At 44.0% G+C, this 286,576-nt stretch overlaps 3 protein-coding genes and 1 pseudogene across 3 annotated transcripts; 1 reads left to right on the plus strand and 3 right to left on the minus strand.

Annotated features, from left to right (window-relative positions):
- Positions 1-13,720: 13,720 nt before the first annotated feature.
- Positions 13,721-15,025, minus strand: LOC130829966 (transcription factor-like 5 protein). Its single transcript, XM_057696691.1, has one exon. The coding sequence runs from the start codon at positions 15,008-15,010 to the stop codon at positions 13,721-13,723; it is 1,290 nt and encodes a 429-aa protein (XP_057552674.1). The 5' UTR covers positions 15,011-15,025.
- A 75,816-nt stretch (positions 15,026-90,841) lies between these two features.
- On the minus strand, positions 90,842-204,593 carry KAT6A (lysine acetyltransferase 6A). The gene is made up of 17 exons (XM_057696940.1): positions 204,458-204,593; positions 201,044-201,960; positions 148,895-149,003; positions 144,546-144,661; positions 143,880-143,961; positions 141,467-141,602; positions 139,808-140,124; positions 137,352-137,470; positions 119,068-119,183; positions 108,586-108,727; positions 106,802-106,963; positions 105,678-105,771; positions 103,443-103,674; positions 102,503-102,728; positions 100,710-101,327; positions 97,513-97,825; positions 90,842-95,412 (listed from the first exon to the last, which is right to left on the minus strand). The coding sequence occupies exons 2-17, from the start codon at positions 201,641-201,643 to the stop codon at positions 92,768-92,770; spliced, it is 6,027 nt and encodes a 2,008-aa protein (XP_057552923.1). The 5' UTR covers positions 201,644-201,960; positions 204,458-204,593; the 3' UTR covers positions 90,842-92,767.
- On the plus strand, positions 121,800-128,950 carry LOC130830448 (60S ribosomal protein L31-like; annotated as a pseudogene).
- A 21,546-nt stretch (positions 204,594-226,139) lies between the features above and the next one.
- On the minus strand, positions 226,140-227,256 carry LOC130830228 (uridine-cytidine kinase 2-like). The gene has a single exon (XM_057697294.1). It carries the CDS (start codon positions 227,193-227,195, stop codon positions 226,284-226,286), a length of 912 nt encoding a protein of 303 aa, XP_057553277.1. The 5' UTR covers positions 227,196-227,256; the 3' UTR covers positions 226,140-226,283.
- Between the last annotated feature and the right edge of the window lie 59,320 nt (positions 227,257-286,576).

Consider the following 286,576-nt stretch of genomic DNA (forward strand, 5'->3'; position numbering starts at 1 on the left):
TTTTCTTTGGGTATATGCCCAGGAGTGGGATTACTGGATCATATGGTAGTTCTATTTGTAGTTTTTTAAGGAACCTCCAAATTGTTTTCCATAGTTGGGGACCACTGTTTACACAGCAGGGGCCTTGAGGGAAACACCTTCCCAGATCTGTGAGCTGGTTTTCAGAAGCTTCCTCCACAAGGCTTCACGGGAAAACCTCAATTATGGCATTTCCTAGAAAAAAACGTCTGAGGTTTCTTCCTGTGGCTTCATGATCTTAGATGGGGTTTTTGAGGGTTGCAGGCGACTTGATGAGGTGGGGCCATCACTACCCCCATTTCGCAGGTGAAGAATTTGAGGTTCAGAGAGGTTAAGTGCTCAAGGCTCCAAAAGCAGTGAATGGAGCTGGATTTGAACACAGGCGATCTGATTCCAGTGTTCCAATCCTCACTCTAAGCTCTGCTTTCTCCTTGTCAAACCCACTCTCCAAGATCTGGCATTTAGAGTTCCCTAGGATAGAGTAAATCATCTTCCAAAATTCATATTCTCTCTCTCTGTTTTTTTTTTTTATCGACTGCATTGGGTCTTTGTTGCTGTGCATGGGCTTTTCTCTAGTTGTGTTGAGCGGGGGCTACTCTTTATTGTGGTGCAAGGGCTTCTCATTATGGTGACGTCTCTTGTTTCAGAGCACAGGCTCCAGGAAGGCAGGCCTCAGTAGTTGTGGCACACAGGCTCAGTAGTTGTGGCACACGGGCTCAGTAGTTGTGGCACATGGGCTTAGTTGCTCCGAGGCATGTGGGATCTTCCTGGACCAGGGCTCAAACCCGTGTCCCCTGCATTGGCAGGAGGATTCTTAACCACGGTGCCACGAGGGAAGTCCCAGGTTCTCTTTTTGATTCTCCATTTGAAGTGCACTAGGGGACCTCATTGTTTAAAGGACTCCCATCCCCCAAAATGGAGTTTTACAAAGAAAAACCCCGTGTGGGAGATAATTTCATTTTTATAAGTGAGGTTTCCATACCTTTGCCTATGTATTTCCCACAGAATATAAATGAAAGTACCTAGCGTGTTTTGCCTGGTGCACAGCGAGTACTCCACATCTGTTGAATCTAAATTTGTGCCTGCCTCAATGCAACTGGAAACATCCACTTGGCCGTCGCCTGGCCCGTCGCCTGACTTCTAGGCTTGAAGGACATCATGGGCACCTGTGCAGATACAAGTGCGTCCAGCTGGAACATTTTATGCCCCGTTGCTAGGCCTCTCCTTTTCTTCGAAATACACACATTTCTTAAAAGTACACAGACTACCAGATAAGCACTTGCTTTCTGGGGTCACCTGTTCCTGATGAGAATTATTAAAACAGGAAACTATTTTTAAGCTAAATCATCAATCAAAAGTATTCTGCATTCTGGCATGGCTGCTCTCCACAGATAATAAAATCCCATCAACTGCTCCAAAGAAAAAATGACCTACATAACAATGACAGCGTGAATAACAAATAATCCTCCGTGGAAGTGTTCAAAAGCCGGAACTGTGGTCAAGGCAAGATTCCCAGGGAATATCAGGACCAGCCGTCTTGATTCTAAACTTGGGGCAGATGAAGGAACGGCTGGTCTGGGACTCAAGCTTTCAGGGACAGGAAAGAAGTCCCAAATGACAGCCAGGCACTGGGGGTTGTAGTCAGAACTGAGCGAGACAAAGCAAACACAGCCAGTGCCCAAGGGAAAATAGGGAAAACCAGCTCTGTGTGGGTTCTGCTTCAGAAGCTGTCAGAAGAATCATTTTGTAGATGAATCATAGAAGAATACTTTTAGAGGTGACTCCGTCATGCCAACCAGCCAGGCCAAGGGCTGTGTCTGTGGTCCTCTCGTAACCCTTGAAGAGCAATTCGGCACATCGATGTGGCTGTGTTTACAGCCACTGGGCTTTCTCCACCAAATGGACTCATCCTTTTGGTCACATCGCTTTTCAGTGGTTGGAGAAGCTCCGTGGCGATTCCCACTGTGTCCCCTAAAGGGCCTCCCATGAGGACGAAGTTGCAGCAGAAGCTGATGAATGGCGGTGGGAGGCACAGCGGTAAGGTGACCCGGGAGGGGCCACGCCCAGGTTCCAGCCCAGCTCCTGACGCTGATTTCCTTGAAAAATCTGCACTAGTGAAATGTAAAACGCCAAACAGTGATATGGTACCATCGACTGAAAAGTGTGGGAGGCTGTGGGTACCACCAGTTTCCCCACAACCATCAGGCCCAGAGAGCTTCTGATAACGTCACACACACACTCAGCACGTGCTAGCAAGGCCACTGGTGGGTGTGTGTCCAAGGTAAGTGAGAACCTACGTTCACATGAAAAACCCGTACATGAATGTTTATGGCGGCTTTAACTGGACTCAACCTAGATGTCCTCGGCGGGCAAGTGAATGAACACCGGCACGTCTATACCGCGGATTACCACTCAGGAACGAACCATGGATACAGCCAACGACACAGATGGCTCTCAGATGCACCGGGCACGATCCCAGTCATAGGACATTCGGGAAAAAGCAAAACCGGGGGCTGAGAATGGAACCGTGGGGATGGGGCAGGAGGATGTGACTAGCAAGGGGCAGCGTGAAACTGTCCCTGGGCAGTGATGGAACTGTCCTGATCGTGACTGAGATGGCACGAGACTCCGTGCATTTGTCACCACTCATAGGACTCAACAAAAAAGGCGAATTTTACTGTTATCGAATTTTTTTTGATATTACATTTTTTTAAAATTATTTTTTGGGGGGTACACCAAGTTCAATCATCTGTTTTTATACACATATCCCCGTATTCCCTCCCTCCCTCGACTCCCCCCCCCACACCCTCCCCGTCCCAGTCCTCTAAGGCATCTTCCATCCTCGAGTTGAACTCCGTTTGTTATACAACAACTTCCCACTGGCTATCTATTTTACAGTTGGTAGTATAAGTTAAAAAGTTATTTTAAAACTCAAGCCCAGATCCTCCAAGACTGAAGAGAGGAGGAAGACGCCCCACTGGGAGGAGAGAGGCAGGGAAAGAGAAGTGGTCCCCAAGTGAACTCGGTTCCCTGGGACCCACCTCCCACACCCACCTGTGGGCCTCCACGGGCACTGCTCTCCCTGGAGGACCACGCCCTCCCCCCCCCCCTCCCCGATGCTCTCAGCCTGCAGACAAAAGGCTCGGGGCCAGCAAAAGGGGAGGAAAGCCAGAGATTAACGTCCAGTGTATGGACTCCCTGCCTAGCTTTGCTCAGCATCAATGGGACAGAGGCCACTTCTCCCACCACCAGGCTGGCCAAAGACCGGAAACCCCGAGAAAACAAAGCCAAGAGGAGCAACCTTGGCACCTGGGCCCAGCTTCCCAGTCCCCCTCTCCTGAATGAGGACCTGCTTCTGGATGGGTCGACAGCCGGAGTGCCCACCCCCTTCAAGGGAGACGTCTCCACCAGGGTTGCCAGAGAAAATACAGGAAGCCCCATACATTTGAATTTCAGGTAAATAACAAGTAACGTTTTGGTGTAAGTATGTCCCTGCAATATTTGCACGATCTGGCAACCCTGTCCTCTCCACCCCCCATACGCAGCCCCGCCCACCCCACATCAGAAGGTAGTTTTTTACATCTCCATCAATCGAGACCCACGCACCCACATCGCCTGCCTCCTGGAGCATCCCCTGGGGATGACACACCTGGGTCTGTTAGGAAAACCTCTCTGCAAACCTGGCCCCAAAGCAGACTGGGGCGCTAGGGAAGGGGGAGAAAAGGCCGGGCAGAGGGCATACCCTCTCCAACCTCTCCCCCCTACCAGAAAGGCCAAGTGAGGCTCTGCTCACACAGGCTGGGGCGAAGACAGCCCCGCCTATCCTGAGCCCCCCTCCAGGGTGCATCAGACCCTCTCAAAAGATATCGGGGGTCCCCCCCGATGAACTCTGCCACCAGCCCACCTCCTGGGTCCTCCCCAGTCCCCCTGGGGGACTCACACTTTCCGAGGCCCCGTGATTATAACAGGTGTCTGGGGGAGGTGCTACCCACAGGCCCCCACCATCTAGGAAAGGGGGTGCCGCTTCCTTTCCGGGGCTTTTTATTTTGCCATTAACAGAGGGGAAATCTGTCCAGAATTTATATTAAAAGCTCCAGCAGATGCGAAGGAGCTGCCCTCCATCTGCAGGGTTGATGGAACGAGGTTAAACTGAAGCGCCAGGGATTTGGGTTCGATTAGATCTCGAGAAGAGTGGTGAAAAGAAAGATGGTCGAAGGTGGTAATGGTCCCCACTTATGACTGGGTCATCTCCTGTTCCTGAGTTCCCCAAACGTGGGTGGGAGTTGCCCGGTGGAGGGTCAGATGGTGTCTCTACCTCATCCCGTCCTACCATTCACCTGTTCCTATGGCAATTACACATCTTCCGGGTGCCTCTGTGTTCCTGACCCTGTGTCAGTGCTGTGGTTACAGAGCCAAGTCCGGAGTGCTGGCACTCAAGAAGGTCACATTCTGGGGACAACCAGCACACAACGGGCCACACGGATAACACAGCTGGGAGCACAGCAGGGCTGCAGCAGGAGGATTGGATGGGTTTCCTGGAGGCCACGTCTGGGCTAAGTTTGAAAGGACAGGCAGAGGTGAGCTGCTGGGGGGAGGCTGGGGGGAGCCAGTGCTCCAGGTAGGGGACCCAGCTCCATGGGGACAAGAAAAGCAGAGAGTGTACAGGGAGCAGTGTGGCCAGAGCAGAAAATTGGAGCATGGCAGGAGATGGGAGTGGAGGGTCTGGTGGGCCTGGCATGACAGGGGGGTCTCACTCAACGCTGAGATCACGAGGGTTTGTAACAGGTCAGAGGACCAAGTCCAAATGCATCTCAGGAAGGGCAGCTGGCGACAGAGGAGCGGGGCTGGTCCAGGGTTAGGATGCCGAGGTCTCGAGCAGCAGACGGGTTTGAAAAGCATTAAGGCGGGAACATGGCAGACCTGGGGATGAACTGGATGTGGGAGGCGAGGAAGATGGGGGGAGGTGAACTCCCACATTCTAGAATCCATGGCTCTTCAGGCTCTGAACATCAGTTAACTAGCCAGGATGATATAAATGAAGCAGCTCTGATGTCAGGGGGCAGTAGTGGGGCTTCATTCTTGCAAAGTCCAGGTGAGCCCCCAAGACCTGCCCTGCCGATCAAACCCATCCCCAGCCCAACAAAAAAGTCTGCTCTGCAGTCTCCGGCCTGGCCCAGCCCCGTCGCCACCATTGCAGCGTTGGTGCACAGGTGCAGCTAAACCTGGATCTGCAGAGAGGTGACCAGGGTCCAGAACGGACTTTTAGTGGTCACCACGGGGATGTAGCCCAATCTTGGTGGAAGCAACGTGGCAGATGGAGCCCCAGGTAAGGATTCTGGAGCACCTGCCCCCATTCTGGAGGTAGGCATCCTTGTCTGCCCAGGGATGAGTATGTAAACGTCACACTCCTGTTGGGTCCAAAGAGCCTGCTGAGGGTAAAAATGAATAAATGTGGCTCAGTGCTGCCGCCTACTGCTTTCCTCCTGCCATTGCACACACTTGGCATCACTGAACACCTGGTCCCCAGATGCACCACCCTGGGCAGGGATCTGACCGGGACGGTCACTGATTAGCCCAGGGCTGGGCTAATTCCCAGCAACTGAACTTCTGAGCTGAAGGCAGTGAGAAGGCAGGCGTAGCTAGAAGATGGGAAGTGTCCCAGAGACCAGTGAGCCTTTTCACATCCATTCGCAGGAGTGATGGGTGATCACTCCTGGGAAGACATTCAGGATGGGGCTGGACAAACACCTGGTCGTGGTGGGTGAGGGGGGCTTCAGGAGGCAGGAGAAGGAACACGGACTAGATCAGGGTCTGAAAACTGTGGCCCCCAGGCCAAAGCCAGCCACTGGCTGTTTTTGTACAGCTCACAAGCTAAGAACGTTTTTTACATTTTTAAATGGTTGAAAAAAAATCAATCAAGAATACGAGTTGTGACAGAAATCGCATGGTCTGCAAAATCTAAGGTATTTGCTGTCTGGCCTTTCCCAGAAGTTTCCCAACTCCTGGCCTAGGGGGCAGCTGAGGTCTCTCAAATCTGAGATGTTGACCAGGGGTCAGGGTGCCCTGGAATATTGTCACCCAGAGGCCCTGCCTCCTCCAGCAGACAGCCCCCCATCCCGGGACCCTCGCATGCAGCAGTCAGCCCCCAGCAGGGGAAGAAGGGAGGACCCGCTGTCTCCTGCGGGCAGGGAGGGCAGGAGTTGGAAGGGCAGCGGCCCGGGTCCACGTGCTGCCCCCCAGGGCCCTCTGCTCCCAGCACAGCTGCTCCTTTGGGAGGCTGATGCTCCCCCTTGGACTCTGTCAGGGATGACACAGCTCTCTGAGGCCTCAGAGACATACTTCAGCAGTTCTGGTAGGCCCAGATTTGCCAGAAAGTTCCCCCGCGCCCAGCACAACTCACAGGACTTGTCAAAATGACCTCCTTTCATGCTGCAAATCCCTTCTCAACGAGGAAAACCTGCTGATGATTCAGTTCCTTTGTTAACAGCCTCAATTTTGTGTTAAAAAAAAAAAAGAAGGGAAAAAAAACCTCAGTTCTTGCTCTTTTGGAGGGGAGAGGGAGTCATCTGTAACATAAATAAATGAGGCAAGGTTTTCACCCTCCAGTGATTCTTGCACTGTCTCCTGTCTGCAACGGCAGGGACCGTGTGATGAAAGCACAAATGCCCGATGACCGGTCCTGGCGCTGTGAGCATAGCCCTCGTGCTGGACCCCGTGCCAGGCCCTTTACTGACAACACTGTCCCCGAAGTGCTGGCCGGGCTCTTGCCTTCCCCCCAGGGGTGGTCTTAGAGGGGCTGAGTATCATGGGGTCCCAGGCCAAGTTCCATTTCTCAGTGCCCTGGCTTCTAATGGCGACAGCTCAGCCTGGGCTGCGGACCGTGAGGGCAGGGGCCTATGGAAAAGAGGCAAGGGGTAGTGGGGGCAGCTCACGGGCCCGGGGGTCTGGACATGGACGCTCTGGCTCTGCAGTCTGCAGCTGGGGACACCTCCTCAGAGACTACTTGCATGGATTAAACAAGGTTACACCTGCAAAACAGCCTCCTGCAGAAGACCCAGGGTAAGTGTTAATTTCCCGTACGTTTCCTTGACCTGAAGCTGGAGATCACACCATCAACCCCTTTCCCACAGTGCTGTTCTGAGGCTGGGAGGAGATGAAGGTGCAGTAGAGCTGTAACCTATAAATCTCGACAGTCGTGTATTCACTCAGAGGCCATGCCCACAGATGTATTCATGACACCAATCACCCCCATTTATCGAGCGCTTACTATATGCCACACCCATCATCTCATTTAACCCTCACAACAATGCTATAAGGAGGTGCTACTGTTATCCCCATTTTACAGATGGGGAAAGTTGAGGTGCAGAAAGATTGGATAAATTACCTGAGATCACACAGCTGGTGGTGAGTGTTACCAGCCAGGGTTCTTGGCCTTCCGTAGTCAATAGAAATTGATGAGGCCAGACAGGGAATCCAGACAAGGCTTTATTGGGGCCCCCGCTACAGCAAGGGAGGGGAGCGAAAACAAGTAACAGGTTCCCGGGACTTCCCTGGTGCGCCAGTGGTAAAGAATCTGCCTTGCAATGAGGGGAACGCAGGTTCCATCCCTGGTCGGGGAAGCTAAGATCCCACATGCCAAGGGCCAACTAAGCCCACACACCTCAACTAGAGAAGAGAAAACCTGCACGCCACAACTGGAGAGAAGCCCACGCACTGCGCCGGAAGGTCCAGCATGCCACAGTGAGCATCCCACGTTCTGCAGCAGAGACCCAACGCAGCCAAAACTAAAATAAATAAAATAAAATAAATATGAAAATAATAATAGAGGGATTTTTTTTTTTAAGTAACAGGTTCCCTTGCTCACTCCCCAAGGGGTGGGTGAGCTGGTTCCCTGTCTGGGGTGAGGGTAGAGGTGTGTCCAGGGGGCGGGCTGGAGGGGTGGCTTGGGTGGTTTGCTCACCCCTTAGGTGGTGTTGAGTGCAGGGGGTGTGCGCAGTACCTGCTTTTGCTCCCCGACACCCTGCTTTTGTTCCCAGGCTCCTCAGAAGCAACAGTTGGGCTCTTGGTCTTTTTTATCTTTTTGTCCATAAGTTGCCCCAATTGCTGCATACATGCAGTTATTTTCAGTCCCTTATAGTTTCTCTGTATTTTGTTGCTGGAGGAGACAGTTGTCCAGGTGCAAGCCCTGCAGCAAAGGCTCCCAGGTCCCAGGTCCCCGCCTGTCTCAAGATCAGCCAGGATTTGAACCCTTGTCCATCTGACCTCGCGGAGCCCACGGGTTACCCACGGGGCTGTAGGATGGGAATCACCTGGGAGGGTCAGGGCAATGAGCCCAGGTGCCTGTGAAACATACTCTTAATGATTGGTAGCTAAGGGTAGCGACGAGTTTACGGTGCACCACACACTCCTATACTGTGTCTTAAAGAGATCTTACACGTATTAAAAACAACCATGCCACCTGCAGCAGGTGCTGCGGAAGAGAACTCACCTGTCTCCTCCGTGTGTCAGTGATTCCCAGTTACAACTGGGGCTTTTATATCAGAACAATAGTGGTGGCTCAATTCCAGGCACGGCCAGGCTCTCTGCACAAACTAAGATGGGTGCTCTGTCCCCCTCCTGTCGATCGAGGTGAGGATGCTGAGTCCCGTGGCCGGGGCTCGGGTGCAGGGACACAGCCGGATGCAGACCCAGGCGGTGGGGCTCCAGAGCCGCCAAACCCCCCTCCCTGAGCCTCCCCCAGCCCTGGACGCGGCTCCCATCTCCGACGCGAACAGATGGGTGGATGAGAATGCGTTTGATTGAAATTTTGCCCAGGAATTTGGTGTAGTTTGCTCCAAATCCTCACCCACGCCGGGAACTCCCCAACATAAGGTTTGGACAGCGTCAGCTGGGGCCTCGCCTTCACCAATGACTGAAAACAACCCGTCAGCCAAATGACACACTAGAAAACCAGTGGCCCCCAGTGCTCCCCAAATGTCAACATCATCAAAAACAAGGACAGCCTCAGACACCGTCCCAGCCAAGAGGAGCCTTAGGACACCCGATGACAAAATGTAGTGTGGCATCAGGGATGGTAACCTGGAACAGGAACAGGACGTGAGGAAAGGACTAAGGAAATCTGAACAAAGTGGACTTTGAGTGAATAACCCTGTATCAACTTTGGGGCATTAATTGTCACATGTACCACACTGATGTAAGATGCTTATAGTAGAGAAAACTGTGTGCAGTGAGTGTGGGATCTCTCTGCACTACATGCACAATTTTCTGGAAAGCTAAAATTGTTCTAAAAATAAAGTGTATTGTAAAAAATACATACTTGTTGATGATACTACTTAGATTTAAGAGCTACGTCCACTTCACATTTCAGTTTGTCTTAGTCAACGTGGGCTGCTATAACAAAATACCATAGACTGGGTGGCTTAAAAACAGTAATTTCTCACAGTTCTAGAGGCTAGAAGTTCAAGATCAAGGTGCTGGCAAACGGCTACTTTCTTGCTATGTCCTCACATAGGTGAAGCTCTGGTCTCTCTTCCTCCTATAGTAAGGGCACTAATCCCATCATCAGGGCTGCACCCTCATGACCTCATCTAACACTATAACCACCTCCCAAAGGACCCACCTCCTAATACCATCACACTGGGGGTTAGAGCTTCAATGTATTAATTTGGGAAGAATGCAAACATTCAGTCCATAACACAACTGACTTCAATAACGGTATAGGAAAGCCAAAAAGGAAAAACCGGTCCATTCAAAATGAAAGCAATCCTTCCTACTGCTTCACACTTGTCAGGATGGCTGTTATCAAAACAGACAACAAGTGTTGGCGACGATGAGGAGAAATTGGAACACTTGTGCACTGTTGGAGGACATGTAAAATGCTGCAGCTGCTTTCAAAAACAGCATGGAGGTTCCTAAAAAAATTAAAGATAGGACTACCTTAAAATCCAGCAAATCCCACTTCTGGGTGTATAGCCAAAAGAACTGAAATCGGGATTTCAAAGAAATATTAGCATTGCCATGTTCATTGCAGCATTATTCAAAATAGTATGGAAACCACTTGATGTCCATCGACAGATGAGTGGATAAAGAAAATGTAGTGAATACACATACAGTGAGTATTACTCAGCCCTTAGAAAGGAAGGAAACCGTGCCATTTGTGACCACGTGGATGGACCTGAAAGACATTATGCTGAATGAAATGTCAGTTACAGAAGGACAAACACTGCCTGACTCCACTTGCATGAGGGTCCCAGAGTGGTGAAACTTACAGATGCAGACAGCCCAATGGTGGTTATCAGGGACTGCCAGATGAGAAATGCAGCCAGGTTGTTTAGTGGGTACAATGTTACAATTACACATGATGAGTAAGTTTCAGAGACCTGCTGAACAACTTTGTGCCTGTAGTTAACAATAGGATATTGTGCATTTAAACATTTGTTAAGAGGGTAGATCTCATGTTAAGTATTCTTACCACACACACACACACAAAACAATAAGAACAAAACAAAGGGGCAAAGGAAATTTTGGAAGTGATGGACATGTTTATTACCATGATTGTGGTGATGGTATCATGGGTGTATGCATTTGCCCAAATTCATCAGATTACATACATCTAACGTTCAGCTTTTTAATATATCAACTATACCTCAATAAAGCTGGATGGAAGGAAGGAAAGAAAGAAGGGAGGGAGGAAGGAAAGAAAGAAGGGAGGGAGGAAGGAAAGAAAGAAAGAGAAAAGGAAGGAAGGAAGGAAGGAAGGAAGGAAGGAAGGAAGGAATAAAAAGAGGAAAAGAGAAAAAGAAAAGAAAGAAGAGGAAGAAAGAGAATGAAAAGGAAAGAAAGGAAAAGAGAAAAGAAATAAAAAGAGACAGGAGAGGACAGGAAAGGAGAAAGAGAAAGAAAGAAAAAGAAAGAAAGAAAGAAGAAAAAGAAAGAAAGAAAGAAAGGAAAGAAAGAAAGAAAGAAAGAAAGAAAGAAAGAGAAAGAAAGAGAAAGAAAGAAGAAAGAAAGAAAGAAAGAAAGAAAGAAAGAAAGAAAGAAAGAAAGAAAGAGAAAGAAAGAAAGAAAGAAAAGAAAGAAAGAAAAAGAAAGAAAGAGAGAAAAAGAGAGGAAGGAAAGGAGGAGGAGGGAGGGAGGAAAAGTGATGCTTCCCGCCAATCATCAGGGCTCCTTCCTTCTGGTGGGCACTCTCTGTGGGATGAGAGCAGCAACCATCCCTCAGCCACCAGCTTCATCTACTGGGAGCATCACTTCCAAAAGAAACAGCCGGCTGATCCTAGAGCTGGGGTGACAGCCATGCTTAGAGCTGGGTGGAAGCTAGAGGGCACTGTGCCCGTCACTGGTCCGGCTGCCCTGGAGCCAGAGGAGGACACTGGGTGGCAAGGGGGCCAGGGCTCAAGGGGCCCTGGGCAGAAAGAGGGGATGCACAGCATGGCCTCTTGGACACGCTGTGGCTTTCAGGTAAAGGTGTGGAGGCGGGCCTTGGCTTAGCTATGTCCCAGCTTAGGAACCCTGGGCAAACCACGTGTCTCCTTTAAGACTCAGTCTCCTCATCTGTAAAGTGGAGACACTAAGAGCAGCTGCCTGGAGTGACTGCGGTGAAGATTAACCGAGAGAGTGTGTTAATACTGAGATACCAGGCAGCAGCCCGAAGACCCAAACAGAGAAGCAGTTAAAGCTGCTTTGCTGGGCACCGGGGCCGGGGTTGGAAGGGATAGGGGAGGGACCACTGCTTTCAACGAACCACACGCATCCATTATCTGGATACAGTTACTTGGAAAGCATGTTTAAAAGTGAGATTGTGCACGTACAGCTCAGCCCTCTGTCACAGCGCACACAGCCAGGACTCGGCAACGGTGCAGACCAGGCAGCTGGGGTCCGAACGGTTGTTCTGTCACACACGGCAACCCCTGGGGCTTCCTGGGGAGGCTGCAGGGATGACAGTGATGGGAGTCTGGGGAATCTGTTACCTTGCTTACCTAATCCCAGAACACACAGCAAACTGATCTCTCCTGAAGTTTCAAGGCGGTGATTTGGGAATGCATTTACAGCAGCTTATAAATGCATGGAGCTTGTTAACCTAAGATATGGTGCAGTCTGGAAATCAGAGAGAGGGAGGTCGGGAGGGCTTCCAGAAATCTCCCATCATGAAGCCATACGTTTGTCACTGAGGGAGCCAGCAGGCGTGGCAGGGCCCCTGGCCTTCTGAAGCTGACGTCTCAGAAGCCAGCTGTGCTCCGCCCCATCCAGCCCTCCACCTGCCAGGCCCTGGTACCCTCTCAGGGACGTCCACAGGTCAACCTGTGGGTGTGACCTGGTCTAACAAGGATGGCCAGACACAGGCGCCACATTGGAGCTGTGGGCGTCCGGGCAGGCCAGGGTCACGAAGGTGGATGTGTCAGGTCACCTGGCCTCTGCACCTGCCAGCCCGGGACGCGCCAGCACAGGTGACAGCCTCCCCGACCTCCATCACCCCTGCACACCCCCCACCTCACGCCTACACACACAGACATACACCCCACCGCACGCACAGACACACACCAGACACAACATACCCCTCTACACAACTCACCACACACACACACACACACACAGACACACACATGCTGTGAAGGGGCAGGCACAGGATAGAGTCAGGCTCTACTGGTCCCGGGTACGTCATTTAATCTCCCCACAACTCTGGGTACAGACCTACCTCCGAAGAGACTTGATAAAGAACAAACAGAAAAAAAAGTCTGTGAAAGAGCTGTGTAACTCGTATGTCAGATTATAAGGGTAAGCCATTGCTGTTATTAAGTGGTCGGTTCTGCTTGAGATCGTATCAAGTGAGGCAGTAAGAGCCGGGGTGGGGGTGGGGGGGCACAGGCAGGGCTGGGGAGGGCAGGTCAGAAGCAGCAGCCTGGAAGGCGCCCTCAGGACGAGCTTTCTGGACCCACCTGCCCCTCCACAGCCCAGGGACCAGCCCTGCACCAGCCCTGGCATCGCAGGGAAAGAAAAAGGCATCCTTATTCAGCTAACCCACCAGTTCTTTTTTTTTTTTTTTTCAGTTCCAAACACAACAGTTTATTACACAGAAAGTAATGACTCTCAATATGAAAATGAGGGCATTGAAGCAATCCACTGTGACAGTATTTCAGCTGTGGACAAAAGCACCTTTAAAGGCGATCTCTGGAAAATCTCTCGCAAAAAGGTTTAAAACAGGACTGCATCCTGCAATACAGTTCTATGCAGCTAGAAGTCATCACTAGGGGAAGCAATAAATGAAAGAAAATTTCCAAACTACTTATAGTTAAGAACAATTTAATTTGTTCTAGTCGCTAAGGGGGCATGTTTAAAATGTAAATAAAATAAGTAAAAAACAATGTACCTTTTAAGACTAAAGAGATTACAAAGGATGTTAATTCTTTTTAAGTTATCACGTTAAGAAAACATGATGGAATCAGACAGATAATTGAAAAAGTACTTACAATCGTCAAGATGTCTTCATCCCCAAATGGTCTAAGAGGACATTAATGGGTAAGTATTTTGTTTCAGATAAATAGTTTTACAAAATGTGCTTTCAAAGTCCCCCCCGGAGTCCCATCAGCTAAGTCATGTCCCTTCAGAATTAGACTATCAGAGCAGAGTCCCACGGTCCTAGGAAATGTCCATGGGTCACGAAGGAGTGGCCGTTTACGTCCCAGGAATCCGTGTTCACGTTCAGTCACTTGATCTCTGTAGCCGGGCTACTCTGTAGACTCTCCTGTGCGGGACACGTCACCAAGGAGTCTGGTCTGGTCAGCTTTAGCCTTCTGCCAGTTTTACCACAAAATACACTCTCGAATTCCTTTTTAAGAGCATCTCCATGTCTCTCCTGAATATACTTCAGGAAGGCCGTGGTCCACTGCAGGGTCGTGGCCTTATCGGTCTCGGCATCGCAGAACGGGACTAAAAGATTCAACTCGTCACAACAGATGCGGATTCTGTGCCTTCTATCTCTCTCCATGTGGTTGTGCCTCTCCCTGCGCTGGGACCTGCCTCCCTGGGGCCCACTCTGCGTCTGCTCCCCGAGGGTAGCCTGGGACGGCTCCGCCGACGGCCAAGCACCCTGTGCCGCTGTGGAGGCTTCGCCCACGTTCTGAATCTCTCCAAGGGCTCTTCGCTCTATGTGCGTGTCCAACTGACGTATCCTACTCCCATTCCTCTTACTTATTGCTTGTTTACATAGCGCTTCTTCTCCGACTTTAATCCAAACCTGCTCCGGCAAAGCTTTGTTTCTACCACCCAAAGTCTGTTTAGTGGATTCAATTTCTTGCCGATAACAGAAAGAAAATGCTCTCGGCAACCCAACATCCTGATGCTTGGCAGCTTCGAGTATAGAACATGAGTTACTAGAACTCCGTGTTTGGGAAAGATTAGAACTTCCACTAGTAGAGCAAGCACTGGTAGTGAACAGAGGGTATGTAAACTGTAAAGCGGTCGTTGCAGCAGCAGTCTTGTTTTTCACCAATGTTGTACATTTGTTTTGCTGCTGATGAAGAGGCACATTCATTAACTCGGATGGATGGCGAATAAGAGTTACCAAATTGCTGAGCGCCACGCTGGGCTCCCGGGGCTCCGCGCCATGCGGGCCAGGCGGGGGCTCGGCGGGGATGCTGTTGAAGCGGTCCTCCAGGCCGACGCGCACGGCCGGCTTGGCCCGCGCCTCGGCCGCGCCCTCCGCGTTCTCCTTGCCGGCGCCCGGCGTCCTCTGGGCGGCGGGGGCCGCGCCCGCCTCGCTCAGCAGCGTGCTGCGCAGCTCCTGCTCGTCGACGGCGCCCAGGCAAGGGCTGGCGCCCGCGAAGCCGCCGACGGCCAGCGCGGGGGGCACAGCACCAGGTACACGGGCGGCGCGCCCCCCCGCCGCCGCCAGGAAGGCCGAGCTGAGGCGCCTCTCGAACTCGCCGTCGGCAGCCGCCGCCTCCATGTGCGAGTAGAGGATGTGCTGCAGCTGCGCGTACTCCACCTCCGTCATCTCCACCAGGCTCAGGTCGGCCGTCGTGAAGCTCAGCCCCGCCTCGCCCAGCGCAGCGTCCGCGCCCTCGGGGCCCGCCGGCCCGCCCGCCTGCAGCGGCTCCCGCGGCCCGGGGCCCGACACGCCGGCGCCAACGGCTGGGGGCGCGCGGCAGGCCGGCGGGGCGGGGCGGGGCGGGGCCGGGCGGGTGGGGGCGCGGAAACCGCCGGCCGCAGCGCGCCTGCGCCGCCCGCCCGCAACGGCCCACCAGTTCATTTTTATTCTGAAAGAGACACTCCATCTCCCAAAACAGCGGGGCAGCCAATCTCATCATGCAGAGATGGGAATTTCTCAGCCAATGGACCGGCAATGTCTTCATTCAGTTCTCATCCTGCAGTGGCCTCCTGGCTGGGGTTTTGCTGCAGGGGCTGCTCCCAGAAGACCTAAGGGACCCCCCAGTGGGAAGGGGGAGTGGGGGTTGAGACTTGGGGGGGCGGGGGTTGATGGTGGAACGGTGAGTCACTCCCTTCCGGCCGCAGTTCCCCGCACTCTGTGGGGGGCGGGGGGAAGAGGGATGATTAACTCTAGGAAACAGGATCATTTGCCTGGACGAACATCAACGGTGCCTTCCTACGAAATAATCCGCCCAGAGTCAAGGCAAAAGGAAATGAGCCTTTCTGTTCCTCATCCCCATCTGTTTTTCTCCCTCCCCTCCCACAACTTTCTTAAACATACCAACACGATTTTAAGCTTCCACATGCAAAAAGTACATGTCACTGCATATGTTACCGAGATTTGCAGAATGTTTATACAGCGGGGTCACCAAGTCCCGCTTTCTTCCATCTTTTCCCCCCACCTCATCCCCAAACTCTTTTCCACTATCTTGTCAGCAAAAGAGGATGCTTCAGATGTCAGTGTTCACTGTCCACAGCACCTGAGAATTCTTGAGCTACAGGGCAAGTAGTGATGAACCAGACCGGCAGCATCCCTCCAGAGGGCAGGGATGCTCTCTGTGCCGTACTGTCTCCTGGGTCTAACATTTCACAATCAGGCCCCGCCTTGGTGACTGTAGAGACGAGAAAACAGGCCCAGAGCGTGGCTGTGTTGTAGCCAGGTTCGCACAGCCTACTGTTGACACTTTCACATTGAGCCACGTTGGCAAGCTGGCCCACTGGGCCGATTCCCCTTCCTGCCCCAAAGGTCCCTTTCCAGCAGGATTCACCCACAGATCAGGAGTGTCTGATGAGCCAGGCCTGGAGCTAGGACAGAGCTCCACCGAGGCCCACATGGGACGCAGCACATGCAGGCGCATGTCACCTGTCCCCATCTGAGCCGGCTCCGGAGACCAGCAGCTCTGAAGGCTCGCAGGGCCTGGCATTCATCCCAGGAACTGAGGCCAAGGGCAAATCGCTTCTTAATTACTGCTTACAGTGCAAGTTTCTGCTTTGGCCTGGGCAATGGCCAACCCTCCACAACACATCGAGTCTCTTATCAGCCTGAGTGAATTGATCCTGGGAATTGAGCCTGGCCTGACGCGGGGATTCTACTGTAACTGGAGAAGCGGCAGCAACCCCCTCCAGACACAGGCTCCTCTCCGCAGCTGGCAGACGCCTGAAGCCCTCTTCCCGAGCCCCTCTCTCCCACCCCACCCTCCAGCCCTTCAGACTGTCCGAGGCCAGGCCCTCCTTCTCAGGAGCCTCACCACTCAGCCTGGCCCTGTACCACATGGGCCCCTTCACAGCCACCGAGCAGTTGCACAATCGTCCTCTATTGAGTTTTCACACACAACCCTCCAGGAATTCAGGAGATATATTAGGGTGATTTTCACATCATCATTGCCAACAAACAACCCCTAAATCTCAGTGGCTCAACACAAATATGTTCACTTCTTGCTCACATCACTGTCTAAGGTGAGCTGGGTGGCTTTCCAAGTGGTGTCCTCTGAGACACCTCAATCTCTAACATTCACCTGGGGAGGTAAACATGGAGGATGGCGACGGTGAGAATAGGTATACAGCACTTCTGCACACATTTCATTGGCCAGAACTAGTCATGTGACTGTTAACTGCAAGGGAGGCTGGGAAATGTAGTCTTTATGTGGGACCAGGAAGAGGAAATGGACAGGTGAGCGTCCAATCACTCTGCTACAGAAGGGATGATGACACTGACTTTTCTCAGTGGAGTTCTCTGTGCAATGCATTGTACTGGCAGGTAAGTAAACATCACCTCATTCCATCCCCACAACAGCTCACTGAAGATTACTCACCAAAGGTGACTTGGAGAATCCAGGGCTCTGACTCCAAATCCCCTGCTCCGACACATGAATATATTCTCCCTAGACAAAACTGAAACAACGTAGAGAAGACCTGACTCCTTTTTGACCATCCCAGATCCCTCCCAAATTCTCCATTGTTATCAACTCAGTGTGGATCTTCGTGGATCTTTGTGTACATGCATTTATATGCATGAAAGCATTCACAGTGTTATCCAATTCATTTATCATTTTCTCTAAAAAATAGGCCTGCACTACATACATTATTTTGTAACAAAATCTAACACACACCTCCTGATAAGTATCCAGTGTTTTATCACCAGATCGCCCAACCTCCCAGATTCCCACCAAGGAGTAATTCTTTGGCCATAATGTACTGTCTCCATAAGGTCTTGGCTAAAATGCAAATACCTCCCAAGAGAAGTGCAGAGTGTGAAGCACAAACAGTCATTGACACCTTAGCTCGACGTCACTTGTCTTTGTAAAGCCAGACCCAGGGCCCATGTCTTCTCCTGCCAACAGCCAGCCCTTTGCCCATCGCCTGGTCTGAGAACACTCACATCTGTATCTGAGACTCTATCCTATGTCAACCATCTTTCATCAAACCACCCAGGATATTGGGGGCTGGGAAAAATGGGTCCCTGAGGGTGAAGGAAAAACTCACCCTTTCGGAAGGTGGGATTAGATGAAATCAACTTGAAAACAGCTCGAGTCTGGACAGCTGAATATACTGTGCCTTAAAGTTACCTGGTAATCCTCACAACAACCCCTGCTATGCGCAGGGTTTGGTTACCCCCATTTTACAGCTGGAACCCTCAAGTCCAGGTGGGGAGGTGGACCGCCAAGGCTGGCTGCAGAGTCATCCCCCCACCTGCATGCAATCCTTCCTCCCCAGGCCTGGGGCCAGCAGCCTGCATGCAGCTTTATTTAATGGGCTTCTACTCTCCAATGCCAGACAGGGCCCCAGGGATTTGAACGAAACCTAAAAATGATTTAAAGTCACTAAACTGCATGAACTTTGAACCAAGCTTCAACATCATTTCATTGACCTCTGAACCTGGAGGGAGCTATTATCTCTTCTGTCCATCCTTGAAGACCTAACAGAAACCTGGAAACCCATCTTCTGATGAGGCTGTCCCGATGGCTCTGCCTGAAGGGCTCTGTTCTCTTCTGAACTCAGGGGCACCTAACTTCTGCACAATTAACAGGCCAATTAATCTATTTCACCCATGTCAGCTCTTTTTCACTGTTGGGCTGCTATTTAAATAATTTGTTGTTATAATTTATCCGGAGCTTCTGCTGTGTCTCCTCAAACAGAGGATAATCTCCTTGAAGGCAAAGGCAGACTCTTGACCTTGACCGTGAGCTGTGAGGCCCCAGAACACAGCCTGATGCCTTGCACATGGAAGGTCCTCAACACACACCAGGGGTTTTACATCATTTCAGTATTTTAACATTTTCATATTTAATACTTTATATTATTTCCACCTAATAGGATAATGCCTTTTCTAAATGATCTATTTAGCTCCTTTCATTAGCTCATGTCAATCACAATTTTCTCTCTTTTATCCTCCTAACTCTTTTTTACCAACCACATTTAAATTTGAGAAAATGTATTCACCACCACTACCATCATCACCACCTTCACCACCACCATCATCATCACCACCAGCACCACCATCTTCACCACCACCATCACTACCATCACCATCATCATCACCACCACCACCACCATCATCATCACCACCAGCACCACCATCTTCACCACCACCATCACCATCACCACCATCATCACCACCACCACCATCACCACCATCTTCATCATCACCACCATCATCACCACCACCATCACCACCACCACCGTCATCACCACCATCTTCATCATCACCATCATCACCACCACCACCACCATCATCACCACCACCATCACCACCAGCACCACCATCTTCACCACCACCATCACCATCACCACCATCATCACCACCACCACTATCATCACCATCATCATCACCACCAGCACCACCATCTTCACCACCACCATCACCATCACCACCATCATCACCACCACCACCATCACCACCATCTTCATCATCACCACCATCATCACCACCACCATCACCACCACCACCGTCATCACCACCATCTTCATCATCACCATCATCACCACCACCACCACCATCATCACCACCACCATCACCACCAGCACCACCATCTTCACCACCACCATCACCATCACCACCATCATCACCACCACCACTATCATCACCATCATCATCACCACCAGCACCACCATCTTCACCACCACCATCACCATCACCACCATCATCACCACCACCACCATCACCACCATCTTCATCATCACCACCATCATCACCACCACCATCACCACCACCACCGTCATCACCACCATCTTCATCATCACCATCATCACCACCACCACCACCATCATCACCACCACCATCACCACCAGCACCACCATCTTCACCACCACCATCACCATCACCACCATCATCACCACCACCATCATCACCACCATCATCATCATCTTCTTCATCATCATCCGCACCTACTGAGGGTCTGCTATTGGTCAGGCACTTGCTGTAAGCAGCCAGCATCACGGCAATGATCCTGATGTTTCCTTATCCCACTGTCACTATCCCTCCACCATCACTCAGACATCTTTCACCGAGTCCTCCCAGCAGTCCTATGTTTGCTCACATGTATGAGGTCCTCTCCATCCTGCATTCAGGGCCCTAAGCACAGTATATGAAGCACAGCATTTAATCCTCTGTACTGCCCTCTAAGATACGTGCATTTTCTCCCATTTTGCAGATGAAGAAACTGAGGCTTAGAGGGGCTCAAATCCCTGGGGCCCTGTCTGGCACTGCAGACACTTCAGGTCTCACTTCAGGTCTCACAGCAACTTCTTTAGGACACAGTACAGTGCCCTGTAATGAGTGGGAGTTAAGAGAAAACTCTTCTTCTGTGTATATTTGACATTCTTCATAAAGAAATTTAAAATAAAAAGTTACCTCTCCAAGCAAGAAAAAAAAAAAAGGAACATTATTAAAACAGGTATCAGGCATAGCTCCTTCACTCATGTATCCCAAGTACCCAGTATATAGTAGGTGCTCAATAAATAGTATTTTCTTTTTAATTTTTTTTGATGTGGACCATTTTTTTAAAAAATAAATTTATTTATTTATTTTTTTATTGGTTGCATTGGGTCTTCATCGCTGTACTTGGGCTTTCTCTAGTTGTGGGGAGCAGGGGCAACTCTTTGTTACAGTGCCCGGGCTCCTCATTGTGGTGGCTTCTCTTGTTGCAGAGCACGGGCTGTAGGCGAGTGGGCTTCAGTAGTTGTGGCCCTCAGGCTCAGTAGTTATGGCGCACGGGCTTAGTTGCTCCACGGCACGTAGGATCTTTGCGGACCAGGGCTCGAATCCACGTCCCCTGCATTAGCAGACGGATTCCAAACCACTGTGCCACCAGGGAAGCCCTAATGCATAGTTATGGAATGGAAAACAAATGAGTGAAAAACTTGTGCTAGGAATGTAAGTGGCTGAGCCGGAGCCAAACCCCAGCGGGCTTCACCCCAGAGCCCACTGGCGCATCCCCACGCCCAGGGGATGAATCACCGCCACAGGGAAGTCCTTCAAAGAGAGTCCAGCAGTTTCTGGCGAGGAAGGCCCCTCAACAGCAACCTTAACTGTGTCCCCTCACTCAAAACGCGCTCCGGCACCGGTGCTGGCCGGCGCGCCCGCCTCCTGACACTGAGATGCCTTCCTATTCGATTTCAGTGCTTAGGGATCACCGTGGGGCCGCAGAGTTCACAGAAGGACAGCAACTGCATCTCCATCAATACGAGCAGCATGGCGTGGTCATTAGCTTACTCAGCTGCTCCTCCCTCGGTCTCCCTCTGCCTATCCCTTCTTTCTCTTTCTCTCTCAAAGGTTTCCTCAGGCCTGAGAACAGCACAGAACTTGGGAGCCACGGCTGTTACAGGGTCAGCTGAAAGGCCAGGGCCCAGCATGCCACCAACTAGACCTAAACCTCCTAGAATTAGACGCAGGGGACCCAGAGGGGCAGAGGGCTTCCCATGAGGCTAAACCGACACCCAGGGCCCAGTGCAGGGCCTGGCATGGAGGGGCTCTCAGTCATGCTCATCCCCTCCCTCCCTCCTGCCTGCGGCCCTCTTTCCTCCGCATCTCTGCCTCTGGGATAGCTTCTTCGCATCCAAGTATTGTCCGCTTCTGCCAAATGCAGATATGTTTGCTGGCTCAGCTTAGACAGCTCAGAGCAGTAACCAGGACCCGGGGCTCCCGGCACAAGATCCTGGGTCTTCAGGACCCTACCACTCAGATATCATCACCCCATCCCACAGCTTCGGGATGAAGGCTGGTGGACCTCAGATCACTGTAGGTGGTTAAGCCCTGGCCACCAAGCTGGGAGGGAAAATTCGAGTGGAAGGAAGGAGAGCAGGGTTAGGGATGCTGAGCCTTGAAGAGGAGGCCAGCGGGCACAAGGATGCCTTGGGAAGGCATCTAGGATGGGAGGGAGGAGGCAGGTGAACAGACAGTCGGGGCCATTCGAGGTCATTAGCCAGCAACAGAGAGCGGGTCGGTAAGAGCGAGGGGCCCACCTGAAGATTCTGCCGTGGGTGCCTGGGGCAGGGAACACGCGGGCAGCAGCTTGGGACAAAAACTAGATGGCGACTGTGACATTCCGGTGTCCCTGCACTTGTGAGAGACTCTGCTGACTGATCACGGCCCTCCCCACACAGATCACAGGGAGAAACACCACCTTTAGGAGGCGGTAAGAACAGCCAAAGTAGGAACACGGATGGGAGGTGTGGGGGAAACACAGGATATCCCAGCTGGGTCAAGGGGCTCTGTACCAAAACACTCCGGGCCCTCCCTAAATGTGGCTACCCTGCTTATGGAGCTTCTGTCGTTTGCCTGGCACAGTCCTGGTTCCTCCTCCAGCATTTTCTAAGGGAAACAGCCTCGTCATAGAGCTGAGGAATTGCAGGCACTGAGGTCGGGTGAGTTTTCTAGGACACAGCTAGTGGGTGATGGAGCCAGGAGCCAAAGGCAGGTCAATCTGGCCCCTCCTCATACCCTCACCCCTAGAACATGCATTCATCCCGTTCCTGAAGGCCTTCAGTGAAGCAGGCTGCTCTAAGGTAACCCTGCATCTGGCCTGACTCTCTGGAAGGGTCTCCCAGCCTGAACCCCGAGGACCGTGATGGGAACAAATGATCCTTCCTTCCCGTCTCTTTATCCGCAGGCGGTCCCTGCTCTGAGCAGACAAAATATACAAAAATCCAGACCTAGAAAAAAATTTTTTAATTGCAAAACAAGAGGGAGAGGAAGTATTCATTTAACCAAAACGCTTCTTTGTCTTTATGGGATTCCCCTAGTGCGTTCAAAAATAAGACTCAATTTACAAAATTCATTCAACACTCAACTTTTCAGGAAAAGGACTATCATCAATTTGCAAGAGAACAAAACTGTTCTCCTTCCTGGCTTTCCTCCTGATACCGACATGCCAAAGAGAGTCAGGGTTTGCTGAAAAATGATTTACTCTACAAAAATGTTCTGGCAACTTTGCTTACAATGTCTCTTCAGTGCAGTGTTCAAATAAACTTTTGGCATTTCTGCGTCGCGAGAAACAGTGAACTTAAAGATGCTCTAATGAGATCGATGAAATATATTTTAGATTTTTCCTTCTTCTGGAGCCTGAACACTTCATGTTTTTCTTCCTCTGGGTAATTTTTCAACTTGAAATTTTATTATTGATTCTGCTCTCGGTGCTATCGATGCACCGCTCCTTTTAAAAATCACATTTATTTTAATTTTTATATCTTAAAGACGGTGAAAGGATGAGACTAGCATAAGCTGCTTCTTGTCTTCTAGGAGTTCAATCCTCTCACACCCCCATCACCTTGTAACAGACACAGAGGATGGGCGCTCCCGAAACACAAGGTCACCGCCCCCCGCCCTGCCCCGGCCTTGGGTTAACGTTGTATGGGTTGATGAAGGGGTACCACACTCATCCTAGGCACAGGATATTACATGCCCATTTCCCCATGAAGGACAGGAATGCTTTCTCCTGATCAGCCTAACAGAGCATTTCTCCAGTAATTAATCTTGGGTTAAATATTTGGCTATGTATTCCGTCTGTCAATCTTGCCAATTAGTTAATCAGCAAAACCACATCTCTCTGCAGCGGGCCACTGCTCCCCACTGGATGGTACCAGGTCCTGTGTACGCTCAGGAGAAAGAGAATGTCCTTCGTAGAAAAGCTCACATGAAATGGAGGGAGGGGAAGCAGGAAGAGGGGGCTTGGTGTATGTGACCACCTGATCTCTTTTTTTCCCTGGAGTATAGTTGATTTACAATATTGTGTCAGTTTCAGTTGTACAACACAGTGATTCAGTTATATATACATATATATTCATCAATATTGCCCTATAATTTTCTTTTTTGGTAGTGCCTTTGTCTGACTTTGGTATTAGGGTGATGGTGGCTTCATCTTTGGGAGTATTCCTTCCTCTTTAATCTTTCGGAAGAGTTGGAGAAAGGTTGGTATAAGTTCTTCTGTGTATGTTTGGTAGAATTCACCTGTGAAGCCATATATATGTATGTATGTGTATATATATATACACATACACACATATACACATATATATTCTTTTTCAGATTCTTTGGGATTAACATATACACACTATTATATATAAAAATAGATAACCAACAAGGACCTACTGTATAGCACAGGGAACTCTGCTCAGTATTTTGTAGTAACCTATAAGGGAAAAGAATTTGAAAAAGAACCTGATCTAACTTTGAATCAAGATTAAAACTTGAATCTTCTGGCCTCCACATACCTCAGCTTGGCCCCGATCCCACTGAGTCAGCCAGGAGGCCAATAACGCCTCCAACAGAACCATCCACATCACCTGACTGTCTGGAAACCCAGAAAGGATACTTGCAAGAACAAACATCCTATCTGACAAGTAGCTTCTGCTTTTCAAACGTACCTTTACATACATCAGCCCACTGGGGCCTCATAGTTACGCTGAGGAGAGGGGCGGGTGCCTTAAGGACCTCAGAGCCACTTGTTCCCAGGCCGACAGCATCAGCACCACCTGCAAGCATTTTAAAAACACAGAACTCTGGGTCCAGACCTACAACTCTGCCTTTTAACAGGATTCCTGGGGACCTACCTGCACATCAACATTGAGAAGCACTGCTCTAGTATGTAGACCTCAGAGACGATCTTTCATTCATCTTTGTATTCCCAACTGTGGTGTTGGTTAATAGCTGATGCTCAAGAAATGTTAGTTGAACAGATGATAAATGACAGATTGATAGACAGATGATAGATAGATAGATGATAGATAGATGGATAGATAGGTGATAGATAGATAGATAGATAGATGATAGATAGATAGATGATAGATAGATAGATAGATGATAGATAGATAGATAGATGATAGATAGATGATAGATGATAGATAGATAGACAGATGATAGATAGATAGATGATAGATAGATAGATATAGATAGATGATAGATGATAGATGATAGATAGATGATGATAGATAGATAGACAGACAGACAGATAGATGATAGATAGAGATAGATAGATAGATAGATAGATAGATAGATAGATAGATAGACAGATGATAGATAGATGATAGATATAGATAGATGATAGATGATAGATGATAGATGATGATAGATAGACAGATAGATGATAGATAGAGATAGATAGATAGATAGATAGATAGATGATAGATAGATAGATAGATAGATAGATAGATAGATAGATAGATAGATAGATATAGACAGACAGACAGGTAGGCAGATGCATGGACAATTGTATAAATAAGATGCATTGTGATGGGACACAGAATACGTTAAGTGATCTAAGCCACAGAGGGGTGGACCAACTAGAATCCACGCCACCTCTAGACTCATCCTCTTTCCATTTTTAATTTCAAGGTGAAGAAAGTGGGCTGCAAGGCCTGACAGGAGCCCATCCTTTAGAACATGGTTGGGAAGAGGAAGATATACAACGAACCGCACTGCACAGAAGCATCCATCCTCCTTCGGCCAACATTTCAGATCACCAGGTCATGTTTAGAGAGTATTTTTCACAGCCCAATTCAATGAAAGAAGCCACTTGATATGCGGAGAAACCCACAGAGTCACTGTGATGTGACCGTTTTTCAGCCACATTGGAAATCAAATCATTCTGAGTAAAAGAAGTCAGGAGGAAGGGCTCGCCTACCCAAGATAACCAACTCTATTTTTATAAAAGCGGACACCACGATGACACCGGATTATCTGGATCTGGACTTGCTGTGAGTGCGTCCTGCAGCCTGGACACATCCTTCCCCTCCGTTCTCCTGGCATCAGCAAGGTCGCTGAAATGCATTAACCCAAGAGGGCAGAGCCTCCCTCGGAACCTGCCCCCGCCACGTGGAAAACCCAACAGCTCCAGGCTCCCTACCGTCCACCTTCTGTCACATCCAATTCATCACCCAGCGTAGGATGGGCCTGGAGGCTGCAGTCTGCACGGATTTAAAGCCAGGACATCCCGAATCCTGAGCTTCACAGGGGCTTTGAGAGACCTTCCAACGCTGACTCCCTCCTGAATACAGGTGAAATTCTGCCAACGACCCATCAGAAGTCCATGGATGAAATGTCCTTTGGGAATCTGTTTTATTTTTTATTTTTTTGATTTAATATTTTATTGAGGGTATAATTTACATAAAATATTCACTCTGATGATTTTTTTAATCTTTATTGGAATATAATTGCTTTATACTCTTGAGGAGCACCAAAGTGAATCAGCTGTATTTATACATACATCCCCATATCCCCTCCCTCCCGTGCCTCCCTCCCACCCTCCCTGTCCTGGCCCTCTAAGGCATCACCTGTCATCGAGTTGGGGAATCTGTTTTCTATCCCTCTAAATTGGAAACCCTTAACCCTTTTTTGAGTCATGAAACCTCTGAGAAACTGATGGAAGGCCCCTCTCCCTCTTCCAGGGAAAACATACATATAAACACCTTTTGCTTTTAATTTTAAGGGAACTTCTTGAGAGCTATTTTCAGAATCTCTAGGGTCCAGAAATTCTAGGTTAATAATCCCTTTTAGAAATGCAACCGGAAGCCTTTTGCTCTGGTTTCCTAACACGCCTGGACCTCATCATATGTTGACACCAACGAGAGTTGATGTAACTCTTTGGCCTAAAGGTTACTTAGAAATTAGAAGAGGCTTTGCGCAGAGTGCAGAGATACAGGTTCTAATCCGAGAAACCTGGGTTCGAGTCCCAGGTCTTCACCTGAGAGCTCTGTGTACTAGCAAAGCCACTCCATCTCTCTGAGTCTCATTTTCTCATCTGAGAAGCAGGAATAATAAGACGCCTTCGTAGCTTTCAGACAATGCATGAAAAGTGACCACGCTTTGGTGCTTCATGTGTATTATTTCACAGTCCCTCCCTCTCTTGTCCTTTCCGTTAATGAGAATTGACAGACTCCCCAAGAGAGCGTCTTCCCCTGAAATACCCCGAATCCCTTCTTTGAGTCATCTCTTTGTGCTAAGACACTGACTGATGGGCTTTGTTAAGAATCCACCTGGGATGCGGGGGTAACACCCACACCTGTTGAGAAACACCTAACACGTCTTTCCACGGGAGTCACGAGGGGAGGTAGCGTGGGACGGTCCTCAGGTGGCAGGTGAAATGCGCGTAGCACCCTCCCCCCACAACCACAGTTACCACGAAGGTCGTGGCTACCGAGCACCAGCTGAGCCACTCAGACAGTGAGTGCAGATACTGAGGGGCACCTGAGGGCCTGGTGACCAGAGCCTGGGCTCAGAGGGCAGGCAGACCTCAGTCTGAATGCTGGCCCCCGACTCGCCACCTATAAAATACAGGGCAGGGTCATCTCAGTCTGCTGGTCTAAAAAAACCAACCACAGAGAAGGGCAACAAGAAAACCTACTTCACAGGGCTGTGCGTGGATTAAATGACTTGCCTACATACATGCTGAGCCTGGGAGGCCACGTAAGGCACTGAATACATCAAGGCCATGTGCGCGCCTGTGTGGGGTGAAGGTGATGGAGGAGGCTTCCGGGGAGGGCGGATAACGTGCGCTGGAGAGCGGAGAGGATTCGGAGCAGGAGGGGAGGGGGAGCGAGAACAGAAATAGGAGCAGGGGGTCTCCCGTGAACCTCGTCACTGTTGTCAGAGACGGTGCCCGGGGAAGGATGCTCAACCGGGGACCAATGCCATGGGATGCTGGGGGTTACCCGTCCAAAAAGGGCAGGCCTGGGTGGTCCCGTGGGGGTCTCTGAGGCCCCGAGGTGCTCCACGGGAGCCTAGGGCCAGGCCACGAGCATGGGCGCAACGGGACAGCAGGCGGTTCCCGAGGGCTGGGAGGAGGGAGGACAGTGTGGCCCAATAGCACCTACGGGAATGTTCCCAGGGCTTGGCCCTCTGACAAGAGCTGAGTTTCTTAAATCCAGATTGCTTTAGCGGCTATTTTTTTTGACAGTTACAGACTACGTGCTCCATAAATACTTATTGATTGACTGATTTCTCCCTCGGCTCCTGTTGCCAGGAATGAAACTCCCTGCGCGGCATCTCAAGCACAGGGCTCAGAGCTGCTGTCTCCCAACCTCTAAGGAACCGGACCGCGACAGGTCCCAGCAGGGGTCAGCGGGGCCACAGCGACGAAGCGCAGCTCAACGGGTGGGTCTGGCCCCAGAGAACTGGCAGAATTGGCGTGTCCACAGCCCAGCTTCCCCAGGAAATTGCCAACGCTCCGACTGACCTCTGCCACCAACGGCTCCCTCGCAGTAAAGAAGGGAAGATGAGGAGGCAGACGCGGTCAGAGAGAAGGGTCTGGAGCAAGGACACGGCCCTCCTGACACCTACATCAGCAACCAAGACAGATACAGACAGAACCTGCTCAAACATTTATGACACGAAAGGGGGCGGGGCCAAGCCGGGGGGGGGGGGGGGGGGCCAGCGCTCTCCCTCGACTCTTTAAGATTCTGCTAAGTCTCCAAACCCGGAGGAGCCAGGTCATTAAAATCCTGTCTCTTCAGGCCAAGAATAGCTCAAGATTTATGCCCCGCGTCGGAGAGGCCTGCACGGCCCGGATGCTGCCTCTGGGTAAGAGGAGCAATCTTGCCGTGGCTTCGCCCAGCTCCAAGGCTGGGACTCACAGGTCAGGCCCCCCAACCTATAAAGACATAGAAAGCCTGCCCAGCCAAGGAGATGGGCCAGTCAACAAATGGTCAAGGCCAAACCTAACGCCCTTAGGGAACATGTGACCAAGACAAGACAGTGACCCTTGTGATGGCACTCAGGAGACACCCAGATGGTAAGGGGTGTTAGCTGTGTGACGTGGGGAGGTCACTTAACCTCTCTGAACCTCAGGGTCCTCATCTGCAAGATGGGAGGACCAAAATTCCCCTCCTCCCAGGACTGACGTGAGGATGGATACAGGCAACACTCACAGGACATTGCCTGGAACCAAGTAAGCATTCAACAGGAATTGTTGTTTTTAATGTAGGCATCTCTCCCAAATTCAGGGAAAATAAATAAGTGAAGGAGTGTCTGGGTAGCTAAGAACATTCTCCAGGAGGTGGCCCTCCTGGGGTGCCGTGGGGGCTGAATGAGAAAAAGAATGGGGTGAGGCGGGTCCTTGGAGCACCACCCCGTGTGCCCAGAGCAACATCCAAGGTCAAATAAGCATTTCCACCACCAGGCTGCCGTGCTGCCAACAGAAACGATGGAGAGGAGACGGGTCACATGTTCTCAACAGTTGCTTCCAGAACACGCCTCTGTCGTTTGAACAACCTCAGAGATGCTCCAGCCTAGAAACGCTGGGATGAGGGGAGAACATCCTAGCCAGGTCCCTGGAAACACAGCTTCATGGGACAATCAACAGAAGCCAAGGTGTCTGCGTGCGGCCGAGGAGGAGGGCTGTCTGGGTGAGACGTCCTCTAAAGAGACAGACCGACAGACGCCAGCCTCGGGGGGAATCACTCTCAAGGAGCACAGCACCGACGTGCGGGGCAGAGAGCAAAGCTCTGCTTCCGACAAGGTGGGAGTGGACGGGCACGTCTTCCAGGATGCAGACGTTGACAGTCTTCACAGAAGCCCCAGAGCGCAGCCCTTCCCAGAGCGTGTTGTGGAAACCATCCTGGAACGTGCATCATTTTTAAAGGGCCCCGTGGCCAGAAGCGTTTGGGAACCCTGCAGGACGGAACCCCCATCGTCTGTTGCAGGAGAAAAGCACCGAGAGGCCCTGCGGTTCGTCTGAGCCTGGACGTGTGTTTGGTTTTGCGGTAAAACCCACGGAACACCCTTTGGGGGCGCCACGGTGGAGCTCTGCTATGGGAGAAAAGAGCCGGGCTGGGGATCCCCACTCTGCCGCTAAGTCAGCGGTCCCTGCGCATCCCCAGGACCCCACACGCGTGATCCACCAGCCCCCAGTGAGCCCACCAGGGACAGCGGGGCCTAACGACCCTGAGACGCTGCGGCAGAAACGAACGCAGGAGGCACCCCGGGGTAGGGGTTGCGGTGCTCAGCGGCTCTCTGGATTCCTGCCTCCCTGGCCGAGTCAGAGGAGAGACTCGCATTTTACTTTATTCGCCTGCCTTCTTAGAAAAACCATCATAACGTCACTGGCTAAGGGTCATTTCAAAAATGTGTGTACAACCTGATGATGGTCCTGCCAGGCACTTTGGGTTTGCAAATCTTTATTTTCTGACCAAAATGACATCATACGATACGTACTGCTTGGTAATGTGCTTTTTTTTAATGAATGCATATTAATACTTGTATTTTATTATGCATATTCATACATAAGAAACAAATATACATTGTCTGCTTTGCCCACAGAACGTTAGCTTTGGGTGAGAAGGCCCTGGCTGCATGAGTTGAATTGTCTTCCGAATAGCACCCTTGTCAGTGAGGTGTAATAACCCCATTTTGTGGATGAAGCGACTGAGGCCCAGAATGGTGCCTTAGGAAGGGCAGATGAGCCATTAGAGGTGGACAGGGGTCCAGAGCTGAGGCCTCCCACCTCCTGGAGCAGCGAACAGTCTTCCTTTTCAGGCTGTTCTTAAGAGTCTTGGGACTGCAAAAGCGCCTGAGGTCAGTTCATATTTGTTCTTATTATATAACATTAGGTGCAAAGAATGAGTCAGCTTAGTGTTAAGTGCTTTCTTGAACCATTTCCTCCAAAAGTCAACTGGAATATTCTTTCTCCCGTTGGATTATATATGAAAACGCCGACGCGAAGATTTCTTTACTTGAACCCCCAGGATGACTGTCAGTGGCCACAGGGGCTGTGGACAGCCTGTCCTGCAGAGGAAGGCACTGGCGTGTGTGCCTGGCTGTGAAGGAGCCGCCTAAGCCCCCAGGCCCTCCCCACCCGGGGCTTCTCCTTACGAGGGAAACGGCCTCGCACCAGAGCACGGGATTTATTGTCTGGTAACCATGCTGGGCCGCGTCGTAAACAACAGCAAACCGCAACCGCTAGTTCATCATCAATAAAACCAATGGAAGAATTTAAGGAAAATTCGGCCCTTCAGGGAGATTAGCATGGAGAGCGGGAAGCAGAAGCGGGAAATGACTGCTCAGGCCCCCCCATCACCATCGCCACAGGGGTCACTGAACCCGTGGATGGTGGAGCGTGTGCCGAGTGGTCCAGGACCACAGCCGACCCGGTCTCTCCTCTCCCTCCCTCTTCCAGGCACCCCCGATCCAAGCTGTGAGCAGGTGTTAGTGGAAGCTAAACGCCTGGGTTTGTATAAAGTGTTTCCTACTAAACCTTCCGCAGCCCAAGCAGCTCAGCTACCCCACCCCCAGGAAAGGGGGACCAGTGTGACCATAAGCTGACAAGAGGGCAATCGGGGTAACTTTCTCTGAGGAAGCCCCGCGCCCCCAGGCACCCAGGACACCAGCCCCATTCCTGCCATCCGGTGGTCGCCGGGTTGTGAGCTCTAGGCGCCGGCCCAGCTGCAGACACCATCTGGCTCTGGGTCTCAGATCCTCCGGCCTCAAAGACTCCATGAACTTTGGCTCCATGGGTGCAAACAGCCTGCTGCACCCGGTTCGGATTCATGATCACAGATGCCCCAGTTCGCATCCGCTGGGGCAAGCTTTACGTTTCAGTCTTGGCAAAAAAAACAAAAAGAAACAAACAAACAAAAATACACAAGATCACCGACTACTGCACTGGTGAGGGCTAGCCGATTTCACTCCCATAGATTCAAGCGTTAAACATTTGGCCACACACCCCGTGGGATTTTGTCTCTTACAGGAACAATATCGCACATGATGAAGGAGCCACGTAGTGAGTTGCTATAAACCCCACGCTTTCAGGGGCTGTGCTAACCCCGCAGGTGCCCCAGGACCCAGCGTCCAGTACATCTGAGGAGGAGCTTTGCCGTCTAAAGATGATGGTCTCCTTGGAGCAGCAGGACTGCTCTGGGCTAAGCTGGGCCTTCTCACTTCTGTATTCCTAGCAAGGGGCCCAGTCCATACACGATACTCAGACCATCTGCTCTGAGCACATAACCAAAGGAACGTTTGTCCCCTGCTGTGGCCAACATGGTGTCTGACTCCGAGCCGGACTCAGTGGACACTTCCTGGGTGAGAAAATGAACAACGTCCTCACTTACTCATCCAGCTGGGCCTGTGCTTCTTCTCCCAGGTCTGTGTCTCTGGTCCAGGCCTCCCTCCTTTAGGCCAAATCCATGCCCCCCCAGTGGCTACCCAAGCAGATGACCTGGGTATACCACAGGCTGGACCCCCACCTCCTCAGCCCCCCTCCTCCCCACCTAGGGCCTTGGAGACAGTTCCTCTCCATTCACCTCCACTGCTTCTCTCAGGCTTCCATCACCTCCCAGCTGGACCACTGTATCACCTCCTAATTGCTCCCAGGCTCCTCCTCCGCACCATCGCTACCCTGTCCCTGCACCGTCCCCCAGAGCCATGGTCCACAGCCATCCCAGAAAGCCCTCCTAAAATGCCAGTGTGACAGGCCACTCCACTGGCCTCCAACACCCCTGGCGTGCAAGCTGCTTCACGCCCAGCCACCACCAGCCTCTCTGCCCTCACTCCCCTCCCCACCCCCAACCATCTTCCATTGAACTTGGAGGGACTCTGCTGACACCCCTTCAGCGGAAGGGCTGCCCCCACTCTTTTCTGGTTTCCTTTTCAAGTACACAGGACCACCCAGTGGTAACCTGTATTCTCTTTTGTTCTATGCCTTCACTTTTCCCTAAATCGAATTTTTCTTTTTTTTCCAATTGCATAAAGTATATGTAACACAAAATTTACGATTTTAGCCATTCTGAAGGGTACAGTTCGGGGAATTAAGAACATTCACACTGTTGTGCAGCCGTCACCTCCACCCATCCCCAGAACCATTTTCATCTCAAAAAACTGAAACTCTGCACCCATTAAACAGCTCCCCACCCCCCACCCCCAGCCCCTGGTAACCACCTTCCTACTTCCTTTCTCCATGAATCTGACTCCTCTAGGACCTCATCTGAATGGAATCATACAGTAGTTGTCCTTTTGTGACTGGCTTATTTCACTCAGCATAATGTCCTCAAGGCTGGTCTATGCTGTAAGCATGTGTCGGAATCGCCTTCCTTTTTAAGGCTAAAAATAATATTGCATTGTGTGTGTTACTACATTCTGCTTCTCCATTCACCCGTCGATGGACACTTGAGTTGCTTCCATGTTTTGACTCTTGTGAATAGCACCGCTGTGAACGTGGGTGGACAAATATCTATTTGAATCCCTGCTTTCAAGCCTTCTGGGATATATATACCTAGATGTGGAATAGCTGGATCACACGGTCATTCTTTTTAAATTTTTCAGGAACCACCAGACTGTTTTCCATCCAAATGTCACTTTTTCCATCCATCTCACCTATTGATTCTGAATGTGGGGCGGACAGACTCCAACACCCAGAGAAGCAGCCAAGGTGCGAGATGCTAAAAGTTCCTGAGGAACCTCAGCGGGAGACCTCTCGGGCCAAGAGTCCTTGAGGGAAGAGTGAGGGTCAGGCTAGCACACCCAGAGAAGCAGCCAAGGTGCGAGATGCTAAAAGTTCCTGAGGAACCTCAGCGGGAGACCTCTCGGGCCAAGAGTCCTTGAGGGAAGAGTGAGGGTCAGGCTAGCCCCACAGCTCTGATCACCCTCCTCTCCCCTCATCTTACAATGCGCTTGTTCCGGGGTCGAAGAGGGCGGGAGCTGGGAGGAAGCAGTGAAGGTCTGCAGAGGGAGGGGCCGCCTTCTCAGAAACAAGCCACTGGAGAGCTAAGCGGAGATGCTCGTGCCCTGTTTCCCATGGTGTCCAGCTGATATCATAACACCAATAAAAATCTCTGAAAACGCTGTAAGCCAAGCCTAAGGAACAACACTACTGAAAGGAGGATTCTGGGCCTGGAAGCCCCCCTCCCCAGCCCAGGTGCTCTCCATTCTGACTACAGCCAACGACAGGCCCTCCACCAGGAGCAGCTTCTCCCCCTCCCCCCGCCCTCCAGCCTCCCACCAGTCTCTTATTTCCGCTCCACCTTCTCAGGGGAACCTTCCCGGCCGGCCCCCAATGCTGGCTCTGCCCGCCTCTGTGCTCCAAGCCTCTCGGCACATCTCCATCCCCAGGCTGCTGGTTTTCTTTTCATCATCCCCATGAAACCGTGTTCCTTTGCTGAAAAGACACCTCTGCATCCCCCAAACTTAGCACAGTTGAAGCTCTGCATATATTTTTGGACAGGTGAAGGATATTTCTCAGGCAGATTCTGAGGCCAAGAGCATTGGGATGAACTGAGATAGGGCCTCTCTTGACCTCAGCACTATTGACATGGGGGCTGGAGAATTCCTTGCTGTGGTGGGGGATGGGGGGAGGGAGGGGGGTGTCCCTGTGCATTGTGGGATGTTTAGCCGCATCCCTGGCCTTGATCCAGTGGATGCCAGCACCCTTCTGCTCACTTGCAACAACGAAACGTTCCTAGACTTTGCCAAATGTCCCCTGGGGATGGGGGGAGGTGGGGGGTGGAACCATTCCCAGTCAGAATCACTGCACCAAGAGGAAGTAGGTTTCAGGCAGGGTCCCCAAGGGAACCTTCTGAAAGTGCACGGCCTGGATGCAGCTTGCAGACAATGTATGAAATCTCATCAGAAATATTCACCACATTTATTATCATCTGGTGAATGATTTATAACTTTATATATCTTGTGAATAATTAAGAACTGTGCCTGGGAACCTCTGCCAACAGATGGTCTGATAGGCATCTTAAATCATTCACCATAAGATACTGACCCCGGTCTGATGCATTATTTACAAACCTCACTGCAGCTTGGGCTGAGGAACTGGTGCATCAAAGCGCTTCCTTCCAAATCTTCTTAAAAGAGCTTAGAAAATTTGGGGGAGAGAGGAGAGCAAAGTTCCTGGAACAAAAGTTTTTAAAGGCCCAAACTTTCAGATGGAGGAAATTTCATCCAAGGCCTATTTAACACAAGAGGCTGAAGCTTGGGGACGGAGTAAGAGTAGGAACGCCCAGAATTTTAGCACCAGGTGAGGTATGTCCTAATCAGAAAGCGGCAGGTAAAATATTTGCTGAAAACATTTCATATTCTTGAGCTCCTTACACACCGGGTTCCTTTGGGGACCTTCCTGTGCCGAGAGGTGAACGTCACAGGCCCAGAGCAGAGAGATTTCAGAAAATGACAAGCTCCTCATTTCAAAGTCTATGCAACTGGACAAGCTTGGTCCCTCATGGCTCCCATCTCTCAGGACTAGCAGGATTCCCCCCCCACCCCCACCCCTGCATGCCATTTTTAAGGTCCCAGGAAGAGAGGTAAAAGCTGTGATTCTGGAATGTTCCCAAGCAGAGGATCCATCAGGGATCTTGCTGAAAATGCAGATTTGGGGATGGCATGCTTGGAGATCTTCGTTCAGTCCTTCTGAGGCAGGACCCAGATGCTGCACTTTTATGACGGGCTCTGCGTCCCGCCCCAGGTGAGACCAGGACCCCACTGAGAAATGCCACCCTAAGGAGGACAGCAGCCTGCGGACTTGCAGAGGCTGCACCCACAGGGGCCTGGGGACACTTTCCAACACCCGGATGCTCTGTAGCTGCGGTCAGCTGACACAGGATTTTAATTCGGTGACGCCGTACACAGGAAAAGTGGGTGTTAGTCAACTGGTAACTAGGAGTTACGTGTATTTTCAGTTTTGCCTCAAATTCAAATGTTCAGTCATTTAGCAGTAATGTTGGTTTCTCACAGTTTAGCATCCCAAGACGTACCTAAGAGGAAAGATCCAAAACACAGATTCTTGAGATCTACCCCCAGAGCATCCAATTCAGTAGACTGAGGAGGGCAGGCCTCTGGGGTTTTAACAGGCGCGGTGGGCAGCTGGGATTCAGGCGGTGGCAGGACCACACCGCAGGGAATCCAAGTACAGCCGCCAGGGGCCTCCTGATAACCCCAAGCTCCACAGGTCACGGGTCAGCAAGGCCGCCAGGGGCCCACGAAACAGGCGGCCGTGGGTAAGAGCGTCACTAAGAGGCCTGATTCTTTTTTTTTTTTAATAGAGTTCCCTGCGCTATATAGCAGGTTCTCATTAGTTATCCATTTTATACATATTAGTGTATATATGTCAATCCCAATCTCCCAGTTCCTCCCACCACCACCTCTTCCCCTTTGGTATCCATACATCTGTTCTCTCTGTCTGTGTCTCTATTTCTGCTTTGTAAACAAGACCGTCTATACTGCTTTTTTCAGATTCCCATATATGCGTTAATATACGATATTTGTTTTTCTCTTTCTGACTTCCCTCTGTATGACAGTCTCTAGGTCCATCCACGTCTCTACAAATGACCCAGGAGCCCCAATTCTTGGGACGATGAGCAGACACAGGTTCTAGAGAAAGTCAGTGAAATCATTTCTGAGTCTGTGCAGAGGCGAGCGGGGAGAGACTGGGGGACGGGGCGGGCCGGGCACACAGCCGCCGAGCCCTGGGGCGTCCGCAGCGGCAGCCCAAGCTCACGCCCACTGAGCTCCTGGCCCTGCTGGGGACGCTTTGCCTGGGACACCTGGGGTCTGCACCCCAGCGGTGCACAGGGCAAGGGGCGCCGCTGGGGAGAGTGGGTCGCTGCCCCACCTGGTAACAAGCTCCATCCAGAATCCAGGACAAGCTGCCCCCATCACGTGCCCCGTCTGTCTCCTCCCATCCTTCTTTCTCACTGTCCTCCAGACTCACGTTCGGCAGTCACTGCCACTCAAGAAGTGCCCTCTCCGCAGCCTCCGTGTCCAGAGCAAGTGCCCTCCCCCACCTCCTCCCAGACCACTCCCCAGGCCAGCCCCTCCCACCAGGCAGGGCTGGGACCCACGCCCCTGGAGCTTCAGTGGAGACCTCAACTTGTCTACTCAGACCAATGTAGGCCGTAACATAGCTCTTGTATTAGTCTCCAGTTTCTTTTTCTTCATTTTTATTTTTATTGAAGCATAGCTGCTTTACAATGTCGTATTCGTTTCTGCTGTATAGTAAAGTGACTCAGTTATACATAGACACATCTCCACTCTTTTTCAGGTTCTTTTCCCACATAGGTCATTACAGAGTATTAAGTAGAGTTCCCTGGGCTACACAGTAGGTCCTTATTAGTTACCTACTTTTATATGTAGTAGCGTGTTTATGGCAATCCCAATTCTGACTCATTTCTGAGTCTGCATCTTCTCTCCCCAGCTGGACTGGAAGCCACTGGAAGATGGGGCTCTAGATATGCCCGCCTCACTTCCCCGCAACCCTGGGCGGGGCCGGGGGCCACAGTGGGTGCTTCAACAAATCCGTGTTAACTAGACTCGCCACCCTCCCCCTCTTTCCCACCGATCATTAGATCCAAGCATCACTTCTGAGGCAGCGCGCAGTGGGAAATGGAAAGAGGGGGGACTTCACTGTGGACCAACTGGGTCCTAATTCCAGGTCCACCACTACCCATGCAATGCAGTCTTTGGCCAGTTACGTAACTTCTCCAAGCCTTGATTTTCTCTCCCTTCACATGGGGGTGGAAACTCAACCACAAAAAACAAACCACCGGATTCAAAAATGGGCAAAGGACTTGAGTGGACACCTCTCCAGAGAAGATGTATGACTACGACCAATCAGCCCGTGAAAAGATGCTCAACATCACTAATCATGAGAGAAATGCAAGTCAGAGCCACAGTGAGGCGTCCCCTCACACCTCACTAGGATAACTGCAATCAAAGAAGCAGGAGACAACACGTGTTGGTGAGGATGTGGTGAAATCGGAACTCCCAGACAGATGGTTGTATACCGTGTTCACAGCAGCGCTGCTCACAATAGCCGAGACATGGAAGCAACCCAAACGTCCATCGACAGATGGATGACTAAGCAGTGGGATACTATTCAGCCTCAAATCGGAGGAGAAATTCTGCAATATGTTACAACATGGATTAACCTTGGGGACATAATGCCTAATGAAATAATCCAGTCACAAAAGACAAACCCCGTATGAGTCCACTTACACGAGGTCCTTTGAGGGGTCAAATTCATGGCGACAGACAGTAGGGGAGAATGGGGAGCTATTGCCTAACAGGGGCAGAGTTTCAGATTTGTAAGATGCAAAGAGCTCTGTGGATGCAGGTGGTGGTGGTGGTGCAACAATGGGAAGGTACTTAATGCCACTTAAAAATGGTTAAGATGGTAAATTTCATGTTATATGCATCTTACAATAAAAGAAAGGAAAAAATGGGGATGGTCACATCCAGCATAGATGTTCTCTTAAAAGCCAAATGAGGTGTGAAAGCACCTGGCACGCCCTAAATGTTTCCTCCCCTCCCCCACCCCACCCCACCCCACCCTGGGTCATGGAAATACGTGCACTTGACCCGACAGTTCCAGCAGTGGGGCTTGGAGTGCAGCCTCAAGCCCACCCGCCTGGGGTCCAGGCAGCTGGCGTTCTGCCTCGGGGGCTCCCCCTCTCAGAGCTTACTCCTCATCAGTAAATGGGGGGGCCCACCAGCTCTGAGAGCCCAGGGGTTCCAGGGCCCAGAGCCCCTCTCCAGGGACAGTCAAGGGTTCCTGCGTGACACTGTCCACAGCTTGTGACGCCAGGCACACAAGTTCAGCACACGCTCACCCATGTGTTAAGGGTTGAATTACGTCCCCCGCTCCCCACTGCACCCCCCAGAACAATGATACATTGAAGTCCTAACCCCCAGTACCGCGGAATGTGACCTTATTTGGAAATCATGTCTTGACAGAGGTTATCACGTTAAAACGAGGTCAATATGACTGGTGTCCTATTAAAGCTGGAAATGTAGAGACAGACAGGCACACAGGGAGAACGCCTCATGAACACACAGGCAGAGACGGGGGTGATGTGTCCACAAGCCAACGAACACGGAAGACCTGCAGCAAACCACCAGCAGCCGGGACCAAGGCCTGGGATATTCCCCCATCACAGCCTCGGAAGGAACCAACCCTGCTGACACCTTGATCTTGGACTTCCAGCCTCCAGAACCAGGAAAGAGTGAATTTCTGTGGTTGGAGCCGCCCAGTTTGTAGGACTTTGTTACAGCTGCTGCGCTTGTAAATAAAGACACCATGCATGTAAAAGCCCTGATAGACAGCGTGTGCTGGGAGTGGAGGGAGCTGCGCAGAGCCGCCGTGGTAGCCGTCTTGGAGCAGACGGCAGGGGCTGTGCTTGTCATGAAGGCATGCATCTTCGGGAGCCCCTCCCCAGGACCCCAGCTTGGGAGGAGAGGCCCCCAGGGTGGGGGAGGGGTGGGCCCGGGAGAGGCACCCACACTCAGGGGACAGGGCCTCAGCAGCCCCTGGTGATTTATTATTTATGAGCTGCTGTCATCACTCTGTTCTAACGCACTTCAGAGTTTTTAATATTTCAGAAACAGATGAGCCAGGCATCGCCCAAGCTGAGTTGCACTCTTAGTCACGCACATCACTTCCTCCGAAGAGATGCGGCAGGATGACGTCAAGTTTAACGTCTCACAGGTTGTGCAGGGGGAAGAGGCTGGGACACAGCTATCGCCCCTCCGTCCGTCCCCCACCGCCCTGCCTGCCACCGTCCAGCTCCGCCTGCCGGGCACGGAGCCAGGCCCTCTGTGCACATCGTCCCAGGGACCCCCTCCAGCGCTGCTAGCTCCCCATTTCAGAGAAAAGGAAACTCAGGTCCGAAGACGTTCAATAACATGCCCGTAGCCCCGCCCGGTGGTGATCTGAAGCCAGGATTCTGATCTAGCTCTAGAGCCCACCCACCAGCCTCTCCTGGTAACTGAGCCGTCCTCCTGGAGGGTCATTCCGGCCAAAGGCGACAGTGAGAGCAAAGATCCAGGGTCAGACTCTGAGAGCCGTGGGGACACGTCCAGCTGTGAGCATCCAGTCAGCACAGCTGGGGCGAGTGCCACGCTGGGTTGGGGGGCTCGTGATCCTTAACCTGGATTATAAAAGGAATTTAAGATTTTTTTTTAAGGTGAAATACCTGCAGAAAGGCTTCACAAAGCCCTGGAAAGAAGGGAGGTTTGCCCAGGTCTTTCCCTGGAATGACCTGTGAGAGGTTTGCTGGGGTCTCCCTTCCCACGCGGCTGCCCGCCGCCCTGACCTCAAGTCTCAGAGCCCATCCTCCCCGCCGCCCGCCCCGACGGCGGGCATGGCTGAGCGCCCACGTCCCTGATGACGGAGGCAGAGGTTTTGTGACAGAACTACCAGCAACGTGGACACACAACAGGGACAGATGGGGCCTAGAGTTTTGGACATCCCGAGGGTGAGGGAGGGCAGCTGCGCTCTCGGGAGAGGGAGGCAGGGGACGCGCCCCCCGGGACGTCAAGGGGACGCCCTCATTGGACCGCAGGCACTGGGACCACTGCCGCTTACCCAGGGCCCGCAGAAACTTGGAAACACCCCTATTTCAGACCCTGTTTTTTCTCATATCCCTCAGAATTTGTTTCTACTAAATTAAATTTAATTTGAAAGGTTGCCCTGGGCACAGGAGAAGGACAGAGAGGGTAAGAACTGTGCAGCAAAGGGGCAGTTTCCTGAGGTCAGCCCGCTCATCTCCACGGCCCCCCTGGTGCCCTGCCCGCAGGCGCTTGGACAGGCCCCGGGGTGATGGACAAACACCCAGCTCTCGGAGCGCCCTGGAGGGGGCACGAGCACCCCCTGAGGTCCCCCTGCCTCTCTCTGCATCTCCCTAGGCCAGGTGTCCTAATGAGGAGGTGACAAAAAAGGCCTTTGTCGCACCCGACTGGTCTATAACCAAGAAGGCCCCGGCGGTGGCCCTTGACGGCTGCCCCACTCTCGGGTCCGTCCTCAAAGATAAACTTCACTCCTGAGGGCTTCGCTTCTGGCTCTGGCCTCATCTCTGCTTTCCCTTCCATGTCACAGCTTCCTGCGTTTCTCCAGGATGATGGGCCCTCCAGGGGCTATTCCCCCAGGCACTGGCCCTTTCACCATGGATGTCCAACTCTGAGAGGAAAAGCAGCATCCCAGCTGCAAGGCTCTCGGGACAGGCGGGTGGGAGACGGAGGTGGTCCAGGGAGGAGGCATCTCTCATGCCTGAGGCGGACCCCTGGGACAATCTACGCCAGCCTGGGGTGGCAGGTGGGTGGGCACAGAACTAGGCTGGAAGGGACGGGGCTGGTCAGGTTCCCCTCTTCCTGCCTCCTCCCTCCCCCTTCCTCAATACCAAGCGCTCCTGCCCGTTCCTCCAGGCCCTGGCGGCCGGAAGCTGGGTCTCTGCGGCCCCTTGGCACACGGCGCCGGGCTCCTCGCACGCAGAGGCTGCCAGCAGCAGCCGTGACTTACACATCTGGGCAGAGAGCAGGGGTGGGGGGGAGGACGCACAGCACGGGTCGGCGTGGAGGAAGACAGGTGTCCTCAGCCCCAGGCACCCAGAAGTCCTCAAGGAGGTGGCCCCTGGCCTCCCCACACCACGCATTAGATGCTCGGCCTCCGTGCTGCCCCTGGACGACGAACGAAGTGAGAGGAGAGACGCTCCAGGTGGCCCAGGCGGACGGAACCTAGACTTGACCCCAGATCGCCCAACCCCTAAATCCCGGCTCTTTCCGACAGGCCACCCAGCGTTCGGGCCAAGTCAGCAGCACAGTCAGACACGGGCACGCATCGTAGGTGGACTCTTGCAATGTCCCGCTCACTCTGTCTGCTGTGTCAGGTGTCCGGTGACTGCTGCCCGAACGACTGTCAGCCCAGGGGCCTCTCTTCCTAAGCACGTGGGGAGCGCGGCCACTTGCGGGAAAGCAGAGGCTCTCCAGTGCCAGATTCCCGCACATCCCCCAGTCACCGTGATGCCCTCCCTCCCACAGGGATCGCAGCTTCTCCCTCTGTTCTTTTTGCTGTGTTTTCAGGTGATTCCGGGGCTGGTGGGCAGCCACGCAGGAGAAGGCGGTGGAGGGCCCCAAGACACCTCCTCCACTTTCATCACCAGGTTGCCTCCTGGGCTCCCCCTCGGGCCCAGCACGTGCCTGGTGGGGCCTGGGATGGCACCTTTCCTCTAGGACAGGAGTCCCTTCACCACTGACCTTCACTCAGCTTGCTGTCCTTTTCCGCAGGCTGTGGGCAGTCCACCCCCACCGGCTGTCCTGTCCTCACCCCTGTGCTCCCACCACACCCATTCCCTGACCCCACCCGGGAAAAGGGCTGACCTTGAGCGTGCACCTGATTGGAGGGAGGGGTGCATCTAACATTCCCTTTAACCTCCAAGCCACAGAGAGGGGTTGAGGAGGGACTGATGACCTGTTTTACAGGTAAGAAAACGGAGGCTCAGAATAGCTACATAAGCACGTGCTGTAGCTCAGACGGAGTGGAGGTCTGTCCAACCCCAGAACCTGTGTGCTTTCCTTTTACACCAAAAACGAAAAGGTTTGACTTCCAACCTGAACGCTGAAGAATGCGAAAAGAAATCTCCAAAATCTCTTTACCTGATCCTCACTGCATTGATTGATTTTATTAAGAAACCAAGATGTGTTGGTTTCTGTACCCCTTCTAACTCTCCTTGGGCAGTTTTGCAGACATTATCACATATGTACGGGATGATTACTCGGGGTTCAGGCAGATTTCGTGGAATTTTTTCTTTTCAATAAAGGTTACTTTATTATTATAAAACTAACATGAAACGTAAGACTAAATGTGATTTAGTGGAAAGACTCATTTTAAAATTTGCAAGTCAGGGACTTCCCTGGTGGCACAGTGGTTAAGAATCTGCCTGCCAATGCAGGGGACACGGGTTCAATCCCTGGTCCACGGGAAATCCCACATGCCTCGGAGCAACTAAGCCCATGCACCACAACTACTGAGTCTGCGCTCTAGAGCCCAAGAGCCACAACTACTGAGCCCACGTGCCACAACTACTGAAGCCCATGCTCCTAGAGCCCATGCTCCACAACAAGAGAAGCCATCACGAGGAGAAGCCCATGAACTGCAACGAAGAGTAGCCCCTGCTTGCCACAACTAGCGAAAGCCCGCGCACAGCAACGAAGACCCAAAGCAGCCAATAAATAAATAAATAAAATTTGCAAATCGAAATGACTTCTGTGTCCAGTATTTTAGAAAAGCAAAGCTATTTTATGGAACTTCCACACTGTCATAGAAGGACCCCAGGAAAGGAATCTCCAGGCACAGCACAGATCAGCAAAGCGAGACCCCAGCTGCAGAACTACACACACTCCTGACCTGAACTGCAGGCTGGGTCGGGGGGCAGGGTTGTTGGGGATGCAGGAGACCTTGCTCCTGGCAGCACATCTGGGCTGTGAGCCCGCCGCATCCCTCCTCACTAAGCTTAGGCAGGTTTCTGAATTGCTTTGAGATCTCCGTCTCCCCATCCATAAGATGGGGCTGATGGTACCTAATTTACAGGAGGGGAGGGAGGATTCATCACTTCGTTCAATAAATAGTCATTAAGCACCTACTGTGTGCCGCACACTCTTCTAGACTCTGGAAATGGAGTAGTGACTGAGACAGACAAGGTCCCTGGTCTCGGAGAATGTATTTCTTAATGCAGGGAGGAGATGGATAAAAATAAAACCAGAGATAGGATAATTCCACATAATGAAGAAAATTAAACAGAATGATGTGATGCAGGATGGATGGTGGGTGAGGGGCTGAGCGGGGACTTCAGAGCAGTCTTCTCTGAGGAAGTGACATTTGCACTGAGACAGACGGAAAGGAGCCAGGGAGCTCCAGGAGGACAGTGTCACAGACCAGGTCAAGTGCCAAGGCCATGGGCAGGGCAGGCAGGTGCACCAGGGAGTGGATCACAGGCCACGTGTGAAGGAGCGGCTGGGGCTTGGCTGTCACACCTGGTACCCAGCCGGGTGTCAATGACCTGTGGCTATCGTCACTCCTGGCTGAACACAGTCCACTAGAAGCACAGACATCGATACTCTGGAAGGTGGCAGGTTCAACAGCAGTACCAGACACCCACTCCCCTCAAGCCCATTCTGAGACCGATGAAGTCATCCCAAGCGCCATCTGCAACAGTGACAAAAACTAATAGAGAGCTTCGTCTGCACCAGACCCAGAGAGCACGGGCGGCTCTGAACATTCAAGCCTGCTGGGAAGACAGCACCCGAAGATCCACCGTGCACCCAGCCCGGTGCTGCAGCCACAGGCAGCGGAGAGCACTTCTGTGCATCTTCAACCTCGCCTCTGACGGGAGAACCGTTCCCTGCACACACGTGGACACACACCTGCCCTGCGGTTTAGGGCGAAGAAGGTAGAAGGGAGAGGAGCTGGGGGCTGACCAGCTGGCCTTCTCAACAGAAGCCACGCAGGAATCTCACCTTGAGCCAGGGTCGGGGGACTTGTTTATAAAAAGATGGTCCTCTGAACATCCCACAGCCGCCACAGCCAAGATCAGATCACACCCAAGGTTAACCGGGTAGAAATATACAAGTGCCGAGACCCACAAAGACAACCTCATGGCCGGGGCCGGCTGCGGACATTGTATGGCCCAGTGCAAAATGAAAATGCAGCGTTAAAAGATGAAGACTAATTCAGAATCACCGCAGCATAGCACGACAGCAAGTGCAGGACCTTTCCAGGGGCAGGACCCTCTGCAACTTCAGGGGTTCCCAGCCTTGCCCACAGCTCAAAAAAAGAGGCACAGGGACTTCCTAGGTGGTGCAGTGGTTAAGAATCTGCCTGCCAATGTAGGGGACGTGGATTCGATCCCTGCTCCAGGAAGATCCCACATGCCGCGGAGCAACTAAGCCCATGTGCCACAACTACTGAGCCCATGTGCTGCAACTACTGAAGCCCACGCACCTAGAGCCCATGCTCCGCAACAAGAGAAGCCCGCACACCACAATGAAGAGTAGCCCCCGCTCGCTGCAACTAGAGAAAGCCGGCGTGCAGCAACGAAGACCCAATGCAACCAATAAATAAATTAATTAATTAAGAAAAAAAAGAAAAGAAAAATTGTATCTATACATACTAACACTAAAGCTTCACATTGAAAGAAAAATACAATTTATAAAAAAAAAAAAAAGAGTCACAAAGTTTTCAAACTCCAGCGCTAGTGAGACAGAAGCCACCTAGGACTCACACCCACGTGACCTGGTAGCTCCACCTCCCCCCACCACCACTACCCCCCGCCCCGTCCCCTGGGGATGGTGTTCTCTGGGCCGCTGGCCTCCCGAGCTTCTTGTGAGCCATCAGATCAGATAATGAAGGTGGAAGAGCACGACACAAACAGAAGGGATTACTATTTTTCACCCAGACCGGAGGAGCGCTTGGATTTCTGAGGAACGTTGACATCCCCCAGCAATTAAGTCAAATTAACATAATTCCAACAAAACATCTAATTTTAGCTATGTGTAACAATTCCCCCTCAGCAGAACAGACACGCTGCCTCTCAGCCGAGCAGCGCGGTGCCAAGACGCAGGAAGGAAACCAAGGCGTTGTGACACAAGCCTCCCCCCCCAGGCAGGCACCAGATTGCTTCTGTTTTCACAGCAGAAAGACATGCTCCCGGACGGCTGCTCTCACACCCTCCAGCCCCGCCATCCCACCGGCCCGGCTCCTCCGAGCTTCCCCAGCGACGCGGCACCGAGAGTGGCAGCACCCCGGCCGGAGGTGAGGCCCTAAGGCTCTTCCGTGGACCAGTCCTCCAGCCTCAGTTTTCCTGTCTGTGAAATAGGAGCAATACTGCCCCGCCCGCCTCCATCCCTCCCAGGACCCTTTAAGAAGTTCATGATTATTATTCTCTCTCTGTATGTGTGTTGAATGTAAATCACCAGATTCATTCATTCGGCCAGCAGGTCCTGGGGACACAGAGATGACCACGGCACAGCCTCTGTGCAAGGTCTAACAAGGAAACAGCATTTAACGTGCAGCTTGGCAAGCCGGACCCAAGGACCAGATCCAGCCTGTTGGCAGTTCTTGTACAGCCCACAAGCTAAGAATGGCTTTCACATTTTTAAATGGTAGGAGGAAAAAAAAGAATAACATTTCGTAACACGTGAAAATGAGCTGAAATCCAAATTTCAGTGTCCATAAATAAAGTTTTATTGGAACGCAGCCACGCTCATTCATTTGCGTCCTGTCTGTGGCTGCTTTTGTGCCAGGGATGGCCGAGTTGAATACTTCCAACAGAGACGAAAAAATATTTACTATCTGGCCTTTTAAAAGTTCGCCCACCTCTGGTGGAAACAAACAAAACAATGACTGCTGTGATAGTGAGATTAGCAGGGCTGATGGAACACAAAAGAGGAAGCCGTTATTTCTGCTTAACAGTCAGGGAAGGCTTCCCGGAAGAGGTGATAGTTTTTCTGGACTTGAAAGATGCATAGGGGCTTCCCCGATGGCGCAATGGTTAAGAATCCACCTGCCAATGTAGGGGACACGGGTTCGAGCCCTGGTCTGGGAAGATGCTACATGCCGTGGAGCAACTAAGCCTGTGCACCACAACTACTGAAGCCCGCATGCACCTAGAGCCCGTGCTCCATGACAAGAGACGCCACCACAATAAGAAGCCCGAGCACAGCAGCGAGGAGTAGCCCCTGCTGTCTGCAGCTAGAGGAAGCCCACATGCAGCAATGAAGACCCAATGTAGCCAATAAATAAATAAATTAATTCATTAATTAAAAAACTATAAAGTGCTATAAAACTCTTTAAAAATAAAAGATGCACAGGAGTTCACTGGGAGGCCAAGGGGAGGAGGGTTTTGGACTCTGAGTGCAGCATCGCATGTAGGAAGAAGGCGGGGGGCCAGCAGCATGTAGGCAATGACCCTGCACGTACTTAAGAAACAAAGACGGGAAAGCAGGGGAGAAGCTAGAGCTGGAAAGATGGGCTCAGGCCAAGTATAAAGAACACAGGGTGCTTGCAAAGGAGCTTTTCTTATTCCCTGTTTTCCCAAGAAAGGGCACAGTGAAATAGTAAGTAACTAAGACAGATAGGCAGATAGACCGGCACGCTTGGCAACTCAAGGGGGAACCAGACCTTGCCTCTAAAAAGTATTCGGAAGGCCCAAGTTCGGGCCCTGCTCAGCCGTGCTCCTGGGGACGGTGACCCCTCCCCCACCCCGGCCCCTGTTCCCGGGGGGTAGAATGAGGAGGTTGTACTTGATGAAAGTGAGGCCGCAGAAGCGCGGAACAAGCTCAGTATCCAAGGCCCCAAACACACCCCGCGCTGCATGTGGCACCAAAGAACATTAACCAGGGCAGTGGGACGAGGGCCCTTTGGAACAATCTATCCAGGGCACGCTTCCTTCCACCAGGCCCAGAGAGGGCTGGCGCTTCTGCGCCCACACCCAGCTCCCTGGCAGCCTCCTCCCTGCCAGGGGTGCCCGGCAGGTCCCAAATAATGTAGCCTTTCCACCCACAGTGCCAAGCGGAACAGCCCATCTCTGTAGGCTCTTCAGTCACTGCCTGTCCTTGGTGGGGCCGTTTCCACGTAGAACCAAAGGACCAGGTCCCTAACCCTTCTCTGAGCTCCTCCTACCACACCAAGCTCAACAAATCACAGCCTGTAAGGGCTGAGACGTCTCACCAGAGCACACGAGAGCCAAGCCTGGGGGCCTGGTTCTAGTGTTTGCTTGGCTACTAAGAATAGCTATGTGGGACTTCCTAGGTGACGCATTGGTTAAGCATCCGCCTGCCAATGCAGGGGACACGAGTTCAATCCCTGGGCCGGGAAGATCCCATGTACCGCGAGGCAACTAAGCCTGTGCACCACAACTACTGAGCCTGCATCTAGAGCCCGTGAGCCGCAATTACTGAACCCACGTGCCACAACTACTGAAGCCCACGTGCCTAGAGCCCGTGCTCCCCAACAAGAGAAGCCACCGCACTGAGAAGCCCACGCACCACAACGAAGAGTAGCCCCTGCTCGCCACAACTAGAGAAAGCCTGCGCACAGCAACGAAGACCCAGTGCAGCCAATAAACAAACAAACAAATAAATAAATAAAACATGTTTTTAAAAAAAGAATAGCCATGTGACCTGCACAAGTCATTTCCTTTCTCTGGACTGCTGTTTCCCCACGAAGGGGTGGGGCTGTGAGATCTCCAAGGTCCCTTCCAAGCTAGCCTGCTCCAGGTCCTCTACACTACAGGTGAGAAAACAGAGACCCAGAGAGGTGAAGTGATGGTTCCCCGGGTCACCCAGCCACTTCCTGAGGGGCAGGTCAGGAGCAGCGTCCCTAACACTCCCATTACAAGGCCCTGGTCTGGCCCTGCCTGGTATCTATCTGTATCCATCTCCAGGTCTCTGTCTATCTTGGTTCTTCTGGGGGAATGCACGCCTCCTCTCCCCAAGTGGTTTGGAGACCCACTCATGGCGAGATGTATTTCATCTTGTAGGGTCAAGGAACTGACCTGTGGAGTTCTCATCCGTCTCTAGGCTCTGTGTCAAGTGCTTTTAAAATAGAGGCAGCAAGGTGAAGGTTTTCACATCAGGCAGCTGGTGTGAACCCCAGGCCTGGCTCTGATCGGGTGTGTGACCTTGGGCCAGTTACTTAACCTTCCTGAGCCCTCCAAGGTCCTGTAAAATGGGCCGTTCAGCCAGCCCCTCGGGTTGCGCGGGCTCAGGTGAGTCCTGTGCCCATCAGGGGGTCCCCTGATGTCCCTTCTGTCCTTCAGTGGAGAGAACACTGGCCACCGATGGCCGGGCCTCACTGTATTCTTGCGGGTAGCTAGGCAGGCAGCTAACAGATGCAGAAAACAGAAAACGACATGAATTTCAATCCACAACACCCTACATCTGCTACCGCCTGCTTGTGACAAATATCCAGGACTTCAGAGAGTCCAAGGTTGCAGCCACAAGACAGACACATCCCGACGGTGTGAACTGCACTTAATCTTCCCAGCCTTACTGTCCCCCCCCATGAGATGGACCTGATACCCGCCTCTCCGCAGGGCCGCTGACAGCACAGCAAAGTAACATACAGCTGCGCTGGCCATCCATCCAGCTCTGTGCGACGACGGCCACTGTCCACAGGGCTCTTTGAGGGCTGAGACCCGGGCGCTCATCTCCCAGGAGATGCAACCACTGGAGAAGGTTCTAGTCCAACAACAGCCCGGAGGTCGCCATCCCCTTCCAGGGACATCTTTCCCTCCTCTCCCAGTCCCAGCCAAGCAGCCCTTGGAGAAAATTGGACTGGTTTTCAGTGCCTGGGGCACTGCATTTCTGGGAGAAGGAAAGGGCCACAGGGGCAGAGGATGAAATCAAAAAAAGGGATTCAGTTGGGGCTGAATTGGGGGACTGTCCTCTCCTGAAAATACTGGCTCCCTGAAAACTCAGTGAATGACAAAGCAGGGATTTTCCAGAATCACACAATTCATCTCTAAAAGCCGAGTCTCTGAAAAGCCAGGATCGGCTGACAAAGCGAATGGCGTCTCCCACAGCGCATCCCCCGCTCCTGGGGCCGTGGGTTTGCTGAGTCTGATTCCAGGAAAACGCAGGCAGCCAGGGCCACTTGAGCCCCCGCCCCCATCAGAGTCAGGGCCTCCTGGGCTCCTCCAAGCTCACAGAGGACGCTGGCTTTGCTCATGACCTTGAAAGCAGGTGACAGACCCAGTCGCCGTGCGCTGAAAATAGAAGTCACCTGCATCTTGCATTCTCCGCTCACCTGTTCAGGTGCCCTCTGCCCTCCCAGAGGCTGCTCTTTGTGACAAACGTAGGAGGTGGCACCAAACTGGCCACAGCAGGGAGTCTGAAGAGTCACGGGGCTGCCTAATTACACGGGCTCCCCAAGGCCACGCACCCAGGGCACCAGATCCGTTAACCCTGAGCATGGCCGCCTCCCGGCAACCCACGTGGCCCTGGCCCTTTTCAGCACCCCCTCGTCTCCTTGGCCTGCCCATGACAGCGCCAGCCTCGTGGAAACGACGCATCGGGTGGGATGAGTGTCCACACGATGAACCAGCACCCCGAGCTTTTGCCAACATCCCTATGCTCTGGGATCTGGTATCCATCAGAGCTGGACCACAACACCCGACGGCCTCCTCCAGTTAGCTGTCCTGCCCAGCACATCTTAGGCCAGGGCAAGCTGGCTGGCCTCCGGGAACCATTCTGCCCTGTGGCCTTGGAAATTCACGTAATTGCAGAATAACCGGTACCCCCAGAAGAGACTCAGAAGCCCTCTAAACCAATCCCCTTATTTTAGGGGTGGGGAAACTGAGACTCGGAGAAGTGTCCAAAGCTAATCTAGAGAGTGGAAAGAACTAGAACGCATGCCCAGCTCTCCTGACCCCAGGGCCCGCTCTTTTCATTCACAACCACAGGTAGCTAATGCTACCCTACAACCTACATCGCACACAGGCATCATTCACTGAGAAATGCAAGGTAACGGGTCCACACTCCTGCACTGTCCGAGGACTTGGTTGAAAGCGCCATTAGCTGTGAAAGACGGCAGAGTGGGAAGGGGTCCTGGACACCCCCTCAGTGACCTCCCTTCAGGGCAGCACCTCTATGGCATCTCTGACCCAGACTCAGGAGAGCTTCTTGGAGGAGGTGAAGGGGGACGTGGGAGGTGTCGGGGCAGGGCAGCACCACAAACCCATTGGGGGCACAGTGGGGGGGATGCGGGCGAGACCCCAGGGGTACAGAGGGCGTCAACGGCCTCAGAAGCCGTGGGAAAGAGTCTGGCTTTATCCTAAAGGTGATGGGAAGGAACTGGAGGGTCTCATGAAGGGAAGTGACACCATGACAGTTGCAGCAGGATGAGGGCTGGATCGGAAGGGCGACCAGGGGAGGTTCTGGCAGGAGCAGTGGAGGTGCAAGCCGGGTGGGGGAAGCTGAGTTCATGGGAGAGATCCTACACATTCTTCCTGAGGGATCTAATGATGCGGTCGTGTACACCTCCACACAGAACCATGAAGGATGTTCTTTCCGTCTGCCCCTTCCAAGTCCTGTCACGTGTCTGGCAACGCTGACGAGTTAAAGTGCTAAGATTCAACCACGCGGCTTGTAGCCCAAAGGCAGATCCATTGAAGAATGAGGTCCACAGGCTACGACACACGCAACAAGCCCGAAGACCACGTTAGAAGAAACACCAACCGTTGAACTATGGTCTGTTCCACCCACAGCAGAGAGAGATGCCCACCTGCAACATCGTGGCTCCCAAGACACTGCTCCACGTCTACAGAGGAGCGTGCAGCGTGTACACCACGTAGCCTGGGATCAGCACGGCAGCCTTCTCCTTTCCCAGGTGACAGAGACCAAAGCAGCTCTTTCCAAGGATGTTAAAATAAATCTGCCAAACCTCCACGCCACAGGAGAATGTAACACGCCCATAGATTCAGTACAACTCTACCGACATTTCAGACTGACATTTTGCTGACTTGGGTTGATTTCCCCGATTCTTCACTTTCATTGGCATTTGAGATCAGGTTCACATTTCTCCAGTTTTTCCTAATCTATTTAAGAAATTGGCAGCCATGCTAGATGAGCGCTACCAACCTTGGGATGAATCCTTGACGGCCGCCTCTAGAAAGGACCTCACAGCCTGTTAAGGGTCATGCCTTGGATTTCATTGGTTGCTCCCGGTGGGGGCAGGGGGCAGGGATGAGTATAAGCGGGAACTAAGGCATCGGCCCCGGCGTGTTTTGAGTACTTACTGTATCCCAGGTGCGTCACGTACATTAACTCATTCAAGCCTTCCACCAACCCTGCGTGGTTGTCCTGTAGGTGTTATTCCCTCCGCCTTACAACTGGCAAAACCAAGCCCCAGAGAGGAAAACTGAACACCCTGCCCAGAGTCACCCAGTTAGTAAACATCAGGACACCAGCCCTGGACCATCTGACTCCATCTCTTCTCCTGCATCTCTTCTCTGCTGCTCTGACACCTCGATCAAAGATGGAAGTCCATGCAATCTCCTGGTCGCCTCACGGGGCAGCGTAGCCTAACCTCATCTAAGCACCTGGGAGGCAATGTTTAAACCAAATTCTGACAGAGGAGCTGGTGTTAGCGTTTGAGGTCAGATTCAGCCGATGGAAGAGCTGAAGGCAGAGAACACACTTATATCCTAAGCCCTAGAAGAAGTTCGGAGGACAACTGAGTGCAGCCTGCAGGAAGGAAAGATGAGTTGGGAAAGGCAGCTATGGGCTAGACTGGGGGCCTCGAAAGCTGGAGTAACCCTCCAGGACTTTATTCTAAGGGCAACTAGGAAGCCACTGAAGGATTTAAAGGCAGGAGTGTTGGGGTCTAATTTGCATTTTTGGAAGCTCGCTCTGGCTGCCACGCAGAGTATTCCACCCAGCGCACACACATTTTCAAGCTGGTTTATAATGGATGGCTTCCCATGCCAAGATCCAGATGCCCAGACTCTCGGGACCACACTCCAGCTCCACTTGGAGCCAGAACATTCTGTTACCCTACTGGGCTCTAGTCCACATCACCTTGGAATTCTTTACTGGGGTGTGAGGTCATCTATCCATCCCAGCTTCTGTCTCCAAGAGACACACAAGCAGAGAAGACCTGGCTCCCCTCCTCAACAAGCAGGGCATCCTCTGTCTTTTCTTTTAATTACATTACATTTTTTAATGACGTTATAGCTGAAGCATATTCCTACTCTTTTATTAGAAGCATATTCTTAAAAACCTATTCTTTTAAGCATCGTTTTGAGTGGATGCATAGCATTTCACCATTTGGGTGATGACACCAAAGTCACATCTTTAAGAGTGGCGAGGGAATTCCCTGGCCATCCAGTGGTTAGTTCTCCGCACTCTCACTGCCAAGGGCCCGGGTTCAATCCCTGGTCGGGGAACTAAGATCGCGAGTCCTGCCTCCCTGCAGCCCACCTCTGGCCCCGGGGCCTTGCTTTCCCTGCAGGCGTGAGTATCCACCCGTCAGATGCCTCAGCTCCCGCCAGGCCCTGCAGGCTTTGTCACGTACACATGCCCTATTTAAGGCAATCTCTCAGAAGACCTGCACGCCAGGGCTTTGCTGGAGAACTTGGACTTGAACTGACATCCTCTCCTCTCCACGGAGCCCGACAGCTTCCCCCACATTGAAGAACACTTTCTACTAGCTCTCCCTGCATCAAATGAAAGCCCCAGGAAGCTACCTAACAGTATATTCCATAAAAAGGACTTGTCATTTTCCTCCTAACCTGTTCCCAGCTCAATGAAAGGCACTACCAACTAACTACCCCAACACCAAGTCAGATATGAGGCCCTGCTGACATTTAATATCACACACACACACACATACACACACACACGCAGATATGTTCATATATGTCAAGAAGAAACCCACAGCATCGTCCCTGATTACTTATTCACACCCACTTTATGACTCACAAGGACCGACTTTCTCCAACACCCGAATGTCTCCAGTCTGTCACATGCTCCATCCCCACTGCCCGCCCTGGCACAAGTCACCCTATCCCTCCACTGGACCATTCCTCAGCGTTCCAGATGCCCTGCTTCCCACGAAGCTGCCCCATCCCTTCTCTGCACTGAAGGAGCAGTAGCCTTTCAGACTTCTGCCTGGGCTTCCTTAGTGCTTCGGACCCAGCCCGGCCCCATCTCAGCTTCCTCTCCAGCTCACCCTGTCCTCCCCACCCCGCTCTTTTGCCGCCAGCTGCTGCGCCTGCAGGTCCTAGACCACCTCCTCCTCCAGACCCCACTCGCTCACGCTCCACCAGGCTATTGCCTCCGCTCAATGTCCTGCCCCCGTTCACCAGGCTGACCCCTAACAGTCCATGAAGATCCAGCCTCTCCCCCCAGGAAGCTGTCCCAGACACCGGTCCTGGCCAGCCTTGCTTCTCCCGTAGGACTGGCCACAGTGCTCCAGTCAACACTTTCCTTGCCCCCTTCCTTTGGAAAAGTGGATACAGAGTAAATAATAAGTAAATACAAATCCCCTACCCTGTCCCCTCTTTCCTTCTTCTCCTGATTTGATTCTCCCTTAGTCTTACCATCACCCATGCACTGGTTCCTGTCCATCTGCTAGAACAGAGGCTCCACTTTGCTCTCTGTGAGCGTCACCTGAGGGGACCTTGCTGGGCATGTGGGTACCTGGCCCCACCGCACCCAGCCCTCTCCTCAAGGTGGTTCTGATACCAGCAAAGTTGAGGGGCCGTTAGGACTATTTCTCCCCTCCCCCTTCCCCATGGGTCTCACCATGAGGATCTGGGGCTGTCCCTTCAGTCTCCGAATGGCGTTTAGGAGTCACGGCTCTGGCCAGTCCATACTTAAGTACCTCCTTTGCTTTTCTCTGATGCTTCCTCTGACTCCGTCCCAACCGCTCCCAATTCTACTTCAGTGCTAGTCTGTGCTCCCAAGCGTGTTTTCTCCCTGACTGCACTCCCCTTCGTGGGCATCACTTAGCCCGCTTGACTTCTTAAGGGCAGGAGAAGAAACCACGGACATTCAAGGGAGAGATGTGGGAGCTCTGGGGAAGAGCCGGGCCACGCTCGTTCCCACCCATCCGAGTCGGGCTCCTGCCAAGCGTTTCACACGCAAGCCCAGGACCCCAGAGGCCCTCTACGCATCCACGAGAAAAGCAGAAGTCCCAGAGAGTTAGGAAAAACAGATGAACGTGGCAGACATGTTATCACTCTGCAGCTCCAGGGAGAAGCACATTACTAAATGATTACTTGGAGAAGATGCCAACTCTGGGGTAGAAAGAGAAACCTCCAGAACAGAAAGTAAAGGGGGAAATAACATCTTGTGAGGCAGACGAGACAGAAACAGGGCAGGTAATCCCCAGGACTCACTTTTCATCTGGCCTCTTGTCTTAACCCAAGGCCTGAATAGGGTCCTTACCAGCACGCGGGCAGCTCCAGAGACGTTCAGAGAAGCCTTTGGACACCACATCCCACCTGGAATCCGGACACTAGCACTTTCTGTGCCGAGCCCAGATCGCCTGCCTCCATTCTCTGCCTCGGGTTACTTTCCACTCTGGCAGCTCTCCCAGTAATTTTCAAGTCCTTCAGGTGAAGGCAGGAAAGATGCTGTCAGTTCTGACTCCCCTCCCAGCGCTCAGGTAGCCTCGAGCATCCTGAAGATGTAACGAACAAGAGAAGACTACCTAGCGCAGAGGCCGGTGAATGAGCTTTGGAGCCGGGCCCCGGCTCTGCGGTCACCGGCTGATGGTGGACCAGCGAGACAATGCCTGTAGGACATGCAGTCTCTCAATAAATACAGGCCCTCCTTGGATAAGCAAAGAAGGCTGTTTGTAGCTATCATTGTCGATCATGCTCTGAAACGGATAAAAAATGTATTAACCGACCCTGAAAAAGTATGACCACCTTAGCCAAAACACAGAACATTTTTCTTCGAGGGGAAGCATCCAGTCACACTGGAAGCGAAGGAGAAAAGAAAGGCTTTTTGTTGTTGTTCAAAACTGGCTGGCCATTCCATCTTCTTTGCTTTACTGTTGAGGGTTCGTAAGGCAAGTTCTCCTTCCTTGGCGGGTGTGCTGTGCTCACAGAGCCTCCCTGCAGGAGGCTGGTCTGCCCACAACAACACGTGTTACATCGTCTGTGATATTCCACACCCCAGATTTATCAGCCAGGGCCCTAACAGGGACGGCATTCTCAGAAAGTTCAGGAACCACTTTTATGTTCCCCTTTCGATACACAGCGATGATTGCCGTGCGGGGCTTTAATAAAGCCTATCTCAAAGTTGCAGACTGGACCCATGGAGATAGCTAAGTCTGCGGTAATAAATCTTGTCAAAATAGGAAATTCATTTCTTTCTTGAAAATGAAATGAAGAAAATGATTTAAAGCGTCCTTTTCTCATTTACCAGCACTGAAATAATACTGTGCTGGTCTTCCCAAGCAAACGTCAAGATCTCATGTAACCTCTGGAAGGCCGGGCCAGAGCTTTGGCATTGGATTTATTAGAAAGAATACTTTCATTAATAATCATTATTATGTTATTAACTGTAACCTCTTAAATATATGGGAGTTTTCAGTTTTACAAAGCACACTCTCCTTTGATTCTCATTCCAATTTACAGATGAGAAAATTGAGGCTCAAAGAAATTCGGTGGCTTATTCATGCCCAGGTAGCTAATAAGTACAAGAGCTGAAACTGAAATCCAGGCGCCTGACTCCCAGCCCAGTGCTCTGTACGAGGTAGATGTCTGAGCTGCTTTACAAGAACCAGGAGCAGAGAGATGGAGCCAAGTGAAGCTTACTTGCCTTTTCCAAAAACCAAGCACTGATGACAGCAGACTTTGATTTAGTCAGAATAATTCACAGAAAAAAAGATTTACTTGGTTCTACTTCTACAGGGCCAATTCTTCCAACATCAAAGAGAAAGACCAAGAAAAAAAATTTTGAACCAGTTAAACGTAGCTTCTGAATCATCTCAAGTCATAAATATTGAGCGGTTATGTGCAAAGACTCTGGCTTTGGCTTCAAGGAGCTTACAATTTAGTAGAAGGGATAAAACGAGAACACTGTCTCACACACATGCACACACAATCAGAACAAAGGCTGGAGCCACCCTGAGTGCAGAGGAAGAGTGATGCGGGCATTCAGGAAAGGTTCCTTGAAGAAGAGAGTGATGGGCTTTGATGGTGACAGAGGGAGAAACGGCTGACAGATCCGTTTATGGAGGCAAAGGCCGGGAATGAGCCCTTGCATGGAAATTGCCTGGCACGTGGAACCCACTCACTAAAGCTTGCTCGTTTTTATAGACGGAAGGGAGAAGCATCCTTCGACTGAAGTTAAAATAAAAGCTCTTTCAAGAATAAGGACGCAGATGCAGAGAATGGACTGGAGGACATGGGGTTGGGGGGGCGGGGGGCGAAGGGGATGCTGGGACAAAGTGAGAGAGTAGCATAGACATAGATACACTACCAACTGTAAAATAGATAGCTAGTGGGAAGTTGCTGTATAACACAGGTAGATCAACTCGATGATGGGTGATGCCTTAGAGGGCCGGGACAGGGAGGGTGGGAGGGAGTCACGGGAGGGAGGGGATAGGGGGATATGTGTATAAATACAGCTGATTCACTTTGGTGTACCTCAAAAGATGGTACAAAAGTGTAAAGCAATTATATTCCAATAAAGAGCTTAAAAAATAAAAATAAAAAATGAAAGCTCTTCCACACTGAGAGGAGATAAGCAGAACTGGTGAGCCAGAGAAGGGTCCCCAGGCTGGCTCCCACTCCCCTTTGCAGGGAGGTCCCTTGCCTCTGGCTCTGAATTTCAGCTGCCACCGGACCTACTTTGAGCAGTGGCTGTGACGTGCCAACCACACACAGTGTGGGATACAACTGAGGGTGTAACATCTTCTCTGCCCACAACACACTGCTTTCTTGGTCCAGTGGATGGTTGGGGGTGACAGTAGCTCCCAGGAAACAGCCCCTACCGCCACTGCCTCTATAGCAGGGAGGGAGGCGCTGGATTGGAAGATACACAGAGAGGGAGTTGGGAAATTCCCACATCTTCCGCCAGTGCCAGCACCTCCTAGCACTCCAGAAAGGAGCAAGGCCACTTCCATTATCTGAGGCTCCCCAGGTACCAAAATAAGAAGAGATGCCAAAGGGTGGGTACCCAAGTTGGGGTATATTTTAAAGGCTCAAAACTAAATAAATTAACATGCTTAATAATTAACATGCAAAGAGACATCATCATGCTCTTCAAAAGCCAGAGACTTTATATACAAACATCAATTCCTACCACAACAGTTACATTAGTGATGTGGTTTCACGCCAGGACCTAGGTTTAAAGATGTGTGAGGAACACGATTCTTTTTGATCCTGTAAGTTCTCTCTCAGATTATTGACTCTATAGACTCATTTGGAGATAACAGCAGAAGTTTACATTTGAGACCCTTTACAAATGGGAGACATGGGTCCACGTGACCCTCTTGCCTAATTTCCTGCCCTCCATTCCACTCTCATTCACCACCACCCCCAATCCTACCTCCCTCCTGGGGATAAGCCCTGGCCACAGCCGCAGCTCGTACGGTCTCACGCAGGCCCTCCCCCCGCCCCCCCCCCCACCCCCCAAATCTCCCCTGTGATTCTGGTCACTGGATTAACCAAAGGCATCTCTGCAGTCCAGGAGCAGGGCCTGGTCCAGCTGTGTGAGGAAGGCCGAGAGCCCTCCGGGGATGCTGCAGAGACTGGCAGGGCCAACCGCGCTGCCTGTACAGCTAAGTGGTGATGGCCACTTTCTGCTCCCAGGCTTGCTTTTTTCCTTCCTGCTTCCTCCTCTGCTTGGCTCCTTGGGGTCCTGTGCAAACAATGCTGTTCCAAATGGCTAAAAGCACCTGACATTCAGTGCAGCAGGGACCCTGCAAGGAACTAACTACAGGTTCGGTGGTAGAATTCACTGCACCAAAAAATTAGATGGTTTCACTGCCTGCCTACAAATCTCTGTTGGTTTGCAAATGATTAGAAAAGAAAGAAATGTCAGGCTTCCTTCAGATGCCCCCGAAAGATAGTCAAAGCGTGCATTGTTCATCTGAACACAAGCCTATGACCAAGAAACATCTAGGCGAACAGAGACGGACATACGACCCCACTCATTCAAGAACTCGTCCCCCCAACATTCGTGGCATGCCCATTGTGTGTCAGGTGATGAGCTAGGTATTGGGTGGACAGCTATGAACAGGGCCTGGTCCCCTCTTTCACCAACATCAGAGGATGAAGGAGGTGGACAGAACGAGAGACAAGGAGAGAGCTCAGTAAATGCTACCCCAGGGCACAGGCTGGTACTGCAGGCTGTCACCCTTAAAGTAGGGCTGAGATGTCAGCCCCTCTCGCTCCCTGTCTACATCCCTCACCCCTCCCCCTCTCTTCCTTTCTTTAATTCTGCCCCGCTTCTTCCCTATCCATCCTTGGCCTCACCTTTTCTCCAACCTCCCCATCCTCCTCTCCCAACCTCAAGCTCAGAGTAAACAGAAAAAGCGTACACATCCTCAGCCCTAGAAAGCTGTCGTTCTTAATGCAAATGCCTGCTTGACACATGCTTTGCAATTTATTTACTTCCGTCTCCATCTTCAGAAGCAGGGGACTTATCAGTCAGCATCATAAATACTGCATCTTATTTTCTTTTCCAAAAAGCTGCAGCTCCAACAGCAAGCATCTGATGAGGACGTGTGCTGCACAAGCAGAAAACTGAATGGAGCCCCAGGAGAATGCAGGCCTTTTTCGAGCTCCAGAGTTTTAGCTCACTTGCCTGCGTCGAGGTGGTGTCTATCTGTGTCAGTCAGTGCGTCACAACATCAGCCTCCAGCCCCGCTGCACAGCACCCCTCAGCCAGCGCCTTCCCACACAATACCACCAACTGTAAAAGCTGCAACCACCGCTGAAGTTACAACCGTGATGATTTCTACAAACGGGGAGGGCTGCGGCTCTGCTCAGTCAGCCCCCGATAAGGAGGTTACCCGTGGGACAAACACCTTTCCTTTTAGTAGATCCAGAATGCCCTTTCTCAGCTACACGTTCACCCGAATTACCAACGACTGAGTCACTGGCATCAAATGTCTATTTGCATGTGTGAAGCTCTTTCTTCCTCCTGAGATGAGGGTGATTCCACAGCATCCCCAAGTCTGGGGTGACCAGGGTAGAGTCCTCAGCTGCTTGATCCTAATATACTTTGCCTTAAAAAAATGACTTCATTTGTGAAAAATGGGTCTTCGTTAGACCTCACCTTACATGAACCTTCACTTTGGTCCCCGCCCCCACCTCAGCCATCTGTTCAAGCAGCTCCTACATGAGCATCCTCTGCTCTCCCTAAAGAGGTTTTCTGCAGTTGCTCTGCCTCCCTTACCTGTCTCCCAAGGGCCTTCCACCTTCTTGTGATTTTGTATTTTGCTGTAAATTTTAACTCCACTCTCTGAGATGGCTCTCAAGACCAGGCCAACCAGGCCGATGGCGAAAAAAACTCACCATCATTATGAAACACAAACCAAGCACCCCCCCAACACTCCACCCCATACCACATCACCCCTCACCCCAAGAATTTAAGCGTTCACGTCATCACTATTACTTTGAATTAAGACGCCCTTATTATTGTTGTAACCATCCTAGCACCCGGGATACTGCATAAAATAATGAAAATCTGTATGGAAGATTTTCAAATGCTTACTGACGCAGTATGCTGTGACCAGCTAGTAAAACAAAATAATACAACTTGGGGCAGGGAGGCGGGGGGAGGAAATATATTACCATCTAGCACTCAACATGGAGACCAAGTTCACCAAGAATGTAAAGACTAAGATCAAGGAACAAAGAGAATATTGGAGTTGCCACTTTTCTATGTGTGTATTACATGCGGTCAGGATTCAGAGTTACCCTGAAAGAGTTACAGAGAATGGAAAGAATTCACAGACGAGAAGAAAGGGAGAGTTTTGATTTGACTATGTTTCCCCCCCAAAAAAAAAAATTATTTACAGTCTCAGGAGCATCAGGGAAGAAGCTGGGGAGCAAGAAGTGGGATAAAAACATTGAGTGAGCAGTTTGGGAGAGGATGGGCTTGGCTCCTAAAGCACTAGGCAGGGATGGAAATAGAGAGCACGCCTTCCTCCGAAGAAGTTTACACTCATGCCAAGAAAGTGGGTGAGTGCTGTCAGATATAACCAGACTTCCCCCTGCCTGACTCACGAGATGGGCTCCGGTATTTCAGACCCAGCAGAAGGACCTGATGGGACTCTCTCTATAAGTGGCACCAACCCAAACTGCAATTCCCTGTCGGTTTGGGGAAGGCTTCTTTTTAGGTCCTGCTGAAGGAGTGGTGCCTTTGTGAAACTACTATTTACACAAGAGCCAGCAATCCCTGAGGGGAGGAGGGCCGCCTTTGGAAGGGGTACAGGGAAGCCTAGCGTGCTGGTTACTTCAGGTACCATCAGAGAATGTCTCTGCCCCTGGGTCTCATCTCGAGGAACAGGCTATATGTAGGTCCTGCTGACCAGTTGGTACGAGGAGCATGACACAGGCAGCCTGTCCCCACTGTGCTGTCAACCACAGGCTACAAACCTCCTTCTCAGAGTGTGACAATTTCAAGAAAAAATGTTTCCTCTCAACCAAGACCAGCAGCTCAGCCCTGGAACCCCGAGGGCCCCATTCCCTGGCGAAGGGCTGGTAGGCCATGCTGCACCTTGACGTCCGCAGGTTAAAATGGCTCTGCTGGAGCTGAAGTTCAGCCCTGTCTCCAATCCAAAGAACCGCACCCAGGGACTCCTGGCCTCCTCCGGGGTTGGGGGGGGGGGGCTCTAAAACACCTCTGCTGGAGCCCCCGCCCGGTCAACTGATTCCTCCCTTCACAAGCGAAGGTGTTTTTCACCAAAGGTGTTTCTAAAGGTGCTTTGAGTTGGGGGTAGGAAGGCCGCAGACCCAGAAGGGAAGTGCTGGACACAGCAGCGATTGCCCTGAAGGGTCTGGGTCTTTGTGGAGGGTGGCTTGTCCCCCGACTCCTCCACGAAGAGGAGACCTGTTCTCTGGCCAGGCCCTTGGGCCAGGCTGGACAGCACCAGCGCCCGACTTCCAAAGGAACTTCCCCTCCTGGCCACCGGCCGCTCATCTTGAGTGACCCGAACAGAAGACGTTGCCAGATGCCATGGGGCAAGATGTTCTGCCCCCGGAGACCCACGGGGTTCAGAAAGGCGCTTCCCGGGCTCGAGGAGGGTCAGGGAAGGGCAGGAGCCCCACCATCCAGAGACCCGGGAACGAGCCTCTCCGGGCCCCCCGAGAGTGGATCACCGGGGAGGCGCCGGGCGGAGCAGCCTCCGGAGCCCGGAGCCGCGTTTACCCAAACCGGCTTCCTTGGAAAGCCCGGGGAGGCAGCGAGACCGAGCGGAGCAGCTCCCCCCACCCCCACCCCCCGCCGCCGCCGGAGGCCAGAAAAGTTCCTCCCGGCGCCGCCCGGGCCCGCCGGCGTCTGTCCAAGGTGCTGAAAGGTCTCCGCGGGCGGCGGGCGGCCAGCCTCCCGCGCGCCCTCAGCCTCCCGGCCGCCCGCTCTGCCCTTCCAGCCTCCCGCCCCGGCCTCCCCCGGCCGCCCCGAAGCCTCTCCCGCCTCCCCTCCCGCCCCGCGCCCTCCGCCCGGCGGCAGAGACTCGGCCGGCCCCGGGGCCCCGCGCCCCCTCCTCGCCCCCGGGCCTGCGGAGCCCCTTCCCCCAGCAGCCGGCCCCCGGCGCCTCCGGCCCTGGGCGGTCGCCGCCGCCCCCCTTACCTTCTTCTTTCGGTCCCGGGAGCGGTTCCTCCGCTTCCTGTTGGATTCCTCCTTCTCCTTCTGCTCCTGGAGGGCCTGCGCCTCGATGTCTTTGATCTTCTTCAGCTGTTTGGCCGCTTGAGCCATGGCCGGTCACGGTGCTCCGGTCGGTCCCCGCCTCCCGGACCCCTCACACTTGGCGATCCAGGTGGCGACACCCTCCCGGGGAGGAGAAAGGAGTCTGCGCTCCGCGGAGGGGGGAGCTGCTCTGCCCGCCGCGGGGAGGCTGCGGCCGGGCCGGCGGGGGACGCGGCCGCGAGACGCGCGGAGGGCGAGGCGCGCCGCGGCTGCCCGGCGGCCCCCGGATGGCGCCTCCCGCCGCGGCCGGAGCTCCTCGCCGGCGCCCGGGACGGGCTCTGGGCTCGGCCCCGCCGCCTCCCTCCCTCCCTCCCTCCCTCCCTCCGTCCCCCTCCCTCTCCTGCGGCGGCGGCGGCGGCGGCGCGGGGGGCGGGGGCGGGGAGGCGGCTGGTACTGCGGCGAGCGGCGAGCGGCGGGGAGGAGGCGGACTCCAGCCGTTAACGCAGGAGGGCGCGGGGGCCGCGGGCGGCCGGGGGGGCCCGGGCAGCCCGGCGAGGCTCGGCGCCCGCGCTGGCGCCCTGCGAGCGCCCGGCTGCAGGCGCGCGGGCCAGCCGGGCTCCGCCACTGCAGTGCCGCCGCCGCCGCCGCCGCCGGACGCACGGGCCCCCGCGCCGTCGGGCCGCGGGAACAAAGCCGCCGCGCTCCCCGGAGCCGCCGGGCCGCCGCCGAGGGCCCTGCTGCGGGCTGCCGCGCCGCGCCGGGGGCCGAGGACAGGCTGCGGCGGGAGGCGCGCTCCGCGCCGAGGCCACCGCGCGGGCCAGCGCGCCTGGAGGCGGCGGCGGAAGCGACCGCATCGCGGGGCGCGGAGGCCGGGCCCGCCTCCGGGAGGCGGCCGCGGGGGGTCGCCAGGCAGCCCCCGCCCCGAGCCCGCCCAGAGCGCCCGCCGAGGGGCGCGGCGCCCGGGCTCCCCGGGAAGCGCCTGTTCCCCCAACCGCTCGCCTAGAGCTGGATTTGCCCGGTCAGACCATGTGGGCCTTTCATTTGCATATTTACCAATTACAGATAGAAAACGTGTCGGAGATGAAGAGGGTTTTCCTTCCGTTGTCTTTTGGCCGGAGTGGAGCTAGGTCTCTGCCCCGGGGACCCCCCCATCCCCCTGTCCCAGACATCACACACCCCGCGCTCGGCGACGCCGCCTGCGCCCGGGCGCAGCTGGCTTTGCGGGTCACCGGCCACGATCCCAGCGGCGGGAGGGGAAGGGGCCTCACGTTCGTCTACCCACCCCCTCGCGCCACCGAGGCCCCGGCTTGCGAACCACAGCCCCTCCGTCTGGTGCCGCTCCCAACCCACTCCTGGCCCATCCGGTGGGACGGAGCTCTTCGTCCACGTAGGGCTAGAGAGGGATCGATGGAAGACAATATTTAAGAATTGGTGCAAAGTTCTTATGAAATCGTCTGCTTCTTTCGACCCTCCTAAGCGGAGGGCTTGATGCAGACTAACCAGCCTGACTAGAGTGTGGAAAGGAGGAGTCAGCTACACTGCGGGGGGAACGGTGCTCAGAGGACTTGACCCTGGGCACCGTCTCCCAACAGTACAAACTTGGGAGCGGCTGAATCGTCCACCACCTCTCCAGCCCTCATGCTTTTCCTTACTGGAACCTTCCGGCCCCGGCCCTCCCCACTCCCTTTCCACCTCCCTATCCCGGTAACCCTCTGCACCTAGATGCTTGCCAACAGTTAAGGTATTGGCCTTGCTTTAAACATCATCCTTTCCCAGGACTGATCCTGGACCCTGTCCTCTTCTCACTCTAGATCTGCGTTGTCCGACGGTAATATAAGGGGAACCACAAACCCCAATCCCACATGCAATTTAAATTTTCAAGTCACCCCTTTTTTTAAAGTTCAAAGAAACTGGTAATAATGTTAATAACATATTTTATTCAACTCAGTGTATCCAAAATATTATCATTTCAACATGCAACCAATGTGAAAGTACCAGTGAGATATTTCGCATCGTTTTATACTAAGGCTTCAAAATTCAATGTGTATTTTACACTCAGAGCACATCTAAATTCAGAGGAGGTACATTTTAGTCACTTCAGAGCAGCATGTGACTCGTGGCTGCTGTACTGCACAAGGGGGCTCTAGACTCTCTCCCCAGGGCAGTGCACCTGTACCCCTGACTATACTCTCCCTGCCAACAAGGCACATATTTTATCTCCAGCCCAGACCTCCCCTCTGAGCGCCAGGCCCATGCACCTGTGCCCCCGGCCTCCTGCCATCGTGCCTGCATCCGCTCTGGTCACCCACAATCTATGCCTCACACTGCAGTCACACTAATCATTTCTTTTTGCGGGGAGGGGGTGAAGTAGAAAAGAATAGCTTTATTGCTTTGCCAGGAAAAGAGGGCCACAGCGGGCGAATGCCCTCAAAACTGTGTGTCCCACCCTGGAGGGGGTAGTGAGGAGTTTTTTATTTACTAATCTTTTCAAAACATAGATGTGATGCTTGTCACATTCCAGCTCACCATCCTTCTTTTGCTCCAAGGGTGAAGGTGAAAATCTCTGAAATGGCCTGCAACGCCGTCAATGATCAGGCTCCTCTTCCCACCTGCTGGTCTTACCCCAGGTCTGCCCTGGCACCAGGATTCCAGCCTCAGCAGCCTTTGAAGGGCTCAGTGCTGTCCCTCCATGGGGCCTTTGTCCTTGCAGCCCCCTGCTCAGGCTGCTCTGTCTGACCACCCCACCCCACCCCCACCCTGCCACCCCCAGGCTGGCTAAGTCCAGCTCACTCATCAGACATGAAGGTGGTCTTCACTTCTTCAGGGAAGCCCTTCTGGAGCCTCCGACTGACTCTACCTTCCCATCTGCACCCCACTGAGCCTCCTTCCTAGCACCAGCCCTCGTGTAAGTATACATGAGTGTGACCGTCTTCCCAGCTAGACGTTAAGCTACATGAGGGAAGGAAGAATGTCTGGTTTTGCTCCCCTTTGTATCATCAGCACCTAGTGGTTCAACAAACGGGTGTCGAAGAAATCAAGTCTCCTGTGTATCGGCTCAAGGAATGCAGGCTACCTCATCTTACTGCATTTCGCTTTCTTGCACTTTCCAGATACATTTTTTACAAAATGAAGGCTTGTGGCAACCCTGCATTGTCAGATGTTGGTTAGCATTTTGTAGCAATAAAGTGTTTTTTTAATTAAGGTATGCACATTTTTAAAGGTGGAATGCTTTTGCACACAGACCAGAGCAGAGTGTTCACAGAGCTTTTATTTGCACTGGGAAACCAAAAAATTCAGATGACTCACTTTATTGACATATTCACGTTACTGCGGTGGTCTGCAACAGAACCCACAGTATCTCCAAGGTCTGCCTTCAATAATAAAACTAGCTGACCCTCGTTCAGCCCCTCCGCTGCGCCGGGCATTACTGCCATTTTACAGATGAGGACACTGGACACAGGGAGGTTTAGTAACTCGCTCAAGGTCACAGAGCTAGTCAGCAGTGGAGCAGAATTTGAACCCTAGCAGTCTGGTTCCAGAGTGCCTACTCTTAACCATCACGCTGCACTAAATCACTCAGTTTGCTTATCTATAAACAAAGATACTGATAATGCCTCCCTTAAAGGATAGTCAGGAGGACCCAGGGAGAAACGATTCCATAAAACAGGAAGTGCTGCATTGAGCTTCCGTTTCTTAAGGCAACGAGTTGGACAAGTTGGTGTCCAAGGCCATTTTCAGCTCCAGAACCCTGATTCCTCTTACATACCTATGTCCTCACAGAAGATTTTTGAAGATCAAAAACAAAAACAAAACAAAACAAAACCCTCTGAGATGCAAAGGGGAAACATTGTCATTGATCAACGATGGGTGTCATTGATCAACGGCTTTGGTTCCCCCAAATCACCACCAGTGATGGCCCTGGATTTCCAAAACCTCAGTGGGGGCAAGAGGAAAGTCTGGTCTGTGTCCAGGAGTCCCTGGTAAGGTCATTCCCTTGGATCTTAGTCTATATTGAGAAGACTGCAAACGGAGGAGGAGAAAATGGGATTGTGCTGTCTGAAGGCAATTGCTTCTACAGTGTGATATGGACGCGGGTGGAGTGAAGAGGGGGCTGCGGCCGCTCTCACTGAGTTCCTCCAGCAGATGAAGAGATGGGAGAAAACGGTGACGTCAACCACCTCTGCCGCTGGAAGGGCTTCCTCCCTCCTGCTCAGAGGACAGACAGTGTTGGGCATCGATGGGGTTCAGAAGATAACCGTTCTATGCACTGCCCATGTCAACAGACGGCAGTAACAAGAATCACCATTTATTAATATTTCACTGGGCCCGAGGCACCGATAATCATTGTGTACCATTTCTTTCTCACAAGAGCCTTGTTTTCCCTGTTTCCCACAGGAAGAAACTGAGGCCGAATACGTTTGCCTAAATCCCCTGAGGTCATTGCATCTAATGGGCAGAGTCCAGAATTCGGACCCACACTCCCTAACTCCAAGACTGACTTAAAGGAAACCAGCAGGAGACTGGTTTGGCCGGAGACCCGGCAGGCCCCCGCAGTGCAGAAGTGATAGTAATTACTGGAGTTACACACATGCAATGTTATCCCCAGGCAGGTAAACAGAGGGCCAGCGCATCTCTCTGAAGCTGTAGGAAGAAAACCCACAGAGCTCTGCACAGCATCGCCAGGGGCCACCTCCCCCATCTCTCGACCAGCGGGCGGTGTGGGGCTCTTTTTGCCTTTTCTTCTTGCTCCTAGGGTGTGCACCCACGGTCCGTGTGAGATGTTCACTCAGGTGCACAGGAAAGTGGCCATGGGAAGGAAGTTGAAACCCCAGCGCAGGAGACAGTCCCGAGAAGCCCCTCTTTTTCTTTCTCCCCAGAGACAATGATTACTCAAGTAAATTCTGTATTTCAGTGGAGTCTTTTAATTTTGCTGTTAGGTAAAGGGAAGGGATCCTTTTTTATAGTTTTACTTTCTTCCCTCAGATTTCCAACTGGTTCCCCCAACCCCATTCTGTTATCATGAGTTTATGCAACTAGACTGTGTTCTTAAAAGAAACATTATTAATAATTAATAAAGCTTCCCAAGATAAAAGCTGCCTCCTGCACTAAATAATATAAATAGCGAAAATACACTGAGTGCACCAGGCATTCTTCTGAGCATATTTGACCCTAAGCACAGTTCCACGTGGGAGGTGTCATTGCACCACCACCATTTGACAGGTGAGGAAACTGAGGCACAGTGAGTGAGTAACTTTTTCCAAATCAGTGGCTGGTAAGTCATGGCAACTAGCATTGGAACAAAAAGTCAATCTTTAAATTTAGAGTCTGTGCTTTTACTGCGGTGCTAGGGCTGACATCCTGGATGGGGAGGGGTGGGTTTTGAAGGTCTCTCCTATTCTGTCCCTGAGCCCTAATCCCTTTTAGGAAATTAGGAACCAGCACGTCTCTAGCAGCTGCTGAGCCCTCTGGGGACAGAAGCTGTCCCACACGCCTGTGGGTCCCAACCGGCCAGGCAGTGCCACCCCCTGCAGGGGTGCAATTCAGGTTTGAGCCAGGAAAAGCTCAAAGTCAGAGAATTTCAGAATTGAAGGAATTGCCTTTCCGTTTCCCAACCAATGTAAGGATTGGATTCCTGGGTTCACTCTCAGGTTCCCAGGCCGAACAGCTGCCTGGACAGCCTGCCCCGAGGGCTATCCTGTGCTCCACCTGAGTCCAAACCATCTCCCTGAGCATGTGCACATCAGACCCCGCGCTGCCCTCTGGCCAGACACAGACTATTCACACCCTGCTTCTGTGTGATGTCCCTTCAAATATTTGAGGAGAGCTTTCACGTCTCTCCTACACTTGCCCAAAATAATGTCAGGGATTCATAGCAAAGGTGAATACTGAGCTCAAGAATTCCTCATTTCCTGCCCAAGGTTTACTTATGAAGGCAACTTATCATTTTACTCATCGTATTTTCCAGAGTGGAATTTGAAGAGATAAAAGCATTAAGCCAAGGCGTTCGGAGAAAACAGAAACATAGGAAGAGGTTTTACATTTGGATTTTTAGAAAATGCTGGAATAAAATTCATGTGTTCACTCACCCTGCACTAGGCCCCCAGAGCCCTCGGAGACCCCGTCTGCTCCCCTCCTGTCTCCTCCTCTCCCTCCCCAGATGCCAGTGCCTTCCACTTCGCAGAAGAGACGGAGGCCACCGGGTTGACCGTCCTCAGTTTCCTCCCCACCCTCAGCAGCTGTACTTGTCTACATCCACCCTTGTCTATGTCTTCCTTGGGTGTATCCTCTGGCTCTCACCCCCTCTCATCTCCTCGGAAAACGCAGCTTCAATCACCCCTTCCTTCCACGTGCCTCTCCACAAGCCACACCCATGTAACCACCATCTCCTCCCTCCACAGCAAAGCTGCCCGGAAACACAGTCGCTGCAACCCCATTCCTCACCCTCAATTCAGTCCTCATACCACAGAACCTACAGGCACATTTCCATCTTGAAACTAACTCCCTGGTGCATTTGGCCCGGTTGCAAACTTGCCTAGTTCCCGAGACCCGGCTCTCACCTGATTTCCCTACTCTCTCCTAAATGTTCTTTTAAGGGCTCATTAATAACAACTCCTGCCCTGGTCCCTTTCAGTCTAGTGCTCCTCCCGCCATGATCCCAGTCTTGGCATCAACCTGCACCCACTTTCCAACGACACGGGTCTCTAACTTCAGCTCTGATCGCTCTCCTACGGAGAAAAGTAGCTGACCCAAGCCTTCTAGGCAGCATCGTCAGAGGTCACACCCAGCATCACCCCTCCTGGCATCTCAGTTCTCAGGTAATGCCACCACCATTCACCTATTCACTCAAACCAGGAACCTAGGGTCCCATGGAGCTCCCCCCTTTCTCTCCTTTCCACCCCCAGTTCCACAGCCCACTAGATGCCAAAGTCTTTCTTCAAAACCTGTTCTCAAATTTGAATAAGCATTCAGATCACCTAGGGATCTATTAAAATGGAGACTCGAGTCAGCAGGTAGGCATGGATTGCAGCAATGGCCCCTATTCTCCGTCCCTCCCTTACACGGCAATTTAATACGTCCACCTGGTGTAATACCACTCAGATCAAGGGGAGTGATGTTTCCAGCACTGCAGCCTGCTACCTCTTGCCTCCTCCCTAACAGTGCCCACCCCAAAGTTAAACCCTCTTCTGACCTCTGTCCCCTTAGATTAACCTGGCCTGGGTTTAAACTTCATATAGAGGGAGTCACACAACATGGACCCTTTTGTACGGGACTTCTTTTCACTTGACGTTATGTCTCTGAGATGCGTGCACGTTGTTCCATATATCAGGAGTTGGTTCTTTGCCATCACTGTGTTGTATGTTCCACAGGGTGAATGTACAACCATTTACCCATCCTCATGCTGAGGGACACGGGCTGTTTCTGCTTCAAGGCTGTTGTTGTAAATAAAACCGCTGTGGACACAGCACTCACGTATGTTCCTTTGTGGACAGGAGCACAGACACACACCTGTGCTGGGTGTGGACCCAGGAGTGAAATGGCTGGATCATCAGGCATACAGATATTTTGCTTTGGTGGGTACCGCCAAGCACTTTTCCAAAGTGGTTATACCGACTTGCGTTCCACCAGCAACGGAAGAGCGTTCCGGGGGCTCCACACCCTCGCCGGCACTTGGTATCACCATGGGTTCTGAGTTCAGCCTTTCCAGTGAGTGAGCAGTGCTCATTTACTATGTTTTTGTTTTTTTTTTAAGAACTTTTATTGGGATATAATCGACATACAATAAACTTCATGTATTTAAAGTGTACAATTTGATTTTTTTTCCTATTAGTGATGTATATATGTCACTTACGATGGCTTTAATTTGCATTTTCTGACACCAACAGAAGCTGTGCACACCTCTGTGTGTTCATTGGCCATTTTAATATTCCTCTTGCCTGAAGAGTCTGTTCAGGTCTCTTGCTCACGTTCAACTGTGTCGTTTTCCTCTCACACTGTGTCTGTCGGCTCCTTCTCATTCCTATCCCACTCGGATTCCCTCCTGGGAGCCCCTGAGGTAGCGGTGGGCATCCTCCCCCGGCTGCGACCCCCCAGCCCGCCCAGCCTCCACGCCACCCCAGTCTGAACCTCCTCACATCCGATCACTCTCTGTGGTGTCTCCCAGGGCTGCAGACAGGGCAGCTTAAACCACAGAAACTGATTGTCTCACAGATCTGGAGGCTGGAAGTCCAAGATCCAGGTGTCAGCTGGGCTGGTTCCTTCTGCGGCCCAGAGAGAGGACCGTCCCAGGCCTCTCTCCTGGCCCCTGTGGCCCGGCTGTTCCTTGGCTTGGGGATGGCATCCTCCCTGCATCTTCCCCTTGTCGGCCCACTTGCATGTCTGTCATGTGTCCAGATTTCCCCTGTTTATAAGGACACCAGTCATATCGGATTACGACCCACCCTAATGACGTCATCTTAACTGAATCATCAGCAAAGACCCCTTTCCTAAGTAGTATGGTCATAGAGCGCACATATAGCTAAGTGACGGTCCCAAGGTCACATCCACAGGTGCTGAGGGTTAGGACTGCATCATCTTTTGGGGGACACAGGCCAACGCCTGACACTCACTTCCCTCTGTTTTTGAGAACCGTCAGCAGCTTCCTTCCTGTCACCTGCCCAGTGAAGTAAAGCGTCCTCCATGATGACCGTCAAGGCTTCCACAGCCTGACCGCCTCCCTGGGTTCCACACTCCCTCACTCCAGCCCAGCAGGGGACCGTGTCTGCGCACCTCAGAGCTCGTGTTCACACTGACTCACCCCCTCCGCCCTTCTCTTCCCTTCCGTCCACGCACCCACCCCGCCAGGCACCGAGCGAACTTCCCGAACGCCTGAGTGGTTGGAATCCATCAGGCTCCCTCACACCGGGGTCGGGACCTCTGTCACAAAAAAGCTCATTCTGCACCTGCTCAGGTCCACCCTCTCTCCTGCCCCCCCTCAAAGCCATGGCCGGCTGCCTGCCAGCTCCGGGCACCGTGCTGGGCACTGTGTCCACTGTCTCTCGTCATCCTCAGAACCACCTGAGTTAAGGTTACGGGAAACGTGGTTTGGAGCACGGGTAAGTGACCAGTCCCGGTGTCACCTGGAGAGAAGGACACCACCAGGACCAGAGCTGGAGGTTTGTCTGTGTCACTACACACCCTTTGTATGTGATTGCAGGGGATGCAGAGACCACTCGAGTTTCTGAGAGGCCCAGGTCAATGAGGGGACACAGACGTTCCAGGGTGGACGAGGGAGACTAGTCAGCGAAAGAGCTGAGAAAGGGTGCTCCAAGGACGCAGAGGATGCAGTCGCCAGAGCGGAACGGAGAGGTCTCTCACCCCTGCATCCCAGGGCCCCCAGCACAGCGATGCACAGACCACATCAGCAAGCGTAAGCAGAGTGGCCAGTGATGCCAGCGGGGAAGACGCCAATGGCCCGTGATGGTTCCATCAAATCTCCTGACGGGACCATCCGATTTAAAAGTCTTTGGGGCTTTTCCGCATTCCTTGCCCCAATTCTTGGCACTGGCATCCTGGTTCCTCTCCTGACCCCACCCGCTGCCCCAGAGCCAGCTCTGGTCCACACGCCGATCACCCCCTCTGCCTGCAGGGGCCCCTCTTCTCCTGGTGCCCCTGCTCTCATTGAGACCCTTCCTCTGCCGGCGATGCCCACGTTGCTCTTCAGGCCGTGCTCGCCCTGGATGGATGCCAGTCTCCATCTGGATTTGTTACAGCCGCTCTAAGGCCAGGGGCTTCGAGCAGCCCAATGCCGAGCCCCTGGCGGTCCCCGACACGGCTCCATCCCAGGCGCTGGCACGGCGTCCCTCCAGTCACTCAGAACAAAACCGCCGCAGGGCTCTTGACTCTTCTCTTTCTACCACATTCTACATGAGATTTGTCCATCAGTCCTACCAGCTCTGCCTTCAAATACACCCAGCATCCAACCACATTTTATCAAACCCTCTGCCCCACCCTCGTGCAAGCTGGTGTCATTTCTCGTCAGAAGCAACGATTAGACTCCCTCACCTGCCTGACATCTGTTCGCAAGTCGGCAGCCGGAATGCTTCTGTTAAAATGTAGGTCAGACCGTGTCTCACTTCTCTGTTCCAAACCCTCGGGCACATTCCCATCTTGGGGTAAAAGCCAGAGCTGCCCCCCCACCCCCACCCCCCTGGACTCCCTGCTACGTGTCTGCCCTTCCCGCTGCTCTGTTCCGGCACACGGGGTGCGTCCCTGTCTCAGGGACTTTGCACCTGCTTGTCCTCCTCACCCTTCACACCCTCTGCTGGCTCAGCCCCTCGCTTCCTCAGGGAGGTCTTGGTATGGGTTTGCTAAGGCTGCTGTCACTGAGGACCACGCACGGAGAGCCTTGGGGAGCAGAAATGGATTGTCTAGGTGATCTGGAGGCGAGAAGCCTGAGACAGGTGTTGGCAGGACTGGTTTCCTCTGAGGCCTCCCTCCTGGGCTTGTAGATGGTCGTCTTCTCCCTGTGTCCTCACGTGACCGTCCTGGCGTGCATCTGTGTCCCAGTCTTCTCTTCTTGTAAGGACACCAGTCACACTGGATCAGGGCCCACCCTGATGATCTTGTTTTAACTTTACCTCTTTAAAGACCCCGTCTCCACCTACAGCCACATTCGGAGATGCTGGCAGGTCAGGACTCCAACGTGGGAATCTGGGGAGACACAGTTCAAGCCCATAATAGTCTTCTTTAACCATTTCTCTACACTTCTATCCCCTCCACCCCACACGCTTTGTTTCTCCCTTTCCTGCTGGTATTCTGCTCCTCAGCTCGTGTCACAACTGGCCACAAGCTGTGCTTTAATTCTGTATTTTATTTCCCATCTGTCTCCCCACTTGAACGTCAGCCCTGTGAGGGCAGGGTTTTGTCTGTTGCTTTCATTTCATCGCTGCTGTGCTTCTCACGGAGCCCAGGACACAGCAGACACTAGGCTAATGCAACATCACTAACCTATATAATTCATACATGTTTAATGAATTAATTAAAGCCACAACTATTTTTACCAGGCCTCCAGAGCACCCTGGTACGCGTATTTCTTTCTCTGCATATTTTTATTAAAAAATTTTTAATGAATTTTGAAAACGGACTCATCCTCTAAAACCCCGGCTGTCATCCTGAGCGGCACGCGCTGCTCATTTATTAGAGGACTGTTTCTTCCCTCGTACCTTTCCCTCAATCCAACTGTAAAAGGCCTTTTCGTTTCTTAATCTCCTTTTGGCACCAGAAGGCGTGTAATTTTCTTCCCTCCTGCCCTTCTGTTTGGTATTTAAAAACACACCCTGAGAGGCATAAACACAGCCTTTTTTTTTTTTTTTTTTCCCTCCAGTGAATTTTCTGTAATTGTGGGCCTTGCTTTAAGAAGACTCAATGCATAAAAAGTTAAAAATGCCAAAAACATCAACTAAAGGAAGGGGGCAAAAGGGAAGATTGATTGCTTCAGTAAAAGATCTTTTTTAAAAAAAAAAATTATTATTTTCTTTTTAAGGATTCAGTGCACATTTCCTTAATAGTGGTTTTCCTCTGGAGCTTTGAAAATGTGGATTGACGCACGTATTTGCATTTGTACAATACCACACAGCACACTCCTACTGCCTCAAGTTAGGTACAGCTGTCCTGGCATTTCTTTGGTAAAAGACCTTTCCTTTACCTTTTCATCTTTTCCCCCTAGAATTTCTAAGCGGCTGCTCTGGGCTCCCAGATTTGTAGTCAACGGCGTGTGTGAGCACAGGGCGCGGGGCGGTGATTGGGTACAATGGGGAGGGGTCGGGGAGGAAGGCTGGTCCACGCGCACCTCTGCTCCCCAGCGCCTGGGGCTCCTAGCTTCCTTTGATTTCACCTGTGACCCAGGGACAAGGCACTTCTCAGCTTGAGGCTTAGAAGATTTCACAGGCATCCCCCTCGTTCCTCAGGGTGTCAAGGTCACCAAGGAGGGCAGCCTCCAGGACTCAGGCTGCTGGCGGAATCCCTGATGTCAGAGCCAAAGGCACGGCAAGATCCTCTGACCCTCCCCCTGCAGAGGAGAAACTGAGGTACAGGGCAGGGAGGGGGTGTGACTTGGAGGGGCCAGGAGAGAAGACCAGGTCTCCTGGGATGTGCTCGGCCTGGACTCAGGGACCGCGGAGCCCACGGAGGGGTGCATGGCCCGAGGTGAGTCTCACAGTCAGCCGGCCGGGTGCACGTGGCCAAATGATCCCAGCCTGAGGTCTCGCCTCAGACAGAGTTGTGTGGGTTGCAAGAAAGGCCGAAAGCACCATCAGCCAAGACCCCCCATCCCACGGGGCCCGACGGCAAGTACGGCCTGAGATGGCCCTTTCAGTGGAGGACAGGAGGGCGGGAAGGGGCCGTGGGGAGGGCCAGACGATGCGGCCATGGCCAGGCCTTCCCGAGCCGCGTCGGGAGCGGGACTAGCCCTGCGGCCTCTTCCTAGTGGTGGCCACCAGGATCCACGCTGGGACAGGTGACACCGAGCCTCAGCAGGTGGGGGCGCGGCTCCTCTGGTGTCTCGGTCCCTTCACAGCTGTAGCTTCAGCCTCATCCAGTCTCTGGCCGTGAATGCTTGTTGAGTGAGCGCACGAGACCCATTTCCATGTCTGCAGTCACACACAGCCTTAAAGTGACCATCAAGTCATGTGACCACAGGCAGGCTGCCTGCATCTCACCCCCCTGGGCCCAGCCCCTCATCTCTGCAAGGAACTGCTCTGCAAGGGCCCTGCCACCCAGATACGCCCACAGCCCTTGAAGTCCAAGTTAAAAGTCTCAACTACTAAGACCAAACACACTATTTTTTTAAATTTATTTATTTATTGGCTGTGTTGGGTCTTCATTGCTGCACACGGGCTTTCTCTAGTTGTGGCAAGTAGGGGTTACTCTGTTGCAGTGCGCGGGCTTCTCGTTGCAGTGTCTTCTCTTGTTGTGAAGCAGAGGCTTTAGGCGTACGGGCTTCAGTAGTTGCGACATATGGGCTCAGTAGTTGTGGCACACGGGCTTAGTTGCACCTCAGTATGCGGGATCTTCCCGGACCAGGGATCGAACCCATGTCCCCTGCATTGGATTCTTAACCACTGTGCCACCAGGGAAGTCCCCAAACACACTTTAAATGTAGACTTCTCCAGAGATATACATATATCAGCACCTTGGACCTTTGATCGTGGGTTTGGCTTTGTTCTGATCAAGCAGAAGGTGAAGGCCCTCTGGGTGGACAGGCCACTCAGGCAAGAGCAGATGTTGAGGCCGTGAAGGTGGAGATGAGGGGAGTCATCCCCTCAAAGGCAGCTCAGGAGGAAGGAAGCAGGAAGCCAGGTAGGAGGGAAGGAAGAAAGTGAACAAGGAGGAAAAAGCAAACGAGGAGGAACGGAACGGCAAGGGCTGCACAGGGCAGAGAGGTTTCTAGGGCCAGAGGATAGAGCACGTGATTCACTGCAGGCCTGACTGAGCACGTGGGCCACGCAGCCATCTGCAGAGAAGACCCTGCAGGCCAGGGGCACCTGAGTGCCAGTGAGGCCACCAGGAGAGACCGCACGGCCACAGGGAGAAGTGGAAAGGGGTTTGCATTAGCCTATAATGAAACAATTCCTCGCGATGGAAAACCATGCAGCCTTTACAAAGAACAAGGCAATTCCTTGTGTTGTGATTCGTGCAAGGAACCGCCTCCAAGAGGCAGCAAGGGATACACGGAAGAGGAGGAACAGCATTGATGGTGGGCTTGCATCTCTGGGCTCCAGTGAAACAAGAGAGCTACATGCAGGCTCCAGACACAAGGTGTCTGGAAAGGTCCAGGGAGATCCTGAATGAGGCCGCCCTTGGGTGGGGGGAGGAGGTGGGAGGAGAGATGACTTGTTCATTGCAAACATACCCTTCAATGTGGTTTTAATTCTCTAATGCATGTATGTCTTACTTTACTTATTGCTAATTAGGCGTTAATCACTCCCAGAAACATCACTTTTCGGCTCCTCTTTGGTTACTCTCTCCAGGAGAGTCTCAGTAACGTCTTTGCGAGGCCGGATAAAGGACTGAGCTGGCATAAGCCTAGCTAAGACGGTTCCAGCTCTCTCTCAAGTGTTGCCCGGTCGCAAGCACCGTCCGCAGCTTCTCCGTCAGGCGGCAGACCCCCCACCCCTGTCCTGCTGGCACATGGGCCCTTGAGACACCCCCAGAACTGCAGTCACGGCTCTCTCAGACTTACGAAGAAAAAAACTGGTCCCTAGCTTCCCTTTGTTGGGTCTTTCCCTTCTCTTCTTTTAAAAATTGTTGTGTCATATATGTAACATAAATTTTGGCATTTCAAACATTTTTAAGTGCACCACAGCAATAAGAATCTCCACATTGTTGTGAAAGTACCACCATCATTCACCTCCAGAACTTGTTCATCTTCCTAAACAAACCCTGAACCCATCAAACACTCCCCATCACCCCCTTCTCCCAAGCCCTGGGAACCACCATTCTATTGTACTTTCTCTCTATGAACTTGACCCCTCCCGGTATCTCATTTAAGTAGTATCATCTAGTGTTTGTCCTTTCGTGGCTGGCTTATTTCGCTTAGAATAATGTCTTCAAGTGTTACCCACATTGTATCGATAGCAGGTGTCAGAACTTCCCTCCTTTTTAAGACTGAGTAATATTCCATTGTATGTGCAGGTCACAGTTTGTTTATCCATTCATGCATCAATGGACACTCGGGTGGCTTCCACTTTGGGGCTGTTATGAATAGTGCAGCTGTGAACATGGGTGTACTACTATTTCTTGTTTGGTTTTGTTTTTAAATCAAAGGCAACGAGGTATAACGTATATACAACAACACGCACCTATCTTACACGTGCAGCTTGACTAGCGTTGACTAGATATAGGACATGCCCATCACCTCAAGAAGTCCGCTGTGTCTCTTTGCAGGCAATCCCTGTCCCCACCCCTCGGCAATCACTGATCTGCTTCCTGTGACTAGAGATTAGTTTTGCCTTTTCTAGAATCTTATGTAAATGGGAATGATACAGAAAATTCTCTTCTGAGTCTGGCTTCTTGTGCTCAGCCTAGTGTTTCTGAGATTCATCTCTGCCGTTACACACCCATAGTTTTTCCTTTATTGCAGAATGTGTTAGTCGACCAGGTGGACAGACCACGGTGGTTCATCGGTTCAGCAGTTGATAGACACTGGATTCTTTCCAGAGTTGGGCATTTGTGAATCAAGCTGTTATAAGAATTTGCAGATCAGTCTTTGGGGAGATGTATGTTTCCATCGCTCTTAGGTAAAAACCAGGGAGTGGATGTGCAGTGAAATATGTGGTCAGTTTATTTTTGACTTTATAAGGAACTGCCAAAATTTTTCTTTTCTTTTTCACATTTATTCTATTTTTTAAATTTATTTCTATTTTTGGCTGCATCGGGTCTTCGTTGTGACATGCAGACTCTTCGCTGTGGCACGTGGGCATTTCTCTAGTTGTGGCATGCAGGTTCTCTCTTCTCTAGTTGTGGAGCTCAAGCTCCAGGGCACGTGGGCTCTGTAGTTCGTGGCACACGGGCTCTCTAGTTGAGGTGTGGGGGCTCAGTAGTTGTGGCCTGTGGGCCTGCTTACCCCGTGGCATGTGGGATCTTAGTTCCCCGATCAGGGATCGAACTGAATTGCAGGGCAGATTCTTTACCACCAGACCAGCAGGGATGTCCCGAAACTTCTTCAAAGTGGTGGTTTGTACACATTCCCAACAGCATATGTGAAAGTTCAAAGTGCTCCACATCCTTCTCCACAGGTCACAAGGTCACCTTTTCCTTGCTAGCTGTGTGAAGTGATGTCTCCTTGTGGTCTTAATTTATAATTCCTTGATGACTAATGGTGTGAACATCTTTTCACATACTTACTGGTCATTCATACCTCTTCTTGGGTGAAGTGTCTGTTTAAGTCTCTTGCTATTTTTTTTTTAAATTTGATTGTTTGTATTATTGAGTTGTAATCACTCTTTATATATTTTGGGTGCAAGTCCTTTGTCAGATATATGTGTTGCAAATATGTATAGCTCCCAGCCTGTGGCCAAACTTTTCATTTTTTAATGGTGTCTTTTGAAGAGAAGATTTTTATTTTGATAAAATCCAGTTTGAGACTTTCCTGGTGGCACAGTGGTTAAGAATCCACCTGCCAATGCAGGGGACACAGGTTCAATCCCTGGTCCAGGAAGATCCCACATGCCATGGAGCAACTATCCCTGTGCATCACAATTACTGAGCCCATGTGCCACAACTACTGAAGCCCACATGCCTAGAGCCTGTGCTCCACAACAAGAGAACCACAGCAATAAGAAGCCCATGCACCGCAGTGAAGAGCAGCCCACACTCGCTGCAACTAGAGAAAGCCCACGCACAGTAATCAAGGACCAACGCAGCCAAAGTTAATTAAAAAATAAAAAATAAAAACAAAGTGATTACCACTGTACTTGGTGTATCCTAAGCACTAAGTTAATGGTATCGTCTATGCAAAAAATAAAAATAAAAAAATAAAATCCAATTTATCAGTTGTTTCATTGTATGGTTCATGTATTTGTTGTCCTACGGGTTCTTTTATATTTGGCTTCTTCTGCTCACTGTTATTCCTAAGATTTATTCATCATGTGTACGGTAGTTCCTTCACTGTTACTGGTGTATGGAATTCCCTTGCAGGTACAGACTGCACATTATTTACCCATTTTATTGGCAATGACATGTGGGTTGTCTTCAGCCATTAAAATTTCACTGCTATGAACACTCTGGTACCCATATCCTGGGACACATGTGCATGTATTTCTCTAGGTTTGCAACAGAGTGGAATTGCTGGGTGAATGATAGGACATGGATAACTTCAACTGCACTGGATAATACCAAGAAGTTTCCAGAAGGAGGTAAACTAATTTACACTCCCGCCAGCAGTTTATAAGAGTTCCATTTGCTTCACATTCTCACCAATGGTTTATATCTTTTTTATCCTTTTCACTTTTACTAATCTGGTGGGTACACAATGGCCGTTCATTTTTCAAACTTTCTTTTTGAATATATTTCAATTAAGCCATACATTTCTCTCTAAATATTTCTTTGGTTGCATCTCATGATTTTTTTTAAATATATTTATTTATTCATTTATTTTTGGCTGCATTGGGTCTTCATTGCTGCGTGAGGGCTTTCTCTAGTTGTGGTGAGCGGGGGCTACTCTTTGTTGTGGTGCACGGGCTCTCAGTGTGGTGGCTTCTCTTGTTGCAGAGCATAGGCTCTAGGCGCACAGGCTTCAGTAGTTCCAGCATGTGGGCTCAGTAGTTGTGGCTCTTGGACTTAGTTACTCTGCCGCATGTGGGATCTTCCCAGCCCAGGGATCAAACCCGTGTCCCCTGCATTGGCAGGTGGATTCTTAACCACTGTGGCACCAGGGAAGTCCTGCATTTCATGATTTTTAAAATCATTTTTATCAGGAAAAAGTCTTAATGTATTCAAAAGTGGATAAAATAGTATAATGAACTCTCCTGTTCTCATTAGCTACTTTCAACAATTATCAGCTCATTGCTAATATTATGTCATTTACACCAATGCTGGGTTATTTTGAAGCAAATCTCATTCACACATATCCTCTCATCTACACAAATTTTTTTGCATTTAACTCTAAAAGAAAATGATCTTTCTAAAAAGAAATACAGGGCTTCCCTGGTGGCACAGTGGTTAAGAATCCACCTGCCAATGCAGGGGACACGGGTTCGATCCCTGGTCCACGGGAAATCCCACATACCTCGGAGCAACTAAACCCGTGCGCCACAACTACTGAGTCTGCGCTCTATAGCCTGCAAGCCACAAATACTGAACCTACAAGCCGCAACTACTAAAGCCCGCTAGCCTAGAGCCTGTGCTCCACAAGAAGAGAAGCCACCACAATGAGAAACCTGTGCACCACAACGAAGAGTAGCCCCTGCTCGCCACAACTAGAGAAAGCCCATGCACAGCAACAAAGACCCAACGCAGCCAAAAAAATAAATTAATAAATAATCCTTAAAAATAAAACCACAATATCATTATATTACACATAAGGTGTAACATAACACACTTAAATAATAACAAACCTCGGATATGATCAAATACACCAGGTTCAACTTTCCTCATATCATAAACATTTCTAGGTTAACTTCCTAGACTCAGGATTCAAATAAGGTCCCCACGTTGCATTTCATTCGCGTCTCTTAAATCTCTTAATTCGTAAGTTCCCACCACATTGCTGCTCTTCCCCCACCTCCTATCCTTTATTATTCTTTGCAATTTACCTGTTGAGGAAATTGAGTCATTTATCCCATAAAGTTTCTCATATTCTAGATTTTGTTGACTGTGTCCCTGGGGTGGTATTAATGTGTTCTGCTCTCTCTCATATTTCCTGTAAACTGATAGACTGAGCCTGATTCTGAATCAGGTTGATTTTTTGGCAAGAATATTTTCATGGATAGTGTGAAAAGCATGTGTCCTGGATGTCTCTCTTATTGTGATGCTAGCAGCATTTGATAACCTTTGCCTAGATCCACTATTTAATATGGGTTGCAAATAATTCAGCTCAAAATATTTTCTAATTTTTATTCTTCTTTGGACCATGAATTACCTAAAAGTGTATTTCTTAATTTCTACACATATGGAGGTTTTCTAGTTATCTGTTTGTTACAGATTTCTAGCATTATCACAAAGTAGTCAGGAGACTTACTCTGTGATTTCAGTCTTTTAGTATTTGTTGAAGCATGCTTTATTGCTTAGTATACAGTCAATTTTTAAAGACAATGCATATTCTGCCATTTTTGCGTGCTGTATTTTACATGTGTTCATTAGCATAATTTTGTTACTCTTGTGCAAGTATCTTGTATCATGACTGATAGAACTAACCTGCTTAGTCACTTTCTTTTACCTAGAAAAGTCATTAAAATCTCCCATGCTGTGCTTTCCTATATACCAGCAGTGAACAAGTGGCATTTGAAATTAAAAACACATCATTTACATTAGCATCCTTTCAAATTAAATACTTAGGTACAAATCCAACAAAATATGTATAAGGTTTATATGAGGAAAACCACAAAACTCTGATGAAAGACATCAAAGAAGAACTAAATAAAGGAAGGGCTATCCCAGTTTATGGACAGGAAGACTCAACATTGTCAGTGAGGCAGTTCTTCCCAACTTGATATAGAGATTCAATCCAATCAGAATCAAAATCTCAGCAAGCTATTTTGTGGATATCAACAAATTGATTCTAAAGTTTATATGAAGAGGCAAAAAACCCCACAATAGCCAACTCAGTATTAAAGAACAAAGTCAGGGGACTACCTGACTTCAAGATTTACTATAAAACTACAATAATCAAGGCAGCATGGTACTGCTCCCTTCCACAAAGAAAAAGAGAGAGAGAGAAATCGATCAATGGAACAGGATAGAAAGCCCAGAAACAGTCTCACATATATGGTCAACTGACTTTTGACAAAGAAGCAAAAGCAATATAATGAAGAAAAGATAATCTTTTCAACAAATGATGCTGGAAAACTGGACATCTACATGCAAAAAAAAAAAAAAAGAAAGAAAGAATCTAGACACAAAATTCAAAACTTAACTCAAAATGGATTATAAACCTAAATGTAAGACACAGAACTATAAAACTCCCAAAAGGTAATGAGGAGACAACCTAGATGATCTTGGGTATAGTCATGATTTTTCAGAGACAACACCAAAGGCATGATCCATGAAAAAAATAATTAGTGAGCAGGGCTTCATTAAAATCTTGAACTTCTGCTTGGTGAAAGACAATATCAAGAGGATCTGAGAAAACAAATCAGACTGGAAGAAAATATTTGCACAAGATATATTTACAAAGGACTGTTATCCAAAATATACAGAGAACTCTTCAAACTCAACAATAAGAAAATGAACAGCACAATTGAAAAATGAGCAAAAGACCTGAGTAGATACCTCACCAAAGAAGACATACAGAAGGCAAGTAAGTGTATGAAAGGATATTCAATGTGTCATTAGGAAACTGCAAATTAATACAACGATGACATACTATCAGAATGGCCAAAATCTAAAACATTGATAACACCAAATGCTGGTGGGGATGTAGAGCAACAGGAACTCTCGTTCATTGCTGGTGGGAATGCCCCACTTTGTAAGACAGTCGGGCAGTTTCTTAAAAAATTAAACATTCTCCTACTACACGATGCAGCAATCACATTCCTTGGGATGTACCCAAATGAGTTTAAAATTTACGTCCACACAAAAACCTGCACATGGATGTTTATAGCAGCCTTATTCATAACTGCCAAAAACTTGGAAGCAACATAGATAAACTGTGGCATGCCTAGACAATAGGATATTATTCAACGATAAAAAGAAATGAACTTTCAAGACATGAAAAGACACTGAAGAAACTTGAATGCATATTAGTAGGTAGAAGGAGCCCATATGAAAAGACTCCACAGGTATGATTCCAACTACATGACATTCTGGAAAAGGCAAAACTAGGGAGACAGCAGAAGATCGGTGATTGGCAGGGTGTGAGGGAGAAGGAAGGATGTATAGGTGGGACACAGGGATTTCAGGGCAGTGAAACTATTTTGTATGATACTACAGTGGTGGATATATGATATATATTTGTCAAAGCCCAAAGAAGGTACACCAGGAGTGAACCCTGATGTAAACTATGAACTGGGGGTGATTATGATGTGTGATGTAGGTTCATCAATTGTAACAAATGTACCACTGTAGGAGAGGATTCCTTAGTGGGGGAGGTGTGCGTACGTGGGCACAGGGTGTATACAGGAAATTTCTGTACATTCAGCTCAATTTGTGTAATCTAAAACTGCTCTAATATAGTTTATTAATTCAGAAAGAAATCTCTCACTGTGACTAGATTTTGAAAATTTCTTTTCATCGTTTTGCCTTTTGCTTTAAATTTTTGGTATCCTTATTTTTTGCTTTCTCAGAAACAGCTCATAATAGAATTTTTAGGGTTTTTTTCCTAAAAATCTTTGTCTTTTAGATGGAATATTAGTCCATTTCAAAAATAAGTTATGAACATATTGGGGTTTAAGTCTTCTTATTTTGTTGTTTCCGCTATTAAGCAGGTTACCGCTTGTCTGGGTTTTTTCTCTCCCTCGCTCCCTTCTATGGGACTTATTATTGTATTTTATCATCCCAGTTCCCCTTATACTATTTTGGAAGTTACACACTCTGTTTCTATTCTTTTAGTGGTTCCCTGGAAATTAAAATATGCATTCAGAATTTATCAAGAGCTAATGTTAATCAAGACAATGTAAGGACATTAAAACGCTTTCACTCAATTTGTCCTCTCCTAACTTGTGTGCAATTGTATTTTAATTATATACACATATATGTGCGTATAATCATTTAGATTTGCCCACATATTTTCCCAAATATTGGTTTAACATTAGAAAAGCAGTCAGTCACTAATTATTAGAGAAATGCAAATCAAAACTACAATGAGGTATCACCTCACACCAGTTAGAATGGGCATCATCAGAAAATCTGCAAACAGTAAATGCTGGAGAGGGTGTGGAGAAAAGGGAGCCCTCTTGCACTGCTGGTGGGAATGTAAATTGATACAGCCACTATGGAGAACAGTATGGAGGTTCCTTGCAAAACTAAAAATAGAGTTACCATGTGCTCCAGCAATCCCACTACTGGGCATATACCCAGAGAACACCATCATTCAAAAAGACACATGCACTCCAATGTTCACTGCAGCACTATTTACAACAGCCAGGACATGGAAGCAACCTAAATGTCCATCAAGAGATGAATGGATAAAAAAGATGGGGTACATATATACAATGGAATATTACTCAGCTGTAAAAAGCAATGAAACTGGGACATTTTTAGAGACATGGATGGACCTAGAGACTGTCATACAGAGTGAAGTGAGTCAGAAAGAGAAAAACAGATATCGTATATTAACTCATATATGTGGACTATAGCAAAATGGTACAAATCAACCTGTTTGCAAGGCAGAAATAGAGACACAGATGTAGAGAACAAACATATGGACACCAAGTGGGGAAAGCAGGGAGGGCTGGGGGGAATGAATTGGGAGATTGGGATACCAAATTGTACACTCTAAATATATACAGTTTATTGTTATGTTAACTGTATCTCAAGAAAAGCTCTTAAAAAAAAAAGCAGTCGACATTTTGGCCACGTTAACAGATTATAGGAGAAAAAAATCATATCAATTCTCAATAGATGCAGAAAAAGCATTTGATAATATTCAACATATGTTTATGATAAAAAAAAAAACCTCAAAAAAACTAGGGACTGAATGAATTTTCTTTCATCTGATCAAGGGTATACCTGCTCTTACCACTTCTAGTCAACACTGTGCTGAAGGTCGAACTCAGTGCTGAGAGGCCTGAAAAAGGAAAAAGGTATAAAAATTGGAAATAGGAACTCTCATTTTTTTGCTGTGACATATAGGTAAATAGCCTAAGAATCTGTAGATAAATTATTAGAATTACTAGGTGAATTTTAAAAGGTTACTGGATACAAGGGCAAAAAACTAAAATCACTGAAATTTTTGTATACCAAAAATAAAATAAAATTTTAAAAAGATATTTTAATAGTTTCAAAAATATTAAATATCCAAAAATAAAATAACAAAGCACAGAATCTCTATGCAAAAACTATCAATAAAAATTTTTGATAGAAATTAAAGAAGTCAAACAAATGCATCACGGTAAATGAATGGGAGAGTCAGTACTGTTAAGATGTCAATTTTCATCAAAATGATTTTAAGGATCTATGCAATCACAGCAAAATGTCATTAGGACTTTTGAAGGAATCTGAGAAGCTAATTCTAAAAATATATGGGCAGAAATTCCCTGGTGGTCGGGTGGTTAGGGCTCCACCCATCCACTGCATGGGGCATGGGTTCACTCCCTGGCTGGGGAACTAAGATCCTGCAAGCTGTGCTGCAAGGCCAACAAAATAAAAAATAAAAATATATGGGCAGACAAAAGGCCTAAAGGGTCAACCATCTCTGAAGAAGAAAAACAACTTAGGAGGAATTGTTTTACTTAATATCAAGACTTATCATAAGGTTACAATAATTAAGACAGGATGGATACACAGATCAGGTAGTCCAGATATAGATCTATGCATATATGGACACTTGATTTAGAGAGGCTGCGAAAGATAGTGATGTTAAAACTGTATATCCACGTGGGAAGAAAATGAAACTGGTCCCCTACCTCATGCTTTGAACAATAATCAATTCCAGGTATATTTAAAAATTAACTATGTAAGCAAAACAATGAAGCTATTAGAAATTACTCTAGAGAGAATACTATTATAACCTCAGGGTAGGAACAGATTTCTCAACCCAGGCAGAAAAAGCTCTACCCATAAAGGAAGAACTCTGTTCATCAAAAGACACAGTTAAGAAAGTGAAAGGGCAGTTAGACTAGAAGTCAACCACAAGAAAAAACTGCAGAAAACACAAACACGTGGAGGCTAAACAACTAAATGGTCACTGATCACAGAAGGAATTAAAGAAATACTTGTAGACAAATGAAAACAAAATCACAAAAAATCCAAAATTTACAGCATGCAGCGAAAGTAATTTTAAGAGGGAAGTTTATAGCAATACAAGCTTACCTCAGGAAATAAGAAAAATCTCAAACAACCTAAACTTACACCTAAAGCAACTAGAGAAAGAAGAACAAACAGAACCCAAAGTTAATAGAGGGAAAGAAAGCATAAAGATCAGGGCAGAAATAAATGAAATAGAGACAGAAAAGGAAGGAAGGAAGGAAGGAAGGAAGGAAGGAAGGAAGGAAGGAAGGAAGGAAGGAAGGAAGGAAGGAAGGGAAGGAAAAAGATCAGTGAAACTAAAAGCTCATTCTTTGAAAAGATAAACCAAATTGATAAACCTTTAGCCAGACTCATCATGAAAAAAGAGGAGAGGATCCAAATCAATAAAATCAGAAATGAAAAAGAAATTACAACCAACACTACAGAAATACAAATGATCATAGGAGTAGTTACTACAAGCAAAAACCACTACAAGCAATTATACACCAATAAAATGGACACCCTAGAAGAAATGGACAACTTCTAAGAAAGGTACAATCTCCCAAGACCGAACCAGGAAGAAATAGAAAATATGAACAGACCAATTACCAGTAATGAAATTGAATCAGTAATTTTAAAATTCCCAATAAACAAAGACCAGGCCCAGATGGCTTCACAGGTGAATTCTATCAAACATTTGGAGAAGATTAAAGCCTATTCTCAAACTCTTCCAAAAAATTGCAGACAATGGAACACTTCAGAACTCATTCTACGAGGCCAGCATTACCCTGATACCAAAATGAGACAAAGATACGACAAAAAAAAGAAAATTACAGGCCAATATCACTGGTGCAGATAGATGCAAAAATCCTCAACATAATACTAGCAAACCAAATCCAACAATATGTTAAAAGGATCATACATCATGATTAAGATTTATCCCAGGGAAGAAAGGATTTTTGAATATCTGCAATTGAATTTGATACACCACATTAACAAATTGAAGAATGAAAACTATATGGTCATCTCGATAACTGCAGTCAAAGTTTCTGATAAAATTCAACATCCGTTTATGATAAAAACTCTCCAGAAAGTGGGCATAGAGGGAACCTACCTCAACATAACAAAGGCCATATGTGACAAACCCACAGCTAACATCATACTCAATAGTGAAGAGCTGAAAGCATTCCTTTCAAGATCAGGAACAAGACAAGGGTACCCACTTGCCACTTTTATTCAACATAGTGTTGGAAGTCCTAGCCAAAGCAGTCAGACAAGAAAAAGAAATAAAAGGAATCCAAATTGGAAAAGAAGTAAAACCATCACTGTTTGCAGATGACATGATACTACACATAGAAAATCCTAAACACACTACCAGAAAAAGAATAGAGCTCATCAATGAATTCAGTAAAGTTGCAGGATACAAAATCAATATACAGAAATCTGTTGCATATCTATACATTAACAACAAAATATCAGAAAGATAAATTAAGGGAAAAGTCCCATTTACAATTGCATCAAAAAGAATAAAATATCTGGGAGCCCCCAAAGAAATAACAAGACAGGATGTAATGGCTGGTTGGGACCTGTTTTGCTTTGTTTTCCTCTGTAATTTTAATAGAATTCCTTCCTCGGCCTTTTACGGTTGTTCTTGTGACGCTCTGTATTGTTCAGTTTTCAGATTCACGACTGTCTCTCCATCAAGAACCCTTTAGGGATGTCAAGTTAGGGGTTCTAGTCAATTCTGGTTTTTTCCCTTAAACAGGAGCTAGACAAACTTTTTTAAAATTGTGTAATTATTCCATTTTGCAAGAGGTCCTTGCCTCCAACAAAGGCACTTTGTCACTGTCTCCTAGTCAACGTATAACTGTTCTCACTTTCTCTGAAAAACTAGGATCAAATTCAGTCATTTTGACATAACTGACTACAAGCGCTTTTCTAACCTTCTTTTAAAAAGAAAATGAAATCAACCAATTTGGTAAATGTAATACATCAATTAAACAATTAGAGCTTGTTTGTACACGATGGGGCAGAGCCTCAGTCCTAGCAAAGAGGTTTTGTGTATCATTGTTTTTCTTCACTTTGTTCACAAGAGACTTTGAACTTAGGATAAGAGTTGAAGGGTTTTCAATGACATTTTCAAAAACAGAAGATCCTGAGGCTCAAAAAGCTCTTTAAGGCCAATGTAAATAACTTGAAAGGTGATCTGAACGGCTGGTCTCCCGGCATTAACTGGATGTCAGTTTTTCGATGCTTATTCGTAGAAACCCTGGCGAGTCCCGGCACGGTAGCTCTCTAAGGCAGGCACAGGTGATGAGTTTATCTCAGTTCACCTGCTTGCCTTTGTTTTCTCCTCTTCGTGCGTGCATAAACTTTTTCAAAACAGGTAAAAATGAACACGTCATCCCAGAGAAAGCTTAACTTTTTGAAAGTTGCTTAAACGTGACTTTCAGAAATGTCTGTTAGTATAGAGTTAAGTGTTAGAATATCTTTTCTTGCTAACAAGAATGTATCTCTCCCTTTCAGAGTTTACTCACAAGAGTCACAGGAAAATAATTCCCTACGACTACATCTGTCTACTGTTTTAAAAGAGCTCGAGAAACCAAAGCCCATCAGACTCCATGGCTTTTCTTATTTCAGGCAAAAATGACACCTGCCACCTTTTTGAGGTTTATGGCATCTGTACACCCACATTTAGGCTCCTTATTAACATAGCCAGGAATCGCAGTTAAGCCCAATTTGTAGCTGTCATTCTGGAAAGAAAATCCATGGGTCTGTTCTGCATCAAATAACCATACCAACTCACCTAACAAACCCAACCTGCCCCTTAAAGGAAATTGATTAACACATGAGCTGGGTTGTGTTTTGGGGATTTTCCGCTTTTAATTGGCAACGCTCAAGAATTCCAGACATTGGACAACACGAATGTCACTCTACATGGTCTTTAGTTCACTTCTAGAACGTCACTTGAATTTTTAGATTGCTTGTAAGTTATATCAGGAACATGGACCTCCCCTGCCCTTTGTCATAACTCTGCTTGCTTTGTTCTGCCAACAAGGACAGCCATTTTTTCTCTTTTCACTATGCTTTTCCATTATCATCCTTGACCCATTATCTTGTACATAATGAAAAGATGAAAGGACAAAAACCACCACACACTGCGCAGGGTGTCACAGGGAGAACCTAAAACAGTAATTCTCACCTAAAGAGCTAGCGCTGGCAACCTGACATCTGGTGTTCAGTGAATACGCACGGTTGTCACCACGCTACAGAGGAAATTGGTACCCCCTGGGGTGCTCAGAAAGCCCATATAGAAAAATGATTCCTGGAACCCTAGTAACCGAAGGCATACCAGCAGATCCTAAACATGGTTAGAACAAGGCTCTCAGCAGTACACACGTTAATTAAGGGTGCTGTCATTTTCTTCCCACACCTACCTTCTGAGAGAGTGAGCTGGCCAGATGGTAAACAGTGAAGGAGAGCACCTCCTCACCCTGATCACTCGAGTTGGCTATACATGGAATTACTCCAATTATATTTTACATGTAATACATGGTGGGGGTTGTTATAATACATTCTTTGGTCACATTATCTCCTTGGTAGAAAAATCAGAATTGTTATGTTGAATTCATTTAAGGCAGGTAGTCTGCAGTAGCAAAGGCAGTGTATGTTTTTGAGACAATTCACTAATAACTGTGGCTACTGAAGCAAGCACTCAAGGGAAACAAACCATTTATTTGCTGGAGATGACATGACTACGTGGCCTAAAACTCCGATGGCACAAAGTGTAGAGCAAACATCGGCTACGGAGACTGTTCACGTCCACTTCCTAAATTCCTGACTCGGTGGGAAACAGCAGCAGATCAGGTCAGGAGGGCATGAAAACCTGCATCTGCCGTGTCACCTCTCTACCCCGAGAAGCTGGCAGTTTCCCAAAGCTGAATCTAATTCTGGAATCTGCCTTATATCCAACATTCTTAACCATGAGAGGCGAGCACATAAACTCAGAAAACATCAAAAAAGATCGTCAATGTTTAGGACCTGGATTTCTGGCAAATCTCCCTAGATTACACAATCAGGTTAACTGAGATGAGAAAAAACACTGCTTTGTTCCAAGCGGGAGCTCCCTGTTACTGCAACTGTATTTCCTTTTTTTGGTTGGATGAATTACAATCTCTTTGGAAGGTTTTCAAATAGGTTTCCCTAAAAAATCCAAAGTGAGGTTATAATACCATTTTCTTTGGAAAAGGGAAAAACCATCTATATTCTTGGCACTGAAACACTGTATGAATGAAAACTGAAATTTCAAAGCCAAGGTCATAAACTTATACTTGCTACACAAAGAGGAACATGAAAAGGCTAATATTTCTAAGTCTCTCTGTGTAGAAAAAGAACTGGAGAAATTGAAACACTTGGGAGAAAAATTCCACATGCAAGACAGACATCCAAAATGGCTCAACATAATTTATTTCCTTTTTTTTATGTTAAAATGTACAGAGTTCTTTTGAAAGTACTTGCTAGAAAGGGGAAAAAAAAGTGATATTACATACAGGAGAGGAAGGAGACCAGCTGGCCCAGGAGCGCGTGACATGGAGAAGTACAAAGGCATCTAGGCACCCCTTCCCCTTAGCTTACAAGTCACCATGAACAAAGTACAAAGAGGCTACAAAACAGGAAAAGCAAATATAAAGAGACAGGAATAGACTCAGCTTCATGTGTACATGCGGCTTTTAGAGGCGTCTGGAGCTCTACTCACACACTCTGGAGAGCTCTTTAAAGAGAATTTTTATCTTTCTTAAAATAGTTTTTAATATTCTACAACAAAGATAAAAAATTTTAAAGATGGAATGAAATGAAAAAGCTCTTATTTTAAAAGGCATCAAAGTCACTAACAGTGAGTTTTTAAATTTCTTTTTTAGAAGATTACCCAAGTTATTTTGCTAAAAATACATTTTTTTTAAACAGAAGTGAAAAAATGACAGGTACCAATATTACTGTGTTGGATAATTTCTTTTATAATATAGAAAAGAACAGTTTCTCTACAATAGTTCTAAAATCACAAAAAGGCTTGTGGAAAAGGGAGCTGCCTGATTGAATTTTTTTTTTTTTTTTAAAGAAACAAAACCAAACACAACCGCAAACCAACAGAAACTGAACTCACGGCCCTCATTTCAACAGCTTCTCCTTCTGCCTTGACCCACCCTCCTCCCAATACACCTCCCTCCCTCCCGACCCACCCCATCCCCACCCCAACCAGGAAGCAATGACAGCGCTGAAGAGTAGGCAGAGGGCAGCACAGTGCACGTTCTACACAGAGGACTGGGAACTGGAACAGTATATACAGAGAAACTGGGTCCTACACAGCCTTGCACATGCTCAGAATCGATAGCGGTAAGATGTGGAATTCTGCCTTTTTCTACCTAACACGTTTAATTGAGAAAGTCAATTAAAGTGTATAAAAAAACCCAACAAACCTGTGCATTTGAAAAAATTTAATGCCTAATTGGTACTTCAAAAATTTATCTATATAAAATGTACAAATAAAGGAGAGAATTTAATGCTTACAGGTATTTCTTTAAGCAGTACTTCCCCCTTTTGGATATTTGACTGCACATACCAAGTGGTATAATAGTGTCCATCTTCCAATGATGGAACATATATATGTATATATACGTGTGTATATATATATACGTATATATGTATATATATTTTTTACCTATCCCTGGAGCAAGTAACAAGAAGAGAATGGGCGAACTGGCTGCACAAGAGAAAAGAGAACGAAGTTGGGAGCAACATAGGAGCCTGCTAAAACCCTGCTGTCCAGATTTGCCCTACTATGCTGGTGGTTGGTTTTTCCCTCTTCTCTTCAGCCACTCACAGGAGAGGGGCTGGTGCACTCTGATTCACAGGGGAGGAACTCAGGATCTCAAAAGACAAAGGAAAACTAGAGGTATGTATCACTGAAGTAGCTATAAAACTCACACCACGATCTCCCTCACGACACACATTCTGCGTCACCTCTTCCAACACAAAGTAAACAGTGTCAAAGGTTAGTCAGGTATTTCCCGAGTCACTGACATGCAGTCATCCACCAACCCTTTATGCGAGAATGTAAGAGGCTAATCACTGGGGACTGCTGTTTGAGTTTACTCAGAGTCAAAGGCTCAAGAATCAAGACCCTTAGCATCTCAAAGTACATACTAAAAACAAGAGGCTGCGTGGAATAGCACTATGGCTGATTCACCAGGCGGTAAAAAACAAGAGGTTAGTTTCCTCTTTTTGATTGTTAATTGACCATCTATTCCTCCAAGGCTGGATTAGGATTGCAAAGAGCTCTCCTCTGAGATTCTGCTGTTAATTGAGACTTACAGTATTTTTGTGTCTCTGAGTGTTGAGTGGGAGTAGTTTAAAAAAATTATATTACACTTGATTAAGAAAAACAAACGTTTCAATGAAGTCCATCTATAAAGAAACATTCTTGGGGGAAGGTTTCAAGAGGGGTGTGTGTGTGTGTGTGTGTGTGTGTGTATATATGTGTATGTGTAGGGAGTGGAGGGGATTTTAAGAGGAGAAGCATTTTCCTGCCTCACTTTATTAATAATAATAATAATATTAACAATAATAATAAGTTTAAGGAGCTTGGGTTGTTCTCCATGTCCCCGTCCGAGTCTCCCGTAAGTGCCTCCTGCTGGAATGAAGTAGGGAATGAAAGGCTGGGTGTGGAGGAAAGGGTCTGGCTAACCCTCGAGATGTATATATAACATTTAAAAATGACAACACTGGGAGCTGCAAACACTGAGGGGAAACATACATCTTAAAATAAAATAAAGATAATTCACTTTTACACAAATTCTGTCCATGTGGTGTGTAAAGAAAGTAAGGCTCTTTTTAATTATGAAAAGATTTTTGTGCATGTTTCCCCATCCCCAAATCCATTTTTAGATGAGTTCTATTGTAAAATGTTCAAGATTGTGAAGAAAACCAAAACCCAGAACAAAATGAACCCCCCGAAAAAGAGAAGACCAGGTTTTCTAAAAAATAAAATAAACCAAAGAAAAATTCCTCTAAATCTACAGCAATATTTTAACTGGAAAAAAGGTCCATTTTTCTCTGGTTTGTCAGTATAAAAGGTTCCTTTATTTATATATATTTAAGTTCCTCACTGCAAGTTTGCCGTGCTCATCTTCTCATGTAAGGTCCGTTGAGTGACTGCTTGGGCACGCCAGCAGCGTTCATGTAGCTGTGATGGGAGGGGCCAGTGTACATCATGTTTCCATGAGGGTTTGGCTGCATAGGCTGCTGGGTGTAGGCCTGGCTCCCCATCATCCCCATCTGCATCTGCATAGGATACTGTGCTGTCTGGTTCATGTAGGCAGGGTTACTATGGTAACTGCTGTTCATCATGGGCTGTGTCATTCGATAGCTGTTCATGGCATTCAAGGTGTTCATATTCATGGAATTGACATTATAGGCGGGGGTTGGCATCAAATTAACCCCCATGTTCATGCCACGCTGAACAGCCAATGCGCGAGGGCCAGCCTGCATGGCGACCGCGGGTGGGCTGCGGCCATACAGCTGCTGCTGGTGAGCCGCCGCGGAGGGCAGGGGCGCGGACTTGGAGCGGATGGAGATGTGCCCCTTGACCGGCATCTGCCCTTGCAGCCTCTGAGTGTGGGCAATGCCAATGTTGGTGGCAGACATGTTGCACTGCAGCAGAGGGGACGTGAGGTTCATGGTGGTGGGGGCCAAGTTTGGGGGCGGCGTCATGGTGGCTTGTGCTTGCGGGGTCCCAGCTAAGGGGTGGGATGGAGCCAGCTGAGCCAGTCCCGTGTTGGACAGAGAAACGCTGGTTGCATAGGAAGTCACAGCAGGAGAATGGCTGTAAGGCATGGCGTGAGGGTCCATGATGGTGTTGGTCAGCTGCTGCAACTTGGCGAGGCTGAAGGTGGCCGACGGCTGGGAGTAGCTGCCGGCCCCGAAGTCCCCGGGAATCCTCTCGTAGATGCTGATGTTGCCCGTGCCTCCAGATTCCGGGATCTCCATGATCATGGGGGTGGGGGGGAAGCTGTTGTTCATGCTGCACTGGGACAGCGGGGGCTGCGGCGGGGCCGGGGGCTGCTGGGGCTGCGGGGGCGGCGGGGGCGGCTGCTGGGGCGGCGGCGGCTGCGGGGCCGGCGGCTGCGGCTGGGGCGGCGGCGGCTGCGGCTGGGGCGGCGGCGGCGGGGGCGGCTGCTGGGTGCTGGGAGGCCTCTCCACGGCGCAGCTCTGCGGGGACTTGATGCTGCAGCTGGCGGCGGGCGGGGCGCTGCTCTGGGGCATCAGGCTGCAGCTGCCGCCCATGCCGGCCATCTGCTGGGTGACCACGCAGCTGCTCTGGGTGAGGCTGCTGGAGGACGACAGCCCGCCGTAGGAGCAGCTGCTCTGGGAGGAGCTGTTCCCGCAGATGCTGCCGCCCATGGTGGAGTCGTAGCTGCTGGGGTTCTCGTAGTTCTCCGTGGTGCTCTCGATGCTGCCCAGGTCGCTGAAGCCGCTGTCCACCACCTGCTGGGAGTGGTCTGATACGGAAGGCACATCCATCATGGGGCTGGTCTCCATGTTCTGCATAGACGGCGCGGACAGGGATCCCTGCTCGGGGCTGATCTGGGTGTAGCCCCCCTCGAGGGCGGGCACGCTGGGGCTGCTGACGGAGCGCACCGACTGGCTGGGGTGGGACTGGACAGAAGACAGCGGGCTGTTGTGGTCTGAAGTGTGGCAGTCCTCCACCAGGGACAGCTGCGGGTCCTCGTCGGCCTGGGTGTAGCTCTGCAGGGTCTGGCAGGCCGCCAGGGTCTCCTCGCAGTCCTGGTAGGCGCCTGCGTGCTCGCCGCCCTCCTCCTGAGTCAAAGACTGCACAGCCTGCACGGTCTCCAGGTCCAGCTCGCTGTGCGGGATCTCCTCCTCCTCCTTCAGCCCCAGCAGCTCCTCTTTAGGGTGTGAGTCCTCCTCGTGGTCGTCCTCAGAGCCAGGCACATGCTCCGACACCACCGACGCTTCCTGGGAAGTCTGCTCCTCCTCAGAATCTGGCTCTGTCTCCTCCTTGTCTTTTGTGTGCTCCCGACTGCTCTGCACATTAGGATCTAAAAAAGACTCCTGGCCGCCAGGCTCCTCCTTGGGATCCTCCCGAGCCGGTGGCTCCTCAGGCTCCTCCTTCTTCGCGGGCTCCAGGTGGCCGTCATCTTCATCATCCGCATCGTGGTCCTCACTCTGGTTGGTCTCTGCAGCCGTGCCCTCCTCCTCCTCCTCACGCTCCTGCCGCACCGTCTCCGCGGGCTCCTCCTCTGACGGCCTCTGCTCCGTGGGGACGCGGGGCTTCTCCTCCTCCTCCTCGCCTGCCTCGGGCTCCTTGGCTTCGGTCTCGGGGCTGCTGCTGTCTGCCGGAGAGGCCACCCTGATGTCACTGCTGGTGGTGTCCTCCTCCTCCCCCTCCTCGACCTCCTCCACTTCAAGGGGCAGCTCTTCCTCTTCCTTCCTTTCCTCTGTTAACGGCAAGTCTTCTTTTGGTTCGACAGTTTCTTCATTCTCTGGAATTTGGGGTTTACGTCCAGGTTTAGGAAGGGGGACAACGGGCTCAACAACGCACTCTTGAGTTGAGATGGGCACCATCTCCCGACTCAACTTAAATCCTGGCTTGCGACCAGGTCTCTTCTTCCAGTGGACTGGTTTGCGGCTCTTGCCCTTGGGCCATCCTTTCTTCTTTTTCATGGGCGTGGATGTATCTGGCTCAAGTGGAGAATCCTTCACATCACATTTTCTCAAGAGAGATACTGGCTTTAGGATAGGAGTGTCTGCATAGGGGGGATAAAAAATAGAAATAGATTACAGGATCTTGTATTTTCTAGGGCCTTTTTCTGAGACCACATGTACAAGAGAAATGATTTTATTAATCATCCTAAACTATCTTCGTTTTCAAGTTAAGTATCTAAAGGAAAAACCTATTCCATGATATCTTCTAAAGTCACACAGTGAACCGGCAGGACAACGAAAGAATCCTGGTCCACCCACGAGGTTCAAGCCAGTTCAAGTTTATCATCACCAACCTCATGGCTCTGGGAAGCTACTTTTAAGATTCGGTGTCATCATCTATAAACGGAGATAAGCTTCATAAGGATTCAAACACTACATCGTTCTTACAGTGACTTTAGACAAGCTGTATTTATTGTGTAAGTTACAAATCAGCTCATTTCTTCTTCTAATTTTTCCCATCTGCAATTTATATTATTGGTCTGGTTTTCTTAGTTTCTACAAAATCATTACTTCAGGTAATACTGTGAGCCAATTACTCCAGGCCACGCTGGAGCAATCCTACAAGAGCACTTCCCAGCCAGTGTTGTGTTTGTATAGGAAGAGCTGCAAGGCATGTAGTCCTGGACAAATACCGACCTGAAGCAAAAGTTAATGCACCAATGACAATGGTTTATTAGAAATAAATCTGATATGAGCATTGCTTTGTCCCTATTAATTTTTCCTATTTCTAAAAAACTATAAAATATGCAGAGCATACAATTTACCCTTTTAACATTTTTAGGTGTACAGTTTGGTAAGGCATTAAGTACATCCACATTTCCTATTAATGTTTAAAGAGAAGACCAGCAAGGTAAGAACAGGATTTGGCTGGGGGTGGGGGGAAACCACTGGTAGGACTAAAAAGGTGCAGTTAGCAGTAATAGCCTGAAAATAAACAAAGGAAGTGGCTACATTAGAGAAAAATTTGTCCAATAGGAACTTAGAGGATACTATTTTAATCTATGATGATCCAAGACAGCATTTTACCAAAGTGCCACATTTTTTACAAAATAAATTTTTGGTTTCCTACTTATATACCTCAAAATATAACATAAAATTCTGGAAATTCATGCAAAATAAAGCAAAAAATTGAGTCATCACTACATTAAAAGTATTTATTATACAAAAATATGAGCCTGAAGAAAATGCAAGTTGTCTACTAGATCTGAAATTGAGTGAATTTATTTTCAAAAGGAGAGTAAAAGCCCAGCTAGTTAGTACATAAAAGCTATAGGTTATTGTACCAAGAGTGGACCACGAGGTTCCTTCTAATTCGCCCAGCAAAGCAGCGCAGCTCCGTCTAACCCCAGCAAGGCAGGCCCTGCAGACGGAGGCAGCACCACACACAGGCACAAACCTGAGGCGACGACGTGAACGACTAGTTTGGGACCCAAGTCATATATGAGCCTGTTTTTTTCCGTCTCTAAAGAGGAAAGGACAGCAAGTCTAGTCATTGGATTTTTAGCTATGTCATAAAATTTAACTTATTTTGAGGTACTGTTATCATTTTTATTAGAAATTTGCTACTTGTTGAGTAAGACGTATCAGAGATGTGATTCAGGAACAGACTTGAAGCAAGTCCAGTTTACACGTATCTGACCTTATTTGAGAACCACTTCTAATCAGTTAGTCATTGAAACAATATTTACTGAGTGCCTATTCTAAGCACTCAGCATATACAATTAGCCAAACAGGCCAGGTCTACAAATTGCACATTCCAGTAAAGGGTTATTAATTAAATATCTCCCTGATACTAAATCTAATCTACCCATTAACTAAAGATGCAGATAATGGCCGAGAAAGGATTGGGCAAAAAGAACAAGATATTTTCTTTTACAGCAAGATATTTTCTGTAGAGGCAAAAACAGGTCCTGAGTTGAAGGGGGAACTAGGGAGGAGCACTCTCCTGAGAGGACGGAGGACCAGGGGAGAACAAGAGGATGGTACACCCGACACAGCTCTTCAGAGGCTGCAGGTCGCTCTGCACTGCCCTGTGGGTCGCGTCTGCCTCTCAGCCCTCTCTGTTGAAGGGGCTGCGGCTACCATCGCTGTATCTTTCCAGATAAGAAAGCTACAACAGGCAGCAGCTCTACGAAACATACCATCAGCATCATCTGACTCTTCGTCATCGTCTTCATCTTTAGACTTCCTCTTAGAAGCGGAGCGACACCTGAGAACGTCCTGTGAGGACAAGCGGCGGAAGTACCCTCGAGAGAAGAGCTCGTTCTCATCCTCTTCCTCTTCCTCCTCATCAATCTCAAACGTGGGTTCTAGCCTTGGCATCGGCCTCTCGGAGTCTGAGTCTTCAAAAGGCTCGTCTAAGACCTCCGTGGTCTCAGAAATGGTTTCCGTGACCACACTGCTGTTGTGGTGTTTGCGCTTCCGGACTCTCCTTCTTCGGTGAAGAATTGGTTTCTGTTTAAAAGAAAAAGAAGCATTTTATTTACAGTAATGAACACAATCATTTCCATTAACAACGATTAATAGTTTTTAAACCTGATAGAATTAGCACATGTAACATGAGTATGCTGTTTGCCAAAAGACATTTTGAATATTAATTAAAACACTATAGTTAAGATACTATATATACACAGAGTGTCATAGACACGAAGTTTCACTGACTACACCTTTGTAAAAGAATAAACAGACATGCCTAAAGGTAAAGACTATCATTCCCTTACTAACAGCTCAGTTAACTTTAGCACCCTAGGGAGTTGCCTATTTCAATACTGAAATGACACAGAGGCTAGAGCCTTAACTTCTTTCCTCAAAAGAAAAAAAGAAAGAAAACACTGCTCATCTCCCAGCTCCACTGTGCAGGTCAGCAGAACTATCAGAAAAGCCGTACACTGTGTCCAGCAGTGGAGCACGGGAATATGGAGTTGGTACAGATTTCCTTGGTGCTGGTGAGCATCTCAGAAGTCAAATAACCCTGTTATTGGGACTCAGCACATAAAGCACAACTCTGCACTTGGGTTAATGGACATCACAAAATAACATCATGTCACCAAAACGGATCTAGTTCAATCCCCTCACTATAGAGGACAGAGAGGTCACAGGACTAACTCTAAGGTCACATCCAGTCAGTACAGAAATGGCTGTAAAATAGCTTCTGACTGCTAGTCAAGTGAATTTCTTCAAAATTTCAAAAGTATCCTCTTGAAGGATCTCAATGCTTGTTATAATATTCTCTTTTTATGCAGGGAAACACCATAATTTTATTTTGTAAAAAGGCGATATAAACCTACGATGGCAAAGCTATCTTCCTCCTGGTCATGCAGTGAATAGCACGTTAATCAATTTTCTCCACTTCCAATTTACTAGTTGAGAACACAATTTTCAAACCAGGTTAAAAATGGCCCTGCTCTGAGGAGAAATGGCTGACCCTAGGGATGAGCCTGGAACACACAAGATGAACCTGGAACATCTGTAGAACCAGAACGTAAGGATGTGCTCAAAACAAAACAAACGGAAAATCTTCACGTTGCTGAGAGTGTGTGCTGAAGAGACACGTGAGCAAAACTGAAAGGGTTCCTCGTGGCCGAGGCTGGGACCAACTGAGCAACAAATAAATAAGGTGGTAGAACTGGATTACAACTCAAAGTATAAATAAATATCTATGAGTCCGTACTGACACAAATAAATGCTTGAATCAAGAAACAGATGAGGGAAAATGAATATATCCTCCAAGCAGAATTCCAAATAATTAACACAGATATTCTGCTCTTAGGGAGTAGAGCATAGCTCCATGTATCTTAAGTGTGGGCTGCAGGCAGTAACTTCCTTCCAAAGAGTACAGAATGGAAAAGGGCTTGAAAAAAAAGGGTAACTAACTCTACAGTGGAGAAACCTGACAAACCTGACACCTGGAGCCAGATGACTAGGGTTAACGGTGACGTCAACAGCGAGAAGTCACACTGACAGCAAATACCCTTGCTTGGTAATCGGTACAGATGAATGGCAGATACCCTAATATGATGAGATGAGAATGACACTTTACCTCTGTGGCCTTCTTCCTCAAAACTCATCACCTCATTTTAATATCATGAAGGGCATTCTACAACCTATCTAGCCAGGGCTCCTCAAAACTGGCAAAGTCATCAAAAACAAGGCATCTGAGAAACTGTCATCCACGGGGGTGGGGGGGGGGGGGGTGGGGGGGCTGAAGAGACATGACAACTAAACAGAACATGGTGTGCCGGACAGGATCCTGGGGCAGGAGGAGGACATTAGGGGAACGGAGGAAACCTGAGTAAAGTATGGAGTCTAGTTAATCATGTATCAGCACTGGTGCACTATTTGTGACAAACGTGCCAGACCAAGGTAAAAGGTTAATAATAGGGGAAACTGGTGTGAGGAATATACGAATTCTTTGTCTCCTTTCTTCACAGTAAATCTGTAAATCTGAAGCTGTTCTATAATGGAAAGCTCATTTTTTAATAAATAGCCCCATCTTTTTTTTTTTAAGGCTCTGCTAAGGAGAAGAATGACTCTATCACTCTGGGTGAAAGCTGTCACCTCACCAGCACAGGGAGGCTCATCCTGAGAGCTGACACGCGGCAGTCTGGTGGGTCTGTAGCAACAGGTACAGTTCACTCCGCAGCCTGGGAGATGACTGGTGCACAGCTGTCATTACCGCACAGCGTTTTATACTCTATCATTCAAACTTTGCAAGATGATGAAATATAGTTTAGAAAATACTTCTAAAACAAAGTTAAGTCAAACCACTGGAGGGTTCAAGAGGAGCGAGAAGGGAGGACAGAGTACAGGGAAGACAGTACCACCCAGGGTGAGAAGAATGGTTTCACTCTGAGGGTCCCAACACAGGGCACCGTTACACCCACCTTCTATTGAACTGTGTAGTATTTTCCTCTTCTTTTCTAATAGAAACATTTCTAATCTGCACTTTTTTTTTTTTTTTTTGGCCACGTTGTGCGGCATGCAGGATCTTAGTTCCCCAACCAGGGATCAAACCAAAGCCCCCTGCAGTGGAAGCCTGGAGTCTTAACCACTGGACAGCCAGGGAATTCCCTGCACGTGTTTTTAAACTCCCTAAAAAAGTCATAACCTGGAATCCAACCAGCAAGCTGAAAACAGTTTGTCAGGCCTTAAATAAGTTTATGGCTTCTAAGTGAATTCCCATGAACCAAAGAAGTCTTGTGCACATTTCAAATGTGCACTGGGAAGATCACATGCTATAACAGACTGAAGCTTGACGCTGAAAGGCGAACACACTACAGAGTAACTCCAGGACAGGATGTGACAGGACAGGACAGGACAGGACAGAGACAGGCCCCACCTTCCGCTTCAGCGTGGGCTTGGTGAGGACGGGGGGCGAGCTGGACCGCGGGCTCTCGGGCTCCTCCTCCTCCTCACTGCTCTCGCTGCAGCCCCGCAGGAGAGCCCTGTCCCCGTCGCCATAGCGTGCATCACTGTAGCGCCGGGGCAGCCTGTCGTGGCCTTCAGGCAGCCCACACTTCAGAGGCTCAGGGCTTTTCTTCAGCGGTCCTCGCCAGAGCTCGAGCCCCTCACTGGGTCTTCTTTTGGGAATGTCTGGCTTCCCGTCCTGGCTCGGCTGCGCCTGCAAGGATGCCAACTGCTCCTCGCTTTCCATGTACTGTTCTTGGGAGGTTTCTGATTTTTCCTCACAGTCTCCATATTGTTCCTGAGGAGCTGATGTCTCTTCCAAGAGCAGTTTCGAATCCTTGTCACCAAAGCGTTCCTGGGCTTTTCTGTTCTTCCTCCCCCAGCGGCCTCTCCGAGGCGGCTGACTATTGGCAGGAAGACTGTCACGGGGAAGGACCTGTTTGTTCAAACGCGTAGAACTGGCTGGTGCTGTAACTTCTGGTTTCTTTTCACTTTCCACTGAAGAATAAGAATCTTGTTCTTTGTTCTCACGAGATGCCGACTTTCCCACCTGATTTTATAGAAAATAAAACCATGCTGGTTAATTTTCAATCTTATTTGGTTATAGCTCCTATTCTGACCTTTTAAATACTGAGATAAGGAAACAGAGCTTTAAAGATAAAGTTATGAATCATTTAATAGCTACCATAAATCTCTTATGCGTCAGGCACTGTTTTAAATGCTATATGGGTATAATTCACACCAATTATGTGAAGTATTATTATTATTATATCCCCATTTTACAAATGACGTAACTGAGGCACAAAAAAGGTAAGTAACTTGCCCCAGGTCACGAAATAGCAAATGAATAAGCTGAGATATAAACCCGGACAGTCTGACCCAAGAGCCAGTGCTTTAACCACTATGCATCTTCAATAAATAATGAATATTTTCTTCTTATAACCTAGTAAATGTTAAATGAGATAGATTATGAAATTTCTCAGAAATAGAAATTTATAAACAGAGAGGAGATGGACTCTGGGGCATGGGCAAGAGAAAGAGGATGCTCAAAAAGAAAAAGAAAATTCCTGTAATTATTTTGACTTATTTTATTCTGAATATTTACTTTTATTTTGAAAATTAAATCACACTAAATGGGCATGAAACTGTTTATGCTTATCAAAGGAGGACACAGATTTTTAAAGGAGGAAAGCACTGTTTAAAAAAAAAAGAACAGAGAAAAGTAAGCAGCACGTGAAGAAAAATATAGAAAACGATGTAATGTAGTACAGTCCCTTATAAACCCTTTAATGGCTAAAGACACTGAACGATTTAGTGCTCTATTAGAAAATATGCACCTGTTTACATTATTTCCTTCAGGTTTTAAGGAAAATGTATCTTCATTTTATTTTAAACGATGGTTAGATTTAGATTCAATTCAGATTCCTCAATTTCTACACAGCTTCAAATTTAGCTGCTTATTAGCACTCTCCTAAGAAACGTATACTCGTAAGTAACACATGATAACAAATTTGAAGGTTTCCTAATGATACAAGGCTTAAAAATATGCAAGTAAGTAAACAAAATTCAGTCTTCCTGGAATTTCTATCACTGAAATAAACTCAGAAATTCTGATGTGCATTTATGGTGTTGGTTTAAGTTATCATTACATGTACATCGCAAATACCCATGAAAACCAAGCTGCGTTCTTCTACCATCAACAACAGGGACCACCTGTGCCCTTACACTCGGCTCTAATCCTCCTTCCTGGCTCTGAGGCTCTTCCTGTTCTCCTTCCTCCTCCTCCTCCTCCTCTTCCTCCTCCTCCTCCTCTTCCTCCGAGACGACGGAATTGGAGACTATGACAGGAGTCCAGCGCAAACACTCTGGGTCTACATCCACAGGCCGCAGATTCAGCTGGAGCTTTGCCATGTGATCCTGGATAAGTTTTTCCCGGCGAATAATCACAAATCTGAAACCAGAGAAAAGTTTACAGCAGCCAACAATGCACAAGGAGTACCAAGCAGTGGATGTGGAGCTACACCCCTGGAAAGCCCCAGACATGAGGAGAAATGCTTCACAAAAAGCCTGGCAGGGAAGACGCCACCACTGAGGTAGCTCAGAAACATGAAGCTGGACAAAGACTCCACACTCAACTAGAGCGATGGATGACGTCGTTGCAACCACTTCCTACCTCAGACTTCCCACCTCTGAAACTTCTGCTGCTCTCCTGCACTCTATCTTTTACTCTGCATCTTTCTAGCCCAACTGCCTCCTTTCTTTGTGACCTTTTTCTCAACCACACTAGAAAAGGGTAAGCTGTCTTTCCTTTGACCTGTATTTCATTTTGTGCCATTTGTATGGCAATTAAGGATGTATTTTATTTGACAATTATTTCTACAGTTGTTACTTCTTGTATTGTGAAGGAGCTCCCAATAAATAAAATAAAAGATTGGGTAGCTTAGGCCCAAAAGTTAGAAGTAGGACCAGAAAAAAAGTTAAAAAAAAATATGGTCAATAGTATAAAATACAGAAAGGAAAATGATGTCTCAGGATCACCAAGTACACCATTTACATTAGTTTATGCCCTTTAATCGATAACTTGGCTGCCCGATCCAAAAACCTCTACGTAATTCTATAGGTATGTAACTTTGCGGAAGGTTACACAAAGGGCTGTGATACTCACTGGTCACTCCGGAAGTCCAGCATCCGCAGGTGGTGGAGTGTGGAAGTAATGTCTTGAGGGCAGATTCCAGTCAACTTACTTAACTTCTTAATGCTGATTTGCTTGTCATTTTGGTGATAAAGGCACTCCAATATTACACTTTTCCAATAAGCCATGTAGGAAAGACGACCTAGATCAGATAATGGTTTCTCTGGAGACCCTGCTTGGCCTTCGCGCTTTGATAACAAATAACCTAAAGAAACCCCCAAATCACAAATACGTTAGAGAGCTTAAAAGCGGGCAGTTTACAAAAATAACAAGTCCTTCCTCCACAATCAATCCAAGTATTACAGGCTATAATTTCAAAGGTAAATTCCTTCAAGGAAAAAAAACCCAAAATTACTTGAAAACAAAATTTGTACGAAGATTACATAATTTGTGCACATTGAACATTAAGTTAGTATTACTTTGTCTATAGTTAATACAAATCACATTGTTAGAATATTCAAACTGCTAAAAATCAGGACTCCAGGACTTCCCTGGTTAAGAATTTGCCTGCCAGTGCAGGGGACATGGGTTTGATCCCTGGTCCGGGAAGATCCCACAAGCTGCAGAGCAATTAAGCTCGTGAGCCACAACTACTGAGCCTGAGTGCCACAGCTACTGAAACTTGTGCATCCAGAGCCTACGCGCCGCAACAAGAAAAACCACCACAATGAGAAGCCTGTGCACTGCAACACGTAGTCCCTGCTCACTGCAACTAGAGAAAGCCAGTGCACAGCAACGAAGACCCAACACAGCCAATAAATAAATAAATTAAAAAAACATTTAAAAATAAATATCAGGACTTCATATTAATCAGTCACACTGATAAGATGTAGGCAAGAATGCCTTTTATTCAATGTACGAAGGGGGAAAACCATCCTTGCATGTTTTACGTGGACCACTAGATGGCAACAGATCTGAACTGCGCAATACAAACAATGCCTTTAGTTTTTACATAATCCTGTCTGTTCAGATGGTGGTTCTTCTGTGAGCAATTTGGGTGACAGTTTCTCAACTTCAACCCAAGCTCTCCTCGCCATCACCTATCACCCTAATTCTTGATAAGCAAGAATGTCAGTGTGCGAGTGTCACTGTGTGTGGTGGTATTCCCTTGTCCTCTTGTCTAGTGTATGAGTGTCAAGACAGGAGAAGAGAGGCATAAATTCTAAGGGAAAGTTATCAAAAATGGAGACAGCAGAAAAATGAAGCATTCTGTCATTAAAGAAAACAAAATCAGTCTAAGAATGGTAACGTGGGAAAATATATTACACTAGGAAAAGTTTTAAAATAAAAACAAATACTGTAATCATACAGACTGTTGTTTGTATATCTCAAAAAAATGACTAATAAATGCATAATAAAATATTTTCCCCTAACTTTACTACTTAATGGCATAACATGTCCAATCATGAGTCCTATTTCAAAACAATCTATTGATAGTAAAGGAAATAATCTGTTTTACCCTCTACTACTAGTTGGGAAAAAAAAAAAAGAGAAAGCGAGAATGTAAAAAATAACCAATGGCACATATTTCTAATAAAGTATGGCGGGAGTACAGTCTAAGGCCAAGTAGAATAAGCTTCATTGGTCCACATGAGAATTAACACTAGTGATGCAATCATCTGATACTTAGAAGATCTGCCTGTATCAAAATCCTTAGTTTAACCATTACTTCTGAATGTATTCTTTTAAATATTATTTTTAACAATTAATTATCTGAGGGGAAATAGTCCCTCAAATGCCACTATTTTATAATCAATATAAAAATTACCTCAAACATACATTTATTTTCTAAGCAAGATTATCAATGTATAAGACAAAATGTAAGTTCCACAATGACCTTTTTAGAATTGTCAGCTTTCAATTTTTAACTCAAATTATTTACTGTATCATGTACTTCTAAAGTTTTTAAAGCTGCATCGCTTATTTTTAACCACTAGGTAGAGTCTGTAACTAAAAAATGATGCACACATTTTCTCAGACAACTGGGTAACAAAAATAGGGCAGGTGCTGCACTTCTTTATTACTACTAATTTAAGTAGTTCTACAATGTTTTTAATATTGTTGTGAGATAGAATTACTGCATAAAACTAAGTTCCGCTGTAAGTTAATAGTTACAAATTAAAACTATTTGCTATAGATCACATAGAAGCTCATATCCAATATTAGCTATTTTAAAATACAGAGCAATTAGGTTACTATAATCCTTACTGAAATCGATGAGAAACCTCCCATAGCCCTTGCGTTGGTACTGGGGAAGAATCATTATACAGGAAACGTTATATTTCTGTTGACAGTGCTTTTCCTGGTGGAGAAAACAAAAGCCAAGTTTTACAACGACAGGCTGGTAAGACTAAACACTACTGATAATTTTTAAGAAACAAAGACTAACAGTCAAAGCCCTAGCCCTGGTCTTCTGGGAATAGCAATGCACATCAAGAAAAAATACCCCTCTGGGAGGAGAGAGGACAATGTTAAGTCACTGCCATTACCCACAAAGCAACAATCCCAGGAGAATATACATATAAAATGAAATGACACCACCCAACACCATCTGCAACTCAAAAACAGCATGTTAATGCCTGAGACCAGCAGAGGAATCCAAATCCCAACCGATCTGCAAAGCTACAAATGGTGTGTCTACGTGGTACCCTAGGGGTGGGATGATTCATCACCAATTTCAAAGTTTCTTTTATTTCCTGCTTTGGTGCTACACAGGGTGGGTATAAATATGCTTTTATAAATTAAACAATATGTTTTAAATTATATTTAGCTACTGAAACAGCCTACTAACAGAACTAGGACTTTTCACGTAACTATTTTTATACACTTAGATTTTGTTGGCTTGATTAAGCAAAAGTACATCTTCTATGTTGTTTGACTACAAAAGAAACTTTTTCTCCTCAAGAAAATGGAAAATTGAAGGAGAGAAAATATTCTTTAATAAAAATGGCTTCTTAGAAATTCTTACTTCTATGCCTAAAATTCAAGTCAGGAAGAGAAGATTTAAACTGAGCGAGAACCCAAAGCAGTAATGACTCTGTTTATTTCACGAGTTCTAGCTACCACCACCGTGGGAGCAGAAGTCATGGTAAAGCTTCCCCTCTGGGGTGTATGCAGTGGCTTATGCTCCCAGCAGAGCACAGCCTGCTGAACGCTACTGGGCACCTGCTGGCACCTGGGAAGTTTCTCAACGCTCCTTCCGCTTCCCTTCCTAGAGAGCTAGATGGCACCCAGGAGGTGCTGCATCCTACAGGGTCTCCTAGTGAGAACCAGCAAAGATCGTTTCAGATTTCTGCACAAATTCAAACAAAAATTTAGGCTGATATACTTACTTTAGAAAAGTAGCCAACGAGGTGGCAGCCCTTGACATCATTCTGAGTTAGTACATAAAAAAGAAATGGCTCCACATCATAATAGAGTGTTTTGTGGTCAAGAAACAACTTTGCCAAGAGACACAGGTTCTGACAATAAATGGTACTCACATTCCCATCAACCTAGAGAAAAAAACAGACAAATGGTCAGCAAGGTGTCTCTTTAGTTCTAGAGTAACACACATCCGTAACTAGCACCTGTGAGTACCCACAGTCCAGCCTAAGAGGAGCTGGCAGCTGTCAGAACACAATGGACCTGGAAGCTATCCCTTGAAACGGCAGAGTACAGTGCCTGCTATTTTATGACAACTAAATACATAAAATACTGCACCTCAACAAAGCATGAAAAGGCTAGACAAGGGGTGATGGACATTTTAAAAATACCACTTTTTGCTTTTATAACAAGACTGACTACAGGAATCCAGATGGCAAGATGATCTGATGTATTTTTGTTTGTTTGTTTTGTTTTTTTTGGCACACGGGCTTAGTTGCTCTGTGGCATGTGGGATCTTCCCGGAGCAGGGATCGAACCTGTGTCCCCTGCATTGGCAGGCGGATTCTTAACCACTGCGCCACCTAGGAAGCCCAATTTTTTAAAGTTTTTAATTCAATGAAAGATATAAATGCAACCTCTTCTAAAATACATCTGTTAAGTAAAACAAGGTAAAACTACAGTTTAATCTGTGCCAGCCGCTAGAAGCAATGTAATCTGACTACCACGACAAGATTTCCCCCCAAAAAAAGCTATTTAAGGGATCTTCATCTATTGTCAAAAGCACCAAGCGGGTTCCCTAGCAGTAACCCAGCGAGTGAGGTATTTCTTGGACTCCGGGGGGCCGAGATCGGGAGCACGAGGCAACCTGCTCCCGACAGCCCTGTACTCTGGGCGCCGCTGGAGCCTGCTCTTTGTGAAAATGCCAGTGACTGCCTACGTCAGACCCAAGGACACTGATATTTCATTGCATCTTCCTCAGCAGTTTAATTTATTGTACACCATACCTTCTCCCTCCCCACAAGGTCAAGAGCTCCTCTATTCCTCACCTAAAATAAAGGCTTTCAGAAGATCAAGAAAGTGAAAGATGGAGTAGATCCTGACAGTCTGAAATTCTATCATCATAGTAATGAACACAACTGACCACATGGCAGGTACTCAATTAATACTTGGCAATCAACCCACAGAAGTGAGATCAGGAAATTAAAAACTACTAACAACACAGAATCACAGACATAGCAGAAGTCATACAATCATGATAAAGTCAGGAAATATATTAAGATTTATTCAATACTACAGCTGTTACATATACCTCTACACACTATTCCTTTACATAGAGCAGTAGAAATCTTTTAAGTGCCATATTTCATAGATTCTAAGACACAATCTTATCACATCTAAACATAAGTAAAATCTGTTGGCATTTAATAATCAAATGGAGTCTTAATATATCACAATTAGCAGTACTTTTACCTTCTTAGTGGTACATAAAATAAGATATATTACAACCGATGTCTTTGATTCAATGAAATACAGAATAATTTATTTACAGATCAAGTTTGTGAACTTGGTACCACTTAGATTGGCCTAATTCTGCTTCTCGCTCATATAGCTGAGTTATTGATTCAACAGTGAGTGAACAACAGTAAAATAACATTTCCAAAAAAAATCTAGTTGCTCAATTAGATAAAGTACAGGTGGCACTGTATTTGAAGTGGATAGGAAGACAACTACTAAACATCTTCTACTTTACCTCAAAGACAGAAATGTTATTCTTTCTATAAATCTCATTAGCAGGAGGATGGAACCAACCACATTTCTTCATGTGCTGCTGTAGAATAGTTCTACTTTTCATATATTTTAGACAGAATTCACAGAGATACAACTTAGGCAGCCTGTAAAAAATAATTACACAAACAAGAGGGCTTTATATTTTATAAGACTTAAAAATTTCACTACTATTCTTTTTTGATTCTCATTACTACCCAGGTAAAAAGGTAAGAATGTATCATTATCCCCATTAATCAAATGAAAAAAAGGAAAAAAACCAAGGATAAAACTAATTTGGATAACATACTCCAACTACTTAACGGCAAGAGGGCAAGGGTGAGAAATCAGTTCACCCAGTTCAGTGCTCTTCCTATTAGACTAATACTTCGCAGTCTTTTTAAGTTACCCACCAGACAGAAAATTTCACCTTCTCTCCTCCTTGATAATCTCCAATAAGTAGAACGTAAAGTCTACCTTGAGGACACACCAGTAAGTGAAGAAGATTTTGTTAAGCTACATATTCTTTCTTCCTTTACTTGATCATTAACTCATTAATTCAAAAAACGAACATTTACTGAATACTGTCAGGCCCTATGTTAGGTACGTTAGGTACAGTGTGCTGAGTAACAGGGACATATAGTGGGTATTAATTTTGAGTATCTTTTTAAGTATAAAATTAAAATACTGAATATGTTTTTTCAAGTTAGGACATACCACACTACCCTCCTTCCTTCCACCCCTGAAATTCTGGCCTTCTCTCTAGTTAAATTATCACATTAAATCCTACAATTCAAAAGTCTATTTTTCAACAAGTAAAATAAAATTTCAAATTATTCATTCAGATATTCTGTTATATTTATATAACTTATATTTATTCAACAGTCTTGCTATTTTAGCAGTAGTTTAGCAAGACTTCCTCCTTATAATGTTCCTTGTATGAGGAGCTAGGCAATAAAGTTATGAGATCAGTTCATAAAGTAAAGGAGGGAACATAACCTAAACTAAAAACCAGAGGCTTTTATATGCATTTTAGTCTGAACTGAGAAGACCCCATGGCTCTCTACTGTAAAATACACACCCCATGTAGCCTCAGCAAAGAGGCTTCCCTGCGTCCTGAGCTGTGCACAAAACTGGTGAGCATGCCTTGGTAAGCTAAGATCTGATACTACAATGAAAACTGCATATGCAAAAACAAACACTGGATGATATAACAAAAAATATAATCCAAATAAAATACTGTACCTTCCCTCATATAAGTAAGTACTGAGGCTGAAGGAAATTAAAAAAAAAAAACAAACCCACACCTCATTAATTTAGTTGCTATCAGTTTGGATAGCTATGCTTTAAAAAGACTAACCTGGAATTAAAGAAAAAGTAGATGAACATACAAAAACGTCTGACTCGCTGAAGTGTGAAGGCCGTGACTGCTTCTCCAGCTCTGCTTTAGAAGCAGCTTTTGAAGCATATTTATCTGAAAACATCTAACATTCAACTAAAGCCTCTCCCAGGTACATTCATGGAACGCTGGTTCTCAATGCACTTAAGTGTTTCATGCTCAAGTAAGGTGGGAAAAGGCATGTGATTTTTTTTTTCCTTCTCCCCTGGGGATTCACAATGTGTATTAATTTTTTCTCTACAACCCACATCTTATTTTTAAAACTGCCATTCAGCACACTAAAAGCTTCCAAGGAACTGTTGCGGTATAATATTTCTAAATGTCTACAATATGTAATACTAAAAAATATCTAATAATAGTCAAACCCAAACAACCTGAAATTATATCATTAGTACAAAAGTCATTCCAAAATAAAGTACTGAGTGAAACAACTAATGACTGGCATTATGAATTAAAAAGGCAGGAGCCAAGAGCATAGAAAAGAAAGGCTTCCTAGGTCACTCTGCTTATTTCCTTTGCATGTTGCCTCAAACTACTCAGAGAAGGAATGACGCAGGATAAACAGTTTTTTCCTTCTTTACCACCAGAACTAAAAAAACCTCAAAATGAGACGGCCCCAGTTGTAAACTTCATCATCTAAAGTGGGCACTAAATGTATTAACTGAGTCTCAAAGCTGACCCACAAGTGCCAGCCTGTCTTCCTGAATATCTGTATTTTGAACAATTTCTTCTTCAAAGGAGGGTGGAAGAATGAGGGTCTCCCTATAAACGTACTTAAAGGCATCCTCCTCCCTGCAACTACTCTACTACTTACCTTTCTTCACCTGTTCTAAATTCTCAATGAGCTATATATAGAAAAGACAAAAACTCTTTGAAAAGATATATGCACCTCAATGTTCACAGTAGCACTATTTACAACAGCCAAGACATGGAAGCAACCCAAGTGCCCATCAACAGATGACTGGTTTAAGATGTGGTACATATATATTCACACATACATACAATGGAATATTAGCCGTGAAGAAGAATGAAATATTGCCACCTGCAGCAACATGGGTGGACCTACAGAATATAATACTAAGTGAAGTAAAGGAAAGATAAATATTTTATAGTATCACTTATATGTGGAGTCTAAAAAATAATACAAATGAATTTACAGACAAAACAGAAACAGACTCACAAACACAGAAAAACAAACTTATGGTTACCAAAGGGGAAAGGGAGAGGGGAAGGGATAAATTAGGAGTATGGGATTAACAGAGATAAACTACTACACACAAAATAGATTAGCAACAAGAATCTACTGCATAGCACAGGGAACTATATTCAATATTCTGTAATAACCTACAATGGAAAATAATCTAACATTATTTATAATATAAATAAATGACTGAATCACTTTGCTTGTATACATGAAACTAACAAAATATTGTAAATCACTATACTTCAATAAAATAAATTAATAAATAAATTCTCAATGAGCAATTTTAAATTATTGCAACATGAAGACATAGAAGAACCCTTGAGTACAGGTTCACTGTGAGAGCCAAATATTACAAATAAATACTTCCTACAAATATGAATCTGAGAAACAAAGAAAGTTCTGAGCTTTTTGAAATATTAAGAAAGTGAGAGACAGAGACTTGGAGGGAGGAAGGCAGAGAGGGGAGAAGAAAGGAGAGGGGGAGGGGAAGGGGAGGGGAGGTGGGGAGAGGAGAGAGGAGGAAGGAAGGAAGAGAGGAAGAACCAGTGACTTTTCCAGGATATAATAATGACAAATGGCAACTTTAAAAGCATCTAATTCAGCTTTTGGGTCTCAGAAGAGAGACATGAAAATAAAATACAATTTATTTCCTAAGGTCTATGAGGGAAGGTCTGATTTTTTTTAAAGCTCTAGTAGTAAGCAAGTTGTTCAAAAAAACGTCAGAAGAAATGAAATCTCTAAGAAAATTACTGCCAAGTCCTACCTGGTAAATTATGAGTTCATGCTATTTACTTGGAATAGCAAGATGTATGGCATTTTATTGATGATTTTTTAAAAAACTTCACTGGGCCTTACTATGTAAAAAATAATAAAGTAGAACCAAGCATATGACCTACTTTATTCTAAATCAGTTCCTGTTGAAAACATTTTTAAAGCCTCCTACTTATTTTTTTTTCTCTCTTTTTTTAATTGAGGTATGGCTGATGTACAATATTATATAAGTCTCAGGTGTACAACACAGTGATTCACTTTTAAAAGTTATACTCCATCTCTAGTTATTGTAAAATATTGACTATGTTGCCGGTGCTGTACAATATCTCAATTTTAGCTTATTTATTTTATACACAGTAGTTCGTACCTCTTTGTCTGCACCACTATCTTGTCCCCCCTTCCTTCTCCACACTGGTAACCACTAGTTTGTTCCCTATATATGTGTGTCTGTTTCTTTTTTGTTATATCCACTAGTTTGTTTTATTTTTTAGATTCCACATATAAATGACATCTATAGTATTTGTGTTTCTTTGTCTGACTTATTTCACTAAGCATAATACCCTCCAAGTCCATCCATGTTGCTGTAAACGGCATTATTTCATTCTTTTTTATGGCTGAATAGTATTCTTTTGTCATATATATGTATATATATATGACATCTATATATATATGACCTCTTCTTTATCCATTCATCTGTTGATGGACACTTAGGTTGCTTCTCTATCTCGGCTACTGTAAATAATGCTGTTATGAACACTGAGGTGCATACATCTTTTTGAATTAATGTTTTTGTTTTCTTTGGAAATACACCCAGGAGTGGAATTACTGGATCATACAGTAGTTCTGTTTTTAGTTTTTTGAGGAACCTCCACAATGTTTCCCATGGTGACTGCATCAATTTAAATTCCCACCAACACTGTACAATGGTTCTCTATTCTCCATATCCTCACCAACATTTATTATTTGTAGACTTTTTGATGACAGTCATTTTGACAGGCATGAGGTAATATCTCATTGTGGCTTCAATCTGCATTTCTCTAATGATTAACAACGTTGAGCATCTTTTCACATGCCTCGTGGCCATCTGCATGTCTTCTTTGGGAAAATGTCTATTCAGATCTTCTGCCCATTTTTCAATCAGGCTGGTTTTGGGGGTTTTTTTGTTTATCTGCTGTTGAGTTGTATGAGCTGTTTATATATTTTGGATATTAACCCCTTATCAGTCATATCATTTGCAAGTATTTTCTCCCATTCAGTAGGTTGTCTTTTGGTGTTGTCAATGGTTTCCTCTGCTGTGCAGAAGCTTTTAAAGTTTAATTAGGTTCCATTTGTTTATCTTTGCTTTTGTTTCCTTTGCTTTAGGAGGCAGATTCAAATCAAAACTGCTGTGATTTATGTCAAAGAGTGTTCCACCTATATTTTCTTCTAGGAGTTTTATGGTTTCAGGTCTGAACTTTTAGGTGTCTAAGCCATTTTGAGTTTATTTTTGTACAAGGTTTAAGAAAATTGTCTAGTTTCACTCTGCTGCATGCAGCTGTCCAGTCATCCCAACATCATTTACTGTCTTTTCCCCAATGTACATTTTTGCTTTCTTTGTCATAGGTTAACTGACCATAGGTGTGTGAGTTTATTTCGGGGCTCTCTATTCTGTTCCATTGATCTGTGTGTCTGTTTTGGTGCCAGTACCATACTGTTTTGATTACTGTAGCTTTGTAGTATAGTCTGAAGTCAGGTAGCGTGATGCCTCCAGCTCTGTTTTACTTTCACAGGATTGTTTTTGCTATTTGGGTCCTTTGTGTTTCTACACAAATATAAAAACTCTTTGTTCTAGTTCTAAGAAAAATGCCATTGGTAATTTGATAGGGATTGCAGTGAACTGGTAGATCATCTTGCAAAATATGGTCATTTTTAACAATAATAATTTTTCCAATCCATGAACACAGTGTATCTTTCCATTTGTTTGTGTCATCTTTAATTTCTCTCATCAATGTCATACTTTTTCGAGTACAGGTCTTTTACCTCCTTAGGCAGGTTTATTTCTAGGTATTTTATTCTTTTTGATGCGATTATAAATGAGACTGTTTCCTTAATTTCTCTTTCTGATAGCTCACTACTAGTACATAGAAATGCAACAGACTTCTATATATTAATTTTGTATCCTGCAACTTTACCAAAGTCACTGATGAGCTCTAGAATTCTGTGGCATCTTTAGGATTTTCTATGTATAGTATCATGTTATCTGCAAATAGTGACGGTTTTACTTCTTCTTGTCCAATTTGGATTCCTTTTATTTCTTTTTCTTGTCTCACTGCTGTAGCTAGGACTTCCGATGCTATGCTGAATAAACATGGTGAGTGGGCACCCTTGTCTTGTTCCTGATCTGAGAGGAAATGCTTTCAGCTTTCCACACTGAGTATGAAATTAGATGTGGGCTTATCATATATGGCCTTTATTATGCTGAGGTATGCTCCCTCTATGCCCACTTTCTGGAGAGTTTTTATCATAAATGGATACTGATTTTTGTCAAAAGCTTTTTCTGCATCTACTGAGATGAACATATTGTTTTTATTCTTCAATTTGTTAATGTGGTATATCACACTGATTGATTTGCAGATACTGAAAAATCTTTGAATCCCTGGGATAAATCTCACTTCATTATTGTTTACGATCATTGTAATGTATTGTTGCACTTGGTTTGCTAATATTTTTTTGAGGAGTTTTGCATCTATGTTCATCAGTGACACTGGCCTGTAATTTTCTTTTCTTGTGATATTTTCGTACGGTTTTGATATCAGGGTGATGCTGGCCTCACAGAATGAGTTAAGAAGCATTCTTTCCTTTGCATTTTTTTTTGGAAAAGTTTGAGAAGAACGGGTATTAACTCTTCACTTAATGTTTGGTAGAATTCACCTTTTAAGCCAACTGGTCTTGGAGTTTTGTTTGCTGGGAGTTGTTTTATTACTGATTCAATTTCATTACTGGTAATTGCCCTGTCCGTGTCTTCTGTTTCTTCCTGCTTCAGCCTTGGGAGATTGTGTATTTCTAGGAATTTTTCCATTTCTTCTAGGTTGTCCATTTGATTGGCATACAGCTGTCTGTCACAGTCTCTTATGTACCTTTGTATTTTAAAAGCCTCTTACTTTATTAAAACCAAGCCCACTGGGATGACACCGTCAGTCTAAAGGGAATCATCCAATAAAACTCAAGGAAAACAAAATATTTCTTCTAGCAATAGTACAAATGGCTGCAGTTCTCTCATTGAAAAAAATACATCATATAGGAAAAACATTAGATCACATGAAATGAAGTGTAGTTATTGAGATTATGACTACTCCCTGCCTTAAAGAACACTGCTGGGTGCTGCTTTCTGTTATCTTCTTCCTGAGAGCACCTTAGGCCTTGACTATCAAGTAGGCATATGGCCACTCTGATTAGCTACACCGTGGGGTATAGCCCCCACACTTGACATTTATTTTAAAGTCACCCATTACATTGACACAACAGTCTATGAAGTCAAGACTGGGCTGAAGCTGTATTGGTTCCTGTACTTCTAGGATGATGCAAATATTCTTCCTAGGAATTCCTACAGTACCTTCTTGGCTTTTGAACACTGCCCAAGATAGTAGCAGTTTGTGTGACTTTTATGACAGGTCAACTTGTAGTAAAATTTTAAAACAATAAAAATTATATCAAATACTACTTAAGTCAAAGATTATGGTACAAGCCATCTGAGATCAATCTAGATACCAATGCCATAGGGAGTAGTGAAGCACACTGGTTAAAGGTTATGGCTATATGGTAAGAGAAAAGTGGGACTAAATCCTGATTCTACCACTTAAAAACTGTATGGTCTTGAATATGTTTGCTGGGCCCTGGTCTGTAAAATGAAGATAGTAATATCCACCTCACAGAATTATTCCAGAGATGTTTAGTCTAGCAACAAGCTCAGTGAATGGTAACTATAGCTGAAATTTATGATTAATACTACCAATATTTTTATTCTCCTTTCATTCATTTTACTTCATCATTTTATAGTCATTCAAAGACTTTGGGGATGCTGTTCTTTAGTAATTGGGGCTGTTCACAATCTATGTATCAAATCAAGTCAGCAACAATACCAAAAGGTAGAGCAAGGTTCCTAAGCTACTCAATTATGTGGGGATCTACTTTCTTAGGATCTTAATATGATCTTGGAGCAAAGAGGTCATTAAGAAGCGAGGTGCTAAACAGCTCAGGAGCAGAGGATATCCCATGGTCACCGTTCCTCCTGCCTTTAGCCCATTTATGTCATGTTTTTAAACGCAGAGCAGGGCACTCTATGGACCCATCCACCATGTGTGAGCATCACATGGCCCTGCTGGAGAAACCTAGAGTTAAAACTCTGGTTTATATTCTTCAGCGTCTGAGACTTAATCACACTGCTCCAAATGAAGCAACATTACGGCTTCACTGCTGTTGTTTCATTTTGTTTTGTTCTTTTAAAGTCACGGATGCAAGATTACTTAACATACACTACACACACAAATATCCGAATATTATGGGAGATAATGCATAATCCTATTTCCCAAAAGATTTTTGCTCTTGTGATCTTTTATGTTTTTGCTCCAATTGTCCTATTTGCATGCATTAGGATTTGGAACTTTTTAAAAGGTGTTTAAAACCTTTAATAAGAAGAAAATAATTTAGAAGTAATTTAACAGAGAATAATAGTCATTAAAATAAAAATACAGGTTCAGTATTTGGAAAACATAAGATCTCTAAACATTATAGTCAATTCAAGTTTAAAAGAATTCAGAAGTGGAACAAGCCTAAACTCATTTAAACAGATATATGTGGTGTTCTAAAAATGTAATTAAGAAAATTATGAATATAATTATGAGTTATGGATATAATTTTCTTATAGAAAATATACAGAAATAGAAAATAGAAAAAAAATCATAATTACTGAAGAACTTATTAAATTGAAGAATATTTTCTAAAGGAAAATTCAGGGAACCCTCCACAATGGTGGATAAGGATATGTATAGAAAATGTCTAAAATTCTACTTAAGAAAGTTGATAAATTTTACAGTTCTTATCCTATTGCTGCTTTCTATTACAATTCCTAGTACAGTTTTTTGGTTATTTATTTTTCTGCTGGCAATGTTTGTTCATTCCTTCACTGATAACTAATTCCCTCAAACCTGATTAAGATGGCAAGTTCTAGTGACAACCTCCTCAGAACAAAAAGCAACGTTTTTAATGAGACTTAACGTCTTAAAATCAACAGCCTCATGGTTGGGTCCATTCTCATCTTCTCTATCTCCCTTCCTGAGTAAACGGAGTTCCTCTCCTCCCCTGAGAGGCAGAGAGGAGGTGCCTGTGGTTCCAGTCTCTGTACTACAATCCCTGCAAAAGGTGACACACATGTTGAACAAGCTTTCTCCTCTAAGTGAAGCACTCTTGTGATCTGGACAGCTGGCAGAGGGCTCATTTTAAAACAGCAATAATTTATTTTAAATCTAATGAAGGAATTAATTCCTCAACTTTGTTGTTCTTGATCATACAATATCCTGGCTATCCAGGACTCCTGAGAAGGAAACTGCACTGAAAACCTGTGTCCTGTAGGTGGCTGAGGAAGTTCCTTCCCTCTTTTAACATATACACATAAAATAATATACATATACATAAAATAATCTATAAACATAATTTAATCTCTTTAACAAACTCAGATTGTTGTTCTTCCATTAAATAGACAGAATGCTGCCTTAAAGATCTACCACAGAGTTGGAGGCTAACTGACTACAATAAATTTCTCTCAATTGCTGTGTTTCATGAGCTTGTATGTTAGTTTCCTGGAGATTTGCTCTCTCTCTCTCTTTTTTGTCACTGAGGTCTGGGTCTGTAAGAATACTCTCAGTCCTATTTTTCTATTTCTGTTAGACTTGGAAACCAGACAAGCAAGTTGTTATGTTACATAAAAAGAAAAAGTTTAAAGAAACAATGAATTCTACTTTTTTTTTAAACAATTATACTGGCCTATTCCCAGCTTCTTTGAAATAATCCATATTAAAGCACTGTGTATACTGTAAAGCACTAAATAAATCATTGCCAGTATAGTTATTTTGGCTAACATTTTAGACAAACCATGTTACTAGAAGGTAAGAAATCATATGATGAGAGTGCTTTGAATATGTGTTTAACCCACAGTGCACCATAATTTATTACTGCTTACAACACTCCGCTAAATGGGACACTGAGGCATACATAGCTTACAAACTAAAGACAGAATTAATATGACTACTGTACTTCAAATGATAAGCCAGTGTTTAATTTTTTGACCAAATCTTATTTTTCAACTTTTTAAATTTCAATCCTAAAAGAAAAAAAAATAAGAACTGACATTATTGAGCATGTACCGTTTTTAAGTGATTTACATACTTCAACTCATTTAATGTTCACAATAAACCTCATGAGGTAAGAACTATTATTATCCCTACTTTACAGATGAGGAAACTGAGGTACCAAGTAGTTGGGTAACTTCGAAGATTACATAGCTTATAAATGTCAGAGTTGAGTCATGAAACAAATCTGGCTTCACTAAGCATGCTGCCTTATCCCAAAAAGCTGGTGACTGATCAATTTTCATATCTAGAAACCCAAGCCATTCATATATTTTTTAATACCATTTGTCCAATTATTCCTGGGAAAACAAATCATTTACTACACCTGTTAGATTATACAAATTTAAATGAAAGGCTACTACTCAATGAAACTTTATTTATAGTTAAATATAAGAATCTCTCTTTCAAAAAATTCTTAGTGTGAGGTATGAAGGCAAATTTCTCACACAGAAAAAATGTTCCCCTTTCATTCTGACCATGTGTCAGGTTTCCAATCTTAAGTAATAGCTTTGGACAGGTTACAGAAAAGAAAATCTAACGCCAACTAAGATTAAGTGGCTGTCAAAGTATGCTGCTATTCTGGACATTTCAAACCCACCAGTTATCTCAAATTAAAAAAGATGAACTGAACAACAATGTCTCCAAGATCCCTTCTAGTGCTGGCATTCTATGAATCTAAGAACAGAAGATAAATGGCCTCTCAAAACATACCTTGAGTACTCTTGAGGATATGGAGACGAGTACCAGGTGTGAATTTCATACTTCCCAAACTCAATAACAGAGGGACAGCGGACTTGTGGGTCAGGGGGACCAGTCACTCCAACTTTCTGTGCAGTGAGAAAATACATTAATTACATAAGTTAGCTAAATAAAATACACTGAGATAGATAACAAACCAACAAATCAAAAAGACCCCTCTGAATCAAAGCGTCACCTTCTCAGGATTCCAGAGAATTAAAAAAGCCAGGAACAAGCTAACAAGTTTTGAAATAAGCTGTATTATTCTTTAAATAGAGCATTCAAATGAAGAATAAAAATGCTAATAAGTCTCTTAAGACCAAATGAAGTTGGTGACATTGCAGTTTCCATATTTAATAATACTGAGAATACCCTCAACTAATCTCCCTCCTTAATGACTTAGTTGTTAAAGAGACACTGCCAGCATTTGGGGATCTAAAGTCAGCAGTGGGGAGGAGTGCTTGCCAGCCACTGGCAGAGATCACACGTATAGTGTCCCAACGGACCTACAGAACATGTGAGCACAGACAGAAAGGAATCATCCTATGGTTTGCGAAAGCAGATACTAAGAACCATATGAAAAGAACATGACAAAAGAAGTAGGAGTCTTCAATTCACTTTACATCACTCCTAAAATTCCCTTCCCTGTGGCTTTTCACAGATTTGACCAAAGGAAGAAAAAAAAAAAAAAACTCTGTTATACACATACTTTAATCTCTTTTTAGCTACCCTCTGTTTACAGTGAAAATAACCTCTATGCCCCTCCATCCCTCCAATAACCTTGTAAAGCCTTCAGGACTTGCACATTAGCAGTTCAAATATAAGCCACTGCCAATGACTACAAGGAACAGATTATAAAACCTTAAATTCAAGGGGAAATTGATTTGCTCTGCACCCAATACAGCAAGATTCACATATGCATACAAGTATATAGGTGCACCTGGGAAATACTGTGGATTTGGCTCCAGACCACAGAAACAAAGTGAATATCGCAATAAAGCAAGTCACACGTATTTTCTTGTCTCCCCATGCATATAAAAGTTATGTTTACACTCTGGTCTATTAAGTTTTCAAAGCATTATTTTAAAAAAACAATGGACATATCTTAATTAAAAAATACTTTATTGCTAAAAAATACTAACCATTATCTGAGCCTTCAGCAAGTCACCATAACAGATCACCAGAACAAATGTAATAGTAATGAAAGTTTGAAATACTGCAAAAATTACCAAAATGTGACACAGAGACATGAAGTGAACAAATGCTATTGGAAAAATGGTGCTGATACACTTGCTCAACTCAAGAGTTACCTCAACCTTCAATTTGTAAAAAACAGTTATCTGTGAAGCACAGTAAAGTGAAGTGCAATAAAACAAGGTACGCCCCGTGTGTGTTATATATATAACATAGATACGCATGTGTATTTATCATGCATATTCTATAAACATGAACTGACTTTTTTAAAAAAGGACCTAGAATTTAGCCTAATCAAACATGAGTATTGACAACTCTTCAAAGCAACAACCAAAATTATCCTTGAACTTTATGCTTTAAAAACCACCGAGAGGGACTTCCTAGGTGGTGCAGTGGTTAAGAATCCGCCTGCCAATGCAGGGGACACGGGTTCAAGAGCAACTAAGCTCGTGTGGCACAACTACTGAGCCCATGTGCCAAAACCACTGAAGCCTGCGCGCCTAGAGCCCGTGCTCCACAAGAGAAGCCACTGCAATGGGAAGCCCACACACTACAACGAAGAGTAGCCCCTGCTCACCACAACTAGAGAAAGCCCGTGTGCAGCAACGAAGATCCAATGCAGCCAATAAAGAAATACATACATACATAACTTTATATAAAAAAATAACCGCTGAGAGATTACTAAAAGTCCCTTGTAAGAGCTCATGAAAACACAAACACACACTTACACACCCCCCACACACCCCTGCTAACAAAACTAAAAATATCAGAGGTTTTTGTTCACTTTTTATATAAATCCATTTAAGGAAGGAGCCTCTTTTACCACAACTCATTTGAGAACTCTCTCTGGTCTTTCTAACCATTCCCTTTTATAAAAGGCCAAGGGACTTTTCTCAGGTTTCATGCTGGAACACAGCCAGGTGAAACCTCACCTCTTCCCTGGACACCTCAAAACAAAAGACAAACATCTATTAGTTGGATAAACTGTGTTATGACACCAAGGAGTACTGAGGCTCTTCCAAAGGCAAAAATCAAAAAGAAAAATACAAGACAGGGTGTTAACACTTTTTCAAATCTCAAAACCAAAACAGAACTCTGCAAAAGGTTTTAAACACACTGTTCTTTAAACTTCATTCCAGAATCGTGTATCCTAATTCATAAAGTAGTATCTTTTAGCCTATCTTCACAGCTCCAAATAACAAAACTGGTATTACAGAAAATATCAGAATGACCAATATCAGAAACCAAATCTAACTTTCTGAGCCAAGGATCAAACAGGAAGCACAAAAGGCGAGGCCACGCACCTGCCGGGGCCCCGCCTGCTGCCTGGGAGTGTCCCCATCCGCTGCCCGGCTCTCCTCCAGGTGGATGCCCGACGTGAAAGCGGAGACCCAGCTCCAATACAGCTGTTTGCACATCGCTGCAACTACGAGGGTCTGTCTATGTAAAACCAGACTCACTCACAGCAGCCCTCCCCAGCCTTCACTGCCCTGGCCTCTCTGCACCGCGAAATGCGCGCAGCCGCAGGTCTCTACCACCTCCAGCTCCCTTGTGAAAGGAGCCTCTGAGCCAGTGCGTTTCCGTTTACTAAGGTTTAGAAGTTAACAAAGGCTCTGTGCAGTGAGGAAGTAACAGCTGCATCTACACCACTCATTAACCCAGTCCTTGCCAAAATCAAACTGTCAAATTTGAATTATGTTACCTTTGCTAAGTCATTGTATTTTAAAATTTCAGTCAAAATTTCATTAAACATGCAAACTTCCAAAGTAGCAGATGTCTAATCTAAGCACAAAATATTTCTTCAAACTTTTAACTCCGGTTCTGCCACTCTGTGCCCTCCTTCTCGTTTGAACATGCCAAAATCTTTAAAACATAACATGTATTCTGGGCCAGAATGGACTTTTTAATCTAAGAAAGTAAGGGAGGCACTAAATGAACTAGTAACTGGGCTAAACCAAAAGGAAACCTTAAATATGCCTGTTCTAGATAATGAAACTTTTATTACTAGCAATTTATGAGAAAAGATTTACTCTTCTGCAAAAACTCCACTTCTGTCAAATGATTAATGTAATTTCAGTTTCTGATATATATAGACCACTCTTGTACACAGAGACCCCCAAGTCTAGATTTGATACAGAATGAAAATTACAACTGAGGTAGATACAGCCCTGCTCCCTCCTGCTGCCGGACCTTCCCTTTCCATTCCCCGTGGGAAATGACATTTTGAGGTGGGAGTGGAGGGTAGGACTGTACCCTTAGTATCAGTGTAATAACGTGAAATGTGGGGAAGAAGATATTTCTTTCTGGTAGTTGAACATTTTCCCATAAAAACTATGATGAAAAATAATTCTGTTCATTAGGGATTAAAAATTACCTGATGAAAGAGACACGTAAGAATGAGCTCACGTGCTGCAAAGTGGAGAGAGCGTGACCTTAAGGAGTAGAGACTTAGCATGCGTGGGGCACCTACTGTGCAGACTCTGCGCCTTGCACTGTCATCTCATTTATTCCGCACAATCCATCCCTCAAAGGGGGAAACTACATGCCCGCTTTATAGATGGGGGGTGTGGAGGGAAACAAGGCTCAGAGAAGTTAAGAGGTAAAGAACTCCACGACAGGAATGTCAAGAGTGAAGCATAAAGACAGAAAAGAATCAACCGGGTACAAGGTGAGATAGAAAGTATGGGTAGCCCTCAACTGATTAATTTCTGAATTCCAAAAGTCTGTGTGTCAGTTTTTTTGTACTGGAGCTTAGTTTTCCAAAGAAATGAAGCTACATGTCCACAGCCTCTTATTCAAAACCCTTGGAATAGAATGTGCACTGGAAACCCAAATTTTTCTCATGTTAGGAAAGTATTACAGTACAGATAATGTATCTTAAATCAACAGCCTTAATAGGATTTGGGACAATACTCCATAATCAAATACACTGGTATTTCTTCAGCAAAGCATATGAATATTCACATTAAACCAGGTAAGCAGAGAATATATATAGTCTCAAGTCAGTTCAGATCATGTTTTGCCAACAACTGAATTAGGGTAAGATCTTACTATAAAATGAGTTATAATTTTTTTTTCATTCACTAAAGAAGATATACATATAGATGGCCAATATGCACATTAAAAGATGTTCAACATCACTAATCATCAGGGAAATGCAAATGTAAACCACAATGAGATACTACTTTACACCCAGTAGGATGGCTACTATTAAAAAAAAAAAAAAAACAGAAAATAAAAAAGCGAGCATGTGGAGAAATCAGAACCCTTGAGCACGGCTGGTGGGGATGTAAAATGGTACAGCCACTGTGGGAAAGTGTGGAAGTATGGCAGTTCCTCAAAAAATTAAACACAGAATTATCATATGAAATTATCATATGAACTAGCAAGTCCACTTCTGGGATTACAGCCCCGAGAGCTGAAAGCCAGGACTCAAACAGCTATTTGCACACCACATTCACTGCAGCATTATTCACAGCAGCCAAAAGGCGGAAGCAACCCAAGTGTCCACTGACAGTAAATGGATAAAAAGCTGTGGTATATACATGCGATGGAATACTACTTAGCTTTTAAAAAGGAAGAAAATTCTGACATGCAACAACATGGATGAACCCTGAAGATATTATGCTAAGTGAAATAAGGCTGACACAAAAGGACAAATACTTTTACGACTATACTTATGTGAGGTCTACCTAGAGTAGTTAAGTCCACAGACAGAAAGTAGATGGTGGTTGCCAGGGGCTGGAGGAGGGAGACGTGGGGACTTAGACTTTCCTTTTCTCCATATCCAGATTAGATTCCAAGGTCTTTTACTGTACCTCACTCATCTTTGCATATATCCTTAACTTCCTTGCTTTTCTCCTGATTCAACAAAATCCCAACTCTGGTTAAATTCAATTTTCCAACATAATCCAACTTATTACCCTCACATCTGAACGCTGTTAGTCTCAATTTGTAATTCATACCCACTAACCTCAATGGGCCCTTGATGCTTCCCTACTCCATTCTCTCTCCCATTCTTCTAGAAGATCATTTAATACTTTCTCTGGTCTCCTCAAGCCTCCAATACCATTACCCGTCTTCACGTTCAACCACTGCCTTTGCTTCTTAAGAAGCAATAGAAGGAGAGCTTCCGCAGCTTTCCACAGCCACATCTGTACGTCTACCCTGTGCCCACACACCCTGCCCTTCCTCAAGGCTGTGGCTGAAAGGTCTAGGCTCCCACCTGAGGCCAACGCCGCGACTGGCGCATTACATTACTTCCTCTCCTACCTACTCAAAAACATCGTTTCAACAACTTTCCCGTCTCTCTTTGCGTCATCAGGTTTCTCACCACAAGATCATTCCTATCAGCATATAAATGCTATTTTTCCTATATTAAAAAAAAAGTATACCTTCTTTTGCCCTTACATTTCCATCCAACTACTCTCTCTTTCTCTGCTCCCCTTCATTGCAAAATACCTCAAAAGAGCAGCCACATATTACTTCTATAACCAATTTCTCTTCTTCCATTCCTTCTCGACTCTGCTCCAATTATATCTTCACCCTCCCCCACCCTCATCACGTAAACTGCTTCTCAAGATCACCTCTCGGTTACTAAATCTGATGGTCAATTTTCAGTCCTTATTTTATTTGATCTATCTGCAGCATTTCTCATTCCTTCCTTCTGGAAACATCTTCACTTGGCTTCTAATGAACCACAATCGCCAAGGTCTTTTCCTTCTTCACTGGCCACTCCTTCTCCGCTTCTCCAAACTCTAAAAGCTAGAGACTTTTCCGGGACTCCTCAAAGCTCTTCTTTCTCCTTTGGTCATCGCATCTAGTCTCATTCCTCTAAATATCAGTAACTTGCTGACAAGTGCTAAATTTACATTTTCAGCCCAGACCTGTGCTTTGAACTCCAGACACACATATCCCACTCTCTACTTGTTACCTCCTCTCCTGAATGCCTACAGGAACCTCAAGTTTAACACGTCGAAAATACAATTCCTGACTTTCTTTTCCTCAAACCTGCTCCTCCTGTAGTCGCCGCCTCCATCTCAGTAAATGCAACTCCCTCCTCCGACTGTGCCCTGGAGGCATCCTTGACGCCTTGTTTTCATAACCATCCACCCCATCAGCAGGATTCCAATTCCTCCACTGCCACTAGGATCCAAACCACCATGTCTCTTACTCGGATAATCCTAACAGCCTCTTAAACGCTCCCTACTCTTGTATCCCGCCCCTGCGATCCTGTCAAAACCTATAACGGAGCATGTCACTCTTCTCAAAATCTTCCAAGGGTTCCTACCTCACTCAGAGTAAAAGCTATAATCCTTACAATGGCCTAGAAGACTCTACAAAATCTGGCCTCCCATTACCTTTCTGTCCTCTCATCTCCAAATTTCTATTCTCACTCATACTTACTCAGCTCTGAACACACTGGCCTTCTTGTATTTCCTTGACTGTACCAGGTACAAACCCCGATTCAGGGCCTTTGCATGTCTGCTCCCCTGCCCGGATGCTATCCCCTGCTACCCATGTGGTCCACTCCCTCACCTCGTTCAGAATTCTGCTAAATGTCAGACAGCCTCTAACCTAGCAATTTAAAACTGCACAAATTCATCCTTTCCCTCAGAATTCTCTCTCCCTCCCCTGCTTTACTCCATAACACTATGTAACACTACCACATGGTACACCATTTACTTTACCCCATCCCCACTACTAAACTCTTAGTTCCTGAGAATAAGGATTTTTTTTTTAAATCTGTTTTGGTCACTGTTGTATCTCTAGTGCCTGGCATATGGTAACCAGTACTCAGTAATATTTACTGTTAAACGAATGTTCTCTATGTTAACAACTTCAGCTATCACCCATGTAGTTTCAGCTGCCACCTGTATGCTGATAACCTGGCAAATCTCTTACCCAAAGCCCTCCTGATCTCCACATCCACACACCACAGTCTAGATCTCACACAAGCCCCAATTTATGTCAGCATGGCCAGGAGAGACCATCCAAAAACACTCCCCTTCCCACATGTAGTATCATCATCTGCTCAAAAGAGAAGAACACTGAAACCTATCTGGTTCTGCCCTTTCCTTTAACCCCAACTCCCAACTCACCACTCTCTCTTTTCCATGCTATCCTAAATCCTTCCCACAACCTCTGCCTGCTGTACCCCTCCACCTTCATCCAGACCCTAGTAACCTATCACCCTGGCCACTGTGAGCACTGACTGGCAGCTGTCCTGTGCAGGGCTTCTTCAAGCCATCATGCACTGCATCACCAGAGCTGAACTTCTAAACACAAAAACAAGCACGCCACCCTCTTTAAAACAAGTTCTTCAGGAGCTCCTCAAGAGCTATTCACCTACTTTAAAGAACTACTGTAACTAAAAAATAAAGTACAGAATCCTTAACGTGGACCATAGGATCTTTGCAGTCTGGTCTGTACTCACCTTTCCAACCTCATCTTTTTCTTGAACTCCGGCCAAAAAAATTACACGCAGCTCCAAGTGCCCAGTAAGCCTTCTAACACCCAAACTGTTCCATGCGAAATGCCTTCCTCCTCTTATCCAGCAGTCAATTCTTTCTCATTCTTTCAACACCTTGCTCAAACCCCGCCTCCTCTATGAGCAGGACCCTAACAGCCCTAGGCTGATGCTCCGCTGTCACTCTCACTGCATCTGATGCACGATACGCTACAGGCAGCGGTCAAGAACTAAGGATTTGAAGCCAGGTGCCCAGGTTCAAATGCTGATCCCAACACTGAATAACTATATAATTCTACGTATGATAATCCTTCAAAGGCTTCAGTTTCTTCATGTGTAGAATGGGAGCAAGTAATAACAAGGTTTCGTTAAATGCAAAAACCTGATATATGATGCTGAATGTAGCACCTGGAACATAATAAAAGACTACCTATTACTAACCACAAGGCTTTAATTATTGGTTTCTAAATGTCTCCTCACGTGGAGGGCAGAGACACATCTTCTATGTATCTATGTATTTCTAGCACCTGCCACTAAGACAGCTAGCAGAGACTCACATTTATCTAGTGCTCACAACGTGAATGACACGCTAAGTGCTTTGCAAATATCAGTTCATTTAATCCTTTCAACAAACCTATTAAGTAACTTGGTTGACCAAGGTCACTCAGCAGAGACAGGATTTGAACCTGTGCAGGCTGTCTCTAATACCTAGGCTCTTAACCACTATCTCAATGAATACTCAGTAAAATTTTGCTAAATTGTCAAATGAATGAACTCAAAATACATCTAAACTGCCTTTACTATGTGACTCATAATTAATGGGTAAATGCCTTGAGACACTAAAACAGCTCTCTGCTCCCCTTCCTAATTTCACAGTAGCAAGGAGTCCACTCCAGCATCAAAAAAGCAGTCACGGGGGTACCTGCAAACCCCAGTACACTAAACTAACGTCCTCTCACCAGCTTTCAAAGCCCTCTAAGATACAGCCCTACATCAGTAATTCAATATTTCTTATCATTGCCCAACAACGTTCCACTCGGTTTTACCTCTCAAACTAAACTACAGGCAGCCCTTGCCCTGCATGATGCCATGGTAACTGAAACTTACGCACACTACAACTGAGATCCAAGCAGTCACTCCAGAGTGTTCAAGGCCTGACACAGCACTGATCCGCACACATACCCATCAGCACGGTGCCACACAAAGCAAGGCCTGCCCATGCTGTAACACCTTCACAGGCAGCTACTGTGTTTCTACATCATCTCCACAGTAGGCCCGGCACACAGTAGGCCCTCAGATATCTGCTGACCTGGTGGACCGACAATCACAATGTCTCCTGTATGCACACCATATATGTACCGTATTCCTCGAGGCTGAAGTTCATATTGTTTACTCTCCCTGGTAAGCCCTCATTCTCTTCACTTACCTAAATCCTGCCTCTTCTGTGAGCATCTCACATCATACCAGTTCTTACTAAACCTAGTATACTGTGCACGTACAGAACAGTCCAAACCATTTAATACAGCAACAAATTATATCCACTGGTACTCTGTGCCGCTGCTGGCGTTTATCTTTCCGTGTACCCTTCCCTACTTACATTCAGTACAGGCCTTGTGATTCTGACGCCTCCATAACATTATTTACAGGGTAATGCAGGATGTTTCTGTGATCAGGGGCACAGAACTGGAAGTCACACAGGCCCCAGCTCTATCCCACCTCTGCCATTACTAGTTACGTAGTTTCAGGAAAGTCACTCAGCTAAAAGTCTCAGCTTCCTCGTGTGTAAAATAGGGCTTCCTTTCCAACCTCAGCCCAGCAGGACGGCTCCTGCAAAGAAGGGAGGCGAGAAGACGGGCCAGTCCGCCATCAATGAGGTGGTGACCAGAAAACATGCTACCAACATTCACAAGCGCATCCATGGAGTGGGTTTCAAGAAGCGTGCCCCTCAGGCGCTCAAAGAAATCCAGAAATTTGCCATGAAGGAGGTGGGGACTCCAGATGTGCGCGTGGACCCCCAGCTCAACAAAGCTGTTGGGCCAGAGGAATAAGGATGTCCCATACCATATCCAGGTACGGTTGTCCAGAGAACACAATGAAGATGAGGATTCACCACACAAGCTCTATACGGTGGCTACCTGTGTACCTGTCACCACTCTCAAAAATCTACAGAGAGTTAACGTGGATGAGAACTAACTGCTTAAAGTTACAGAACCGCCTTTGCATCTTGACTCTTCTATTCCAGCTGTAGCGAATAGTCTTGTATATCTTAAACCAGTTCTCAGTTATCATTTGAAGAGTGTTTCCTAAAAACCATGCCTGGGCCCCTTCTCCCCATTCCCTGGAGTTTTCAGAATGTTTGAACAGGGCCTAGGCAGGTTAAGGTGGTTTTAAAGTATATCCTGGCTTGAGAATGACTGTTTAGGTAGCTGGGGCATCATGGGTATAATGTTAATGCTTTTACACGCATGTTTTGTTAATTCTAAGATAAACATTTTCCCAGGAAATAATTAATTAGTTAATTAACTAACTTAATAGGGATAACAATCCTTACCTCACAGGCTAAAGAGAGTTGTTGAATCTAGTTTATTCCATCTCTAATCAACTGTTCAATTCTTTATGCCAAGAAGAAAATTAACAATCCACACAGATTTCAAAAATGCTGTTAACTTTCTAGGACCACACCAAAAACAATCAAATCCTTCGAAATCAGAAAGCACTAAAATTACTATGGAACTATAATGTGCTATTTAGTGATATTTTATGTAAAAATCACTCTATCAATATATATTTCAAGGAACTGTTATGCTCGTCAATGTAGTGAGCTGAATACAAATGCTTCTTTCTGGTGATGGATGTTTTAAGAAAAACCATTTCTTCCAAGTTCACAAGACCACGGCTGAACCATAATTCCAAACGAAAGCCTATACTACTAATTTCTTACGCTTCTGTTTTTCTTTTTAGAGGTGGCTCTATTTTATAGAAGTGTTCACTGAGTAGCTAGCAATGATGGAACACAGTTCTGGGCAAACTACTTCCTTCTCCTGAAATTAAAAAAAAGAAACAAAACAAAACCAAAACCAATTAATATATGACCCTTTTCTGAAGGGGGAAAAATAAACAAAACAAAACCTTGCTAACACTTCAATCATGCTTGACTTAATCAGATAATAAACCACACGAAGCTTGACTGCTCAAGGTCACCACTATGAGCCTTCACTACGGATCTGCGTGTGTGAGAACCTTTCCTACTAGATGAGAAAGGCTCTATGAGAACAAAAACGATGCCTCACTCACAGCCCCTGCACCTAGCATGGTTTCTAGAACAAAGTATGTACTTAACAAATGACGGGTTGTTGGTTGGATGGATTCCAGTATTAACTCCTTTACAATATCATTTATCTCTTATGAAGATTGCCCAAGACCCTGTAATAGAGTGGTCCCCAGCCTTTCTAGCACCCGGGTCCAGTTTCATGGAAGCCAATTTTTCCACGGGTGGGGCTGGGGGGGATGGTTCAGGCCACGATGGGAGCAATGGGAGCGGCAGATGAATCTTCGCTTGCTCACCCACCGCTCTCCTGCTGCTGTGCAGCCTGGTTCCTAACAGGCCACAGACCAGTAACGGTCCACGGCCCGGGAGATTGGTGACCCCTGCTGTACTAAAACCTTCCTGCAAAATTTGAGGAACAATGGTTGAGGCAGTTTCTACTAAAGCATATCTAGGCTCTCAAAAATGACTTTGTATGTTATCTTCATGAATGCTTTTATTTTTAAAAACATCATCTAATCTAATCATTAATGACTTTCCCCACTGGCTTCAACCCACTTTCTCTATCACATTAGGTCAGAGAACCTGGGAGTTGTCCCTGACAACCTCTTGCTCCTTTAAACTACACATCAAATTTACCACCAAGTTCTGCTGACTCCATCTCTGAAATGCATTCTAAATCCATCCACTCCTCTCCCATTTCCACTGCCAGGTGTCTAGTCTAAGCCACCATCTTCTTCCATCTGGATCATTGAAAAAGCCTCTGAATTGGTTTCCCTGCTTTCACTCTTGCCTGATTCCAACCCATTCCTCAGAGTGGCCAAAAAAAAAAAAAAATTTAATGCAAATCTGATCTTTCTATTTCCTTGCTAAAATCATTCAATGATCAAAGAAGATGTGGTATGTACAAACACACACACACACACAATGGAATAGTACTCATCCATAAAAAAGAATGAAACAATGCCATTTGCCACAACCTGGATAGACCTAGAGATTATCATACTGAGTGAAGTCAGACAGAGAAAGACAAATATCATACGATATCACTTACATGTAGAATCTAAAAAAAAATGATACAAATGAACTTTTTTAAAAAATAGAAATAGACTCACAAACATAGAAAACAAACTTATGGTTACCAAAGGTGAAAGGGACAGGGAGGGATAAATTAGGAGTTTGGGATTAACAGATACACACGAGTATATTTATAAAAGAGATAAACAACAAGGACCTACTGTATAGCACAAGGAATTATATTCAATATCTTATAAAAACCACAATGGAAAAGAATTTTTTTAAAAAAATCGTTCAATGGTTTCCCACTCAACTACAATAAAAACCCTAATCCTAATTTACGTCCTCAGCTTCTCTCTCCAGCTTCATCTTCTGTGACTTTTATTCACTGTACTCTCGTTATACTGGCCTTCTTTCAGTTTCTCAAATTTACTAAGTTCTTTTATGCCTCAAGACGTTTACACAGGCAGTCCCCTATTTCTGGAACATTCTTAGCAGTAGCTCTTTGCCTTGCTGACTTTCTACACCTCTTTTAGGTCCCTGTGTAAATTATCACTGCCCTAAAAGAGGAATCCCAGCAACCAGGACTAGCAAGTGTCTACTACAGCCTCTCACTGCATTCTCATTCTCTTCCTATTACTTCTCAGTCTGCAATAACAGATTTATTTGTATGATTGTTTACTATCTGTCTCACTCATGAGACTGAATGTTTCATGAAGGCAGAGTCTATGAGTTTTTGTTCACCCCACAGCTCTAATTCCGTGCCAGGCACATGAATTCTAAATGAATGACCCTCATGGAGAAATATCACCATCATCAGAATTTCAGTACACTGCCAGTGAAAATAAGCACTGATTAAAATTCAAATATCCAGCCATCTACTTCCTTGGTGCCGGATACATACAAGGGCAATCACGAGTTTAATAAAATGCTGGAAGAAACACACAATTAGCCAGGTTATTGTCAATACAAATTTACATTGTCTCCACTGGGCCTCAGCAAGGCTCAGCATCCCTTTTAACTCTCCTGAAGTCATCGTTCTCCTTCACACGCCTATTATTCCAACTCCTGGTCCATTTCTCCCAGTAGAAAATTTCATTTAAATATCCATTCATTAAACGAATATTTACTGAGCCTTTACTCTATTCCAAGTACTTGGTATAAAGCAGTGACCAAAAAGAAAGTGCCTATTCTCAAGGCACTTACATTCCAGAAATAAACATTTACATTCAGGAAGCGATAAGTACCATGCAGGACAAGCAAGCAGGCAGGGGGATGCAGAGTCATACAGGGGGGTAAATGTAGGCTATTTCAGTGGGATTTAGGAAGGGCCCCTCTGACGGGTGACAGAAGCAGAGACCTAACAGAGTGAGCAGCGAGCCAACTAGACGTCTGGACCAGAGGAAGGACAATCCAGACAGGGAGCAGTAAGTGCAAAGGCTCCAAGGCAGGGTGTGCCTGTGTGTCTGAGGAAGAGGAGGAGCCTGTGGCTGGAGCAGAGGGAACAAGGGCAAGAGTGGGAGAACAAGATGGAAGAGGGAGGCAGCCACAAGGTCACAGTGGGTCTTCTTATTTTTTTTCCAGATCTTTATTAGAATACAATTGCTTTACAATGTTGTGTTAGTTTCTGCTGTACAACAAAGTGAATCAGCTGTATTCACACATATACCCCCATATCTCCTCCCTCTTGGGCCTCACCTCCCACCCTCCCTATCCCACCCCTCTAGGTTGTCACTAAGCATCCAGTTGATCTCCCTGTGTTATGTGGCAGCTTCACAGTGGGTCTTTTTAAACATCCTAAGCAAGACTGAAAGATACTGGAGGTTTTCTGAACAGAGGAGTAGTATGTTTGAAAACATTTACTCTGGCCCCTGTGTAAAGAATACAGACTAGAGACTGGGGTGAGGAACAGGAGTGGAAACAAGCAGGTGAGTCCAGAGACATTACAACAGCCTAAGCAAGAGATGGCGGCAGCTTAGGCAAAGACAGAAGGTGGAAGGGGAGAGAAGTCGTCACATTCTGGATATTTTCTGAAGGTAGAACCAACAGGATTTGCTGATGAACTGAATATATACAGAATATGAGATAGAAAAAAATCAAGGATGACCCCTCTTTGGGCCTGAGCAAGTAAAAGAACAGAACTACTACACTAAAAGGAACAGGGATTCTTAACAGAAATGGCTAAATCTACTAGAGAAATAGCTGAATCTACAGCGAGAACAACAAGAGCCTACGATATATTGCTACGACCAAATGGAAATATAACTATGCACTGTACAAAAATTGAATCATTTTCTTGTACACTTGAAACTAATATTATATGTCAATTATAACTCAACTTTAAAAATTACCAAAGAACAGAATAAATTGGAAAAGTAACACACATACCAAAAAAAACCAAAGTTAAAGGTGAGGTAGAGATTAAAATTACAATAAATGTTCTCAGTCTCTGTGGGGGAAAAAAATGACAGAGACATGTCAGAAGGATGCAAGGGCTGGTTTGAAGATCCCCCTGCCCAAATCTCGAACAATTTTATCATCAAAATAAATACCAATAGCAACAAATGATAAGATAACTTGTAAAATAAGAATCTACAAGTCAAGTCCCTCCCATCAGGAAGCACACAGGAGGCTCCTAGATAGCTTCCTCCACAAGAGGGCAGACAGCAGTATCAAGCAGTATCAGTAGTATTTCGTCTTGTGGAACTGAAAACCACAGCCACAGAAAGATAGAGAAAATGAAAAAGCAGAGGACTTTGTACCAGATGAAGGGACAGGATAAAACACCAGAAAAACAACTAAATGAAGAGGAGATAGGCACCCTTCCAGAAAAAGAATTCAGAATAATGATAGTGAAGATGATCCAGGACTTTGAAAAAAGACTGGATGTAAAGATTGAAAAGTTTACCAAAGACCTAGAAGAATTAAAGAGCAAACAAAGAGAGATATGCAACACAATAACGGAAATGAAAAATACACTAGAAGGAACCAACAGCAGATTAATGGAGGCAGAAGGGCGAATAAGTGACCTGGAAGAAAGAATGGTGATCATCACTGATGCAGAAAAGAATAAAGAAGAAAGAATGAAAAGAACTGAAGACAGCCTAAGAGACCTCTGGGACAATGTTAAACGCACCAACATTCACATTATAGGGGTCCCAGAAGGAGAAGAGAGAGAGAAAGGACCTGAGAAAATACTGGAAGAGATTATAGTTGAAAACTTCCCTAACATGGGAAAGGAAATAGCTCCCCAAGTCCAGGAAGCACAGAGAGTCCCAGGCAGGATAAATTCGAGGAGAAACACGCCAAGACATATATTAGTCAAGTTGACAAAAATCAAAGACAGAGAAATGTTATTAAAAGCAACAAGGGAAAAACAACAAATAACATACAAGGGAACTCCCATAAGGTTAACAGCTGATTTCTCAGCAGAAACTCTGCAAGCCAGAAGGGAGTGGCATGATATATTTCAAGTGATGAAAGGGAAGAACCTACAACCAAGAATACTCTACCCAGCAAGGATCTCATCCAAATTCGATGGAGAAATCAAAAGTTTTACAGACAAGCAACAGCTAAGAGCATTCAGCACCACCAAACCAGCCCTACAACAAATGCTAAAGGAACGTCTCTAAGCGGGAAACATAAGAGAAGAAAAGCACCTACAAAAACAACAACAAAACAATTAAGAAAATGGTAATAGGAACATACATCTCAATAATTACCTTGAATGTAAATGGACTAAATGCACCAACCAGAAGACACAGACTGGCTGAATGGATACAAAATCAAGACCCATACATATGCTGTCTACAAGAGACCCACTTCAGACCTAGGGACACATACAGACGGAAAGTGAGGGGGTGGAAAGAGACATTCCATGCAAATGAAAATCAAAAGAAAGCTGGAGTAGCAATATTCATATCAGACAAAAAACAGACTTTAAAATAAAAAATGTTACAAGAGACAAGAAAGGACATTACATGAAGATCAAGGGATCAATCCAAGAAGAGGAGATAACAATTATAAATATATATGCACCCAATATAGGAGCACCTCCATACATAAGGCAAATGCTAACAACTATGAAAGAGGAAATGCAAGGCAGAAATAGAGACACAGATGTAGAGAACAAACACATGGACACCAAGTGGGGAAAGTGGGGAGGGTTGGGGGGGAATGAATTGGGAGACTGGGACACCAAACTGTACACTCTAAATGTATGCTGTTTATTGTCTGTTAATTGTATCTCAATAAAAGTTCTTAAAAAAAAAAAGAATCTACAAGTCATAGACAGACAGATGATTGAATGGATGGATGATTGGATGGATGGATGGATGGATGGACGGACGGACGGACAGGTAGGTAGGTAGGTAGGTAGGTAGGTAGGTAGGTAGGAAGGAAGAAGGAAAAGCTCTTCCTTACAGTAGTATGCCAATTAATAAACAGAAAATAAATGAGGGAATTAGAAAATCATCTAATTCCATCTAAAGCAACCAACAAGGTCTAGTAGGTAAAATTTGATGGAAAAAACAGGATAGTTACATAAAGTGTATTCCCACAAGATACTTAATTCCAGAGGGCAAAATGATTTCACAAAGAAGAAACAAGGCACGATACCACTGTAACCAAGTGATCAAGTGAACATCACTTGTAATATGAACACCTACTACGTGCCTCCTGGTATGACACACTGATGAGCACACGTCACCTCTGTGGACATTCTATACAATAAATGACCTGCACACATCAAAAATGTCGAGGGCATGAAAGATAAAGACTGAGAACCTGTTCCAGGTTAAAGGAGACACAACAAGTAAATGAAACACATGATCCCAGACTGGAGAGTAGACCAGGACAAGGTTTTTTTCCTTTTGCTATATAAAGAACATCAGTGGTACAGCTGGCAAAATGTGAATACAATCTCCAGTTTAGATAACATGCTTCATTGGTGTTAGATTGCTGATTTGATGACTGTACTGTGGTCTCGTATAAGAATGTCCTTGTTTTTAGGAAATACACACAAATAAGTAGGAGTTTTAGAAAGCATTAGCATATGTCTACAACTTATTCAGGAAAAAAACATTCTTAAAAAGTGAAGAACTAACTACTCTCTCCTTTGAATTCCCACTGAACACCATGTAAATTTCTACCACAGTACCTATAATACTTTCTTACTGATGGTCAGCAAAAGAATATGCCTTCAGAGGTTAAGCAACCTGCCTGAAGTAGAAGTTAGTAAATGACAGACCAAGGCTTGAACCCAGATCCACCTGACTCAAAGCCAATACCTGGTTAAATCATAAGACGGTGAAATGCCAAGTCAATGTGTGCTGAATATTTATACTGCTATTTTTACTTTACAAAAATACCCTACATGGACACTCTATTCACTAATGGGTCTCTTAATCCAAAAAGTTTCACCTACACAACAGGAATCCCCACGTCCGCCTCATAAACTCTTAGTTCCAAGATAAGAGACAGAACTCAACTTGGCTTACACAGCGCGTTGGTGGCAAAAGAGGAAAAGACAAAAGATACACACAATCCAAAAGAGCCTCTATGTCTACCCCTGCACTTTTCCGATCTTTCCTCCTGCCATCATCTACACCCTATGTTCCTCACATTTTCCCCCATTTTGAAATCTTTGCACTTCCATTCCTTCTAATTATATGGGACCCCATTCCTTGTCGCCCTGATAAACTCCTATACACTCTTAAGACCAGCTCAAGTAGCATTTCCCATCAATGAATCTCCCTCCGACCTCCCCAGACAGAAGTACGTGCTTGCCTCCTATACTCCCCAAAGTTCGTGCGTCCTGTAAGGAAGCTTCCACATTAAGGAAACTATCTGTTTACAAGTCTCTCCTGGCTGGAGAAGGAACCCGTCATTTACTGTGGCATCTCCAGCATCCGGCACATAACTAGGTTCTGTGTCTTTACAGCTGGATCTTGCTACGTGTCAACAAAGGATTAGGCAGAAGCATCTAATAAACATTTCCTGAATTAATACATGTGTTTTATCACTTGAGAGAGGCTTGGTTTTTGTTTGTTAGTCAAATCCTAAACTCTTCTCCATACGTAAGACAGAAAATAAATAAACCAAGCTCCTTTGATACTGGTAGTCAAAGCAATGTTATGGGTTTGAAAAGAACACCTTAACCAGCAAGCTATGTACACGCACAAACCACATCTATTTGCAGATCAGATGGATAAATAAATCGCTATTACTGCTTTGCCCACAATATAATGAATCCTCTTGTTTCTCATCCATGAAAAAACTGTTTGATTGTCCAACCTGAATATTCAACTTTACCTGCAGTGCTTGTTCTTGGATATCACGAAATAATTCCATATCTTTCTCAGTCATGATTTCCTGGCTCCCAAAAAGCCGCTCCTCACTTTCTTGTTTGCCATCCCAGCCATCCTGATTGTCTGCACATTAAGAAAGGGCTCACATGTTATTAACACTATCTTTAGTTTAGTACATGAACTAGAACAAATTTCAAAAGTCTTAATATCATTTATGTAAAAGAGAAGAGGATAACACTAAACTGACTCCCAGAAAGATACCAGTCAATGAAGAATATGTACACATTATAACTGCCTTATAATGAAAACCCTAAATTGACTTAAAGCTTCTTAAAAATATTACGTAAATTTAAACTTCATTAAAAGACACTATTTCAGTATATACATATACACATATAAAAGCGGAACAGGAAAAAGGTCTAAGGAGTATGAAGTCTATTTTGATATAACATGAATATAAAGCTTTTAACATGAGTTTAACATGTCAACATGCGAATACTGCTTTTTCATTCTTTGGTAGTATGGAAGAATTTTATGTGTTAGCAAGACAATTTTCATTGCTTTAGAGTGAAACAGGGAAATTTTGCTCCTTTTAAAATTTTCAATGATTCTGCGATCTTCCTAAGGCCAACACATTCCTATCTCAACAAAAAGATATATTTCAAATAGTTACTGTGATGCCAACTACCACCAACTCCCTCACATTTGGGTACCCTCTTAGAGCACAAACTCCAAAGCCTGAGGATCACAAATGGTAATCCTCTGGGTAAGTATGAGAAATTATAATAAGCATCCACTACAAGATGCACCTTCCTCAAATGGGTAAAGAAATGAGTGAAAGGAATAAGTACGGGGGGATTAAGTAGATCATTATTTTTTGCATGTGAAGATGACACTGATGTAGTCTCACTTCCTCTCTGTATGAGTGTGGCTGAAGAGATCCATTAATAACAGACAGTTTTTCAGAAAATCGACTGCACATACAGTTACTCATTTAGTGGAAGAAGAAAAAGGGCAAGAACTCACTCTTGTCAATATTCCTAAACTGAAAATACGTATATAATCTGAAGATACTGTGTGCCTTTAATGCCCCCTAGTGCACGACACAGACAGTTGCAGGCACAGAGCTAGCACAGCACTCCATAGCATTAAACTCTACAATTCATAAGGAAAATGACAGAGCCAATCAAAGCAAAAGCTCACACCCATGCCTAAAGTTAATATTGGTTCTCCATATACTTTATACATCTGCTCTAATAATTTTTATATCTAACACTTTCCAGTAGCTTCTAATAAAATCCACCTCCAGTAAAGTGGTTAATTCAAAAAAGTCTTTTATCATGATCTGCTTTGCGAGATCCTTTCCTAAGTCCAACCTAAATGGCTTGCATGTTTTCTTAGATAAATGTACTCAGAGTGGAGCTTATCTACAGTCTACATGGCTGATAAAGACATGAAAAGTACTCAAATGCTTAAGCTGTAATTAGTTGACTGCCACTCAGGTGAAAAGCCAATCAATACAGCATAAAAGGGGGGACCTGACAAGGATGAGGATTTTCTCTCCTGCAGTGGACCAGGCGGTCATCTCTACAAGCAGAAATGACGAAGTGGCGAATACCACCACCAACGGGACATTCAGGGGAAGGAAATCAAAGTCAAGAAAGTCTCCTGCAGCACATGAGACACTTCAGGTTTGGTCCTGTGATCCAACAGTCCACTCTCCTTCCCCTGCTTTCCTCAGAGTCCTCTCTATTTTCTTCACAACATTAGCTCTCTCAACTCGATGAGACCAGCTCTAATTATTTGGACAGCTCATCAAAATTTTCTCCTCTGACTTGAATTATCTGCTATACTTTTAACTCTTCTCCACAGATGTTTTCTACTTCGAAAACTAGGGAACCTAGCCTGATACATAAGCAAATGGTCTGAAGCTGTGGTTCTCTTTCTCTCTCTTTTTAAGTATAATCCATGAAAACTTACAACTGTATTTGCCAAGATCTGAAGTAGAAAAATAATGACCCTATTGTATTTGCATATAATTTGGTCTTTTACTTATGCTCAGATCAACAGCATTTTATGTACCCATACTCTCTGCAGTTTCCTTCCAGGAATAAAGTAAGCATCATGATGTTCACCACACGATTTATCCTGTAACTTATGAAATATAAAGTTACCCTGGAATCCAGGTTATACCCCAAATTTCTGTAGGCAGATTCTTTGTGGTTCCACCCCAAAAGTATCTTCTTTTGTCTAAAACTCCTACTTGTCTATCCGCCAACTTCATCTCTAGCCCCTAAATTCCTGCCCATAGTGACCACCTGAGTGTTACCTATCTTTAACATGTTCTTAAATTCCAAGACCCATTTTTAATAATCAAATATAAATCTACTCCAAACAGCCAGTGTTATTCCAAATAATACACTCTGAAATACTTTTTGTTCTAAGTGAACAAAGGTTTACCTGTGGGCCACTCTGAAGTGCTCGCCTTCCTGCTGCCCTTTTTCCTGACTCTGTATTGCTCAGAGTAGTCTACCACTTCCCCGCGGGGCTTCCGCCCATCAGGGGACGGGGTAAAGAATTTGGTAAGGCCATCGATGAGCCCTTTGGTTTTCTTATTGAGCTTCAAGGGGACACTGCCGTCTCTGCAGAAGTCCAAGCCATCTATGTGCTCTAGGTATCCTTCTTCTGATGATGATGCTGACTGGCTGGAGAGAGTGATTTTTCGTTTCCGACCCCTTCCAGGGCCTGTTCGAACTTTGCTGAAGGGACCTTTTGACCTAAAGAATCAAACAGGGAAAAGAGAAACTATTAAAAAGAAATCTTTGTAAGGTTTCTATTTAATATATAACACATAGTAAATAACCTACAACTATATTTTTTAAATCTAGATTGTCAAGAATACACCTTAAACTGTAAATATTAAATGATTAAGAAGTAATATTATTAGGAACATCTATTTCTGGGAAGACTATTCATTTTATAGTGAAAAGAATCCTAGGCCAGGAGTCAGAGGGAATATCTGAGTCATAATTCTGCCACTTACTAGCTGCACATCTTGGACAAATCATATTGTCTCTAAACAACAGTGTCTTCATCTAAACAACAAAGAGCTCTACCAGAGAAAAACTAAGACCCTTCCAGGTATGAAGTCCTAGGATCTCTGCACCAACTCAGAGTTATACTCTTACCTCTAAAGATAAAGATGGGTTACTCTCTGCAAGTCAGCAATCAAAAGATCTTTTTATAGGAAAATTAAAGCTTGATTTAAGCTTTATAATATGAACTACAATACTGGTTTCTGTGTATTTCTAGCTGCTAATGTCCATTCACTTCAGATATATCACCTTCAAGGCAGTCTTTAAGGGTAGAAAAGGTGGGTAAATTTTGTGAGAGACTGACAGGCCTAAAGATAGTTTATATATATCATCAAAGGTGAATTACTGTAGAGATATTCCAAAAAAAAGACAAATTAGCTACTGAAGCTTGCCTCACCTCCTCCAGCCCTAGCCCAGTTTTCTAGTCCACAAGAGATAATTATATCCTTGATTTCTGCTAATAGATGAAAATTCACATTATTTTACCACAGGACATAGAAATAGGACTTAGCTATGACCTCAATAGGGGAATCTATCCAACAATTTGTACATATAACAGAAATAAACTATTACGATTACACCAAGAGAAGAATCTGTGAAATGCTTCAGTAACAATTTTTTCTTCATTGTTTTTCAGGTAAAAGAAGCAATCTAAGGTAACAGTTAAGAGCCAGACTTTGGTGCCAGCCTACGGGGGTTTTAATTCTCAGTTCAACACTTACTATAAACTATGCAAGTTAATTGCGCTATGATGTAGTCTCTTCCTTTGAAAAATGAGAGTACCAACAGTACCTACTTCACTGGGCTGTTGGGAGAATTAAATGAGGTAACACACGTAAAGCACTTAGAACAGTGAGTGCCAAGGCACTTTATTAAGAGCTCAGTAAGAGTTAGCCATTATTATTACATAAACGTGCCAGTTGTAACAAGTGAATATTCTTTTCATAAAGCAAACAAGTGAATCCTGCACTATAGAGAAGACCCTATCCTCTTCTCCCCTCACCTTGCCACAAGTACAACTTACACCGTGTTTTGTTTCTTTAACCTGTTTTTTGGACGTCCTATTGGATTAGCATAGCGCCGTTTTATCTGTGCCGCCTTCTTCTGCAGAAGTTTTCGTCCTTTTTTCCTAGGTCGACATATCTGACATATCCACATGCCTATAAAGAAAAAAATTCCACATAAAAGCACAACAGACATAAATTCACTGAAAGAGTTCAGATACACTAAGCCAGGAGTTCTTATCCTCTTTCAGGTCAAGGACTCTCATTTGACAATTTGATAAAAGCCCCCCAGAAAAATAAACATGAAAACATATACACACAAAATTCTACAAACAACTGGAAGAGACCCACAAATATCCTTAAGGCCACACATGGCTGAAGTCCACTTTATACCCAGCACCCACATACGGGTTTCTAATTACTGTTCTGCAGAAAGAACAGTAATTAGAAGCCAGGTTCCCATAGAGGAATGGCTGACTCCAGAACTGGAGCTGGGAAAATACAAGACAGCCTGGAGCAGCTTGTGGTGCCAGGAAATAAAGAAGTGCTCAACAGATGATGAAGGCACGTCACAAGGACCCAGGAGCCAACCTGAAGGAGCTCCCAGTAGCCAAGTCTGGGTGAATGCAAGGAAAAAAGTAATAATCAGAGCAATGGACTATAACCCATAGAACAAAATAAATAACCCTGAGTCCACGATGACTCAAATAGTTGAATAAATACATAAATGGGAGAAAGGGGTCACTCTTTCTTATAGCAGAATTCCAGTTAATAAATGTAGAAGAAATGATGGCAATAGAAAAATCATCACTATGTAGACAAACACCACAGTGAAAAGTGGTGCGTGCACACATCAATGACTGATGCTAAAGGAGATGCAAAGTAGAGAAAGAGTAAGTCTAAGGTGTGTGTCAAGTTTCTCCACGTAATCAAGTGGCCCAAGTTAACACCACTAGTAATAAGACACACACTGTAATACACCCCCGTCACGATACACTAAGAGGCCACCACATCACTTCTGTTTCTGGTCAAACTGCATAGGCTCTATCTAATCATGATAAAGCAAGAGACAAACCCAAAATGAAGGACTTTCTACAAAATACGTGGCCAGTACTCTTCAAAAGGGTCAAGTCAGGAAAGACAACGTCTGAGGAATTAACACAGACTGGAAGAGAGTAAGGAAACGTGACAACGAAATGTAATGGCACATCCTGGACTGGATTCTCAGGACCAGAAGTTCAAGTAAGGTCTGTAGATTAGTTAATCACATCAGATCAATGTCAGTTTCCCGGTTTCAAGAATCGTAAGATGTTAACATCAGGGGAAGCTGAGGAAAGGGTACAATGAGAACTCTTTGTACTATTTTTACCACATTTCTATAAGTCTGAAATTATTTTAAAATAAAATGTTTCCTGCTTTAAGCTGCCATAAAACTTCTTTTGTGGGCATCAAATACACAAGAATGAAATCTTAAGATCTTTACTATCTTGAAGGTTTCTCAGAAGGTCTTCTGCCCAAATTTCAGGTAAATGGAAGAGGCAGGAAGAGAGGATACTTATTCTTCCAATACCTATAAATGTAGACTCTTCAAAAGGTACAATCAACAGTGGCACAGAGGGACTCGAGTAAAATCCTGAAGTGGAGTGACGTGGCTGTAATCAGGGCTGAACTCCTCTCCATCAACAGGAAAAATTTCTTCAAACAGACATATCAAGTATCCCAAAGGATTTTACTTACGAAACTTCTAAATTACAAAATCAGAGTTGAAAATGGAATTTATGATAAGACAAAGCAGGGAAGATTAATGCTCTTTTTTTTTTAAAGAAACTATAAGCATATGATAAGATAGAAGTAAAACCAACAGGCAACTGTATCCCAACTAAATACCTTTCAAGGAACAGGAGTCAAAAGAACAGAATAACACTACTAAGCTGTTTTCTTCTGATTTGGGCACTTGTTTGTTTGCAAAATATTATAAAAACTTTTAAGGCTTTCAATAAACCAGAGGCTCTAATAGCTTTAGGCCCCTCAAAAGTGATGAGCTGTGATATAATCAACATGACCTAATATAATTTCACTTCTTCCTTTCAAGAAACACATATTTCAAAGTACTACATAAGGCAAGTATTTTGCCCTCTAGCTACAAAAATTTAGCCAGCAAAAATTTATAAATGAACGCCTTCACCCTCCACGCATGCTTAAATATTGAAAACAGAGGAAACTACTAATAAACCCACACCACATTAGAGCATTAGGATGCCTGAACAGAAAGACTGTGCACACCTTTAGGGTGACAGCTCTCTTCCTACTTATACAACCCCAAATAGAAAGATGCAAATTATTCTTTCTTTTTAACAAAGTAGATTATTAAAAAGTGCTTTCACTAACCTGCCCCTTTACATTGCCAGTCTGATTTCAGAAAGTATTTCTTACCTTTTGGCATCCGGGTGAGTGGCGGATCACAACACTCCATGTGAAAACCTCGGTCACAGGAATCACAAAAGAGCATGTTATCCTAAAGGAGAGAAAGAACAGTTCTGCTCAACCTGTGAAACAGAAACATGGCAGGATCATGACTTCATGACCTAGGAAGCTCCTTTCCACAAAGGAGATGAGTTACCATAATAATAAACGTTCCCTTAATTTGTATTAGTTGAGTAAACAGCCCAATTAGCAAAAAGTTTTGCTTCATCCATCTTTAATGAAGAACTAAAGTTTCATTACTTTTAAGTTTATCCAGTAGCCAGACACAAGCTAACTTTAGTCTGTTTTAATAAAAAAGAGAGAGAAAAGGATGAGTGTAATTAATATAACTGACCATTCCTAAGCCTCCATATTACTCAAACTTCACGAGCATTTCTTCAAAGTAGCTAGTCCCTCTGCACACAGACAATTAAGGTGCTTTAGAAACTACCTAGAAGTCACCCAAGTGTCAATCGCAAGTATTCTAAACTAATGATGTGTAACCTGAAGAGGCTACTGTTCTCAATTCTGCTGGAACAAGTGACTGAAAATAACCAACCATACTTAAGAGGAAAATGCCAGTTGTACATTCTACTTCTAAATGAAATATTCACATTGGAAGGCAAAGATACTCACTGCATTTTTGCCTTGATCTCGACAGGAGCTGCACGTTTTACACTCGATGCACTGCCACCGTAAGGCCTTCACTCTAACCGTTAGTTCGGAGGAAAACTTTAAACAGGATGGATGACCTAATAAGAGGGGAAAATTCACAAACGAAACAATCAAGAATCATTTTGTAACTGTATTAAAGGAATGATGTAGAAAAAGGCAATTATCTCCCAAAAAAAAGCAAAGAAATCTGGATGTTTCCAGAAAAATCTAGAACATTTTATAGCAAAAATCTATCACATTCAAATATGTGTTGTTACTCAACATTGCAAAAACATATGTAAATACATTATTAAAAAATTCTTGATTTTCATTTTAAAATTTATTTCATGCTAAGCATAAATAAATAATGAAGGAAATGGTCAAAAAAAAAAAAAGAAAAAGGCAAATATCTTAAATCAAAACATCAAGGAAAACAAGAAGTTCCTGGAAGCTTGCCCCACACATCTCTTCAGAACTTAGTGCTCCAATTCAGTTTTATGTATGCTAAATACAGCACTCCCCCCGCAATTTGATTATAAAAAACTTGATAAATAAACTCCAAACTTTTATCAAGGCTGCATTAATGAAAGTACTATGTGTGTACACACGTGCCTATGTGTATAAATACATAATACGCCTGGGTCACCTCTGGGAGAGTAACACCAAACTGTTTACAACTGTAATATCCTAGGATACAGAGCTACAAATATTTTGCAGGAAAAGATTTCACATTTTACTTTATACCCTTCTGTGCTCTCATTTTTGTATGTGTGTGTGCTCTCATTTTTTAAACAATAATGTCTTACTTTTGTAACTACAAAATACATTTAAAAAATCCTATCATTTAAAAGTGAGTTATGTGCTCATGATTTAAAGCACTCAAGCTAAAACCATTGTGATCAGGATTAATAGTAACAGAAAAACATGTTTCCTCTCCCAAGAGTTAGTATCAGTTTGATTCTCAAAAACTTAGGGTAGCCAATTTGCCCTTAATTCTGAAAAGATTTATCCCTTTCCTCTAAAAATTGTTTATTTTTCTTCAGTGAGAGAAAGGGTTGGTTAAATAATCTTCTCTCCTCTCTTTTCTATCCCTAAATAATTTTCTGTTTTAAGAGATAACAAAATTTATCATCAAAACATCACTAACATCAAAGGAAAATGGGAGAGGTGTAAAAAACCTCACCCATAATCCCATCATCCTAGAATAGCCATTTTCGTGTTCTACTTTTCCTTTCTAAACTAACTAAAGCTCTTGCATGGTTTTAATTACAGGGTATACAGTTTTGTTCTGCTTTTCTTCATTATCTTACTCAAGCAAACTTTATATTTACATTCCTTAAACTGATTATATTCCACTGAGTTAACCTCCCTGACCCGTTGCCCTGTTGTAAATATTTAGACCATTACCCATAACGGTTATCAGAACACTAAAATGGATTATTTCATGATTATAGATTCCTTCCTTCTTTTAATTCCTTAGAATAAATTCCTGAAAGAGGAGCTGGTGAATGAAATGGAATAAACATTTTTACAGCTTGAGAGGTAGACCTGCACAGCCAAAACATGCTCCAAACTCTGTGATAGCATCGAGTGCCACCAGCAAAGTACAGTAATTTACCACAATTTTATCACCTCCAGTTTGGGCTCTCTTCTTTTTCAACTTTTATAAAAGCTATAAAATAACACTTCACTATTGTTTTGGAGTGCATTCCTATTATTATTTGGGTAAAATATTTTTTAATGTGCTCAACTCAACTTTCTCTCATACAAACTGCCTACTCACAGGCTCTGCCCCTTGGCCTCTGTGTTTAGAAATGTAAACATGCTCTTTATCCTTTAGAGCTTTTGGCCCTTTTGCCATATTTAATGCAAGTCTTTTTCTCAAACAATTCTTGCTTTTTAAAATCTGGAGTATTTTAGTTCTCAATTTGGAAAATACCAAATTTCATATACTTGACCATGTCCATACTTTCTTCCTTGGTTACTGTGATAGCCAAGCTCCAAGGAGCCCTCCTGGCAACAATACCAGTTCACACCCTTGTGCAGTTCTCTCCCACACCAAACAGGATAGCGCTGAAATGACAGCATGACTTCTAAGGGAAGTATAAAAGATACTGCTGATTCCACCTTGCTCTCTCTCTCAGATACCTGCTTGGGGGAATCACCTGCCCCGTGTGGACACTCATGCAGCCCTACGGGAAGGTCCACAGGGCAAAGAGCTGAGGCTTCCTGTCAACAGGCAACATTAACCGCCAGCCAGGTAAGTGAGTCACCATGGAAGCCTTCAGATGACCCAAGCACAGGACCTGCAATCTTGGTCGCAACCTCATGAAAGACCCCAAGTCAAAACCACCCAGGTAAGCCACTCCCAAATTCCTGACCCACAGAAACAACATGAAATAAACCATATTTGCTGTTGCTTTTAGCTGCTAAGTTTTGTAGTAATTTATTTCTACAGCAATAGGTAACTCGTTATTTATTCTATCAGTTCTTTAGAAGTCCCTCTACAGTAATACTTTCAAAGTACACTCTCAGAAACCACTTCAAATTATAATGCTTCTTGGACTTCCTAGGTGGCACAGTGGTAAAGAATCCGCCTGCCAATGCAGGGGACACGGGTTCAAGCCCTGCCCTAGGAAGATTCCACATGCCGCGGAGCACCTTAGCCTGTGTGCCACAACTATTGAGCCTGTGCTCTAGAGCCTGTGAGCCACAACTACTGAGCCCATGTGCCACAACTATTGAAGCGCACACACCTAGGGCCCGCGCTCCACAACGAGAAGCCACTACAATGAGGAGCCTGTGCACCACAATGAAGAGTAGCCCCCGCTCTCAGCAACTAGAGAAAGCCCGTGTGCAGCAACAAAGACCCAACGCAGCCAATAAATAAAAATAAAATAAATAAATTCATAAAAAAAATTATAATGCTTCTTAGAAGGCAGGGCTATAACACAACCCTCTCCCTGCTCCCATTTCAATCCCACCTCACTTAAAGCAGACTCATTTTTATCTGTTTTATGTCTTTGAGTTCTCATAAAATTTCTTAAGGGTTCCATTACTTTAACAGTTTGGAAATTATTGCATTGTATGACATGTCACTATCTTTTTGCATAATCTTTTATGACATTATGGTTTATATTTAACTGTGAAATCCACTCAGAATTCATTTTGGTTTGTGGTATTATGCTGGATATGGTCACCACCACTTAAGATCTCTTCCCACCTCCTTCTAATCCTTCTATACATAAAAACCAAAAAGCTAAAAACTACGCTTCCTAGGCTCTCTTGCAGTTAGGCTCTAGATACGAATTAAATTCTACCATTGGGATATGTATGAGTCATTTCTGAAAGATAGGAATGAATCAAAGACCATCTTCTTCCTGATCCTGTTTTCTATGATAAACTTACGAAAACACCAGTGTCTACTCTCCACCTTCGTGGCGATCCAGAGGCAGCTGCGACAATGGCCAAATTCAGAATTTCAGCACCAGCTACAGAACTCAACGGTCCTGCAGTACCTCCCACTCCCACCTCTTCCAGATGGAGGCAGATGCAGTGGCTCTCTGGTGGGTCAGTTCTGCAACACCCCAGGAACCAGTCCTTAAAGCCCAGTCCAAAGCTTGCCTCTTCAGCCCTTCCAACAATCTCACAAAAACCTGATTCTAGTATTAAATTCCTCTCCTCTTGAAGTATGTAGTGTGTTTTCTGCTTTCTGGACTAAATCCTATTTGTTACTGGTACAAAACACTGAATATTAAGTCAATGATCAAAGATACTGCAAAGCCTCATAAGTTCTCAAAATGCAGACCAAGAATATCTCTGGAACTGACAAATTAGGAGACTCTTTACAAAATCTTTTTTAGAGCCCAGAATTTTACGCAGCTCACTAAATTGCAGTGCCGATGCTCTATTTCCCAATGTGACATATGTAAGTTTCTATCAAGAAAAACAAATCTGTTATCCTGGTTCTATTCATGAAGCCTGAGGCATAAATCAAGAAAGATAAGTAGTGATTATTAAAGAAACCAGCAATAACTTCCAGCTGGTTGCTGTGATTTGAACAGATGTTTGATAGTGAAATATAAAGATCAACAGAAAAAATAAGTCTATGGAAAACTTTTTATAAAAAACAACAACTAAGACCTGATTTAAGCTAACTGAATAAAACATTTCAACAATACATTTAAATCCCTCCCTCATCTAGAAGCTCATCTAAGGTTACTTAAAACCAGCACCAGATTAAAATGTTTCTTTCTCAAGGATACAAACTCTAGTTAAACATACTCTTGCCCCAGAGCGCCTGTTGGAAGGAATACAAGAGGCTCACGTACCACTGTTGCCACAGTCTGCACAGGAGATGAGTTCCTCTGGCTTCTTTTCTCGGTTTTGTTCTTTTGTACCAAGACAGAAACTACAGATGGGGATTGGTTCAGCAACCGGCTGTAAAGAAAAACACAATTCACTCAGGTACTGAAGCTTTTTTTAGTATTAATATAAAGCCATTAAAATTACAGTTTTAAATTCCTTCAAGAGTTATATATAACTTTAGGACAAATACATCCCCCTCCTAAATTTCCAACGAAACAGGTGAGTTTTTAGCAAGCCTGCTTTGGCTGGGCCTTTACAAGCAGTCCTTGTAGTGACAACTTTGGTCCAAAAAATCATACCCCAATCATGCTGGTCACTGAGAAACTAAATGACACAGTGTGGGGACTTCCTTGGTGGTCCAGTGGTTAAGAATCTGCCTTCCAATGCAGGGGACGCAGGTTCGATCCCTGGTTGGGGAATTAAGATCCCACATGCCGTGGGGCTACTGAGCCCACAGGCCACAACTAGAGAATCTATGCACACAACTAGAGAGCTCGTGTGCCGCAACTATAGAGCCCTCACACTCTGGAGCCTGCGCACCACAACTACTGAGCCCACACACTCTAGAGCCCCCACACCACAACTAAAGAAGCCCACCCACCGTGCAACTAAGACCCAACACAGCCAAAAATAAAAGTAAAATAAAACAAATAAAGTTTTAAAAGGAAAAGAAACTAAATGACACAGTGTGGATGAAGCAAAGCAAATCCATTACCTAAGACTGAAAAATTAAACTGAATTCAGTACAAGAAATCATAGTATCAGCCCTTAAAAGGCATGTGATGTAGGAGAAAAATAAGATATTTAATAAGCATAATGAAAGGCAGAAGATACTAAGTGCTATAAGGTGCTATAAGAGACAAACTGTAAGAGCTCTGCACAGACGGGAAAGATAAACTCCAACTGCGGTCTGGAGGAGAGGGGTTGAACAAGGAGGACAACACGTATTAAGTGCCAGTACTTAACACGTGTGTTATGGTATCTTAAGAAGCTTGTCCAAGGACAGCAGAGAGTAACTGTTAAAAGCAGATTGAGACCTAGGTCTCTAGGTTCCTCCACAGCACTGGATGGAAGAAAGGCAATACAGGTAGTGTAAACGAGGCGAACTTCAGTTTGCAGTCTGCTAAGGCTAGTGCTTAAAGGATATGGTTTCTGTGACAAGCGGGGGCGGGGGGAAGATACTAGACCAGTTCTTTGAGATTGTCACTAAATGTTTTATAAAGAAGTTGGACTTTATCCTGCAGAAAAGAAGAACAATAGGTTACTGAACCAAGAGATGATCACCTGTATTCGAGAAAAGTAATTCCAGTAGCAATAACACAGACAAACGGGAAAACCAAAAGATAGGTAGAACATTTAAACAGAGACTGCATTAGTCTGGTGAAGACAAGATAAGAACTTGAACCAAAGCTAAGGGAATGGAAACAGAAAAAACAGCTATGGATTCAGAAACCAACTAGTTGTGGAAGTGATAGAAAAGGAAATGAATTTAACATGACTAACTTAACTGAAAAGATGGTGATGTCATCAACGGTGAAAGGTAAGTCATTTTAAAGGGGAAAACGAGGAGGAAAGCAAAGAGATGATGGGTTTGATTCCAGATGTGTTTAGCTGGAGGCACTCTCGGACACCTCTCAACTATTTGTGCTAAGCACTGTGCAGGACAGTGACACAAACCTCTCAAGATGCTTTTAGTCTACTGGAGAGAACAGATAAAATGTTTGCAGGTACCATGATAGAAGTATTACAGTGGGAAACAAAGGAAGAAGTGATCAAGTAGGGGAAGTGGTATCAGGGAAAGACTTCACAGAGGTACTCGACAGGCAGGCACACCTGAAGGGGATGTTCAAAGAAAATATAGAATCGTACAGAATCAGATTTGGGAGGAGGGAGATTATGAGCTTAGTTTGGGACTTAAGGAGCTTAAAACACCTATGAAACGTCCAAGGAGCAAGGCCCATGGATCTGGAGTTCAAGAGAAAACTTGGTCTGGAAATAAAAATCTAGACATCACAGACAGTCAGCCGTGCATATTCGCAAGTTCCGCATCCTTGAATTCACCCAACTGTGGATCCAAATCAGTTGAATCTGGAACCCGAAGCCCGCAGATACCTTGAGGGTTGACTGTACATACAAAATGGCAGTAAGGCCACCAGAGTTGATGAGTTCTCCCACAGAGAACAGGTGGAAAGAAGAGAGCCAAGGTCAGAACATCAATATTTAAGGGACTGGCAGAGGAGAAAGCCTGAAAAGGAAATAGACTAGTCACAGAGTTGAAGGGTACATCAATGTAAGCATGTCCAACACAAGCAAACTAACAGCACTTCTCAGCCAAGAGATGAAATGAGAGATGAACAGCGGGAAGCTGTCTTAACAACTGTGGCTGTGGTAAAGACAACCACATCCTTTCTTTAAAAAGAAATATGAAAAGAACCAGGGAATAAAGTCGGGAAAGACTTCATCCAGGAGTAGAAATTTGAAATATCCTCTAAAGAAGGCAGAAGCAGGGTCATGAGGTTTGAACTTTATGCTGTAGCCTCTAAGTACCACTAGAAGATTTTAACAGAGGAACGTTTAGAAAAGTCTCTCTGTAAGTGGTTGGAAATGGATGGGAAGGGGTATGATCTATGATCCAGGCCATGAGTAATAAGGGCCTGCATTAATGCACTGATGAAGGACTGGAGAAGAGACATAAGAGGAATTTAAAAGCCAGACCTGGCAGGAACTGATGGTAGATTGATTTGGGGTAGGGAACACAGTAAGAAGGATGAAAGACTAGAAAGACACCATTAAAGAAGTGAAAAGGCAAGCCACAGAATGGAAGATATTAACACACTTTTAACTAACAAATGTTCATATCCAGTACTGAATATATAAAGAACTCTTACAGACAGAAGATGTCAACAGGTACCTGACAAGAGATTACATATATAATATACAAGTGGCCAGTAAACATAAGAAAAGATGCTCAACCTCACTAGCCATCAAGGAAGCAGGATCTTCAAGAATGACTAAAATTACAAAGACTGGCAATAGTAAGTGCTGTTAAGAAAGTGGAACAAAAGGAACTCTCTTACACTACTGATAGGAATATAAAATGACAAAAACTCCACTCCAAAAACTACTAAAAATAAACACAGCATACCATGTGATCCTGCACTTCCACTCCTGGCTATATACCCAAATGAAGTATACACACACAATATATGATAAAGCACACACAAAAATGAGCAGAGCAGCGTTAATCACAATAACAAAACCTTCTCAAACAAAAACTACCCAGATAACTCTCAATGAATGGTTACACAAATAAATTATGCTACATCCATACATTAGAATATTAAACAATAATGAAAATAAACAAATTACAGTCAACCACATGAATATCACAAACAATAATGAATGAAAGAATAGACCCAGAAGAGTACATAATATATTTTATTTACATAAAGTTAAGTCAGGATAGTGATTACCCTTAGGGAGAAAGGAAGAGGTAATGAATTGGAAAAGGACCTCTGAGATACAAGTAATGTTACTTTTCTTGACCTGGATGGTGGTTTCATGGATTTTAATTAGGAATTAAGGAATACACTTACAATCTGTGTACATTTCTGAATATATTTTAATGAGAAAGTTAAATTTAATTAATGAACATCTATGAAGTAGGACTGTGGTACCTTTGGAATATTCTGAAAGAAATACCAATGGTAATTTAGACACTGAAGTTTGGAACTTAGAAGAGAGAAGAGGAGAGAGAGATTTAAAGGCATGAGCATTCAGGTGATAACTGACAATGCCCAGTGAGAGGGTGAGGTATGTGGAGTGGGTGGAAGGGGCAGAGAGTAAAGGGAGGGGAGTGGAGAAGTAAGACAAGTCCGGATGGAGGAGCAGCAACATTCAGAAGCATCAGAGGAAAGGCAGACCAGAAAGGACCAAGACAAAACAGAACCAAGAGAAATGACGACACAAGAACTTCAAGAAGCAGAGAGCAATCAACAATCAATGTCAGGAAGATAAAGTAACCACTGGATTCTACAGCCAAGAAACAGCTGGAGCCTCACTAAGAGAGAGCCCTTCTCAGTGACGGCGTAAGAACTGAAGGCACAGGAACCAAAAACCTGCCATGCAGGGACAGACAGCAGACCAGAGATAGCTGAAAGGAAACAGCAAAGGGTTTTGATGTGCTCTAGGTATTTCAATGAGAAGGACTAAACCTATTTAAATGTGGAGGAGTAGACACACGTGGTCAAAGAGATTCAAGAAACAAGAAATAACAGGAACATATTATGTAGTAAGGATTACAGCTGCATTGTTCAATATGGCAGGCACTGCAACATGTGGCTATTTAAATTTAAAATAAAATTAATTTAATTCCTCAGTCACACTAGCTATATTTAAATTGTTCAAGAGTCACATGTGGCTAATGACTACGGTTCTGAACAGGAAAAGTATGGAACAATTTCATCACTACATAAAGTTCTACTGGAGAACACTGGCTGAGAAAAGAGGATGGATTTGCAGGCATGGGTAAAGGGACTGCCTTCGCAGACAGGATGGTGTAGAGACATACTGCTTGTAGGTGGGATGCTGGAAACAGAGAACAGTCGAGGAAGCTCACTTCTGATAGCCTCATTATTTCTGGAAAACAGGAAATAAAATCACCTACTAAAAGTGGGGCAGGGAATGGCTAGATAGACCATGAGAAAGTGATAAGTGACAGAAAATTGAGAGGTGAGACTGGCTGGGTCTAAGAACAGAGATAACAAACATTAAAAACAAAACAAACCCACCACCTCCTAGCAACATGGAAACAGACTCACGTGTCTCTGGCACAGTATGTATTAACATAGAGAATAAATCTGAAATACAGGAGAGAAAAGTTCACGGAGTCCCTGTGAAGTGGCCTCTATATTTTCACTAAAATAGAAGGCTATGTTTTTGCTTAAAGAGAAGTAGATAGGTATGGGTTTGGGAATTTACAGAGAACAGAAAAGTCTGAAAATCTCTGTGGAAGGTGACAGGGAATCAATTTGTGATGGAAAATAAAACTGTCAATCAGCTCTAACCACAAAGCTAAGACAGGAGAGAATGAATTTGCAGTATTTCCAATCAAGATGGTTGTACAACTTTCCTTAACACCTCTGAAGCCTTGAATTCACAAAATCAGAGAACTGTAGATAGACAAGATAAACTAAAGGGTGGGAATTCCCCGGAATGCGAATGCAAATATTTCTAAAACAGTGGGCTACAAAGTTAAGGCTGGACATCATAGTAGAACAGGGGCTGACAAACTGAAAGTCTCAGTTAAGGACCCACAGGAATCCTGATAAAATGGAAGGAAATAAAAGTCCAGTAGGAAGTAAAAGAAATGGAAAAGCAGGACTGAAGATTGTGGTTAGCAGAGGAACATCAGAGTTTCTGATTTCCCAAGTATGTGGTTCTTGCTAATAATGAAAATCCCAAATAGCAAATGTGCATGAATTCTTTAATATTTAGTAAACATTATTCTAGACACCTGAGGGTACAGTGGTGAAAAAGAAAAAGCCCCACTTTCACAGAGTTTACATTCCAGCTGAATGCAGAAGAAAGTAAAACTGAAGAGCATAAAAGGAAGTCAAAAAGCTGGGAAAGCATGATCTTAGAAGAATCTTGTGTGTTCAAGTCAGCAAAAATGATGACTGTGCCCAAGAAAGGAAAGGAAAGTTTTGCAAAAACTTTCCTAAAGTTTTTTTTTTCTTTTTTAAAAATTTATTTATTTTTATTTATTGGCTGTGTTGGGTCTTCGTTGCTGCGTGCGGGCTCTCTGTGTGGGGGCTTTCTCTAGCTGAGGCGAGCGGGGGCTACTCTGTTGCAGTACGTGGGCTTCTTATTGCGGTAGCTTCTCTTGTTGCAGAGCACAGGCTCTAGGTGCATGGGCTTCAGTAGCTGCAGCACATGGGCTCATTAGTTGTGGCTCACGGGTTCTAGTGCGCAGGCTCAGTAGTTGTGGTGCACGGGCTTAGTTGCTCTGAGGCATGTGGGATCTTCCCTGACCAGGGCTGGAACCCATGTCCCCTGCATTGGCAGGTGGATTCTTAACCACTGCGCCACCTGGGAAGTCCAGTAAGGCTTTCTTTCGACCACTCCATGTAACACTTCAAAACACCTTACCAACCACCATAATTCATATCCCCCATCCTTAGTTTACTTTTTCTCCTTAACCCTTTTCACTAATGAAAATACTGGGTGTGTACATGTATCCTATCATTTGTCCCCCACTAAATGTAAACTCCATGAAGGCTCTGATTTCTCTTTGTTGAGGACTGTATTCTTAGTACTAAGAACAGTGCCTAGCATATAATATGCATTTAATAAGTGTTGTTCAATACATTAAATTACCTTGAAAAACTAGAATTAGAAAAATACTTAGAACAATGAGTTGCTCATAAGCCTGATAAAGCTATGCACAGCTCAATAATAATCTTAATAACATAAAAATGCTCTATTGTTTCCAAGTAATCTCACCAAGTAATTTCATGGCCTCAATAACTAAATAAGATTTCTGCCACAGCAACCCACTACTGCCATTCAATTTCTCAAAAGTAGGGGGAGATTTGTGGCAGGAGGCACTTAGGTTATACCCTATGCTGCCTTAAGCTCCATGTGGAGATCTCCACAATAATCACTAGATGGCAGCATTGAGGCAAATACACAGCAGATGCTCCAATAAGCAGATAGGTAGACAGATTGGTTGAGTAGCATTCTGACTTAAGTTTTTGGAAATAACTTTGAAGAGAAAAAAAAAAAGCAAAAATTTTGCCCAATGATCTCTACTACATGAGGATATACCATGCAAGAGAATAAATTTTGGACACACACATTTAGACAATCTTAAATATAATGACATTTTCTAGATACTGAGATACATTATCTGAGATATTCCCATCTTTATTATAAAATCCAATTTTAATTTTTCCCAAACTTGACTTTAAATTTTTAATGCCACTATATATCTGTCATTGTCTCTATTTTCTAATATCTTCTGAGGACCTCAAATCCACCTTTATGTTGTCTCTGTTCTTAAACACTGACATAAAATATAATCGAAAATCTGTTTTGTTGTAATTATTTCTTTCGAGACTGAAATGAATGATAAATTCTGGAACTGTGACAACCAGAATTTTCAAGGAAAAAACTGCACTTGCAAACAACCTTATGATTTCAGAAACCTCTAAGTGACCATGTCATAGGCTCTCAGGCAATGAAGATTTGTGACTTCTTAAAAGCTACAAATTCTTGGTTTTATGACAACTGGAAATGATTGAGACAAGTTAGCAGAACCAATATTAAGAGTACGAAAGAAGCACAGGACCTCCCTGGTGGCACAGTGGTTGAGAGTCTGCCTGCCAACGCAGGGGACACGGTTTGATCTCCGGGAAGATCCCACATGCCTCCGAGCAGCTAAGCCCGTGTGCCACAACTACTGAGCCTGCGCTCTAGAGCCCGTGCGCTGCAACTACTGAAGCCCACCCACTGCAACTACTGAAACCAACGCGCCTAGAGCCTGGAGGCAATGAGAAGCCTCCGCAATGAGAAACCCACGCACCGTAACGAAGAGTAGCCCCGACTCGCCACAACTAAAGCCCAATCGCAGCAATGAAGACCCAACACAGCCAAAAATTTAGTAATTAATTAAAAAAAAAGAAAGAAGTACGTAATTCATATGACTCCCTATAAAGCTCAAACATGCACTAAGTAATAATAATGGACATTTCGTTGTTCCTTAGACTTAAATACAAAATATCTGTAAAGCACTATAAAAAATTACATAAAAAAACTTTATGTTAAACTATAATTACTGCAACTCATTTTTTAAAAAATAAAGTGGAAAACCACAAAAAGGAAAAATATTGTATGATTCTACTTATATGGGGTACGTAGAGTGGTTAAATTCATTCAGGCGGAAAGCAGAATAGACATCACCAGAAGCTGGGAAGAAGGGGAGAACTGGGAGTCATTGTTTAATGAGTACAGACTTGAAGATGATGAAAAGGTTCTGGAAATGGACAGTGGTGATAGCTTCAAACACTCAATATACTCAATGTCACTGAATTGTACACTAAAAAGTGTTTAAAATGGTGAACTTTACATACATTTTACCACAATAAAAAATGAACAAAGGGGCTTCCTAGGTGGCGCAGTCGTTAAGAATCTGCCTGACAATGCAGAGGTCATGGGTTCGATCCCAACTCCAGGAAGACCCCACATGCCACGGAGCAACTAAGCCCGTGTGCCAAAAAAAAAAAAAAAAAAAAAAAAAGAACAAAAAAACTAAGTGGTATACATTTTTCACATTCTCACAAGTCAGATGATTAAAGTAATAAGGTCAAAACTGATGAAGGTGAGAAGCAACTACTACAATTGTCATCTTGGAAACCTGTATCTTTTAACCGTTCCTGTGGAACCCCTTACTATGTTAACTTTGAATGCAGTAATTAGACTTAGAAATTTGTAAGTTTAACTCTCCCCAAGATGAAGACATTTTGAATTACTAATAACAAATTCTGGTTATTGAATTTAACCTTTAGCCATTTTATTCTCACTGTACCTACACCAAAGTTGGTTACCTTTTCATCCAATCACATAAAAACAGCTCACCCTTATGCCTTAAAAACCTACTCATAATACAAGTCTAAGAATTAAAGTCTATCAATCAAGCACCATTCAGTCTCAGACTGAAACCTCTCCTGACCACTGTGTCTCCGATCCAGCCAGGTTCTGAACCACCATAAAAGCTCCTCTCAAATCTACCCACCCAACTTTGCTTCCTTACATTTAACTTTTCCTCCAGCTACAGGTCTCACCTATCTCTTTGAATTCTTATGGTGGTTCAGAGCTATGTTTATCCTGTCTCTTTCTTCTCCCACAATTATAATCAAGTAAGGTAAATTTAACTGCAAATTAACTTTCTTCAATGGATATTTATTTCATACAACTTGAAACAAGTAATTTTCAGCAGAGATATTTATTAGTTGATAATCTCTACTGCTAAAGTACTGTTATGTGTAATAAAGCTAAAAGAATGGCTCTATTATAGAAAAGTATCCAAAGGATAAAAAGGAGGTAGGTCTTAGTTAAGAAAAGAGGAAACCTGAACTATTCTTAGGTATGCTATCGTGAAGGAAACCAAAATGTTGCTCAGCGGCTGCGAGCACAAGGAAAACAAACATTGCTAGGTTTTCAAAATACTATCCCAAGAATAAGAAGTCTGGTAAACACTACTGCTTGGTAAGCACTGTAATATAAAAATTTGAGAAGATAAAAAATAATCAGGACTCACATTTTCAAAGCACTTATAAATATCAGTAAATACAAAACAAAATCCACACAAAATAATTAGAAGTCAATTAAATTGGTTTCACTTTTCACATTAACCACTTACACCAAAAAAAAAAAAAAATCAAAAGCAAGCTTTCTGAGAGAATAATTGCATGATTCGTTATTTCCAATATTAGAAGGGAAGCACACTGGCCCATAACGGTTCACTTTAGGAAACGAATGCTTTGTTGGAAGGCATTTATACTCTGTTGAGAAAGCTGGACATTCTAACATACACTGTCCTCTTCCAGTCAGGCAAGCCCTCTTCTCGGTTTCACCCAGGTCTTCATACCTGCACTACTAACAGCCTTGGGTGTACTCCGGCTCCTCCCAAACCCTTTCCAACAGTTTAGAATTCAATCTGTCTTCATCTTCTCCAGAAAGACAACCCTAGGTAAGCAGAAATCACCCTAGAACTCTTCATCTCTTAAGTGCCTTGCACACAGTATGTACTAAACAAGCATTTACTGAAATTAAAATACAACAAAATCATGCTTAGCTCCAAACAGGTTTATCAGTTACTTGCTCAAGGCCTTTCCTCCAAGAATCAATAACCTTCAGGGCAGATATACTTGGGTACGATTTAATCTCTAAATTCTTCAGCACCCCATATGCTATTAAGTACGCTGTGGGTGCTTAGTAAACATTTTTTTAGGATAATCTTCTCCTCGAAAGTATACAGTTGTAAAAGATATTTAATAATAAAGCAACATGACTGGCCTGGAAAAGAGTCCATTTTCCACTATTTATAGTCTACAATAAGGTAACCTTGCATAATTTTAATCAGTTCCAACATAACCAATTAGCCATTACAAAGCTTTAATAGGGGTACTAAACTGAGTTCTTTTATCATGATGAGTTCATTCAACGACTTCTCAATTAGATATAATAACAAGATCACTGGGGAAAGAAAATAAGTTAACGATATAATTAGATCAGTAATGATCATTTCAATTTACACTTTTACTATGTATATAGATTACTGTGCCTTTAGATGAGAAAGCAATCATCTGTCAAGATACTATAACAATTTTCTATTTCTTAATCAGCGGTGACATCAAAAATGATAATATGCATACTTGCTGGATTTAAATTCTGTGCTAAGAAATTGTAAAGAGTTGTGTTCTTTCACATGTGCACCAGTTATTTGAAAGCTCTGCTTTCTGTCTGTCGAGTACATCACTATGTATCAACTTCCTCCTTCATCCACATACAATACTGCAAGTGCTTACTGCCTCTCCTTTCCTTTGTGGGCCTTTCCTTCATATTTCAGTTTCTTTTACATACCTATGGCTCTCCCCTAATTCAGAGTCATATCACCATATACAATCTTCTACACGGACTGACTCTCTCTGGTCTGTCTTTGATTTGTTTCTGCACACTACTACCAGATTAATCCTTCCAAAATTCTACTTTTTTTAATCCAGTTACTTGCCTGACTCAAAACTTACACAACACATCCCCACTGCCAGCTCCTGCCAGCTGGTATTCCACTCCCTCCATCACACACCAAACTACCTTCCTCGCACTCTCTTCCTCTCCTCCCAGTTATTCACTTGTTTCTCTCGCCAGGTGATTTTACCCTAACCCTCAAAGTCCTTTGTATCCCTGCCTCTAAGAATCAACTCAGTAAGAGCTTAGGGACAGCCTGGGCTCCTACTTAAGGCATCACTTTGGACAAGTTACTTAACTCTTTGGTGTAAAATGGTAAAACATACCTACCTTTCAACTTATCATGAAGATTAAATGAGATAAAGTTACGGGAATGTTAACTCAAACATAAGCATTTAAAAATGCTGATTTCTTATATCCCTTTTCAAAACTGTATCTATCCTTCAAAGTTTACCTTTGTTAAAAGACCACTTTTAAAGTCAGGGCAAATTTTTGTTTTGCTGTGACACCCCCCAAAAGGTACACTGATGCAAATTTTCCATGGACTAACAGATTTTCTATATATGGTATTTACTTGCATGACTGAATTAAAGTGTTTTTAAGTCTTTCTGCACACACATTTACCACTTTAAAAAACATTAGTGGTACTTGAGTACAAGAGCATTAGCAAAAGAATATTTTCTATGCTAAATATATGTAAAAGTGATGGTTTACAAGGAGCAAGATGTTCAACAGGACTTTGTGGTGTTCCCTTACGTTTTTAAGAGACTGCAATTACAGGCATTCATTCTGGCCAAACTAAGGTCTAAAACAAGTAACAGACAAATTAGCAAATCGCACTATTTCCTCAAGTTCTACCAAAAAGAATATCTGGTGGGACACGTAGTGTTCTGCTACTATCGGAATCATGGTGTTTGGAACTGGACGGGATCTTCAAAAAACATTATATACTCATTTTACCAAAGATAAAAAACACTGTCAAAGGCTACACATGACTAGTAAAGTGATTAAAGTTATTCAAAGTCAGGTCGACAATCTGAATCCAATAAGTAGAGTATTAACTCTAGTCAACAGCTTCAATGCAGTCACTCAAGTAAACAACCTAGAGATAAAATAATTTTTTTAAAGAAAGAAAGACCTTATAGATGGGAAAGGTTGTCTCCATTATTGGTAAACTGACACTATTCACTAATAATACGGTGTGGCAGGATTTAAACCTACATACTTAAAACTAAAGCTGACCAGAGGTCCTCTCCTGCCTTCCTCAAACAGGAGCATTATTCACAGCAATAGGAAATCAACCTTTGGGAATTCCCTGGCACTTCAGCAGTTAGGACATGGCACCTCCACTGCTGTGGGCCAGGGTTCAATCCCCAGTCAGGGAACTAAGATCCTGCAAGCTGTTAGGTGAAGAAAAAAAAGTTAAAAAAAAAAAACAAAATCAATCTTTTACCCTTTGTTCCTACTCCCAGAGAATGATTAAGGAGGGGGTAATAACAACAAAAGTGTAGAAGCCACAGTAGGCTCCTAAATATAACTAAAAGGGTGAAGAGCTCCTTCAGTTTCAGCACAGCACATTAGGGTCCTGGTAGTGAACAAGGAAGGCAGACTGTCTTCCTGAGAAACCAAGAGAGAGGGTATTGACAGAGGGTCAAGAAACGTGGAAGAAGGTTGGAATGTGGAGAAAGAGGTGCCGCTAACAAATTCCTACAGGCAGGCTGGTCAAAGGGCTTTGAAGAACTATCTAACACTCAGTTCTAAGACTGGTTTCTGTGCTACAACAGAAATCTTGAAACTTGCACTCCATGTGAAAAACAGAAGGGAACAATTTCTCAGTCATTAAAAAAAAAGTGAGGGAACTTCAGTTTGGTTCTTCACAGCGTGGGACAGAGGGAAGAGAGCCCACTCCAGGAGCCGAGGCACGACGGGGGGAGGTCCCAGAGCCGGGTCTGAGTGAAGCTGCCCCGCAGGAAGAAGGGCCTGTCAGGAGACCAGCCTCAGCATCAAGGCTGCAGTGGGAAATGCTCTCCTACCCACAAAGCACCTTGGGGTTCTAGGACTTCCAGAAGTAAGCAAGAATACTTACTATATCTTTGTCGGCTTCCTTGTTTCCAGTTTTAATAGAAAACTTTATCATTTACCCTAATAATAAAATCATTATATTCTCATTTAAAAAATTAGATGAGAGAGAAAAGACAGTAAAATTCTCCCTGCTCTTTCTCTTCCTCCCCTACAATATATACCATTTACTGAGCACCCAAAGCACTGTCACATATTCTTCACAGGCATTAACACTTTTAGACCTAACAACCATCCTATGGGGTAGGTACCATTATCACCATTTTCCAGACGAGAAAACAGATCCCTAGAAAGATTAATGTATCCAAGGTCATAACAAGTGGCAGAGCCCAGATACTATACAGGCATTGTGGCTTCAGAGCCTACACTCTTCACCCTGGCACTGTGCTCTTTTGATGTACATTGTTCTCAGCTTTTCCTACATAAACAGTTAAAAAAAATCACATAAATAGATTCATATTACATATGATGCATAATCTGCTTTTTGTTAATTTCCACATCAATAAATCTAAATCAACATCATCTTTCTAATGGCTATATAACATTCATCACACGTTTTAAGATAATTTAACCAATCCCATATAGATGAACATTTAATGCTTCTAAGATTTTATTATATCCAATCCTGTAACCAAATATCCTTGTACATACATCTTGGCTCATATTTGGGATTATTTCCTTAGAATATATTTCTTGAAGTAGAATTGCTGGGTCAAAGGGGTGCACATTTCTGAGATTTTTGCTACATGCTGCCAATTGGATTTAAGAGAGGCTGACTCCCACCACTAAGTAGTATCTGTGCCAGCGAAGAAGCTGTTGTCTCTCAATTCCAAGCTCACCCGTAGGCTGCTTTGTGATGCGGGACTCGGAATGCACACTTTGTTTCTCCTTGCTCAGCTGTCCTCCCGTTAGGCTCCACCAATCCAGGCACTAGAGGGAGACCAGAAGGTAAGGATAAAAGAGTAGACTTGCTCCTTCTGGTCTGTCTCCTGTTCCTGCCAGTGCCATCCTATCATTGGTCCTTCCCCAGCAGCAACAGTCATCTGCAGTCTTCAGCTTCTTCCAGCTCTCTCACAATCAGCCTCATCAGGCTCCTTCAGAAGTACCAGCAGCAGCAGGACAATATACCCTGCATCCTCTTGGGAGGTCTGCACCCCAGCTTTGTGGGGCCCCTCTCCAAGCTTTTAAAAGCAACCAGGCAGTGGGTGCTCCTTATAAGTCTGAACCCCAGCTCCATGGGGCCCCTCCTCCAAGCTTCTAGGTTCTAATGATCCAAATCTCTTCCTTTTGTTCCCAGCCCTAGGGGAAGTAATCACCTTCAGTGTTCTCATCGTGCTTTTCAGTTCTCCAACATCTGCTTTATCAATTCCCTATCCTACATTCTCTCATGGCTTCTGTTTTCCTGACTGCATCTTGACTGGTATGTCATCTCATATCTTTTTTTTTTAAGTTTTGTTTTATACTGGAGTTGATTAACAATGATGTGTTAGTTACAGGTGTGCAGCAAAGTGTGTTATCTCATACCTTAATAACTGGGCCTATCTTCTCCAAGTCAGTGTTCTGGACGGAACTGTATCCCTCCAGGATTCATATGTTGAAGCTCTAACCCTCAATGGGACTGTATCTGGAGATAGGACTCTTAAGGAGGTAAACTTAAGTGAGATTACAAGAGTGGGTCCCTAATCCTAGAGGTCTGGTGTGTTGTAAGAGCAGGAAGAGACAGCAGGGATATGTGTACCCAAAGAAAAGGTCATGTGAGACAAAACAAGAAGGTGGCCACCTGCAAGACAAGGAGAGAGGCCTCAGGAGAAAGCAACCCTGCTGGCACCTTGATCTCGGCCTTCAGCCTCCAGAACTGTGAGAAAAGGTATTTCTAATTTTTTAAGCCACCCAGTCCATGGTATTCTGTAACAGGAGCCTTAGCTGACTAAGACAGTCAGCTAGTAAAATCACCTCACACAATTCTCACCTTCAATGTTACCTCTACATACTGCTGTCCACATCATCTATTATGTATTATGACACTGAATTTGATGCTGGAGAAGCAAGATGTAACAAAACTAATTCCCTGATTTTGGGTCTTACAGTCTAGTTGTAAAAAAAGAACATACACATTAAAAATACACTACAATACAGGGTAACACATGATAAGGAACAAATACAGTGAAAATACTACAGTTAAAGGCACCCAAATGAACCTATTTAAAATAATGCTTTTCTAAAATGAAAAAAAGGACCTCACCTTACTTTTTTAAAGGACTAGATAAATCTTTAATTAATAGCTAAAGCCATTTTCTTTAGACATGGATTTAAACAGTCTCACCAAACTATAGAAAAGAATAAAAAGCTATTTTTTTCTCTAAAATCACTGATAAATTTTACACAATCTAGATACTCAACTTCATTAAGCAGTCTTGAAAACAAGAACCCCAAACTTCCAGATCTCATATTATCTTCTTTAGTTCAACACAGTAAATAAATAAATGACTTCTGTTCTAGAAACGTCTACCTTCATTATAGATCAACAGTTAAAAATCAGTACTTCTCTAAGCTGTCTTCAAAGTTCTTTGAGAAGATATCCCTCTCCCTGAAGAACAGATTTTTCTTTAAAGCAATGTAATAATTTCAGGCAGTTACCAGGACCTTACTTCTCTACACCACCCTAAGGCTGCCCAGGAACACACAAGCGCATGCCCCAAGTCGATATCACATCAAATTAAAATCTCTCTTTCAGACATTAATATATTTCATCTTCAATATTACCTCCATAACAGTATAAATAAAGCCTTTAGTGTTTAACAAGTTTGAAGCCTGAGGACAGTAGCTTTTCAAAAGAAAAGACGGTGTCCTCAAGGTGGAGAACACAGGATGCAATGCTGCCCAAGGAAAGCCCGAGCGTGCAGACTGCACACACGATGCGCGATCAGGGGCGCGAGCCTGCAGCCAGCTTGGCTTCATGCTGCACAGTTCTGGCAGACGTTCAATTTCTTCTGCTGTTTTCCTAGCCAGCACATTCATCTATGTAATGTCACCAGATCTAGGGGGGGAGTGAGGTTGAGAGGAGGGAGAAGAGCAGAAAAACTGTTTTACAGGCTGCCAGCCCCTTTGCACATAATGCTACTATACAAAGGATGTCTAGAAAGCCAGTGTGCTGCCACTGCACAGATCCAAATGCTGCAAGCAAACACCCCCACTCCGACACACACACACACACACACACACGTATGTGCACTCCACCCAAAGAACGACTGCAGAAGACGGAACTGCCTTTGGAAAGAAGAAAGCCTATAATTAAAGTCTTGATTCACAACCAATGACTCCCTTCTGAAACTGATGTCAGTTCTTGGAAGAAGGAAGGAAGAGGGGAGGTAATCTAACCCTGTGGGGAAACAACTAGCATTCCACAAAAAAGCCGGAGCTGGCCTGGTCCATGCCCACTACAAGCATATGCTACCACAGAAATAAACCAGTAATAGTTCTGAGAAGCAAAAGTATCCTGTGTAATAACAACCACCTTATAAATAGCCAACGTACACTTTGCTACAGAGAATAAAAGTGAATTTTAAGGAACAGTTCAGGTACGCCAGAACTGTAAGTGCTGTCTATACGTAGGAAAGTCTGCTGTTCTTTGCGCTCTTGTGAGTGTGTGTGTCTCTGTGTGTATGTGCCGTGTGCACGTGTGTATACACAATAATACTGAAACCAAAACTGGAACTGGAATATGAAAGCAGAGATTCGAATTCACAGCTCATAGAAACGCAGCACTATTAGTCTCAATAGATGGATGCTCCAACCCCACCACACGTTACATGAGTCACTGCTACCAAATGCAACACATCAAAACAAAAGCCAGGAGTTTTTATTTAACCTGAGAAACCAATCTATTTTAGTCTACAACCAAATATGCCTTTTCAAGATCAAAACGCTGTATCTCCGAAAATAGCATACAATCTGCCCTTAAGAATGTGTCATAAGAAACAAACAGGAAAATATCGTGTGTTGAAATCAGTAGTTATAAATAACTTTGTTCTACACTGACTGACATAGCTTATATACAAAATATAGCAGCTTCAACCAACAGCTGTGCTTAGGACTTCCTTCAGTTTAAATTTTAAAATCAGCTAATTAAGGAGACAGCTTGGCAGGAAGCTATCCAAGTTCTCTGTTCCTAGTTTTCCAATGACGGGCAAGTTCACCTGTCATGTTCTTCATTTGTAAATGAAAATATTTGACATGATTATCTCTAAAATCTCTTTCAGTTCTTAATTTCTAAAATTACAGGTATTTTAAATACAAAATAGGGTTTCCTACTTTTAAGGAGCTCATAATCTAGTTAAGAGTAATCATAAACGAATTGGCAAATAATGTAAAACAGTAACTGGTCCAGAGGAGTGACGTAACAAGTGCGTAGACTGTTCAATGAGGCACTGAGCTGAGAGTCCTGACGTTAAGGGTTTAGACTCTGAAGGAAAGTTGAAGCTGAGATAACTTCAAAACAGAGCAAAGAGTTCTGTTGGGACCAGGAGGTTCACTAGGATTCAAACTGTTAACTTCAAAACCCCAACCAATTAATTCAAATTCCACGTAGTTGTTATCTCATTATGCACATTCTATTGATAAGGGAAAAGATACTAAGCATTAAGGCTTAAAAGATATTTAAACATTCACAACATAAAACACATTTGCAAATTTTGTATTACTCAGCCCAAAATACCCTCAGCACAGTATGACTGATTTATACAAGGCCAGAGAGACTAGTAAAAGATTCGGGCAGGTGTGAATATGCAAGCCTGATCCATAGAGAGGAAATCACAATGCTTATCTCATGTGCATAAATAATTCAAAGCTAAAATTTTTAACTCCAAAAGATCTTAGAGCTTAATGAACAAAAACAAACCCTGTCCTCCAGTGATATTCTCTTTAATACTGTTCTTAACGGAATTTTCTGTGATGATAAAAATGTCCTAGACCTGTGCTGTCCAATATGGTAACCACTAGCCACATGTGGGCTACGAGGTATCTGAAATATGGCTACATTAATTTAAAATGAAATAGCTACACGTGGCTAGTGGCATCTGTATGGGTACTATTCTAGAAAATCTGTATAGAGAGAAATCACATTTTAAAACTGATGAATAAAGGTTTAAAGTTGATGCATAAAACAATTATAAAAAGGGAATACAGCAACGTCTACACAGCAATTTTTTTACCCTGAAAAACAATTTTTGACAAACTCTCTAGTGTATGACTATATGCACAGCACCGTGTGCCAGGCTGGTTTTTTTGTTTGTTTTTTTTTCCAGGCTGGTTTTTAATACCAAGTGCCTCACATCATGTATTACCTTTCACCTTTAATATAATGCTCTTGAGAGTTTTAGTTTAGTTGGCTGCTGAAAATACAGCTGGTTACCTATATTGGTTCTCTTTCCTCCCCCATAAAATGGAGATAACAGTAACTAGCTCTGTCTGACTTGATTAAATGAAATAAAATGGAAACCATTAAGTACTCTGAACTAAAACATAAAAAGGCATTGCCACTACTTTATACCGGAATACAATTTTTAAACAGTATTTTTAATGCTGTTATCTCAAGAAACTTCACCGTAACTATGATTCTCACTGAACAACCATATATAGTACTATTTATTCTAGGTGCATATAACTTAACAAGGCAGTTAAAAAAAGAAGAAGAAAAAAAACTGTAAGAAAAGACATAACAAAAGTGCCTTCACTGAAAACGTTACACATGAGGTGGCCCTAAGATGACTCTGTGTGCGTGCGTGTGTGCGTTTTACATCCTTCACAAAACTTTTAATGTTTTTTCTGTTTTCCCACAAAACATTCAATATTAGCATCCTTTGTCAAAACTACAGAAGTCTTATTAAAGAAAAAGCACGTTTACTTAATTTAAGAAGAAAACCCAATTCTGGAGTGATACGTTTATCTTTATAGAACCAGTCATGCCACATACTGTCATAGTTATTAATCTCACAATGCTCCTGTTAACAATTCCAAGATTGGAATTTAAAAAGCAAAGACGAAATTCTATGGCGTGTACTTGGCTATAAAATTCCGCCCTCCCTCTAATTTAAGAGTTCAAGTTTGCTTCACATAAATTAAGACTTCAAAACTACTCTAAAAGCCCATCTTTCCAATCTACTCTCAAATATACACGGCAACTATCAATAGGACAAACTTGCAAGAGATTGTGAAGGGAAACTCCTTCAACACTAGCAAAAGACACTCAGTAACCTTTTACTGACAGTGGGTCAGACGCCTGCAGCTCTGACAACTCATATATCCTTTGAGTGATTATCAGAGCAAAACACAATACAGTTTCCTATGGGGAAAGAGAGAGAGAATTTGCTTCAGATTCTAGGATTTTGACCTTATCCATAAAGCAATTCCAGCTGCTAATTGGAACACATCTACAGAATCCTTGGCTCGCTGTTTACATTCAGTCCTCAAAAAGATTCAGGAAAGCCCAGAGCTCTGCCTGGCTTCTTCTAACACACTTTTAGGCAAGCCTCTTCCCAACTCAAAGTTCTCCAACTCAGAGCACCGTACCCTGCAACAACTGATTATCACCTCCCCATCACTGGGATTGGCGAGACATCCAGGCTTGCACCTGTTTTCCCAGCATTCCTTTCCGCTCAAAAACCGCCTAGTTCTGATGACAAATTATATGATCACCTTAACCCTCACTAACTCAGCAGTCATTCCCAATCAGGTTATAAGCTTTTTGTGTTCTACTGCATGTCCAAACATTCTTGACTCCAGACCCTTCTGTCTTGAACTTCCCAGAGCTAAGAGAGTAGCAAATAAACGGACCGGTCAAAAGCAAAGTGATGGAAAGGGACAATATAAGACGCTGAACAGAAGCCTCCTGTGATTAGCACAATGGAAAAACATTAAAGTGAATGTCATTACTGATGCTTTAAAACATCTGGCTGGCCTATAGCATGGCCACACCACACTAAGTACTAGAGAAAAGAGGGCTAATCAGACTCTATTGCCTATTATTTTAAATCAAGATTTTAAACTTAGTTTAGACCAATGCCTACAGCTAACTTGTAGAGATTATTTCTATTTAAATAAAAATACTAATAAATACAATGATTAATACCAGAATTAATCACTATTTTTTTTTAAACTAAAAAAAACTCGAGTGTGGCATCTTAACATAGGTCCACTTGGAGCCTACTCTGGTGGCTATTCTGTTTCTGTCTATCCACCAAGCCCCATCCTCAAAGGGCACAGGTTGGACCAACTGTAAAAACTGAACCATTCTGATTCATTCATTCGAAAACCTTTACATCCTACCATATGCCCCACTGGAGAACTGGAGATACAAAGGTAAAGAAGACAGTCCATAAATCCAAGCAATGTAGAGTCTAGTGGTGAAAAGACAAAATCCAAGTACAGAGATGGATCAAACGACTCTCAGCAGTTGTAAGTGGTACTGTGAAGCAAATAAATAAGGAGTTTGGAAAGAGATGGGAGTGAAGAAGGAGCTACATGCCTTAGAAAAAGAACCTCTCTGAGGTGGTGACAATTAAGCAGAAGCCTAACGGTAGAGAAGAGGCTGTGGCCCTGCAGGGGTAAGTCACTGCATGCAGAAGGAACAAAGAGCATGTGCAAAGGTCTCAAGAACAGAAAGAGCTTGGCACACTGAGAAACTGGGAAAAGAGCAATGTGGTTCCAGAGCAGCAAGCAAGGGTGGGGGTCTGGATGCGGAAGAAGAGGGCTATTCCTTAAAGGGAATCAAGGAGGAATCAAGGACGACTCCTTGTTCTCTGGCTTGGATAAGGGGTGGATTTACTGATATAAAGAAAACTATGGGGAAAAGAGAAAGAGAAGAAATCAAGAGTTTGTTTTGCTCCCATTAAATTTGAGTTAAGATGTTCAAATAGGTCAGAGTGACTGCTTTACTGATCTGCATGTGCCTTCATGCTGAAAACCCCAGGGGTTTTCTGAACAAAGTCTTAAAAGATCTTTTTTTTCCTCTAGGGTCACTAAGGTGGAAGAATCTGAGTCCAAAGAGACCTGCAACCAGTGGGAGAAAACCTGTCTGAGATAAAAGACAATGTAACCAATTCAAAGAGAGAAGCAGAGAAGAGAAAATCTGCAATCATCTAGTCCTTGGACCAGCTGTCCCTAAAGCCAGCTCCATCTCCATCTTTCCTTGCACTTTGTTCATATGCACTAATAAATCACTCTTTTTACAACCCCAGACCAAACACACCCACCACATGCTGATTTAAATTCTATTTCTTTTACACAGTGAATCTATTAGGAGCTAGAAAAGGACTCAAGTCTAAAGTCTAATTTATTTAGTTTTACAAACTCAAAAAGGAACATTTCCGGCAAGGAAATGTAAGAAACATCAAGGATTACAAAAGCACCAACACCTTCCTAATTTCCTGGGGCCCAGGACTAACTTGGGGAGAACAGAGTTGTTAAAAAATGAACAAACTCAACTGAAAAAATAACCTAATTTTTAAAATGGTAAAATATATGAAGAGACACTTCACCAAAGAAGATATAAATAAATAAGCACATGAAAAGATGCCCAACATGACTAGTCACTAGGGAAATGCAAATTAAATCACAATTATGTATCTATTAGAGTAAGTTTTTAAAATGACAATACAAAGTGCTAGTGAGAATGCAGAACAGTTGAAACTCAAACATTGCTGGTAAAAATGTGAAACCCTACAGCCACTGTGGAAACAGCCTGACAGTTTGTTATAAAGTTAAATATACTTTTACCATTCAATCCTTCAGTCCCCCTCCTAGGAGTTTACCCAAGAGAAATGAAAACTTACTGTAGTAGGCTGAATTACTGTCAGGTCTTAATTCTAGGAACCTGTAAATGTTAATTTATTCGGAAAAGGATCTCTGCAGATGTGATTAAATTAAGGATCTTCCTACTGGAGATTACCCTGGATTACCACATGAGCCATCATATTTATCCTTGTAAGAGAGGACAGAGAAGGACCAGACACACACAGAGAGCAGAAGCTGATGTGAAGACCAAGAGACACAGTCGGGAGTGACGCAGCAACAAGCCAAGGAATGTCAGGAACCACCAGAAGCTGAAGAGCCTAGAGAGGGTGTTTTCCTGCCAACACCTTGATTTGGGCCTTGAAACACTGATTTCAGACTTCTGGTCTCCAGAGCTGTGAAAGAATAAATTTCCATTGTTTTTAAGATACTCAGTTTGGCAATTTGCTACAGCAGCCACAGGAAACCAACACATCTATGTTCACACAAAAACCTGAATATGAATGTTTATAGCAGCCTTACCCATAATTGTTAAAAACTGAGAACAACCCAAATAACCCTCAGTAAAGGAAAAGATAAACAAACTACGGTGCACCCATAGTGGAATGCTACTCAGCAGCAAAAAGGAACAAAATGCTGATATACACAACAACATGGATAAATCTCAAATGTATGATGTTAAATGAAAGAAACCAGTCTCAAAAGGCTATGTATTATTTCATTTGTATGACAGTCTGGAAAATGCAAAACTACAGGGAGAATAGTAGCTCTGTAGTGTGCTTGGTCAGAAGGTAGCAGGGTTTAACTGCAAAAGGGTAGCACTGAGAAAGTTTTCTGGAGGAGATAATGGAATTTTTCTGTACCTTAATTGTGGTGATGATTACACAGCCCTAGGCACCTGCTAAAACTGGTAAAACTACACACCAAAAAGAATACATTACTGTACATAAAGGGAGGGGAGGGGAGCAGGGAGGGAGGGAGGGGGGGAGGGAGGAGTTACAAAGGGAAGTAGCTCTGCCGTTCACTGTTTAAAAACAAGTTCAGACCCAGCGCTGGAGTCTGGAGGCTCTTTGGGAGAGCTCGTGCAGATGGTCACTTCCCAGGGCCCCTGCAGCCTGAGTCCCTGTCCCGCGCCGCGGCTGCCCCCCACCTCTGCGGGCAGCCCTCCAACACCAGCAGATTTGTGAAGCTAGAGATCGTTTCATCAATGTAGTGTTGGCTCATCCCAATCACACAGGAAATAATGCCTGTTTTCCAAGTCCAAATTATAACCACTTTACTGCATGTTTTTCCTGGTTTCATGTCCTAACTACACCTATGAGACTGGATCATGGATTAGTTTCACAGTCATGATGCAAACATTGCCAGCTGGGATTTTCACACTTCTGATGAGTATCCAGATGTCTTTGTGGGCACAAAGGAAACAAGATTTATCTGAAGAAATTCAATTCTTACATGCATAGGAAATCAGCAATGATTCCATTTATATTGCAGAAAAAACACGGGGCTTCCCTAGTGGCTCAGTGGTTGGGAGTCCACCTGCCGCTGCAGGGGACACGGGTTCGATCCCTGGGCCGGGAGGATCCCACGTGCCGCGGAGTCACTGGGTCGGTGCGTCACGGCTGCTGGGCCCACGTGCCGCAACTGCTGAGGCCCGGGAGCCAGGCGCCCGCGCTCTGCAGCGGGGGGAACCCCGCGGGGAGGAGTGGCGCCTGCTCAAGCGGCTGGGGGGGGGGGGGGGGGGGAGCGCGCAGCAGCGGAGGCCCAATGCAGCCAAAAAAGAAATTAATAAATAAGAAAATAAATCTTTAAAAAAAAAAAGTTAGAGAAAACATATGTATAATTTATAGATAACAAAGTAATCCTTTGTGAAATATATACCTCTATAATTTTAGATATATATTTCACAAAGAAAAAATCCGTCTATATATTAACATGTATTATAATAAAATCAAAATAACGTGAAAAAAAGAGAAAAATAAATAAAAACAAGTTCACATGCACATATGTATAATCACTTTTTTATTCAATGAACATTTAAACACCAGATACGTGATTCCTTGCTCCTATCTTAACCAAGGTTGCTAGTCCTTTTATGACTTTCTTTCAAAACTGTCCTTGATATTAATTTATTAAGCCTATTTCATCTACACAGAGGGGAGGGGAGGAGGGGAGATAGTTGAACAATGTGATGGCCTTCTAACCTCATAATATACCCTCACAGACATGGTAAACTCTACGCGGCACTAATCCACACAGAAAGGACATTCTGAGCATCTTATCACCTCCCAGCATTTCTATCAACACACACTAGAAATAAGCCTGGCCTATAAAGCCATAGTTCTGAATTCCCACAGTGCTCTGTTTCTTTCTCTACCTTCCCTTATTCCTTCCCTTTTAGCTGCCCCCAAAATCCTTTCTGCCTAATCTTTTTAGAAAAGTAATCTGCAATCTGCAATTCAACTTCAAAAAGTCTGTTTGTAAATCAGTGTTTACAACTTGGAACAAAATGTCCCATTTTTAACAGTGTTCTAAGAGTTGATTAAGCCTCGCAAAACCCATGAAATACAGTATTACTGATACAGTCAGATCTCTAACTACTTTCCAATACACAAAGAAGGTGTGAGTTAAAGCTCTAGATAACAGAAACACCTTCCCTCCTTGACCCGTTCCCCTAAAAAATCTGTGGGGGCAGGGACTTCCTCAGTGGTCCTGTGGTTCAGACCCCGCCTTCCAACGCAGGGGGCACAGGTTTGATCCCTGGTCTGGGAACTAAGATCCCACATGCCTCGTGGTGTAGCAAAAACAAAAACAAACCCCCCAAAAACACCCCACAAAACTGTGGGGGCAGGGAGGGGGTGTGACTTCTTCTAGGCACCAAAAATCCTGTTAACGACATCGAGACAAAATATAATAGCTATGATCTGTTGAGCACGTTTAACTATATACTAGTACCTCACAGCATTATTTCATTTAATTTTTACAGAACACCTATAGTATCAATTTCTCAGTTTTACAGATGACAAAAGTTAGGCTTAGAAAGAAGATAGTTTGCCTAAGATACCACAGAAGAGGGAATACCACTCCTTACTGATGTGAAAAAAGGTACATTAAAAAAACAATGGGCTAGAGACTCAGGATCTATATCCAAAAAGTTAACACAGCTTTCTAGGTCTCAACACAACCTTTAAAACAAGTGAGATGGATTACATGCTCCAATGCTAATGTTTTATTATTTATGAAGACCACCATAAAGAAGTATCTTTCTACCCTGGAAGCAACCAAGAAGGTGCCCCATCAGTAAGTCAAAGGTTGGTAAACTGTTTCTGCAGAATGTCAGAAAGGATTTTTAGGTTTTGCAGGCCACATAAAGTGTGTCATTTAGAGTATAGTCTCTTTTTTTAATAATCTTTTAAAAATATAAAACTGGCTGCAGCTCTATATTAAAACTGGTCTTGGACAGAATTTGGCCCACAGGCTGGGGCCTGTTTGCTGACCCCTGCTCTAAATCAATTGTTTTAAGGCTATTTTGGTTGGGAAAGAGAAGGATGATGGATGAGGGGAGGAACATTCAGGCAGACTTCGTTATGGGAATTCCTATTCAGAAGCAGGACATTCAGGTCACTGCCTATCTAGATGTGTCACTAAGCACAGCCTTGTTTTCTTCCCTCCCAACATCACTTTTTTTTAAAATGGCTATCTAACTATACATACATAGCCATCTGATCTGAAAAGAAACAAAATCATCTTGAAGAGTACTTAGTAGTACTGAATTTCCTCCTTTGCTTCCAAATTTATCACCCAATACCTTGTTTCTTACTAAGAAGCAGTATATACATGCAGTGATGAACATGGTATAAATACCAGTGGTAAAGAAAAAGTCTAGAGATTATCAATTCACCTAGGTTGAGATTCATTTCATAAATACTGAGCACCCACTATGTACGAGACACTAAGGAAAATGCAAGAATCAAAAAGAAAGCTCTCTTGGAGCATCTATTCTAAGAGCTTACATTCTAAGAGAATATAGCACACATTCTTATATTTTTTGTTTGTCTAAGGAGACAAACAAAAAATAAAATATAGAGTATGTCAAATGGCAGTAAGTGCTATATACAAAAACAACACAAAAATGGCACTAAGGAGTCCCCAGTGTGGTGGAGAGGCTGCAATTTTCTATAGGGCAGTCAGGGAAGAAGGTGAGGTAAACAAGCCAGGCAAACATTTACTTTGGAGACCTCTCCCCGCCCCCCACTGCCACTCCCTGAGATCTTGGATACATTTTATCCACAAGGCTTCTCTTAGCACAGTCTATTTTTTCCCATTGAATATGTCTTATGACATACTATATCCTTTACTTTATATATCTGCTATTATTTTTACTGTCTACACCCCCCCCCCCCATGCGACCTACACAAGGTGTTAGATTTTAGATTCAGATTGCTCACAGATAAACCCCAAGAGTTGAGGACAGTATCTGGTACACAGGAGGTACTCAACAGATACTGACAGGGCGGGGCCCAGGGCTGGAAATGTTCCAAGTAGAGAGATCAGCAAATTCAGCAAACGCAAAAGGCACTTAGGCAGGGATGTACCTGGGGACAAAAAGAAAGTCCATGTGGCTGGTGGACAGCAGGGGAGGAGAATAGCAGGAAGTAAAACCAGGAAGTGTGTGTTATGTGGAAGGAAAGGATTTGGGACGATTTCATACTATCTAGAGCAGAAGTCAGAAAACTAAAACCCATAGGGCAAATCTAGCTTACCACCTGTTCCTGTAAATAAAGTTTTATTGGAACTCAGCCATGTCCATCTGTTCTCATACTGCTATGTCTGGTTTTACCCTACAATCATCAACAAAGACATTTACACACTTTTCACACTTACTCTGAGCAAGATAATGAACTATTAAATGGTTTTAAGCAAAGCAGTCACAAAATCTGGTTTACTTTTTTAAAAAAATAAGTCCTCTGGCCATGTAGATGTAGGGGGACAAGAACAAAAGCAAGGAAATAATTAGGAAGCAACAGCAATGGTCCAGTCAAAAAGTGTGACCCAGACAGCAGCGGGGGAGGAAGGGAGAAGTGGATGGATTCTGCTGTGTACTCTAGAGCAGGGTTTGGCAAACTTTTTCTATAAAGGGTCAGGTAGTAAATATTTTAGCCTCTGCAGGCCATATTTGTTGCAACTACTCAACTCTGCTATAAAGCGTGAAAGAAGCCACGAACAAGTGTAGCTGTGCTCCAATAAAACTTTATAAAGACATGGAAATTTGAATTACATATAATTTTCATATGTATGAAATATTCTTCTTTCTATTTTTTTCAACCATTTAAAAATGTTTTTAAAAATATTCTTAGCTCATAGGCTGTACAAAAAGAGGTAGGGGCCAGATTTGGCTGGGGCTGTAAATCACCAACCCCTGCTCTGAGGTCAGAGCCAGAAGGGTTTGCTACTGAACTGCAGGTGACATGTAAGAAAAAGCTGTCAGACACCCTACCACAGTCCCTCCGCTATATGGTTTGTACTCCTACCGAACTGTCCCATCCGCAATACAGAACAAAAGCACTTCTGTAAGAACTCTGTAATTCCTGTAATCAGCCACTACAGGCCATTCACAGTCACTATACCCACGCTATAGCTAAACAGGGCCAAATCCCATAGAAAAATCAACTGAAGGCAAATATACCAGTAAAAACAGCCACACTTTCAGCTTGAGATTTAGGGGCTATGCTCTTTCTTAAAATACACAGAGAAGTCTCAAGCTTCTCTGTGTGTTTTAAGGGTTTTTTGTTTTTTTTTAATATATAAAATTAAATCAACAAATATACCTTCTACCCACAGCATGATCAGTTTCTGTTTCAGTTTTGATTTGGGGGTTGGGCAGAAATCACAGCAATAAGACAAGGACAGACAGGAGGACAAAAGAGAAGCAAAGTCAGACAAAAGAAAAGGATAAAATGAGGCCAGGAGGACAGCAGGTTAGCATATATACATGTAAAGATACACATACACAAAAGAAATTCAGAGATGTGTTACTCAATTAGAATGAACAACTTCACATACAAGGGAGACAGAAACTGAAGCAGAATAACATACTCTGGTACATGCAATGATTAATTTTAGCTACAGGTTCAGGATTAGATTAGGTTAGGTTGGATTACAGGTTCAGGCCTCTATAGTTAGCAGAGGAAAGAAACACTGTTCATAATTCTTCAACTACTTCTCATCCTTAAGCCTCAAGAAGAGTATTTCAGATGGCTGGACCACTGCATGAGGGGAGACACTAAGGCAATGAGAAGAATAGAGCAAGCTAGAAAACATCAAGTCACAGTTAGAGATGCTCCACCAATGTCATCCACAAAGACATTCCAAATATTCTCCTTATGTATCACTAACATCAAAACCCACAAATCATCTGTCCAATGAGCTCAGAGCCATGCCTGTGTCCCTTCTGTACTAAAGAGAACCCTGACTCAAGCTGGCAGCTACAGTAAGCAGGACTACAGTCCACAGACAGGTCCTTTCAGCCCCTGTGAGCTGGGGGAAAGCAGAGCTAGGAGGCAAGGAAGGCAGATGAATCAGGAGGCAACTACACAACTTTCCAGATACCACAATCACATTTAATGGCCATCCCAGGTGACCAACAATGTCCAGACACACAGGAGGCACTTGATAACTAAACACAAAGCCCATCTTGCCTTAAAATGAGGACACAAATTACTGTCATGCATAAAACAATATTTGCCTATTAGCAATATAAAGATGAACACTGTATCTTCAAGGTGCTTACAAGTTAGTAGATCTAAGAAGCCTGCAAGGCCAGCTCCCTACTTCTGTAAGCTTTCTAGACACATTTCTATTCCTAGAATATGTGTTCTCCTATCTTCTCAACAGAGAACCAGGTAATTAAAAAGGCTGAGCTAAACATTTACGTTCAAGGGTATTTTTCACTTGAAAGTTTTTCCTTTTTTTTTTTTAAAAAAAAAAAAAGGCATTTTGATTTAATCACAATTTTGTTTTAAACATCTTTTTGTCCCTTCCAATGCCATGAGCAACTGAGTTGAACATCAATTTATTCCTGCTCCCATAATCCAAGCAGCCAACAAGTCTCATGTTCATATAAGAACCAAAAGGTAACAAAGAAGTTTGCTCATGGACGCACACACATGCCCTAGACATCAGTTTTTCCAACTGAAATGACTGGCTCCTTTTTTCCCCTTTAAGTAACTCCCACAGATATTTTACTGCAAAAGCAGGCAAAAGCAGAGACTCCAAGTGCCATTAACAACCAAAAGGCCAGGTTCTGAAAGAATATTAGAGCCCCAGAAAAAGCATAATAGCCGTGGTTCCTAAACAGGTCTCAAGGGCAGTTAAGAAGTGGGAAGGGGCGTGGGGCGGGGGAGTTGTCATCCCTTACACAAATTGGTTTAGCTAAGCCAAGTGAAAAGGGTATAGAGGTGGGGATTCCACAATGCCTTTAATATGCTTATAACTATGAATACGCACTGTTCCTAAACTTACTGTGACAAGGATTCCTCTGTTCTCCAAACACAAATTCAGGAACTGACATACCAAGGAAGCAATCTGGAAACACAACTCTCTTCTGCTTATTGTTGTAAAATTAGTATTAAAAGTGAGCAATAAAAATTAACATCAAGGCTCATCAGTCAAAGATTAAACCTTTTCCTTACAACAAATACACACACACAGTATACTTTAACAATCCTTTTCAAAACAGTAGATTTACATATGCATATCCCTGAATTGAAAACACCAGCATGAGCATACAAAACACTTTTAACATCTCTATAAACATAAAACAACAGACTGAGAGATTAATGGTTACAAACATAAAAGTCAAAGTGCCAAATACGAGTCAAAGAGAACTGCAGTATGAAAATGACTAATCTACTATTTTAAAAAAGGAGGGATGTTGGTGAAAGGAGATATACAAGTGGATAGCTCTACTACAAAGGTGGTGGGGGGTGGACAGAAGAAATTCTTCTCCAAGGGTAGCATTTAAAGGTCAAAACTTTATTCTTAATTGGGGGGAAGAAAACATTTACAAGCCTTCACATTTTTAAAGATAATAAATGCAGTGATTTAATAGACAAACACGGTTATTTAAAATACATTTTGTATGCTACTAAACTATCCAAATGACTTTGGATCTCTGAGGGGTGCAAAAAATATTCATATTGCACATACTTCTATACTTCCATTTCTCCCCTGCTTTTCTCCCAAACTCTTATTACTTAAATTTTTAATGTAAACTTATTGAAAGTGCTCTTGTTTAGACATATTTATCATATATTAATCTTGTGCAAATGAGAAAGAAAAATGTTTGCAAAATTAAGTATCCTCAAACCTTTTTTGAATTCAAACTTCAACACTTTTCTATTCAGAGTTGTCAGTGCTCATTTTTTTGTCGGTGGTTTTTTGTTTGTTGAGAGTATCACTCTTTGAACCATCCAGGTGTCAGTGATGCAGTAATTCCTAAAGACTATTTCACTGTGGTGTCCAGAATTTTCTTCCAAGCTACTGACCCCCCTCTACAAGTTTGGATGCTGACACTTTCTTAATCTTACCAGAAGGTGTCCACAGGAAGTTTGCAGACAAACCAGGACTCATATTCCTTCCTCATATGACCCTAAAATGGTTTCTGGATCCCCAAATCTTCATCAGTCTCTCTTCAATAGTTTAAAACACTGCTTTATTAAAAAGATACTTGACAGCACAGACTATTTATTAATTACATGTGTGTGCAAGCATGCATGCATGCGTGCATGTGTGTGTGTGATAATAAAAAAAGGCCTGTTGTAAAAGTAAGGAAGTTGTCAGCCTTATCGTTGACTCATCTGAGAGCAGGTTATCTAACTTATCTATTATCTGGCACATAGTAAGCACTCCACAAATTCAAAGGTTTACTGAATGAACCCCCAACACTCTCTAGTCATCCCGATAGCAGTGAGATAGCATAAGTTCAGGCATTTCATTCATTGTTCAATGAATATTTCAAACTGTGAGGCAGGCCCCTTGACAGACACTGAAAAATAAAGAAAGAAAAAGCAACTCTGCCTTTAATTCCAGTAAGAGAGGCCGCTAAACAGAGCGTCATAACACAGGGAGAAACACCAGCATGCTTAACATACCATGAGAATATGTTTGCTAGGCTCACACAGGTCTCACCAAACCAGTAATGGTAATTGGCAGGTCAAGGAGGCTTGTTAGCTATTTTGGGTTTTGTTTGGAGGAACACCTGAAAGAATGCCATTCCAAGCAGAGATGCATACATATAAAAACTGAAAGGCAAGAGAATGTGCTGCCTACAGGAAACAGTAAGATTTCGAAAAACAGTGGGTTAAGAAGCGTGTGGCAACAATGAAGCTGCATAAAAGCTAAGGAGCCTGAACTGAGGGTTCTAAACAAGGGGAAGACAAGACACCTTAGAGAGGACTCAGACAGTACAGAGGTGAGCTCCAGAGGTCTAGACTGGAGTCTGCTAGATCAGGGGTTCCCAACCAGCCACCGTACCAGTCCACGGCCTGTTAGGAACGGGGCCACACAGCAGGAGGTGAGTGCCAGGTGAGCGAGCGAAACTTCATCTGTGTTTACAGCTGCTCCCCATGGCTAGTATCACTGCCTGAGTCCACCTCCTGTCAGATCAGCGGCCACACTAGATCCTCATAGGAGCGCGAGCCCTGCTGTGAACTGCACACGCGAGGGATCTAGGCTGCACGCTCCTGATGAGAATCTAACGCCTGATGACCTGAGGGGGAGCTGAGGCGGTGATGCCAGAGCTGGGGAGGGACTGCACATACAGATCATTATTAGCACTGAGGTCTGACTGCACAGAGACCATAATAAATCAACTGCTTGCAGACTCGAATCAAAACCCATCAGTGAGTGGCAAGTGACAATTAAGCTGCATCTGGTGGCAGGCTTTATAGTGGTGAGTGATTTGATGTACTTCAATTGTACAAGGTTCACCTGGTGGCAGGCATCCAACACTTTTTAGTCTGTGCGTGGCCCGCCCATCATTTTATCTACCACTTCCGTCCGCGCCTCTTTCCCACACTGTGCATTTGTCTCCGTTACAGTTTTGCTAAGCCCACAAGCTAACCCTAGCCAAAAAGTAAAAAACAAATGTCACTGGAGAGCTTCTCTGAAAAGGGGGAAAGACCCAATGATGAGACAGCAGAAGACTCTAAGACTGCCAACAAAAGGAAAGCTGAATTTAAAAGAAAATACCACAAGTCCTACTTAAATTACGGGTTCATTGCAACAGGTGATTCACATTTTCCAAGCCCACTTTGTATAATATGTGGCGACCTGCTATCCAACGAAGCCATGAAACCTTTAAAACTGCTTCACCACATGCAGACCAAACAACCTGCATTAAAAGACAAGCCCTTGGAGTTTTCAAAAAGAAAGACGTGAACACGAAGAACAGAAGCAAGTCTTGAAGCCACCACTGCATCCAATGTGTCTGCACTGAGAGCGTCGTTCTTGGTGGCTAACCGCACTGCTGAAGCTAAGTCACCCTTTACTATTGGTGAATTGTTGATCCTGCCTGCTGCTAAGGACATCTGTCGTGAACTTTTACGAGAGGCTACAGTTCAAAAGGTGGCACGTGCTCCTCTTTTGGCTAGCACCGTAACTAGATGACCTGATGAAACAGCAGAGGATACCGAGGCACAATTGTTAGAGAGAATTAATGGTACACAATCCAGGCTGACAAGTCTACCAATGTTGACAACAAGGCAACAATGCTTGTTTCTGTGTGATGTACTTTCCAGGAGGATATGCATGAGGATATGTTATGTGCACTTTTGTTGCCAACCAGCACCACAGCTGCAAAACTATTCAAGTCTCTGAATGATTACGTATCAGGAAAACTGAATTGGTCATTTTGCGTCGGTATATGGGACAGAGCAGCTGCCGTGACTGGACGGCTTTCTGGTTTCACTACTTGGATCAAAGAGGTCGCTTCTGAATGTGAGTCTACGCACCGTGTCACCCATAGAGAAATGCTGGCTAGCTGAAAAATGTCACCTGAACTTAACGACGTTTTGCAGGATGTGATTAAAATTAGCAACCGCATTAAAGTACATGCCCTTAACTCACGTCTGTTCGCGCAACTCTGTGAGGAGACGGACGCAGAGCACACGTCTTCTCTCACACACAGAAGTGAGATGGCTTTCTAAAGGCAGATCACCGGCCAGAGTTTCTGAGTTACCAGAGCCGCTCCAGAGATTTCTTTTAGAAAAACAGTCACCACTGGCAGCACATTTCAGTGACACAGAATGGGTCGCAAAACTTGCTTACTTGTGTGACATAGTCAACCTGCTCAACAAAATCTGTCACTTCAGGGAAGAATGACAACTGTGTTCGAGTCAGCAGATAAAGTGGCTGCATTCAAAGCCAAACTGGAATTACGGGGGTGACAAGTGAACATTGGGGTTTTTGTCATGTTTCAAACATTAGCAGAGATTTTGAAAGAGACTGAGCCAGAGCCTTCTTTCTCCCAGGTAGTGTGCATGGTCACCTATCTCAGCTTTCAAAAGAGTTTGCGCATTGCTTCCCAACCACAAACACCCCCGAACTGGGAAGGAATGGATCCGCGACCCACATGTGAATAAGCCAGGTGAACCGACTTTGTCCCTGCTAGGAGAGGATCAGCTGCTTGAGATGACAAATGACAGTAGCCTTAAAAGTATGTTTGAGACAATGTAAGCTCTCCATACATTCTGGACTGAAGTTACAGCAGAATATCCTAAGACTGCCAAAAAAGCACTGAAAAACCTGCTTTTTCAACATTTCCAACATCCTATCTTTGTGAAGCAGGGTTCTCTGCAGTGACAGCAAGCAAAACTACAGAGTAGATGGACATAAGCAACACACTTCGGGTGGCACTGTCTCCCATCACCCCCAGATGAGACCATCTAGTTGCAGGAAACAACCTCAGGGTGCCGACTGATTCTGCATTATGGTGAGTTGTGCAATTAATTCATTATATATCACAATGTAACAATAATAAAGTGCACAATAAATGTAATGCGCTTGAATCATCCTGAAAGCATCCCCGTCACCCCCGCAGAAAAACCATCTTCCATGAAACCGGACCCTGGTGTCAAAAAGGCTGGGGACCGCTATGCTAGATAATATAAGCCCCATAAGGGCAGGGATTTTTACCCATTTGGTTCACTGTTCAATCTGCCGCACTTACCATGTCAGATATCATTAACTATTTATTGAGTGAATGAAGGAAAGCCCGTTGAAAGACAACCGCAATAACCCAAGACAGAAAAGCACTGAGCTAAGGCAAGAGGAGGCAGATACAGGAGTGCAACTAAAGCTGCTAAACAGCAACTGTTTTATACATGTATAAAACACATATGCATAATTTTTTTTGGCTTCTCAGGATTCAGTATCTCCTTTCCCTTCTACTAATGCAATTCAAAAAGACTCACAGTATTGTAAATTCTTAGGTCTGCAAAAAAATCCAAGTTAAAAGAGCTACAAAAATGTCATTAAAAAAACTGTTCCTAGTAGCAACATTAAATAAATCAAGACTATTTAATATAGTCAGGATAGTTACTCCTCACCTCTGTTGAAGTCAGAAAATTATTTGAGTCTACATTTACCAAGGGTTCAAAATAAACAAAGAAAGCTATTAGGTGCTTAAAATGAAACAGATGAATTTAGCTTAGAGATAAAGAAATTCCTAATCAAGAGCCAGTAATATCTGGTTAATGGATGAATGTTAAGAGAGTCTCCTTCTCTACCTATATACAAAGACAACATAGAGACACTTAGGGGAAGTCATTTAATCGCTTCTCATCTGTAAAAACATGGATTTGAATTGAAAGAATTCCTAAGACTTTTAGTTCCACAATTAAATGCTATTTCTTACCTACTTACCTCTCTGTTAAAAGGTCTTACATTTGTTTGCATGCTATTTTGAATATGCTCCTCTCTTACTTTTTTACCTCCAAGAAATTTTAACATTCTTATGTGAAAGGAACATTTTTTCTTAATCTTCCTCAGGCAGGTCAGAAAGGAGAGAAAGTAACATCTACTGAGAGCCTACTATTTACCAGTGCTATCAAACAGTGTTTCTTATCATCTCCAAAACTGTGTTCAGTATCATGATCCCACTAAGAAATCCAGGGGCAAAGAGGTTAAATTATTTGCCCAAGATCACACAGCTAGTTAAGTGGTGAAACCAGAAAGCCAGAGTTTTCCAGAACCCAAATTCTATTCACTACCTAAATGATGATAACTCATTTGAGTGCCCAAGAACGTCATCCTCTTCTGGTCCAGAAATTACATGTTCTTCAATATTGGCCAGAAAAGTGACTTATGGAAATGTTTCATTATATAGCTATATTGAAATTCCCTAACCCCTCTAACCTGTCACAGCTTCTTTCCCCATATAAGAAAAGGAGGAAATAGGCATTTGTGCTACTCTTTAGGAGTATCAACTATAATTCTTCACCTTTCTCTTCCCGATGATACATGACAAATGACAATCACACGCATGATATATTCTCAGGATACAGTATCCCTAGGTACAACTCATATTCCAAGAGAGCATGCCTGAATGCAAATAAATCAGTGATGTTATTACACAGGTAACAACCTCAATTTTTTAAATAAATCATTCCTTACTTTATTTTCAATTATTTTCAACACATCTTACAACTGAGTGTAATACAGTGCTGTTCTAGAGCCGGGTGGGCAAACTACGGCCTTCAGACCAAGTCCAGCCCACCACCTGTTTTATAGGTAGTCTTATGGGAAGACACGCGTTCGTTCACATACTGCCGGTGGCTGCTTTGCTCAGAGTTGAGTGCTTAGGTCAGAGACTATAGAGCCTACAAAGGCCTAAAATATTTACTACCTGGCCCTTAACAACAAAAAAGTCTGCCAACATCTGTTTTAGAAGGACAAGCAGTTCAATCAGAGTTTCACTTTACGCCTACTGGGAACTTAGATGTCAATACATCAGACAACCTAGTTTCAGTTACCTTCATAAACCTGTTTAAAAAGCAGTTTTGTACTCAGATTTTCAGAGCTCCCTGGACTTTACCATCACAACTTCATACACCTGTTCTGATTTCCTCGGCTTTCCCTTAGCTGGGAGCAGACTGTCTATCCAGCATCCCCTTAATCCCAGTCTTAGCACAATGCCTGGGACATACACACATTCAGCGGAAATCTGCTGAATGAATATCTGAAAATACACATATGACTTAAGACAGTCAGTCAAGTGTAAAGGAGAGATTCCGTCCTACAGAAACTTGCTGCTCAAAGTGTGTTCTTTGCAGCAGTGGAATTTTGGGGAGCTTGTTCAAAATGCAACATCTCAGGCTTCAGCAAAGATCTAAAACTTCATTTTAACAAGATCCCCAGATGAAAATCTGAGAAGCAGTGCTATACAGCATGGTGCTTAATTACATTAAAGCCCTTAGTTTGATTTTTGATATGGGCCAAAGCTCTAAGGCTTCATCCTTACTCTAATCTTAAACCTCAAGATACAAAATATAGACTTATTTTGACATCTTTAACAAAGGGGGTACTTTGAGGGGAGTGGGGGTGGCGAGGGTTGTTTTTTGGCTGTTATTTTTACTAGGGGAAGAGAGAGATGCTATTACTTAAACAAAAGGGCTAAATGAGGGGCTGTCAAATATTTTGCCTATTCCAAAAGAATATGACCAGAGAACATCCATCCTTAACGTAAATGGATTATGTGAAAAATGCTTTTTAAGCTATCTAGATGTCTGCCTCTATGTCTTGTTAAAATTGATAAAGTGTTCGTGAAAACTTCAGTCTTTAAAGTACAATGGCAATATTTTGTGGGTTAATAAATTGACTTGTTTGGTTTGGTTTTGGTGTTTTACTCTAGAAAGGAGAGGGAAATCAGCACTGTTTCCTGCTGTTTATTTTTGAAAGCAAAGGCCAAAAAAAAAAAAGGGGGGGGGGGAGGCACTGGAGCCATGACCTGCTCGGGCTTAAAACAGTCTTTAACAGGCAGTTGCTGGATGCAGTGGTGGTAACTTCTCTTCTACAGAAAAGGAACTGAAGCTCATGGAGGGTAAAGTAACTTAAAGATCAAACAACAAGTAATTGATGGGGTCAAGATACGTGCTCCTACATGTAAGCCCTAAACTAATTAGAATTAATGTTTTAATAATTCTGGGAGTACTTTAAACCACTGCACCAATTTACCAGAGTTTCAGTTTATTTCAACTCTGAACTCACAGTGCTTTTTTCTTTTGACCCACTCTATGAGCCTCTATGTTCTGGCATGTATACTGAAGCTATACAATCTTGGACATATCACTCGCCTTGTTTCTTCTATAAAACAGATGACCTTTCTTAAAAGGTTGTTATGACCTAAATGTAATATCTAGCATATAATATTTATTCAAAATTATAAAGTTTTCGAATACAAGCACTCAAAAAGATTGACAAGGTCACACTAAATCATCTGTTCCTTGCCATCAGCAGAAAAGTGACAGGCTAAGATTTTTATTGGGGGGGGGTTCATTCTACACAACAGAAATCTATCAGCGTAAGTTACTGCTTACAAGAGAGATCCAGCAAAAATACCTAGATATTTCCTACAGCAACAAAGTAACAGTTAAAAATCATTTACAATGACCTCTAAAAATTGTACATTTTCAAGCATTCAGGCTTAAGACAGCCTAGTAGAAACACAGATCAGAGGTTGTCTCTGATCACTGGGTTGGAAGAGCAAACTCCAATGAAAGTGAAAGAATGGAGTCAAAAACGGATAATGATTATTCATTTATCAGACTGCCAAAGATCAAAAGGTTTGATAAGACTGTGTTGCCAAGGGTGTAGGGAAACAAGTACACTCATACACTGTGGGTGAATCTCTACAGAAAGAAATTTAGAAATATCAAAATTACAAACACACACACTGCCCAATTATTCCACTTCTAGGATATAAGTAAAATAATGTACAAAGGAGGTTTTTTAATTAAGTACTATTTGTAATCACAAAAAATTGGAAACAAATGTCCATCAGCAAGGGACTGGCAATATAAATTATGGCACACCACACAAGGGAATACCTCCAAACTTCACATAGTGACATGTAAAGTAAAGGGTTTTTTGTTTGTTTTTTATAAATTATTTATTTATTTACTTACTTATTTACTTATTGGCTGTGTTGGGTCTTCGTTACTGAGCGCAGGCTTTCTCTAGTTGTGGTGAGTTGGGGCTACTCTTCATTGCAGTGCACAGGCTTCTCAGTGCAGTGGCTTCTCCTGCTGCGGAGCATGGGCTCTCGGTGCGCGGGCTTCAGTAGTTGTGCCTCGTGGGCTCTAGAGCACAGGCTCAGTAGTTGTGGTGCACGGGCTTAGCTGCTCCGTGGTACGTGGGATCTTCCCTGACCAGGGCACGAACCTGTGTCCCCTGTGTTGACAGGCGGATTCTTAACCACTGCACCACCAGGGAAGTCCCTGTAAAGTTTTGTTTTTGTTTTTTAATATCTATTTATTTATCTATTTGGCTGTATCAGGTATTAGTTGTGGTGTGGGGGCTCTTCATTGCGGCATGGGGGCTCTTCATTGTGGCATGCAGGCTTCTCTCTAGTTGTAGCACATGAGCTCTAAAGCACACAGGCTTAGTTGCCCCGTGGTGGCATGTGGGATCTTAGTTCCCCGACCAGGGACTGAACCTGTGTCCCCTGCACTGGAAGGCATATTTTTGACCACTGGACCACCAGGGAAGTCCCACACACTTAAGATATGTCATTAAGCAGGGAGGGAAAAAAAGGAGGCTGCAGAACAGTATGCTAAGATATGCTATGGGGACTTCCCTGGTGGTCCAGTGGTAAAGAATCTGTCCTGCAGTGCAGGGGACGAGGGTTCAATCCCTGGTCAGGGACCTAAGATCCCACATGCCACGGGGCAACTCAGCCCACACACCACAACTACTGAGCCCCCATGCCTCACCTGAAGAGCCCATGTACTCTACACTACAGAGCCCATGCACTCTGGAGCCCACGTGCCATAACTAGAGAAGAGAAAACCCGCATGCCACAACTAGAAAGAAGCCCATATGCCGCAACAAAAGATCTTGCACGTCACGATGAAGATCCCATGTGCCACAATGAAGATCCCATGTGCCACAACTAAGACCCGGTGCAGCCAAAATAAGTATTAAATAAAAAAAAGATATGCTATCAACTGTGGGAAAAAAAATACAAGAAAAAAATGCATATATAAAGTGACTTCTTATGTACACATAAGAGTCTCTTTGAAAAATAAAAAAGAAACAAAACTCACTGACTGCTGCCCAGGAAGGGAACCTGTTAGCTAGGAAATTGGAGTTAGAAGCATACTTCTCATGGAATACTCTTTTGTACTTTTTAAATTTTATGTACTAATGAATGTATTATCTATTGGCAAAACACAATTTCTTAAACTTTTAAAAATACTAAACGGGTAACAGAGGACAAATATTACCCTGAAGGAAGTAGCAAATGGTACTTTTCAGCTGAGGTGTCAAGCATTTGCAGAAAACATCTGAAACTCTCCCTCTTTCCTTTCATCTATATATTTTGAGAGGATAAATGGTTCTGCTTCTAAGTTTACTAGGAGACTTAACACTTTTAAAAAAATCAACCTAATTTCTATCACTCCACTTTCCAGTTTAAATCTGACAGTTTCCATTCAACAAACATTTTCTGAGCATCTTACAACATATCAAGACCTAGATACAAGGATTGTATGACTTGATAAATGGTTTAACAGATGTATGTAATAAATGCTGAAGAAGGACCCACCTTTTTTAATGCCTGTCATTTTCATGAACAAGAGGCAGCCTAATGAAATGAAAGAGACCTGATTCTAGTTCTATTTATTCCCTTAACTAACCATACAATTCTGCATAAGCAAAACCTGGCCACCACAGCACCTGGGCTGCCTACCTTACTACAAGTACATGTCAAAAGAAAATATGTATGAAAGCAAAATTCTTTTTAATCTGTGAAACACACTTCAGAACATGTTATTACCACCCATAGAAAGTTTTGGGGGAAAAGACTTTATTTCCCTTTTTCCTTCTCTAGCTTTCTTGGCTAAAATTGAGTTCTCTGCGTAGCTGAAGTTATCAGAAACAAAACTGTGTATTTTTATCTTTCTTCAAAGTTAGTAGATGATGGAGCCAACCCACTGTAAAGCATTCAAAGAGAGTAAAAGGTGACTTTTTACTAAAAAGTATGTATATAAAGTCCCATACAGACAAAAGCAGGTATTCAACAGCTACGAAAGGGGAGCTTACATAGCACATGAACCAAGGCCCTGATGCTCTTACAGTGGAGGGCTACTGAGAGCAACAAGAAGCCTAGGCAGCAACAAGAGCAGAAAGGGCCAGCACAGGGCGGGGCCACAGAAGTGACCGCAGCTGCGGCTGTCACAGCGGCCGCCTTTCAGCCTTCCTAATGAGATGTACTGTCAGTGCCCTAAATTTGAAGTCACATGCTTAAAATCTTGGCCTACTCTTACACGATGAAAGGAATGTGTTTACCTCTGCTACCACTGATGTGTTACCCTGTAGAATAATTCTTCAGATAAATTCTTTCTTCTACCATAAAAAGGCCAAAAAGAAAGGAAGGAAGGAAGGAAGGAAGTTTAAAAAAGATAAATGTATCCTGCTGGCTTGGAGGTTACCCTATCAAACCGCTAACCATCAGCTCAAAGAAAGCATGATATGAAATATAAAAGCTGCTTATAAAACACAGAAACATAAAATGCTAAAACTAAAGTTTGCTGGGGAGAGTAGCAACTTCAAAACAAAAATCTGAAAGTCAGACATGTGATTTGTTTATTCATTCAAGTTCAACTATACATGTATTATGGGCCCACAATGTTTTGCTTCTAGGCCTTTGTACATGCTGTTCCCTCTGCAGGAACCACTCTCTTTCCCACCCCACCCGTTGGCTTCCCCACTTTCTAACCTCTCACATGTGACTTCCTCTGAGAAGGCTTCCCTAACTCTCCCCACCCCCTCTTCTGTGTTTCCACAGCACTCTGTTTCAGCCCATCAGAGCACTTACCACTGTGTGTGTTAATTACAGGACTGTGTGTCTCCTTCACAATATCACTGTGCTGGCACCTAGAAGATGTTCCATAAATACTTGCAAAGCACCAGACACTGTGCTATACAGGTGGGGTATAAAGATGAAAAACCAGATCCTAAGTTCACTATCAATACAGTGTAAAATGGGCTGTGAAGGAGGGGTGTTCAGGACATCAGGGCCTGAAGAGACCTCTCTAAGTCAGCCTGGAAGCAGGATGGGTGACAAGGAAGAAACAGAGGACATGCCTAGGCTAAGTCTTCAAGGTTAAATAAGAGCTAACTGGTGTCGAAGAGAGGATTCCAGACAGGAGAAAAACCCAGCAGCAAAAGAAAACAAGGCAGACCTGAGGAATTCCAAGTAGTCTGGAATGTGCAGCCGTTCTCAAACCTTAGCACGCATCAGAATCAACTGGGGGGCTTCTTAACATACAAACTGCTTGACCCCACCCCCAGTGTGTGATTCAGCAGGCCTTGCACTTCAAACAAGTTTTCCAGTGACATTACTGCTACCTCTCGTCCTAGGATCACACTTCGAGAACCACTGGTATAGAACAGAGGGCACATGAAGCAGTAGCAGCAAACAATCTGGAGCAACATGGGAGGTAAAGGAGTTAAAAATCATATACATATTATGCCACAGAATTTGGAATTGAAGGATCTTAAGCAGAGTTTATTTTAGAAAGGCAGTAATAGGTAACACTTACAGAGCACTAGACATGTGTAGCTCAATGCAGTAGCTACTAGTCATATATGGCTATTTCAATTAAATTACAATTAAATAAAATTTAAAATTCAGTTCTACATCCAACCAGCCACATTTCATGAGCTCAAGAGCCACATACGGCTAATGGCTACTGCTTTGAGCACAGGTGTAGAACATTCCATCACTGTACAGAGGCTCCACTAGACAACACTGGTGTACATTAACTCGTTAAATCTTCACAACTTCATCATGAGACAGACACTGTATTACCCCCATTCTACAGAAAGAAATGTGGCAAAGATCAAGCAAATTATCCAAGGTCATAAAGCAAATAGTGCCAACATGAGAGGCAAGCCTGGATGGTCTGGTTCTTGAGCCTGTGTTCTTAATTGCTTCTTGATAAGCTCGTTCTTGGCAATAATGTGAACTGGAAGGAGATGAGACTGGAGGAAGGAAAACCAGTAAGTCAGAAGAGAAACGATGAGGACCTGCACCAAGAGAGTAGCAGCTAGAATGAACAAGAGGTTCATTAAAAGAAATGTTAAAGACAAGATGCAGACGAGAAAAGACTGGGGATGGACTAGAACTGAATCCAAAAGAGGTGCAAGTGAGGTGTACAAGATGGCACCAAAGTTCCTGTTTTAGGAATCAGAGGCAAAGGCAATGCCTCTCACCACAGCAAGAAATCAAAAGAGCAAGCCAGAGGAGGATGATAAACTCCCTTTGGGTCATCATGAATTTGAGGTGACTAAGATAAGACATTACACTACAGAGTGGGATATGTAAGTCCAGAGCTCAAAAGAGAGGTTTGAATTAAGATATTAATTTAGAGTCATTGACATAGAGATGCTACAGCTAGAGATAATTCAGGAAGGTTAAAACAATAAGTAGACAAAGAACAGAACCTTAGGGAATCCAATATGTAAGCTACAAGCAAAAAATAAAACGTCCGTAGACTGCAAATGAATCACCAGAAACATGAGATGAGTCGGGGAAGACCTAGGAAAGAATTATCCCAGAGGTCAAGGGAAGAGAGAATAGTCAACAAGTGTTAAGTGCTGCTGAGAGGTCAGGTAAGATAAAGACTGAAAACTGTCCACAAAAGCTGTTTCAAATAGTGTTTAGGGCCAAAGGTCAGATTGCAACACACGTGGGACAATTATAGACTTTTTTTCAAGAAGTTTCAAAATGAAGGAAAGGAGACAGGGTGTAGATGGAGAGAACCTGGAGCACTGTAGTCTGTTTATTCTAATTTGATGGGAAAGGCTTCCCCCATGCTTAGGGGCAAAGAGTGAAAAGAATGGTACACTAGTGATGGAACAAGGCTCCAAAGGCAGGAGAGAACAGGATCCCACACATAAACAGAGAGATTACGTCTAGACACTTCTCTCACATTCTCTGAAAGGGTAGTGAAGGGGGTAAAAATAAGTACAAATGTATTTAGGGTAGTGTAGGAGGGGTAAAGCTGGATGAGCTCATATCGTCAGAGAGATTCTATTCTCTCTACGAAGAAGGATATGGGAGTATCTGCTGAAAATGAGAGAGGCAAAAGGGTTGGAGGGAATACTGAACTGCTGCAGAGAGAACAGACTACAGACATAGACATACATCCCACATCCCCAAGCAGAGGACAGAGCTGAGATTTGAGGCCACAAACTTCTAAATGGTACCCTACCGGTTTGTGGGTTTGTGCAGTTTTCTTCAAAATGATGGAGTCCCACAGAGAAGCAGGGAGAGAATAGTTGGCTTAATTTCAAGGGTGGGGTTTGCCAATTCAATGCAGGAGTAAAGCAAGTAACTGCAATGATAAAACATAAGACCAAGCAATTAGGAGAGAAGCATACGTGGGGGGGGGGGGGGGGGGGACTTCAGAATCATATAGGGAACCTTCTTTGAACTACATACCCTATGGGAGACCTTGATGAGATACAAGAGCAGGTGCAGCAAGAGTGAGAAGAGAGAAAGGTGGAAAATTAGGGCAGTTATGGTCAGGGAGTTGAACAAAACTCAGGTTTCCAGGTACACTGGCTTCCAAGTGCATTCATGAGAGTAGGTGTAAAGTATGCCGTTTCCTGCATTTGAATTTCAGTACTAGGCAATTGTGACTTCCTCAGCCAGTTACTACCTCAGGACATGTTGGTTCTAAGCACTAGGGCGATGGTTCTCAACCCTTGGCTGAATATCAGATGCACATGGAGACCTCAACAAACAAACTGAAATCTGGGCCCCACTGCTGGAGTCTAATTTAACTGGTTTGGTGTTTATTTTTTAAGGCTCCTCAAGTAACTCTAAAGTGGATTTAGTGTCAAGAAGTACTTCAGAAAGAATGGGACTTCAGATTTATGTTGCAGAATTAAAGGAAAAAGAATTGGCATGAGAAGAAATAACTAGAGCAGGAAAACAGTGAAAGAGGATCTAAACCCTATGTCCGATATTTAAAGATGTCCTGCCTGGAAAGGCTGGGAAACCACTGAAGCACAGCATCACACTGCACACACACGCACGGCTAATAATGTTTCCAAGAGTTCTGTTACAGGTTCCAGAAAACTCAGGAGTTACATGCTTCACTGTGGCCAATGTCTATGAAAAAAGACAAACCTGCACTCTACCAAGCAGAAAGAGCTGAAAACCAACACTGAACAACAGCTCTCTAGGTCAACTACAGTTCACAACTCCCTGGAGGAAAAGGCAGCCTACAGTATAAGCACGATAATAACCTTATGTACAAGGACTCTACCTCTTCCGCACAGAAGGTAAAGAAATCAGCTGTCTTTCACACGTACAAAGATTTTAAGTTTTGGGGCTGCCTGATTGTCTTTCTACAGCAGTCATTTTCTCCTTAACAAGTTTTACCGATAATCTTAAAACCACTTAAATGCTACACTCCTATAATCTCTATGCTTAATTTCAACTCTAAACCAAACAGTGCCACATTACTCTACCCAATTATCTCATAAGTAACTGTCCCCAATCTTAACCTTTATTTGCCACTTTCTAGTCTATTTGCTAAGTTTTACAGCAAAGTAAAAAGTAATGCAGAGATGAACCATTAGTCATAAAGACAAAAAAGGACAAACGACCTGCTGTCTGCCGCCTTCCCTGGAAGGTTTGACATAACAGTGAGAGAGACACTGTACACTCCTAGGCCACCAACATTTAATGCCTTTAATGAGAATGACTTCACTAGTTAACAGAAAGGCTTGTGACTTTCTATCTCAGTCTTAAATATTTTAAGTTCAAACCAATCACCCAAGTCACTCAGACATCATCTGTGTTGTATGTAGACTTTCTGAAAATCAGACTTAACTGGAAGCGGATATTTTTTTCAAAACTCAAAGAGTAGATATATTATTTCCCAGCATTAGGGTAATTTAACATGCTCTCCTAATATTTAGCTAAAACAGAAGAAAACTTTCTAACTCTTCTAATTTGGGTCATAGAAAGCAGTCTTTCCAAAATAAAAAAAAAAAAACTGCTTTGACTTTCTAGTCTTCAAACACCAAAACAAGCAGATTTACATATTTGTGGTTTACAAAAATCACCATAATTCTCTACACCAGAGTTCATCCTATGGTTTCCATTAAGGAAGAAATTTCTAACAACCTTATTTTATGCTCTTTGCTCTCTAAAACTATAAAGCAATGCTATAGCCTAATGAAAAAAGCACAAAACCGAGAAGGGCCGACCACTTCTCCCAGATGTGATAAACTTGCTCTGTGGCATTAAACAAAACACTTAAACCTCTTTGGCCCTCAGTTTCTCGATTTGTGAAATAAGATTAGAATTACTATTATCCAAGTTGCTACTGGCTCCAAGTTCTACAAAATACAGTTGATTCTATTCTCTTCTCCCCTAAGAATTTACCTATACTTTGTAAGCATAACTCAAAATAAAAATAATACACCTTAATAAAAAGATAAACTTTAATATAAAATATTAACATAAACTATAAAATATACAAAATATAAATATATAAAATATACCATAATCAAAAGATATACCTTACTCAACACTACAGCCAGACTCATTTTTTCTTAGCAGGTCTTTCTCTTTAATTGCTAGCACTTAAATACTATTTTGACCCAGAATGGCATTCTGCAGATCTAAAGGCTACACTCCTATAATCTCTATGCTTAATTTTGACCCTAAGCCAAATAGTGCCATACTATGAATTGTTTCTTCACCTGTTCCCTAATGAAGTTGAAAGTAATTCTCTGGACTTGAATTTACCGAGTTATGTGCAGTGCTGATGAAAGCCATCTGTTGGGAACTTTGACTTTCCTGTCAAAGGAAAATACCAGAAGAAACAGCCTAGATTTTCCTGGGAACCAGCTGCAGCTGAATGAGTCCTAATCCTACTCCAGCTGGGAAAAGCAGAAGGGTGAAGTCGCTACAGGTTTACTCATCTGCTGCAGATCCTTTGTGAACTGACTCCACCCCTGAGTAGCCAACTGGTAAACAACTTTACCAGAAGGAGGCTCTTAATTGATTCCTATATGCAACACTTATTTGGTTCTTTCAAAAACTTCAAACTAGAGCATGAAAAGCATTCATTATTATAATTTTAAAAAACATTTCCCAGTTCACTAGAAAAAAAATTTTTAATTCTAGTTTAACCAGCAAACTTGGCACCTAGATTCAATCCTCTCACATAGCTAAGAACCATGTCAGTGTAAATACACTTTCTCCAATATTCTAAATTGAAAGGGAAAAAATATCTGTGAAGGAGATTCTTACAACTTCAAGAGGCCTGGAATGATACAATATTTTTTTTCCCAGATTCATCACACAGTTCCTGTTATCTATTTACTTTCATAGTATTAACAGAGAGTATAATGTAAAAAGGTGCTGGCCCATGTGTCCCCAGGAACTGAATAAAAAACAGGCAGCAGAATAAGAAGAAAGATAATGTATTTTGCATACATTTATTTTCCATTTGGTGTTTTATGAGAAGCCATAATGAAAACTTGTATTATTAAATAGCTATTCTATAAATGTATTATGTCTATAAAACTTAACTATGTAAAGTTCTTCTGAGACGTCAATAAGAAAGTAATGTTAAAGCACTCAGGACAGTGCCCAACACATTGTCAGGCTTTAACAAATGTTAGCTATTAATAGGTTTCTACAAGCAACTGCTTCCATTCCCTTGGCCTCCTGATACAGGGCAAAGAAAGAGGTTAAATCATCTAGATCTCTATTCCCGAAGCAATTTGTAGTGCTATCTGATGTCCTCGTTAATTTCTTCCCTTTATTTCATCAGTTTACAAGAAGTTAGCCCAAGAAAGAGTAAAATGCTAGCAAGTGTAAGTATAAGGAAAATGCTCAGGCTGCGTGCACCGGGTATAGAAGTTTTGATCAGCAATGCCTAAACCAAAGATTGCTTTAGTAGCTCAAGTTTTCTTTCAGGGTGTGTCATGAACTGAAAACCACCAAAGCACACAGAGCTCACAGGCTAACGAGAAGACCAGAAAAAGTACAACCGATTGTATTTAAACAAATATTACAAACATATCTCTGCCTGAGTTATTTTTAAATTTGTTTTGTTTTAAATTTGTTAAACAGTTGGCTGAGACAAAGTCAGTTTATATTAACCACACTTACATTTAATCTACCTCAGCGAGCTGTTAATAACAAATTTTTATTTCTAGCCAGCTTCTCCTCAGGATCCAAGACATGTAAGAGTCACCAAAAAATGGTATAAACAATGACGTAAGAAATGTACAATTATTGTGATTATAATTAACGTAATTAATTATAACGTAAGAAAATATAATTGAGACCAGTCAGTTGCAAACTTGGTGACATTACAAAATTTACATTATTCATGCCACTGTATTCTTCCCATTACTTGAAAAATAAAGTCCACTACATACGGTCAGGATAATTTTCGCTAAAATAATCCTTCTTCACTTAAAGACTGATACAGTTGGCATTATCCTCCATTCCCTCCCCCACGATGTAAGAATTAAAACTTGCAAATTAATTTCCCAAAAATTATACTATAAAATACTTGCTTACACACTTTCATTAAGAACTGCAAATTGGGAACTTTTTCCACTTTTTACTACAAACCTATCTCATCTCAACTTGAGGCATCTCTGCTTTCCGGGTTTTTTTTTTTTTTTTTTTTTGCAGGGGCCAGGTTTTGTGTGTGTGTGTGTGTGTGTGTGTGTGTGTGTGTGTGTGTGTGTGTGTGTTTAAGCAGTCCAGTTTTTTGCTGTGTGTGTGTGTATGTGTTTTTAAGCAGACAATCATTCTGCCAAGCAGTCAACATACCCCTGAATTTAACAGCATGGACAATTACTATGAAGTATCATAGCAACAAAATATCTGAAAACGATATTACCCAGCTTACATTTATAAACAATTTTATCATACCACTATTCTAACACATAAAATGTGAAACAATTTTACAATAATAAAGACTATTTCCAAATAGCTAAATCAAAACTATCATTCTTAACTCTCATAACCTGAAAACATATTTCTATTCTAATCAGCATCTCTACATCAAAATACAAAGTTCCTGTCAAAGCCCCATTTATTCTATGAACTTAAAATGTCAAGTTCCAGTTACACAAAAAAATTCAGACTCTACTAAGAGTTTACTGAATTGCGATATAACATATTAGTAGGCTAGTAATTTATCATTTTATCTTTCTGCTCCAAGTCACCTAGCTGGGTAATAACCTAAACAATAACATTAGTTGACAATATCTTCTCTTCCCTTCCCACTGGAATGCTTCAGCAAAATACAATTCTGTTCCACAATACTCCACAGGTTAACAACACTTTCCTGATTTGGCTGATTATTACAGAGGCATAGTTTTCTGAACCAGTAATACGGAGCATAAGCTATAGATATTCAAGTAAATTATCCTGTGTGTAAAATGAAATCAGAAATTTGAAACGAAGGTGAAAATTATTCCTGAAAGGGAAATAGATCCTTCCAAGACTCAGTGTCCAAAGTAATTCTTTTAATGGACCATTAGAATCTCAAATAATAATTAGCCTCACCCAAGAAGCATCTCATTCTTTCTTAGAGATTCAAAAAAAACAAAAACAGTGAATGTAAAAAACTAAAAGTTATATTTCATGAACTAAAAAAAGGGCTGTAAAAAAGTTATTTCACATTTCTATGCTATCTGCCTTAATCCCCAACAGGACCTAAATCCTAAAGCACTGTTCATGATAGGCACTCAAATGCTTGCTGAATAACGAATAAGTAAATGAACAAATTATCTTGCAATAATACCTGTGTTTCAAAAAAAAAGAAATCTGCAAAGAGAAAGTTGTTATTTAAGCCAGTTACACAGTCACCCTCACCTATATCCCATAATTCAAGGGAAAGCAACATTTTGTCCCAAATGAAAGCACTCTATTACAGCCATGCAACTAATCCCAGAATACAAATCAGAAGACCTCAGTGACATCTAAAATGGAAATTAATAAACACAGAAAATATCTTTCACAAAAAAAAAAGTTATGTAGACCAAACTATTTTTTAGATTGATGGACCTCAGGTGTACAAAACTAGATTACTCATCATCTGTGGTTTCTGATACATTCTTAGCGCTGGTTCAAAGTCAATTTTAGAATTCACTCTATGAAAGAGAACAAGGGGATGCAAACAGTGAAAGGGGAGCAGGGGGACATGTCCTTTTACAATTGGAGAATGTGCCTTGAAGTTAACACCAAGCACATTTACAGTTGTGTACTTGAGTGCATGACAGGCGTTATACCTAACAACTCCCAAGAGGCAGTAGGTATCACTGTTAACAAAGACTCTGGAGGCAGAATGCCCAAGTCCGAAACCTAGCCCTGTCACCTAATATCTTTGTGACTTGGACAAGTAAATGAACCTTTTTTATGCCTCAGTTTCGTCATCTGTAAAATAACAGTACCTATCTCACTGAGTTGTATCAGAATTAAATGAGTTAATATATGTACGGCTGTGAAGTAACGCCTGGCACACGGCATGAACATATCATTACATTAAACAAATAAACTCACCATAAACTACCACACCCTAAAGTTAGCACAGAAATTTCCCTTACAACATGGATAAAACCTTTTTTTTTTAGATCACAGTATCTCCAGATTCTACTATTTAATATGTGAAAACACAAAAGTTCAAGTGTCTTCACAAAAACTTGAAAATATTTCTATACAGCTGTCTCACTGAAAAGAGCAAAACAAAAACCACTCAGTTGCTTAGAAGTTAACATACAGTTCCTTCCAAAGGTAAATATCACACACACACAAAATAAATTAAAAGTTAGAACTGATATAGAAAAAAGTAAAGAGGAACTTGGTCAGGCCACTCCATAGGCCCTGAACTTCATCTCTCACCACAGCTGAGCAGCCGGGTAGGTACACCTGCACTCCAGAGCAGGGACGGCCACTGCAGCTCCCAGCAGAGCGCCTGGTCCACACTGGGCACTCAAAAACTATTTGCTGAATTAATGCCTAAAAGTGAAACTACTTCCAGCCTGCACTTTCCTTCCTCCACCACTGTCAAACACAATCTGGATAATTTTTTTTAAGAATATCTAGGTTCAAAACAGCAAATCAATCAATTCCAAGTGGAAACTGATTGGACAGTTTTTAAAAAAAAAGAGGAACAACAAAAGGAACGAACATTATCTGTCCATAGGAGGAACAATTCCTTGCCCTAGAGTTTACTATATTTTGATTTTTAATGTGAGCTTTTCGTATCTTTGGAGAAAGTCAGGCAGAAAACTTAATCACTGAAAACAAGACTCCATTCAAAAATATACAACAGATCTCATCAACTCCTAATTTTGTAGATACTATCATAAATGCATTTCCCAATCAGACCAGTACAAATACATAGAAGTCTATCCAACAAAACTCAATTTTTCCAAATTTAGTTACTTTCGCTAACAATACTATATAGTAAAGTTATGTAACAAGAGATATTTCTAACCAAAGGACACCAGCAGATCTCTACTCAATTAAACTTTTTTTAATGCAAAGGTCTCAGGCTCAGCGGCAAAATAAGGACTCTTGGATTAGATGGTTCTCAAAAGTCCCTTTCAAAAGTAAAATCCTAGAGTGATAGGACTCAGTTTTGTCCTACATCGTACTATATTGACTACCTTTAAAAAAATATGCAAGACTGACATTTTATGTATGGCTAATATTTTTAAAAATTAAAATATCTAATTCAAGCAAGGGAAATTATAATACACACAAGCACCCAGGTGTTCTAACAAGAATTTATAAAACCCAATTCACAGACGTGACACTGAAGTCATTCTAGACTATAAATTATTTCCTGTTTCCATGCAGTAAACCTGTAGATCATTTGATAACAGTTGTTGGAATCAATCATTATATTTCATTTAACTTCAGCCATGTGATCAAGAACCAGTTCTTACAGGTAAGAGTCCTTACAGCATTGAATTGCAGAATAAAGTATTTCAGTTACTTGTCCACCTTGAATTTTCAACACTGCACCCTTAATAAATGCTCCAATGATACAGAGCCATGTTATGAATGGGATTGCCTACTACTTCATGACTCCATCAGAATCACTTTAAGGGTAATAACTAAGATAACGCTTCTATTTCAAAGTTCACAGGGAATATTGAACCCTAAAATAGATCTCTAAAACCTTCATCAAAAAAAAAAAGTTCACTTTCAATCGCGATTTAAACAAAACTGGTGAGTTATTAACTGCAATGAGTTTAGATCAAATCTCAAATATTTTAAAGTACATTCAATGTTAACTTCAGAATCTTATCATCCTAGAAGTAGCCTCCATAATCTTAAGCAAAATGAAGAGGATGTTACTGGCGTATACTAAGGTGTGCAACCACTTAAAGTACAACCACTCCCCAAAGAACTACAATTCAGAGCACCTGAAATAAATTCACAGCTACGACTCCAGGTCAACGTAAAAAGGAGCTAGTAACAAAACTCTCCTCATCCCAAGTATCTATTTAAGGGTCAAGATTAATTGCTAAGACGACATACTTTCAACTGCACAAAATAACGGCATAAAACACAGCACAGTAAGGTACACCATTTGCGAATCAAGACTGCCTACTCCCCACAACTTTAGGAACATAGGCTACTGTATTCCTGACCCATGCAGTTACACCTGTCATAAATAATAATGTTCAGGACTTCATCATAAGCAAAAGGTACTATATGACCAAAAGTTGGAATACAAACAGCATAAATAAGAATTGCTATATCTGCTCAGCCACTACTGTGGTCAGGTTAATCAGTCGCATTCCTGTCTAGTAATCGCCAACAAAGTGGAAAAAAGAAAGAAGATAGGTTCTTAGTGTCTCCAGCATTTGGCTCCTCATCAACTTCAGCAGTAAGGTGTTATAAGAACTTTTGTGCAAAAGTTTTCAAGTTGTGTGCTATTTTTTAATTCTAATCTAAAATTAAATATGTTCCTTTAGGCAGAGAAATACTCTACACTTTAATCATCAACTATGGCAAAGTATCAGAACAACTGGCATCTACTGAGTTTTCACACCTAGAATTCACCAATAAAAAACAGGGGGTGATTATTCCACAAAAGGCCCCAAACACAAATATCAATCACTTCTACTGAACTTCCTAGAAATGTGGCTTTGTAGCATGCCATATCATCAGCTCCGTGAACAATGATACATATGGACGTTCTTACCTTATCCTTTTCATGTGGAAGGAGTGACACTGGAGGTAAAGAGGAAAGAGACTCACAACTCTCTTTCCCATCCACACTGGCTGCTTTAGTGTTGAGCCGATAAAGAGGTCCATCTTTAAGGAGTCTGCCGTGGCCAACGGCGCGTTTAATAGCCAATCGTAACTGCTGGTGAAAGCCAGAGGCAGCACCGCCTCCAAATAATGCAGACACATCCTTTTGACCTTTCAAAAAACGTTCAATGCTTTTCAAAGTTGAGCCACCGGACTCTGCCAAGCCCTCAACTGCCCGCTTGATCAGTTTATTCCAGTCTACATTTTGTTTATTATCCAATTTTCCATGGTTTCGAGGTTTAGGAAGTGCTATTCGCCCAGGATTATCAGGATCTTTATAGGAATTGAGTCCTTTATTTGAGACTTTCAAAATTGTTCCATCTTTGACACTCAACTCCAATTGTTCTAAAACAGTTTTACGATCCAAGCCATGGGATGAAGACACTGCATTGCATATCCTTTCTTCTGAAGGACGCTGTTTTTGCTTCTTTACTTTTTTGATGGCCTCCAAAATCCACTCCGTATACAGCGGGTTGGCGAGTTTTACCATGATGAAGGATTCTGTATATCCATAGAGTCGTTATCCCTTATCCTGATGCTGAGTAAGTTTTACACCATGGAAAACAACATTCCCGGAGGCTGGGAACCAGTTAACCATAGCATACAAGTTTTCTGGCCTGAGTCCTTCCTCCTTTTACAAAACGGAGTGCCTCCCCACTTTTACTTTAGAAACCAAAACAACCTGTTATCTGAAATGTCTTCAAACTTCCCAACAAATTTCTCAATAGCACCACACATGGGTCTCTTCATAAAGTTGTAAGAACTTAAGAACATCTCATTCCCAACAGAAAAATGTGCATCTTATGCCTGAAAAACAATTAAAATAAGGTCAGTTTTCTATCAAGGTCCATTTTATAAATAAGCTGTAACTGAAACATCCTAGTCTTTAAAGCACTCAAACAGCGAGTGTTCACTGAGCACCTGTAGGAGTCTGAACAGGTTTCTATCAACTTTCAAAACAATCAGGAACATAAACCATTGGAATAACGAAGAAAAGAAAAAAAAAAGGTGAATAATTAGCATACAATGAGGAAACCAGACGAGATGCACTATGAATGACCTTAGGCTACAACTAACCAGAGGGGTGCTGGCTATTCAGCACTCCACAATCTCTGGTCCTCCGTCTAAGAATTGAAACTCTTCCTTGACATCTTTCCCCAAGAAACTATCCAGCACTTCAACAAGTATCTGGATTAGCAGAAAGAAGCCTGCAATGAAAGTAAGAGTGAATCTTTCATCTTTCAAAATTCCACACATTCAGACTGGATGAAAACAGTCAATATGATAGGCAGAAAACCACTGAGAAAATTTTAACTATTTTACAATAAAAGAAACATAAAATTTACACAAACGAAGTTTATATTGTAGTACAATATTACTTGAAACATTCCAAATGGAAACAAAAACACTGAAAATAGGCAAGTGTTAAAAAAGTGTTTGAAGAATTTTAAAATCCAATTTCATGCAAATTTTAAGAATCACATGCTGATAGCTTCTCCTGACAACATTCAGTATATTGGAGGGAGTCCAACAACTGTCAAAATGTTCATAACCAATCAACAGATAGTGAAACTAGAAATGAGAATGGCCCAGATTCACTGGGTTCAAATATACACACTACATATCAAATGTACACAGTACATATCAAATGTACAGTACAGGAAAAACAGTATTGCCCGTGTGTAACCTAAAGAGGACAGGATCTCATAAAGATTCAAGATTGCTGTCCTGAAATGAACATTAATGAATAAAACACAAACATACACACATACACACACGTTGCCGCTCCAGGATCAAAGCCAACATTCGTTCAGACAAAAGAATCTGGCAGATACAAATCTTTTTTAAAATCACCAAAATAATGAATTCTGAATCTAATAACTCCTTTGCCTCCAAAAATAAGTTTCACTTTACCTACACGCTTTTTAGAACTCCTCTTGTTCTGGGGAGCATTTACGTTACAACATAAACAATGCTGGAAAAATGGCTCCCGCAGTCATCACTCTGAAGAGGGCCACTAAAATCAAAAGGAAACCTAACAGATATTAAGAAACTGACAGCACTATCGTCTCTGATAAGAAAGCAAAGGCTGAAGTAAACACTCAAACCTGAGCCGAGACTTATTTTTAAATCAGCTGAGTGAAAAGGACCCCCCCCCACCCCCGCCCCGAGAGAGCGAAGCTTCATTTCAGCGAGAGTCTCGAGAGGACAGAAATCAGAGTATGATTACTCCGAGAAAGTTCACGACGGAGGCGTTCACGCTACACGAAATGAGAAGCGGCAGCCCGAGTTTCCGAGGCTGGGTCCGTCCCAACCGATTAAGCTCGCAGGTGGGAGGAGTGACAGCGCCCAGGGTCTCTCGGGCCGGGCTCCGCACGGCCCTCCGGGTCTGCGGACTTGAACTTTAACTCTGGGGAAGCACGGCGGCGGCTGGAGAGAAAGCGCAGCTCGCTTCCGACCGTCCTTCCCCGGCCTCCATCCCCCACCCCCCAGCGCATCTTCGCGCTCTCTTTTTAAAGAGCGAGAAACTTTAAGAACTTCCCAGGGCACCGGCCCGCGGCTTGCCGGCGGGGAGCCGGTGGCTCCCACCGGACGGGAACGCAACCCGGGCACGAAGTTAACAATGAAATCACGTGAAAGAGTTGAGAGCCGCACATCTGCGCTCGCAGCTCCGGCGAAGCCGCGGCCGCCCCGGAGGCCGGTGCCCGGGCGGCGGGGCGCGGGGCCCGCCGGGTCCGCGCTGACAGCCGCCCCCGGCGCCGGGGCTGACAGCCGGGCGGACACGCCGCCGCACGTGCGCCCTCCGCACCACAACACGGCCGCCTGTCACCCCGCGCCGCGCGGCCGCACGGCCCGAGAGCGAGCGCCGGGAGCGCGGGCGCAGGGGCCGGGCGGGCCGGGCGGGCGGCGCAGGGGCCGGGCCGGTGGGCGCGCCCCGAGGGAGAGCCGGCCACCCGCACGGCCCGCCCGCGGCTCCGCGGCCTGGGCCGCCGCCGCCGCCGCCCCCTCCCAGCTGCCCGTCCCCCGGCTCCCCGGCCGGGCCCGGCCCGCGGCGGCGGCGGCGGCGGCGGGCGGCGCGCGGGCCGCGGGGCGGGGGAGCCGGGAGCCGGGCGCCGGCCGGGCGCGAGGGGGCGGCCGCGGCGCCCCAGCCCGAGGCCTGGCGCAGAGCAGCGGGAGGCGGCGCAGGCCGCGCCGGGGCCTGCAGCGGCCACCGGCCCCGCGAGGCGGCGAGGCGGGCCGCGGGGCGGCTCGGCCTCGGGCTCGGCGGCCGGGGGCGGCCGGAGGCGGCCCCTCGGCTACTTACCGGGGAGGGAGAGCGGCGGGTTCCCGGGGCCCCGGGCCGGACCGCGGAGATGCCCCAAACTGACACGGCCGCCATCTTGGAGACAGTGAGCTCCGGCCGGGGGGAGGGGCGGCGAGGCGGCGGAACAGCCGCGGGGGGAGGGGAAGCGTCGCGAGGGAACGGCCGCCTGGGGGAGGGCGCGGGAACAGCCCGGGAGGGAAGCGGGAGGGAGGCGGGCGGGGGAGGACGGGGCAGCGCGGGCGGGCCGGGGCGGGGGGGGCGGCCGGGGAGCGGGAAGAGCTGGGCCGGGAGCCGGGAAAGGCCGGAGGGCGGGGCGGGGCCGGAGGGAAGAGCCGGCCGGGCGGGTCACGTGGGGCCGGTACAAAAGGCCGACACCGAAGCGGGAGGAGGATCGCGGGGGCTGCGGGCCGGCGGCCGGGGGCTCGCGCTCGGGCCTCGCGCGCGGCGCGGCGGGGCGGACGCCCGGGGCCGGCGGAGCGGCGGCGTCCCCATCGCACGGCCGGGGAAGCGGAGGGCCGCGCCCGGGTGGGGCGGGCGCGGCGCGGCGCGGAAATCCGGTAGGATCCGAACTCAGATGGCGCCCGTGTGTGTCTCCAGCCCCCGAGCCTGCGTCCGCACCGCGGTGCCCGCGCCCCGCTCCCGCGAAGACTCCCCGGCACCGGGGCGGGGGCTGGGCGGGGAGGGGGCCGCCTGCCCGCATCGCCCGCCGTCTGCGCGCATCTCCTCCCCACACAGCCGCCCCTTCGCGGGAAGGCGAGTAGGCGCGAGGCGGGGGGGACGGGTGCGGAGCTGGACGCCCGTGTCGAGCCCTTTCCCCGCAATGACCTCATGCTCCACAGCCCGGGAGACTTGCTGGACCTCCCCAGAGCCGTCTTTGCAGGGACCCGCGAAGCCCGGTGGTGAGGCCCGCGCGGGTTCACGCAGCGGTCTGGGGGCACACGTCTGAGTTTGGAGCCTCCCGCGGTCTCCTGCAGACACCTGTCTCGTCGCCACGCCCTACGCCCGTCCGAATTTACAGCCGAGCACTTCTCACGGCCTGCCTGTCCTCTGCTGCCTGCGTGGATGTTTCTTTGTCTGGTCTCTCATCCAGTTTAAACTCCTGAGACAGAGATGGAGTCACACTTTTTATTATCCTGCGTTCCCTGGAAGTACATGACAAATGAAAAGACATACCAAATAATTAATCATTTTGTGGGGAACCATTTTCCTGCCACTGGACCTTCTTATCTGCTAGAGCGTTCTCCCCAGCACTCCTCGTTTTATCTCAGCTCTACCTGTTAAAGTCCACCCTCTCACTCACTACCTTAACGTTTACTTCCTTTCCTCAACTGTTGTAGTTTGACCACTTGCCCTATTCATGTGGCACTTGTGTGGCCCTTATCTACGTCTTATGAATGTTTTTCCGGGTATATTCTCTTTTAGGATGCCTCTTTGCATTTCCAGTGACATAGTGATGTACCGACAGTACAGACTCCAAAAAATGTTGCTAGTGCATAAACGTTATTTCAGCCTCTAAGAGGTGGAATTTCCACCCGCGAATCAAGCCCTGCCTGGTTTATATCTCAACCTATACTTTCCTGTCTCTATAGCTTTTCTCCACTCTAACCTTTAGCCTTATTGTTTTCTACCATAGACTGTCTAGAACATTCAGTAATAACATAAAAACTTATATTTTCAATATCAAGCTCGATATCCTACCACTGACAACTGATAACGTGTGATGTGAGATTTACTGACTCACCCTTCACCACCTACTGCCAAACCCCACCCCCAAATTAGGAGAAAATTTGAGCATAGAAAATAATCTATTAGAAAGGATATTTTCCATCCTAGATGAATCAGAGAGATGCATTCTCAGGTAAAATGAGAGATACTTGTAATGAAAATACATCTGGGGGGAAGAAGTGAGGGAAATTCTCTTTTAGAAAAGTAAGGCAATGTTTTTATTTCACAGAGACGACAGATAGTCATATTAATCGAAAGAAAATGAGTTCTTCATGTGAGACTAGTGTGTGGTCTTCAGAATTAAAATAATACAGAGATGAGCTGTGTTTGCTTTTGGATAATTTGGAGAAAACTAGCCACAGCCATTCCTGTGAAAAGACCAAACTGGAGTTTAAGCACACAGAAGCAAGAATTTGAAACAATTTGCAACAACAAAGCACAGTTTAGCTTTTCAAACAGCTTCCTTGGAGAGTCTTTGCTTTATATTTGCTTAACTTAATGGCACATTCAGGCGGTCTTCTCAAAATAAGGTTTGCAACAAAAACAGATTAAGGTCTTCATATTTTGCATGTTAAAAAACAAATCCACAGTACTGAAAGGACAGCTTCTTTTGTTTCAAACTTAGAATTCAGCTCTGCAGGGCTGGCAGCTAAAAGTTCTTCCCCCTTCCACCTGTTCACTAGGAAATCCCTGCCTTTTAAGTTTTATCAGTTAACTACATTTTATGCAGAGTCCAACTAAGCCTAAAATTGGAAGGCTGCTCTATCCTTGTTTCAACAGGAGTTTTTAGTGCATTTACATTTAATATAATTACTGCTATATTTAGGTTTGTACCTGCTATCTTATTATTCATTTCCTTTGTGCATTTACTTTATATTGCTATTCTTTTGTTTCTTGCCTTTTGAATTAATTTAAATATTTAAATATACCTTTAACCTCCTCTATCAGCTTATTAATTATACATTTTTAAAGAAGTCTTAGAGATTACAACATCCTGATTGACTTATGACTCTAATATAAACACTTTTACCACTTCCCCCCCAAACGCTAAGAGCTTATAACATTGTGCCTCCACTTATCCCTTCCCCTTTTGTGTTTATTGTCATGGATTCTAATCGTGTGTGTATTTTAAACCACACAAGGTTTTATAATCATCATAGAGTCAACACACATTATATTTGCCTGCATATTTACCCTTTATGTTGCTTCCTGTTCCGGTATGCATTTATATGCTTATAACTAGAATTTTTTCTCTCTGAATAATTCCTCTGTTCAGGGCCGGTGTGCTGGAGACAAGTTCTCTCCATTTTTGTTTGCCTCAAAACTTCTTTTTATCCTTTGTATTTTTGCAGGATATAGCATTCTCATTTAGCAAGTTTTTTTCAGCCCTTTGAAGATGTCTTCTGGTTTCCATCATTCCTTTGTTACTCCTTTGGAAAGTAATGTCCTTTTGCCCCTGGCTCTTTTTAGTTTTTTGGGGTTTTTGTTTAGTTTCAACAATTTTCCTGTGATGGCTCTAGATATGGTTTCTTTGTATTCATCCCACCTGGGTTCATGGGATGAGTACCACACATATAGTCCCTTGAATTGGTAGCTTGATATCTTTTCTCTGTTTTAGAAAAATCTTGGTCACTCTCTCTTCTTACCTCTCTTTTCCTTTTAGGATTTCATTTATACCTATGTCATAATTTTTCATTGTTTGCCATCTGTATTTCCTATTATATTTTATATTTTTTGCCTCTGTGCCTGAGTATATTTCCTACCCACAGTTTAAATCATATCTTAAATCTATTTATTGAGTTCTTAATATTGATCATTGTATTTTCAAGTTCTAGGATATTCATGTGATTTTTTAAAAACTAAAATTTAATTCATTGGGAGAAATTTTCCATCTTTTTATTTTTCTCCACTTTTGCCAATAGTTTCTTGAACATCAGTCCTAGGTATTTTAAGTCTCTTTCTGATCATTAAAATAGCTAGATCTTCTGTGGGTCTATTTCTATTACATTTTTTTTCCATTGGTTTTTGGTTTGTTTTTTTTTAATTTATTTGATTGTGCTGGGTCTTAGTTGTGGCAGGTGGGCTCCTTAGTTGTGGCTCATAGGCTCCTTAGTTATGGCATGCAAGTGGGATCTAGTTCCCTGACCACGGATCAAACCTGGGCCCCCTGCATTGGGAGTGCAGAGTCTTAACTACTGTGCCACCAGGGAAGTCCCATGCCTGGTAATTTTTAATAGAATGCCACACATTAAGTATGGACAACTATATAGAGGCCCTGGATAATATTATCTCCTTTGCAGAGCACTTACAAGGACTGAGCACCTTAATAGATCAGAGACTGAATTAACTTGAGGTTGGGTTTTGGCAAGACTTAGTCAACTTCTGTTCTGCTGCAGTTCCTACATCACAGCCCTCCAGGTATTCCAACTGAGAGTCTGTGTTCCCTGGGGCCCTTGGTCCCAGTGGACACTGAAATGTAATACTTGTTTCCTCAGAATCGTGAGACTGCAAAAACCTCTACTCTGCTTTCCCAGGGCTTAACCTTCTGTCTCAGGCATCTTCATCAGAGGCTGTCTGGTGACTTGAGGGAAACTGGAAGAGATTTAGGCTCAGTCATTCAGCTCTTCCTTCTCACTGGAAATCTGGCCCTTCTGGTCTTTAAGTTTAGTCTCTCCAACCTTGCTTAACTGCCAAAATCCCTGCTGGTTTCTTTGCCTCTTGGGGCCTCCTTCATGGCTCTGGTCCAAAACTCAGAGTCTGGCCTTATGCCTAGAATTTCCCTGTGGGACAAAGGTGCTGGAGAAAGCCACCCCACCTCTGGGTATAGTTTCATAGTTTCCCCGCAGTTGAGATTGTATCCTCTTAAGTCCTGGTTGCCTCAACTGCTTGCTGATGCCTTCAGATGTTTCATCTTGTACCTGCTCTCCTAATTGTTTTTTTAATTAATTAATTTTTTTTAATTGGCTGTGTTGGGTCTTTGTTGTTGCATGCTGGCTTCTTGTAGTTGCAGCAAGTGGGAGCTACTCTTTGTTGCAGTGCATGGACTTTTCATTGCAGTGGCTTCTCTTGTTACAGAGCATGGGCTCTAGGCACATGGGGTTCAGTAGTTGTGGCGCACGACCTTAGTTGCTCTGTGGTATGTGGAATCTTCCTGGGCCAGGGCTCGACCCCATGTCCCCTGCATTGGCAGGTGAATTCTTAACCACTGCACCACCAAGGAAGTCCCTCTCCTAATTGTTCTCAACTGGATCATTGGTCTGCTGTAAGTACCCCCACCATACTCAGAATGAAAATGAAAAGGTCTGTCCTTTCTTCTAATTAGAAGAATATATGAACAAGTCTTTGCCTGATATATCAAGATATAGTTTCCAACATTTCCCATGTATCAGAATCACATGAGTACTTTTTAATAAGTAAAGATTCCAGGATTCCATGCCAAAGCTACCAAATCTGAGTTTCTGAGAGTGAGATGAATTTGACTCTGTGTTTTAAAAAACTCTCCAGGTGAGAACTTCTGCTCTGGCCATGATTGAGTCATGGGGACTGGATTTATCCTCCCCTCTTAAACTACTAGAAAACCTGAAAACAAAATATATGAAACAATGGTTTTTAGCCATTGGACACTAGATAGTGTAGGGCAGTGATGACTGAAACAAGATAAGTGGACAAGTTGAACCGTCTAAGTGCCCCAGCCTACTGCATTGAGAAAGTGTCCAGGCCTCAGCCCAGAGCCCAACAGTGTTGCTGAGTTGAAGGTACAACTATTACAAATGAGGGAGAACAAGGTAGCTAACATTTGCAGGACAGAGAACCGGAAAGGGGGAGGATGCTTACGTATAGACCCCCAGGTATCTGCAGAGTCTGGGGATGAGTATTAACTTGCACACGTTTGAGAACAAACTAATTGGGGAAAGAACTACCCAAAAAAGGCAGGTAAAACAATTCCCAGAGCTCCCATATAGGTGGAAATAGTACCTGTTTCCAGAAGCCAAAATGGAAAGATTTCAACACTTTCAGCCTTAGGTAGAGTCCTCAGGAGGGTATTATCTTAGTACTGAGGATGAATTTACCCTATATTGGGGGTTAGGAGAGAGATTTGAAGAAACAGTGGCTGGAATATTCCCAAACTGAATAAAAACTATAAATCCTCAAATTCAAGGAGTTTAATGAACACCAAGCAGAATAAACAAAACCATAACCACACCAAGGCACATTATAATAAAGTTACTAAAAATCAATGATAAAGAAAAAAAATCTTAACATCTGCCAGAGAAAAAAGACATACTACATATAAAGCAATAAAGGTAAGAATTACATTAGACTTATCATTAGAAACTATACAACCAAGAAGAAAATGAGAAAAGAAAATCCAATTATTGAAAGATGGAAAAATCAGGCTGATATTCCTCATTCAGCAAAAAAAAAATGTCTTTTAGGAATGAGGGTAAAATAGCAAGTTTTTCAGACACAAAGAAAAAGCTACACTACTATGTATAAGATATATAACTAATACAAAAATTTTCTTAAAGAAGACAGTTTGTCACTATCTGACCTGAACTGCCAGAAATGTGGAACACATTTCTTCCAAAAGAAGAGGAAAGGATATATCCTTTATTAGATGGAAATGTGGATTTGTAGAAAGGTATTAAGAGCACTGGAAATGAGGAATATGTGGATGAGTATAATTTTTTAAAAAATTAATCTTTTAAGATGATTGATTTTAAGGCAAATTAAAGACAATGCACATGGAGTTTAAAATTTATGTAGAATGAAGTGGATGATGGGGAAATAGAAATAGTTGTCACGAGGTTTTACACTGCACATACAGTGGCATAATATTTGCAGGTACACTAGGGTAAGCTAAAGATGCATATTGTAAACTCTAGAGCAACCACTAAAAGAGATAATAATAATAAATCTGAGGTATAGGCCGATACTAGAATTAAAATGGAGTCACAAAATTACTCAGTCCAGAAGACAGGGAAAGAAGAAAAAAGCAGCAAAGAACAGATGAGGCAAACAGAAAACTAAAGCAAAATGATAGATTTAAACTCAACCATACTGGCAATTATATTAAATATATGTGGTACAAACATTCAGATAAAAGGTATAGATTATCAAAAGCATGAGCCAAATATGTAGTGTCTATAAGGAATAAATTTTAAGTAAAAAGACACAAATAAGTATTAAAAAAATGAGGGACTTCGCTGGTGGTGCAGTGGTTAAGAATCCGCCTGCCAATGCAGGGAACATGGGTTTGAGTGCTGGTCTGGGAAGATCCCACATGCCATGGAGCAACTAAGCCCGTGTGCCACAACTACTGAGCCTGCGCTCTAGAGCCTGCGAGCCATAACTATTGAGCCCACATGCTACAACTACTGAAGCCCATGTGCCCAGAGCCCATTCTTCACAAGAGAAGCCACCACGATGAAAAGCCCATGCACCGCAATGAAGAGTAGCTGCCACTTACTGCAACTAGAGAAAGCCCATGCAAACCAACAAAAGACCCAACTCCGCCAATAAATATTAAATAAGTTTATTTTAAAAAATGAGAAAAGATACACCAGGCAAACACTAGTCAAAAGAATACTAGAATGGCTGAATTAATATTAAAAAGGTAGATTTTGGGGGACTTCCTAGGTGGCACAGTGGTTAAGAATCCACCTGCCAATGCAGGGGACATGGGTTTTGAACCCTGCTCCAGGAAAATCCCACATGCCACAGAGCAACTAAGCCCGTGTGCCACGACTATTGAACCTGTGCTCTAGAGCCCGTGAGCCATGACTGTTGAGCCCGTGTGCCACAACTACTGAAGCCCATGTGCCTGGAGCCCATACTCTGCAACAAGAGAAGCCACCACAATGAAGAGTAGCCCCTGTTCGCCGCAACTAGAGAAAGCCCATGTACAGCAACCCAATGCAGCCAATTAATTAATTAATTTTAAAAAGGTAGATTTTTTTTCCCTATATTTATTTTTTTTTGGGGGGGGTACACCAAGTTCAATCATCTGTTTTTATACACATATCCCCGTATTCCCTCCCTTCCTTGACTCCCCCATCCTCGAGTCCCCCCCACCCTCCCCGCCCCAGTCCTCTAAGGCATCTTCCATCCTTGAGTTAAAAAGGTAGATTTTAGAACAAGGACTAAAAATGGATATTTTAGAATGGATTTTAAATTTTTAATCCATTTTAAAATGGATATCATTTAGAATGATAAAAGAATAAAGTCATCAAGAGGACTTAATGATCATAAATGTGTATGGAACTAATAACAGACCTTCAAAATACTGAAGCAAAAACTGATAAAAATGAAAAGAGAAATAGGCAAATCTACAATTATAGTTAAAATTTCAACATTCCTATATCAATAATTAAAAAAATCTTTAGAAAGAAAATGAGTAATGATATAGAATACATGAAAAACATTGTCAACTAATTGAGATTTATAAAACATTGTAGGCAACAACAGAAGAAACCACATTCTCTGCTAGTGCACACAAAATATTCACCAAAATAGACTATATTCCAGGTCATGAAACAAGTTTTAATATATTTAAGAAGATTGAAATTATACACAGTGTGATCTCTGACAAAAATGAAATTTAACTGGATATTAATTACAGAAATGTATCTGGAAACCAGCAAATATTTGCAAATCAAGCAACACATGGGTCAAAGAAGAAATTACGAGAGAAATCAGAAAGTGTTTTATTGAATAAAAATGAAAAGAAACATCAAAACGTGCAGCTAAATCAGTGCTTAGAGGGACATTTAGAGCACTAAACAGTTATATCAGAAGAGTGGAAACATATCAATTAATCAAGCATCTACATTTAGAAATTAGAAAAAGAAAAGCAAATAACAACCCCATAGTAAATTGAAGGGAGGAAATATTAGAGTTGCAATCAATGAAATCAAAAGCAGGAAAGCAAAAGGAAAAAAAAAATCAAACTAAAAGATGGTTTGCCGTAAAGATTGATAAAATCGGTTAATCTCTAAGGAGACTGGCCCAGAAAATGAAAAGATAAGACATAAATTAACAATATAAAGCATGAAAGAGCCTACACACATTAAAAGAATAAGGAATGATATGAACAACCTTATGCTGAAACACTTAGCAACTTAGATTAAATGGGAAAATTCCTTGAATGACATAATCTACTAAAGGATACACAAGAAGAAATAGATGATTTAAATAACTGTACATCTGTTAAAGGGATGGAGTTTATACTTTTAAAACCTTCCACAAAGATACTTCAGGCATATATGGTCTCACTGGTAAATTCTACCAAACATTTGATAAATAAATAAAACCAATTCTACATAAACTCTTCCAGAAAATTGAAGGAGAGAGAATATTTCCCAACTTTTCTTCTGAGGTCAGCATTACCCTGATTCCAACACAGACAAAGGCATTACTAGAAAAGGAGTATCTTTCATGACTGTGAATGCACAGATGCAAAATTCTTTCAAAATTTTTAGCAAATTGAATCTGACTATATAAAAAACAGATAAGGTATCATGGCCAACTTGGTTTATCCAGGAATGCAAGGCTGGTTTCACATCTGAAAATCAGCTGAGGCAATTCACCACATTAGCAGAAAAAAAAAAATCATATGATTAGCTCAATGATACAGAAAAAAGCATTTGACAAAATCCAACATCTATTCTGGACAAAAATCTCTCAGCAAATTAGGAATATAAGAGAATCTTTTCTCACACTGATGAAGGGAATTTATGAAAAATCTATAACTAATATTTAATGATAAAAGACCAATACTTTCCCTCTAAGACATGATCAAGGCAAAGGTGCCTGCTGTCACCACTTCTATTCAACATTGTGATCTAGACTCTAGCCAGATCAATAAGGCAAAAGAATAAAAGAACATTTAGATTGGAAGGAAAGAAATTAAACTTTTATTCATAGATGACATGATTGTCTAGCTAGAAAATCATACAGAATCTACAACAACTACTAGAATACATGTTTATCAGGGTTGCAGGGTATAAGACCAATATACAAAAATCAAGTGTAAAAACAATCTTTTTAAGATGCTCAAAGGATTTGAATTGACATTTCGCCAAAGAGGATATACAAATGGTCAATAACCACATCAAAAGATGCTTGACATCACTAATCATTAGGGAAATGCAAAATCAAAACCACAATGAAATACCACCTCACACCCATTAGGGTGTCTACTATAAAAAAAAAAAACACAGAAAATAAACAATGTTGATGAGGATGTGGAGAAATTGGAACCCTTGTGTGCTGTTGGAAATGTAAAATGATGCAGCCACTGTGGAAAACAGCATTGTTGTTTCTCAAAGGATTCAAAATAGATCTAGCAATTCCACTTCTGGGTGTATATCCAAAAGAATTGAAAGCAAATTTTTGAAAAAGTTGCACATTCATGTTCATAGAAGCATTATTTACAGTAGCTCAGAAGTAGAAGCAACCCAAATGTCCATTGATGGATGAATGGATAAATGAAATATGGTCTGTACATACAATGGAATATTATTCACCCTTAGAAAGGAAGGAAATTCTGACCTATGCTACAGCATGGAAGAACCTCGAGAACATTATGTTAAGTGAAATAAGCCAATCACAAAAAAGACAAAAATTGTATGATACCACTTATAATGAGGTACCTAGTGTAGTCAAGTTTATAAAGACAGAAAGTAGAATGGTGGTTTCCGGGAGACCGGGGGTACGGAGTGTGGAGGAAATGGGGAGTTATTACTTAATTTGGAGAGTGTCAGTCTCACTCTGGAGATGAGTGGTATTGATGGTTGCACAATAATGTGATGAAGGTACCTAACACCACTGAATTATACATTTAAAAATGGTTAAGATGGGGAATTCCCTGGTGGTCCAGTGGTTAGAACTCTGTGCTTTCACTGCCAAGAGTTCCATCCTTGGTTGGGGAACTAAGATACTGCAAGCCACGTGGCACAACGGGCATGACCAAAAAAACAAAAATGGTTAAGATGGTGAATTTTATTTTGTGTGTATTTTAACACAGTTGAAAAATAAATTGTATTTCTATATACCAGCAACAAACAATTGGAGGTGAAAGTGTAAAAAACAGTGTATTTTACAATCACATCAAAAATATGAAATATTTAGGGGTAAATCTGACAAATAACTTGCAAGATATGTTTATTGAGTACAAAATATTGCTGAGAATATTAACGAAGTCCTAAGAAAATTAGAAAGATATACCTTCTTCAGGACTGGAAAATTCAGTATTGGTAAGATGTCAATTATCACCAGATTGATTTATAGATTCAGTGCAGTTGCAATCATCATCCCAGCACCATTCATTTCTAGAAACTGACACGCAGATCCTAAAATCCTTTAGGAAATACAAAAGATGTAGAAGTGCCATACAGCTTTGAAAATGAACAAAGTTGAAGGAGTTTTACTGCCTGACTTTATGACTTTCTGAGTTTTCTTACGCAGGGCACATCAGTATTAACAGCTACCATACTATCATATAGGTGTGTTGTGAGAGTTTAAAGTTCCTATAGTTACAGTACTAAAATAGTCTGCATTATATAATAAGCACACTTTTTAGTATTGTTATTATGGTGGTATTTTAATGTGCATTTCCCTGATTATTTGTGAGATTGATCTTTTTTTTCATACATTTACTGGCCATTTGAGTTTTCTGTGAAGTTCCTGTTCTATTCTTTTGCCTTTTTTTCTATTGCATTGCTTGCATCTTTCTTAATTCTTTATATTTTCCAGGTCCTGATACATGTCAGTTATTTATGTTGTATATCATTTCCCCTAGTTTTTAGCTTGTCATTTCACTTTTCTTAGTGGTGTCACTTGGTGAGTAGAAGCTCCTATTATTAATTTACATAAATGTATCAATCCTTTCTTTTTATCATCTGTGTGGTGATAATTTGTACCCTTGTCTTGCTTCTAATCTTACAAAAGAAATGCTTTCAAATTGAGGGTGATATTTGCTGTAGTTTTTGAGGATGCTCTTAATAAGAAAGAGGAACGTCCCTTCTATTTCCACATTGCTATGAGGTTTAACATTACCAAATGCTGAATTTTGTCAAATGCTTTTCCTGCAACTAATGACACAATCATTAATTTTCACCTCTGAAGGCACTGAGTGGCAGCAATTATTTTTCTAATGTTAAATCCACTATGCATCCTGGGACATATGCAACTTGGTCATGATATATTATCTTTTTATATAAATAGCAGGATTTACATGCGCAGGTAAATTGTTTAGGATTTGTGTGATTATGTCCATGAGTGAATCTGGTCTATAATTTTCCTGTTGTGATTATTCTTTCTTATTTAGGTATCAAAGTTATGCTTGCGTCATGAAATGAGAAAGGAGAATTCTCTCTTTTTCTGTTCTCTAGATAGTTTTATAACTTAAAACTATCTGTCCTTTAAAGATTTGGAAAAATTCACCAGTAAAACCATCCAGACCTAGTGTTTTCTTTGTGTGAAAATGTTTGCATACTGATACAATTTCTTATAACTGTTGTAAAATTATTATGGTTTTCCATATTTTAAAATCAGTTTTGATAACATTTTTCTAAGAATCTATTTCATTTTCATTTTCAGAAAGTTGTTTATAATATCCTTTAATGTCCATTAATTTCTCTAGTATCTATAATAATGTAGTATCTGTAATTGTGTTTTCTTTATTATTCTTACTATTGTTTTTTTTTTTTGCCTTCTCATCTTTTTTTACTTGAACACTGTTGGCAGAAATGCTATAAATATTCTCAAAGAAACAGCTTCTGGATTTGTTGCTCTCTATTTCTGTTTATTTTTTAATTTACTTAATTTTCATCTCTATCAATATTTCTTTTCTATTTTCTTTAGATTTATTGTTTTGTTCTTTCACTTCTTGAGGGGATACTTAGCACCTTTACTTTTACCTTTTCTTTTTTTCTGATATAAGATTTTAACACTGCTAAACACTGTGGTATGTGGTATTTTTATCATTTTCAAAATCAAAATATTTTTCCAAGTTATGTAGAATTGTATTTGTTAATTTTCAAATATTGGGAACTTTTCTAGTTATCTTTTTATTGTTCATTCCTAACTTAATTAAGCTATAGTCAAATAACATAATTTGCATGATATTAATCCTTTGAAAATTTGTTGAAATTTGCTTTATGACCTAGTGCATATGATCAATTTCACTGTGCTTGAAAAAAAGCGATATTGGTAAACCATAGTCTATACGTGGCTATTGGATCAAGCTTCTTATTTGTGTTGTTTAAATCTTCTGTTGCCTTATGATGTTTTTCTCCTGCTTGATTTATCTATTATTAAGAGTAATGTTGTAATAAATTCTGGAGAGGGTGTGGAGAAAAGGGAACCCTCTTGCACTGCTGATGGGAATGTAAATTGATACAGCCACTATGAAGAACAGTATGGAGATTCTTTTAAAAACTAAAAGTAGAACTACTATATGACCCAGCAATCCCACTACTGAGCTTATACCCTGAGAAAACCATAATTCAAAAAGATACATGTACCCCAGTGTTCATTACAACACTATTTACAATAGCCAGGACATGGAAGCAACCTAAATGTCCATTGACAAATGAATGGATAAAGAAGATGTGGCACATATATACGATGGAATATTACTCAGCCATGAAAAGAAATGAAACTGAGTTATTTGCAGTGAGGTGGATGGACCTAGAGTCTGTCATACAGAGTGAAGTAACTCAGAAAGAGAAAAACAAATACCATACGCTAATGCATATATATGGAATCTAGAAGAATGATACTGATGAACCTAGTGGCAGGGCAGGAATAAAGACATAGAGAACAGACTTGAGGACACAGCAGGGGAAAGGGAAGCTGGGATGAAGTGAGAGAGTAGCATTGACATATATACACTACCAAATGTGAAATAGATAGCTAGTGAGACGCTGCTGCATAGCACAGGGAGATCAGCTCCATGCTTTGTGATGACCTAGAGGGGTGGGATAGGCAATTTGGGAGGGAGGCTCAAGAGGGAGGGGATATATGTATACGTATAGCTGATTCACTTTGTTATACAGCAGAAACTAACACAACATTGTAAAGCAATTATACTCCAATAAAGTTGTATAAGAAGAAAAAGAGTAAGGTTGTAAAATCCTCTACAATGATGATGGATGTGCCTATTTTCCCTTGAAATCTCTCCCAGTTTAAAAATACAGATGTGTTCTGAGGCTATGTTATTAGATTCACATACACTTATAATTGTGATTTCTTGGGAAGTGAACGTTTTTATTGTTATACTATGGTAAATAATCTCCGGTAGTACTTTCTATCTTAAAGTTTATCTGGTCTCATAAACTTTAGCTTTCTTTTGGTTAATATTTGCCCGATATATCTCTTTATACTCTTTTCCTTCAACTCCCTGTATCTTTATGTCTTAAAAATGTCTCTCATAAGCCAACTTATATCTTGACTTTTAAGAACATCGTTTACTATTTTTTCTTTAACTAGAGCTGTTAGTCTGTTTATTTTTTATTTGTATTTACTTCTACTATTTTATTTTGTGGTTTTTAGTTATCCTGTCTTTTCTATACTTATTTGCAGTTACTTTCTTGCCTTATTTTGAATTTTTTTAAAGTTTTTAAAAATTTACTGAACTGCATGATGAATATCCTTCCTTTGGTTGTAATGCTAGACATTTTAATATATGTACTGGTCAAAGTCTAAAGTTAATATCTTTGTCATCTTCTTGAATGGCACAAGAAGCCTAGAACATTTAAACTGTGACTACCCCCCTCTTAGTATACCTGGTATTTTTTATGTATATTGTCTCTCTTTTTTTAAGTCCTCAAAACATTATTGTTTATATAGTTGACGTTTGTTTCGAATGACCAAATACTTACAATTTCTCTGGCCATCACTCCTTGAATCTCAGAACTTCCATGTAGGATCCTTTCACTCTGCTTGGAAAAGATCCTTTAAGCCTCTCTTTAGTGAAGCTCTTTTGGAAGCCAAGGTGTTACCCTTTTTTTCCCTTCTTACTTTAAAATAATTTTTGTACTTTTATTTTGAAATAATTCTCGATTTACAGAAGAGTTGCAAAGATAGTCCAGAAAGTTCCTCTATAGCCATCACCCAGATTTTGGGAAGGGCATCACAGACACGGTGTGCTCCTCTCGTGGCATCACATCCGAGGTTGCCTTGTATTAACGTGATGCATTTCTGCCGATGTTAACCTTGATGGCTTAGTTAAGGGGGTTTCTGTTCTGTAAAGTTACTATTGTTCTGTTATATACCCTGTTGTTAGAAGCCGATCACTGAGTCCAGCCTGCATCACGGGAAAGGAAGCTTCACCTCCTGGAGGGAGGAGGATTAAAGAACCACTGAGCGCTCAGGCAATGACTTACCCTCCAGAGGAGGAAGGCCTGGTGGCAAGGGGAGGAGGCCCACAGAGCTTCCCTCCAAACTGTAAATTGTGCTGTAAATTGCACCTGTCACTGTCACACAGCAACCTTCTTTGGCTCCCTATCACCTATGGAAGAAAGGATACGCTTTGCAGTGAGACCTGTGGAGTTTACCTGCTAAGCCCATTTTCCTGCCCTCCCCATCCTCTTCCTTCCTGAATTACTTGCAACACCTCAGATATGCTGTGTTTTCTCATATCTACATGAGTCCTCACATTCAGTTCCATTCTGACTGGAAACTCTTTTCTTGTTTCTCTCTCTGTGGCTGTAGGCAAGTACATTGCTGTTCTCAGCTGTTGCTAATAGGCCATTCTACCATTCTATACGGGCAGCTAGCTGCCTGCTGCTGGGTGATTGAATACATGGTAATATCAGCGAGTCTGCGAAGATAAGCCCATTACCTTTCTTCTTTTAGTGTGTATTGTTTTCTAGGTTAGAAGTAATATCATTAGGGAGTACTAAGACAGCACGTGTCCTGTAAGTCCCCGGATGATGGTGCTAGAAGGACAACAGAGAAAACGAATCCAAATTCAGAATAAGCATCCATCCTTGTGAGGGTGGAGTCCTGCCCCCTTTGTAACTGAGGAGGTCCCGTGGTACATAATCCACCTGCTCCCCTGTGACAGCTGATTCCCTTGGGAGGTGGTACCATACTGGGGGCACGGGACTGTTGCTGCTGGCGTGTCGAGCACCCAGCCATGGCAATTGCCAGTGATGCACAAGGCTGGCTCTGGGGAGGCCAAGTCCATATGGATGAGGTTTTGCACAGCTTCTGTCTTGACACTATTACCCCTTCATTCATGAGCAAGCACTGAAATGGTCGGATGAGGGGGTGCCTGGTGTCCGCGAAGGGAGTCGTCTTGCCAGACTGATTAAGATGAGCCTTCTCCGCGGTGGAGGACTCTTGGTGAACGTTTACCTGTGCACAGATTGCACACTCTTGGCCCAAAGCTCCTGGCCAGCAATCTCCCCATCATGGTCATTCCAAGCCACTGGTCAAGACACTGGCCTTTTCCCAGGAATTGATGTAGGTTCTTAGTTCAGGCTAATCTCTTCTTCTGGATGTAGCAGACAAAGAGATGTGTTGCTTAATGTTCAGCCCAGTGGGGGGATTTTTCTGAGAGAGGCTATATGGCAAGCACCATCTCTAAATCAGGCTCAAAATAGTTTCTCTTCAGTCAGCTAGATTTAGGGAATTCCCCATCATGACACGGTGATGTCCACAGTCAAGCAGGGGCCAGAGTACAGCATGAGCAGACACACAGCAAATGTGACCCACCTGCTCTTGAAAGAGTTATTTTTTAGAACCTCTTCAGGCATAGTCCTTATTATATATATTTATTCCTTTTTTTGATGTAGCACTACTGGGCAAGAGAAGTATAACAGCTCATTGGGCCAGTTAACACCTGGTCCATGTAAGGCAGCGTAGGTTACATGATGTCTTGGTGTCTAATGGCCCAGTTGCAACCCAAGAACTGTTTCTTTTTCTTCCTTTTGTTTTTAAATTAAAAAAAAATTTTTATGATAATAATAAAAATAGGATAAAAAAAAATACGAGTTGTTTCTTAAACAAAAAACAAACACCTCGCCTGTTCTAAGAACCTGAGACATTTCCCGTGTGCTTGCACGTTAGTTTTTACTGGGGCTCTACAACCCCCTGATCTACCCCAGACACACCGATGAAGAAAGGCTGGGGGATGGGGAAATCACTAGCCACACAGACCTGGTCCTTGCCCAGGTATAGTTAGAGACCTCCCTGTAGACCGGGATGATTTTAGCATACAAGGTCCTTCATGATCTGGCATTGTCTGCTTCTAGAAATTCATTTCCTGAGCTCTGCTACATGCATCCTTCCTGCAACCACATGGAACTACCTGAGCATTTAAAAATGGATTTTAGGGGCTTCTCTGGTGGTCCAGGGGTTAAGACTCTGTGCTTCCATTGCAGGGGAATGGGTTCGATCCCTGGTCAAGGAACTAAAATCCTGCATGCTCTGAGCAATGAAGCCAAAAAATTTTAAAATTTAAAAAAAAAAAGGATTTTAGAAGGATCATTGCAATTCCTTCAGGAAAAAACTGTTTTAAATTAGTCTGCTAGTGTCTTTAAATCCTTGATTAAGGAAAAAGAAGTTTTGGGCAAAATGTCAGTGATTTTGCTTACTGTCTTGAAAGAAATTTCAGTTTTGAAATATAGCAAACATGCAGCTATAATATACAGATAAATAATTTAAAACATATGTACAATTTACAGAATAATCATGTGAACATCTACATACGTATCTCTCCCTCTGCCTCTCTTTCTCATACACAGATGCACACACACACCGAAACACACTCAGGTTACTAAATAGAATATTTACTGGAACCTTTAATATTTTTCCTCCATTTCCCCCTCCCCAACTTCCAAGTAACCACTATTCTGTGTTAATAATTTTCTCGCTTTTCTTTACAATTTTCCATCTGTTTGTATTCATAAACAAACAATACATTGTTTTGAAAAATTGAGTATCAAATAGAAACGTAGTTGTGTAAACAAAGGGCCACTGTGACCTGAGGGTCAGTGGGCAAGGTCATGGGTGAGTGAGGCTGAGAGTCACAGGGCTCACCATCATCAGGATAACAGGTGGGGTTGGAGTATGTGTAGACCAGGTATGGGATGCATGGCAGAAATCTGTCAGAGAGAGTAGGCTGCCCTGTATTTTCAGCTTCTATGTTTATGACCCACCTCTAGTGCTCATGAATGAATGAAAGCGACCACTTATGTAGAGTGAACTAAGTGGACATAAAGAGAAGAGCAGAAATTCATTAGCATATGGTTAAGCTAAGTAAAGGTTACATAAGGATCAGGGCCAGGCTTGCTCTGTCCTCAAAAAGATGGTACAAGGCAATAGAGATCTTGGAAATTATAATCTTCAATATACTGCTCTTTTGAGTACATTGGATAGGTTGCCCTCACATCCCGTGTGTAGCTGTGATCCTAGTGCTCCTTTCATCATACTTCACGGAATTCCCTTTACCCCTCTCCTGTGTGGAATCTTCTTTTTCCATATATTGTATCTGGTTCTTAGCTAAGTCTTTTTTTTCCTTCTTGAGAAAAGAGTGCATGGGAGGAAAATTTGGAGGGATTTTTGAAAGTCTGAAAATATTTTAAATCTATCTTCTTACATACATGATAAATGAGCTGGATATAAAATAAAATCATACAAGAAAATAATTTTCTTTTAGAATCTTGAAGGCAATGCTCTGTACTCTTTTTACTTCCAGAGTTTCTAAGGGGAAGTCAAAAACATCCATATTCCAAATTCTACCCCCTCTTTTCTAAACTGCCCCCCCCACCATCTCTAGAAGACTGTAGAATCTTCTCTTTGTTCCCAATGTTCTGAAATTTCACAGTGAGTTACCTTACTGTAAGTCTTTTTAATCAATTGTGCCAGAATATACACCCCTGCCCAACTCTACACCACTGGGCAATTGCTCCTCACCTACCAATGACAGAAAAATTCAGGTTTCTACATTTGTGAAATTCACTCAACAGGGCTTTTGATCAAACCACTTGTTCTTCAGTTCTGAGAATTTTTCTTGAATTATTTTACCTACTGATTTCTGCGTCTCCACTTTCTCTTTTTCTGGACCTCCTATTACTTAGGTTTTGGACTCACTGGACAGCTCCTCTTACTTTCTTACCTATTCTCTCTAATTTTCTATCTCTTTGTCTTTTTCCTCCACTTTTGGGGAAATTTCCAAAACTATTTTTCCAATACTTTTTTGAGCTCCTCTTTTCCAGTAACATATATTTAACTTCTAAGGGCTTTTAAAAATTCTCTTAATGTTCCTCTTCATAGAATCCCCTTCATGTTTCATGAATGTAACACTATCTTATCTCTCTGAGGATATGAATAATAGTCCCCCCACCCCCTGCCCACGTTTTTTCTCCTTGTGTGCTCTCTGATTCTCCAACTTGGGTCTTTTTTTTTTTTTCTGTTTGATTTTGTGTCTTGCCTCTTTTGCTCAGGATTAAGTTCCAATTACTCATCCCCAGCCAGAATACTCCAAAAGTGATGTATCTTTCTCAGGGTAGCATCTCTGGAGTTATGTCAATTCCACTGACCCCTCAGTGATGAAGTTCATTTTTTAAAACAACTTTGTTGAGATATAATTCACATACTATAAATTTCACCTATTTAAAGTATATATTCAACAATCACAGAATTAACAATTTAAAACGTATAGAAGTCGATGGTTTTTACTATATCCACAGGGTTGTGTGATTTCCAGTGCAATCTAATTTTAGAACATTTTCATCCCCCTTAAAAAACCCATACCCATTAGCTGTGATTCCTCATCTCCTTCCCACCCCCACCCATACCTCCACTTCACCATCAGCCCTAATAACTACAAATTGACTTTGTTGCTAAGGATTTGCCTGTTCCTGACATTTCATGTAAATGAAAACATACAATATGTGGTCTTTTGTGACTGGCTTCTTTCACACAGCATAATGTTTTCCAGGTTTGTTCGTGCTATAGCATGTATCAGTACTTCATTTCTTTTTATGGCTGAATAATATACCATTGTGTGAATACGTCATATTTTATTTTTCCATTCATCAGTTGATGGACATTTGAATTGCTTCTACTTTTTGGCTATTATGAATAATTCTTCTAGGAGCATTTGTGTACAAGTTTTTATTTGGACATATGCTTTCATTTCTCCTGGGTATACACCTAAGAGTGAAATTACTGGGTGATATGGTAACTCTATGTTTAAAATTTTGAGGAAGTGCCAAACTGTTTTTCAAAGTGGCTATACCATTTTACATTCCCACCAGCAACATATGAGGTTTGCAGTTTCTCCACATCCTCACCAAAACTTGTTATTGTCCATATTTTTTATTATAGCCATCCTATAGGTTGGGTGCTTTAGCAGAATCCTACTGAGGCTTCGGTTTCCCTAATGAGTAATGTTGAGCATCTTTTCATGTGCTTAAGGGCCACTTGATGTATCTTCTGGAGAGAAATGTATATTCAATCTTTCACCCATTTAAAAATTGTGTTATTATTGAGTTATAAGCATTTTTACTGGATACAGCCCATTATCAGACACATGATTTGCAAATATTTTCTCCCATTTTGTGGACTGTCTTTTCACCATCTTTTTGCCCCCAGCTTTAGTGAGATATGTGACATATAACAATATTTAACTTTAAGGTATACAACATGATAATTTGATGTATGTATGTACTGAGAAATGATCACCGCGGTAAGGTTGGTCAACACGTCCATCACCTCACATAGTTACCTTTCGGGGATGTGTGTATGTGTGTGTGCTGAGAATATTTAAGAGATTCTCACTGAGAAACTTCCAGTTTTTTCACTTTCTTTATGGTATCATTTGCAGCACAAAAGTTTTTAATTCTCGTGTAGTCCAAATTATCCATTTTTTTCTTTTATCGCTTACACCTTTGATGTTATATATATAAATGTGTGTGTGTGTGTGTTTCATTTGTGAAATTCATTTTGATCAACTGGTCAAGTTATTGTCTGGTTTCACTGCTGTAGAGTTACTATTTTTCTTCTTGCAAAAATAATCAGTCTATGGGAAGACACTCTACAACTTCTTCTGTTGAGGTTTTCTGGTGAAGTAAATGGTTGTACATATTTTTTTCACATGATATTCTTTTTAAAACAAATTTTTGTTGGAGTACAGTTGATTTACAATGTTGTGTTAGTTTCTGGTGCACAGCAAAATGAATCAGTTATATGTATACATATATCCACTGTTTTTTAGATTATTTTCCCATATAGGTCATTACAAAATATTAAATGGAGCTCCCTGTGCTGTACAGCAGGTTCTTATTAGTTACCTAGTTTATATATAGTAGTGTGTATATGTTAATCCCAGTCTCCCAATTTATCCCTCCCCCCCCCACAAAACCCCTGGTAACCATAAGTTTGCTTTCACAGCCATGACTCTACTTCTGTTTTGTAAATGTTTATTTGTATCATTTCTTTTTAGATTCTGCATATAAGGGATATCATACAATATTTCTCTTTCTCTGTCTGACTTATCTCACTTAGTATGACAATCTCTAGGTCCATCCATATTGCTAAAAATGGCATTATCTTGTTCTTTTTTATGGCTGAGTAATATTCCGTTGAATATATGTCCCATATCTTCTTTTCTGTTGATGGACATTTAGGTTGCTTCCATGTCCTGCTATTGTAAACAGTGCTGCAATGAACAATGCGGTGCATGTATCTTTTCGAATTATGGTTTTCTCTGGTATATGACCAGGAGTGGGCTTGCTGGGTCATATGGTAGCTCTATTTTTAGTTTTTTAGGGTGTACATATTTTTAAGGTACAAGCTATCAATTAAACGTTTCCATCTGCCTTGATGTTTAGTATCATAGATCACAAGGCACCTCACCTTGGAAGTAGTTTTTTTTTCTAGAACAAATCATTTGAGTAGACGTTCTTTTTTTTTTTATATATATGTATATATATATATATATGTATGTATTTATAACTGGTTACACGTTGGTCTCATAGTTAGGCATCACCAGTAGTAGTTGGCACAGTTTGTCATTTAAGCTCAGGGTCAAGTTCTGTTTCATTTCACTGCTCCAAAGTACCAAAAAAAAAAAAAAGGCATTTCATCTCCATGGTGTTTCCTTAAATACAGCGATGTCATAGGAAACCATAAGTATAGATGCACAGTGCCTCCTGCCCCCTCTTCCTGTCCCTTGGAGATAGGGGCCGGGGTCTGCAGGAGACGGGGGTCCGTGCGGCCGGCTGCTGGACTCTGAGGCCTGCCTCTTGCGTGAAGGGGTGTAGCCGTTGAGATAGCCATTGGTCTGCCGTTTGGAGAGCCCTCCGTTCAGGATGTCCTGAATGTGCTGCACGATGAGGTTGATGGCCACTAGATTATCTGCACCTCTAGGAATGATCACATCAGCATATTTCTTTGTTGGCAAGCAGAATTCCTCAAAGGCAGGCTTGACGAATGTAATGTATTGAGATAAAATCTGCTCAAGGTCCCTCCCTCTTTCGCTGATGTCCCTTAATACTCTGCGGGAGAGCCGGGTGTCTGCGTCTGTGTCCACGAAAAGCTTCATCTGGAACAGGTCTCGCACCTCCTGGGAGTAGAAGGCCAGGATCCCTTCGAAGAGCACCACATCCGCAGGGTAGACAGTAACCGTCTCCTCCTTCCTGGAATGGGTTACAAAGTCGTACACGGGAATCTGGACTGTTTTCCCTTCGGTGATTTCTTTAAGTGTCTTGAATATGAGTTCATTGTCAAAGGCATCCGGGTGATCAGAATTGAACTGGCCCTTCGGGGCTTTGGCCTTCTGCTCTGAAGTGAGGACACGGTAGAAGCTATCCTGGCTCAGGATGACCACCTGCTTCTGGCGATAGTCCACTTCATTCTGTCCCAGGAGCTGCACGATCTTAGCGCAGACGGAAGACTTGCCGCTGGCCGTGTCCCCGCTGACGCCGATCAGGAAGGGCTCGCCGCCGTTGGGCTGCTGGTGGTTCTGCAGGGTCTGCTCGCTGTCCCCGGCCATGGCTCGCGCCGCCCCTCCTCCCGCTGCCTCTGCGAAAGGACGCACGCTCCCCGCCCGCGCCCGCGCGGGGCTCCCTCGACTTCCCGCAGCCGCCGCTGGGCGCTGCCCAGGTCGAGGCTGCCGCCGCTCCCTGCGCCCCGCTCGGCACCCGGTGCTGGGCTGGCTTTCCCGGAGGAGCCGAGAGCCTCCTTCTGCCCGCTGCGGCCGGCCGGGTTTACATCCCAGGCAGAGGTCAGCGTGATGCCGCTGCTCCAATTCGGGCGGGCAGCGCACTGCTATTCCCCGAGGCAGCGGCGGCGAGGCGTCTGGAGTAGACTTTCTTAATTAGACACTCGTTGCCCTGGGGTAGGATATAGCCTTAGCATTTGTGAGTAACTTGACAAAGCCTGCCCCTCCCAATACTTCTTGCTAGATGCCAAGGGGAGAGGAAATTTTGCACAGAGACCAAAACTCCCCCTCCAGGGTATTATGGAATCGAGAACCTCACGCACACATTCCTCCCCTCTGGGAGTACAATGTCGGGCTATTTCAGCTGTCTCGAGTCAGGCCAGTCTGAAGTCCTCCATCAGGAAAAGATCCCCATGGTCCCCGGGAAGTAGCTTATTCCGAGGGAAAGGGAATCTGAACCCAAACCCAGGCTAGACCCCATCAGGGTGGCAGTGTGACCAGGAGCACTGTCACGTGGGCGAGGCTGGACCTGCCCCCTGACTGGCCATCCGGGCCCCATGGATGAGTCTGAGGAACTCAGGCGAAGGGATTGGATGTGAAATAAAAAGCCTGCATCTGGGGAACCCAGGCAGGGAGCGGGCTCTGCAATAATGGAAATGAGCTCCTCTGATCTCAGTCGGGATCTCTAGTTCTCTCCCCAGGACAGTGGATGGCTTTGAATATTAAAGGGAAGTGATGTTGCTATCGGTGACCCGGACTGGTGAGGTTTGTCACTCCCACTGCTGTGTCTGGGTTTTTTGGTTTTGTTTCATTTTGTTTTGTTTTGTTTTTCTAATGTGGCTACTTTAACTGATTTATATTACGTGTATATCCAGGAAAAGATTCGCTTCTTTTTTTAAAATTTTTATTTATTTATTGTTTATTTGTTTGTTTGTTTGTTTATTGGCTGCATCGAGCCTTTGTTGCTGTGCACAGGCTTTCTCCAGTTGTGGTGAGCAGGAGCTACTCTTCCTTGTGATGCGCGGGCTTCGCAATGGGGTGGCTTCTCTTGTTGTGGAGCATGGGCTCAAGGCATGCGGGCTTCAGTAGATGTGGCACATGGGCTCAATAGTTGTGGCTTGCGGGCTCTAGAGCGCAGGCTCAGTAGTTGTGGCCAGCATGTGGGATCTTCCCGGACCAGGCCTTGAACCGCGTCGCCTTGGCAGGCAGATTCTTAACCACCGAGCCAGCAGGGAAGTCCCAAAGATTCTCTTCTTAAGGTAAGACAGGATTCGGAAAGGAATTCTGCCCATTTTGTTTTACACGCATTCATGATCGAATAGGGTCTGCCTGGTTTAGATCTTCACATGGAACAACACCTGAAGCCACCCTTTAACTTTATACAAATCAAGATAGTTTGATGAGTACGGAACACAGGTTTCCAGCAATAAGGTGAACTGGAGGCTCTGCAAAACATCAAACTAACCAAAATATGAAAATCTCTCATATAAGTAAATGGATGCATCTGAAGAATTCAGGTGCAATTCCTTGAAGGCCAGGAACAAACCAGCACAGAAGTCCATGGGAAGAAGGACATGCACTCTGAAGCTGCTGATTAAGGACCAGAGCCTCTGCCCCGGGGCACCTGGTACTAGGCATGGGGTCTGTGTGGGGTGCAGAGTTCCCCTCCCCCAGATAAAGCGAGGACTCAACAAGGGTAAGACTTTGAGCTAGGAGAGTACACATCTAGAAGAGACAGACAGCAACAGAAATGGTTTCCACTTTACCTTTGTACTGAAAATTTTTTAAAAGAAAGAAAAAGTGTCCATTGACATTTTGTCGCTAGTAGCTTTTTTTGAGGGTTCCTGGTCCAAACTGTCACTCTTTGCACAGTCCAGAAAAACCATCCGCTGAGAATTTTAGTTTAAAATGGGCCAGATCTATACTGCCCCACACTCCTGGCAAAAGCAAATGCAATATTCCCACAACCTCGGTCTGGAAGGAATCTGGCAGAGATTTCAACAAAGATAAAGCAACAACCCCAAGTCACAAAGTACACAAGGAAACAAGCCAACACCAGCAAGATCTGGCAAACAAAGGAACCAGTCCTATGAAGACTTCAGATACAGAAATTAGATAGTAGCCAGATAAAATGCAGGACACCCAATTAAATTTTTTTTTATTTTTATAAATCTTTATTACATTGTTTTACACAAAAGACTCTATAGCACATAAGAATCACATATATGCATTACTTAACTTAAGATATAACTATATAATGTCATGTTATTTTAAAAATGTATTAACTCATGCCTTTATTACTTTGGCCTATTTATTTATTTAACTTTTTATTTTTTTATTTCTTACAATAAACTGCATGTATTTAGGGTGTAGGACACCCAATTAAATTTTAATTTCAGATAAGTCATGAATACAATTTTACTATAAGTATGTCCCCTGCAATATTTGAGACATACTTATACTAAAAATGTGTTGTTAACTTGAAAGTCGTTTAACTTGGCGCTCAGTAATTTTAATTGTCTGACAGCCTTAGATATAGACTATAAAGTAAATAAACATGTCTAATATATTTAAGAAATAAGAAGGAAAATTGGAAAGATGCATGATGAGTAGGAGAACATCAGAAATGACCAGATAGATATGAAAAAGGAACAAATAAACTTTCTAGAATGGAAAATATAAGAATCAAAAATAAACACTAGGGACTTCCCTGGTGGTCTGGTGGTAAAGAATCTGCCTTCCAATGCAGGGGACATAGGTTTGATCCCTGGTGGAGGAACTAAGATCCCACATGCCATGGGGCAACTAAGCCCACACACCACAACTACTGAGCTCACATGCCACAACTAGAGAGAAGCCCACATGCCGCAACTAAGACCCAACGCAGCCAAAATAAAGAAAATAAATTAAAAAAAAATAAATAAATTTTTTTAAAACTAAATGAAAAAATTGGGAGTAAGTGTAAGGATGCTGGAACTTACTTTGATACGCACAGAAAAAGTTGGATTGACAAGTCCAGAGAGGGATGGATTTGTGATAAAGCAAGTACAGTAAAATGTTAACTGTAGAATATAGGTGGCCGGTATATGGGAGTTTAGTGTGAAATTCTTTCAACATCTGTCTTTTGAAAGTTATCATAATAAAAATTAGGAAAAAACAGAAAAGTTAAGCAGCTTAATAGACAAGGTTGAAATAATGAACTAGAAGATAAATCTGGAGAAATTTAAAAGAATGTAGCCCAGGAACAAAAAAGATAGAGACCATGAAAGGCTCGTTGAAATATATGTTGCTGAAGTAAGAAATAGCCATCCATCTTGGGGACTTTCCTGGTGATCCAGCAGTTGACTCCACACTCCCAATGCAGGGGGCCCAGCTTTGATCCCAGGTCAGGGAACTGAACCCCGCATGCCACAACAAAGACCCGGAGTAGCCAAATAAATAAAAAAAAAAGCCATCCATCCTAGCAGAGTCCTAGAAGAAGGTAACAGAAAGGAGGTAACAGTAATTGTTCTCTATGTCTGTATGTTTCTGTTTCATAGATAAATTCTATGTCTATTCGTGTCATATTTTAGATTCCACATTATAAGTGATATCATATGGTATTTGTCTTTCTCTGTCTGACTTACTTCAACTAGTATGATAACCTCAGGGTCCAACCATGTTGCTGCAAATGGCATTATTTCCTTCTTTTTTATGGCTGAGTAGTATTCCCTTATATAATCATATATACGTATAAACCACATCTTCTTTATCCATTCATCTGTCGATGGACATTTAGGTTGTTTCCATGACTTGGTTATTGTAAATAGTGCAGCTATGAACGTAGGGATGCATGGATCTTTTCGAATTATAGTTTTCTCTGGATGTATGCCTAGCAGTGGGATTGCTGGGTCATATGGTAGTTCTATTTTTAGTTTTTTGAGGAGCCTCCATACTATTTTCCGTAGTGGCTGCACCAATTTACATTCCCACCAACAGGATAGGAGGGTTTCTTTTTCTCCAGGTGTGGGTAATTCTAAACAGACATTGGTTGTTAAAAAGCAGTAATAATATTGTTTAATTTGTGGGGTTAAAAAAATTGAGATAGAACAAACTGCTCAGACCACACTAGCAATGTAAACCTGGGAGGGATTATTGGAGCTAAAGATTATTTGGAGGTAATGATATCAATTATCTTTAGATTTTTTAAAGAGAGGCAGTTAAAATTCCAAGCGTAGCTAGTATAAGAAGAAAATTTTAATTCATACCTTTGAACCAATAAAGATCAAAAAATGGAAAGATTTTTCTTTAAACTTGATTTATTTTTTGCATTTAAAGAAATAAATCCAAATATATCAATAAAAATAAACATAAATAGATTGAATAATACAGGTGGTAATTACAGATTTCCAGACTGGATGTAACTGCCCAGTTCCTTCTCCCCAACTCACCAGTCAGATGAGTCACCCGCACCCCCATAGGAAAGAGTGGGAGAGGGGGTGGAAAGAGGGGTTTTCTTCTCTCTCAGAAGCCCCTCTGCAGTGGAAACTGGAAGGCATAGAAACCCAACAACTTTCATTACTCTCAGGTTCTGGACAAAGCTCATTCTGTCTACATCTTATTTCATAAAGTTCAATAAGATGTGAATTTTAAAATATTTTAAAATCTATAAAGGGTAAGAGCTAACTACACATAAAATTTTCTTAGAAAAATATCAATATTCCTATGCGGGAAAAAATGAAAGTCTTACCCCAAATAACAGTATGATTATGAATTTATGTAGCTCTATTCCCTCCCTCTATTTCTTTCAATTTTCTCATTCTTATTTGATAAACTCAATTCTTAAAATTTCCAAGATGGTTTCATTTATAAGCAATCAACAACATTTTCAACCATTAGTCAAAAACATTGTAATACATGGTATTTTGTGATAATAAGACTTGAATACAAAAATGTCTTCTGACATTTATATGTTCTGGAAAAAAACAAAACTATAGACAGAATTATGGTTGATGCTCCAATATCCACTCCACACCCTCCCCACCCCCAGCAGCAGTGTAGTTGGGGAAACTGAGCTCAGCTTAAGAGGGGCATGGTCCAATCAGTGTAAAGGTGTTCTCACCCTGTTCCATGCTCCGTTCAACAATGGGCATCTTAAAACCTAAACAAGAGGAAAAGAAAACCTACGAACTGGGAAAAAATATTTGCAAGTGATGTGACTGACAAGGGCTTAATTTCCACAATGTACAAATAGCACACACAACTCAATAACAAAAAAACAAACAACCCAATCAAAAATGGGCAGAAGACTTAAATGGACATTTCTCCAAAGAAGGTGGTCAACAGGCACACGAATAGATGCTCTACATTACTAATTATTAGAGAAATGTAAATCAAGATACAATGTATCACCTAACACCAGTCAGAATGGCCATCATCAAAAAGTGTACAAATAATAAATGCTGGAGAGGGTGTGGAGAAAAGAGAATCTGTCTACACTGTTGGTGGGAATGTAAATTGGTGCAGCCACTCTGGAGAACAGTAAGGAGGTTCCTTAAAAAACTATAAATAGAGCTACCACGTGATCCAGTGTTCCTACTCCTGGGAATATACCAAGAGAAAACTCCAATTGAAAAATATACATGTACCCAGATGGTCAAAGCAGCACTATTCACAATAGCCAAGACATGGAAGCAACCTAAGTGTCCATCAACAGAGGAATGCATAAAGAAGATGTGGTACATGCATACAATGGAATATTACGCACCCATAAAAAGAATGAAATAATGCCATTTGCAGCAATGTGGATGGACCTAGAGATTATCATACTAAGCGATATGTCAGACAAAGAAAGACAAATATATGACATCATTTATATGTGAAATCTAAAAAAAATGATACAAATTAACTTGTTTGCAGAACAGAAACAGATTCACAGACATAGAAAACAAACTTATGGTTACCAAAGGGAAAAGATAGGGAGAAGGATAAAAAGAAAAAAAGGGGGGAGGGAGCATCTTATTGCATGTTAGCTGGTGAGCCATGTGAAGAATTTGGACTGAAGCTTTGTGGGAAGATTCTTCCTTGTGCTTCAGGGAGAAACACTGGGAAGCTAGACTCATTCCCTCCCTGTGCATGTGACCAGGAAGCGTTTTTACTAGGAGCCGTTCTGCCTGAAACGTATCCAAGGCCCCCTCTGCCTCTGGACTTCACCAGCTAACCTGGTCAAGGTCTTCATTACTCAAGTCAGTTTGAGTCCAGTTTTCTGTTACTAGGCGCCAAAAGGTCCCTAACTTATATAACAATTAAGTCTTCACATTGAGATGTCATTGAAACACTCTACTGTAAAGCTCAGAGAGCACGCCCACTTCGTCGTGAGTTTGGAAAACTTAGCAAGACCTACTGGGTTAGTATGAAAGGAGAATAAGCAACTTTCCCCCTACATTTTTAAGTATATGTGGGAATCATTACAATGACAAATAGTAACAAAACTCAATCATATTCTGGACAAAATGTGCCCTTCAGATGGCATGTTCCAGTTTCTCTTGAATCCACAGAGACCATGCATGAGATGTAAGCAGAAGTTATCAGGTAGGAATGCCAGAAATCTCCTCTAAAAAGGCGGTAGACCCTGATATGCACCCTTTTACTTCATGCACCTTCTTGCTTTCTGGAGTGCAGGTGTGAGGGTTGGAACCTCAGGAGCCATTTTGCACCATGAAGCAACCCTTAGGATGGAAACCACACATTAAAGATGATCAAAAAGATAGAAGGAGCATGGGTATCTGCTGACTGCACAGCCAGCCCAGGGCTGCCTGCCTCTGAGCTTTCTTGACATGAAAAAGAAACAAACCTGTACCTTGTTTGATCTGCTTATTTGGATTTTCCATTAGTATATACATGCCACCAGAACCTAATTCCAGTTAATGCATGGTGGACCACCATTAAGAACAGAAACTCTGGAATCAGACAAACCTGAAGCTGAGAACCTGCTTTCCAATTAGTAGCTGAGTGAGCTTGGGCAAGTTAAATGTCTCTAAGTCTCAGTTCATCATCTGTAAAATGGGGATAATGAATGCTACCTACACCTAAGGTTGTTGTAAAGACTGCAGTACAATGCCTGGCACAGATTAACCATTCAGCTAATGTCAGTAGTATAATCTATTAATTTCAATATGGAGGCTAGCTAAATCAAGCCATATGTGTTACAGAGAGAAGCCAAAGAAAAAGCAGTGGTCTCCAACCTAAGACATTAAGCCTTCCATGTGTCTTTTGTCATCTGGCTCAAACTGTTTTCATATCCTTTCCAAACTTGTGCCTCTTGTCAAGAACCCTACCCCTGTTGGCATATGATATTGCCTCCTGCTTCGTGGAGAAAATTGGGATTACTAAGAGTGAAACCCCCGGATGTCTGCTCCTGTACCAACTAACTTCTTTCCAGGGGGTTTCTTTTCTCCCTTCAGAAGCTAATCATTCCACCTGTGATTTGGAGACAATTCCTCTCACCAACTCAGAGATCTGAGCTCAGCATACCCCATCTCCCTCTCCTGCTTCTCATCTTACAGACGTGTGGAAATCTCAACCATCTTACAAAATTAAGACAAAACAAAACATGGTCCTTCTTTGACCCTTAGTACACCTGCAGCTGTTGACCCTCTTCTCCTGCCACTCAAGGTCAAGATATTTATTAAGGGAGTGGTCTACACTCATTATATTCACCGCATTGCCTGCTATTTGCTGAACATTTACTACGTGCTGGAGGATTTACATACATCACCTCCAATCTTCAAATCAATACCACAAAGTAGGGCCATCACTCCCATTTTTTATGTATGAGGTGCCCATGGCTCATAGAGATTTAAGTGTGTATCTTGTTTCAGCTCAAACAGCTAAAATGTGAGAGCATCAGCACTGGAGCCCAGGTCAGTCTGAACACAAGCCACGTTATTTGGGTTCTCTCAGTGGTTCCCAAACCTGGCTGGGCATCAGCATTATCCCGAGACCTTTCAAAAATACAGGCTCTTGGGGGGCTTTCCTGGTGGCGCAGTGGATAAGACTCCTCGCTTCTCCGCGAGGGCTGCTGACATCACTCCTGACCCCCAGGATGGGCTCATCAGCATGGACTCTGGGCCTGGACCCTATCCATGGAGCAGCTCTGACACCTCCAGGCACCACACCCAGCCAGTCTCATCACTGCAGTGGTGAGATTTCTGTACCAACCTGGCCCAAGACCCCCTTCGCCTTTCTGTCAGCCTCCCCCACTCCCCCTCCTCCCCAGAGAAGCTTTACAAATCATTTTCTCTGTTACCTGTTCTCTCAGAGGGTGGTTAGAGCATGAGGGGCAAGCCTGCCGGGTTTCTTAGATAATACATTTATTTTTCCATGCAGCACTCCCAGAGAGGGCTTGAAGGGTGTTTAAATTAACAATGGATAAAATGCAGCCTGCCACCCCTTCCCCCTCAAAAAAAAAAGATTCCTCCCTTCCCAATGCAGGGGGCTCGGATTTAATCCCTGATCAGGGAACTTGATCCCACACGCATGCTGCCACTAAGAGTTCGCATGCCACAACTAAGGAGCCCGACTGATACAACTAAGACCCAGTGCAACCAAATAAATAAATAATGTTTTTTTTTAAAATACAGGTTCTTGGGCCCCACCCCAGATCTGCCAAACCATAGTCTGCTGATGAAAAGCCCAGGAATCCAACTTCTCTCTTTAGCTTTCGGAACAGCGCTCCACTCGGGTTTCCTCCTTCCTTTCGGATTTCTCCTTCCCTGTCCCTGCCTTCCCTGTGATCTGCCCTCCTCTGGCCACATCCTAAACGTTGGCAACCCTCACCTTGGTTTCTAACCTCACCCTCTTCTCACTCCAAATATTGTGCTTGAGTGATCTCATCGTCTCCCGTGGATCTAATTGCTGTTTATGTTTTAACGCCTCCCAAACTGGTATTTCTAGCCTCACTCAGCCTCACTCTTGGCTGACAGATCTGTAAGTCCGTGTATGAAAAATGGCCAGTTGACTATAACTGAGGTCCCTTAAAACTCAACAGATCCATAACAGAATTCATGATCTTACTCAAATAACCTGCTCCCAGGTCTGGCTTCACAGCTCAGGCTGCGGCAACAAAATACCTCAGACTGGGTGGCTCAGGCTACAGAAATGTGTTTTCTTGCAGTTCTGGAGGCTGGAAGTCTGAGATCAGGGTGCCGGGCAGGGTTGGGTTCTGCCGAGGGTCCTCTGCCTGGCTGACTGTGTGCTCACATGAGCTCTCCTTGGTGTGTGCCTGTGTTCCTCTTCTTATAAGGCCACCAATGCTCCGATTAGGACCCCACCCTTATGATCTCGTTTAACCTTAACCAACTCCTAAAAGCCCTGTCTCCATATAGAGCCACGTTGGAGGATAGAGAGCGGGAACATATGAATTTTGCGTGGACATAGATGTTCAGTCCATAACAACAGGTCCGCGACCAGGCAGTCACTCAGGGGTCCAAGCCCAGAAGGGTCTTATATTTGGTGCTTATATTTAATGCTCTGCATTAGCTGTTTTGAAATGCTTAATAACTTTTTAAAAACTTTATATTTTATTGGCTGTGTTGCATCTTCGTGGCTGCACCAGTGCTTCTCTAGTTGTGGCGAGTGGGGGCTACTCTTTGTTGCCGTGTGCAGGCTTCACATTGTGGTGGCTTCTCTTGTTGTGGAACACAGGCTCTAGTTACATGGGCTTCAGTGGTTGTGGCATGAGGGCTCAGTAGTTGTGGCACATGGGCTTATTTGCTCTGCGGCATGTGGGATCTTCCCGGACCAGGGCTCAAACCCGTGTCCCCTGTGTTGGCAAGCAGATTCTTAACCACTGCGCCACCAGAGAAGTCCCTGAAGTTCTTAATAACTTTATCTTGGAATTTATGTTTTGTAGGTGAAGTCCTACGAGACAATGGAGCACGTGGTCAGCTCACACGCCTTCCTGCTTCCCACTGCCTTCCCTGCATCCCTGGCGCAGGTTCTCAGCCCGCTGCTCTTGGCCACTTGCACCAAGGGCCTCTCCTCCCCATCTCCTGTGACTGCTGCACCTCTGTCCCCAGTGGCAGGATCCTGGGCACAGGTGCAGGGAGGGTGGGGGATGGGCATGCTCACCATGTGTATCTCTCGATGGGGCAAAGCAGTGGCGGTCCCAGCACCAGGCTGGCAGCGCCTGGGCACATTCAGGGGGCAACTGGGCAGTCATGTAAGCCTCTGGCCCACCCCTATGCAGGTAGCGAGTGCATCCTGGAACAGAAGGAACAGAAGTTACCCACCTGTGGCTGGGTTGGGACTGCAGCCTCAAGGTAAGGGGATATGCCTGGCTTGAGTTCCAGGCGGTGCTGGTCCCTGGTTGGCAGGTAAGCTGGCTGCTCTGTGCCTCATCATCTGTAGGGTCTGCACTCACTCTGCATGTATCCTGTACCCAAGAGAGTGTGACATTAAGTAGGAAATAAAGACCACTATGACAAGTTGAGAGAGACACCATGGAAGAAAGGAAAGCATTCTCCCTGCATTTTGAACTAGGAACCTGCATTTCCATTTTGCAGTAAACCCTATAAATTATGTAGCAGGCCTGCCTGCACCTCATTTTTCCTTATGTCAGTCAATGATGCCAGCACTCCAGTCACCCAAGCCAGAAATCTGGGAATTATCCCTGACTTTTCCCTCTCTCCTATCCCCCCACACAGAACTCTATAGTTTATTTTCTAGATATTTCTAGCATCTTCATTCCCAAATGCCACTGACTTAGTTCAGATAACTCAAAGAAATCTGGAATGATTCTGGTCTTAATTAAACCACCTATGATACTTTCCCCCCAACAGATAGGGAAGAAAGAAAAAAGAAATAATAGCTCATGTTTAGTTCATCCTTTGAGGTGTCTGTGTTTGTGGGAATGACATCAGCTGGGTGACGGTAGGAGATACGGTGTAAGAACCCTTACAAACGTCTAAAAGACCGACAGTAACAAGATGGCACTTGGGACCTGTGGAGATATAGCTGAGACAACAGGGAAAGGAAGGAAGGAAGGAAGAGAGAGAGAGAGGGAGGGAGGGAGGAAGGAAGGAAGGAAAAGAAATGAATCAGTCAAGGGACACCAATAATTTTTAACTGAAATAGAATTTCATGTGACTACAGAATTTCCTAAGACCAATGTTTATTAAAGTTACTGACTTTCCAAGCTTCCCTTCCCCAACTGCAGAGGCCACAGAAGCTGTCTAGGGCAGGACAGACTTCAGAGTAGAGAAGGGGCTGCTGGTTACCATGAGTACTTGTAGGTGTGGAAACTGTCCTTTGATGGGCCAGTTAGCAAGTGGCTCATGGGTGTGTCCGGTGGGTGTATGATGCCCTCAGAATGCTCTTCCTAAAATGTCACTTTCTCCATGTTGCCTGCGGGTTGACCATCCTTCCGGAGCTTCCCAGCGTTTGACAGGTGAAAGCCCAGACTCTTCAGGAAGATGACCAAGACTCTCCACTCATGCCTTCGCCCTACTGGGCCGAAATTCTCTGTCACTGCTTCTCGCCACCCAGCGTGCACAGCAGATGCTCCGTTTCCTTGCCTTCCCCTGGCACGGCTCTTCCTGTACCTACCCCAGAAAGCTCTTCACTCCTTTAATAATACTCATCCCTTCCAAGTGAAATTCTACCTCCATTTAAATTTCATTTAACAAACACTTAGGGCTTCCTAGGTGGTGTGGTGGTGAAGAATCTGCCTGCCAACGCAGGGGATACGGGTTTGATCCCTGCTGCAGGAAGATCCCCATGCTGCAGAGCAACTAAGCCCATGCACCACACCTATTGAGCCCATGTGCCGCAACTACTGAAGTCCCTGCACCTAGAGCCTGTGCTCCACAGCAAGAGAAGCCACGGCAATGAGGAGCCTGCACACCACAACAAAGAGTAGCCCCTGCTCGTCGCAACTAGAGAAGGCCCACGTGCAGCAACGAAGACCCAATGCAGCCAATAAATTAAAAAAATAAATTTATATTAAAAAAAAACACAAGTAGCATCACTGTGTGTAAGCACTATTAACTGCTTTACACATAGTAGTCACCTCAGTCTGCACAGCATCCCCATGACGTGTGGACTATTATCCATCGTCAACTTGTAGATGAAGTTCACCAACTTTCCAAAGGCGCGTGGCCAGGATTTAAAGTTTAATTTTCATTTTATATTGGGGTAGAGTTGATTTACAATGTTGTGTTAGTTTCAGGTGTACAGCTAAGTGATTCAGTTATATATATACATTTATCCATTCTTTTTCAGATACTTTTTCCATATAGGTCATTACAGAGTATTGAGTCGAGTTCCCTGTGTGATACAGTAGGTCCTTGTTGTTTATCTCTTTTATATACAGTAGTGTGTATCAGGATTTGAGCCCGAACATCTGCCCTGGACCAAAGTGCATGCTCTCAACCCCACACTGTGATCCAGACCAGCCAATGCCTGGGGCCCTCTTCCCACTTACTCAGTTTCAGCAGCCCATAGTGAATTCCTGTTTTGTTTTGTTTTGTTTTGGGGGGGGGGTATATTTTAAAATGTCTTACTGGTTTTTTTAAAATTTTTAATCTAATTTCTACATAATACAGTTTCATTTAAATATTATATATATTTCTTATCCCAGTTTTGCAAAATAATAAAAAGGATATTTCAAAGAGACACAATATTTTATATTTTTCTTGCTGGCTTTATATCCTGACAAATCAGGAAAGGCCCCTTCCATCCTCTTCTTAGTTTCTACACTTCTTTACTTTGTTGTATCTTAAAAATCCTTGGAGCGAGCATGGGACGTGTGATTCTGTGGACAGATCAACAGACGTTTCTGTGGGTAAAAGAAAAGGAGAGAGACAAATAGGCAAGAGCTTAACACTCCTCACAGTCTGTTAGCACAAAGTTACCTTTGATATGATTTTTCAGTGGAGGGATCATACTGGATCAGTTCAGGCAATGGCATGTGTATCGGAGTTCAGTGGCAGATTAAAAACTGCTGTGGGTACCTTACACAGAAAAGGAATTTAATCCAAGGAATCAGGTGCTTACAAAATTGCATCAGGGGTTGGAAAGCAGGCTTCCGGTTGGACCTTGAGGGGTGATTCTCAGAATGACTGCAGAAGTGACCCTGAGCTCTTCCCAAAGCGGCCCGGGGTGATCGCTGATAGTGGTTCGCTGCTCACTTAACACAGAAACCCCCACAAAACCGTGCAATTCAAGAGGGTCAACTCTTCGTGTTCACGTCACAGACACCGGTGAACCTGCGCGGGCTGCCAAGGGTGTGCGCATCCGAAAGGCCCCTGCATCTCAGAAAGATGTCCCTTTACTGAAGCGCCTCACAGGGTTTGCGGTTACGATGGTGGAGCTGGCAGGTGCCCAGCACTGGACCCAGCGTTGGTGGCCCCAAAAGAGTGCTGAAATTTTGTTGTACGTACTTAAACATGCAGACGGTGATGCTTAAGGATTCACATGTCAATTCTCTGATCACTGAGCTCATCTAGGTGAAGGAGTCCTGAAGATGCCGCCGGACTTACCGAGCTCATGGTGGGATTAGCCCCTGCGCTAGCTCCTGCACTGTTGCCATGATCCTTACTGAAAAAGAACAAATTGTTCCTGAACCCAAAGAGGTGGTTGCAGCAAAGAAAAAGATATCCCAGGAGAAACTGAAGAAACGAACACTTACGGCTCAGGAACAAATCCAGAATGAAATTAAAGTACAAGCAAGAAAAAAAAAAAGTGACCCTATGAGGGAGTGACTCTTTTGCCATGATGGACAACTTCAGGAATCAGGCTGCCAGCATCTGAAATCCAGTCTCAGGACAGGCACTGTTGGCACCTGGGACAGGATGATTCTTTGTTGCAGGTCTGTCCTGTGCTTGCGGGAGGTTTCACAGCATCCCTGGCTTCTGCCCACTGGATGCTGATAGCAGGTCCTCGGTCACAACAATCAGAAAGGTCTCCAGACTGCCAAATGCCCCCTGGGTGCAGAACGGCCCCTGGTCGCCAACCACTGCTCTAGCATACGGCGTCTAACCTCAGTCAGGGACTCAGAAAGTGGCTGCCACGTTGTTAATTCCAGGTGCAAGCTGCCTGGGCCGTGATCACCACTGGACCAGTCAGTCCCCGCCTTGCGACCCACACCAGCCAACACCTGGGCCTTTCTTCTCACTTGCTCAGTTTCGCATTCATTTCTTGCACGCTGGCATCTAATTGCTGGAACCCAAATCATTCCCGCCTCCAAGCTGCAAGGGAGCCGAGGGAGGGCTGTGCTCAGCCTTCCTGTTTTTGTGACACGAGAAGGCATCACAGAAGGAGGCGGAAACAAGGATGGAGAGACTCTGCCCACCGTCTCCGCCACAGCGTGCAAGCTTTTTGTTCTTGCCAAGTGAAGCAGGTGAGATGAGAATGTCAGTCTGCTGGAGTGAAGCGTTTTATACTTGTGTCCGTTAACAGGAAGATAAATTCTGGCACGAGGTATTACATCACCCACTGTCATCATCAGTCATCCGAACATTGGAGATACTAGTCCACAATTTCATTGTACGGGGGTAAATTTACATCTTGTCTCCCCAAGAAGCTGCAAGTTCTTTTTTTTTTTTTTTTTTCTTTTGGCCACACCATGTAGCATGTGGGATCTTAGTTCCCCCAACCAGGGATCGAACCCGTGCCACCTGCAATGGAAGTGTAGCGTCTTAACCACTGGACCACCAGGGAAGTCCCTGCAAGTTCTTTCAGGGTAGGACTGGGTACTCCCCAAATGCGTGAGCCTAGTAATAGGCATATGGTGGCGGTCCAGTACGAAGTAGTACACATTTTTTAAAGGAAATTATCATCAGAAATCAATTCAGGAGTACTTCTAGCCACTACTGTTTAGCCAGCGTCTAAGAAGGCCTTTTGTAGCTCTCAGGATCATTTCATAATCTCCTAACTTTGAAACACTAAGGCATCTTTAGTACACCTATTGTTGGCATTGAATCCGAATTGAGAAATACATTGAGAGTTAAGAGTGTAAGAACTTTAAAAAATTTTCATCTTAGATGTGTATCGCTATTACTCCATTTCTACCCACGATGGGGTAACAGGGACCAGATTTACCCTTCTGCCTGAAACAACAGCAACACACAAAAAATCCAGACAAAATATATGAAATATTGGTTTTCAAGACCCATGGACAGTGACCCCCTGAGAGGGAACAAATGAGCAGGACGCGGCAGTTGCCTCGGGTGTCTGCCTGGAGAGAGTTCCAGGCCCCGGCACTGGGAGGAGGCACCCAGGAGAGGGAGCCCAGGAGATTCGCTGGGTCAAGGAGCTGAGGAAGCCCTGGTGGGGAGGGAGTAGAGCTCTCGGGATGCAGAACCTGGAGGAGAGAGCTACATACAGAGAATGCAGAGGGGCCTCCTTGAGTCTCCAGCTGAGCACCAAGCAGCCCATATTTGGGAGGAAACACTGCGAAGCTGGGAAGCAAGCATCCAAGAGCACAATAGGTGACAGGGCCCGGTGCTCACCCAGGCCCAGCCCAGCTCCACGGCACCAGCCGGGGCAGAAGCCTGCTGAGTCATGGGCCCTGGCTAGAGCCATCAAAAGGGTTCGGCCTCACGAGTAAAGAATGATTAGCCCTGGACTGAGCACTGCTCGGAACCCTCCTAACAAACTCTAAAAGCGAGACCCAAAAGCACCACACTGTTTGCAACAAACGTAACCGCATCCCAGAACAAATCCCAAGAATATTACAGGAAAACGGAATACCCAACAAGGCAGAATTCACAGTGTCTGACATTCAGTAAAAAAACAACAAAACAAAACACCAGTCTTTCAAAGAAGAAGAAAAATATGACCCATATTAAGGAGATCAATCAATCAATCGATTAATCAAAACAGATGCAGAGGGGCTTCCCTGGTGGTGCAGTGCTTAAGAATCCACTTGCCAATGCAGGGGACACGGGTTCAAGCCCTGGGCCAGGAAGATTCCACATGCCGCGGAGCAACTAAGCCCATGGGCCACAACTATTGAGCCCGTGTGCTGCAACTACTGAAGCCCGCACACCTAGAGCCCATTCTCCGCTGCATGAGAAGCCACTGCAATGAGGAGTCCACACACCGCAACCAAGAGTAGCACCCGCTTCCCGCAACCAGAGAAAGCCCGTATGCAGCAACAAAGACCCACTGCAGCCAATAAAAAATTAAAAATTAATTAATTTAAAAAGGGCTGAGCTGACGTGGATGCCAGAATCAGCAGTAATAGTAGCTGCATTCCAGATACTCCACAGTTAACTAGACCCATGTATTGGCCTTCTCTCCCTCCTGGATAATTCAGTCCCCACACCATCAGCGGGGCCATGCCATGTACGCACCCGTGTAGGGGGCTGAGGCTGGGGCATGCATGGTGTCAGAGCCCTGGCAGGTGACAAGGACATTCTCAGGGTGGGGTTTTAGTAACAGAGATTGATTACACAGTAGAGGGAGTCAGAGTTCTGATTCAGAAAGTAAACGTATTGAGGAAAATGGGAATCACTTTCCTCACTGTCAGAAAAGGGCGTTACAAAATGAGAAGGGAGAGAGAAAGAAAGAAAGAAAGAGAGAAAGAAAGGGAGAAAGGGAGAAAGGAAAAAAGGAAGAGAAAGAAAAAGTGGGAAGGAAGAAAATTGGTGAACTGGAGGTATTGGTGAGAACTCAGGCTCAGTATACATAGTTGGATAATAAAATGAATGTAGATAGGGATACATGTATGTGTGTGTGTGTGTATTTATATGGGAAGAGACATAGGGAATATATATATGCATGTATGTGGACATATACACATCACCATGTATGTCCACTGAGAGGGTCTGGGAGCCGCCTCACCCCAGCATCATGGAGATTCTTCCAACTAAAGGTCAAAGAAGTCACATGTCCATAGAGGAGAAACCTCAGATCCACTTATCGCTTGGTAATTTGAGCAACTCTTCTTTGAAGAATGGCTTCAATTGTTGCAAGTCATAAAGACAAAACAAGCACGTCAACAAACACTACATCTCTACGTTTGAAAAATGTATTTTATAGACAGTAACTTATTTGTCACATATAAAAATAATAAAAAAAAAAAATAAAGTGTGGGCTTTGGGTTAGTCCTGGGATCCAATTTCAGCTCTAACGTTTACTAATTTTGTGACCCGGATCCGAGTCTCAGTTTCCTCAAATGTAAAATACATATTTACCTAAAAATCTTTTAGGGCTTTGTGTTGTAGATTGCACGTATTCCCACAGGTCCTGGTGTGAAATAAATGCTCAGCAAATCATAGCTGCCAGCACATTGTGGGGGGGGTGTAAACTGGGCAGGTTTTTGTTGTTTTGGTTGACCAGGGAAAGAAAGATGAAGAGGGGCAAAGACATCAGAGCAGAAAGTATCAATTAATTCAGACAGCAAATGAGTTTTAAGAAGGAACTGGATGTGCCCAGAAGGAGGAAGACGTTCTAGAGGGCAGGGCGGGTAGGAATGAAACTCCAAGGTGGGCAAGTAGAAGGTGATGACAGGCCACGTCACTCCCTGGGTCTGCTTGATGCACAGGTGCAAGAAGGAGGTAGGGCAGAAGTGAGGATGTTAGGATGATTTGCTCCAGACTGCGCAGAGCTTCCATACAAAGCTGACCTATCCTAAAGAACTTTGTTATTACCCTGCAGCAGAGAATTGCGTATCTGTGACTTGCAGCCCACGTGACCTCACCGCATCCAGCTCTCCCATCACCGAGCGTAACCTCTGATTCAGAGGAGTCAGTTATCAGATTGCATGGTGTCCAAGCCAGCCTCAACTGCCCTTGGTTTCCCAAGTGAACACTGCTTTTTATTGTTGCTTCATGAGGACTATTTAAGAGTGAGGATCTCTTGCTAACACAAATAAAAGTTCTGTACGTGTAAACTCCCCGGGGCATTTTCCCCGAATCCAACAGTAGAGGCAATCCCACACACCCACAGCCTACAGTGGACTCAGAAAACAACACAGGAAAAATAGATGGTTCCAAAAAGGTGAAAGGAGCTGGAATTACTTAATGATAAAGTGCTTAAGGCAATAACCTCCCTCCCACTCAAACAACTAGGCAAATAAAGGATGATTGTAAAGAAAATGCATATCTCTTGACCCAAATCTCAGAGACTGGATTTTTTTCTTCCAGTCTTATTGAGATCTAGTTGACCCCCAGCACTGTATAAGTTTAAAGGGTACAGATCATAGTTTGATTTACACACACCATCAAGTAATTATCACAGTAAGTTTAGTGAATAAACATCATCTCACACAGATACATCATTAAAGAAATGGAAAATTTTTATCTTGTGATGAGAACGTCAGAGATTGGATTTTGACTTGACTCTTCTTTGACTCAAATCAGAAGTGTTTCTATGCTGTCTCTCATGCGATAGGACTTAAAAGATACTTCAGGTCCAGAGGCTTCACCCTCTGAAACAATGAAGATTGAAAATTAGCTTTAATGTTCCCCATAAAAGGTAGAACTTGTTTCTCCTCCCAGAAGGGTGTGGTGGAGTCAGGCGCTGTTTCTCAATTAGCGTGTCTTGGCACTTGTGTTTCCAGGGCTGTTCATGACATCCTGTCATCTTGGGTTTATTCCGTAATCCATTTTGCACAATTCTGCACAGGAGAAGAAGCAGAGTTTATGGTAACTGTTTTGGAGAGAAAAAGGAGAATGTATGGATTAACTAGGAAAAAAGGTCTAAGTGGAAGGTGTGGAGACTGGAGTTGGCCGCTAAGCAAAGCAATGGAATCATCTTTCCTAGAAACTGTTGAAAAATACAATAAATTCACTTGTAAAAGTTAATGAGTTTATTAAGATGAGTTCATTAATGCTATGGTAGGCCCTAGGGAAATGGTAAAGAAAGCAGTGTTCCTGCCCACCAGGGGAGCTCACAGTTCCAAGGGGAATCAGACACACACACAAGAACTCTGATACCAAGGGTTGAGCCTTGAGCAGAGTTAGGGCATGGGCGTGGGGAGGAGGAAACACCCTACTTCTGGAGAAGTCAGGGAAGGCCTGAGACCCCAGAGCACCTAGATGGGGACGGGGAGGACAAGCCCAGCCCACCAACAACACAGACATCAAGGTCAAGGTAAGTAGCTACGCATGAAAGCAGAGAGGCCTGGGTGAGCGTGAGTTTCTGGAAGGGCCCATGGTTGAGAACACCTACCCCTTGGGGTGGGTCGTAGGGAGCTGACCAAAAGAGGCTGTGCAGAGAGTTGGGGCATCTCAGCCTTGGATGCAGTGTTGAGAAGTTTGGGCTTATGGATGTGAACAGAAGCATTGAGAAAAAGCTAGAAGGAGATACACCTGTAACATGGTACCCCAGTAAATGTCAACCTGGATTGCTGACTTTAGAACTACTAGATGTGAACCCTAAGATCGTGGGCACTTAAGCCAGTCTGGGCTCAAGTCCCAGCTCTGAGACTTACTACCTATGAGCCCTCGGGTAGTCACTTAACCTCTCAATGCTTCAATTTTCTTACCTGTGAAATGAGGGTGCAGTAATACCTATTTTATAGGATTGTTGTGGATTAAAGAAACTAGTATATGGAAAGTGCTTAGAACAGAGCCCGGCACAGAAAGCACATATAAGTGTTTGCTGTTATATACTGGGGAGATTCTGTGGGGTTTTGGTTCCTGAAAGAGGAAGATGTTTTGTTGTAGTTATTGAAGTTTCCATTCCCATTTGTGTTCTGGGTGCCTGAGTGCCTGGGAGGAGCTCAGAGAATGAAAGAGGAAAACCCAGGGACCCAGTAGCCCCAGAGGATGGAGAAAGAGCGTTCTTTCCACTGTGTCAGCTCACAGGGGCCAGTGTGTCCAGTGGAAGGACCAGGAACCAATGTTCCCATGGTGACACCTGTAGCTGATGCACTTTGCTGAAGGGCTGGAATGTAGCAGAATCTCCACGAGGAAACTGAAGGGGAAGGTCAAGGGCTGACTTGTTCCTGAGTGCACATGGGATGCGTCCCAGACTCAGAAATAGCTGAGGGAGACTTTGAAGGGAAGGATTCAGAAAGACACTCAGCTGTGAGATGCAGTCTCAGAGCGGCTGTGATTTAGGCAGTCACATTAGCGATCTCAGTCGTTCCCAGAGGACATTCCTATTACAGAACAAAATATTTGCAGTTATCTTTGGATGGTATCATTATGGACGAATTTCAGCTTTTTCTTTGTGTTTATTTATATTGCCCAGGTTGTCTGTTTGTTTGTTTGTTTTGGCCATGCCACCCGGCTTATAGATCTTAGTTCCCAGACCAGGGATTGCGGCCAGGCCACAGCAGTGAAAGCGCTGAGGCCTAAACCAGTGACCCGCTATGGGATTCCCTAGATTGCCCAGTTTTTATAATATGTAATCAGGAAAATTTTCTCGATGAAAATTATTTTTCTTGGTTCCAAGCAAAAGTTTGGATTTCGTCACGGAGACCTGGTTTTGTGGAAGGATTTCAGGCCGTGGAGTGAGTTGACCGAGGCTGAGAGCACGTGGGGGGCTAACTTGAGGGGGTGTGGACGAGGTAGAGGAGTCAGGCAAGGGGGTGTTTGCAGGAGGACAGGAGAGAAACGACTAATGCTTTGGTGGTGGGGATGGAGGGGAAAGGACAGATACAAGAAACCTTGAGGAGTTAGTTAGCCTGCCTGGATCACATGATGGGGGAGAGGAGCCCAGGGAAAAGGCATAATATTCTCTCTGGGCTGCCAGCAGCCCTCCACCTCCACCCCCGTGTTGCTGTCGGGAGAGCAAACGCACTTGATCCTCACCGATTAGCTTCCGGACTCCATCACCCGGCAGCAGACGCAACTTTGTCCTGTTGAACACAGATGACTTTGCTGCAGCCCTCTCCTGTCTCAGGGCAGCAAATTCCACTGTATGGACAGAAAACTAAGCCGTGTAAGAACCTGACAAATGATCTCCCCATCTTAATCAGGTTGTCCTGCTGCCTTCTCGGGTTTCCATTGTGATGGTGGGAGATCCCATGAAGTTTAGGATGTCTCATCCAACTAATAATCCTCATGAAGCGTGAATGCCTTCAGATGTGGCTCAAGTCATGTTCCTTAGCGGCTGGTGGTAGCACAAGGCAGACCGTTGGGTGGGTCTGCAGATACATGCAAGGCCAGACCTTGTGATGACTTAGTAGATGTTTTGAAGGGAACCACTGCAAGCCTCACGGGACTCCACAAAAGCAACTCGACCGGTGCAACGAGGTTCCAAGAGGTGTGGTCCCTCCTTACCTAGAGAAAGCTGACATTCACAGATAGGGATACATTTGAAACTCCCCTGCATGGTGCCTTGCGACCATGGTCATATACCTTTCAGTCCACTGATTGCCACCTTCATGGTTTCCCTTCAGCCTTGTTGGACTACCACCCGCAAGTCCCTTTCGAAGACCCTGAACTTCCCCCAGGCACATTTATTTCAGTACTTATGTGGCACTTTCATTCACGCAATCCTTCCTAACATCCTACGTGGGATTATGGGACCAAGGGGCCACAGATAGGTTTAGTTAATGGAAAAGACATTATGACACATACACCTGATGTTAAGTGGCTAGACTTGGACAGAGACAGCCTCGGTGTGAAAAAAATTCATTGATTCTATTTCTTTTTCTGGATGGCCACGTGAAACCTTGAGTTGCTGTCACTCCTATGTTCAAACCTCCAGGCGTTTGCAAGATCTACTCTATGCTTGGAAGCTGCTGGGAATTCTGGTTTTCTTCCACCCAAAGTCTCCCCTCCTCCCACAGGCCCTCCTTCTAGCTGGGTTTGGCAGTGAGCGGCTCAACTCCTAGCTTTAGGGAGCCCACCTGGGCCATCTCATGATAAATTTGCTCGCTCTGGGCTCTGTCACCCCCCTAATTCCTGGGGCACAATCTCTTTATCAGCCAGGGGCACAAACCTTATAAGTACTTCTTCTTTTGTTTTTCAAGATATCTCACTTGTTTTTTTTTTTTTTTTTTTTGGCTGTGTTGTGTCTTTGTTGCTGCACACGGGCTTTCTCTAGTTGTGGCAAGCAGGGGCTACTCTTCGTTGCAGTGCACGGGCTTCTCATTGCCGTGGCTTCTCTTTTTGTGGAGCACAGGTTCTAGGCTCACGGGCTTCAGTAGTTGCAGCACATGGGCACAGTAGTTGTGGCTCATGGGCTCTAGAGTGCAGGCTCAGTAGTTGTGACGCACGGGCTTCATTGCTCCACGACATATGGGATCTTACTGGACCAGGGATTGAACCCATGTCCCCTGCATTGGCAGGTGGATTCTTAACCACTGTATCACCAGGGAAGTTCCTTAGAAGTGCTTTTTGAGGAAAAAGTCTACAGCATGGGTTTGTCCGCTTATTTACCTCACCTGCCAGGGCTACCATCTTCCTGATCAATGTCCTGGGACCTCTGTTTATGTCGGACTGTGCCCCCTTTGCTGTGGGTGCTCCCCAATCTTCTAGATGTGCTTTAGGGAGCCTGGGCTCGTACAGAGACTGGCTCCTGACACCCTTCCATCTGGTGAGGGTCTATGACGTGATGAACAGCACATGGGTTCCCACTTGCTCTTTAGGAGACAATATGCAAATCCATGTCTATAGTCAGTGCTTTCAGATGGTTCTAGAGCAGCTAATCCAGCCCCACCCCCGCCCCCATCAACCACTTACCGGCAAAGCTTGGAATACGTGTGTTTCACCAGCCGGGCCTCTGGTGGGGACTTGCTGACTGGGCATGAGGTCAAGGCTTCTAAGCAAGATTAGTGGTGGGAGCCAAGGACATCCTGGGCTCCCCAGAGCTCACCAAGTGCTCGAGGATTATGTACGTGCCTGTCAACTGCTCAGCACGAAGACCTCTTCTTAAGTCCAAACTAGGAATCTGTTCATTCCCTTGTGGTCACAGACCTGAAAACTGACTTATTTGCCCCCTTTCAGCAGCTGCCACCTCCACTCTAAATCCATAGTGTGTTTCTCCATCCTCCCCTCTCCCTAAGTCTGCTGACCAGTGAGCCACAAAGCTACTGCTTCCGAGCTGTTCCCCACAAAGGAGCACACAGGACTTCAGGGCTTAATTTCTATTTGTTGTAGAGGAAATGTGGAGATGTTAAGCAAGTTGGAAATTTGTTAATTAGTAGCTCCTGATCTAACACACCTGAAAGCCTTTGGAGCTTCACCCACTACATTAATTCCAAGGGTATTTCTTTCTCTTTTTTAAAATGTATTTTATTGACATATAGTTGATTTACAATGTTGTGTTAATTTCTGCTGTGCAGCAGTGACTCAGTTATACATATATACAGTTGGACCTTGTTGTTTATCCATTCTCTATATAATGGTTTGCATCTGCTAATTCCAAACTCCCAATCCATCCCTCCCCCACCCCTCTCCCCTTTGGCAACCACAAGTCTGTTCTCTATGTCTGTGAGTCTGTTTCTGTTTCATAGATATGTTCATTTGTATCATATTTTAGATTCCTCATATAAGCGACATCACATGGTATGTGTCTTTCTCTCATTTGCTTCACTTAGTATGATAATCTCTAGATCCATCCATGTTGCTGCAAATAGCATTATTTCATTCTATTTTGTTGCTGAGTAATATTCCATTGTATATATGTACCACATCTTCTTTATCCATTCATCTGTCGATGGACATTTAGATTGCTTCCACGTCTTGGCTATTATAAATAGTGCTTCAATGAACATGGGGGTGCATGTATCTTTTTGAATTGGAGTTTTCGCCAGATATATGCTGAGGAGTGGGATTGGTGGATCATATGACAACTCTATTTTTAGTTTTTTGAGGAACCTCCATACTGTTTTCCATAGTGGCTGCATCAATCTATATTCCCACCAACAGTGTAGGAGGGTTCCCAAGAGTAGTTCTTGCTACCCTACTACCATCCTCCAACTGACAGTCACTATGAGTACCTCTTGAAAACCCCTTTTTCAACCCCAAAATGTAAGCTGAACATATTGCCTTGCCACACATGGGAAATTTCCATCTCTGGAGTAGTCTATTCTGGGTGTTTTAGCCCTTTGTGGAGTACCCTCCCTTCCTAAGGGCCTGCCTCAGAACCTCAGGGGAGAGGATGGCCATTCCTATCATTTTCACTATTCTCACCTGTGGGAGGCAGAGTAATCCTTCCCCCCACCCCCAAAGAGGTCCACATCTGTGATGGTTGGTTTTATATGTCCAGTTGGTTGGGCTATATACCCAGTTATTTAATCAAACATGAATCTAGGTTTTGCTATGAGGGCATTTTACACATGTGGTTGTCATCCACAATCAGTTGACTTTAAGTAAAGGAGATTATCCTCAATAATGTGGAGGAGCTTCATCCAATCAACTGAAGGCGTTAAGAGCAAAAACTGAGGTTTGCCAGAGGAGAAGAAATTCTACAAAAAGAGCTCTTCAAATCACAAAGTTCAAGGGGTGACAAACTCAAATCTGATACAGAAGTCTCAAGCCCGGATGTCTAAGGGATCTGGGACAGAAAGCATACAGCCGTCCTCAGCCTCAGAGTCACAAGTTTTTATAAAATTTGTTCATTTTATATTCATTTTAATAAAATTTATCATTCATTTATAAAACATGTATTAGTACTAAGTGTTATGATGTTCCAGGGCTGGAACAAGGCCCTGGGCAGTACGTCAATTGAGGAGAGTCCAGGATGATGCAGGAAACAAGTAGAACTTGGGGGAGAATGTCGTCCAGTCTTGGGAACTAGAGACTGGCAAGAGCCATTTTAGCTAGGCTGAGCTCCACCCCCAGGAAGCTACCTGGACTGAAGGCAGGTGCTGCAGTTGGGCCACTTACAGACAGGTTCAGAGAAACTTGCAATCTCATGTCCTCCCCTACCCTGTCCCTGCCCACTCCTACTGTAGGCTTAGACACCCAGCCCACATCCACTGATACGTAGAACACTGAAAGGGCTTGCTTTTGAAAGTTTGAGACCTATTCTAGAAGCCTATTGCTGTATAATAAACCACCCCAAATTTATGGTGTAAAATAATAATCATTTTATCATGCTTATCAATTGCGTGGCCAGGTACTCTGACAAGACTCAGTACTCCACCATGTCTGGGACCACAGTGGGGGGACTGAAACAGTTGACAGTGACTTGTACAGCTGAGGATTGGAATTATTCACTTACATGTCTGGTTCCTGTGCTGGGAAAGCTCAAAAGTTGGCTTAGCTTTTAGACTGTCACCTGGAGGCTCTCCATGTCACTTAGGTTTATCACAGCATGAGGGCTGGGCTCCCAAAATGAGTATCCTGAGAGGGCCAGTCTGGAGAGCAAGGATTCTAGAGAGACAGAAGCTGCTTGGCCTTTGCTGACTTCACAACCGAGGTCAGGTGGCTTCTGTTCCATCTCATTCTACAGACCACAAGTGAGTCAAAGACTCATCACATTCAAGGGAAAGGGAATTAGACTCTACTTCTCCCAGTGAGATAGTGACACATCACATTGCAGAAAAGCATATGGGCCCTCAAGTTAATAAAGGACATCTATAAAAAACCCACAACTCACTTTGTACTTAAGGGTGACAGAATAAATATTTCCCCTCTAAGATCAGGAATAAGACAGAGATCACCCCTTTTACCACTTCTATTCAACATTGTACTAGAAGCTGACAATTAGTCAATAAAATGAAATAAAAGGCATCCAGTCTAGAAAAAAAAAAGTAAAAGTATCTTTACTTGTAGATGACATGATCTCGTATATAAAAAATCCTAAAGAATCCATTAAGAAAACTGTTAGAACTACTAAACAAGTTCAACAAGGTTGTAGGATACAAAGCCAATATATACAAAAACCAATTGTATTTCTAAATATTGCAATGAAGAATCCAAAAAAAAATGAAAAAATGAAACAAAACAGTTGGGAATAGATTTAACAAAACAGTATGAAACTACACTCTGAAAACCATAAAGCATTGTTGAAAGACATTAAAGACATTAAATAAATAGAAAGATATACCATGTTCATGGATCAGAAGGCTGTATATTTTAAAATGACAATATCCATTTTAAATAGATCTATAGATTCAATGCAATCCCTATAAAAACTTCGGCTGTCTTCTTTGCCAGGTCCTAAAATTCATATGGAATTGCAATGGACCTAGAATAGCAAAAACAATCCTGAAAATGAAGAACAAAGTTGGAAGACTCGTGTCTTCCAATTTCAAAACTTACTATAAAGCCTCAGTAATCAAGACAGTGTGGTACTAGCATAATAACAAACATACAGATCCATGAACTAAAATTGAGAGTACAGAAATAAACCTATACATTTATGGTCAATACATTTTGATTTTTGACAAGGGTGCCAAGACTATTCAGTAGGAGAAAAACAAAATAGTCTTTTCAACAAATGATGCTAGGAAAACCGGATATCCACATGCAAATATTCTCACACCATATATAAAAATTAACTCAAAATGGATCAAAACCTAGTTATCCGAGCTAAAACTATGAAACTTTTAGAAGAAAACACAGGCATAAATTTTCATGACCTTGGATTAGGCAATGGTTACTTAGATACAACATCAAAAATGCAAACAATAAAAGCAAAAGTAAATTAGACTGCTCCCAAATTAACAATTGTTGTGCTGCAAAGGACACCATCAAGAAACTGAAAAGACAAAAGACAAGCCATTAATTTGCAAATATGATATTTGCAAATCATATACCTGAAAAGGGTCTTGTATCTAGAATATACAAAGAATGCTTATACCTCAGTAATAAAAAGACAATCCAATTAAAAATGGTAGAAGGATCTGAATAGACATTTCTCTCAAGAAGATACACAAATATAAATGTTCAACATCAGAGAAATGCAAATAAAAACCACCATAAGACATCATCTTGCACCCAGTAGGATGGCTATAATTTATAAAACAGATAATAACAAGTGTTAACGAGGATGTGGAGAAACTGGAACCCTCATACACTGCTGATGGGAATGCAAATAGTACATCTACTTTGGAAAACAGTCTGCTAGTTCCTCAAAAGTTTAAACATAGAGTACCCATATGACCAAGCAATTCCACTCCTAGGTATATGCCCAAGAGAAATAAAAAGATATGTGTACAAGAATGTTTGTGGCAGCTTTATTCATAATAGCCAAAATTTGGAAACAACCCAAATGTTCATCAACTGGTGAATGGATGAATAAAATGTAGTTTCATACAATGGAATATCATTCAGCCATAAAAGGAAATGAAACCTAAATAGAGATTTCTCCGAAGAAAACATGCAGATGGCTAACAAACACATGAAAAGATGCTCAACATCACTAATCATTAGAGAAATGCAAGTCAAAGCCACAATAAGGTATCACCTCACACCGGTCAGAATGGCCATCATCCAAAAATCTAGAAACATTGCAAAACTAAAAACAGAACTACCATATGACCCAGCAATCCCACTGCTGGGCATATACCCAGAGAACACCATAACTCAAAAAGACACATGCACTCTAATGTTCACTGCAGCACTATTTACAACAGCCAGGACATGTGAGCAACCTAAATGTCCAACAACAGATGAATGGGTAAAAAAGATGGGGTACATATATACAATGGAATATTACTCAACTGTAAAAAGCAATGAAACTGGGACATTTTTAGAGACATGGATGGACCTAGAGACTGCCATACAGAGTGAAGTAAGTCAGAAAGAGAAAAACAAATATCGTATATTAATACATATATGTGGAATAGAAAAATGGTACAAATCAACTGGTTTGCAAGGCAGAAATAGAGACACAGATGTAGAGAACAAACATATGGACACCAAGTGGGGAAAGCGGGGAGGCTTGAGGGGGAATGATTTGAGAGATTGGGATACCAAATTGTACACTCTAAATATATGCAGTTTATTGTATGTTAAATGTATCTCAATAAAAGTTCTTTAAAAAATCTAGAAACAATAAATGAAGGAAATGAAGTTCTGATACTTGCTATATCATGGATGAACTTGAAAATATCATGCTATATGGATGGACCTAGAGATTGTCATACTGAGTGAAGTAAGTCAGACAGAGAAAGAGAAATATCATGCTTATATGCGAAATCTAAAAAGAAATGATACAAATGGACTTATTTACAAAACAGAAACAGACTCACAGACTTAGAGAAGGAATTTATGGATAGCAGGGGTGTGGGGGGGAGGGGTGGGAGGAAGGGATAGTTGGGGAGTTTGGGATTGACACATACATGTGGCTATATTTGGATAACCAGCAAGGACCTACTGTAGAGCACAGGGAACTCTATTCAATATTATGTAACAACCTAAATGGGAGAAGAATTTGAAAAAAATAGATACATACAGAGTGAAATGAGTCAGAAAGAGAAAAACAAATATCGTATATTAACTCATATATGTGGACTATAGCAAAATGGTACAAATCAACCTGTTTGCAAGGCAGAAATAGAGACACAGATGTAGAGAACAAACATATGGACACCAAGTGGGGAAAGCGGGGAGGATTGGGGGGAATGAATTGGGAGATTGCGATACCAAATTGTACACTCTAAATATATGCAGTTTATTGTTATGTTAACTGTATCTCAAGAAAAGCTCTTAAAAAAAAAAGCAGTCGACATTTTGGCCATGGTAACAGATTATAGGAGAAAAAAATCATATCAATTCTCAATAGATGCAGAAAAAGTATTTGATAATATTCAACATATGTTTATGATAAAAAAAAAACCTCAAAAAACTAGGGACTGAATGAATTTTCTTTCATCTGATCAAGGGTATACCTGCTCTTACCACTTCTATTTAGACAACACTGTGCTGAAGGTCGAACCCAGTGCTGAGAGGCCTGAAAAAGGATCTGAGAGCACCTGCCCCTTTAAGACCTACTCCCTACCTGATGGGGACATGACAGCTAAGTATAAAAAAGACCTTGCTCTTCCAAAAGCCTGGTGTCCATAGCATTGATTGCCTGATCTTAGTCCACATCTGCACATCATCACACCTTTGCCTTCTCTGTGACCAAGCCCCCGGTGCCTGTCCATTGCTGGATACCCGTGTCCACAGCCTCCAGTCTCACGGTTAGTCCTTGTCTTACCACTTATCAGCTTCTAGCTCAGCCGGCCTGACCGACAGGAGAGACAACCTTCTGCTCGGCCCAGGCCATTCTTCCGTACAGCCCCCGTGTTCAGGCCAGGCGAGCCGGGCCTCTGGCTGCTACTCTGGCTCCTAAAGGGTCAGACGACCCATGAACTCCTGGCCCACAGGCCCTGGCACCCCTTCACATCACAGCTACCCTGGGAGGGGAAACTGAGAATTTGATGGAGCAAGTGGGAGACAGAACGGGAGAACCTTTCCCTTCACAGCCCTGCAAGGATGCATATTTAGCGGGACAGTTAGAAAACGTATAGACAGAAGGAACTACCTTAGAGCTCTAAAGAGCCCTCTCCTCTTCACAAGGTGGCTGTAACAGCCAGAAGTTCTGCAACCGTCCCAGAAGAGCCAGCCCACTCTCCGTAGTAGGGCCAGCATGGTGGGCGTTGGCAGGGTTTTGCTTATGGTTGCTTACCTGGGCAGGGTTTCTTACTTGAACTCGTACATCAAAAATTAAACCAGTGAGGTAGGCCTAAGCCAAGTCCTTGAAGGAGAGCCAAAAATCAAGGCACGGAGTTCCAAAAAGGGCTAATGGTGCCCTGTGTGACCACACTGATCCACACCAAAGACGGCAAAGAAGCCTGCTGGAGGCCGGCGGTGCCTGAGCGCCCACGCCCATCTGCCTGCTGGCTCCCGCGTCTCCAGGGCTGAGGATCTGCTTGCTGGGCCGAAGGTGCACTTGGCTCCTCCCTAGCATGGCTCTCAGAATCCCCCACTGTCCATGGCATTGCTCACGAGCCATCCAAGCAGATGTGGAGGCTCCACGTCATTCCCCATCTCAGGAGACACGGTCAAACTTCAAAGCAACTTACAACCCCCACTGCCCAGCCCCCCACCCTGCAACGTGACCACCTGTCAGGCTGACCATCAAGGGTGGAAAGGATGCTGTGATACCACTCACCTCCCCAGCAAATGGGCTCAGCCACTTCTCCCAGCAGAATTCTCCAAGACTGCCATGCATTGCTCTACGCTGAATTCACTTCTACTGGACCGTGGCAGCTTTCACTTCTTCCCAGACCATTTTCCTCCCCCGTGGCTGTTACAGAGCTCTTACTTCTTGTACAGGATTCATACTATGTGTTTCAAACGGGGTCAGGACCCCACCGCCCACCACAGAGCTGGGCAGATGAACCGGGGGTCTGGATAACTCTACCACACCATCCACTGGTCTCAATGGTTGATTCAGGAAAGAACACGTGATCCAAATCAGGCCCACCAGCAAAAGACTCGGAACTGGTGCCATCAGGAAAAAGGTGTTTTCTTTTCTGTGAGACCACTAGCTAAGGGATGATATAAACACTGTATCGCCATTACCTGTCTTTTCTTCCACAAGGAAAGAGAGTGGCTGGGATTGAAACCAACATGGAGGAAAGCAAAAGCAGGAGATGAAGCAAGAGATGGAAGCTTTTTTTTTTTTTTTTTTTTTTTTTGGCTGCACTGGATCTTTGTTGCTGCGCATGGGCTTTCTCTAGTTGCAGGGAGCATGGGCTACTCTTCGTTGCAGTGCATGGGCTTCTCATCACGGTGGCTTCTCTTGTTGCGGAGCACAGGCTCTAGGCACGTGGGCTTCGGTAGCTGTGGCTCACGGGCTCTGGAGCGTAGGCTCAGTAATTGCGGTGCACAGACTTAGCTGCTCCGTGGCATGTGGGATCTTCCTGGACCAGGAATCGAACCCTTGTTCCCTGCATTGGCAGGTGGATTCTTAACCATCGCGCCACCAGGGAAATCCCAAGAAATGGAGTCTTGAGGACAAATTGAAATCCTTGGTTGAGTTATGCCTGAAGAGAGGTTGCCTCTGTGCTCTCCAGTTACACAAGCCAATGGTTTCCCTTTCCACCTGGGTTAGCTCCGTTGGTTTGACCACCGCGCCTGAAGGGTCCTCCCCGCTACACACTCTCCCTCTGACATCGTTTCTGTGCCCACTTCTGTCCTCCACTCCCAGTCCCGCAGCAGACCAGGACTTAGAGGGTGGGGCAGCTAGGGATAAGAAATAATATTTGAGAAAGGTTTAGTTACAAAGGTATTCGTTCTCCCAGATGTGAGTAGGGTATAAGGGACCCTCACAAAACGCTAGACAGGAACCTGGACCCTGTAGCCCAAAAGGATGAGAGGAGGAAAAGCTTGCCTGTAACCTGAAGCAGAGTCATGTAGATTAAGCTTCCTGAGAGAACCAGTGACCTTCCGTCAAAGAACAGAGCGAACCCAAGGTGACATCACAGGGAAAGCCCAAGGTGACATCACAGGGAATGAGGGGGACAAATACCCTGGCCTCATTCTCCCCACTACTTCTGATTTCCTGATGGTTCTCCATGCTGACTGAACCCAACCAGAAGAGGGAGGGAGGCTAAGTTATGCAGGTCAGCCTCCCAGGGCAGGAAGCAGGGCAGACAGAAGTGGAGAGCGTCTCTGGGGGCAAACAGAAAATACGTAGCAGAGAGGTGTTATTCCCCACATCAGAGGGCCCCCAGATGACCAAATGAGACGTTCATGGCTCTGGACAGTCAGCCAAATTCACACCAGAGGAGGTCATTTCAGTAGAGATCTAGGAAGGGTCTAGTCTTGGCCAGAGCATGGATTCTGGAGCTTGTGCTCAATATTTGCATTGGTCAGCCCAGTTTGGCTCACCTTCCATTCATCCTCTCAATCTTCCTCTGCCTCTTCCCACACGTAGGCTGCCACAGCTCCACTCTGCACCCCACAGATCCCTCCTCCCTCCCACAGATCAGAGATACTGAACAATACATACATTACAAGCTGTCCTGGACTCACAGTTTCCGGAGGCCAGTGACACCAAGTGGATGGGAGGAGGCACAGTCTCAGAGCACACTTAGGGGCTCACAGCCCTATGGAGCAGGACCCCACCTGTACGACAGCCTTTTACTGGGAGAACCAGGAGAATCCTACCACAGCCCAGGCTGTAGAGCGGGCTGGGGAGGCTGGTGTCCAGAGGACAGCCTGATGCAGGGCAGCTCTGGTGAGCCATGCCTCCCCCCGCCCCAGCTCCCCACGGGGTTGGCCAGGGTTTTGTTGGTCTTGCCTCACAGTTCACGTTCTTTCTCTGCCTAATCCTTCCTCCTCCACCTTCTGTTGGTAGGTGGTGATCCCTCATAAACATCTTTGGTTCAGTGTCTGCTCCTGGAGAATCCAGCCTTGGACAACGGCAATTAGGGAAGTCTTTCCATAGCTCCTGACACCAACCCTTCAGACTTCTTTCCATCTGTGCTCGGTGCCTTTCCTCCTGTGACTAGGGGTGAACTGCACCTTGAACGGTCCTCTCCATTTGTGTACTAGGTCCTGTCCCAGCTCACCTGTCACTCACCCAGCTTGCCCCATCCAGCGATCGTTCTTCTTCTGTGTACATTTTCCTCTTTCTACTGGATCATTTCCATGAGCATAAAATCTACCGCTACTTCTCCCGCTGAAAAAGCAAACCAACGCTACCTCCTCCAGCCTTTGCCTCATTTCTCTGCCTCTCTTTAGGACAAAATTTTTTCTGTTCTTTTATTTATTTTATTATTAATTTTTATTGGAGTATAGTTGCTTTGCTATGTTGTGCTAGTTTCTGCTGTACAGCAAAGTGAATCAGCTATATGTATACATATATCCCCTCTTTTTTGGATTTCCTTCCCATTTAGGTCACCACAGAGCATTGAGAAGCATTACCTGTGCTATACAGTAGGTTCTCATTACTTATCTATTTTATACATAGTATCAATAGTGTATATATGTCAATCCCAATCTCCCAATTCATCCCTCCCGCCCCTGCCACCCCCTTGGTATCCATACGTTTGTTCTCTACATCTATGTCTCTATTTTTGATTTGCAAATAATAAAACAAAACTGTGTAAACGAGTTACTCTCATTTCTCACCTTCCATTCTTTCTTGAACCCCATCATCCATGGAAACTTCTCTGACCTTGGTCTCCCAAAACCTTCGCATTGCTGAATCTAATGAAAACTTCTCCGTCTCCATCTTACCTGACTCATGAGCGATGTTAGATGCACGTTCTTTTCTTCAGGACCACCCCCATATGGTTTTCCTCTCTGACCACTTCTCAGCCTCCTTTTCTGGTCCCTCTCCATCTTCCTCATTCCTAATGTTGATGCGGCCTCAGATGTCTTCTCTTCTCTACACACACCCGCTCCTTAGAAAACTTCATCCACTCTTGGGTCTTTATAAACACTATTTATACGTTCATAGCTCACAGTGTTTTCCCTCCAGCTCTGACTTTTCCCCTGAATCCCCTAAGTTGAATATCAGACTACCTTCTTGGGACTTCCCTGGTAGCACAGTGGTTACAAATCTGCCTGCCAATGCAGGGGACATGGGTTTGAGCCCTAGGCTGGGAAGATCCCACATGCCGAGGAGAAACTAAGCCTGTGCACCACAACTACTGAGACTCTGTACCACAACTACTGAAGCCCACATTCCCAGAGGCCGTGCTCCGCGACAAGAGAAGCCACTGCAACGAGAAGGCTGCGCACCACAAGGAAGAGTAGCCCCTGCTGGCCGCAAGTAGAGAAAACCCTCGTGCAGCAACGAAGACCCAATGGAGCCAAAATAAATAAATTTATATAAAAACAAAAAACAAAAAAAAATCTACGTTCTTACTCCATTTCCAAGCCCCCTGGTCTGACACCAACTGGGTGTACTGCAATATAACTGAGTTCTGATGCTAATCACCAGTGTCTCTAGGCCACCACACTTCTGCCTGACTGGCTATAAATTTGGGGATTTGCATGACCCCCTCAGATTCAATAATTCACTAGAAGGGCTCACAGAACACCCTGAGAGCTCTAGCCTTACAGTTCGTTTCATTATGAGGGATACACACAGCTGGGACCTTGGGGGTGCAGAGCTCCCATGCCCTCTCCTCACGGGGTCGGGACACATGGCCCACCTGGCACCATCTCTGTGCCCATTGACCAGGAGCTCCTCCAAGCCTCGATGTCCGGAGTTGCCACCGGGGTTTCATTACGTAAGCGTGACTGGTGAACTCCCGTGCCCACGTTACTGAACTCAATCTCCAGCCACCCTCCCCTCCCCTGAGGTCAGGCTGCCCCAAAGTTCCAACCTCTAATCATGTGGGCAGTCTTCCTGGTGACCAGCCCCTGTCCTGAAGCTATCTGGGGGCCGCCATGGGTCACTTCTTTAGCATCGCAAGACGCGCCTACCACTCAGGAAATGCTCAGCGTTTTTGAAGCTCTGTGCCAGGAACCTGGCTCAAAGACAAGATAGATTCTTTCCTGTATTACGCGACTCAACAGCTCCACGTGGAGACGTCTCCAACGTAACCTGTCCCAAGCTGACCTTCTGAGGTTTCCTCCCAGACCCTGCTCCTCTGGTACACTTCTTCATCTCAGGGAAGAGTTACAGTCTCATTCTTCCCAGGCACTCAGGCCAATAACTTTAAAGTCATTCTTTTCTCCCCCTTTATATTCTTTTTTGAAAATAAAGCTTTTTTAAAAATTGAAGTATAGTTGTTTTACAACGTTGTGTTAATTTCTGCTGTAAGGCAAAGTGATTCAGTTACACACATATATACATTCTTACTTATGTTCTTTTCCATTGTGGTTTATCATAGGATATTGGATACAGTTCTCTGGGTTGTACAGTAGGACCTTGTTGTTTACCCATTAAAGTCATTCCTGATTCCCGTTTCTCTCATGCTTCACACCAATCTTTTGGCAAATCTTTTTGGCCCCACCTGCAATTATATAGAAAATACAACTACTTCCACTCTCTCTACTGAGGCTACACTGGTCATTTCTCCTCTTAATTATTGCAGTAGTTTTTTACTTGGAGTCCCTGCTTCAGCCCTGCCTCCTTTCAGCCGTCCTGGCTCCCTGCCGCTCCCAGGTGATAAAAGAGATGAGGAAGCACCAAGCAAGCATTTATCACACGTGCAGGTGGGAGGGACTGAGTAGAAAGACCTTCACTCTGTATTAGAGAAATCGGAAGGTTTCATAAAGCAGCCCCCAAACATAAAGCAGCCCAAGAACACAGAAGATGAAAAAAATTGCAAGTAGCCCGGGAACGATGAGAAGATTGGGGAGTGGGGAGGAGCTAATGGTTCCCCCCTTTTATTGGCATTCTTTTTTTATAGCTTTATTGAAATAGACTTCACATATCATAAAATCCACTCATTTAAAGTATATGGTTTGGGGCTTCCCTGGTGGCACAGTGGTTAAGAATCTGCCTGCCAATGCAGGGGACATGGGTTTGAACCCTGGTCTGCGAAGATCCCACATGCCATGGAGCAACTAAGCCCGAGAGCCACAACTACTGAGCCTGTGTGCCACAACTACTGAAGCCCGTGTGCCTAGAGCCCGTGCTCTGCAAAAGAGAAGCCACTGCAATGAGGAGCCTGCACATCGCAAAGAAGAGGAGTCCCTGCTTGCCACTAGAGAAAGGCTATGCACAGCAACGAAGACCCAATGCAGCCAATAAATAAATAAATAAATTTATATATTAAAAAAATAAAGCATATGGTTCAATGGTTTTCAGTATATCCACAAAGCTGCGCCAGCATCACCACAATCTAATTTTAGATTTTTTTTTACCTGCCCCAAAAGAAACTCCATCATATCAGCTGTCACTTCTCATTTCTACTCTGCCTTACTCCAACGTCAAGCAAATCTACTCTCTGTCCCTTTGATTTACCTATTCTGGCTATTTCACATAAATGGAATCATATAACAGGTGATCTTTTGTCACTGGCTTCTCTCACTTTAGCATAATGCCTTCAAGGTTTATCCTGTTGCAGCGTCTATCAGTACTTGCCTTTTCGTACCATGGTGTGGGTACACCAATTTACCTATTCATCGGTTGATGGATATTTGGGTTGTTTCCACCTTTTCGTTTTTATTAATAATGCTGCAATGAACATTTGTTTACCAGCTTTTGTGTGAACATATGTTTTCAATTCTCTTGGGTAGATACCTAAAAGTGGAATTGCTGGGTCATGTGATAATTCTATGTTTAACCTGGTGAGGAATCACCGTACTGTTTTCCACAGCAGATGTACCATTTTACATTCCCACCAGCAATAGAAGAGTCTCATTTCTCCATATTCTCACCAACACTTGTTATTTTTTTTATTGTTATTCTAGCCTTCCCAGTGGGTATGAAGTGGTATCTCATTGCGGTTTTGATTGGCATTTTCCTGTTGCCTAATGATCTTAAGCATCTTCTCATGTGCTTCTTGGCCATTTGTATGTTTTTTTTTGGAGAACTGTCTATACAAATCCTTTGCACGTTTTAAAGTTGGGTGTTTGTATTTTTCCATTGAATTGTAAGTATTTTTTATATTCTAGATACTAGACCCTTGTCTGATATATGATTTGCAAATATTTTCTCCCATTTTGTCACCTGCCTTGTAACTTTCTTGATCGTGTCTTTTGAATTTGGATGAAGTCCAATATATCTATTTTTGCTTCAGTTGTTTGTACTTTTGGTGTCACACCTAAGAAACTATTGGTAATTCTAGGTCATGCATATTTATACGTGTTTCCTTCTAAGAGTGATAGTTTTAGCTCCTACATTAAGATCTTTGATCTATTTTGAAGTAGTTAAAAATTTTTAATTATAGTAAAATACACATAAAATTTACCCTCTTAACTATTTTTAAGTGTACATTTCAGTACTGTTGAGTATACTCACATTATTGAGCATAAATCTCCAGAACTTTGTCCTCTTGTAAAACTGAAACCTTATGCCTAGTAAATAACAACAACTCCCCATGTCCCCCTTCCCCGAGCCTCTGACACCAGCCATTCTATTTTCTGTCTCTATGAATTTGACTCCACCAGATACCTGGTATAAACAGAATCATATAGTAATTTGTCTTGTTGTTACTGGTTTATTTTACTTAGAATAATGTCCTGCAGTTTCATCCATGTTGCTGCATGGATGTCAGAATTTCCTTTTTTTTTTTTTTTTTTTTGAGGCTGAATAGCTCTCCATTACGTATATGGACCACATTTTGTCCACCCATTCATCCACTGATGGACACTTAGGTTGTTTCTACCTTTTGGCTATTGTGTAAAAAAAGTGCTACTGTGAGCATGGGTGTGCAAATACCTCTTCAAGTCCTTGATTTCAATTCTTTTAAATATATACTGAGAAGTGGGATTGCTGGATCATAAGGTATTTCTATATTTAATTTTTTGAGGACCTACCACACTCTTTTCCAAAGTGGCCACACCATTTTATAGTCCCAACAGTTATACAAAAAAAAAAAAATCTCCACAGCCTTACCAACACTTGTTACTTTATTTTATTTACAATACCTGTCAATGAGTGTGAGGTGACACCTCATTGTGATCTTGATTTGCATTTACCTGATGATTAGTGATGCTGAGCTTCTTTCATATGCTTCGTGGCCATCTGTATGCCATCTTTGGAGAAATTGTCCATTCAAGTCTGTTGTCCATTCTTTAATTAGGTTGTTTTGCTGTTGTTGAGTTGTAAAAGCTCTTTATGTATTCGGGATATCAACTCATCACTGATAAGCTGAGTAATATACTGTGGTGACATTTTCTTTCTTGTGCAACTTTGTTCTTCCGGAAATCAACACTTACTTTTTGTTCATCGGCTTGCTCAGGCTTCTATGTACCCAAATCATTCTTCTTTCACTCTCCAGTAGAACTACACAGCTGCTCTCCATCATTCCCACCTGTCAAGAGCACCTGTCAATCCTCCTCTTCTTCTTCCTCCTCCATCTTCTTTTTTGCTTCCTCCCTCCCTCCTTCCCTCCCTCCCTTCTTTCCGTCCTTCCTTCTCCTTCTTCTTCTTCTTCTCTCTCTCTCTCTTTCTCTCTGAATCCACACAGGTTTTAGATATTTTCTTTTCTTACTGTGAGTTGGCTTTCATTCTTTGACATGGGTACTCAGTGAGTCCTTTCAATTTAGATCCTCAGGCCCTTCAGTACTAGGAAATTTACTAGATTAAAAATGTTTCCTTCTCGGGACTTCCTAGGTGACACAGCGGTTAAGAATCCACCTGCCAATGCAGGGGACACAGGTTTGATCCCTGGTCCAGGAAGATCCCACATGCCACAGAGCAACTAAGCCTGTGCACCACAGCTAATGAGGCTGTGTGCCGCAACTACTGAAGCCCACGCACCTAGAGCCCCTGCACCACAACAAGAGAAGCCACAGCAATGAGAAGCCCACGCACCACAATGAAGGGTAGCCCCCGCCTCACCCAACTAGAGAAAGCCCGCGTGCAGCAATGAAGACCCAATGCAACCAATAAATTAATTAATTAATTTAAAAAACGTTTCCTTTTCTTCATTCTCTACAGCATTCCTGCTAGTAAGCAATTAGACTTCCTGCATTGGTCTACTAATATTTTAATATTTTCTCTACTTTCTGGGAGATTTCTAGACTTACTTTCCCAGATGTTTTATTGAAGTTTTAAGTTAAGGTGACCAAATTTAAAATTTCTGAGTTCATTCTTGGTCTTTGTTCTCTGTTGATCCTTTTTCATATTGTTCTTTTCTCATTCCACGTATCTCTTTTATCTCTCTGAAGATACTAATAATAGTTTTTGTTTTTCTCTGCTTCTTCTTTTTTATTTATTTATTTTATTTTGGGCTGTGTTGGGTGTTTGTTGCTGCATGCAGGCTTTTCTCTAGTTGCCACAAGCGGGGGCTACTCTTCTTTGTGGTGCGTGGGCGTCTTGTTGGCACGGCTTCTCTTGTTGCGGAGCATCTAGGTAAAAGGGGTTCAGTAGTTGCAGCACATGGGCTAAGTAGTTGTGGCTCGCAGGGTCTAGTGCGCAGGCTCAGTAGTTGTGGCCCACGGGCTTAGTTGCTCCGAGGCATGTGGGAGCTTCCCGGACCAGGGTTCTAACCCGTGTCCCCTGAATCAGCAGGCAGATTCTTAACAACTGCGCCACCAGGGAAGTCCCTCCTATTCTAATGGAAGATGCTTAATTGCCTTTCCAATTTCTTCTGTGATAAAAAGACCGTTCCTATTTTCCACTTTTTCTTGGGTCACTTTTTGTCATTTAACTTCTACCTGGAAACTATACATTTCATCTAGATCATCCAATTTGATGCCACATAACTTATAATTTCATGAGGAAGACTTTTAAAAAAATCTCTTTTATACCCATGGCTGCACCTTTCTTATTCTTTTTCCATCTTTACTTTCTTTTTTTCTTGATCAATTTTCAATGTAATTAATTTTAATTATTACCATTATTCATTTTCTTTTCATAATTTTCCCGTTTATTCTAATTTAGTAAAATAAATACTTAACTCCTTACATACTTAATCAAGAGACTTCTCATAGAGTGGGGGATTGGAGTTAGAGTGCTATATTAGGATAGCAACATGAAAAAATCTTAGACCATAAGCTGAGAAAATTCACTGTCTAATTGACGAAAGGCAAATGTTCATTGGTCCCTTCCTAGTCTTTCCTATTTAATTGAAAGGACTAAGAGATGGATAGAGTAGAAGTCAGCAGGCAGTTTGGCAGCTGCGGGAAGACATGCCCACGGATGCTTATTCCAGAGATAAGAGAAGAGAAAAGGGAAGACTTTCACACCTGCATTGGGTTGCTGCCCCTTCGGAACTTCTGATGGATGAAAACCTACCAAGTGGGCAGCCTGGGAGTCTGAAACAAGTAATGACAACTTAAAATTGAACATGGAGGGAAAAAAAGAACATTCCACTCACATACACAATCAGTTATTACCATTCCCTGATAATTGAAGAATAATACTGGGAATTAGTTATTAGAAAATGCCCAAATATTTTCCCGAAAGTGTTTTCAAGCTGAGGAAAAGATCACTGAAATTATTTTAGCCTCTGAACCCTAACCTGTGATTTTTTTAGATTTCATTTTATTGAAGTATAGTTGATTTACAATGTTGTGTTAATTTCTGCTGTACAGCAAAATGATTCAGTTCTATATATATATTTCATATTCTTTTCCATTATGGTTTATAGTTCCCTGTGCTACAGAGTAGGACCTTGGTGTTTATTCATTCTCTATATAAGAGTTTGAATCTGCTATCCCCAAACTCCCAATCCACCCATCCCCTACCTACCCTCCCCCTTGGCAATCACAAATCTGTTCTCTATGTCTGTGTGTCTGTTTCTGTTTCATAGGTAAGTTCATTTGTGTCATATTTTAAATTCCACGTAGAAGTGATATCATATGGTATTTGTCTTTCTCTGACTTACTTCACTTAGTATAATAATCTCTAGGTCCATCCATGTTGCTGCAAATGGCATTACTTCATTCTTTTTTATGGCTGAGTAATACTCCATTGCATATATACACATACACACATCTCTCTCACATTTTCTGTATCCATTCATTTGTCCATCCCTATCTGTGTTTTTTATTATTCACAGTATCCTTATGATCTTATTGGAGGTGTTTTTGTTATGTTTTGTTTTTATAGAGATGGGATATGATCTTAAATAAAAAGTTCCAGTATTTTCTCAAATATCAGTCTTGTTTTGTTCCTCAGAAACCTGGAGAAAGTGGAGTTTCCGATCAGAATCTAATTTTTCCCCAACATCTGATGAGCAAAGACTTCAAACATACAGAAAATAGGTAAGAATTGAACAAGAAACACCCATATACTCAAAACCTAGGTTACAGTCAGAATTTAATTTTTATTGGCTTGAATTCGTATTTACCTAAGCCTCTGAGTGACGCTCAGTGGAGTGAAAGCTCTACCACAATTACACGGGAAGTATTCTGTGCCTACTGGTAAGGACGGTGCTTCATAAGAGCTCTGTACTGTGGCCAATTTCATGAGTGTTAAACAAGCCAACACAGGTCAGCCGTTAGCTGGGTGGAGGAGCTTCCAGAGAGTTCTTCCCAGCTTAAAGAAACAAAACTTCAAACTCAAAAAGTCATCTGGCTTGCTGCCTAAGACACCTACGGATGTTGGCTCTTACGAGAGCAGATGCTGTCCATGGGCATCACCTAGGACTTTTTGTTGTGCAACAAGGGAGCTACAGCCATTGCTCTAGGCTAGAAGGTGACAGGAACAGCGATGAAGAGGAGGGGTAACAGGGGTAACAATCCCCCAACATTGATTTTCCTAAAAGTTTTACTCTAAGATGAGTGGCAACCGACCCTGTGGGTCATGGCACAGGGCTCTCCCGCACGTGGTGCACTTGTCTACAAATTTGCACAACCTTCTCCAGGGCTTCCAGAGCCACAAATGTTTTTGGTTTTTTTTTAATACATCTATTTATTTCTTTATTTATTCATTTATTTACTTTCTTGGCTGTGTTGAGTCTTGCTGCACATGGGCTTTCTCTAGTTGCAGTGAGCCGGGTCTACTCTTTGTTGTGGTGCACAGGCTCCTCATTGTGGTGGCCTCTCTTGTTGCGGAGCATGGGCTCTAGGCGCGTGGGCTTCAGTAGTTGCAGCACATGGGCTCAATAGTTGTGGCTCACAGGCTTAGCTGCTATGCGGCATGTGGGATCTTCCTGGGGCAGGGATCGAACGTGTCCCCTGCATTGGCAGGCGGATTCTTAACCACTACACCACCAGGGAAGTCCAGAGCCATGAAAGCTTTTAAAGAGAAAAAGGAACACAATTCTTTGAAATTGAAGGAAAACAGTGCCACTCATCTCTCTCAGCGGGTTCCAACTACCGTATGTGAGATCACAAGCTGTATATTTCAATCAAAATAGTTGCTGCATTTTGGCAAAGCATCATGTATGTTTCGCTTCTTTCTTCCTCTCGAAGTTCTTCAGTTAAGAACAGCCTCTGGGGGCTTCCCTGGTGGTGCAATGGTTGAGAATCTGCCTGCCAATGTAGGGGACTCGGGTTTGATCTCTGGTCCGGGAAGATCCAAGGCAGCCAATAAATAAATAAATGAATGAATAAACAAATAAATAAATAAATAAATTTAAAGAACAACCTCCAAAGCAAAAAGATGGGTGCTCATCAGTGAGCTGCTTCTTGCAGCTCGCAGGGGAAAAAAAAAAAAAAAACCAGCATTGTGGCTGAGGAAAACCTATGTCAATATATCTACTGTTCTTCTCTTGTAAGAACTGAAGTGTATTCTCATTGCTAAAGCCCCTGGGGACAGCCTTGAATCACAGCTTTGAACAGGAGTGGAATACTTGGGTGAATATTAAAATAATATTTTTAGAATGGGGCTAGAATTTTTTTAATAAATTTATTTTTGGCTGCATTGGGTCTTCGTTGCTGTGCACAGGCTTTCTCTAGTTGTGGCAAGCAGGGGCTCCTCTTCCTTGCAGTGCACAGGCTTCTCAGTGTGGTGGCTTCTCTTGTTGTGGAGCATGGGCTTTAGGCACTCAGGCTTCAGTAACTGTGGCACGCTGGCTCAGTAGTTTTGACTCTCGGGCTCTAGAGCGCAGGCTCAGTAGTCGTGGCGCACGGGCTTAGTTGCTCCATGGCATGTGGGATCTTCCCGGACCAGGGATGGAACCCCTGTTCCCTGCATTGGCAGGCAGATTCTTAAACACTGCGCTACCAGGGAAGTCCCGGGGCTAAAATTTTTAAATGATAAAAGTCCCTCCCTCTTTAGCTTTTCTGAGTGCATGACCTTAACTCTAGATCAAGGATCAGCAAATATTTTCTGTAGGGGCCAAATAGCAAATATTTTTTAAAATTTTATTTTATTGAAGTATAGCTGATTTACGTTTTGTTAATTTCTGCTGTACAGCAAAGTGATACAGTTATACATTTATACATTTTTCATATTCTTGTTTCATCATGGTTTATCACAGGATACTGAATGCAGTTCCCTGTGATATACAGTAGGTCCTTGTTGTTTATCCATTCTCTGTATAATAGTTTGCATCTGCTAACCCCAACCTCCCAATCCATCCTTCCCCCAACTACCCCCTGGCAACCACAAGTCTGTTCTCTATGTCTGTGAGTCTGTTTCTGTTTGGTAGATAAGTTCATTTGTGTCATATTTTAGATTCCACATGTATGTGATATCATATGGTATTTGTCTTTCTCTGACTTACTTCACTTAGTATGATAATCTCTAGGTCCATCCATGTTGCTGCAAATGACATTATTTCATTCTTTTTTACGGCTGAATAGTTAATCTTTGAATACATATACCACATCTTCTTTATGCATTCATCTGTAGATGGACATTTAGGTTGTTTCCATATCTTGGCTCAGTCAATCTTACAAGTATGCAATTCTACCATGGTAGTGCAAAACCAACCAGACAATAAGATAAAGGAACGGGCATGTCTGTACTCCAATTAAACTTTATTTATGGGCACCTAAATAAAGGCTACATTAGTTATTAAAAAACAAAGACCTCATATTTACTCTGCACAACCAAACTATAGCATGATTTAAAATTTCCCAGACCCACTCTACTGTTTACAACTGATGTTTCCTCAAATCTAGTCTAATTCTTAATAGTTAGAAACCTTTTATTCAGTTGGTGAAGCCACAGGATTAGAGAGTCATACTGAGCCTGTATTTTCCCCATAATTTAAAAAGTGACGTGTAGAGGTTAAGAACATAGGTTTTGGAGTCAGATGCAAATTCAAACCCAGGCTCTGCAGCTTTCTTAGCTGTGTGAGGTTAGGTAAATGGAAGAGCACTTCACACTTCTTCTCTTGTGTAACAGGCAAATGGTTTGTTTGGAAGGTTAAAGCAAATGAAGCATATCAAACTCAACAGTGTTCAGTAAATGCTCATTAGATGTTAACTCATCATCATTTGGTAAATCATTAAGTAACGATTTTTATTTGTATCACTGTGGAAAGATATCCATGTTATCCGGGTTCAATAGTTCATTTTACTGATTATGTACCATTTTGTAATTAGGAAAATCGACCTAACGTAATGTAATATTGCTTAATCGGGAAGCCCTGTGATTAATTTGATATAACAGATAGAGTAAGCAGTGGGCTCCCGGAGATGTGTATTTAGGTGTTTCTTCACTCTACCTTTCTGTATCTGTGAGTTAATGCTATTTGTTGTCCATGCATACTGTTTAATATTTATTAAAACATTTTTAAAAAGAGCTCAGGCACCTTGTGGAGAGCTCCAAATCTCATTAGTGTTCAAATGCAATTTTAAAGTTATTTTTTAAAGCTTTTTTTTCTTTTTTTGGATAATACATGGTACATAGGACAAAATCCAAAAAGTACCAAAGACTATACGGTGAAAAGGAAGTTTTTCTTCATCTCCCCACTATATGCTCTAGTTCCACAGTTGCTCTCCTAAGAAGAGAGAGATGCAAACACGCACACGTGCACATCGGTGTATCTGTACATACAGGTACACATGCCCCTCACGCTGTTCTGCATCCTGCTTTATCACTTAGAACACTCGGGACATTCCCATAGGTCTGCCTATGGAGCTCTCCTGTGATTTTAAACGGCCGCTTAATATTTCATCAGAGGGATGTGCCCCACATTATTTAACCAGCCCCCAGCGACGGGCTTTCAGGGTGTCTCCAATAGTTTGCTGTTATAAGGAACCGTGCCATGCTGCTTTGGAACTTTTCATCTTCTCTACACCGTGATTTTGTTCTTTTTTCTTCCAGCACCACTGCGAAGTGATTCTGCGGGGCTTTCCCGAGGCCCCTGGCCCCAGACTTCAGCTAGTACTGGTGGGGTTCCTGGGTCTTCGCCACGAGCCTCGCGTGCACCTGACGGCCCACGCCCGGGTGTGTGTGTGTGTGTGTGTGTGTGTGTGACCATCCCGTGTGTGTGTGTGTGTGTGTGTGTATGTCGGCTGTGTTATCAACCCCGTGGTGGGGTGGGGGGAGCGCGCGCACACACACGTGTCCCCCGCGGATCGCCGCTCGCCCGCGTGGGAGGGGTCGGTGCGGGCGCCAGCGGAGCCCGGGCGGCGTCGCGACCCGGGGGCTGCGGTCCCGGCCTGAGATTCCCGCGGACGCCGTAGCCACAGTCCCCAGCCCTCCCGAAGCCGGGAGGTGTTTAAAGGTGTCTCCCAGAAACAGGCGCAGCCCGGGCAGCCCGCCTCCGGAACAATGGGTCCTTTCAGCCACCCCTTAGATGGATGGCCCGTCACCATGGCAACCACCATTGTGGGAAGTCAGAGCGGTCCCGGCCCCCGACGCTCCCCGGCGCCCCTCCCCCCGCCTCGCCGTATGGTGTGTGTGGCACTGGCAGCTGTCGTCCAAAGAAGGCACCTCTTTGTCTCCAGGGGATGAAAGACATTTGGTTTCCATCGCCCCCTTTCTCTCCGCCAAGCCCGCTCCCCGCGCGCGGAGCCCCGACCCCAGAAGGTGCCCCCGGTCCCCGCCCGTCGCTTGGGTCTACATTTCCTCTCGGATTGGCTCTTCCCAGGGCGTTCCTGCCCTTACCTCGAACCCTCTGAGTCCTCAGAAGTCCCGCTCTCGAGTGCAGTGTCCAAGCTAGGGGAACTCACTTTAGGCATCCCGGCTGCTTTTCCCAGCTCTGCTCCCGGAGTCCCGGCGCCAGCCCGTCTCCCCCTCAGACCCGACAGCACCACCTTCCGTAGCCGAGAGCTCATTACCGGGGCCGGCCCGGCTGCGCGGATGCTCTCGGCGCCAAGGCTGGACGTTGGGTCTGTTCGTAGCAACAGGAGTAGTTGGTTGACTGTCTCTGGGATCTGGACCTCAAACTGCTGGACGCCTTCTGGCCAAAGCAAAGGCCACACAGTAGCAACAACGAGCTGTACTGTGATCAGACTTCTAACTTACATGTATTATTAAACTAGTTTTAAAGTTTTGTATGACTTTTCATGAATACCTAAGTACGATTTCCTTTATTTTGTCTGGGGAGGAACTTTATACAAATTAAATGTAAACATGAGAAAAAAAACCTTTGGCTGACGGTGTGTCTGGGCTTTGGAGTTGGAAGAGTATCGCCCCCCGGACCTATAATCTGCCCCAGAGACCTTAAAATTGGAACAGATGGTGTTTTCCAGTCCTATCTGCAGAGAGAAAAGGTTACAGTGATGAGAGAAAAAGCAGGATCAAGAAGGAGGCGGGATATTTCGAGGAGAAAAATGCAGACGCTCGGTGGTGACTACCAGTGTGGAGGAAAAGAGAGAACAAAACTGGGTGTATTGAACTATTATGCAGATAAAGACATGCTTTAGGATTCTGCATGGGTAGAAAAAATAATCAGAGTATTCGTAAAGTTTTATCTATTACTCAAAGGGTCGACACGTGGAGAGGGTAACGGTTTTAGATCTCACTGAGAATTTCTGCTGTTACTTTTTTGAATACATTAAAGTTTTGGAAGGACATTTTAAAGACTTTGGGAATGTTAAAAGTATGACAAGTGTAAGGGAAAGGAAGTTCAGCAGGTGACTGACAAGAGGTGCATTTTTCTGGCCTTTGCTTCCAGTTACCAACAATTACTTTTGGTAAACAGGAAGCAGGCGCAGGGCACACAGGAAACAAGTATTTGCAAAGCAAGGGTTTGTGTTTTTTCCTCTGAGAATCATTTTTATCTAAATAACTACCTAGAAAATAATAAGTATGTTACTCTGACAACCTTTGTTTACAATCCAAACTCCTTTTCCCCCATCACTGCTGAAGAAATTTTGCTGGAAATTCTTTCCATTTCTCTGTGAGATTTTGTGACTATTTCCCCAGTGATTTCAAATGAGTCATCATCAAGTGTCACAATTTGAAACTCTAGTTATTTAATTTCATGGGTTTTAAGTCTTTAAGATTGTTATGAACAAGTAAAAGCAATGTTCCCATGGTTATACCTGTCATCTGATTTATACCAACATATACATCATTTGATTTTCTAAATGTTACACATGGAACTAGGTAGAAATGTGCTCTGTGGAGCTCAGGGGCCACCGTGGGGATTAAAACTGAGGCCAAGTAGACAGAACTCCAGGGTTCCGATCCCTATGTCATTCAGAGCAGCTCTGTTTTATCTGTTTTCTATGTAAGCTTTCGTTTGTCTAAAAGATTTCACTGCTAAAAAAGAAAGAAAAAAAAAAGACGACTGTTAGAAAAGAAATTCAGAGTTGAAAAAGCTCTTGGAGATGATTTCGTCCAATCCTCTCATTTTACAGATAAGGACGTTGAGATCCAAGGAGTTTATCTAGATAACCTGCCCAACCTCAGGCCATCTGTTTATGACCCTGCGACCACTCGCCTTTCCTATAACCCTTTCAGACTAGAGCTGGCCGAATAACCCTTTCCCCGGATGTCACTTACTGAGCCTTCTTGTTACTAGGGACATATTTTTTTGGTCTTTTCTTTTCTTTTTTATTATTTTTGGGGGGGTACACCAAGTTCAATCATCTGTTTTTATACACATATCCCCGTATTCCCTCCCTCCCTCGACTACCCCCCCACCCTCCCTCGAGTCCCCCCCCCACCCTCCCTCGAGTCCCCCCCACCCTCCCTGTCCCAGTCCTCTAAGGCATCTTCCATCCTCGAGTTGAACTCCCTTTGTTATACAACAACTTCCCACTGGCTATCCATTTTACAGTTGGTAGTATATATATGTCTGTGCTACTCTCTCGCTTCGTCTCAGCTTCCCCTTCACCCCCCGCCCCCTCCCAAACCTCGAATTCTCCAGTCCATTCTCTGCACCTGCGTCCTTGTTCTTGTCACTGAGTTCATCAGTACCATTTTTAGATTCCGTATATGTGAGTTAGCATACAATATTTGTCTTTCTCTTTCTGACTTACTTCACTCTGTATGACAGACTGTAGGTCTATCCACCTCATTATATATAGCTCCATCTCATCCCTTTTTATAGCTGAGTATTATTCCATTGTATATATATATGCCACATCTTCTTTATCCATTCATTTGTTGATGGGCATTTCGGTTGCTTCCATGTCCTGGCTATTGTAAATAGTGCTGGTCTTTTCTTATTTTAATCTTGTGGAGGTAAAAGCTACTTTGTGCAGCATTCCTTTTTCTCGGCTACCTTCCCTACGGCCCTCAGTTCCAGACCGTATTTAAAATAGCCCATCTATTTCTTGATTGTAGTTGTTATTCACACCCACTGGCTGTGTACAGGCTATTAGTTGCCTATCCAATATCCATTCTCCTGTCTTCCTTATAAACAGAGTCCCATTTTGGGGGTGGAGCTAGTAATGTACTCAGGCAAAAACATTCCCTGGACTGGGGGCTGGGGGATGGGGAAGGATAAATAAGAGTTTAGGATTAAGAGATACACAATACTATATAAAAATAGATAAACAATGAGACCTACTGTATAGCACAGGGAATTATATTCAATATCTTGTAATAACCTATAATGAAAAAAATCTGGAAAAGAACACATAATATAAGAACATGTATATCTGAATCACTTTACACCTGAAACACTGTAAATCAGCTATACTTCAATTTTTAAAAACCATAAAAAAACTAAAGACAACAACAATAACAAACACAAAATAAAAAACAAACAAAACAAAACAAAACATTCCCAGGACTTCTTTTAGCTTGATTTTGAGCAATAGAGGACAAGTGGGACTTCAAGGAAAAGCTCATTAAAGGAAACTGATTCCAGTGACTCATGCCCATTTGCTCTTTGTCTTTTCTCCTCTTTCTGCCTGGAATATAGCTTGATCACTGGAGCAGCAGCAACAATCCTGTGAGCATGAGGGTGAAAGCTCTACCCTAGAAATGGTGGAATGGGCAAGCTAAGAGAAGCCTGATGTGAAGCTGCCATTCCAGCCCTGGATCTCCTACTTCTTGACTTCTCACAATGAGAGAGAAAAATAAACCCCTATCTTTTTAAGTTAGTGTTATTTGGGTTTTCTGTTATGTGAAGCTGAACATAACCTCCACTGGCTCCCATTTGGGATAAAAACAAAGTAGGAATTCAGTGTTACTGAATGATCCTTTTTTTGAGCACTTACTAGTTGCTCATATAGTACTTACATACACCATTACAGGGCATAGAGAATAGAAATAATTCATTCACTTACTCATGTAATGAAACAATCTCCTCCCTGCTTTCCCTACCCCCAGCTACTATATGTGCCTGTCTCTTGTCCAGAAGCTAGGTCTATGTGTTGTAAGACCTAAAATTTCAAGCGCTGCCTTGACATCTTTGAGCATCACAGGGCCCAAAGGCCTCACCAGATATGCTCCCATCAGCAGGAACATCTCCCTGCCTGGTAGGTTCCCCTACCAGCTGGACTTGCACTCCGTGCAGTCCTCAAACTACTGGATTTTGCCTCCCTGTCGGCCCTCAGAATTACTCGAACAAGCCAGTCACGTAACCCTGCAGGAACCAAGGGTCACCCCATCCTCTCGTCACTACAAGGTTGCCTCCACAGCTGCTGCCAGTTCACTCTATTCCAGGGTGTGCACCCATGCGGCCCTGCGTGGTGTTCAATGTCCCCCTTCCCCAGGCTGTGAGCCTTTGTCACTCATAAGCTGTTGTCAGGATCACCTGTCTGGTGTTGGGTGTCATGTGTTTGGCCATCTTATACAATTAAGGGCAGGAATCCTTCCTTCACCAGTAGGGTGAATAGGAGGTGATTAGAAGAGTCCATTTATTCAACAAACATTTATTGAAGCCCCTTGGGTGCCAGGTACTGTGCTAGACAAGAGCTATAAAAATAAACAAGACAGACACAGCAAGACACACATACTCTCGGGGAAGACTGACAACGAAAAAGGCAACCAAGAAATGAATGCAGTCATTACAGGCTGTGATGGGTGTTATAAAGAATAGATAGAGGGCTTTCCTGGTGGTGCAGTAGTTAAGAATCCACCTGCCAATGCAGGGAACACGGGTTCAATCCCTGGTCCGGGAAGATCTCACATGCCCTGGAGCAACTAAGCCCATATGCCACAACTACTGAGCCTGTGCTCTAGAGCCCGTGAGCCACAACAGGAGAAGCCACCGCACTGAGAAGCTCGCTCACCGCAACTAGAGAAAAGTCTGTGCACAGCAACAAAGACCCAACACAGCCAATAAATAAATAAATAAACGTATATTTAAAAAAAAAAAAAGAATAGACAGAGAATACCCTAGGGTAGTAAAGGAAGAGGGAGACAGGGAGGTGGATTTACACAAGGTAGTAATGGAAGACTCTCTGAGAAGATGACCTAGGAAGACCTCAAAGAAGAAAAGGAACTAGCTAGTCGAAGAAACTAAGGGAAGAGCTCTTCAAGCAGATGAAACAACATAGTCCAGAGCTTAGAAGTAGGTGATGTTGCGGGTGGGGAATGGCAAAAGATTCAACTGGAAAGAAGAGAAGGGGGTAAGATAATAGGTGTGCTGTAGTGTATTTCTGCTGCTACAACAACAATACCACAGACTGAGCGGCTTAAACAACAGAAATGTATTTCCCGCTGTTTTGGAGGCTGGAAAGTCCAAGATCAAGGTGCCAACAGATGTGGTGTCTGGTGAGGACCTGCTTCCTGGTTCAGAAGATGGCTGTCTTTTCTCTGTGTCCTCACATGGCAGAATAGGCAAGTTGGTCTCTAGGGTCTCTTTTCTAAGAAATCCATTCATTATTCATTATTCATGAGGACTGCACACTCACGACCTAACCACCTCCCAGCCCTTCCTAGCTCCAAATACCATCTCATTGGGCATTAGGATTTCACATACAAGTTTCGAGGGGATGCAGACGTTTAGCCTATAGCAAGGTGGTTAAATGCATTTGGATTGAATGCCGCGGGAAGGTATTGAAGGCATCTGAGCTGCAGGGACCTGTTCACAGCTTGAAGAGCTCATTTTTGCTGCTGTATAAAAAAATGGATTCAAGAGGTAAGTGTGGAACTGGGAGGCCAGCCTGGAGGTGGTTTAGAGTCGTTCAGGCCATGGTGGTGTGGACTAGGGTGGAGCTGAGAGAAGAGAGATTCCTTAGAGATGGAATCAGCATGGCTTGCTTCTGGATCCAATGCGGGGTGAGGATAAGTAAGTCCCCTGCATATGAACCTTCAAGCTGTAAACTTTCAAAGATGCGAACGTTCATTTGCATGTCCAGTCATGTAAGTTAGTTCACGTGTCTGGCGTACATTGTCACGTGTGCACCCTCTACAAGTGGTTGTACTTTTTTTTAAAGAACTTTTATTGAGATACAGTTGACATACAATAAACTGCATATATTTAAAGTGTACAATTTGATATTTATTTTCTTATTAGTAATGTATATATGGCTATCCCAATCTCCCAATTCATTCTACAAGTGGTTGTACTTTTGTGTACTTTACTGTACAGTACTGTATAGAATACAATAGTACAATATCTTTATTTCAAGCCCAGGATGTCTGGATGCAAGCGTAAAAACAGCAGTGAGGTAACTGGTACTATTGTACTTTTCAAGGTACTGTACTGTAAGATTAAAAATGTTTTCTTTATTTCTTGTGTTTGTTTTTAATGTATTATTTGTGTGAAAAGTCTTATAAACCTATTACAGTACAGTACTATGAGGGTGAGTCAAAAATCATCTGCACTCTGGCTGTAGAATTTACTTTAACTTTTAGAAAAGACAAATACATTATTTTTGACATAATCTCCTTGCTTTTCAATACACTTTGTCCATCTGTCAACAAGCTTTCATATTCCCTCATTAAAAAATATTTTAGGCTGAGCTGTGAGCCACGAATGCACCACTGTCTTCACTGCTTCATCAGAAGTGAATCTTCATCCTCGTAGGGCTGCTTTCAGGGGACCAAACAGGTGAAAGTCTGATGGAGCAAGATCAGGACTATAGGGAGGATACTATACTTTAACACCTCAAAACAAAGTTTTTGCCGAGTGTCGATGGTGTGGGCAGAAGTGTGCAGACATGCATACCCTCAGACCACAAAAAATGAATCACTGCATGCTGTTCTTCTTTCGTGCAAGTCACAAGTGGGGCATCCATTTTTGCTCACACCACAGTTACCAATGAACTGATGTAACACGTTCACACCTGCACAGCAGTGACTGGGGAGACAGTAGCCTTGAACGGAAAGTGCTAATAAGACAGTGAGGCCAAAAGAAGTTTTAATATAACCGGAGTATGGATAATTTTTGAGTCACCCTCGTATATAGCCAATTGTGTTAGTTGGGTACCTAGGCTAACTTTGTTGGACTTACAAATTGGACTTGCGAACAAGCTCTCAGAACGGAACTCATTTGTATGTAGGGGACTTACTGTATTGGTTTGAGTAGTTAAATGGATAGTGCTGTCGTTTACTAAGGTGGGGGAAATGAGCTGGCGTAGGGCTGGAGGAAGGAACAGATTTGGGAGAGAAACTCAAGAGTTTCTTTTTGCCCTACTAAGAGGTCTGTAAGGCAGGTCCCTAAGTGGGGAAGTCAAGTGGGTAATTGGATATGTGCATCTGGAGGTCTGCCAAGAGGCTGAGATTAGAGCATAAAATCAAGAGTACATCATTCAAAGTGGATTTACAGTCATGAGGTCATCTAGACAGAGGGCAGGCAGAGAATGGAGGAGGGTCTCGTAAGAAGCCGTAGAAGAATGCCCAGGCCCCAGAGGTGTGAGTGGGGCCTCACAGTTGGGTGTTGCTGGGGTTACTCAGGCAGGGAAGGAGCCATTTGGTGCGATGATTCCTCCCCCCAAGGAAATGCAGATCAGTGGGCCTGCCTGGGGTTCCTGGGAAAGGGATGCTTCTGTCTTCTTGTTACACAGTATTTGGGCTTCAGGAACTCAGGAGGGCTTTGCTGGGGCTCCCAACTATAAGAAGCAACAGAGAACCTCTGCCCCCTGGAAGCAGGTGTGCATCCTGAGATGCCCTGAGGACGTCACATCTTGTGAGCTGCATTTTTTAAAAAATAAATTTATTTGTTTATTTTTGGCTGCATTGGGTCTTCGTTGCTGTGCATGGGCTTTCTCTAGCTGTGACAAGCAGGGGCTACTCTTTGTTGTGGTGCTCTGGCTTCTCACTGCAGTGGCATCTCTTGTTGCGGAGCAAAGGTTCTAGGCACGCAAGCTTCAGTAGTTGTGGCACTCGGGCTCAGTAGTTGTGGCTCACAGGCTCTAGAGCACAGGCTCAGTAGTTGTGGTGCATGGGCTTAGTTGCTCCGCACCATGTGTGATCTTCCTGGCCCAGGAATCGAACTCGTGTCCCCTGCATTGACAGGTGGATTCTCAACCACTGTGCCACCAGAGAAGTCCTGTGAGCTGCATTTTTGGTTGCGTGTTACTCTTTCTGCTCATTTCCCTTTCTTATCCCCAAATCTTTAGACAAACATTGTCTGTGTCCACCTAGTGCCGGCTCTGCTATGGGAAATTAAATAAAAACTAGTGTGTCTACCCTGGCATTGAAGAGTTGGGGACTGAGCCCCCCAAGCTCAGCATGGTGGGGCGGCAGCCAGCAGTGGAAGGAGTGTCAGGGGTGTCAAGTTCAAGCTCTCCTCTCCACAAGGACAGGCTCATTCCACAGCCAGGCTTAAAGAAATCTGTTTTGATTTTTTAGCAGAATCTGGTTTTTTCTTTAGAGCTTTCCCCCCACATTTGATTGTAAGGTCCATGAAGCCATGCTTTAATGTCTTTGCACCCTCGGTGTCCAGGTGGTAGTAGGCCCTCCATAACTGTTAGTTTTATAGGTGAATGAATGTATATAAAGCATTGAGATATATACCCTGTGGTTCTCAGAGAGTTTACAGTTCAGTGATGGGGGTCAGATTCATACATGATGCATGGCTGAGTGTGAAGAGCGCTGTAGGTTACCTGACAGAGCTGTGAAATGCTATTTGATCACAGAGGAGGGAGAAACTACTTCCAGTGTGTGTGTGTGTGTGTGTGTGTGTGTGTGTGTGTGTGGCTGGGGGTGGGGCAGGGCAGATCAAGCTGGGGACAGACTTCCTAGAGGAGAGAACATACGGCTGGGCTTTGAAGGCTGGAGAGAATTTCCACAAAAAGGATGAGTAAAAGACAAGTCCATGCCCAGTAGAGGATCCGTGGGAACCAAGCCATGGAGGGGAGTCATCCCATTTCTTCAGAGGGCAATCAGTAGTGAGGTTGGGTCCAAGGGTAGCGGGCGTGGACAGGAGGTGAAAGTGTCAAGCCAGAGACGAGTGTTGGGGCCCCACTGCGAAGCCCTTACAAGTGTCTTTCTCAGTGAGCAAGGCCTCTCTTGTCTCAGACCCCAAAGTAATTAATCAATTAATCATTCCCAGGGCCCCCTGATAACTGGGATTGGCTTTTTTTAACTTTATTTTTTAATTTTTAATTTTAATTTTTTTGAAATTTTTATTGATTTACAATGTTGTGTTAGTTTTAGGTATACAGGAAAGTGACTCAGGTATTTCATATTTCATATGTATATTTCAAATGTATATTTCATATATATTTATATGCATATATCACATTACATGCATATTTCATATGCATATTTCATATTTCATATTTCATGTGTATATGTCATATTTAATATGTATATTTCATATACATATTTCGTACACATATGTATATTTCATATTTCATATGCATATTTCTTATAGATATTTCTTATAGATATTTCATATTTCATATGTATATTTCATATATATTTTATTATATATATTTCATGTTTCATACATATATTTCATATATATTTTATATATATTTCATATTGCATATACATATTTCATACACATATTTCATATCTATATTTTCTATATATTTCATATTTCATATGTATATTTCATATTTCGTATATATTTCATACATATATTTCATATACATATTTCATATTTCATATGTATACTTCACATGTATATTTCATAGGTCATATGTATTTTTCATATGCATAGTTCACATACATATTTAATATACATATGTATATTTCAAATGTATATTTCATATTTCATATGTATATTTCATACATATATTTCATATACATATATATTTTTCATATTTCATATGTATATTTCACATATATTTTTATTATATATATTTCATATTTTACATATATTTTATATACATATCTCATGTACATATTTCATATTTCATATACATATTTCACACATATATTTCACATACATATGTCATGTTTCATATGTATATTTCATACATATCTTTCATATAAATATGTATATTTCATATTTCATCTGCATATTTATATGTATATTTCATATTTCACATTTCATTTGTATATTTCATATTTCATATGCATTTTTCATCTTTCATATTTCATATCTATATTTCATATTTCATTTCTTTTTCAGTTTCTTTTCCCATATAAGTTATTACAGAATATTGAGTAGAGTTCCCTGTGCTATATAATAGGTGCTTGTTAGTTACCTATTTTATGTATAGTAGGGTGTCTGTTAACTCCAATCTCCTAATTTATCATTCCCCCCACATTTCCCCTTTGGCAAGTGTAAGTCTGATTTCTAGATCTGTGAGTCTGTTTCTGTTTTTAAGTAAGTTCATTTGCATCATTTTTTATTAGATTCCACGTATGAGTGATGTCATATGATATTTGTCTTTCTCTGTCTTAGTATGATAACCTCTAGGTCCATTCATGTTGCTGCAAATGGCATTATTTCATTCTTTTTTTATGGCTGAGTAATATTCCATTGTATATAAGTGCCACATCTTCTTTATCCATTCCTCTGTTGATGGACATTTAGGTTGCTTCCATGTCTTGGCTGTTGTGAATACTGCTGCAATGAACATTGGGTGCATGTGTCTTTTCGAATTATGGTCTTTCTCTGGCTTTATGCCTAGGAGGGGGATGGCTGGATCATATGGTAGTTCTATATTTAGTTTTTTAAGGAATCTCTGTACTGTTCTCCATAATGGTTATACCAATTTACATTCCCACTAACAATGTAGGAGGGTTGGGACTGGCTCTATACAGTAGGAAGTTTCTTAACAGTGAGAGCTGTTAAACACTAGGATGGTTCATCAGTGGCAGCTTCAGAAAATATCCTTTCCTAGAGATTTTCTTTCTTTCTTTTTCTTTCTCTCTTTCCTTCTCCCTTCCTTCCTTCCTTCCTTCCTTCCTTCCTTCCTTCCTTCCTTCCTTTCTCTTTCTTTCCTTTCTCTCTTTGCCATGCCACACAGTGCCTTGCAGGATCCTAGTTCCCCAACTAGAGACCAAACCTGAACCCTCAGCAGTGAAAGCACGGAGTCCCAACCACTGAACCACCAGGGAACTCCCCCCTGGAGATTTCCTATGTATGGTCTCACTTAAAACCATGGGAATGTACTATACAAGCTCCCAAATCCTATGTTGTTTGGTTCAACTCAACAAATACTTGTATGTCAACTTGTTGGTGGCCCTGGGCATCGCTATGACCAAATTCGTGCCTTCTCTCCATGCCCTCAACGTGCCTCTCTTCCCGAAATCCCCATCCCCATGAAATAGACACTTCCATTCACACAGTTACCCAAATCAGAAACCTCTGAATCATCTTTGATTCCTAGCCTCTCTCACCACTCACTTTCAATTAGTCCCTGATCTCTATCCTTCTACCAATCATTGGAAATTGTCCACTTCTCTCCAATCCGCCATCCTGGCTGCAGTCACGGGCATCTCTCATGTGGATTACTGCAGTAGTCTAAATGATCTCCCTGCCCCCAGGCTCCGCCTTCCCTACTCCATCTCATACACATGGTCTTTCTGAAATGTCCTTTTGAAAGGTGCTTCACTCTCCCACTTAACATCTCTTAGTGGATTCTTGGGCTCCTGAGAGAGACAGGAGGTGGGCACTTTGAGGCACACTGCTTAGACCTCCCTGTGTGCTTGAATTCCAGCTCTGCCACTCACCTACTTGCTTGACCTTCAGTAAGTTACTTAAGCACTCCTGCAGTTTTCTTGTCTCTAAAAAGGGAATCATAGCAATGATTCATTTTAGGGTAGTTGGGAAGGTGAAATGAACCTGGGTCTTCCTTTCCCCAATGAACCCTTAACTTTGGAGTCCCCCGACTCTGGGCCTCTCCTCTGTCTGTGCTCACTCCCCTAGTCATCTCAACTAGTCCCATGACTAAATATCCATATACTGATAACTCCAAACTTATGTCTCCAGTACAGACCCCTCTCCCAGACTCTACACTCATATAACCAGCTGCCTTTCCAACATCTCCACTTGGATGGCTCCTAGAGGTGCAGTGTTTTATAACTATTAACAATTACTACATGCAAACTATTGTATACAGAATGGGTAAACAGTAAGTTCCTATCGTACAGCACAGGGAACTATATTCAACATCCTGTGATAAACCATAATGGAAAAGGATAAGAAAAAGAATATCTATGTGTGTATAACTGAATCACTTTGCTGTACAGCGGAAATTAACACATTGTAAATCAACTATACTTCCATAAAATACATTTTTAAAAAACAACAGTTATTACAAAGCTCACAACCACCTGGTTCCTACTTACCCCCCTAATCTCATTTTAGGGAAAAAAAAGAAGAAGAAGAAAGTCTTCACTCTTTCTCCCGTTCTAGCTCCGCTATAGTTAACTCTCTCATCTCTAGAGCTCTCCACAGGTACTCTTCTCTGTCCTTCCACCCCAATGGAATCCGTATTCATCTTTCGGCTTTCAGTTTAGAAGGACTTCCCTGACTCTAAGTCTGCCCCCGCCACCAGCACCAGCAACACACACCCCCTTCCCTGCCCCCCACCCGATCCCCGCTCACGTGCTCCTTGCTCATCACACAGTTTTGTAGTTGCTTCTCACCTGTCTTCCCAGCCAGGCTCTCTGGCAAGAGACTTGGTCTCTGACGTTGGTCATCGCAGCATCCCGGGGAGCAGGACTTGCTACATGGGAGGCTCTCAGCAGAGGTTAATTCAATGAATGAGCGAGAAATGCCTGCAGCAGTGATAGCATTTCTGCACCTTAGACACACACTGCTTAGTCACCATGTGTAATTGTCTCTTGTGCTGCTTCTTAGGTAGTAACAAGTGCTAACCCTTTTCTAACTCAAGCCTCACAACAACTTTCCAAAGTTGGTACCGAAGTAGGTACTGTTAGTGTCCTTATTTGAGAAGTAAGGAAGTTGAAGTTTAGAGAAGTTAAGGCACTTTCTCAGGGACGCAGCTGGTAAGTGTTGGAGTAGGATTCAAACTCAGGCGGTCTGGCACCAGAGCCCCTAATCTTATAGGATGCCTCATCACTCAGCCATTCTGATTTGCGGTTGTCTCTCGTAGTTAGTTCAAAATTAGCCCACTGTCTGCCCTTGGCAAGTACGGGAAAGAACAATCCACGCCACCTTCAATAAACATTTATCATGGTCCTGTTTCAAGCGAAAACCACAGCACAGGCAGGGCGAAGTGCTCCTTGTTTGGGTCATTGTTGCAATACAAATAGAAGTGAGTTTCTCCATTGATATGTAGGGAATAAACTAGCAGTGGGGGAAATTGTTGCAATGCAAATAGAAGTGATTGTTCTTTTTCCTCTTGAGAGCAAGGAAAAACATAGAGAACTTCTAACAGGCTAGAGGAGAAAGATAACCTGGCCTGAAAGAGTTAAACAATCTTGGTTATTCTTTAGCTGTTACTACTAACAAACACTTGTAGCTAGACTTGTCCTTCACAAAGCTGATTACTCTCTGACGAATTACTCCCATACGAATTACACCTTGCACCTGGCATTTCTCGCCCCCCCCCCCCCATACTCCTTTGTAGCACTCTTCATTTCAGAAATGTCAATGGGCCAATAACTGCAGGGACACCAGACCCGGCTGCTGTGCTGCCTGATGCCAGCTTTGGCCATTAATTTGCAGAAGAAAAGAATGCAAGATCCTCACCACCTGGACTCTTATCATTTACCCGGACTGCACGCCGCTCATGTAAAATCTTCCACAACTCCCAAGGACCGGGGGGCACAGTTCTTGAGGCGCTAGCCTGCTGTCTTCCCTTCTGCCTAGCAGAAAAATAAAGCCATCTCTCTCTTCCTCCAAAATCTCTGTCTGCGTATTTCTACTTGGCCTTGGTGCACAGAGTAGCCGTTATTACGGCAACATCATCGTTACCATCATCGCCACACTTCACCATTTCACTGAACACATCCAATGTCCAGGCACTGCTGCAAACCCTTTCCACGCCCCATCCCGCTTAACTACTAAGTTTCCTTTAACCTTGTCTTTTGACTTCTATTGCATGCTTTTCTGGGTCACAGTGGCTTGACTTGAACTTAAAATAGTCATCAGAGCTCCAGTGCAATTTGGAGAGAGACCTGCCCAACCCCTTCCTTTTCAGATCTGGGAACTGAGACTCTGAAAGGGTTAGAGCCTAGCCCAA

This window comes from Hippopotamus amphibius, chromosome 10, assembly GCF_030028045.1.
Source record: "Hippopotamus amphibius kiboko isolate mHipAmp2 chromosome 10, mHipAmp2.hap2, whole genome shotgun sequence".
In the NCBI taxonomy this organism is placed as follows: domain Eukaryota; kingdom Metazoa; phylum Chordata; class Mammalia; order Artiodactyla; family Hippopotamidae; genus Hippopotamus; species Hippopotamus amphibius.

Coding starts and splice junctions, on each gene's coding strand:
- KAT6A (XM_057696940.1), bottom strand. CDS start 201,643: ATGGTAAAACTCGCCAACCCGCTGTATACGGAGTGGATTTTGGAGGCC. Junction 143,962..144,545: donor GAGATCAAGGCAAAAATGCA/GTGAGTATCTTT, acceptor TCTCTCCTTTAG/GATAACATGCTCTTTTGTGA. Junction 101,328..102,502: donor AAGGAGGATTAGAGCCGAGT/GTAAGGGCACAG, acceptor CTATAAAATCAG/GTGGGAAAGTCGGCATCTCG.
- LOC130830228 (XM_057697294.1), bottom strand. CDS start 227,195: ATGGCCGGGGACAGCGAGCAGACCCTGCAGAACCACCAGCAGCCCAAC.
- LOC130829966 (XM_057696691.1), bottom strand. CDS start 15,010: ATGACGGAGGTGGAGTACGCGCAGCTGCAGCACATCCTCTACTCGCAC.